Genomic DNA, 243,192 nt, shown 5'->3' with positions numbered 1-243,192 from the left:
ATTTTAAAATGTTTAAACATAATAAATTTAAATTTTGATCAATAATAATAATTTGATATATTTATACAAAGAAACGAAAGTTAATTAAAATAAAAATTATTATGAGTTTGGATTAATTTTTTTTCTAAACGAACAAACTTTTTATTTATGAAGATGCATGTTTGTGTAAAATAAATAAAAAAAAGTGATGAAACGCTATATAATATGTTTTTCAAAAAATAAAACTCATGCAAACCAAAATAAACAAGTTTTTTTTGAATTGTCAAATAGATAAAAATAATGATAGAATCTTTTATTTAGAAAAAAAATAAAATAAAATAATGTATTAATATTTTTTTACGTTTTATTACATGTATTTTCTTGTTAAAAATTATTTTCATAATACTAATATTAAAATCTTATAACGAGAGTGTGAGAGAGAAAATATAATAATAATAAAACTAAAAATAAAATTGAAATTAAGAATAAGCAAATAGATATTCATTTCACCATTTCATCAAAAAAAAATCATATTGATCGAGTGAAATTATGTTATCTCTGCGGATTGTGGGAGATGGAGGTGGTCCCGCACACATTTTTTTCTCTTTTGATTGATTCATTTATTAATTAGATAGTTGTCCCTATCTCCATCGTCATAAAGCTGTATTCTGATTGAACATCAGAATTTAAGAGCATTTAAGAGCAGGTCATTTTGATTCATATTTACCTTAGTTGAATATGTGTTATTATATATTTTTAAAATTTCTGTCAAAATTAAATAAACTAATTTTATTATCAAAATACTTATTTTTTAATTTATATATTTAGTTTGATTGATTTAATTTATCTAATTATATATTTATATTTAATTTATTTAAATAGTTTAGAATTTAATTAATTTAGGATTAAGTTGATACAACGGTATTTTAAATTAATTATTTATTTTTAAATTCATGCAATGAGCTAATATAAAATTTTTATAAAATAATTTTAATGACTTGATATTATTTTTAAATTATAAAATAAAATAAAAATGAGTGTCAATACAACCAAGAAAAAACTATTTAATCAAACTAGTCCTAAATAAACTTGGAGTGACATATTACTCTTGTTTGAGAGGGAGTATATGTTATACAAGTTAACATAATATTTTGTTTTAAATTAGAATTGAAATAAAAATATAAAATAATAAATAAAATCATCAAAATAAAACTTGCATAATGTTTAGATATTTGTTAACACCTTAGAATAGTTTGATAAAAATTTTTTTTATTAAAAACTCATCGTAAGTGACTATTTTTTCAATATACTTAATATATTTAGTAGTGGGATCATCACTACTATTATCTATTATGGATAAAATTTGTTAACAAGTTAATTATTCTTATGAGGTAACAAAATAAGATTGTGTGAATTAATAATTAAAATAATTAGTAATTTTTTTAAAAACTAAATAAACTAACTCTTTTAAATGTACATAATAAATATCATAATATTGATATTTGTGAATTTATACAAATAAATCAACCATTCATCTCAATGCATATATCAATTCTCTTAATATTGAATAAATCATATTTAATACATAATTAATATACATTATTTTAATATTTTATTCAATTCTGGTTATAACAAATAAACCAAATTATTCATGTTTAATAGTCTATTTAACTTATTTCAGACCAATTTAAATGCAATAACTCATCGCATCTTGGTAAATAGTAACACTAAGCCCAGTTTCAAGTGAAATAAAATATTTAACATTATAACATCTAATCTTTAATTTAAAATAAATTACTTTTATATATAAATTATCTTATTATATAATTATAATTTTTTCATGTGAGACAATAATTTTATTTTTGAATTAAGATTTTTATTACCATCCATTTTATTACCACTTTTCATAATACTAGTTTAAAGTCTTATAAATATTTGTTGTATACTTATTGTTCTCACAATGATGAAGGAAAGAAAAACAATTTTTTTATATTTTTTCTATTGAAATGAAACTGTCATAAATATAAACTATTTTCACACTCTTAAATCTTAATAGTCACTATACTCCCATGTATAATGCATTAATTATTATTATAACTAGAAAGATCCCGTGCGATGCATACGGATAAAAATATATTGTTACAATGTCTCGCGCTTATTAAATTTGGTGTTTAATTTAAAATATAAAGTGTTATTAGCCTAGTTGGTTAAATTTGGTGTTCAATTTATTATGAAAATTGAAAAACCATCACTAGTAAAAAAAAGGTCAATATCAACGGTTTTTACTGTTGTTATTAAACAAAAAATGGTTAGTATTGAGTAATAATAACAGCTCAAAAAGCGGTTGACATCCGTTACTAGAGCCTCCGTAGGCATTGCTCAAACATGAAATATCAACCATTTTGGGGCTGTTGTTATTACTCAATAACAACCGTTTTGTGAGCGGTTGTTATTAAGAAATATCAACCGTTTTACATGCAATTGTTATTAAGCAATATCAACCGTTTTAAAAAATGTTGTCATTATTCAATATTAACCATTTTGTAGGCGGTTGTTATTAAGAACTATAAAAGTGGTTGTAATTTCTAAATTATAATGGTTGTTGACATTTTTTATTCCGAATTTATAAAAAAAATATTTCAATTATTTAATTAAAAATCACTTTAAAATAAATTTAATTATTTTATACAAAATTTCAAATGACAAGATAATTTTTAAATATAATTCCAAAATTAACATTAAAATAATTTAATTCCATTACATACAAATACTACATTTAAATAATAAAAAATTCATAATACAAAAAATAAAAAATAATAATTCGATATTCATCTTCTATCATCTATTTCTTCTTCCTTGATCTTCATCTTTTATCTCTTCTTCCTTGATCTTCATCTTCTATCTCTTCTTCCTTGATCTTCATCTTCTATCTCTTCTTCCTTGATCTTTATCTTCTATCTCTTCTTCCTTGATCTTTATCTTCTATCATCTATTTCTTCTTCCTTCAGCATAAACCTCATTTTCTTCATAATTAACTACCTCCTCTTTTTTATAATTAATTCCGTCCAAATTTAGTATACCTATATATAAAGACATTTACAACATAAATAATTTAAATTAAAGTTAATAATATAAACATTATTGGAGAAATTTGTTTAATCTATTTAACAACTTCTTAGTGTATCTCAAAAACCTGATTATACAATGATAATTTTATCTATAAAGCAAATGAGAAAGAAAAGCATTGATTTGAAGGAGGAGAGTTATTGCTGGGATTTGAGAGCATAGGATTGAGGGTTGAGGGATGAGAGAGATTGAGGAGTTGAGGGATGAGAGAGAGATTGAGGAGAGAATAAGTAATTGAGGTCATAAAAATAAAGGTTGTGGGAATAGAGGGGATTGAGGAGAGAAGAAGTTATCGAGGTTAAGGAGAATTAATTAATTATTTTGTATAACAACCCACGATTTTAATGATATTTTATTTATTTATTTTAATTATATATATATTATATTTAACCAATTTAATTACTTAAATATTATATTTATATATATATATATATATATATATATATTAACTATTAAATATTATATTTATATATATATATATTAACTATTAAATATTATATATAAATATAAATTATTAAATTTAAAATATTAAAAAAATATTTAATATCAACTATTTTTAAAATGGTAATATTATATATATATTTACTCTATTAAATAACAAATCAAATTAATTTATATAAAAATTTTAAATTTTAAATATTTTATATGTATATTTTATTAAATAAATATAAATATTTCAAATTTAATTATATATATATATATAGATATTTATTTTATTACATAAAATATGAAATTATATTATGTTTTTAAATTTAAAATATATTATCATAAAATTTTAATTTTTTTACTTATTATTATTATTATTTAATATTTATATTATATATATATATATATATATATAATTCATATAATTAATTATTAATAAATTCATATATATTTATATAAATAATTATTAATTATATTTTAAATTTAATAAAAATATATGATTATATATCTTTCCTAGTTTCTCTCTAATCTCTCCACTTATTCATTTTTTTCTTTAAATCTTAAATTTTAATTTCTCCTTTTTAATAATATTTTTTTATTCTTATTAAATACTAAAATTTATTAATATTTATATTTTTCACAACACTAAATTTTGTTAATATTTTTATTTTTACTTTCCCTAAAAAAATATTCCTTCGTATATTTTTTTTTATCTTATCTCACTTTTATTTCTCATATTAAATAAATAAAAATAACTCAATAATTACAAATAAATTCTCATAATAATTTTTAATAAAAATATTGAATAATTTCTTTTTTACTAAGAATAAAATTTATTCAAACATTTTGCTGCAATAATAAAATATAATATAACAAAATATATATCAGAATAAGTCTTATAATAACTGTTGATATTTCCCCCCTTTATATCAACGGTTTTAAAACGGTTAATATAGATTTGGTCAATATCAACGATTTTTTAAAGTGGTTGATATAGATGTGGTTAATATCAACGGTTTTTAAAATTGTTAATATAGAGTGGGTCAATATCAATTTTAAAATTCCGTTAATATAGATAAGTTAATATCAACCGTTTTAAGAGCGGTTGATATTGACCCCCTTTATATCAACGGTTTTTTAAACTGTTGATATAAAGTGGAGTCAATATCAACCGTTTTAAAATTCTGTTAATATAGATGAGTTAATATCAACCGTTTTTAAGAGCGGTTGATATTGACCCCCCTTATATTAACGGTTTTTAAAATGGTTGGTATTACCCCTTTAATATCAACCGCTGAACAAACGGTTACTATTTTTGGTTACTATTAATGATTTTTTTACTAGTGCATTTACCCTAAAAACATATTTTCTTTTTTTCTTTTTCCCACATATAATTCTAATTTTGTAATCTTTCATAACAAGTTAGACTTAGTAACATAAATAAAAATGCAGTCATAACACACAATTTTATAAAACGAGAATAAATCTCCCATTTGAATATGAATATGAAAATGCACCAATATTATTCAATCTAGCTAAAGGTCAACTATCTTAAGTTGGATATTCATGTGTATAATTTTCTAAAAATACAATATTTTTTAAATATATATTCATTGAGATTATAAGGGTATATATGTTTTATTAAGAACAAACTTTAAGAAGAATAACATTAATAACCCTCTTAATTCTTGAAGCTGTATAGTTTCTTGTTTGTAAGGTTATTTATTGAGAAAATCTTATGAAATATATTTTTATTAATTAATTTGTATATGATTATTGTATTATCAATGTAATCTTGTTTGGTTGGGATAGAATTAAATATTTGATTGGTAATTAGTGATAAATTAACATATTTGCATGGAGAAAATGGATGTGTAAATACAAAATTTTATTATAATAATTTTGTCTTTCAAATCCATGAGATTAATATTTCCCATATGAAGTTAATTATAAGGGATTAAAATATTTCTTATTTAAGTTCACAATATGCTTTAACTTTTTAAACCAAAATAATTTAAGTGAAGATATTTTTAATTATTATATTAAAATAACACATTAAATTACTGCCTTCTAATTATATTGTATAATAATCATTAATATATACTTGAATGGTTATAAATTGAAGTATTTGTTAAACTATAACACGAATATTTACTTTTTAATTTAAATAACTATCAGAAAATCATAATATATATTATATGCTATGCTTAGGATGAGTGTAATGTAAATTGGAGTTCAGTTCTAATTATTTTGTTTGTTTTATAAGTAAAACTATAAAGTTAAATTGGAATTCAAATTTTATAGAATTCAAATCAAATGAACATGGTTTTATAATTTCAAAGTATCATGTTCTTAACTAGCTCGTTCTTGTCCAATTAATATAATTTTTTATATCAATTTAATATAATTTGATATTTTATTAATTTTGTTTTTGTTTAACATAGTTTGCTCAAATTAAAATTAAAATGACTAGTTGTAAGTTGTAATACAATTTAACTCGAATCAACATGTTGATGACATTTTAAACATAGTATTTAGCATAAATTATACTGGCTCAATATATTTTGAACAACCACCAACTTACATATAACTAACCTGTTTAAAACATAATTTTTTTTTGTTATATATATATATATATATATATATATATATATATATATATATATATATATATATATATATATATATAATGATGTTTAATTTTCAAAGTGTTCGTATTGTCGGGTCGAGAAATATGGTTAATTTGGATATATATGTGAGTAAATGGATAATTGAGTCGGATTGTGGGTTGACTCATGCATAAATTTAAAACGGTTAAAAATAAAATTAAAAAATATTATATGTATGTTTTGAACTTGCAACCTAACAAAAACAAGTCCAACATTTTAACCAACTAGGCTAATAAGACTTTATATTTTAATTCAACACCAAATTTGATCAGCGCGCGACATTCTTAAAAATATAAGTTCAACTTTTTAACTAACTAATATATATAATGATGCTTAATTTTCAAAGTGTTCGGGTTCGAGGGCTGTGGTTAATTTTGATATATATGTGAGAGTAATACATACTTGGGTCGGATTGTGAGTTTACCCATCCTTAAACTTAACACGGTTAAAAATAAAATTATAAATGCTATTCATATTTTTTTTCCACTATTTTTATATCATTACTCACTCGTGCAAATGCACATACTAAATTTTAGTATATTAAAATGAGTGAATATTCTTCGCTTAGAAATGAGACTAATGGAGAGAATTCAAGACTATTCAATATTCATTTAATATAGAAGCACTATTCTTTAGTTAATCTCTAATATCTCATTGATGAGTGAGATACTTTAAACTTATAATATAAAGACTCATTCAACATATCTAATATAAATAATTTGTGACATAATAATTATAATTATAAATCCATAGTAGAAACGATGAAACTAAAAAAAATAAAAATCATAAACATCCAATTTTATATTAAGTAGAATTTGGAATTTGAAACTCAAATCCAATTCTAATTTTGTCGCCTTAGAATTATAAAAAGTATTGAATGTTTGTTACTGTCCAAGTTAGCTACAAAATAACATGTATAGAAAATGGTACACCTTCTAACTTATTATTAAATAATCCATGTTGGCTAGTATTTAAGGTTTGAATGCCAAAGTCAGACCAAATTTAACACTTTTATCGATAGACTTGGTATCCACTTCTCTAGAGATTTTGTAAAAAGTGATTTTGGACGCCATTCATGCTAAGTGAGGGCACGCTTGCCTTTCAAAAATTGTTAACTCTTGCCATAACCGAGGTTAAAGGATCGAGAGTGTGTTGGGTTCCAAATGCTCATTGGTCGAGAATCTGCGAGTTACTTCTCCACTAACTCCACCAACCGTTGTGTTTGTTAAAAGATTAACCGTAGGGTGGTACGATGGTAGGGTGGTACGATGCGCTCAGGAAGTCACCCTTGTCATTCCTACGTTATACACAAATAAAAAACATTAAAACATTGATTAATGTTTTGACATGTGTCGATCACCTCCACCGGTTGTTTTGGTATTATTCTAATAATATTGTTATAACCATAGTTAAACAAACATGTATAATATTGATTTGTGTTAAAATCAATCGGTATAACCCTGAAAAACCCTATTAAATAATAATAAATAAAATTAAATATATTGGGAGGCAATTTTCTCTGCTTATTTAGCCTTAGGAACAATTGGTATGAATAACAGTAGTCACTTCCCATTTAATAGCAAAGAGCTGAAATTCCATATCTAATCTTTCTTCTATCTGCTGCCGTCTCCTCTTCATACAGCCACAAGCCTGTCCTTCATGCTGGAACGTTCTGTAAGCTCTCTCTCTCCAATTGTGCATTCATAATTCCTACATTTTGACGATTATTTGTTGAGAAAAGCGAATGCATGAACATTATACTTTATTATCTTTCTCGAATTTGTTTATTAAGATCCATGGATTTTAAAGCGTGAAGAATTATGTTTATACATCATTACATAGTAATTTCTGAATCTTCAAAGCATTTTCATTCTTCTACAATCATCTTATCCGAAACACCCGTGGTGGTGTTGAATTTAGCAAAGAAAGAAGGACGAATGTTTTTTTGCTTTTAAACTCATTTTGATTACATTTTCATCTACTTTTCAAATATCTTGTTGATATTCCATGTCATACAATTTGTTGGCAATAATCTTCCATGAAAGTGGAAGAAAAACCCTAAGAATGCAGAAAGATGGGCGAAAATGTTGATTATTGTTCCTCGTATCTTCTCAAGAGAGGTCTTCCAACATCATCTCATCCACCAAGGGACTATAAAAGTTGGGATTTTATACCTGCTGACTTAAAGAGGAGCCTGAGATTCTCATCCATATCTTCATGTGGCATTGTTTACTTCAAAGAAATATTGGGTGAGAAAAGTTTATTTTCTGACTTAAAGAGGAGACTGAAATATATTTTTGTGTCTTCAATAATTGGATTCCACGTCCTTGACACAGTTTATGGGAAATGCACGTGTCATTTATGTGTATATCATAACACAGATAATTCACCATCACTGCCCTTACAATCAAAATAAATATAATAAATAAATAAAGTTTCCAATCAAAACAAAAACACCCTGATCAGCATCAGAATTTAGCTAGTATATCAATCTGGAACAGCAGACATAGCTAGGGATATCAATCGATCTGGAACTTACAGGTTATAATCAGCAGTGAGAGTGTTGATTTTTCTCTGGCTGAATATCTGGTTGGTTATTAGAGCTCCTCCTGAAGAGAGATCGATCGATGGCGATGGCGATGGCGATGGCGATGGCGATGGCGATGGCGATGGCGATGGCGATGGCGATGGCGATGGCGATGGCGATGGCGATGGCGATGGCGATGGCGATGGAGATGGAGATGGAGATGGAGATGGAGATGGAGATGGAGAGGGAGAGGGAGAGGGAGAGGGAGAGGGAGAGAGAGCACAGGACTTTAGTTCGGTGTTGGCTTTGGGTCAAATGTTCGATCGAGGGATTCTTCGGACAACTTCTTCCTCGCCATCCTCGCAGTCAAAGTGTGGGGGAGGGGAAGTTTTCTTCTTCTTTCTTCTTTCTTCTTTCTTCTTTCTTCTTAATCGTGACAGTACCTGTAATTTTTTTTCTTTTGCTTTTCTTCAAACAAGATATAAGATGTTTGTTTGGTTTTAGGGTTTGTTTTTCTTTCTTTCTCTCACTACATCAAACAAAACTATGTAAATAATTATAAATTAAACGAGGATAGTTTTTAACATTTGGAAGTTTTTTTAAAAAATAACTAAAATTTCAAATAAATTTTTAATAATTCAGTTTATCAAATCTCAATTAATTTTTTTTTATTTTATTAAACAATACTTTTGTTTACTAATTAAAATTTTCTTATGAATCAAATATCAAACAAGCTTCAAATTATCCCTTTTCATTATGTACGGAAGTGATTGCCACAAATTTTAATCAATTTTCTTATGCACCTATATACATCATTTTCTCTTTTCTTTGTTCAAATATGCCTTGTTAGCTTTAGGCTTATTTTTATGTTTTTAAAGTGTGTTAATGAATTTTTATTAAAAGATAATAATATTATTATTCTAAAAAAAAAAAAAAAAAAAACTTGTTTTTCATGTTATATTATCTAGTTTTATTTGATTAGTATCATATTGAATTAGTTTTTTTAATATAAAAATGCATGTTTGTAAAAAAGTAAAAATGCATATTTGTATCATAATTTTGTCAATTTGTTTTTCTTTTTTTTTTTTTATAAAAATGCTTTTTGTATCATAATTTGTCAATTTTGTTTAAAAAGTAGGATGACCTTAAGGTTGTTGGAAGTATATTTGAAACAATTTGGGTTAATTATTTAAATAAATTTTATTTAATACTTATAAAAAAATATAAATAAATAATTATATGACTAATTTAAATGATTGATGATAAAACAAACAGGCTATTAGAAGAAGAAAAAATTATATCAAAGAACAATAATTTAGGTATTCACTTCTTACATTTTATTAAACTAAAAGATATGTAAATAATAGAAAAGTTTAAAATATTATTGAAGATTATAATAAACATATTTAAATAATTGTGTAGAGTTTAGTATAGGGAGAAAGGTCGACGTTGATTCGCCGAAAGTGGCGGATTCGGCCGACTGGGGAATTGGGCCAAAAAGAGGGGAAAATACGAGTACCAGAAAAAATGCCGCATTCGCCGCCGCCTTGTACGAGCGAAAGGTGTGTTAGTACAATCGGAATTACTCTGGCGACAACGAGCAAGAGAGGATTGGTTGTAATCTGGGTTTAGGAGGTCTCAAATCCTCCCAAGTTGCAACAATGGAAAAGCTGCACCTACTTAACCATTTAACAGAGTCTCTCCTCTCCTTCCTCACCCACATGAGTAGAGGATAGGAGAGACATGCTATTTTTCAGGGTCTGATTCGGCTAATGATACCTCGATCCCGAAGCCTTCGGCCTATCTTATTGATAGGCGCCTTTATTTGTACAAACCTAACTTTCTGAATTATCAAATAAATTAAAATTTATATTTAGCGAATGATCCAAAATATTTAACAAAAATAAAACTAGCAATCATTTTTTTAATAGTAGTATTAAAATTTTATATATATTTGCTCCTATATAATTATTGTTCCCACAATTATAACGAATGAAAGGAAAACAATTATTTTATATTATTCATATTTAATTAAACTCCATAAATATCAATTATTATTATTACTCCCATGTATTATGAATTGATAAAAAAAAAAATTAATCAAAGTTTATTCTGGAAGTTAACTATTATTAGGTTTTAATTTATTAAGTTTATTTTAAAAAAAACCTCAAATTTTGTATTTTCAATTAATTATATTAACCGTGTGCAGAAATTTTAACTTAGTTTTAAGAAATAAAAACAATGTGACATCATGATTTATTTGAAAATTGGCTATATATAATTTAAATTAAAAAAATATTTAATATAATATTATTATAAATTCAAATTATTTATTTATATTATTGTAAAAAAATTCAAATAAATCAATAGAATTATTCTTGAATCTTCATAATTGTACTTATTTTTTTAAGCTGGTTAGGTTCAGGATATTTTTATAAATAATCGATGGATTATTTAAAAATCTTGATTGATGTTGAAAAATAAAATAAAATAGTATTAATATATGATGATAAAATAATTGTTTTTTAAAATAAATAGTATCTTACTATTTTGATTAATTAATTGATTGATTAAATACTAATTAGATTATGTTTTAATAATAATTTATTTAAGATTAGATTAACAAGATTTTGATGAGAACATAAATCCTAAAGATGTATTTTTTATTTATTTATATCATTATCTTAATTTTATAATATTAATTTATTTTTGTTTTCTTCAAATCTTATTATAATAAAAAAACTAATTTTATAATTTCTTTTTCCAGATAATGATATAATGATATAAATAAATTTTGTGTTTCATCCTCAATTAAAATTGTAAGTATTGATTTAGGATGATTAGTTGAAACAAATCTTATTATAATAAAAAAACTAATTTTGTAATTTCTTTTTTCAGATAATGATATAATGATATAAATAATTTTTGTGTTTCATCCTCAATTAAAATTGTAAGTATTGATTTAGGATGATTAGTTGATGAAGGGTCATGAATAGGAAAAATACTTTAATTATTAAATTAAATTAAATTAAATTAAATTAAATGTTACAAATGAATAAAAAGAATCTCAAATTGTTTCTTATAAAAGATGATTTATTATTCCTTTTCAAATAATTGTGACTTAATTTTATGAATGAAAAATTATTAATAAAATAATTTAAAAATACTTTTATTTTTCTAAATTTATATAACTCATTATCAAAACCATTTTAAATATATCATAGATGTGGTTTTTATAAATTTTTAATCAAAAACACTATTTAAATTAAGTTATATTTGAAAATTATAAATATATATATATAAATTAATTATTTAAAACTTAATGAAATTTAGTAAAAAAATTATAAAATTATAAATAGGACCTCATCAACGGTCAAATAAATTTGATGAAGAATCCATCATCCTCATGTATATTTTAAGAAAAAGGAATATTTTTCTTTTTAAAAGTTTATATTACATATATAGAAAAGAAAAAAAAAAACTCCACTCTTTTATGCTTTTCTCAATGTTTATATTTGTTTTTCACAATTATCTTCTTTCTTCTTCTTTATTCAATATAGGTCAGAAATATCAATCATAATTTTCTGATCAACACTAAATAATAACCTTTTTTAAACTATTCAGCATTTTTTATAAATATTTATTTTTATTATAGGCAGTTAATGAATATTTTATTTATAATTGATGTATATTAAATTATAACAGAATTTTATTAATTATAAATATTAAATTTATATTATTTTATAATTTTGATTTTATAATTAATTTTGATTAATAATCTATAAATTTTAATGATAATTATAAATAAAATATATTTAAAGAAAATTAATGTGATGTCCACAAATTTAAAAAGATAATAAAGATAATTTAATGTGATTAATTTAAATAAAGTGATCACAATAAAATAAATATTTATTTAAATTAAATAATTATATCAAATTAATCAACAAATTTAATGTTATATAGGCTTATTAAATAAAAAAGTGTTAGATTATATATATATAAAAGTTAAACAATATTATTTATAACTCTGAAGATAAATAAAAAAATGATAGTCTTAGTTATTTTAAGAGGAATGTAAAATAAAATAAATGTTATTCTTATTTTATTATAATTTATTTTTATCAATAACCTAATTTTTCATCCTCTTTTCCTTTAATGGAATCTCTATCACTATCGGTCTAGGAAGATGGTCATTTTCTAAAGCAAATTCTATGGGACAGATATGGGATAGTTTAGAGTAAATTTAATTAATTAAAATAATTAATAAAAAGTATTTGTGATAAGATTATGAATTATTTAAATAATTAAATAAGTTATTGAAATAATTTTTATCAAACAAAATTTAAATTAAAATATAATATAATAGAAAAATAAAAGATAATACATGGGATGTACCTGCCTCATACAGCAAATATTAAAATAATAGAAACTAATTTTTTAATTTAGTAAAATATTTTGTTTTAAAATTGTATTACACAGTAATTAAGATAAATTGTCATCTATTGAAAGTTGGATAAATATTTAGAACTTCAGTGCCACTGGATATTCTCGTTTAAATCAAAATATGAGTACTATTATTTTTTTGTTTTTTTAAATTGATAATTATTTGATGAAAATATATATTTTTTTAATTGGTTAAAATACTATATAGAAAGTCTTTTATATTTATATTTTAAATTAAAACTAAAATAAAATAGAACTATTTTAATTGATAATATGAGTAACTAGATATTAAAAAAATTAGAAATTATATAGTTGAATATTAAGTTTCTTTTATTTTGTTCATGAATTAAATATTAATGAAAGAGAATATAAATATTTAATATAACAACAAACAAAAATAAATGTACCTAGATAACATTTGAGAAATATCCAACTTAGGGATTGTTGATTCAGTTTTTTTTTATTAAATGTTTGGAGACACCTAAGGGTAGGCATATTTATTAATATTAAACTTATTTATAACTTAGGGTAGTTATAGAGAAAAAATAAATAAAGAAAATAAAAATGCTAGGTCTTGTTTGATTCAATTTAATAATGCTGATATATTCAAGAGTATTTGAGCAAACTACTGTAACTTAAACACTTAAGAAAACACACACCATTTATTAATAATTATGAAAACAAATTATAAGTAATTGAATTAAATATAAAAAAAAATGAATTATAAAATAAATTATGGACTATAATTTTAAAAGTAATTGAAATTAATTATAGATTTGAATATTAATTTAATGTAATTAACACTTTGAAGTGCACCCATTTATGTCATTTATAATTGTTTTTCATACAATATTTAATTGATTTTAAATTGTTTAAACATAATAAATTTAAATTTTGATCAATAATAATATTTTGATATATTTATACAAAGAAACGAAAGTTAATTAAAATAAAAATTAGTATGAGTTTGGATTAGTTTTTTTTTCTAAACGAACAAACTTTTTTTGTTTATGAAGATGCATGTTTGTGTAAAATAAAAAAAAGTGTTGGAACGCTATATAATATGTTTATCAAAAAATAAAACTCATCGCAAACCAAAATAAACAAGTTTTTTTCTGAATGGTTAAAGAGATAGAAATAATGATAGAATCTTTTATTTAGCAAATAATACTAATACTAAAATCTTATAACGAGAGTGTGAGAGAAAAAAATATAAATTAAAAAATTTTATTGATGAAAAGTGAATTTGTAAAATCATTTAAGTTAAACTATTAAAATATATTTTTATATTTTAAATTTAAATTTTATTGATAAAATAAATAATCTAATATTTGAAAAGAATAAAAGATAAAAGATAGGTCATGAATATGATAAATGTTTTTATATAAAAAATTCAAATAACTCAATATCAAATAATAAAATTCTCTTTAATCTTTGTAATTGTACTTATTTATCCCATTATTTCATTATTTTAGAAAAATAATTTCTAAGACAATCTATATTTTTTTTCTTGTATCTCTCAATCTCATAAATAGTCATTTCCAATGCAAATCCCTATTATATTAATGAATATTACATCTTTTTATAAACGGGAGAAACATAAATATATATAGGAATTTATGCTTATAATCTTTGATAGGATATGCAATTTATTCAATCTTAGTATTCATTGAAAAGATTAAATTCAAAAAATAATACACATATTATAATATAATTTTACAAATATTAAAAAAATTAAAATGGTTATACGTATTTTTATTCTTATTTTGTTGAAAAAAGTAAAACAATTTTATTAATCCATTTATTTTTGGGTAAAGATTGTAAAAAATGGTTAAACCTTATAATAAAAAACAAATATATTCAAGTTATGACATTATTTATAAATTAATATGGGTATTAAATAAATTTATCGTTAATAAATTAAATAAAATTCAAATAAAATGAATATTATAAATAATAACTAACATTTAAGGAATGAATAGATACAAATAATGGTAAAAATAATAAGTTGTCAATTTTGTTTAAAAAGTAGGATGACCTTAGGCCTTGTTCCCTTTAAGTTTTTTAAATAATTCATACAAAATTATTTTTTCTGTCAATCACTTTTCAACAATCATATCATTCATTTCATTAACAAAAATACTAAAATACCCTCTATTTTAAATTATTATTTTTATTTTATTTATATATATCAATACTCTTTAAGTCTTTTTACCAAAAATAATCATTATCTCTTTAAAATCATTAACAATCATTATTTTTCTTTTCCCTCTAGATTTTTTCAAAAAACCCCAATTCCGAACAAGACCTTAAGGTGTTGGAAGTATAATTGAAACATTTATAAAAAAAAAATTGGTTATTTAAAACAATGAGTTAATTATTTAAATATATTTTATTTAATATTTACAAAATAAATAATTATATGATTAATTTAAATGATGGATGATAAAACAAATAGATTTAAAAAAAATTATATCTAAAAAGCCCAGATCAATCATCTATATATTCATTTATTACATCTAACTAAATGAAAATATATGTAAATATTAAAAAAATTTAAAATAATATTAAAGTTTACAATTAAACATATTTAAATAATAGTCAAGAGTTTAATATAAGGAGAGGAAAATGATATATTTACTCTTTAAATCAAAACAAACAAGTCTTGACTTTCTGAATTGTCAAAGAAAATAAGGTAGACAAAATTGGAAATAATATTTTGCAAAAATAAAATAAAGTTTGTATTAATATTTGTTTACATGTAATTCCTGCAGGTAATCATTTTTATAATACTAGTATTAATAATTTAGATGTATTTGTTGTTTTTGTCATTATTGTTCTCACAATATAGCACAAAATAAAACAAATATTTTATATTATTCCTAAATTTTAATAAAAATAAAACCTAAAAATTTATATTTTTATTATAATATTAAAAAAACGTATTTTCAATTAATTATATTAAATATGTATGCAAAATTTTTAACTTAACAGTTAAATCATTAAAAGATGGTGGCATCGTGACTTATTTGAAAAGTGGCTATATAAAATTTAAATTAAAAATATATTTAGTATAATATAGTTATAGTTCAAATTATTATTTTATATTATTGTGAAAAAATTCAAATAAATCAATAGAATTATCATTGTACTAATTTTTTAAGCTAGTTAGGTTCAAGATTTTATAAATAATCATTGTATTATTTAAAAATTTTGATTAGGTTAATTTTGAGAAATATTTTATGTTTTATTTTTTTATTTTTTAAATGTTATTAATATATAATGAGATAAAATAATTTATTTTTTAAAATTAATATTTTTTATTTATTTGTATCATTACCTTAATTTTTTAACCTTAATTTATTTTAGATTTCTTAAAATTTTATTTTTAAAAAAATTAATTTTGTATTTTTCTTCTTTTCTGTGTGTGTTTCATATCAATTAAAATTATAAATATTGATTTATGATGACTAGTCGGTGAAATGTTATGAATAGGAGATATGCTTTATTTATAAAATTAAATGTTATAAATAAATAAAAAGAATATCAAATTATTTTCTTATAAAAGAGATTTATTATTCTTTTGAAATGATTGTGACTTAATTTTGTGATTGAAAAATTATTTATAAAATTATTTGATAAAATGCTGTTTCGTGACCCTTCTCGACAACATTGCAAATCTTGGCTTCGGTTTTTGAATCGAGATAATGGGAGACTCTTTCCGATCTCTTCGTTTAATAGTGTCTCGGCTTTCATATGGGTATTAATGTTATTGGATTAGGGTTAACTCCAATTGCAATGTCCTCCTCCTCTATTGGAATTTCAGACCCTTCTGTTTTCCTTGCATCCCTTGGTTTGTTACGGCTATCAACATGGGCTTACTCTGCTTCAAATGGTCCCAATCATTTCAAAGTCGGAACTTGGGTTAATCCGACAAGGAAAATCCATTGATGTTCTGGTTAATCGCGGAGAGCTTCCACCTTTGCCACTCCTTTTCTAGAAATACCCACTTGGGCTATCATATTTGCCAACATTACTAACAATTGGGTAAGCCTTGTCATTATCATTTTCAAATATGCGCTGATTATCTGATGAATCATGTTCATATTAATGCAGGGCTACTTTCTTCTTTTATCATGGATGCATGTTTACTTCAAAACTGTAAGTAAATCATATTGTCTCATATCTTGCTAATGAAGAATGATATGGAGTGTTTGTTAGGTATTTTATGTGAATCTAAAGCAAGCAGCTTGGTTTAGGGCTGTACTGTGGGCAGCAATAGCAGTTTCAAGATATGTGACAAGATTGTCGTCGGATTTCATAATAGGAGAAGGGTATTCATTAACGCTGGTGAGGAAAGTGATGCAGGTATATGTTATGTAAAGATTCCATATATAAATGCTGAGTTTGATTGATCATGTGATGAAAATCTTTTGTTTGTGAATTGTTATTAGTCGGTTGGATTCATTGGACCAGGGGAAGCTTTACTCTGTTTGAACTCTACAAAGACACCTACAATGGCTTCTGTTATAATCACGGTCACTCTGAGTTTGAGCGCTTTTATCCAAGCTGCTTTTCTACTTAACATGCAGGTAATTAACATAAATTGATCAAATTGTGTGCCTTATCTTAATTTGAATATGAATCTGAAACTGAAACATGACGATAATAAAAATATTGTTCCTCAATATGCAGGCTTACTCCATGGTATGATTTTGAGTTATTTTTGCTGGTATGATTGTGAATTTGTTAGTGTAATTGTGATAACGACGAAATTTGCAGGAATATCGAATTCTGCAGGAACAATGGCAGCAATGGTTAGCACGATAGGGACAGGATACTTCGTTCAATGGCTTGGATCTTTTCAAGCATTTTTTACACTCACAACTGTTAGGGAGGTTATAAAGGTTCTGAATTGGAACTTGAAAGATCCTGGTAAGTATGGTATTGACGGTGTCTTCTACAGATCATTTAGCTCCTCCGACGATCGCTCTACCACCAAGATTCACATATCCAGTGTAGAATTTAAGATTCTCGCTCCATGATCCTCGTTGTTCGAATGCCTTCTACAGATCTTTTAGCGCCTGACCGCTCGACAAAGTGCTTAAATCTCACTCACGTTCTATGATTTTGACTGACTTTACCTTAAGGTTTATCGTAGAAACATGGTTGACGATCGTTGACTCGTTGTGTACTGCTATTTGATACATGAACTTGTGCAATTATTCTTTATACGTTTTGTTATGTTGAGAATAGGAACCTTCATAATACAATTAGGATTGAGTTATGGAGCAGGCACTTTGTTGTGTTCAGGTGGATCAGTCCACTGTTACTGTTGAGGAACAATTTGGGAGATTTGATGACATACTTAATCCAGGGTGTCACTGTTTACCTTGGTTTTAGGTTGCCAATTAGCTGGAACTTTATCTCTTCGTCTATAGCAGATTGAGACATAAGGTGTAATGTTGTTATATTTTTGTATAATAATCTTTTGAAATTCGTTATTAAACGTTTCGATTGTGTTTGTTTCAGGATAGTGTTTTTGTGACGGTTGTTGCATTTATTCAGTATCGTGCTTTGGCAGACAAAGCTTCAAATGCTTTCTACAAGCTCAGTAATACTAAAGCACAAATTCAGGCTTATGCTTTTGATGGTAAGGCTCAAATAGGATGCTACATAACTGTTTGTACAAGTATCATGTTCCAAAATTATAGGTTAAGTTTGTATTTCATTTGGTATATATCTCCGTATCATGATTAGATTATTTGTTGAATCATGATCCAAATTTCATAAATTTGTGATATTTTTGGATTATCATATTTTGGTATACAAATTATATTTGGTAACATTTTGTTTCATTTGTATATATATATATATATATAGATTTTCTTTTATACTTTTTACTTGATCATGATAATGTGCATGTGAAACAAACACAACTGCTAAACTTAGGTTAGCTGTGAATGAAAAGGCAGAAACAGATAAAATAGTGCAAATAAAACGAGCTGAAGGAGAAAGCAGAATCGAAGGTACTTATCTGGACTTGGTATAGCTAAGAAGAGACAAGCCATCGTTGATGGTCTTAGAGACAGTGTGGCTGCATTATCATATGGAGCAGAAGGGTAGCAAGAGAAACAAAAAGAACTCAAGCACTCATAAAAGAAAAGAGATTTTCGGCTCTGTTAACAGTTTCATCGTAGAGGAGTCTGGATTTCCCCTTCTAAATTTGCCTCTCCAATGCAGTATTTACCCGTAAGCGAACTTTATAAACAAGCATGCTTGTCCATTTCATTTGAAAAGCAGTTGTAACCTCATGTTTAATGGAACAATCTCTATCATCAGTATGAGTTCTAAATTAGATTGGAAGCTATTAGTTTTTTGATTTAATAATAGGGACTCAGCTGCATCTATAAATAATAGTGATTCATCAACCTATGTTAGAGCCATCGATAACCACTTAACTAGGATCTCATCAAATATGAAATTATAATGTATTGAAACTAAAGGAATGCAAGTGGAATTATCAAATCCACAAAATGAAGGATATAAATTTGAATGAAGCCGCCTACCCGTTAACTAAAATGTATTTATCTAGACATAAATGTAGCCTATCACAGTTGACTAAACCTATTAATAAAATAAGTTAAATACATGACATAACAACAGAAAACAAATAACAAAAACACCTTTGGGATGATGATCCTGAATAATGTACTCCTCTACCACCTGATAATCCATGCTCTGAATAATATCACCATCCAACACCACCCCATATTCATGATCACCGACCGCCTCTGTCTCTGCCTCCATGATCACCGTCGATATCACTAGTAGGGACATTTCTCTCATCCTGACCGTGACTAGATCGGCCCTCGGTATCTGTAGCGTCGTGGATATCTATAATCTCATGAAGTTCGATACCTGAAACATTGTGGCCATGATCCTCGGGGGGAGTCCGATACTGGTATCGGACGGACACACAGTAATAAATGATCATATTGATAGCCACTATATCGGATAGCAATAGATAAAGATAATCGATGTGTAAGGAATCCTGTCCGGATAACCACTCCTTATAAGCTTTAAGAAGTCCCACGTTGACGCATAACGCATCGGCTTGACTCAAATAAACTAGTGAAATCGAATAGCTCCCCATTCTCTCCGGACAATCTTGATAAAAAAATTTAATCAGACTAATTATTCCGAGAGCATTAGCAATGCCGATAAGGACGAGCTGTGGTGTCAACCAAAACACAGATATCAGTGAAATCTCTACGGTCCCCCCAAGTGCCAATGCCGATGCACTCGACATACTCTCAACTGTTCCGGCGACCACCATGGATAGAAAAACAAATCCCACTCCAGCCCCAATCATTTGAAGGAGTGTGACACCCTTTCGAAACAGGTCAACCTACCAACCAATCGAATAACAACACAATCATATACCATGGCTGTCATAGAAGATATGATGAGAGGAGTGTTTGAGAGAATTATCATGAGAATTGTTAAGGAAATTCCGTGACAATTCATCCTCATCGCTTGAGGGACGAGGAAAATATTAATGAGCAATGATGGGACGAAGAAGAAAATGGTAGTGTGATGGAAAGGAGACATCTAAATAAGGATTTTGACTTCCTCTATTTCTTGAATTCTCTTTAACTTCCAAGGATTGGACGACGTTCCATCTGACCTTAATTCGTCGTCCTCTCGAATTATTGAAGCCTATATAGAAACCTGATAGAAATAATATAAATTATAATTAGTCAAATAATTAAATATAGTATTTAAGTTATCCATTTCATTTGAAAAGCAGTTGTAATCTCATGTTTAATGGAACAATCTCTTTCATCAGTATGAGTTCTAAACTGGATTAGAGACTATTAGTTTTATGATTTAATAATAGGGACTCGGCTGCATCTATAAATAATAGTGATTCAGCTGCATCTATAAATAATAGTGATTCATCAACCTATGTTAGAGCCATCGGTAACCACTTAACTAGGATCTCATCAAATATGAAATTATAATGTATTGAAACTAAAGGAATGCAAGTGGAATTATCAAATCCACAAAATGAAGGATATAAATTTGAATGAAGCCGCCTACCTGTTAACTAAAATGTATTTATCTAGACATAAATGTAGCCTACCACAGTTGAATAAACCTATTAATAAAATAAGTTAAATACATGACATAACAACATAAAACAAATAACAAAAACACCTTTGGGATGATGATCCTGAATAACATACTCCTCTATCACCTGATAATCTATGCTCTAAATCATATCACCATCCAACACCACCCCATATTCATGATCACCGACCGCCTCTGTCTCTGCCTCCATGATCACCGTCGATATCACTAGCAGGGACATTTCTCTCATCCTTACCGTGACTAGATCGTCCCTCGGTATCTGTAGCGTCGTGGATATCTATAATCTCATGAAGTTCGATACTTGAAACATTGTGGCCATGATCCCCGAGGGGAGTCCGATACTGATATCGGACGGACACACAATAATAAATGATCATATTGATAGCCGCTATAGCGGATAGCAATAGATAAAGATAATCGATGTGTAAGGAATCCTGTCCAGATAACCACTCCTTATAAGCTTTGAGAAGTCCCACGTTGACGCATAACGCAGCGGCTTGACTCAAATAAACTAGTGAAATCGAATGGCTCCCCATTCTCTCCGGACAATCTTGATAAAAAAAATTTTAATCAGACCAATTATTCCGAAAGCATTAGCAATTTCGATAAGGACGAGCTGTGGTGTCAGCCAAAATACTGTTAGAAATCTTGTCTTGAAAAATAACAGAAATATATATATAAACGATGTTACAAACAAATTAAATAAATACAATGTTACAAAGAACGAAATCACCAGATAAAATGTTGATTCGAGGCATGTGTTAGACACAATTCCCTTAAAACAGTTCCACCGTCTCCCCGTGTGCTAGAGCTTGTCACAGATGGCTGTCTCCCAGGGTACAACGAATCTAGTAGTGATTCAGCACCGGAATCACTACACAACGAGCTTGACAAAGTACCTGAACAATCACCGGGTTTCAACAGAAAATATCGAGCGAAGAACTCGAAGAAACACTCACAAGACAAGAAAAAGGCTTTTTGGAATTCTAGAGTGAGAAAGATGAAGGATGAAGTGTATGTAAAATGAATAATGAATGGGTATATATTGCTGAGAATTAAACCTGTAAATAAAACCATCCAAACGTTTATTAGCAATAAATATTGCTCATTCATTTGTTAATTAATCCATAACTAATTAACATCAGCCTATACGTTGATTTGCAGAAATGCAATGTTAGACATTCAATGCTAATGCTAGCTAATTGAAGAGTCCATACGTTAGCCAATAGGCCAATTAAAGCTAAATGTTTATCTTAACATTATGCTTTAATTTTCTAATTAGGCATTAAATATTAATTAAACAATTAATATTTAATTATAATTTGGATTAAATTCACCGTTAATTCACGTTTGAATTTGTGTGAATTTTATTTGATTTATTTATTTACAATCTTATTTCCATTCATTAATGGAATTAGCTTAATTCCAACAATCCCCCACATTAATGGAAATTGAAAGATTAACCCGGTGAAAGGTTCAACAGTTGAATTCTACATAGGATAGGTAGGTGTAACCCTTTGAACATTCCCTTGTGAAAGCATATAACTTTACTAGCTGATTAGTAGACTCGATGTCCTTGAACTATTCTGCCTTTTGTGTAAACGATTACACACTTTCACATAGAATTCTCCCCAATACATGTCAAGCTCTCATGGTTGTGTCCATTTTGGCCATGGAACACGCGTCTGGTTCTGTGAGAGGGTCTAGAATTGAGCCGTGCAATTCTTTCGAAGCGGCCCCACTTCTCCCTCACATAGGTGATCTCTTTGCTCACAAAGAATCATTAAAAGCGATATACTTATCCTCGTCAAAATATATATTGTTTCGTTATAGGATTAATCCTCAACAATAACTTTCCAAGTTAGTACAATTAGGTTGTCCCATTGAACCTAGTTCTTGGGATCTCCAGTCTGCATAGGTTGGGTTTTCCTTCATACCAACTTATAGTAGGCTGATGTCTCATAAGACTTCAAACTATCTCTCTATTCAATAATTTGATTAGTGGATCCACAATGTTATCTTTGACTTACATAGTCAAATTTGATAACTCCATTAGAGAGTATAGTCTAATGACATTATGTCTAAGACGTGTATGTCTAGACTTGTCATTGACTCTAAGTTTATCTAATTTCAAATTATTATTACAATAATTAGAAATTTCTGATAATCTTGGAATATCTTCTAATAAGAAGCATAGTCATTCGTACATGCTTACCATTTAAACATTTTATTTTTTTATGAAAATATTGTTTACTTGGCTAACTAGTAGACAAAATGTCTTTGAACTATTCTGCCTTCGTGTAAACGATTATATATTTTACATAAAAATATTTTATTTTTCGACATAAGTCAAAAATATAGATTATAACGTTTAATCTATCCATCATAAGTTTATTAGAAGATTTCCATACGTAGATTGCACTTCTAAGTGTAAACATATTCACTTTAAGACGTAAAGTCTTTCATTTAATAATATCAATATATCATTTGATAACAACGTGATATTTCGTTTAGTGCAATTCATATCCTTTATGGATTTAACCATTTTTATCGTAATTTTCAACGATAAAAATATCGTACAAAAGACACGTAATGAAATAATTTTCATTGTCTTCATGATATATATAATTGTCATATCCACTTTTTAATAAAGTATGATCAAATTTTCATATCATTATTATAAAATTTATTATAAGTCATATCAAGACTTTATAAACTTTCCTTTTCATTTATTTCATAAAATCTTTTTGAAGACATTGATTCTTCAAAAATTTTATGAAAGTAATGTCAAAATATGACACGATTCTTGATTTCAAAATCCTCAAATTTTAAATATCGATTTTAGCACCAACTCAGCAAATATAAACAAGACATTTTCTTGTTATTTTCTTTCTTTTTGTAAAATTGCGCAACTTTATCTTTTATAGAGAACATATTTCTCTAACAATAAATTATCTTTTTATTTATCATAATATACACAATTATTTTTGTGTTATAATCAATAAAAATATTTGCCCCCACATTCGTGTTGATACCCTTTTTTTTAAATCACACACTTATATGATTTAAATCAATGATTTTCAAATCAAGAAATTGTCACACAATTCTTTTACAAATTTCTTTTGTTATACTTATCATACAATGAATAAGATAAAGAATGATTTATATATGAATAAACATTCTAATCTCTTGTATAAAAAATTAAAATATTTAATCAAATAAAATATTTATTTCAACACTTAATTTCTATAAAAGAAATTAGAATATTTAATCAAATAAATATTCACCATATCACATGATTTCTACAAAAGAAATCATAATGTTTCAAACATCTTTGACCGAAGCCGCTTAAACATTTATTTTCGGTTGCACGTTTGCATCCCGCAATATTGGCACGTTTGCCATATTATTCTCAAATTAAACAAGACTTTCCTTGTAATTATTTGATTTCAAAATTATCAAATTAAGTAAGTCTTTACGATACAATTAAACAATGTATATCAAATATATTATATTATATCAAATTTAATATATCCATATATATGATATTATATATTATTATTTCTTTAATTTTAGTCACCACGACGACAAAACAACTATAATATATATAGTCAATAAATCAGATACATAATATGTCATATATATTCTTAAACAAATATATATACAACTTCGTTTATCATTAAAAATACCGTTTAAAAATTATATAATAATTAATTAGAATATTAATTATTACACTTAATTAGAATGTTGATCATTTATCTTTAATCGAATATAAAACTAAATAATTATAAAAATAAATATTCATGTCATCAATTATTCGTTTCTTAATTAATTAGATGACCTTTAACATTCTATAAGAAATCTTTGTCAATCAAAGAACACATGATTTGTGACAAATTTCAAAATTATCTATTAAAATTAAAATAGATAGAAAACAAATCTTAATTTATATATATATATATATATAAATTTCTAGATAATCATACTTATTATGAATAACATGAATCATCTTTATATTAGCTAATATGCATGATTTATAATAATAATCAATTAGCAATATGATCAAATAAAACATAACTACAAATGTACCTCATGTCTTAATCGAAGTAATTACATTATCGTGTTATGAACGATAATCCACGTGAAGCGGCAATGCTCAAAACAAATCTAGGTGGATCATTCTCACCGAGATAATTCTTGCGAAAATATTTCGACTTACATAATTGTCTCTTTCAATGCATGATTAGAATAAGTTCTAACACAAACAACTTATTTAATCTTAAGAAATTAAAATTTCTATACTCAATTTATTTCATAATTTCTACATAAGAAATTATAATGATTTCAACATTCATAATTAATGTCATTTAGACAAATCATGTTTTTTTTTTTTATAAGAAATCATTATGAACACATTAATCTCATAATTTTTACACAAGAAAATTATAATGATTTTCACATCAAGACTCAAGTCTGAATTTTATAAAGAAATCATTAACTACACCATTCATCTCCAACATCAATAGATAGAGTCATTTTAAGGAGTCAGATTTCTACCAAGAAATCATTGACTATCCATTCATCTCATAATTTCTACAAGAAATTGGAATGGTTTCAACATCAATACCTTTAACAAGTCTGATTTCTACAAGGAAATCATTGACTATCCCATTCATCTCATAATTTCTACACAAGAAATTTGAATGGTTTCAATATCAATGACGACTAAAGTCATTTTAGTTAGTCCGATTTATATAAAGAAATCATTGACTACCCCCATTCAACTCATAATTTCTACACAAGAAATTGGAATGGTTTTTAACATCAATGACCACTGTCATTTTAACAAATCTGATTTCTACAAAAGAAATCATCTCATCAGCTGGATTCGAACACATGACCTCTTTTCCTCCACGCATCATCACGTCTAAACTTTGAACCACTGCGCCAATGCACCCTTTCAATGTTATATTACTGTTTACGACCTTTTGTCTTCTTTTTAAAGAAACTTAACTCTGCCAAACAATGAATATATACACATTTAAAATCATAACTTATTATCATAATAAAATGTAATATATAAAACAATGTATAAATAAAGATATCATCTCTCTTTATTTATTAAATCATCCTACCATATTCTTATTAATTATATTGTTTAATTAAAAAGAAGGTATAGATTATAATTAATTATTTTAAAACTGAAACCATATGTTTCAATTATAATTAATTTTAACACCATAAATTTTATAAAAATTGAAAGCTAACATATTAGTTACTTTCTTATTTTCATTCATTATTATTAATAATTTTAATAACCAAACAAATCTTTAAATAAGACTAGAACAAATTAAATTATTGTGTTCTAATTTATTTTCTATATAACATTTGTATAATGAATATACAAATTAATGTTTCTTGAGAAAATTTACATATCAAAATATATTAGCTTATAAAACTAAGCTTTAACAGCATAAGAACATATGTGTTAATAATCAAACATATTTATATGCAATAAAGACTTATCTTTATTTGTTGATTCCTTGAGATGAATCTTTTCCATTTTTTTTCGAAATGAACATCATCTCTTCCGCAACACCGCGACTCGTATTTCTGAAACATCAAAGACAAAAAATATATTCGATGGTGCAAGCTCTTAAATAGCTTAGCACAAAGAACCTGTTTTAAGATTGTTAGAAATCTTGTCTTGAAAAATAACAGAAATATATATATAAACGATGTTACAAACAAATTAAATAAATACAATGTTACAAAGAACGAAATCACCAGATAAAATGTTGATTCGAGGCATGTGTTAGACACATTTCCCTTAAAACAGTTCCACCGTCTCCCCGTGTGCTAGAGTTTGTCACAGATGGCTGTCTCCCAGGGTACAACGAATCTAGTAGTGATTCAGCACCGGAATCACTACACAACGAGCTTGACAAAGTACCTGAACAATCACCGGGTTTCAACAGAAAATATCGAGCGAAGAACTCGAAGAAACACTCACAAGACAAGAAAAAGGCTTTTTGGAATTCTAGAGTGAGAAAGATGAAGGATGAAGTGTATGTAAAATGAATAATGAATGGGTATATATTGCTGAGAATTAAACCTGTAAATAAAACCATCCAAACGTTTATTAGCAATAAATATTGCTCATTCATTTGTTAATTAATCCATAACTAATTAACATCAGCCTATACGTTGATTTGCAGAAATGCAATGTTAGACATTCAATGCTAATGCTAGCTAATTGAAGAGTCCATACGTTAGCCAATAGGCCAATTAAAGCTAAATGTTTATCTTAACATTATGCTTTAATTTTCTAATTAGGCATTAAATATTAATTAAACAATTAATATTTAATTATAATTTGGATTAAATTCACCGTTAATTCACGTTTGAATTTGTGTGAATTTTATTTGATTTATTTATTTACAATCTTATTTCCATTCATTAATGGAATTAGCTTAATTCCAACAAATACAGATATCGGTGAAATCCCTACGGTCCCCCCAAGTGCCAATGCCGATGCACTCGACATACTCTCAACTGATCCGGCGACCACCATGGATAGAAAAACAAATCCCACTCCAGCCCCAATCATTTGAAGGCGTGTGACACCCTTTCGAAACAGGTCAACCTACCAACCAATCGAATAACAACGCAATCATATGCCATAGTTGTCATAGAAGATATGATGTGAGGAGTGTTTGAGATAATTATTATGAGAATTGTTAAGGAAATTTTGTAACAATTCATCCTCATTGCTTGAGGGACGAGGAAAATATTAATGAACAATGATGGGACGAAGAAGAAAATTGTAGTGAGAAGGAAAGGAGACATCTGAATCAGAATTTTGACTTCCTTTATTTCTTGAATTATCTTTAACTTCCAAGGATTGGTCGGCGTTCCATCTGACCTTAATTCGTCGTCCTCTCGAATTATTGAAGCCTGGTTAAGAAACCTGATAAAAATAATATAAATTATAATTAGTCAAATAATTAAATATAGTATTTAAGTTATCACATATTATTCATTTTGGTGCAAATCTTTTTGTTATATCATAAATAATGTTGTATATAATAAATAAATAAATACTTTTGTAAGTTGACATTATATATTTTTTTTACGTACCACAAGTAATTCGAAAGTTGCGGTGCCTTTGTATTTCCTTCCACGGGCGGCGGAGTATCATAGTGGTCCGTCGGAAACATTATTAGTTTCCGTTTTAGAGAGGCTGTCCATAATACTTGGACAAACCCCTTGAAGACACCACCTCTTTGTTTTGTATGCGGATAGTATTTTTCTCCCATTAAGAAAAATACTATAGATAAAAACATTAAGATGGTGGGTAGAATGAAACCCACTGTCAAACTACCACTGTTTTGTAGGTGTTAACTTCCAAGGATTGGACGGCGTTTCATCTGGCCTTAATTCGTCATCCTCTCGAATTATTGAAGCCTAGTTAAGAAACTTGATAGAAATAATATAAATTATAATTTGTCAAATAATTAAATATAGTATTTAAGTTATCACATATTATTGATTTTGGTGCAAATCTTTTTGTAATATCATAAATCATGTTGTATATAATAAATAAATAAATACTTTTGTATGTTAACATTATATATTTTTTTACGTACCACAAGTAATCCGAAAGTTGCGGTGCCTTTGTATTTCCTTCCACGGGCGGCGGAGTATCGTAGTGGCCCGTCGGAAACATTATTAGTTTCCGTTTTAGAGAGGCTGCCCATAATACTTGGACAAACCCCTTGAAGACACCACCTCTTTGTTTTGTATGCGGATAGTATTTTTCTCCCATTAAGAAAAATACTATAGATAAAAACATTAAGATGGTGGGTAGAATGAAACCCACTGTCAAACTACCACTGTTTTGTAGGTGTTAACTTCCAAGGATTAGACGGCGTTCCATCTGGCCTTAATTCGTCGTCCTCTCGAATTATTGAAGCCTAGTTAAGAAACCTGATAGAAATAATATAAATTATAATTAGTCAAATAATTAAATATAGTATTTAAGTTATCACATATTATTGATTTTGGTGCAAATCTTTTTGTAATATCATAAATCATGTTGTATATAATAAATAAATAAATACTTTTGTATGTTAACATTATATATTTTTTTACGTACCATAAGTAATCCGAAAGTTGCGGTGCCTTTGTATTTCCTTCCACGGGCGGCGGAGTATCGTAGTGGCCCGTCGGAAACATTATTAGTTTCCGTTTTAGAGAGACTGCCCATAATACTTGGACAAACCCCTTGAAGACACCACCTCTTTGTTTTGTATGCGGATATTATTTTTCTCCCATTAAGAAAAATACTATAGATAAAAACATTAAGATGGTGGGTAGAATGAAACACACTGTCAAACTACCACTGTTTTGTAGGTGTTAACTTCCAAGGATTGGACAGCGTTCCATCTGGCCTTAATTCGTCGTCCTCTCGAATTATTGAAGCCTGTTAAGAAACCTGATAGAAATAATATAAATTATAATTAGTCAAATAATTAAATATAGTATTTAAGTTATCACATATGATTGATTTTGGTGCAAATCTTTTTGTAATATCATAAATCATGTTGTATATAATAAATAAATAAATACTTTTGTAAGTTAACATTATATATTTTTTTACGTACCACAAGTAATCCGAAAGTTGCGGTGCCTTTGTATTTCCTTCCACGGGCGGCGGAGTATCGTAGTGGCCCGTCGGAAACATTATTAGTTTCCGTTTTAGAGAGGCTGCCCATAATACTTGGACAAACCCCTTGAAGACACCACCTCTTTGTTTTGTATGCGGATAGTATTTTTCTCCCATTAAAAAAAATACTATAGATAAAAATATTAAGATGGTGGGTAAAATGAAACTCATTGTCAAACTACCATTGTTTTGTAGGTGTACAATGGCAGTTGTTCCGATGGTCGATACAAGTGACCAAACAACAAAGTTCTAGTTAAAGTAGGCACTTATATTTCTTTTACCGTCACCGATTGTGCATTCGAACTGATCCAAACCAAACATGAGACAGCATGCCCTTATTCCGAAAGAACCAATGACAATCAACCCGAGTCCAAATTGAAGAACTCAGAGATGTAAAAGTGTAGGCCACTTGCATGAGTCTAGTCCGTTTCATCATTATGTACACCCTTGCATGGAAGAGGGTAGAGTTGGGGAACTGAGGTGGATAGAACCAGCAATATCATTCCCTGCGACAATTCAATATAATATATATATATAGTGTAAAACACAAAATTTAAACTAATTTTAATTATCAAATTAATGATATTTAGTTGCTAATTATTTTAAATATAATATAATGTAAAACAAATACGTGTATAAAAGACGTCGTCATTAATACGTGTGAAAATGCATGAAAATGTAATTAATTAGTTGTTGGAAAAAGAGTTAATTATATATAACTTATACGTATAGATACATTTATAATGATAAATAATATAATTAAACATGGAAATCTCCCAAGCTCTTAAAAAAAGACTTAATGATCATCATTTAAATTGTAGTCATGTTTATTTTATATATATATATATATATATATATATATATATATATATATATATATTATATGTTGATGATAAAATTAAATTAGAGCCATAATGAAAAGACTAGCTAGTTAGGGACAAGGTATCCATAAGATAAAGTATTGAAAACTATATAAAGTGTAATTTTCGATTAGATCATAACGAGGCATCTTTCTCTTTTTTAAAATTCTTATAATCTTAGTAGAGTGTGACTTAATTACCGATAGTGTAAAACAAGATCCAGATAGGATGGTTTGGAAACGGCCAAGAAAGGTATCGAAGATAATTGCGCTGACCACGGGAAGAAAGGTTGTGGTGATGCTGAAGATGTTGGCCCATCTAGTTACCATGTCCTCTTCTATTCTGTAGGTTCGAATTAAGAAAGACTCAAGGTTAATTCCCACGGACATGGTGGCTATTCTCTCAATCGTCTCAATACCTATAATTTAATTTAAACCGATTATATATAATATTTAATAATTAAATTGACAAGGAAGAAATATAATATATATAGATAGATATACCAATAATGAACAAAAACATGAATCCATATTCATAAGGCTCTTTTTCCGCAATGTTGACGGTCTCCATATCGGTCCTGCAATTGTAATTAATTATATATATTAACTTTTATATATATATATATATATGCATGTCGTGCAAATTTTTAATTACACGGTTAATTATTAATTAATTGTTAGACATATTTTCTAAAATAAAAATAACATGTGAACTATATTAAGATTGATTAATAATTAATTAATTGATATAATTAAATAAAATCTATCAATTTATTATTAATATTAAGTATTTATTTTAATTCAACTTTAAATATATATATATATATATATATATATATATATATATATATATATATATATATATATATATATATATATATATATATATATATATATATAAATATAAGATATTGAATTGGGGGAGAATTATTCCATTTGGCATCTTTTGCTTTCTGTGAGGAATGATGTTGAATTGGGGAGGTTGTTATCTGGTGTTACTATTGCTCATGATGGTGTTCTTCCAAATATTTATTAACCGGCCGGTTCTTTTGCCAAAGAATAATGAGAAGGTAGCTAGTGAAGGAAAATTTCCATGGAAGGCAACCAAATCAAATTACCGAAGAAATCAGCTTAGATTTGTATTTAATGGTTTATGTTTTTACTTTACTTATTATTAGTGTTTTTGTAGTAAGTTGAAGTAATTCACTTTTGTTTAAAAAATTTATATTTGATAGAAGGAGAAGGAGAAGGAGAAGGAGAAGGAGAAGGAGAAGGAGAAGGAGAAGGAGAAGGAGAAGGAGAAGGAGAAGGAGAAGGAGGAGGAGGGAGGAGGAGGAGGGAGGAGGAGGAGGGAGGAGAAGGAGGAGGAGGAAGAAGTAGGAGGAGAAGGAGGAGGAAGAAAGAGGAAGAGGAAGAAGGAAGAAGGAAGAGGAAGAAAAAGAGGAAGAAAAAGAGGAAGGAAGAGGAAGAAGAGAAAGAAGAAGAGGAGGAGAAGAAGGAGGAGGAAGAAGAAGGAGGAGGAAGAAGAGGAAGGAAGAGGAAGGAAGAGGAAGAAGAAGATGAAGAAGGAGGAGGATTTATTAATAATGTAATTAAGTTTTGATAATTCTAATATATAGTTTTAAAATAAAAACAAAACAACCAGGCATAACCTTCATTAATTGTGGTGGATTGATAGGTATGATGATTTCTTGTGCAAAATATCTCATAAGTTCGCACCTTCATTATTTCAATCTTCCAAATGTCTTAAATGATTCCACCTACTAAGAGGAAGAGAAGAAGGAGAAGAGGAAGAAGAGGAGGAGAAAGAGGAAAAGGAGAAAGAGAAATAGAATTAATTATATTAAAATATATAAAAAAAACATAAAATATAATAAAAATATAAAAAGCTAAAAAAACAAAAAACAAATATGAAACCATTTCCAAAATAATGCCTACAGAATAAAAGTTATACAATCAAGCGTATTTCATTGGTTTCTTTTTAATTGCATGTTTTGATATATATATATATATATATATATATTATTTGGTAGATGATTCAATGTTTACTTATATCCATAAAAAAAAATACGTATTACCAAAAACAAATTATTTAGTTAAAAATTAAAATCAATTAAACCCTAAATTAATGTCCAAATAAATTTGTGTAGCTTGATTTTAAAATTTATCATTAAATAATTCTTTTCTATTTAATTTTCAACTAATTTTTTTTTATCTAGTTTAATCATATATCTCATATATAATAAAATAAATTATTTTGATTTTTTAATACAATTTTTTCTATAAGCGAGTTTCATGGTAAAAAAATATATTAATTTTCAAATATTTAATATGTTTTAATAGTCAAAAACATTAAATGTCATGCTGATTTTTCTTGTGTAGTGTTATATGTTAAATGAGCAACATCTATTTTTATTAATTTTAACTTTCTTTTTATTTATGTACAATATTTGAATTTTGTAAACATTCATATCAGGGATTTTAAACATTCATATCATGGTATATATGAACTGCATAAATGGTTAATTTAGGGATTATAATTCAAATTTGATTTTTTGTTTTTCAATTAGGCCTGTTTGGTTTTAAGGGAATCAATAATAAAATGTTTTAATTATTTTGTTCGAGTCAAATAAAAGATTCGAAATTATAACTTCTATTTATAGTATTATAGAAGATATTAAAGATTTATTTAAGTTCAATATTAATGGATGAGATAAGATAAATATTGTGAATTCAACTGATAAATATTAAATTTCTTTTATTTTGTTTCTGGGTTAATATTAATGGAAGGGAAAAAATAAATATTTTATATTTACTGTGAATTCAACTAATAATGTTAATATAACAACAAACCAAAATAAATGGTGCTAGATCACAGCCAAGAAATATTCAACTTTTGTTTATTCAGTTTTTTTTTTTATATTTATAAGGTAGTTATAGAGATAGAGAACAAAAGGAAAAAAAATAAAATGCTAGGCTTTGTTTGCTTCAATTTAAATGCTGCAAACTACTGTAACTTTATTTGTAATTGCACCTTATTTAGGGACAATAAGCCAAATCAAATAAATACCTAAGAAAACACACATTTTATTAATAATTATGAAATAAATTATAAGTAATTAAATTAAATTAAAAAAGAAAATGAATTATAAAATAAATTATGGACTCTGATTTTAAAAGTAATTATAAATTTGAATATTAATTTAAAGTAGTTGTCAACTTTGATGTGCAATCCCCATTTATATCACTCTTATAAATGTTTATGAAGATGCATGTTTGTATAAAAAAAAGTGATGAAACACAATATAATATGTTTAAAAAAAATAAAACTCATCACTATCCAAACCAAAACAAACAGCCGTTTTAAAAAAAATAAAATGCATCACTGTCCAAACCAAAACAAACAGCCTCCTTTTTTAATTGTCAAAGAAATTAAGATATAAATAATAATCAAATTAATATTTTTTTTTAAAACGAATTTGTAAAATAATTTTAAGTTAAACTATTAAAATATATTAAAATATTTTAAATTAAAATTTTATTATAAAAGTTAAAGTTAAAACAATTTATTAATAAAATAATTAATCTAATATTTGAAAAGAAACAAAGATATGTCATGAATATGATAAATATATTTTTATAGAAAGAAACTCAAATAACCCAATATCAAATAATAAAATTATCTCTTTAATTTTCAAAATTGTACTCACTCATCCCATTACTTGTAATACAATCTATATTTCTTGCATTTCTTAGTCTCATCAATAGAGTCCTTTCCAATGTAAACCTTATTTTATTAATGAATCTTACACTTTATAAATGAGAGAAACATAAATATATACTGCAATTTGTACTTCTAATATTTGATATGATATGAAATTTATTCAATCTTTTTGTTTCAAATAATTACAATAAAGATTTTATTTAGTAAAATTATAAAAATATAAAATTAAAAAAATAATACATATAATATAATATATTTTTACAAATATTAAAAATAATAAAATTGTTATAAGTAATTTTATTCTTATTTGTTGAAAAAATGAAACAATTTCATCAATCAATTTTTGCATAAAAATTGCAAAAAATGGTTACACCTCATAAAAAAATGAGTATTAAATAAATTTACTGTTAATAAATTAAATTCAATTAAATTAAATTCAAATAAATTGAATATTAGAAATAATAACTTAACTTTTAAAGAATGAATATATTCAAGTCTAGAAATATCATTCTAAAATAATAAGTTGTCAATTTTGTTTAAAAAGTAGGATAACCTTAATTAAGGCTGGTTGGAAGTATATTTGAAACTATCTTACTTAATTATTTAAATACATTTTATTTAATATTTATAAATAAATAAATAATTATATAATTAATTTAAATAATTGATGATAAAACAAATAAACTATCAGAAAAAAAAGAAAAGATTATAATTAAACATATTTAAATAATAGTCTAGAATTTAATATACCGAGTTGGAAAAGTGATAATTACTTTTTAAACCAAAACAAACAAGCCTAGGTCTTTCTGAATTGTTAAATAAATTAAAATTTGTATTTAGCAAATGGTCCAAAGTATTTAACAAAAATAAAATAAAATTTGTATTAATATTTGTTTACATACAGTGCCGCCCGCAATGTTGGGCTGCTAGACCCACATTTTTTAATTCATACAAAATTTTTATTTTAAATAAAGAGAAGATGAAAAGTGTCTACCTCGAACATTTTCGTTTGGAAATACATCATTTTCATTTATGATCTTAATTGGAACTCGAACAACTAACATTATATTCATTTTGTCGTTACTTCCTCACATTCCCGGATCGTAGTTCACATCTTTAATAACACATTTATCCTATAATCCTCGTTAACACTTTCCTCTTCCTCTTCCTCATCATTTTCTCTATCAATACACTTTTCTTCTTTTTCATTTTCTTCATTAACACCTTGATACTCATTTTTTCATTGATATATTGATCTCTAATATTATCCCTTGTAGGTGGTTCAAAACCTCATATTGAAAAGTATCATCTTCTTCATTATCACATTCATCTCTAATGACATTATTTTCTTCATCACTTATTTTTTCTATTTCTAATAGTGTCATTTTCTCTATCACTTATGTCTTCATCTCTAAGACTCGAACTCGAAGGGATATAACTTTAATTTTTTGCATTGAATAATTTAGAAATCGAGCGCACCAATGACTTTTTCATGCATCATTTCGTCATTTCGTCGTTTGATTCTTCTATTATAAGATCTAGAAGTTTGTTTTTGAAATGGACGAAATCTCACTCTATTTTGATTTATATTCTTCGTCATAACTCAAAAAATATATATATTAAAATAATTAATTTTTTTATAAAAATTAACAAATAGTAATTCAACAAACATGTTATGACATTATTTATATATAACATAATTTTAAATCCTAATTTATAAATTTATAATCTAATAACTATCATATTAATTACTAGTTTCTAAGTAACGGAGATTAAGTATTTTAAAACTAAATTTCTAATTTCCATACTAAATAACTAAAATTTATCATAAGCATTAAGTATTAACAATAACATATTAATTACTAATTCAATAAATACCTAATTCAAAAAATCAATATAATTATAATAAAATATTTAAGTATATAAATTAATAGATGATTAAAAAAAATAATCTTAGAAAATTTGAGAACTAATTCAAAAATTAGAAAATTTTTAATAAAGTTAAAGTATATTAGGTAAAATTTATAAGTATAAGAAGTTTATATAATTTATAAGAATATATATTAATTTAAGTAGTTTATAAAATTTTTAAAAAAATATATATTAAATTAAGAAATTAGGAAAGAATAATATAAAATAATTAAATTGTGATAGTCATGCTTGAAAAGGAAAAAAAAAAAGTAAAAAAAAGTAAAATAAAGTTACTGTTTAAAATGTAAAAAATATTACAGTAATATTTTTTTAAATAAGAATTGGGCTGCCCAGAAGTGGGTCTGCCTTAGCCCATGGGCTTTCCGGATTTGCTCCTGGGCCGACCTTGTTTACATGTAGTTTGGGGCTAGCAATCAATTATTCCTTTTCAAATAATTGTGACTTGATTTTATGATTGAAAAATTATTAATAAAATAATTTGAAAATACTTTTATTTTTCTAAATTTATATAATACATTATCAAAACCATTTTAAATATATCATATATGTGGTTTTTATAAAAAATTTAATCAAAAACACTATTTAAATTAAGTTATATTTGAAAATTGTAAATATATATATATATATATATATTAATTATTTAAAACTTAATGAAATTTAGTAAAAAAAAATATGAAATTATAAATAGGACCTCATTAACAGTCAAATAAATTTGATGAAGAATCCATCATCCCATGTATATTTTAGGAAAAAGGAATATTTTTCTTTTTTAAAGTTTATATTACATATATAGAAAAGAAATAAAAACTCCACTCTTTTATGCTTTTCTCAATGTTTATATTTGTTTTTCACAATTATCTTCTTTCTTATTCTTTATTCAATATCAGGTCAGAAATGATTAATACCAATCATAATTTTCTGCAAAACAATAAATAATAATCTTTTTTAACCTATTCAGCATTATTTATAAATATTTTTTTTATTATATTCAGTTAATGAACATTTTATAGTTGATGTATATTAATTATAACAGAATTTTATTAATTATAAATATTAAATTTATATTATTTTATAATTTTGATTTTTTAATTAATTTTGATTAATAATCTATAAATTTTATTGATAGTTATAAATAAAATATATTTAAAGAAAATTAATGTGATGTCCACAAATTTAAAATGAGAATAAAAATAATTTAATATGATTAATTTAAATAAAGTGATCACAATAAAATAAATAGTAATATCAAATTAATCAACAAATTTAATGTTATATAGGCTTATTAAATAAAAAGTGTTAGATTATATATATATATATATATAGATATAGATATATAGAGAGAGGTATGATAAACCCAACAAAGGGTTAGCGAAAGCAATACCACGAATCCTACGTGGCCTTGCCAGCTAGGAGAGAGAAAAAGTAAAAAAAAAATAAAAATAAATAAATATTTCAGTTTCCCCCTCTTTCTTCTTTTCTCTCTTTCTTCTTTTCATTTATCACTTTCGGCGAACCCCGATTTCTTCTCTGGCGATTTTTTCTCTCCGGCATCCCCGACTTCTTCTACTTTCTTCATCTTCTTTCGATCGAAAATGGTAAGAAAACTCTTTCGTGTGTGTTCACTTCATTGTCTGCTTTCGTGTTCACTTCATATTATCTTTTCAGGCTGGTGGTCCAGGTACATCTCCATACAAGACTCCAAAATCTCACAGATCTCAAAGGACAAGGTAAATAACATTTTCTCTTTTAGAATCGTAGATCATTTTAATGATTTGAAGATCGTTTAGCTTTTTGCGGTTAGGGTTAGGGATTTTAATGATTTTAATGATTTTAACGATAGAAAACTATGATTATTGTGTATTTTCTACATTATGGGTCCGGAAATGGATGGTTTAGAGACCCGAAAGTATGATTGTATAATGTTTGGCTGTTATGGGTCCCGAAAATGTGATTTCGGGACCCGAAAGTATGATTATATAATGTTTGGCTGTTGTTATGGGTTTAGTCGCAGAACTAATTTCAATTAGGTTGTAAGAAAAACCATTTCTGGTCCCGAAACCACTCATTTCGGGTCCCGAAACCACTCATTTCGGGTCCCGAAACCACTCATTTCAAAAAAAAAAACATTTTTTTTTGCCGTTTCGGGTCCCGAAACTACTCATTTCGGGTCCCGAAACTACTCATTTCGGGTCCCGAAACTACTCATTTCGGGTCCCGAAACCAGCTTTTTTAGTCCCGAAACCAGCTTTTTTGGTCCCGAAATTAGCATTTCTAGTTCCGAAACCAGCATTTTTTGTCCCGAAATCACCATTTTAGGGTGATTTCAAACTCCGAAATGGTTTCTATACGATCTTTTATGGCTATTTTATTTTTTTATAAACCAATAATCTTATTGTAATGTTAATTTGATTTGTAGGTCATGTATGAAGATCCAAATCTTCTTATTGATCAAGTTAATTAGAAATGAGATTATTTGAGATCTCTCAAATTGTAGATTGTATTTTAAATGTGATATAAATGACAGATTGTAACATTGTAAATAAATGTTTAATTATGTAAATTTCTAGTATAATAACATTATCTTCAATTATTTTTGATTTTCTAAGATTCATTATAAAGTTTCAGATTAAAAAAAATAAAAAAATGTTCCGAAATCACTCATTTCTGGTCCCGAAACCACTCATTTCGGGTCCCGAAACCACTCATGTCCAAAAAATTTTTTTTTTTTTGCCGTTTCGGGTCCCGAAACCAGCTTTTCTGGTTCCGAAACCAGTTTTTCTAGTCCCGAAACCAGCTTTTCTAGTCCCGAAACCAGCTTTTCTGGTCCCGAAACTAGGGCTGCAAATGAGCCGAGTCGAGCTCGAATTTGCTTGAGCTCGAACTCGACTCGATTCAGTATTTATTAGCTCGACTCGAACTCGAGCTCGAACGAGTTTATAAATTTGAGCTCGAGCTTGACTCGACTATTTACCTATAAGCTCGGCTCGACTCGAAAAGCTCGAACTCAAGCTCGAATTCAAGATCGAGTTCGAGCTCAAACTCAAGCTCGAGCTCGAATTCAAGCTCGAACTCAAACTAAAATTTATTTTCAAAATGAAATATCAAACTTTCATACATATTCAACATTTAAAACGTAATATTTAAAATTGAAAATATGAAAATATGAAAAAATTATAAGTATTTAAAATTCCAAAATCATAATAATCAAAAAGCATTCAACCACACTTACTTGTTAAAATTCTAAAATATAAAATTCTAAAATTAAAGTACAATACTATATAAATTGTTTGAACATTTAATATATTAATATTTTTTAAGTCACGTTCTTCAAGCATAACACAATTACATCTACCTGCATTTAAGATTAAAAGTAATTAATATAAAAAATACATGTTAAAACAAATAACTAATATTTAACTTACTTTAAGGTTTAAGGGAGATACGGACAAAAACAAATTCAACCTATTTTTTATTAAATATTATTATATATAATTAAATTATTTGGGTACAAATATAACAAAAATTTATTGACTTATTTATAGAAAGAATGTATTAATTTATTTATATATTACAATATATTATTAATATTATAAATTCATTTTTTCTCTCATCATATTATATATAATATATACTAACATTTTTTATCTCTTCATAATATATACAAAAATATGTACTAAACCTTTTTTTTTATCTTTTATCTTTTATTATATATAATATATTAATATTTCAATATTATATATAATATAATATAATATTGTTTAAATAATAGTGTTTTTCTATATAGATCTATAATCAATATATATTAAAAATATTTTTCTATATAGATCTATGAACAATATATATTAAAAATATTTTTCTATATAGATCTATGAATAATATATATTAAAAATATTTTTCTATATAGATCTATGAACGCTATTAATATATATAATAGTGTTTTTCTATATAGATCTATGAACAATTAATATATATAATAGTGTTTTTCTATATAGATCTATGAACAATTAATATATATAATAGTGTTTTTCCATATAGATCTATGAACTATCTATATAAGAACAAATTTCTCATAATACAAAAAAAAAATCAAAGTTATTTAAAAGTATGAGAAATAACTAAAGTAGAAATGAAAATATATTTTAATTTACCTGTAGGTTTCTTGTGAATGAATGATAGAAATAATGTAGATGAGAGATAACATAAAAAATATATTAACCTATTATGAATGAGTGAAAGTAATGATGAAGACGAAAGAAGAAGAAATAGTGAAGAAGGAAGAAGGAAGAAGAAGAAGAAATGGTGAAGATAGAGGAAGAACAAGAAGAAAGAAGAAATGGTGAAGATGAGGAAGAAGAAGAAGAAACGATGAAGACAAAAGAAAGAAGAAAAAAAAGAGATGAAGAGTCACTTATGATTGATACATTAGAAATTAGAGTTTTGTTTTATGACAATATAATATAATAATGTGGATTATGCGTCTTCGATATGGGCTTTGAAAATAGAGAGAAAAAAATTGTTTTAAATTTTAAGTTTTTTATATTAAATAAATAAATATATTATATATTATCAGGCTCGAAAAAGCTCGACAAGCCGTCGAGCAAGCATTATATGAGCTCAAGTTCGGCTCGAATATTAAACGAGTCGGCTCGAGCTTGGCTCGAACTCGATCAAAGTCAAGCTCAAGCCGAACTTTGATCGAACGGCTCGCGAGCAGCTCACGAGCGGCTTGACTTATTTGCAGCCCTACCCGAAACTAGCATTTCTAGTCAATAATCTTATTGTATTGTTAATTTGATTTGTAGGTCATGTATGAAGATCCAGATCTTTTAGAACTCTAATCTAAATTGATTCAGCAGCTAAACCATAAACGTTAAACATAAATATTGATATGACAATCATTTCGAACGGAAGATAAACGAAAGAAAGAAAAAAGACTTTATATTTCAATCGATCGGAAGATAAGAAGTCGATGAAACGTTTCAGTAAGATCGACAGTGGGTTGGGTTTTGGGAAATGGAAACGAAAAATAAAGAGAGAGATTGTCGTGGGGGTTTTGGTTTTGGGAAAAAATGAAACGTTTCATTAATGGAAGAAGTCTTACCATTTCGATCGATCGGAAGAAAAGTCGGTGAAAATGAAAGAAGAGAATCGCCGGTGGGTTTAGGAAAAATGAAACAAAAGAGAAAGAGAGAGAATGAAACAAAAGAGAGAAAAAAAATAAGATTTTGGTTTTGGGGGAAATAGAAAGATAGAAATAATAGGATTTTAGTTTTTGGGGGAAATATAAAATTTCAATTTTATTTTTATTTTTTTTCTCTCTCCTAGCTGGTAAGGCCACGTAGGATTTGTGGCCTTACTTTCGCTAACTTGTCGTTGAGAATATCATTTCTCATATATATATATATATCAATAAAAGTTAAACAATATTACTTGTAACTCTTAAGATAAATAAAAAAAATGATAGTCTTGGTTATTTTATGAGATGTAAAATATAATAAATTTTATTCTTATTTTATTATAATTTATTTTTACCAATAACTTAATTTTTCATCCTCTTTTTCTTTACTGGAATCTTTGTTACTATCGTCTAGGAAGAGGGTCATTTTCTAATGAAAATTCTATCATAATAATTAATAACGGTGAGGACTTTTTCATTTCCAATGCAAACTCTGTCATAATAATTAATATATGTAATTTTTAATAGATATGGGATAGTTGAGTAAATTAAATTAATTAAAATAATTGATAAAAGTATTTGTGATAAAGATCCTCATACAACAAGCCTCACCCTTTTCATTTCCAATGCAAACTCTGTCATAATAATTAATACATGTAATCTTTAATAGATATGGGATAATTTAGAGTAAATTAAATTAATTAAAATAATTGATAAAAGTATTTGTGATAAGATCCTCATACAACAAATATTAAAATAATCCAAACTAATTACTTGATTTAGTGTAATATTTTGTTTCAAAACTGTATTACACGTGATTGAGATAAATTGCCATCTATTGAAAGAAGGATAAATATTTGGAGCTTCAGTTCCACTTAATTATTCTCATTCAAATCAAAATATCAATAACTACTAATTTTTAGTTTTTTAAAAATGATAATTATTTGATGAAAAAATATTTTTTTTAATTGGTTAAAATACTATATAGAAAGCCTTTTATATTTATATTTTAAATTAAAACTAAAATGAAATAGAACTATTTTAATTGATAATATGAATAACTAGATATTAAAAAAAATTAGAGATTATATAGTTGAATATTAAGTTTCTTTTATTTTGTTCATAAGTTGAATATTAATGAAAGTGAGAATATAAATATTTAATATAACAACAAACCAAAACAAATGTACCTAAATAACATTTGAGAAACATCCAACTTAGGGATTGTTGATTCAGTTTTTTTTATTAAATATTTGAGGACACCTAAGGGTAAGTATATTTATTAATATTAACATATTTATAACCTATGATAGTTACAAGAAAGAAATAAAAATGCTAGGTCTTGTTTGATTCAATTTAAATGATGTTGATATATTAAAGAGTATTTGAGCAAACTATTGTAACTTTATCTGTAACTGAAAATAAACACTTAAAAAAACACACACCTTTTTATTAATAATTATGAAAAAAATTATAAGTGATTGAATTAAATATAAAAAAAATGAATTATAAAATAAATTATGGACTATAATTTTAAAAGTAATTGAAATTAATTATAGATTTGAATATTAATTTAAAATAATAAACACTTTGAAGTGCACCACATTTATGTCACTTATAATTGTTTTTCCTATAATATTTAATTAATTTTAAAATATTTAAACATAATAAATTTAAATTTTGATCAATAATAATAATTTGTTATATTTATACAAAGAAACGAAAGTTAATTAAAATAAAAATTAGTATGAGTTTGGATTAGTTTTTTTTTAAACAAACAAACTTTTTATTTATGAAGATGCATGTTTGTGTAAAATAAATAAAAAAAAAAGTGATAAAACGCTATATAATATGTTTTTCAAAAAATAAAACTCATCGAAAATTAAAATAAACAAGTCTTTTTCTGAATTGTCAAAGAGATAGAAATAATGATACAATCTTTTATTTAGCAAAAAAAAAAAATATATTGTATTAATATTTTTTTACATTTTATTACATGTAGTTTTTTTGCTAACAATTATTTTTATAATACTATTATTAAAGTCTTATAACGAGAGTGTGAGAGAAAAAATATAATAATAATAAAACTAAAAATAAAAATGAAATGTCACCATTTCATCAAAAATATCATATTGATAGAGTGAAATTATGTTTTCTCTGCGAATCGTGGGAGATGGAGGTGGTCCCGCACACATTTTTTTCTCTTTTGATTCATTAAATTAATGAGATAGTTGGCCCTATCTCCATCAGTAAAAAGCTGTATTCTGATTGAATATCAGAATTTAAGAAAAGCTGTATTCCGATTGAATATCAGAATTTAAGAGCAGGTCATTTTTAATAATATTTTTCCTAGTTATCCTAGTTGCACATTGTTATTATATATTTTTAAAATTCCAGCCAAAATTAAATAAACCAATTTTATTATTAAAATACTTATTTTTTATTTTATATATTTAGTTTGATTTATTTAATTTATCTAATTATATATTTATATTTCATTTATTTAAATAGTCTAGAATTTAATTAATTTAGGATTAAGTTGATACAACGGTATTTTAAATTAATTATTTATTTTTAAATTCATGCAATGAGTTAATATAAATTTTTTATAAAATAATTTTAATGACTTGAAATTATTTTTAAATTATAAAATAAAATAAAAATGAGTATCAATACAATCAAGAAAAAATTATTTAATCAAACTAACCCTAAATGAACTTGGAGTGACGTATTATTCTTGTTTGAGAGGGAGTAAATGTTATAATTTATAATATTTGTGTCTCTGTACAAGTTAACATAATATTTTGTTTTAAATTAGAATTGAAATAAAAATATAAAATAATAAATAAAATCATCAAAATAAAACTTGCATAATGTTTAAATTTTTGTTTAACACCTTAGAATAGTTTGATAGTTTTTTTTATTATTAAAAACTCATCACAAGTGACTATATTTTCAATATACTTAATATATTTAATAGTGGGATCATCGCTACTATTATCTATTATGGATAAAATTTGTTAACAAGTTAATTATTTTTATGAGGTAACAAAATAAGATTGTGTGAGTTAATAACTAAAATAATTAGTAATTTTTTTTTAAAAACTAAATAAACTAATTCTTTTAAATGTACATAATAAATATCATAATATTGATAATTGTGAATTTATACACATAAATCAACCATTCATCTCAATGCATATATCACTTTTCTTAATATTGAATAAACCATATTTAATACATAATTAATATACATTATTTTAATATTTTATTCAATTCTTGTTATAACAAATAAACCAAATTATTCCTGTTTAATAGTCAAATATTTAACTTATTTCAGACCAATTTAAATGCAATAATTAATCGCATCTCTAAGATGTAAATGGTAACACGAAGTCCAGTTTAAAGTGGAAAACAATAGTAAAATATTTTTTCTTTTATTTTGTCCAAGTTAAATAAAATATTTAAAATTATAACATCTAATCTTTAATTTAAAATAAATTACTTTTATATATAAATTATCTTATTATATAGTTATAATTTTTTCATGTGAGACATTAATTTTATTTTTGAATTAAGAGTTTTTATTACCATCCATTTTATTACCACTTTTCATAATACTAGATTAAAGTCTTATAAATATTTGTTGTATACTTATTCTCACAATGATGAATGAAAGAAAAACAATTTTTTTTTTTTTATATTTTTTCTATTTAAATGAAACTGTCATAAATATAAACTATTTTCACACTCTTAAATCTTAATAGTCATTATACTCCCATGTACAATTACTATTAAGATTTAAGAGAGAGGGAGCGCGCCTCAAGAAGTGCTGTCGCAGGCACCAGATCAATGACAGCTCAAGCAGTTCAGTCCAAAAAAGAGATGGTCTTAGACCTTATCTTAGCTGTTTAAATAAAGAAAGCAGCCGGGAGTGAGGACTGTATCAATTCAATTAGCGGTTGACAATCTTTAGTAGAAAGCTTGGTTGTGATCCCCCCGAACACAACTTACAACTTTCATCGTACTGTGCTCTCCAAAGAGCAACTCTTCTCAAAATCTCACTCAAAGGAGTTACTCAACTTTCATTTTTGAAGGTGACGTCACCTGCTGCTAACTCTCAGTTTGGTCCTACTTCTGGTTCATTTTGTTACTAAAAACGGAGGTCTTCAATTGCGGGAATCGGTTCGGAAGTCAGTTTAAAAGAAGCTGCGGATCCTGCCCCACTCCGAGCAAGGGCCTGTCATTAGCCCAGAAACCTGTGCCTTTCTTGTCCCGCCAGTTCCAATACCCGTAACGTAAAGAAAGCAATTTCTTTTTCCTTATGTTGTTAAGGGGATGCAAGCCTAACCCTCAAGTGAGTAGGCTTCAGTAGGACCGTGGGGGCTCTACTGGATTTGCCCAAGTTCGCTCTAAGCCTGAAGAGGCTCAAGTTGTGCGAGCTTTCGGGGCGCAGGTTGTAACAGAAGGGCCCACTAGTAATGAATCCATCTGCTGATGGTATAAGCGGCACATACCCGACCCCTCGTTTGACTAGTTAGGTTGCGCGAACTTCTGATGACAGTTCTGATCCAGCTCGCAACGACTTTGAAGCCGTTGTTGATTGTTGAGCTCGAAAATCTTTCTCATTCCTATCTATTGATAGAAAGATCTTCGTCAAATACCGGCTCCGAATTCCGAGAAGAGTTGAAGATGGTGCGTTTGGGGATGATCCTCCAGATCTTGCAGGAAGAGGGGCGCTTTCATTTCAGTGATGAGGTTGCAAAGAAAGAGGGAAGTAGGCGCTTAGGCCTTTTTGCTAGGTGATTCAAAAGAAAAAGGTAAGCTGGCCGGGGAAAATCCTAAGGCAACTCGAGATGGAAATTGAAGGGAGCTCTTTTTCTTTCTCTCTCTCATAGGCTAGCTCTAGGCGCGACTTCCACTCCCCCTCCCCACTTCTCAACAGCTGGCTGCTTCAGTTAGAGAGGAGAACTGGCATTCGACTTTTGTCGAATCAGAACCAACCACCACTACTTTGCGCTCGAAGAGTTGAGCGGCCGCCGGTTGGGCAACCATGGTGAACTCCATGGATGGAAGCGTTCTATCTTCAGAAAAAAGCCCTTTTGATGGCCCCTTCTTTCCCTCAGATAACCTGAGACCCATCTGGCTTGCTTGACGTCCAAGCATCTTTGTAGTTGTTGGAGAGTAGGGTTCTAGTCATTTATGCAGCTGTCAATGGATTCTCTGATCGAATGACATTAGACAAAATTTCTCAATATGAGAGCCTTCAATCCATCTTTCTTTGTCTAGCCAGCTCATAACAAAATGTTAAACCGACTGACACAACCGAATTGGTTGAGGAAAAGGAAAACCCAACGACCAAGCACTCCCGCCAGGTTGTCGAGGGTGTGGTTCCATCAGACTCTTTTTTAGGTCAACAAAAACCTAAGTTTGAGCATGATTTTTGAAAAACTTAGAGACATGTCGGGAGTATGAAAGGGTTCGGTTCTTCGGAAAGAGGAAATATTTAATTATTATTATAACTAGGAAGATCTTGTGCGATGCATACGGATAAAAATATATTGTTACAATGTCCTGCGCTTATCAAATTTGGTGTTGAATTTAAAATATAAAGTGTTATTCGTCTAGTTGGTTAAAGAGTTGTACTTCTTTTGTTAGGTTGCGGGTTCGAAACATACCTATAACATTTTTTATTTTATTTTTAACCGTTTTAAGTTTATGGGAGGGTCAACCCAGAATCCGACCCAAATATTCATTTACTCTCACATATATATCCAAATTAACCACAGCTCTCAACCCGGTAATCCGAACACTTTCAAAATTAAACATCATTATATATATATAGATAGATTTTTCTTTAAATGAGATAAAACCTTAAATTTATACCTTTCTTTTTTTAATTAAAGTTTATTATTTATAAAAACAATTAACACGATTCCACATTTTAATTTAAAAGTATTAATAAAAATAGAACCTGAAATTTTGTATTTTTATTACAATATTAAATATATATTTTTAATTAATTATATTAATGGTGTGTGCATAAATTTTAGAGAAAAAAAAAAGTGGCATGATTTTGATTTGAAAATTGGCTAACATGATGCATAGAGAATTTAAATAAAAAAATATATAGAAAATAATATTATTGTAAGAAGAAGTTTAGACCTAATGTGGGGACAATAAAAAAATATATAGAAAATAATATTATAGTAGTCAGACTTCTTCAGTTACTTTGTTGTTTTGGTTTGAATCTGATCTCTGAAACTGTGCCTCTCTCTATATGTATATATCCGTGTAAAGTTGATGTGTTTTTATATAATAATATTTTGAAATTCGTTATTAAACTTTACTATTGAGTTTGTTTCAATATAATGTTTGTGTGACGGTTGTAGAATCTATTGAGGATCGTGTGTTGGCGGATAAAACTTTTATGCTTTCTACCAGCTCAGTAATACTAAGCAAATTCAAGCCTATATTTTTTATGATAAGACTCAAAGATGCGGTTGCTACATAACTTTTTTGTATAAATATTATTATATGCTTATTAAAAATTACCATCCTTGTTTCTGTATTCATTTGAGCTAACGTTCCAAAGATGGAATTTCTTGCAAAGTAATATCATCATCTTATTTCAAGAAAAAAATAAAAATTCTATGGCTGAAATATGCTTTTTTTTTTCATTTCAATCTTTATAGGTTATGTCTGCTTACGGGTATAAAATTATTCAAACTCTAATTGTCGATATTGAGCCAGATGCACACGTGAAGAGGGTAATGAACTAGATAAATGTAAGTGAATATTCACGTTTTTTATTGTTAATTGATTTCATTGATTTTATTTTTTTAGTCTATTTTGAAAACCAGAATTTTATCATAGTCACTATTTAATTGGAAAATTACAAAAGTTAAAACTGAAAATAATTTTTTTTATTTGCGTTTGTTATATGATTTTGTATGGATTTCGAGCATAATTATAGTGTGGTTCACTAGTAAAAAAACACTTAATACCGACAAGTTATAACGACAAGAGCAAAAGTTGTCTCAATTTAGTATAGCAATGGCGACCAGATGCATTCCCATTGGTATATGAGGTATCGATAACAACCACTTGAATAGTGGTCGGCATTGGACCCTTAATAGCGACGGTTTTTGTTACTCTTAATATATATCCTCAATTTTTATTTATAATAGGAATATTAAGAGTGTGATTTATTATAAGTTATAAACTTAAATCTTATTATAAAAAATTATATTATGAAAGATTTGGACAATAATTTTTATTTACAAACAAATACACCTCAAATATTTTAAAATGAAAAAGTAACTTTTAAACAAATAATTTTATAATATAGATTATTTATTTTTTTACTCAATAAATTAGTTTCATTATTAATTATATAAAAGAATATAATATATATTTAATTTTTTATTTATATGATTTAAATATTTTTATTTAAAAAAATTAACTGAATATATATTATATAAATTTGGAATTTCCAAAAAAAAATAATTTAATACTAAATTATTTTAAAAAGAATTCCAGCTCAGACTAAAGGAAACTCCAGAATTATAATTCGAAAAAAAAAAAATCTTCTTAAATATCGACTTAACCTAAGTTCTTGCTCTCCCGCCTCATCTATTAGACTCTGATCTTTGATTTCATCTAATCTTTGATTTCATCTCTTCTATTTCAAATTCTCAGGTATTATTTGTTCGTAGAGACATGCATCTTTTCTGACTTCGGCCTTTTTGTTCACTCTCCTAATTCACTGGTATGTCATCTCCATCATTTTAGCTTCCCCTTTCTTTCTCCCTTGTTTATCTATTTCTAGATCATATAGTCGAAGAGTGAGAGATGCAAAAATCCACTGGTATGACTAAGGATTTGAATACGGAGCTTTGAAAGCTAAAATCCAGAACGAATGACGAATTCATGAAGTTGGTGTGTACATAGAATTGAAGCAAATGGTTATATAACTGATATCTACGACTACCTTGATAACATGGAGGTTAGTTGGACTGAATACTTCTCATTTCCTATTTATTCTGTAATAGGTTAGTGCTTGCTGACTTGATAATCCTGTCATTCATCTTGACTGTAGTTTGGAATGTATGTGTATTTTCTTTTAATTATATTGAAATTGATTAGCTACGTTGGATTATGTTCATCAAAATGATATTTTCTTGGTTTTAGGGAGAAAGATGTCTTTATTTTTAATATTTTCACTGATTAATTGTCTATTAATTTTGGAAATTCTTTTGACATGAATTTTGATTAAGGATATGATAATTGATACTTATAGCTGACTACATGTAGGTGCAGAAAGATTCTTATGCTAAGAAAGATTGATCTTATCTGTAAGATTATTCATTTAATTCTCACTACAGACACTTTTTAGCCCATATTAAGAATTATGTTGCTAGCTCAGTTTGAAAAACTGAGCTCCAACTTTTGTGTTTATTATCTTCTAAATAGTTTTCTTCTTTTTCAAGTCCGTCTCATTTTGTTAATATTAAAAGGGAGAAATCTTACTACTTGAATATGTACTTGAACATGTATGCTCTTCATTTTCTCTAAAATGTTGCTTTTATTATGAATGATTTATCAAGCATTTTGATCATGAATTTTCTCTAAATTCATTATGCTTTTGCTGATCTTTGAATCTGGCTATTTTGATGATAGACTGTTTAATCCGTTAATCTTTCTTTTCATGTTTAGGAACCAAGAGTTATTCTAGAAAATTAATGATATGTTTCTTTTATGAACGAAAACAGAGTATTAAACCACTAATTAATGATAATTTTCTTTTCATCCTTCTCTATCTAGTATCCATCCATCCATGATCCTTGATCCATGTACATGGGAAGAAGAGTTAACTTCTTTGGTTACATTATAATTATAACTCTTTTCCATTGACCATTTTATCTGATTATGCATCCAAGTCGGTTTGGATTTAATTTATTGCATATGTGTACCGTCTTCACTTCACTTTCCGTTACTACTACTACAACTATTGGATTTGGTGCCCCGACGCTGTTCAATAATCCTCAGCAAATCTCTCCTGTATATTTCAACCAAATTCACAATTGCCCAAAAGATAAGATTATAATTTTGGGGTTTTTTGCTTGATAGTGATCTTGTCGATCTATTATTGTTTGCAATCACGGTTGACATGCTTCTTCCTTCTCATGGACTCTATTCTATACATGCAAATCCCACGTTGCTAGAATATTTGAATTTGTTATCCGAAATCGCAGGGCTCTAGGTTTTCGCTTTGCTGGACGGGTACCACATCCCAATTGTTATTATAGTGAAGCTCCATCAGCAGCAGCTGAGATTGATTCCGAGCAATGCCTTCTTGAGAAGTTATTCTCAAGCCATTCTAGGTGTCAAAACTTTTGTAATTGCATATTTTATTTATGAACTATAACCCTAATTGATAGATAGCTAGTTAGATATAGTTTGGCTTTGCTCATATATATCTGGTATGAATGTATGCATGTTTTATGTGAATCCCGAAGTGTTTAGATTAGGACACGCTGGGAAAACAACCAATATGATTATTGGTGGTACAATAATAGATGCTTTAACCAACGAATGGCTTGCACTTGATAAGATAAGAAGGTATATAAAAAATGGTACACAAAACTTTAAGACATTTATGTATCTCTCACCTTTAGAGCGGGAATTTTAATACTTTATTGTCTCTCACCTAATTACTAACATTTTATTCATGATAATATTTAAGTGTGACCTGTTCTATAATCTTGTAAAGCTTTTGCATCTTTTTCTTTTGGGTTTTCTAAGTGTAATTATGACACTTATATGATTAGGTAAACTTTTTAGTTGTAAGATGATGTACATTTACATATGACATATGGGTCTGGGTCTGGTTTTAATTAAATAGGCTCGAGTTATCTTTTTCCTTCTTTTGTTTGTTTAACTGCATTTATCAATCATCGAATAACGGTCAAAAGAGTCAGGCTTGGATATGGAATTTAAGAGCATCTAGGATTAGGGTTTGGGGACCTCTTGTTTGATGAAGTGATAGAGATGGGGATTAATTGTAGAAGCATGATGGGTTGAGAGATCGATTAGATCATGGGTCGATTTAGGTAGGTTCTTGACTCTTGTGGGTGAGTTTTAGGTTTTGCTTTTGTAAATTCTAGGGCTGTTGGGATCATAAATTACTCTCTGCCAATGACAGTTGGAGAAAAGACGACATACAAGAAAATTGGCTACTCCAATTTAGATCTCGGGATATGCTTTGCATTTTGTTGACTCCACATCATATATATATATATAAAGTTTTTACATTTCATAATTCAACATTTTTCTTGTAGTTTTCTAGTTTATTGATGAAGAGGAGAAATAATATATATAATAAAATGGATTTTGGTATTAAAACTAGTAATATATTAATGTAAATATTGTTTCATCATTTTAAGTATTAATCAATTGAAAAATTTTCAGAGTTCTTGACTATCAAATTTCAGGTTTCTCATCTTTTGTCATTTTGCCCTTCATTTGATAGATTTAAGAATGCATATGATAGATAGATAATTGTTGGTCCTAATGGCAAAGCAGGCAGAATTTGGTGTTAATTGTCTTTAACTATTGATTTATTTTAAACGGTCCAAATTTTTGTAAGGAGACATACACTTGATAAAACATTGATGAATCTTGTTGCGTAAACATTGAGCTATTCAAATATATATATGTTTAATTCTTTTTTGGACTTTTATGTGAGATTTGGTAGAACTAGAATCATTGCATGTCCTTTTGTTAAACATGATTAGTAGAACTAGAAACATTGCATTGCATATCCTTGTGTTAAACATGACGAATCTAACTTGTGATCTAAATTTGAACTTATTATTTTGAATTTTTTTTACCATTATGCTGGCTAAGGTTACAACTTTTATTTTTATTTTTTATTATAGGATGGCAAATTCAAAATGAAGGTGTAAATTTTTGAAGAAATTTTCAAGACTTTTTATTTTGTTTAGGACGTGGGGTGTAAATTTGTGTATTGGATGACTTTTTAGATTTTGATTATTTGAATCTTAGAAACACTCCAATGAAATATTTTATAGTAACAGATGTTTTCATGTATTAGTATATTAGATTGAGGGTATAAACTTTGTGGTGCTAGAGTTCTCAACTGTACAATATGTTGACATAAAGTTCTTCAATTTCCTCATTGGCATTGAATCAGCTAACTATTGATTCGTTTCTTGAATCACAAGTTTATAATTTCCAGAAGATGGTTTCATTGTGTAAATTTTGATGACTTTTTAGATTTTAAACATTCAAATCTTGAAATAATTTATAATAGTGGATATTTTTATGAATATCATTTAATAATTTTAATAATTTGATTGATTATTTAATCTATAGCCACAGTGAAATTTGTCAGCACTTAGTTCTCTGTGACGGCGGTAAGGGTGGTCTCCATTTACTTTTTATAGCGACGGTAAGGGTGGTCGCGCATTTACTTTTTTATAGCGACGGTAAGGGTGGTCGTCATTTACTTCTCTATGGCGACTGTGAGAGTGGTCGTCATTTACTTTTCTATAGTGACGGTAAAGGTGGTCGCCATTTACTTTTCTATGGCGACGATAATAGTGGTCGCCATTTACTTCTCTATGACGATGGTTTGAGCCGTCAGCATAGAACATTATATGGAGACGGTACAAAAATAGTCGGTATTTGTGTTCCCGAGTAATAACGACAGGGGCAATGGCGACGACTAACGACAACTCTTTTCACCGTCGCTATTACTATTCACCGACCGTTTATAACTCAATACCGACTACTCCTACGGTCGGCATTGACCTTTTTTTTACTAGTGACATATCAAATTATTAACTGAATTAATAAAAAAATGATAATTAAATTTGAATCAAAAGTGACTTCTTTTCCTTTTTAAACTATCAAATACAAAGGTCATTAAATCAAAACGACGATATATAACAAACCAGACGGAATAAATTACTCACAGGCTCAAAGATGCAATAAGGTCTGAGTTTGTATAGCTCAATCCACCGTTGTATTTATTAAGAGCCCCTCCTTGGTATCAAAAGATAAATATGTTCCAATGGAAAGAACATTTGTACCAATAACACCAGAGAAGTTGACTAAGGGTTTGCTGTCAAGCTTATGCTTGAGCTTACCTTTGCATAATCATGCAAGTACTAAACTTCCAACTGTGAGAAATTGACATTTAATCATCAAAAGCATAATCCAAATGAAGAGACATATATGATATACAATTGATCAACAAAATGTGGAACTAGTGGGGGATATTTTTTTCTATAAAAAAACGATTTAAACATAAAAAAAATGTTTGATATGAGATATGAGATAATTGATTTTTTTTATATGTATTGTCCAATTAGGGGTTATTTGAATTAATTCATAAAAAAAAGATGGACAACATGTTAACAAAATTGATCCATGAAAAACTCTAAATGAAAATTTAAAGGCCTCATTTACCTTTCCAGAGCTCTGATCGGGAAACTTGAAACTTAAGATAGTCTTCAGACCAGGAATAACTTCATCATCTGTTATGGTTGTAAAAAGCTGAACATTACCAAACATTGTCAAATGCTTCAGCAATATCATGACATGAATAAAAATAATATTAAGAAGAAAAGTGCTTAGCATTCAAACAAAGAACTACAACAGATTAATCTCACAAAAAAAATACAGCTAAGGAAATTTATTAACTGAACATACAATATATGGTGTTAACTTACAATGGCACAAAAATTCATTAAACACATTAGGCTTTTAAATGCTACTTCCATTTCATTTCACATGTCATTCGAACCATTATAGTAGTTCAAAATATATGAACTTTATGGATCAAATTTTCAAATTGGGCTATTTTGTTATACCATTATGTTACGTTAATGATTAACCGAAATATCTACACTTGTTATGTTTGTCATAAATTACAATGATTTAGAAAATAATATGGATCATGATCCAACCAATAATCTGATCATAATCAAGAAAAAATTCTATATTTTGATGAACACAAAATTACACTAGAATTTGGATCAGCTAAAAAATTTGTTTCCTAAATGAAATTACAAAAATTACACTATAATTTAAATGATGTTACAAAAATATCTTATACCAAAAACGAATATAAAAACTTTCAATTTGAGCTTTAACGATTTTCTAACGTGATCATAATTGTGATAAAATACCAACTTTCAAATAGGTTATAGTATCAAATAACTTCTTACAAAGAATAGAAAATTCCAGCTACAGATATGAAAAACAAAACGTGAAATGTGCCCAGCATAATTCATCTCCATTATTATACCAAGCAAGATCATCACATCATCATGCAAAATATTCTTCATTTATATCAGGAAAATCAAAACTAGAATCCATTGGGATCAATTGACAATTTGATATAAATTTTCATTATTATTCAACTAGTTAACAAAATAAAACACAATATCTTGTAGTAAATTTTGTGAAAAGTACCCAAATAAATTAAATTGAACCAGTAGTAAAGCATACTAAACACAAAGACCTGGAATGCATCAAGAAGAGGTTTCATCCTGCAACTAAGTAATATGACGATCATTTCCATTTACATGTTAGATTATCCAGTTTAAAAAAATTGTCAACGCATTCGTCAAGTTACAATTAATATCTACTACAACTTATAAAGATGACATTCTAAGAAAAGTATAACAAAGAACTCACATTAGATTTGTGTCCACTTTAATATCAGTGGTGATATTCTTGTTCTTTAGCTGTGTATTGACATCAGCAAGGAAGACATCATCTTTCTTCTCACCAGATGAATTAATAGCCTGGATTGTGCACACTATAAATATGATCCATACAAAGCAAGGAAGAAAAGGGGGTCAATTAAATGTATTACTGCTAATTAACAAGAGTGTGACACATAATGCATCACAACTTATCAGTTTTGAATTAAGTTTTTTTTATAATTGAACGTACAAAAGATAACTAAGCATGAGAAGAACGTACAAAAGATAACTGTAAACATTAAACCTTGTTTTCTTATTAATTCCAAGGACTGCAGCAAGTTCTTCACTCCAACCAAACAGAAATAAAATTAAGCAAATTACATCTCTGGAAGGGTAAAATAGTTTTAAAATATTTTCCCTGCATTAGCCTCACATCTTATCAAACGCTTCCATATCAAGCACTTACTTAAAATTCAAATAATTATTTGGTTTATTCAACATCTTATTTCCATACACTTAACTAATTCTTTACTTAAAATTCAGTATTCAACATCAACACTTAATATTTATTTTTATCCAACACCCTAATAATATGAAATCATTAGGTAATTATATATCATTTGCGTGCCACATTATTTAAGGAGAAAAATAAAACGTGTGATTTAGTCAAAACATCATCGTGTGCAACCATACCTTAATGTAAATCCCTAAACCAAAAAATCAAGAGGCTGTAATAGTTTATTGTAGGTCCATATGGATGGAACACATTGCACATTTGAGCTGAATTCAACAGTTTCACCAAACTTGAGCTATTTGACATATAAGAACTCCAATTGCATATTGCCCAAAGCGTTATGATCAATCCATAATGGTACCCAATAAGTATATCCATTTAAGATATTAATGGGAAGTCATTGAATAATTTTACAATATGAAACACATTCATCTGGTAAGTTCTTTAGGCATATATTGTAGACCTAAAACATGACATGAGTAACTCAATATTTAGACCTCATGTAAGTCTTTCGATGATACTACAAGCCTAAAATAGATAGTAATCAACATTCAGGAAACTCAAATGAAAACTAAATGCATATAGACTGTAGTTCTACGAGATGAAGAAACAGATATAGAGAGAGAAATGAAGAAAACTCATGACTAACAATAAAGAATGCAATAACTGACCCAACAACTAAAAGGGATATCACTATACCAACAACAGCACCACCATTTATGCCGGATTTTTTCTTGCTTCCACCATTACTGCTGGTGCTTCCACCATTACTGCTGGTGGTGCTAACATTGGGTCGGTTAATATTCTCATTACTACTATTAGGATTTCCAGTGGGAGTAGGAGGTGAAGGTGGTGCTAACATTGGGTCGGTTAATATTCTCATTACTACTGTTAGGATTTCCAGTGGGAGTAGGAAGTGTGCCTGGAGGAGGTGAAGGTGCAGGTCCGGAGTTCAACAAGTTATCACCTTGCCTGTTACAATTCAAATTCTTAAGTTTATAAAAGATGAATTTTCTTATCAAGAGTACCTACTGGATATTGATGGATGCCAACGGTGCTGGAATCCAGCCGACAAAACGATTATTTTCAATATTCCTAATAAAATCAAGGAAATTGTGTCAGGGGCTAAGTTAAGGAGATCTGAAATATATTTGACTTCAAAATAACTAACAAATTTTGAAGGGGGAGATTGGCCAAAACATCAATAGTGCCAGTGAAGTAAATTGGTTATTCTGAAGGTACCTATTTATAATCATTAAGTGAATAATCAAACAAACAATAATGAACATGAACTATAATGTAATTTGAAAAATATTCTAAACTTACATATTTGTCATACTGGTAAGGGAACTCATACTCTGAGAAAGATTTTCAGTTAAAGAATTAAATGAGAGATCCCTGAAAAAGCATTAAATGAATAGGGCTAAAGCCTTTATCTTCTCAATAACTTCTAGTCTCAAAATTCAAAATCTATATACATTACAATGTATAATCAATTTAGGGTTCGTTTTAGTGGGTATTTTAGTCTTCTTCGCTGACATACTCCTATAAATTTTATAGAGATATTGTAATGTGTTGCTCTATTTAAGACGATGAAAATCTATATATACAATGATAAGTCTTGGTCAATCATTTATGTACCATATTCTCTATTTGTTTATATAGCAAAGAAATATGAGGTATCTTACAAAGTGGAAAGTTTTGAAAGTTGTCCAAATATGTCATTTGATTGTCCCTGTAATTGATTGTGGCCAAGATTTCTGTACTCCAATGATAAAGAAGAACACAATTAAATATATAAAAAAGAATAAAGAAAATGTTGTGACAATGTCATCAGAGAATATGAAAAGTATTGAAAATGAAGAGTGGACTTGAGTTACATGTATACAAGGGAAGTCATTAGAGATATTGAATAAGGAATACTCCCAGTGAAACTATTTCCCCCAAGATTTCTGAAAATTCCAACGAAATTATTATCCAAACCGCAGAGCAAAAAAAGAAAAAAAAATAGAAACTTACAACTGCTGCACATTTGGCGGCAACTGATAAGGTATATCATTGTCAAGATTATTGTTACTTAAATCACTGCACAAATTTAACAACAAAATTTAATTGAATAAAACATTAATGATTGAAGAGATTCAATAGAATAAGTAACTAAGATATAAGACAATCTTACAAAATGGTTACAAAAGTTAAACTTGAAAGCTGGTAGTAGCCAATGGTTACAATACTCTTTAAACAGATAAGTCCATGTCTTTGGTACATCAAATATATTGTTGACATTTTTTTCATCATCAAAACAAAAGCTTAGAAAAATCACATGCCTCACCCACATCATTCCCTAGTTACACATCATTATATAGGTAACTTAGTGATATCAACAAAAAGCTACAGAATATAAAATAAATAAAAACTCTTCACTGAAATCACAGGCTGCACCCACATCATTCCCTACTTACACACACATCACTATATCGGTAACTTAGTAGTGATATCAACAAAAAGCAACAGAATGTAAAAAACACAAGAATTAATGACAAGTGAAAAAATGCAACCATAAGTTGGTGTTAAAAAGGATATAGTGATAGGGGAGCAATAGAGAGATAATTAGAAACATCTCAAAACATCAAACTACTTACAGGTTCTAACTCAGCCACATCTGCACAGAAGCTAACTCCAGCATCTACAAAGCAGTCCCTGGGAAACATATTGAGATTATGATAGATATTGAGACAAATACTAGATGAGATTGTGATAGATATTGAGACAAATACTAGCTTCTAAATAAGCTCTATGCCTCATATAACTACATCAATTAGGTGACTATAAACATAACTATCTCCTCTGTACCATAAGATAAAATACAAACGAGTACCTCATTAATTCATTACATTGGTAGATAACTAACTATACATAAAATAAGCTAAACACCTACAAAAAAAATAATAACACGACCTATCAAAATAAAACAAATAAAAAAAGAAACGTGGGACGATGATCCTCCTCCTCGACCACCAAATAATTCGTGCGCGACGGGAAGGTGATATGATCTACGGTCGCACCATCTGCCTCCCCTCCTCCGGATCCACGATCATTAATATCAATATCATCTGAGACAACTCTTCCGTTGTCCCCACGCTCATTATCAAAAGATCTGTGTTGAATGTGTGTAGCACCAGGTAGTAAATCTAACTAGGCGGCATGAGAAACTCGAGGGTGATATTTCCTAGACAGACCCACGTAGATTATTATACTGATAGTAGATATGACTTCTAACAATATATAAAAATAAACTACGTCTAGGGTTTTTCTAGAAAACCAGCGGTCACAAACTTCGAGTAATCCGATACTGAAGCATAGATCCATTGCTTGGCTTAAATATACCATGGATATCGAATGCGTACCCATACTTTCCGGGCATTCCTCATGAAAAAAATTAATTTGACCAATTACTCCAATGGCATTGGCGATGCCCACAAATATCAGTTGGGGAGTGAGCCAAAAGAATGAAATCCCTCCAGCCGCTGCTGCACGTGATACACAACTTCACTACGGCTGCCACCATCATCGATAAAAAGAGGAATGAAAATCCGACCCCAATCCTAGGGACAGATTCTTCTGCAATTCGTTTCATACACTGAATAATAGCAAAAGAGAAATCACAAAGTTATTAACTTCCATATTATGGAACCGGGCTAACCGAGAGCTTGCTACATCATATCAAGCAGAATGTCAGCCAAATCTTCAAAATTGTTGTATGAATGTTCTCCAAGATTGCAGTGAAATAAGTGTAATTAAGATATTCCTTGAGAGCTGCAAAGATTCAGCTATCTCCACAAGCATATTTTTATATTTTGCATGTACATCTTGTAGTCCCTGAACACTGATAAAGCAGTTTAAAAGTTTGAAAAAAACCCATAAAAAACGTCAACATAGACAATTAATAAAAAAAAATAATCTACGTGACATTTATTGAAGGCCAGGGCAGGAAAAACAGAGTAGCACCTGGAAGCTCTCTGGCTCCACTAATATTTCTGCAATAAAATGTGCATAATTCCACAATCAAACAACAAATAAATTCAACTTCATCAACACATATCCTTAGCTTAGCTCGTTTTATTCCAGCAGATTCTCTCATGAGATTATCCCCTTCTCATCATGTTACAATACAATTCTCTATCACTGCTGCAGAACAAATATCCACTAAGAAAAGGTCCATTTTCCAAGCAATCTTACACTCATGTATCCAGGAAAGTTTTACACAAACACTTAGATGAACAGTCAGATGTCCAGGAATAGAAAAATCATCAAAGACAAGCATCCAAAATTGCTTGTGAGCAATCCTGCCTCACCCATAGAGGGATACCATGAACTAATCACAATAGTCATGAAAGTAGTGAACAGGAAATAAATTAATCCGTAAATTATTTCATCCCGGAAAGTGGTCATAAGAGTTAATTAGACAAAAAAAACAATGATTTTGCACATGAAGCAAAGATGGCTACGCATTAAGCAACTTCTCAGTTTTGCTTTTGAGGCTTCTCTTCTCCCTTACAAATTTTTTCATGTCCCTAGGAATAAGGATAGTGACAATTACCAAGTTATCAAAAGATTAGAACATATAAAAGAAACTAGAAATTACAATCATGTCTACTAACATTTTCTTTTTAAGGATATAATATTTATTAATAGTTTTAGCTTAATTATATTTAATTTATATAATTTTAGTTAATTAAATATAATTTTTTAATATTTAATATCGGGTAATAGGATACCCGACGGGGATCGTGTACATGACGAATCGGGGATGGGGATATAAATAGAGATACCCGTCGGGTTCGGGGTCGGGATCGGGTAGTAATTTGAAATTCGGGTTCGGGGATGGGTACTTCACTATCCGGCGGGTAAAGTACCCGTTGCCATCAATAATCGCGACAAAGATAATATCACTAAAAATAAGACGATGAATTATGTTTTTTTTCAAACTTCATATATTAAGTCTTTGGACAATTATATATTATGAATCTTGTTTTTAACTGAAATATTGAGTATTTTTTTCTTTTCTAGACGTCACCCTATAGAGTTCGGTGAACAAAAAAAAATAAACATGAAAAAATATAAAATACAACCACTAGATGAAATTTTGAGATACTTGAGAGCATCAATGATACAACAGACAAAATGGTGAATTTGAACTAAAAAAACTTTTAATATAAGAATAAGAATTGAGTTATTTTTCCTTCAAAAATTCAATTTATTTATACTTATATATTTAGTAGACAACAAAATTAATGAAACTAGTGTTTTTGTCTTATAACAAACAAATCTTATTCATTTTTTCTTTCTTTTTTCTTATTAAGATTAATTCATGTCCATATTCTTTAATAAGAATTCTTTAAAAAAGTGTAGGAAATAAATTCATCATTTGGTTTGATGTAATTTGTTTAAATTTAATTAAAATTATATATATTATTATTTAATTCATTAATCAAAATATATGTAAAAAAAATTGATAAACAAAGATTTATTTATTTATTTTTAGGATTGTTAAACTATCGTACTATTGATCAATATCAATTTAAGCTGGAAGCAAACTAGCCCACAAATTGGCCTACATATATTCCATACAATTAATGCACTTATCTTCCATTCTTTCAATAATTCACATTTTGTGATCCTACCTTTCCACATATTCCACATATTCCACTTCATGTTATCCTTACCAAAATAATTAAAAAGTGAATATCCAGATTTTTTATTTTCAAGATCTCTCTAGAACGAAGTAGTAGATAATAATATTCAAATAAGATCACAACTATTTTCTTTATTTAAAAGGGACCCATTGTATTTTAATATGAATATATGATCATAAATGTATATATAAGAATTAGAAGAAGAAAAAACAGAAATAAGAACATATTTTCAATAAAAAAAAAATAGTGTGAATGAGAAATAATCCAAAATAAACATCTTCATTGCTTCAATTGATGGTTCAACTTCCATTTTCAATCCCATACAAGGAAAGAAACTTGATGATACAAAAATCATTTAAAAATTATGCACAAATTTCAGCTTATTTTCTTCCTTAATAGTCATCATAGCGTTCCGAATTATCAGTCTGTCGATCGTTACCAACAGTTCTCTTGCTCATGTTAGCTCGTTGCACCAGCAACACAAGCGATTGCACAACCTCCGACATCGGTGGCCTGAAAGACTGAAAATTGTACAAAAATATGTAAAGAAAAGTATTTGAAGAGTGTAAGGTTATAAAAGATTTCTTTGTTCAGTCAAATGTTAATGTTAGAACTCACCTGAACGCAGAGCGCAATAACATCAGCAAAACGCGAAAGAGATTTGATGGGATATAAACCCTTTAGTGCTGGATCAACCATTTTCGTGAGAGCATCAATGTCGTGGAGTTGAGGAGTTGCCCATCGAACCAAAGATTGTTCAGATCTCATCCTTGAGTTATGGTCATAAAATTATGGCAAATTGTAAGGTTTTTTTTTTTTATTTAAAAAAGACCATTATACATTAAATAACATTAAATCGGAACTATTACCTATCAAACGGTTTCTACCAGTAAGGAGTTCCAACATGACTATGCCAAATCTGTAAACATCGCTCTTTATGGTGTATTGGGCCGACATTGCGACCTCAGGTGAGATTATCCACACTAAAGCTTTCAGACGCGAGCTGCAAGTTCGCTATAGAATACGAAGTAGCATTGATTAATGTTCTATCGGTTTTCTTCTTGAGAATTGGTTTCCTCAAGAGATCTTCTTCTCCGTCAAATGATTTGTGACGATCATTAGGTGGTGGTTTGAGGTTTATCGAAGCCAAAGGTTTGTATTGCTTTTTGGTCTCCACTGAGGATACTGTTGGAATAGATTTCAATTCTGTCCCAACCAAAAAGAAATAAAAACATTACTTCATTCATGCATTTATAAAATTTGGAAGGAAATGAACTGAAATTGTTTTAATGAAATGATTACCCTATTCTCGAAAACTACCTTGCACATCATTTGAAGGATGAGGAGCAAGCGGCTGATTATCGAACTTTTCGATATCGGTTGACAATTTCCGGGTCCTTTTCCTCACAATAAAGAATGCAATAACTGACCCAACAACTAAAAGGGATATCACTATACCAGCAACAACACCACCACTTATGCCGCCGGATTTTTTCTTGATTCCACCATCACTGCTGGTGGTGCTAACATTGGGTCGGTTAATATTCTCATTACTACTGTTAGGATTTTCAGTGGGAGTAGGAGGTGTGCCTGGAGGAGGTGGAGGTGCAGGTCCAGGTCTGGAGTTCAACAAGTTGTCACCTTGCCTGTTACAATTCAAATTCATAAGTTTATAAAAGATGAAGTTTTTTCGATTATTTTCTTATGAAGAGTGCCTACTGGATATTGATGGATGCCAACGGTGCTGGAGTCCAGCCGACAAAACGATTATTTTCAATATTCCTAATAAAATCAAGGAAATTGTGTCAGTGCTAAGTTAAGGAGATCTGAAATATATTTTGTTGGGTTTTGCAACAACAAAACTATGGATCTTCTTCGAAATCAAAACTGTAACAAATCAGTTTCTAAATCGTCTATTACGATAAATAGATTACGAAGACTGAAATAGCACAAAACAATAAACGACAACACAATATACGTGGTTCGGTCAAAATCGACCTACGTCCACGGAAGGGATAAGTTTCACTAAATAAAATAAATGTCAATAGTAGAAACTTACATGCTCTGCTCTCAAATAAAAGAAGTGATTACACTAATAATGATTGGACTACTCCACAATCAAAAGCTCCCCCAATCTTTTTCTCTGGATTAGCCAAAGAACAAGAAGAAGAAGGAAACTAGAAAACCCTAGATCTGTAATTCACTCTCTCTCAACCTTACTCTGTTATGAGAAAAATACCCAATATACTCTAACCCGTTTTCATAAAAGAAAACCCTGACCCGTCTACCCGGAATTTAAAAAACCCGCCCGCAATGGCAATGAACACCTCAACAATTCTCCCCCTTCCGAGCCATGGGATAATGTTTCTATAAACATTCATCATCGTGACGCTTCTGCTAGAACCATTCCGGCTTTGGCACAACATATCTCATGCTTGCCACTTGGCAAGCCCTTTGTCATCATATTTAACCCGTTCTCATCTATATGCACTTTCTCCAAGTATAACTCCTTCTTCTCGAGCACTTCACAGATCCAATGGTACCTTCTGTGGATGTGTTTTGAACGTGAATGGAAACTTGGATTCTTGCTCACATGTATAGCACTTTGTGAGTCACTAAACATCACAAACCTGTATTGTGCAATGCTTATTTCTTTCAACAATTCTTTCATCCATCTCATATCCTTACAACATCCAGTAATGACAATATGTTCAGCTTCTGTAGTAGAGAAAGCAACACATTTCTGTAAACGAGACTGTCATGATACAACTCCTCCAAAGGTAAACAAATACTCTGAAGTTGATCTCATAGTATCAATATCACCACTCATATCTGAATCAGAAAATTCTTCAACATGTGGCTTTACAGTACCATAACACAAAGTGTATTTGGAGGTCCCTCGAAGATATCTCATTAGCCACTTAACCGCTTCCCAGTGTGTCTTACCGGGATTTGAAAGGAAACGACTGAGTACTCCAACCGCATGAGCTATATCCGGTCTTGTACAGACTATTGCATACATCAGACTGCCTATTGTTGAAGCATATGGAACACTGCACATTTCTTGTCTTTCCTCTTCATCCTTGGGAGACATTGTCTTATTTATTTTCAAGTGTGTAGCCAATGGACAAGCAGCTGACTTTTCCTTGTCCATACAGAATCGAGTTAGAATCTTCTCAATATATCTCTCTTGAGACAACCATGGCATTTTCTTCACCCGATCACGAATGACCTGCATTCCAAGAATTTGTCTTGCTTGACCCAAGTCTTTCATCTCAAAAGACTTAGCCAAATCCTTTTTCAACTTGGCAATCTTGATCTTGTCTCTCCCAACAATCAGCATCTCATCAACATATAGGAGAAGTATAATAAAATCATTAGAATTAACTTTTGCACAAAGACACAGTGATCTGTAGACGTTTTCATGTACCCATGGATGGTCATGAATGACTCAAACTTAAGATACCACTACCTTGGTGCTTGCTTCAAACCGTACAGACTTTTGACAAGTTTGCACACCTTGTTTTACTCACCTTTCTTATTATAACTTTCAGACTGCTCCATATAAACATGTTCATCCAAATCAGCATGGAGAAATGCAGTCTTGACATCAAGCTGTTCAACCTCAAGATCCATACAAGCAGCTAGACTTAACACCACCCGGATAAAAGTTATCTTCACTACTGGTGAGAAAATCTCATCATAATCGATTCCATGCCTCTGGCCAAAACCTTTGACAACCAGCTTAGCCCTTGTATCTTGTCTTGCTATCATCACCTTCTTGCTTGATCTTGTACACCCATTTATTTTGTAATACTTTTCTGTTATTTGGTCTTTGAACCAGTTCATATGTGCCATTTTTCAGCAATGACTTCATCTCTTCATCCATGGCAACTATCCATTCTTCCTTATGAGCATCCTCAAGAGCCTCCTTGTAACATATGGGCTCTCCACAATCAATTAGAAGGACATACTCTGTAGCAGGGTACTTAGAACTTGATATTTTCTCCCTAGTAGACCTCCTAAGTACCTCTGTTTGTTGATTATGTTGATTTCCATCTTCTTGTTGAACTTCAAAATCAACCTCAACATTATTACCAAGATTAATTTTAGTATTAGTATCATTTCCATGGCCTACAGCTTGACCCTGAGGAACATCATCATCACTATCTGAGTCTGAAGCTGCATGTGGCCTTGTCTCCTCAACATCATGAGACAACTCAAGACCAGAAAGATCACGTATGTATGCATCAAGTTTTTCACCATCTTCAAAATTCTTAATATTCTGATCTTCAAGAAATACCACATCTCGGCTTCTCAAAACCTTCTTGTCAACTGGGTCATAATACCTGTATCCCCACTTTTCATCACCATACCCCAAAATATACATTGCCTGGTTTTGCATCTAGCTTAGACCTCTCATCTTTTGGAACATGCACAAAAGCTCTGCAACCAAAAACACGTAAATAGTCATAATTAACATCTTTATCTGACCATACGCTTTCTACACACTTATTATTCAATGGCTTGGAGGGAGAACGATTGATCACATACACTGCAGTGCTCATGGCTTCAGCCTAGAAATGCTTAGCCAACTTGGCATGGGAGAACATACTCCTCATCCGTTCCAATATTGTGCTGTTCATCCACTCTGCCACACCATTTTGTTGTGGAGTTTTCGGCACAATCTGTTCATGTCGAATACCCTGCTCTTTGCAATAATCATCAAATGAGCCTATGTACTCTCCCCCGTTATCTGACTGCACCCTCATCAGTTTTCTTCATGTATCTCTTTCAACCAGCTTGTGAAAGACCTCAAACCTTGCTGCAATCTCATCCTTGGACTTTATAGCATAGGCCCAAACTTTCCTAGATGCATCATCTATGAAGGTTACAAAATAGGAAGTACCACATATGGATTTAATCTTCATATGACCACAAACATCTGTATGGACCAGTTCAAGAACATTCTTTTTTAGTTCCACTTTCAACTTACTGAAGGAGACTCTGTTCTACTTACCCTTCAAGCAACGCTCACAATTTTCAAGATGAGCATCCTTGAGATTGAGCAACTCATTCCTCTTGATCAAAACATTCAGCCCCTTTTTACTAATGTGACCTAGTCTCTTGTGCCACAACTCAGAGGATGACTCCATCAAAACAGAATATGTTGCATCATAGACAATTTTCAAATTTGTCTTGTATAAGGAACAACATTTCTTACCAGCAGGTTCTAGCTCAGCCACATCTGCACAGAAGCTAACTCCAGCAGCTACAAAGCAGTCCCTGGGAAACATATTGAGATTGTGATAGATATTGAGACAAATACTATATGAGATTGTGATAGATATTGAGACAAATACTAGCTTCTAAATAAGCTATATGCCTCATATAACTACATCAATTAGGCGACTGTAAACATAACTATCTCCTCTGTACCATAAGATAAAATACAAACGAGTACCTCATTAATTCATTACATTTGTAGATAACTAACTATAGAATATATTAACAGGTTAATCTGGATTTTGTTGTTGTTACAGGTTTCAGAATAAAGGTGCCATAATTGGAGACGGGATCGATGGAAGGAGATCAAACAAATGGACATTAAGATGTATTGACGAGATCGAGCAAGTTAAAAGATTGATTCGGATTCTTCCAATTTTCCTAACTACCGTCTTTTTCTTTGTCCCAACTTGAGTTCACTACGATAACATGATGGTTCACGTACATACGATGAACCACCACCAAATTCCATTCACAATTTTCCTTCTAGTTCTGAACAACATTCCCGTGATCATAGTTTCACTATCGATCATCTTCTATGATCGGGTTGCTGTTCATATTTTCAGTAGGCTGACATGCGTCACACTCCTCCGTAGGATTGGGGTCGGATTTTCATTCCTCTTTTATCGATGGTGGTGGCAGCCGTAATGGAGGGTGTCTCACGTGCAGCAGCGGCTGGAGGGATTTCTGTCTTTTGGCTCACTCTCCAACTGATATTTGTGGGCATCGCCAATGCCATTGGAGTAATTGGCCAAATGAATTTTTTCATGAGGAATGCCCGGGAAGTATGGGTACGCATTCGATATCCATGGTATATTTAAGTCAAGCAATGGCTCTATGCTTCAGTATCGGATTACTCGAAGATTGCGACCGCTGGTTTTCTGGAAAAACCCTAGACGTAGTTTATTTTTTTTTATATATTATTAGCAGTCATATCTGCTATCAGTATAATAGTAATCTACGTGGGTCTGTCTAGAAAATATCACCCTCGAATTTCTCCTTTTGCCTAGTTAGATTTACTACCTGGTGCTACACACATTCAGCACGGATCTTCTGATAATGAGCGTGGGGACAACGGAAGAGTTGTCTCGGATCATATTGATATTAATGATCGTGGATCCGGAGGAGGGGAGGCAGATGGTGCGACCATGGATCATATCACCTTCCCGCCGCGCACGGATTTTTTGGTGGTCGAGGAGGAGGATCATCGTCCCACGTTTCTTTTTTTATTTGTTTTATTTCGATAGGTCGTGTTATTTTTTTTTGTAGGTGTTTAGATTATTTTATAACAACTAAAAATTCAGTCTCAAAATTTTGAATATATATATAATTGATAAATTTACTTCATGTTACCTTAAATGGTACGTAAGCCTATGAGACAACGACGACGGAGTGCCTCCTAGGGCGGATCGTAGTAGGCGGTAGCCGGGAGAAGTCTTAATTTTCGATTCATCCAAGCCGTCCAAAATTCTTGGATAACTCCACAAAAGATGCTGGAACCTTCTTTTTTTGAATGTAAATAATATTTTTCTCCTCATACAAAAAATACTATTGAAACAAACATCAAGAAGACAAGTATAATGATTCCCAAGACCCAATTCCCATTGTCTTGAATTTGTATAACCCCAACGGTTCCCAAGCCAGATACTAGGATCCAAACCACGTAATGGCAGTTAAAATAACTGGTCACGTTCCTCTTTCTCACCATAGTTTTGGAGTCGAACTGCTCGACCCCAAATTGGAGACACGACGCCCTAATATTGCCCGAGCCAATAACTAACGAACTCAGTCCAGCTAATAGAATCCACAAGTGCCTAGGGCCTGTGCATGTGTGCTCATCTTCTCTGGCGCATTTATGGGTGCGGAGACCGGGAAACGATGCAATTATAGTCATAGTGATCATTTCCTGTCACCATTTCAATAAAAATATGTATTAGTTAATATAATATATGTAAATGAAATATTAGTTATTTCAATGTATTTGATTATTAAAACTTACCAATAGCGTGAGAGTAGATCCCAATATAATGGTCCTGAAATGACCTATAAATGAGTCGGAGATAGTAGCTCATAGGACCGGTGCAAAACCGACGAGGATGGTAAAAGTGTTGATCCATTTTCTTACCTTATCCTCTTCCATGTTATACTTGGTGAGTAGAAATAATTCCAAGTTCAATCCTACCGAAAGAGTGGCTATCCTCTCAAAAGCCTCTCAAAACCTCTGTACCTATAAATTTAATTTAAAAGATTATAAATTAAATATTAAATCAATTAATAAAATACATATTTATAGATATGAATACATACCAATGATAAATAAAATTGCCTTCCATCCAAAAGGCTCCCTCTCCACTGTTATAACACTGAACACTACTGTTATAACACTGAACACTGACGGTAGTCTCCATATGGTCCTTCGTCAAGGGAATAATTTGACATGGTTAATAATTAAATGTACATGTACTTGCATGCATGCAAATTCTTAAACTAATTGTAACATATTTTCTAAATATAATAAGTATAACGTGTCAACTGAAATTTAGAATCAGACTTTCTCATGACAGGCATTTTTGTTTTCAGATATTAACCAATTAAGTGGGGAGATACTAATCAAAAACATAATTCAAATAAAGAGACATATATGACATACAATTAATCAACAGAAGTTAAGTATTAACTGAACATACAAAAAAAACTTAGCATATAAGTAACAACTACAACAAATTAATTAATCTCACAAAAATAATTCCAGCTAAGGAAATTTATTAATTGAACATGCAATCTATAAAATATAAAATCTTTCAATTTGAGTTTGAGGATTTCCTAATAGAATTGTAATTGTGACAAAATACCAACTTTCATATAGCTAGCTAGGTTATAATAGTATCAAATAACTAACTTGATATGAAAAACAACACAAAAAATGAGCCCATCATTATTCTATCCCTTTTAGTGAAGAGCTTTTGTTTATTTTACATTCTGTTTCTTTTTGTTGATATCACTAAGTTACCTATATAGTAATGTGTAAGCAGGGAATGATGTGGGTGAGTGTTAGGATCTAAGTAGCCGTTGGAGGACCGGGGGTTGGACCGGTTAGCGGTTCTCACTCGAAGGGTGGTGGTTAATCCGGTTAGAGATTAACACCGGGGTTTCAATACTACACAAACTGTCACAAACCCTTGAACTAGGTTCAAGTGCGGAAGAGGTTTATTTCAGGTTGAAGCAGCACACTAGTATGATAGGCAGAACCAGTTTCGGATGATGAAGGTTACAGAAAATGATGGGTCGGTTTCGGTAACTTGGTGATTCGACTTTTAGTAAAGTTAGGTCGTTTATAGCGGTACGGGTCGGTTAGATAATGGAACCGACAGAAAGTAAATGACAAGACAGATTTTATGGATGTTCGGAGATAAAACTCCTACGTCACCCCTTCCTCTCGAAACCGCGAGAGGGATATTCACTAAGGAATACAAGTACAATCCGATCAAGACTTATTTCCTGTTTGATAACACTCTTACAATTTGCACCGAAATTGTAAAACACACACTAGCACTTTTAGCACTCAAGCTTTCTCTAGAGTACACTGTTTGGAACTTGTAAGTTAAATGCTCTTAGAATCTCTTGTTATCCCACTTGTCTCTCTCTGTGTCATATTTATTCTTCTTCAACTGCCTCCTTTTATAGATGAAATATGCCAACGGTCATATTTCACTTCCTTGAATCTGATTGGCTGAGTAGAGGTTCAGTGATTCAGAGTTTCAGACCCTGCGGTCGTCTTTCCAGACCTGACGGTCAACCTCAGACCTGGCGGTCTGTTCTTCCGGTGTGTAAGACAAACCTGCTAGGTTTGTCTTTTACTCAATGTGGACACTGTCTGTTAGACAGTTGTCTGTACTTGGAAGATCTCCTTTCTGACTTATCCCGAAGTGGAAAGATTCTGTAGGACTGTCTTCTGCAGCCTGCAGAATTTTCCTCAGACTTGTATGGATATGGAAGTGTTCAGTCTGTTCCTTTGGTATCATTCTCAACAGATACCCGAATTGTCTTCTTGTACTGGTCGGTCATTTGACTTAACCGGATGGCTTCCGGTATTAGTGATATAACCGGACTTCTTTCGGTTATTCCTCTGCCTTGTGGCTGGTCGGCTGTCTGATGTTTCCGGTTTTAAGCTTTGACCAATTCTTTCTTTGTGCGGTCATGTTCCAAGTGTTCCTGGTCGGTTTCATGACTTGACCGGCTAGTTTTCTTTAGCCGGTTCTTTTGTTTGACCGGTCCGGTTTCTTGTTCCTGCATGAAATATTTATTTAAGTTAGATTTATGTGAACCAGTCTAATTTTATCTAACAATTTCTCCCTTTTTGATTATTTTATTTAAAATTATCAAAATCATGTAAGTTTGCAAACGTAGGCCGGTTCTTTCTTTGACCGGATATTTTTTTTTGAAACTAACTTAGGAGAATTTTTCGAAAAATTTGGAAAAATTTTGAGAAAATTTTTGGAAAAGTCTTATCTTTTATCTTATCAATTTCTCCCTTTTTGATTATTTTATTTAAAATTATCAAAACCATGTAGAAATGCAAGTGCAGGCCGGTTTCAAAAATAACTTTATATATTTATAACCAAAAATAGAAAATATTATATAGAAACATTAAGATAGGCATAGGTAAAAGAAAGAGAGCCCCTATTCCGAGTCCGAGAAGTCGTAGCTAGTCATCAACTTCTTGTTCCGCTTTTTCTTCACCAGTTGCGGTTGACTGGCCGATTCGGTGACTCGTTATCTTGTGGACCGCCGCTGTAGATGCACTTCATCCTCTTCTTCGACTTGAGTAGCCTGCTGCGGTATACTCTCAATGACCGTGTCAGTGACCTCATTCAGCAGGTCGGCTATTTGAACTTTCTTTGAAGGTTCCCTTTTTCGCTTTGTCGGAACTGAAACGGAAGAGGCCGCCTTCTTCTTTTTGTTATCGTCTACAAAGCTTTCTAGCCTCCGTCTTTCCCTTTCTAACCGCTCAGCATCCATTACAGCTTGAGCGGCTACCGTCTTTGCAAATCTCGGGAACTTAGCCCCTACCCTTCGAATTCGCTCGGCTTCTTCCTCCTCGGTAAGTTGCGGTGGATCCTTCGCTTTTCTTGCTTCGTTGTCCAGCGCATCCTGGACTTCTTGATCCGCTCGAGCATCGGCCTCCATAGCCGCGGTGTCCGCATTTATCTTAGCTTGGAGCAATTCGGCAACTTGTGCGGTCAGTGCTTTGAGGTCGTTCTCGAGACCCGCATTCTTCTTCTCAAGTTCGGAGACCCGTCCAAGTGTTGTGTCGACCAGGTCCTCAGTAACCTCCGTGAATCGTTGATCGGTCTCTCTTTGAAACCGTTCGAAGTTCTCTTTTATCTCGGAGGTCGTATCTTCCAAAATCACGGTTCGCCTAAGGTGTTTGCTGCACAGAACCGCTTCTTCATGTTGATCATCTTCGATTTCTGAGAACCGGTCTTCTGTTCTTGACAAAAGTTGCCTTGTAGTGTTGGCGAACTTGAGTGCCGAGCAAACGGTTCTCTGCATCCTTTCTTCTAGTGGGTTAACCGTTGAGTCTTCAAATTCTTGAAAGAGACTCTGGACCCATTCTTTTGTGACGCCCGGTTCGGAGACTTCGGGTTGTTTATTTGGAGACTGCCCGGTGAGAGGAGGGTCCGTCCTCTCATCGATTTCATCTGTTGCCGGATTCACCATTGTAGGTGTCAGACAGTGAGCTAGACTCGTATCGATCCGTGGAGCTGTATAGTGCGGTAGTTTCCTTTGTCCGCACATCGCCTCCAGCCGGTCAATTTCTTTAATGAGTGCCCCTCTTGCTTTCTCAAGCCTTTCTAACACCAACGGTGTTAAGGTGTCCTCCGATGCTAACTCTTCGAACTTTGCCGTGATCTTCTGGATCAGTATGGTTAGCTTCCGTAGCTGTGCTCGCGGTCTTAAGAGGCAGGTTCGGCCCAGGACCTCATGAATGGTTTCGGAATTTGTGAGGTCCATGACTACGTCCTCCACTTCCTTCAGCCTTTGGAAACATTCCTCGTCGGTGTAGCCCGGTAGGATGTCCCTATACCGTTTGCCGAACCGGTGCTCGTGCCATTCCAGGTATATCTCTCCAATCTTCTCGGCTCGCTGTTTAGTGCCCTTTAGGAGTTTGAGCGCTATCCTATCGGCCTCTGCCTGTTCGTCCACCTCCTCCTCTTCTTCACCGCTTTCTTCATTGCCTTCTTCACCACCTTCTTCACCACCTTCGGTGGTCTCAGGATTTGCACCCGTACTGGCGTTGTCGGGACTTTGGCCCGACTGTTCTTCATTATCGGTCTTCTCAGATTCGGTTCTTTCAGATGTGGAAGCCGACTCTTCCTCCTCCGTTGGTTGTGGCGGTTCCGAGAAGACTATTTTCTCTGTCCCTTTGCTTTCGGCCTTTTCTTTAGTTGGGGCCGATTTCTTTCCGGATGTCTTCTTTCGGCCACCTGTGGAACCGGGGCCGATTTCTTCCTTTCTAGAAATTGTTTGGCTCTAATTAGGCTTCTTGATGGGATGGTGACGCCAGGACCGATTTTGAGGTTATGGTGAAGGAATATTTTACCGAGAGGAACAGCGTATCCCCATTACCGGTTTGAGTCCGGTTTCACAATTTCCATCAGATTGTTGAACACTTCCTTTGTCCAGTTAACCTTTGTCCCTTCTATTAGGCCGACCAGCATCCTGATTTTGTCCTTGGTTATGCTGTTGTAGTTTCCTCCCCTTGCTTGAACCGCCTTTGTGAAGATATCACAAATCGGTATATACTCCGGTTTCAACGTCGATTTGTTACCGGAAACTTTTATCGGCTCCTTAGTCGCCGAGAGTATTTGGCATGCCGCCTCGAACGTTTTGAGCTCTATGTCCTCCGTTGCATCTTGGCCGGCTGTTGGAAGGCGCAGGCTCTCCGCCACCGATTCCTCGGTGAGCTCTATTTCAGTACCGCCTACAGTTGCGGTGATCTTGTCGTCAGAGATTGTTGCGGTGTTGAAAAATTCCCCAACCGCATCTTTATATAGAACATGAGGGCCGCCAAAAAAATATTCCAGACCGGCTCCGGCTACCCGGTCAATAACCTCTTTTGCCGCAGGCGTGCCTTTCTGTCGGATTTCTTCGAAATCTACTTGAGTCAAGTGTTTAAAGAAGACCGAGTCGCGCCCCATCTTAGAGAGTTGAGAGAGTTTGAAAAGTGTGAGAGCAGATAACCGCTTTGAGAGAATTTGAGAGCTTTAGAGAGAGAAAGCTGTTTCGCGTGAGAATGAAAGTGAATGGCCGAGACCCCTTTTTATAGATGCGGTTTGGAAACCCAACCGTCCCATCAACAATGGGCGGGAGTTTTCCCTCCAAGCTGATAGGGCGGCAAACCATGGGCGGGAAACCAACGGCGGTAAACGGATAGGCGCCAATCTGCGGGAGATTTAGGCGGGAGATTTCCCTAAAAAATTTTGCTTTTGTCATTGATGACGCAATCTTCTTTTTGAGACCGAATGATGCTGCGGTTTTCTAACCGGTTATTTTGAGTAAACCGAATTTTGCAATTTTTTGAATATAAGCGGTTTTCTTTTGAGATAGGAGCGCGGTTATTTTGACAATGTTAACAGGTTATTTAGATAGATATTTAAAGTGGTTAGATAACCCGGTCATTTAGACTTGAAATGAAGTTGCATTCAAGAAACAATGCAGAAAGAAAAGTGAACGATAGATTGGTATGAAATCAAACATACATAAGATGGAAAAATACAACTTATGTAAAAAACCATTTTGGAGATCTTGTCTTCCACCGCATCCTTGTCAAGAATGTTTGAGGAGGAGGGCGGTGTGCCCGGTCCAAATTCTGGCCGGTATTTAAGAATCAGCTTACTGATGTGAGGTGCATAACCGAAACCTTTCTTGGTCAGCACCATGTTCTTCAGATTTTTAAAGAGGACCGATGACCAGTTGATGGCCGTGTTGCTGTAGATATGTGTCATCATGTTGTAGGTGTTCTTTGAGTACTGCTGATTTGGAGACTGATAGAGAATAGACCGAGTCACAATCTCAAGAAGGAGTTGAGCGTGACGACCGAGGCGGGTTTTCAACCCGTAATTTTCCACTGGATCAATGGTTCCAGAGAGGAGTAGTGCGTAATAAAATGCCGTACTTCCCTCCAGAGTTGGAAAGTCGGAAAACCCCTCTGTGGGCAGGTTGAGAAGGGAGGCAAATTCGGCTTCATCAAGCCAGAAGGTGTGGTCTCTTACCGTAGAGATAATGTAATTGCCCCTGATGCAGGCACTTCTGAAGAATGCCTTGACATCCTCAATCAATATGGTACCGGATTCTTCGAGGAAGGTTCGAAGGCCGGTATCAATAAGGGATTCAAACATGATTTTCTTTGCATGATTTCCGTCCCATTCTTCCATACATGAGTTGAAATCGACGCTCAAAAAGTTTCCTAGGGTTCTGCTTGGCATGTTTCTAAACTTTGATAGTAGAGAGAGAGAGGGAGTTTATGATTCGAGGTGTGTTGATTTCATTAGGAAAGCTCTCCTTTTATAGAACCGGTTTTGGAGGGAAAATGTTTGCATTGAATGACAGTTTTGTCTCTTTAGAGAGAAGAATCTTTATATTTCCAAGGTCATTGGGAAGACTGTGCTTTTTGACTATTTGCGGTTCTCGAGGTAGGTATTAGTTGAGAAGTAACCAAGTTAGTTGGATATTGATTACTTGTGTTAGTTGGGAGTTACCTCATTAATTAAAGATCCCAATTTCATTAATGCACTAACATAACGAAGAGTAATCAGAAGAGACCGAGGGAATCATAAATAAAACCGATGACAAACATAAGAAAAGTCGAAGTGATCATAATGATGTTGGATAAAGATACACCCGGTACGTGCAGCAAAATGACCGGGTGCAGGAAGGAGTGACTCAGTGTGCATGGGAGTTGACGACACCGGTAGGGTTGTTACGGCGGTTCCTTCTCCTCCAGGCCCTCTCAAACCGCTCATAGAAGGAGTCGGTTATCTCTTTAGTCAACACTTGGGCTTGGTTCAGACCTTCTCCGGGACAGGTCGGAACACCCAGCTCCACGAGAAGGCAGCTTAGTTGGGGGATGAGGCCGACTGATCGGATACCAACCATCCAGATGAGGACGTCAAACAGCACCCTAGACCAGTTCACCGGTGTACCGGTGACTATAGCAGCCATCATGTTGAAGGTCGAGGTACAATAGGTATTTGTGACATCTCTCCCGAAGATGCTCCTACCGATCACATCATTGAGGAGCTGATATTCAGCTCTCAAGTATTATTTTGTACCGTGATCCTCAACCGGTTCGTCAGACCGTGTGAGGGTGAGGGAGATCTCGGCCTTTATGTTGGCCGGAACATCGAGATCTGTCAACCCTAGCTTTGGCAGGCTAAAGCACCGCGCAAAGTCTTTCTCCGTGAAGTCAAAGATGATGCCTCCCACCTTAGATTGGATGTGAGTTTCAAAGTGGGGGGTCCCTCTTAACACCCTGGCGTGATAGAAAAATTCTAGTATTGATTCAGGATAAATGGTGTGCTTGTCGTCCAGGAAGTACCGAAGACCGGTATCTTCCAGGGATTTGATCATCTTATACACCTCATAGTGCTCTGTGCTTGAGCAGGATTGAAAATCAACCTGAAGGATGTTGGGAAACTGAGACATTTTTGCCTTAGTGAGAGGATGATCTTTTGTCTTGTGATTGTTTTGGTGAATGTTTGCTTCACTTAAATACTAATTTGGGGAGTATCCTATTGTCCAGGTATTAAATGAGATGATATCTATTAACTGCAGGATAAGAAGTATTGCATAAAATAGGCATGTTTGCAGTCTAGGGTGTTGGTCATAGACCTGGACTGTGAAAGATATCATCAAATCTTCACGTCTTTTTAGGTGCGACAATTTTACTTTGAAAAGGCAATGTTTCAGAACAGATATCTTTAAACACTGATAATTATTCCACTTCTGTTTGAAATTCAAATAATCTAAGATGGCCTGCTTCCGAACCGGTCAGCTATCAGTTGTTCATCCCGATGCGGTTATTTGGTGCATTCACCAAGTAGCCGGTCGGTTTACTCTATCTGATGAACTGTGCGGTTCTTCCATAGGTACCTTGAAAATTTGGAGTTCAACAGTTTAGGAGGAACTACCGATTTTATCTGTCCGAACTGGTTTCCCTTTAATCATCCTTAGGAAGGATCTGACTAATATCGGTTAAACCGAGAGTAAGTCTGAATTGAGAGAACTTAGCTTCCTATAGAGGCTTCGTGAAGATATCGGCTACTTGTTGATCAGTCGGTACGTAATCCAGCCGGATATGCTTCAGCGTGACATGTTCCCGGATGAAGTGGTGCCGTATGTCAATATGCTTGGTCCTAGAGTGGAGAACCGGATTGTAAGTAATTGCTATGGCACTCGTGTTGTCACAGAAGATCGGGGACTCTTCGGCTGTGACACCGAAGTCCTTCAGCTGTTGTTGGATCCAAAGTAATTGTGAACAGCAGCTTCCGGCCGCCAGGTATTCAGCTTCTGCGGTCGACGTGGCCACCGATGTCTGTTTCTTGCTATGCCATGAAACAAGCCGGTCACCTAGGAACTGACATGTTCCGCTGGTGCTTTTTCTGTCGATCTTACAGCCTGCATAGTCTGCATCCGAATAACTCGTTAGATTAAAGGACGAGTCCTTTGGATACCACAGACCGACATCAGATGTGCCCTTTAGATACTTCAGTATCCTCTTTGCGGCTGTGTAGTGGGATTGTTTTGGATTTGCTTGGAATCTCCCATACACACCGACTGCAAACAGAATGTCCGGTCTACTCGCTGTCAAGTATAGGAGAGAACCGATGATGCCCCGGTATGAGATCTGGTCTACCGATTGACCCTCATCATCCCTGTCCAATTTAATCAATGAGCTCATTGGAGTAGCCGCTGAGGAGCATGTGTCCATTCCAAACTTCTTTAGAAGTTCCTTGGTGTACTTAGGTTGGCTTATGAAAGTTCCTTCCTTGAGTTGTTTAACCTGAAGACCTAGGAAGAAACTTAATTCTCCCATCATACTCATTTCAAACTTGTCAGTCATCATTTTTGAGAATTTATCACATAGCTTAGGATCGGTGGAACCAAAGATGATATCGTCTGCATATATTTGAACAAGTAGGATATGTTCCTTCTTTTCAAATTTAAACAACGTTTTATCCACCGAACCGATGGTGAAATCATGTTGTAACAGAAATGCGGTTAGTGTATCATACCAGGCTCTAGGTGCTTGCTTTAGACCGTATAAAACTTTATTTAACCGGTATACATGGTTTGGAAATGCAGCGCTTTTGAAACCGGGTGGTTGTTCAACATACACCTCTTCACGTAATTCACCATTTAAAAATGCACTCTTAACATCCATTTGAAAAACCTTAAAGTTTTTGAAAGCAGCAAAGGCTAGAAAAATCCTAATGGCTTCAATCCTGGCCACAAGAGCCAATGATTCTTCAAAATCAATGCCTTCTTCCTGTTTGTAACCTTGTGCCACTAATCTGGCTTTGTTCCTCGTGACCATATCGTCCTCATTGAGTTTGTTTCTAAATACCCATCTTGTTCCTATGACCGATTGATCTTTCGGTCTAGGGACTAGGTGCCAGACTTTACTACTCTCGAACTGGTTTAGCTCTTCTTGCATTCCCAAGATCCAGTCCGGATCTGACAATGCTTCATCTATTCTTTTCGGCTCAATCTGGGATATAAACGCGGAATTGAAGTATTCCTCCAGAAGTTGACGCCTAGTTCGAACAGGTTCTGAAGGGTCACCTATAATTTGCTTAGGAGGATGTTTAGTGTTTCTTCTGAGGTTCAGTTCAGGGATGTCTACCAAATTACCGTTTACTTGATCAAGGCTAGACATGTCGGTAGGCTGAACAAGATTGTCAGACCGACCGACTTCCTCGGATTGGACCGAAGTGTCAGCTTCCTGTTGTGGAACAGCTTGATCCGGTTGGGTTTCAATGTTACCCATTTGGTCATGGACAAACCGCCTGAAGACCGGAATCTCATCTTCACTATCAGAATGGATATTGTTGTTTTCCAATCTGTTGTGTAGATCAAAGCATGATGCAGTGTTACTTTCAACCGATTCATCAAAAACAACGTGAAGTGTTTCCTCCATGGTTGAAGTTCTATTATTATACACTCTATATGCTTTACTCACTGCTTAGTAACCTAGCATGATCCCGGTATCGGTTTTTGCATCAAAAACAGAGAGTTGGTTTTTGCCATTTATATGTATATAGCATTTACAACCGAAAATCTTGAGGTGCTTAAGTTTGGGAACTCTGTTAAAATAAACTTCATACGGTGTTTTGTAGTGAAACTTGTTAATTAAAGACCGGTTTTGTGTATAACATGCAGTGTTGATAGCCTCAGCCCAAAATTTCTGAGCAATGCCGGAATCGGCTATCATGGACCTTGCGGCTTCCTTGAGAGTCCGGTTTCTTCTCTCGGCCAGGACATTTTGTTGAGGAGTCCTAGCACTAGACAACTCGTGTCTAATGCCGGATTCATCAAGATATACGGTTAATGTACTATTGGTAAATTCGGTACCTCGATCACTTCGAATGCAATTAATGCGAGTTGATTTTTCATTTTGCAAGCGTTTAAGAAGTGTAATCAGGTTTGATGCGGTTTCACGTTTAGATGGTAGAAATATTACCCATGTAAATCTAGAATAATCATCAATAACTACCATGGTGTAAAGCATACCTCCTAGGCTAACAACCTGAATCGGTCCAAATAGATCCATGTGAAGAAGATCTAAACATCGGCTAGATTGTATATTTCCTTTACTCTTAAAGGTTGACCTAGTTTGTTTACCCATTTGACATGCTGAACAGACTTTATCCTGATTAAATACTATATCAGGAATACCTTCAACTAGCTTTTTACCGCGAATGTAGTTTAAAGTTTTCATGTTTAGATGGTTTAGTCTCTTATGCCACAACCAGGTTTGATCAGTCTTAGCTATCATGCATATAGGATATTCTACTTTAGTTTCCCAATCTACCTTGTAGATATTACCTATCCTATTTCCGGTTAACAGTACAATACCTTGAGAGTTCTTAACTAAGCATGCATGTTTAAGAAATTCTACAGTATATCCAGCGTCACACATCTAATTAATGCTAAGTAGGTTAAAGCGTAGGTTTTCAACTAAGAGTACGTTATCAATAGTTAATTTACCATGGACAATCTTACCATTGCCCACAGTTCTACCTTTTGAGTTATCACCGAAGGTGATTAGAGCACCGGTTTCTATTCTGATGTCGGTTAGTAGGTTGTTGTTTCCGGTCATATGCCTGGAGCAGCCGCTATCCAAGAACCATTCAGAGTTTCCTAGCCGTTTCTTTGGATCCTGCAAAATGTACATATTTACAACTATTTGGTACCCACATTTACTTGGGTCCACATGCGATTAGTCCCTTGGGTATCCAAACCTTGACAAACCGGACGGTCTTCTTTCCTAGGGTTTTAACCGTCCTTTTGGCACTCGGTCTTGTGTATCTCGGTTTTTCTACAAAGGTCTTAAATGGTGGTGATCTTCGGTTTGGTGATCTTTGGTTTGACCTATGCGGTTCAGGATAGGCTTTCATATATTTGAGGATTTCGGCTTTTCTTTTCACAGGGTCAAGCCATTTCTCAGAGTCAGTTGGACCAACATAGTCGTATTTTAGCTTTTCTTCCCTGTAGTATGCGGTCAATTTTTCTTCAGCGGTCCAGGAGCTTTTAAGGAATCTTATAAGAGGGAGGTTACTTCTTGTAAGCTTTACTTTTTCTACGGGTTTTTCGTCTTTGGAGCTATCCTCTGTGTATCCTAGGCCAAACTTGCAACGGGGATGTCTGTAATGACTACACATTTTCTTTACTATATCACTAGATCTCTTATATGCAGCCATCTTATATTGGACTCGGGCATTTTCTTCCTCGGTTTGTTCTCTAGCCGGTTCACTGGATTGTTCGGTCTTAGAATCTAACTCGGTTTCTAAAATATAGGTATCATCAGGTTTTACGACCTCCGGTTCGGTTATAATGGGTACTTCTGTGTTAGATAAAATCAGACCGGTTCAAATAAACCTAACTTAAATAAATCTTCCATGCAGGAACAAGGAACCAGACCGGACAAACAAAAGAACCGGCTAAGAAAACTAGCCGGTCAAGTTACTAAACGACCAAGAATACTTGGAACATGACCGCACAAAGAAAGGATCGGCCAAAGCTTAAAACCGGAATCATCAAACAGCCGATCAGCCACAAGACAGAAGAATAACCGGAAGAAGTCCGGTTACATCACTCGTACCGAAGCCATCCGGTTAAGTCGAATGACCGACCAGTACAAGAAGACAATTCGGGTATCTGTTGAGAATGATACCAAAGGAACAGACTGAACACTTCCATATTAGTCTGAGGAAAGTCTGCAGGCTGCAGAAAACAGTCCTACATGATCTTTCCACTTCAGGATAAGTCAGAAAGGAGATCTTCCAAGTACAGACAACTGTCTAACAGACAGTGCCTACATTGAGTAAAAGACAAACCTAGCAGGTTTGTCTTACACACCGGAAGAACAGACTGTCAGGTCTGAGGTTTACCGCCAGGTCTGAAAAGATGACCGCATGCTCTGAATCACTGAATCTCTGAACCTCTGCATCCATGCTCAGCCAATCAAATTCAAGGTAGTGAAATATGACCGTTGGCATATTTCACCTATAAAAGGGGCAGTTGAAGAAGAGTAAACATAAGTGACACAGACATACAGTGAGACAAATGAGAAATTCTAAGAGCATTTATTCTACAAGTGATAAGACTGTGTTGTTCTAGAAAGCCTAAGTGCTAAAGTAAAAGTGTGTGTTTTACAATTTCGGTGTACATTGTAAGAGTGTTATCGAGCAGGAAATAAGTCTCGATCGGATTGTACTTGTATTCCTTAGTGAATATCCTTCTCGCGGTTTCGAGAGGAAGGGGTGACGTAGGAGTTTTATCTCCGAACATCCATAAAATCTATTTTGTCATTTACTTTCTGCCGGTTCCATTATCTAACCGATCCGTACCACTATAACCTATTTAACTTTATCTAAGCCGAATCACCAGGTTACCGAAACCGACTCACCATTCTCTTTAACCTTCATCATTCGAAACCGGTTCTTCCTATTATACAAGTGTGCTGCTTCAACCTGAAAGCAAACCTCTTCCGCACTTGAACCTAGTTCAAGGGTTTGTGACAGGTTGTGTAGTATTGAAGCCCCGGTGTTAATCTCTAACCGGATTAACCACCACCCTTCGAGTGAGAACCGCTAACCGGTCCAACCCTGGTCCTCCAGCGGCTACCTAGATCCTAACACTCTGGTTCTGTCGGAATGGGTATTATAGGATCGGTTCTAATGTTGAGGTGCTTAGACAGCATGGTTAGTAAGTTCCTATATTCTTCTACCATGTCATTCAATGCATTGTATAGTTCATCTTTAGTAAATTCATCACAAGAAGAGTCAAATACATGTTCCTCATTTGCCATGAGGCATGTGAGTTCATCATCACTGTCACTGTGAGCCCATAGACTTCCTCCATCATCGGCTATCAGTGCTTTCGGTACCTCACTTCCTTCACCGGTTTGTTGATAATTGTTTCGGTTATCTTGATTATCCGGTTTCCGGGTATCCCTCCTTGGTTTCCTGCATTCCCACTTAAAATGACCCAAACAATTACAGTTATAACATCTTACATTGGATTTATCGCCATAGTTGTAGTTTGTTGGTTGGCTCCTTTTCATGAACCTCCCAAACTTCTGTGCAAGCATTGCCATGGCATCCTCGGTGAACTGTTCGGCGGTTCTGATCGGTGCTAGTGCAGGAGCAACCGGTTCTATGGGTGTGATCAATGCTCTAGTTGAGGTTGAGGCCGAAACCTCTTCTTTAGTTCTAGATCTCATTTCAAACTCATATGCCTTAAGATCTTCGAATACATCATGCAGCTTCATCTTGTTTAGGCAGTTTGATTCCCTCATTACCATTGTCTTTATGTCCCACGCACTTGGAAGAGATCTTAGTGCTTTCATGATAACCTCCTTGTTGTCATACCTCTTTCCAAGAGTTGCTAGCTCATCTAGCACACCAGTGAACCGGTCACTGTACTCCTTCATTGTTTCTCCCGGTTTCATTTTGATGCTTTCAAACTTCTGTGTAGCCACCATTATCTTGTTCTCCTTTGTTCTTTCATTTCCCTCAAAGATCTGGATAACCGTGTCCCATGTCTCCTTTGCGGTTTTGCAATCTCTGATCTTGCAGTATGTGTTTCTGTCCACACTGTTGGAGATCTGGTTTCTAGCATGATTATCCAGGTTGTTTCTTCTTCTGTCTTCAGCTGTCCATTCCTTTTGTACTTGTTAATGATTATCGGTCCTTCGGCCAGAATGGACTCCATCTCATCATCCAAAGTGATTAAGTGCAGGTGCATGCGTGCCTTCCAGTTGGCAAAGTCATCACCTTCTAGCATTGGAGGCCTATCCTGAAACATGCTTGCTTGAGTATTGAAACTAACTGTTCTGATACCAATTGTTAGGATCTAGGTAGCCGCTGGAGGACCGGGGGTTGGACCGGTTAACGGTTCTCACTCGAAGGGTGGTGGTTAATCCGGTTAGAGATTAACACCGGGGTTTCAATACTACACAAACTGTCACAAACCCTTGAACTAGGTTCAAGTGCAGAAGAGGTTTGTTTCAGGTTGAAGCAGCACACTAGTATGATAGGCAGAACCGGTTTCGGATGATGAAGGTTACAGAAAATGATGGGTCGGTTTCGGTAACTTGGTGATTCGGCTTTTAGTAAAGTTAGGTCGTTTATAGCGGTACGGGTCGGTTAGATAATGGAACTGGCAGAAAGTAAATGACAAGACAGATTTTATGGATGTTCGGAGATAAAACTCCTACGCCACCTCTTCCTCTCGAAACCGCGAGAGGGATATTCACTAAGGAATACAAGTACAATCCGATCAAGACTTATTTCCTGCTTGATAACACTCTTACAATTTGCACCGAAATTGTAAAACACACACTAACACTTTTAGCACTCAGGCTTTCTCTAGAGTACACTGTTTGGAACTTGTAAGTTAAATGCTCTTAGAATCACTTGTTATCCTACTTGTCTCTCTCTGTGTCACATTTATTCTTCTTCAACTGCCCCCTTTTATAGATGAAATATGCCAACGGTCATATTTCACTTCCTTGAATCTGATTGGCTGAGCAGAGGTTCAGTGATTCAGTGATTCAGAGTTTCAGACCCTGCGGTCGTCTTTTCAGACCTGACGGTCAACCTCAGACCTGCGCGGTCTGTTCTTCCGGTGTGTAAGACAAACCTGCTAGGTTTGTCTTTTACTCAATATAGACATTGTCTGTTAGACAGTTGTCTGTACTTGGAAGATCTCCTTTCTGACTTATCCCGAAGTGGAAAGATCCTGTAGGACTGTCTTCTGCAGCCTGCAGACTTTTCCTCAGACTTGTATGGATATAGAAGTGTTCAGTCTGTTCCTTTGGTATCATTCTCAACAGATACCCAAATTGTCTTCTTGTACTGGTCGGTCATTTGAATTAACCGGATGGCTTCCGGTATGAGTGATATAACCGGACTTCTTCCGGTTATTCCTCTGCCTTGTGGCTGGTCGGCTGTCTGATGTTTCCGGTTTTAAGCTTTGGCCGATTCTTTCTTTGTGCGGTCATGTTCCAAGTGTTCCTGGTCGGTTTCATGACTTGACCGGCTAGTTTTCTTTAGCCGGTTCTTTTGTTTGACCGGTCCGGTTCCTTGTTCCTGCATGGAATATTTATTTAAGTTAGGTTTATGTGAACCGGTCTAATTTTATCTAACAGTGAGGCATGTGATTTTTCTAAGCTTTTGTTTTGATGATGGAAAAAATGTCAACAATATATCTGATGTACCAAAGACATGGACTTATCTGATTTGAGAATGAATCTGATTTCAGCAGGTAAGCTCGATGATGGAGGCTACCATAATGTTTTCAGTGGTGGAGCATGAAATCTAAGCAAGGGTTCATTGGTTGTTGCACGAGGTAAGAAATGTTGTTCCTTATACAAGACAAATTTGAAAATTGTCTATGATGCAACATATTCTGTTTTGATGGAGTCATCCTCTGAGTTGTGGCACAAGAGACTAGGTCACATTAGTAAAAAGGGGCTGAATGTTTTGATCAAGAGGAATGAGTGGCTCAATCTCAAGGATGCTCATCTTGAAAATTGTGAGCATTGCTTGAAGGGTAAGTAGAACAGAGTCTCCTTCAGTAAGTTGAAAGTGGAACTGAAAAAGAATGTTCTTGAACTGGTCCATACATATGTTTGTGGTCATATGAAGATTAAATCCATATGCGGTACTTCCTATTTTGTAACCTTCATAGATGATGCATGTAGGAAAGTTTGGGCATGTGCTATAAAGTCCAAGGATGAGGTTGCAGCAAGGTTTGAGGTCTTTCACAAGCTGGTTGAAAGAGAGACATGAAGAAAACTGATGAGGGTGCGGTCAGATAACGGGGGAGAGTACATAGGCTAATTTGATGATTATTGCAAAGAGCAGGGTATTCGACATGAACAGACTGTGCCGAAAACTTCACAACAAAATGGTGTGGCAGAGTGGATGAACAGAACAATATTGGAACGGATGAGGAGTATGCTCTCCCATGCCAAGTTGGCTAAGCATTTCTGGGCTGAAGCCATGAGCACTGCAGTGTATGTGATCAATCGTTCTCCCTCCAAGCCATTGAATAATAAGTGTGTAGAAAGCGTCTGGTCAGATAAAGATGTTAATTATGACTATTTACGTGTTTTTGGTTGCAGAGCTTTTGTGCATGTTCCAAAAGATGAGAGGTCTAAGCTAGATGCAAAAACCGGGCAATGTATATTTTGGGGTATGGTGATGAAAAGTGGGGATACAGGTGTTATGACCCAGTTGACAAGAAGGTTTTGAGAAGCCGAGATGTGGTATTCCTTGAAGATCAGACTATTGAGAATTTTGAAGATGGTGAAAAACTTGATGCATACATACGTGATCTTTCTGGTCTTGAGTTGTCTCATGATGTTGAGGAGACAAGGCCACATGTAGCTTCAGACTCAGATAGTGATGATGATGTTCCTCAGGGTCAAGCTGTAGGCCATGGAAATGATACTAATACTAAAACTAATCTTGGTAATAATGTTGAGGTTGATTTTGAAGTTCAACAAGAAGATGAAAATCAACATAATCAACAAACAGAGGTACTTAGGAGGTCTACTAGGGAGAAAAGATCAAATTCTAAGTACCCTACTACAGAGTATGTCCTTCTAACTGATTGTGGAGAGCCCATATGTTATAAGGAGGCTCTTGAGGATGCTCATAAGGAAGAATGGATAGTTGCCATGGATGAAAAGATGAAGTCATTGCTGAAAAATGGCACATATGAACTGGTTCAAAGACCAAATAACAGAAAAATATTACAAAATAAATGGGTGTACAAGATCAAGCAAGAAGGTGATGATAGAAAGACAAGATACAAGGGCTAGGCTGGTTGTCAAAGGTTTTGGCCAGAGGCATGGAATCGATTATGATGAGATTTTCTCACGAGTAGTGAAGATGACTTTTATCCGGGTGGTGTTAAGTCTAGCTGCTTGTATGGATCTTGAGGTTGAACAACTTGATGTCAAGACTGCATTTCTCCATGCTGATTTGGATGAAGATGTTTATATGGAGCAGTCTGAAAGTTATAATAAGAAAGGTGAGTAAAACAAGGTGTGCAAACTTGTCAAAAGTCTGTACGGTTTGAAGCAAGCACCAAGGCAGTGGTATCTTAAGTTTGAGTCGTTCATGACCATCCATGGGTACATGAAGACGTCTACAGATCACTGTGTCTTTGTGCAAAAGTTAATTCTAATGATTTTATTATACTTCTCCTATATGTTGATGAGATGCTGATTGTTGGGAGAGACAAGATCAAGATTGCCAAGTTGAAAAAGGATTTGGCTAAGTCTTTTGAGATGAAAGACTTGGGTCAAGCAAGACAAATTCTTGGAATGCAGGTCATTCGTGATCGGGTGAAGAAAATGCTATGGTTGTCTCAAGAGAGATATATTGAGAAGATTCTAACTCGATTCTGTATGGACAAGGCAAAGTCAGTTGCTTGTCCATTGGCTACACACTTGAAAATAAATAAGACAATGTCTCCCAAAGATGAAGAGGAAAGAAAAGAAATGTGCAGTGTTCCATATGCTTCAGCAATAGGCAGTCTGATGTATGCAATAGTCTGTACAAGACCGGATATAGGTCATGCGGTTGGAGTACTCAGTCGTTTCCTTTCAAATCCCGGTAAGACACACTGGGAAGCGGTTAAGTGGCTAATGAGATATCTTCGAGGGACCTACAAATACACTTTGTGTTATGGTACTGTAAAGCCACATGTTGAAGGGTTTTCTGATTCAGAAATGAGTGGTGATATTGATACTATGAGATCAACTTCATGGTATTTGTTTACCTTTGGAGGAGGAGTTGTATCATGACAGTCTCGTTTACAGAAATGTGTTGCTTTCTCTACTACAGAAGCTGAATATATTGTCATTACTGGATGTTGTAAGGAAATGTGATGGATGAAAGAATTGTTGAAAGAAATAAGCATTGCACAATACAGGTTTGTGGTGTTTAGTGACACACAAAGTGCTATACATGTGAGCAAGAATCCAAGTTTCCATTCACGTTCAAAACACATCCAAAGAAGGTACCATTGGATTTGTGAAGTGCTCGAGAAGAAGGAGTTATACTTGGAGAAAGTGCATATAGATGAGAATGGGTCAGATATGATGACAAAGGGCTTGCCAAGTGGCAAGCATGAGATATGTTGTGCCAAAGCCGGAATGGTTCTGGCAGAAGCGTCACGATGATGAATGTTTATAGCAACATTATCCCATGGCTCGAAAGGGGGAGAATTGTTGAGGTGTTCCTTGCCATTGCGGGCGGGTTTTTTAAATTCCGGGTAAACGGGTCAGGGTTTTCTTTTATGAAAACGGGTTAGAGTATATTGGGTATTTTTCTCATAACAGAGTAAGGTTGAGAGAGAGTGAATTAGAGATCTAGGGTTTTCTAGTTTCCTTCTTCTTCTTGTTCTTTGGCTGATCCAGAGAAAAAGATTGGGGGAGCTTTTGATTGTGGAGTAGTCCAATCATTATTAGTGTAATCACTTCTTTTATTTGAGAGCAGGGCATGTAAGTTTCTACTATTGACATTTATTTGATTTAGTGAAACTTATCTCTTCCGTGGACGTAGGTCGATTTTGACCGAACCACGTATATTGTGTTGTCGTTTATTGTTTTGTGCTATTTCAGTCTTCGTAATCTATTTATCGTCATATACGATTTAGAAACTGATTTGTTACAGGTATGATTTCGAAGAATATCCATAGTTTTGTTGTTGCAAAACCCAACAAAATATATTTCAGATCTCCTTAACTTAGCCCTGACACAATTTCCTTGATTTTATTAGGAATATTGAAAATAATCGTTTTGTCGGCTGGATTCCAGCACCGTTGGCATCCATCAATATCCAGTAGGCACTCTTCATAAGAAAATAATCGAAAAAACTTCATCTTTTATAAACTTATGAATTTGAATTGTAACAGGCAAGGTGACAACTTGTTGAACTCCGGACCTGGACCTGCACCTCCACCTCCTCCCGGCACACCTCCTACTCCCACTGAAAATCCTAACAGTAGTAATGAGAATATTAACCGACTCAATGTTAGCACCACCAGCAGTGATGGTGGAAGCAAGAAAAAATCCGGCGGCATAAGTGGTGGTGGTGTTGCTGGTATAGTGATATCCCTTTTAGTTGTTGGGTCAGTTATTACATTCTTTATTGTGAGGAAAAGGACCCGGAAATTGTCAACCGATATCGAAAAGTTCGATAATCAGCCGCTTGCTCCTCATGTTTCAAATGATGTGCAAGATAGTTTTCGAGAATAGGGTAATCATTTCATTAAAACCATTTCAGTTCATTTCCTTCCAAATTTTATAAATGCATGAATGAAGTAATCATGTATTGATTTCTTTTTGGTTGTGACAGAATTGAAATCTATTCCAACAGTATCCTCAGTGGAGACAAAAAGCAATACGAACCTTTGGCTTCGATAAACCTCAAACCACCACCTAATGATCGTCAAAAATCATTTGACGGAGAAGAAGATCGCTTGAGGAAACCAATTCTCAAGAAGAAAACCGATAGAACATTAATCAATGCTACTTCGTATTCTATAGCGAACTTGCAGCTCGCGACTGAAAGCTTTAGTGTGGATAATCTCATCGGTGATGAGTCCATCGGACGGGTCTATCGTGCTGAATTTTATTGAAAGAAATTTGATTACATTTTTGGCTCCATCTATGCAGGTTCTTGCTGTGAAGAAAATAAATAGTTCTGCTCTTTCCAGTGATTCATCTGAAGATTTTCTTGATATAGTTTCAAATTTATCAAGACTTCATCATCCTAACATAACAGAATTTGTCGGTTATTGTTGTGAGCACGGTTTGCACTTGCTGGCTTACGAATTCCACAAAACAGGTTCTTTGCATGATTTCCTACATTTATCTGATGAATACAGCAAACCTTTGATCTGGAATACCCGAGTCAAGATCGCTCTCGGAACCGCTCGAGCATTAGAGTAAGACAACTGTTTCCTCTTAGTTTAAAGAATGCCTTAACAACGGTTGTACACTTCTAATATTTTTCTTTTATATATTTTTCAGGTATCTACATGAAGTTTGCTCTCCATCTATTGTTCACAAAATGTAAAATCCGCAAATATATTGTTAGATGTCGATCTCAATCCTCCGTATGTCCGATGCTGGCCTATCGAGTCTCATTCCAGACGCTGATTTGGTGAGTAAATAACCCCATTATCTTTTATTTGAGACATTTGGTGGTTTCGCTTTAATTACCTTGATGGGTTATAGAAAATAGTGTAATTTGCATCTATCTTGGTTTTTATTTTTACGGACAAACTTGTAGGCATTGAATCATAATGCGGGTTCTGGATATAGTGCACCTGAGGTCGCAATGTCGGCCCAATACACCATAAAGAGCGATGTTTACAGCTTTGGCATAGTCATGTTGGAACTCCTTACTGGTAGAAAACGTTTGATAGGTAATAGTTCCGATTTAATGTTATTTAATGTATAATGGTCTTTTTTAAATAATAAAAAAAAAAAACCTTACAATTTGCCATAATTTTATGACCATAACTCAAGGATGAGAGCTGAACAATCTTTGGTTCGATGGGCAACTCCTCAACTCCACGACATTGATGCTCTCACGAAAATGGTTGATCCAGCACTAAAGGGTTTATATCCCGTCAAATCTCTTTCGCGTTTTGCTGATGTTATTGCGCTCTGCGTTCAGGTGAGTTCTAACATTAACATTTGACTGAACAAAGAAATCTTTTATAACCTTACACTCTTCAAATACTTTTCTTTACATATTTTTGTACAATTTTCAGTCTTCCAGGCCACCGATGTCGGAGGTTGTGCAATCGCTTGTGTTGCTGGTGCAACGAGCTAACATGAGCAAGAGAACTGTTGGTAACGATCGACAGACTGATAATTCGGAACGCTATGATGACTATTAAGGAAGAAAATAAGCTGAAATTTGTGCATAATTTTTAAATGATTTTTGTATCTTCAAGTTTCTTTCCTTGTATGGGATTGAAAATGGAAGCTGAACCAACAATTGAAGCAATGCAGATGTTTATTTTGGATTATTTCTCATTCACACTAATTTTTTTTTATTGAAAATATGTTCTTATTTCTGTTTTTTCTTCTTCTAATTCTTATATATACATTTATGATCATATATTCATATTAAAATACAATGGGTCCCTATTAAATAAAGAAAATAGTTGTGATCTTATTTGAATATTATTATCTACTACTTCGTTCTAGAGAGATCTTGAAAATAAAAAATCTGGATATTCACTTTTTAATTATTTTGGTAAGGATAACATGAAGTGGAATATGTGGAATATGTGGAAAGGTAGGATCACAAAATGTGAATTATTGAAAGAATGGAAGATAAGTGCATTAATTGTATGGAATATATGTAGGCCAATTTGTTGGCTAGTTTGCTTCCAGCTTAAATTGATATTGATCAATAGTATGATAGTTTAACAATCCTAAAAATAAATAAATAAATCTTTGTTTATCAATTTTTTCATTTATATTTTGATTAATGAATTAAATAATAATATATATAATTATGATTAAATTTAAATAAATTACATCAAACCAAATGATGAATTTGTTTCCTACATTTTTTTAAAGAATTCTTTTTAAAGAATATGGGCATGAATTAATCTTAATAAGAAAAAAGAAAAAAAAAATGAATAAGATTTGTTTCGTTATAAGACAAAAACACTAGTTTCATTAATTTTGTTGTCTACTAAACTATATAAGTATAAATAAATTGAATTTTTGAAGGAAAAAAAACTCAATTCTTATTCTTATATTAAAAGTTTTTCTAGTTCAAATTCACCATTTTGTCTGTTGTATCATTGATGCTCTTGAGTATCTCAAACTTTCATCTAGTGGTTGTATTTTATATTTTTTCATGTTTATTTTTTTTTTGTTCAAAAAAGAAAAAAAATACTCTATATTTCGGTTAAAAACAAGATTCATGATATATAATCGTCCAAAGACTTAATATATGAAGTTTGAAAAAAAACATAATTCATCGTCTTATTTTTAGTGATATTATCTTTGTCGCGATTATTGATGGCAATGGGTACTTTACCCGCCGGGTAGTGAAGTACCTATCCCCGAAACCGAATTTTAAATTACTACCCGACCCCGAACCCGACGGGTATCTCTATTTATATCCCCATCCCAGATTTGTCGGGTACCCGATCCCCGACGGGTACCCCATTATCCGATATTAAATATTAAAAAATTATATTTAATTAACTAAAATTATATAAATTAAATATAATATGTTACTACAAAATATAATTAACCTAAAACTATTAATAAATATTATATCTTTAAACAATAGACAGAAAATCATCCACGCATAATATAAATTATGCCATACTATAAAAATACAGAAAAAAAACTTAAAAAATATAACATAATTCTTAATTAAACACAAAAACTTCAGAAATCATCAAATTATTTTTTTCACAAAGAGAATCATTCTTGAATACATTTCTTCAAACACATGTAAATTACAACCTACAAAAATCAAAAGAAAAAAAATCAACGTTAACACATACAAAAAAAATAGAATTAAGATTAAAGTATTTAACTAATAACATATCTCAAATCTTCGATAAACAATTAATTTCTTTGAAATGTATCACAACAATGGTATCATCAACATTTGTTGTAATTACACTTAACATTTGTTGTAATTACACTTGTTGTAATTACGCTAGGAATTGAATTTGATGGAACATTTTCATTGGCTTGAGATACTTGAACAGTTGACACTTGAGTAGTTTCTAGTGCGATAAATTTTTTTTTTTTAAAAGCTAATAAAATCAAATAAAAAAAATAAGGATTAATATGATTCTTTAATTTGGTCTTATATATATTAATATTTTTTCCAAAAATATTTATACAAATAATAAATATAATATATTGAACTATTATTCCCTATAAATATAAATATAGTTAAACATAATATTTAAAAAACTCTTTTATTTTTTAATTAATATATTAAACTAAATATAAGGAACTTTTAATATTCCTTAAAAAAAAAAACTCACCTTTATTTTTGCCTTTATAAAAAATAATTTTATTTATTATATTACTTTATTAAATTATATATTATTTCATAAAAAAATATTTAATAATATCAATATTTTTACAACTGTGAATTGTGAAAATCTATCTAAGTTAAATGATTTGGATATTTTTTTATAATGTTTGATGTGGTTTATTTAATCTGAGTCAAATAACTAAATAAGTTATAGGCACGTTACATCTATAATGAAAGTATGCCTAAATCTATTGCGCATATATTACCTATATCAGTTATTCCACATATTAAACACATACATATAATCGGAAAATATCTATTAATCAAGAGATTCCACATATTAAACAAAAAAATCTATAAATAATGAAAGTATTACTTACCTACGTGTGTTGTAGACTTGTAGTCGTGTAGAACACTAACTTTGTTACTATTAAAACGAAAGAAGAAGCTACAAAATAAAGATTGAAGATTAAGTTAATAAATAAATAAATATAAGATTGTAAAAGTTGAAGAACAAACATAATTTTATTAAATAAAAACATTACTTACGTGCATAGTTATTGTTATTGATGATTTTGAACAAAAACTAGAAGAAGGTTGAAGAACATAGAAGTTGAAGCCTTGAACAGTTGAACTCTTGAAGTAAGGTTGAATAGACATCCTATGAGAGAAATACTTATTACAATTTAGAAATGAATGAAATGATGTTAACTTGTTAAGCGTGATGTGTGTAGGAATTAGGAAATGATGTTAAGAGTAATTATAAAATAATTAATATATTTATTTAATGATAGTTAGTAGTTACAAGTTATGACGTGGAATTTAATAAGTCACTTAAATTTTATTAATAAATATATTAATATTAATATATTCGGGTATTGAGTTTGAGTTTCCAACACTCCCCATCCCCGAACCCGATTTAAAATACCCGAACCTGATCATCGGGTATCCAAGGGTATCGGGTATACGGGTACTCATTGTCATCCCTAGTTTGGAGCCTTGTATCTGGCCTGTGAACCGTTGTGGTTATACAAATTCAGACAGTGGGAATTGGGTCTTGGGTTTCACTCTACCCGTCTTCTTGATTTTTTTATGTTTGTTTCAATAGTATTTTTCGTAATAGGCGAAAAATACTATTTACATTAAAAAAAAGAAGGTTCCATCATCTTTTGTGGAGTTATCCAAGCATTTTGGGCGGCTTGGATGAATCGAAAATTAAGACTTCTCCCGACTACCGCCTACTACGATCCGCCCATGGGAGGCACTCCGTCTTCGTCGTCGTCGCACAGGCTTACGTACCATTTGAGGTAACATGAAGTTAATTTATCAATTATATATATATATATATATAATTTTGAGACTGAATTTTTAATTGTTATAGAAGTTAATTAATTATTGGATGAATAAATTAACCAAATGTTATAGGTTTATGAATTTTTAGTTGTTATATCCAAACAAAATCTCAGCTAGCTAATATTTTTTAGCTCTTCGGTTAGATGATCATAGTGTTTATATCCAAACATAATCTCAGCAACATAGCTAACTAGTTGTATATATATATAAACCTAATTAAATAATCTTTAACTCTTCAGTTAGATGATCAATCATAGGGCTTATATAGCTGCTCATAATTGTATTCTTTTTGAAATTCTTTCATAATGTAATATTAGTCTTTGAGCATGTTTAGTTGACTCTAAGGTATTCTGAAACTTGGAATCCATTTCTGTATTAAGAAAGAGTAAATCATTAGTATAATTGGAAATGAACCAGTTCTGTAATTGATTTTTTCTTATTTGTGTGGATAGGAAATGTAGTAAGCTAGCTAGTTTTATATAGAATATATTAATAGGTTAATTTGGATTTAGTTGTTGTTACAGGTTTCTGAATAAAGGTGTCATAATTGGAGACGGGTTTGATGGAAGGAGATCAAACAAATGGACATTAAGAAGTATTGACAAGATCGAGCAAGTTAAAAGATTGATTCAGATTCTTCAATTTTCCTGACAACCGTCTTTTTCTTTGTCCAAACTTTAGTTCACAACGATTACATGGGGGTTCAAGTACATACGATGACCCACTACCAAATTCCATTCACAATTCTCCTTTAGTTCTGAACAACATTCCGGTGATCACAGTTTCACTGTCGATCATCTTTTATGATCGGGTTGCTGTTCATATTTTCATTAGGCTGACTTGTGTCACACTCCTCCGTAGGATTGTGGTCAGATTTTCGTTCCTCTTTTTATCGATGGTGGTGGCAGTCGTAGTGGAGGGTGTCTCACGTGCAACACATGGAGCGGCTGGAGGGATTTATGTCTTTTGGCTCACTCCCTATCTGGTATTTGTGGGCATCGCCAATGCCATTGGAGTAATTGGCCAAATGAATTTTTTTCATGAAGAATGCCCGGAAAGTATGGGTACACATTCGATATCCATGGTATATTTAAGCCAAGCAATGGCTCTATGCTTCAGTATCGGATTACTCGAAGCTTGCGACCGCTAGTTTTTTGGAAAAACTCTAGACGTAGTTTATTTTTATATATTGTTAGCAGTCATATATGCTATCAGTATAATAATATACGTGGGTCTGTCTAGTAAATATCACCCTTGAGTTTCTCTTGCCGCCGAGTTAGATTTACTACCTGGTGCTACACATATTCAGCACGGATCTTTTGATAATGAGCGGGGGACAACGGAAGAGCTGTCTCAGATAATGTTGATATTAATGATCGTAGATCCGGGGGAGAGGAGACAGATGGTTCGACCGTGGATAATATCACCTTCACTCCGCGCACGGATTATTTGGTGGTCGAGGAGGAGGATCATCGTCCCACGTTTCTTTTTTTATTTGTTTTATTTGGATATGTTATGTAGTCTCTTTTTTTGTATGTGTTTATCCAACAGTTATGCTACATTTTATGTATGGTTTGTTATCTACTAATGTAATTAATTAATGAGGTACTGGTTTGTATTTTATCTTATGGTACAGAGGAGATAGTTATGTTTACAGTCGCCAAATTAATGTAGTTATATGAGGCATAGAGCTTATTTAGAAGATAGTATTTGTCTCAATATCTATCACAATCTCAATATATTTCCCAGGGAGTACTTTGTAACTTCTGGAGTTAGCTTCTGTGCAGACGTGGCTGAGCTAGAACCTGTAAGTAGTTTGATGTTTTGAGATGTGTCTCTTTGATGGTTGAGTTGTTTCCCTTTTCTAATATCTCTATATTGTTCCCCTATCACTATATCCTTTTGACACCAACTTATGGTTCCATTTTTTCACTTGTCATTAATTCTTGTGTTTTTTACATTCTGTTGCTTTTTTTTATATCACTAAGTTACCGATATAGTGATGTGTAAGCAGGGAATTTTGTGGGTGCATCATGTGATTTCAGTGGAGAGTTTGTGTTTATTTTATATTCTGTTCTTTTTTTTGATATCACTATGTTACCTATATAGTGATGTGTAAGTAGGGAATGATGTTTTTTCCCCAAAAAAAAAGTAGGGAATAATGTGTGTGAGGCATGTGATTTTGCTAAGATTTTGTTTTTGTTTTGATGATGGAAAAAATGTCAACAATATATCTGATATACCAAAGACATGGACTTATCTGCTTAAAGAGTATTGTATGTCATTAATTGAAAAACAGAAGTCATCTCTATCTATTTCTCCTCATGAGGAGAGTTTCTTGAATGGTAGGTAATATGTTGTCATATTTTTCTTATATACTTTGGTCAGCCTAAAACTTGTTAGGTCTTGATTGGATTAATTTGATTGAGCTGTAAGTTTAGATCTTGCCATATAATGCCTCTGTTACTTGGCACAATTGCTAACATTTTTTGTCATGCATTCTAGCTTGGTGTACTCTGCAGTGGATTTCTTTATCTGTTTCAAGCATCATGGATCCCAAACTTTTGCCATATAACTTTAGATTCTTGTTTGATCATGTAGAAATGCCTCTGTTACTTGGCACATTTGCTAGCATTTTTGGTCATGCATTCTAGCTTGGTGTATTCTGCAGTGGATTTCTTTATCTGTTTCAAGCATCATGGATCCCAAACATGGCATTTCATTGATGCTCACCATTTTAATTTACATTCACCTGCAATCTGGTGTCAAGGATATCGATTTAAATAGATTTCGGTAAGTCATTAATCTAGTACCTCTTATTGCTAAATATTGAATCTCTACCAATATCATTCAATCCTCTGATGAACCAAAACAAAAAATTTCCAATTGATCAGACTGCAACCAAACCTTCTGGAATTGCTGCATTCACTTGCTTCCCATCCTAATATGGTGCCACTTGTTGTACAGGCAATAATGCCCATCTTCCAAGATGCTGGAAAACCGTAAGATCTCTAGGGAAATCACGTGCTCCTATTTTAATCTGATTGCCTCTTAAAATTATAATCCAAAATGAACTAAAACAACTAATTTGTTTGTTTGTTTGCTTATTTTAATGTCAAATTATACCCAAACTTCTGTCGTCCTTATGCTGTTTTATTTTGTTCAAGGTTAAAAAATATTTTGTTCATATTTGCTCAATGGACTTTAAATTTCAGAAGCCTCTTTATGGATGTAAAGGCCATCCATGATTCGTGGAACAAGTTATTTAAATGTATTCTTGTTGACTGCCATATGTTGTGTGAGAGTACTTTAGGATCAGTTTTCATCTTCGGTGTGCTTTGTAGTGTGCATAGTGTTGTATGCATTCTGCTTTGTAAGACTTGAGAGACCAATTACCGTGCTTTTGGAAGCTTACAAGTAAATCATAATTTTCTTCACCTCTTAATGCTTGTGAAATATTTGTTCTCTCAAAGTGAATTAAATGTCTTTTGTTTACATTTTGATTTTACTTTTGGACTTGTAAGCAAAGTACGGAGGAAGAACTACAAGTTATATTGCTTAAATACACCTTATTTCGAGCAACATGTTGACCACTTTACTAAGCATTTATCTTATGCAAAATGCTTTGTATTATAGATTTTTGTGCTCCACCTTGAGGGGGCACATTAGAGTTATGTTAACTTTAGAACCCTATTTGGTATAGGATTTGTCAACCTTATCTGTAGTTTAGTTTTCACCTCAATTTTTAAGAACAACATATATAAGTTCTAACAAAAAGTTAGAGATTTATTGCTAAATGAGCTTCTTTTGTTCTATATTTTAAAAATAAAATAACATTTAATCTTATTTTACTTTTCTCTTATAACATAAAGTCTTGCAACTAAAATATTTTGATGAACCTATACCTGACTGAACAATTTAAATTAGTAAGGCTACTGCGGTAATAAACGTTTGCAGAAAAGATGTTGATAGAGGTGTGGACCTTATTTTATCTGTTTCAATAAGCATCTTTTTCAGAGTTTAGTTTTTTTGCTTCATCTCAAATACCCCTTCTAATGTCATTGTTATGTTTTATACATGGTCAAGCTTGCATTAAAAGCTCAGATACCACCATTCAAGCCCTTGGCTTTCAGAATTTTTATTATCTTTGTGAAGCAGATGTCATTGGTAGGTTCTGATGACAATAATTTACAAATATCTTTCTTGTTCAAAATCTCATGTAAATCAAGACTACACTCAGTACATTTTATGTGATACACTGCAGATGATGAGTTATGTGATTATTGCTTCTTATACTGAAATACATGTCTCATATTACTTAAGTGGATATGTAGAATCAATTCATTTAGGCTGTGCTCAAGTGTAAACGCGGATATTCTGTGCACAAGACTATAATTATAGCCTAATTTGAGGGTACGTAACTTTGACATATTTTTCACTCACTTTAGAAAATTTAGTTTTAGTACCTACTGTAATGCCGTAGATTCACCCATCTCTAGACATGTGCTAGATAGAGCTACAACCACTTTAGGCTAACCACATTAGTCATTATAGACCAAGACTAATGTAATATGTCATATAGGTAATTATTTGTCACCATCATATCAACTCACTTTTTTTTTTCAAGAAAACATACCAACTCACTTTAACATTCTGGCTATTTAAGATTACTCAAAACTACTTAGTATGGGCTCTTAATAACTACTATTTGCAGCACATATCTTCTCTTAAAGTGGGGAGCAATGGACCGGGAGCATATCCTAAATCTATAAGTCAGGTTTTGCAGATATTGTGGAAAATTGGTACCACAAGACAAGATGGGCCAAAGCTCGAACCTCTTCCTTTAATGCACTAGCTTACTACGAGTTCAACATCTAGAAGCATGAATCTTATTTGATTAGCTTGCCCTTATATACTCTTTTGTATTCTTTATTTTGTTTTTGTTCAGTTGTTTTCTTATATACAATATGTTTTCTCCCTTCTCTCTCTTTTGGGTGTAATGAATACTTCTCACTTGTATTAATAAAAGCATTCCAGATTTTAAGAGAAGAAACATGGAGGTGTTCACAACTGAAACTGGCCCTGAAGTATTAAGGGCCATGGAAGCATTTGAACTCAAGTTTATATCATATGAGCATATGTTAGTAGACATGATTGTAATTTATAGTTTTTTTATATGTTCTAATCTTTTGATAACTTGGTAATTGTCACTATCCTTAAGGACAAGAAAAAGATTTGTAAAGGAGAAGAGAAGCCTCAAAAAGCAAAATTGAGAAGTTGCTTAATGCGTAGCCATCTTTGCTTCAGGTGCAAAATCATTGCTTCTTTTTGTCTAATTAACTCTTATGACCACTTTCCGGGATGAAATAATTTATGGATTAATTTATTTCCAGTTCACTACTTTCATGACTATTGTGATTAGTTCCTGGCATCCCTCTATGGGTGAGGTAGGATTGCTCACAAGCATTATTGGATACTTGCCTTTGATGTTTTTTTTCTATTCCTGGACATCTAACTGTTCATCTAAGTGTTTGTGTAAAATTTTCTTGGATACATGAGTGTAAGATTGCTTGGAAAATGGACCCTTTCTTAGTGGATATTTGTTATGCAATAGTGATAGAGAATTGTATTGTAACAGGATGAGAAGGGGAGAATCTCATTAGAGAATCTGCTAGAATAAAACGAGATAAGCTAAGGATATGTGTTGATGAAGCTAAATTTATTTGTTCTTTCAGTGAACTAGTGTTTGATTGTGGAATTATGCACATTTCATTGCAGGAAATATCAGTGGAGCCAGAGAGCTTCCAGGTGCTGCTCTGTTTTGCCTGCCCTGGCCTTCAATAGATGTCACGTAGATTATTTTTTTTTATTAATTTGTCTATGTTGAAGTTTCCTATGGTTTTTTTCAGTGTTCAGGGACTACAAGATGTACATGCAAAATATGAAAATATGCTTGTGGAGATAGCTGAATCTTTGCAGCTCTCAAGGAATATCTTAATTACACTTATTTCAATGCAATCTTGGTGAACATTCATCAACAATTTTGAAGATTTGGCTGACATTCTGCTTGATATGATGTAGCAAGCTCTCGGTTGGCCCGGTTCCATAATATGGAAGTTAATAACTTTCTGATTTCTCTTTTGCTATTATTCAGAGTATGAAACGGATTGCAGAAGAATCTGTCCCTAGGTCTGCTGAAAATGTGGCATTAGTAATAGGTGCCTTTTGTGTGGTAAGGCCGATGATTTACCAAATATTCTTGTTTAGCTTGCCTTGCCATATGAAGCAACTGAGTTATGCACATTTAATCTTTGTTCATAAAATAGAACAAGTAATTATTTATGAAACTCTAACAGAATTCAGTAATCAATTTGAATTTTGAGCCTTGTACAAAATAAAACTAAATTCTTTTTATCCCACAAATAATGCTTGTTTTTTACGGTTATCTAAATCATTAGGTTGCTTATCTTGATTAAGTTTTGCATTCTTTGTCCTTTTACCAGGTCTTATCTTAATCTGCTTATCTAGTTAAATTCATAGTTATTAAAATAAGGGTTTTTAGCAGCGGAATCTAAACAATTAGGTGATAATAAAAATTATAAGCAAGTAATAATTTGGATTAATTTAGAAGAATCTATGTTATCATTCACCACCTGTCGTATTTATTTATATGGACTTCCTGACTAGGTTTCTTGGTAGATAATGTGCAAAAACCCTATTGATAATGACTTTGCATAAATTGTTGTCTCACCTGTTGGTTCTATCAATGTAGATGAACAGGAAATTGTGCACCAACAAACACCATTCACATCTTTACTAATGTTCAATGATCCTGTCTTTGAAGCATGGGGAAGTGATGGTATAGCGAAAGCGCAGGTTCAGGATTAAGATTATTGTTCTATTCATTGATGTTTACTCTTTATCTGATGATGATATCGAGTTGTGATTGTTTGTTACCGTTGCAGATCTGAGATTTTTGTTCAGGAAGGAAGATTAATGAGTTGCGATCAAGCTGGAGATACAGAAGTTGGATGTGATCCAAATGGTTTTGGTTTACCATGAACTATAGTAGTAACACCATGAAAGAAAGTCCTTTGGCAACAACAGATAGTTTTGGTGATGTATATGAGATGAATTGTTTTGGTTTAAGTTCACCTTTGGTATACGTAAGTCATTCAATATAAACTGTCAAAAGGAATGAATGCTAAAGAAAAGATGGAGCATGAAGATGGAGCCACTTTCTATAAACAAAATGGATTTTAAAGAGTTTTGTGCGGGTGCAATAAGTGTGTATCAGCTTGAAGTTGTTGAAGGGATACTATGTTTCCCAATGGAATAACTTCCTGATCTTGTATCAACTCCCTCCTATTTTCTCATCTCAAGAAAATAATCTATCACATTATTTTATCTCATTTTTTAATCTGTCTGTAACTAAGTTTAGTTTCCTTATATAATGTAACATTATAATGTTTGGAAACTAAACTTAGTTACAGACAGATCAATTTACCTTTGGATCCTTATTCATGATTGTATGATCAGAAGCACTAATATTCTTTGTGCCACTTTAATTTCAATGAATTAGAATAAAATTTACTGTCCTATAGACTGGTGCCTTTTTTGTTTGTTTGTTACTCTTTGCACTTGATTGCAAGAAATCATAAGAGTCAGCTAGCACAAGTACCTTCATATGTGAGTCAATATCCATTTATCTCGTAGAAGATACTTAATACAGCAAAATGCAAGTGAACCACCAAATTAAACGACATCATTTACCATGACTATGTGAACTGAGTGTCTCCATCTCAATTGGTTTTAAAATTTACCTTTGAATCCTTATTCATAATTGTGATCAGAAGCACTAATATTCTCTAAGGCACATTAATTAAATGAATTAGAATAATTCTTAGAGTCTTGTAGACTGGTGCCTATTTTGGTTGTTTCTCTTTGCACCTGATTGCAAGAAATCATAGGAGTCAGCACAACCTTCATCTGTGAGTCAATATCCATTTATCCCCTATTCCTCAAACCTTCTACACTAAATGTGGTATAATATACTTAATATAGCAATGCAAGTGAACCAAATTAAAGGCCTGGCATTGACTTTAGAAAGAAACTGCCAAATTAGATTATGAAAGGCAAGAGACATTCAAGGTGGTGTAACCGTCAGTATTTGTGTTATAGAGAAATGCACTTTTGTTCTGTAAAAGGAACAATGTATAGGATTTAGTATGACAACACATTATATAGTATAATATTTTTCTTATTATTTAGGTGATGATTTCCGTCAACATTAAATAACATAAAAGGTAAATGGGGTTACAACAACACTGATGGTGCATACTGAGCCTCTCATAAACATGTGTCATCCACATTCATGCTACTAACTTAATTGAAGTTGTTTTATGAGATCTAATCGCTCCAACTTCATCTCATGTTGGAGATTAGATGCCATCCTTAGGATGAGATCCAATGATCAAAAAGAAATGAAACTCTTTCTTCCGTAAGAGTAAACTAAGATCCTTGTCCGTGAGTGTAATTTGTTTACATAGTGTTGCATTATTATGATATGAAATAGGTATGTGGACATAAAAGGGTCATCTGAAGAGTTAGGGTATTGGTTAGATTAGAATGAGCAGATTAGATAGGATTAGAGTTCTTTTAGAATTACACTACCTATTAGTATATATATTATCAGATCATTGAAAAGTTCTCTAATGGTCTCATCTTCTCTTATCCTTTTCAATCTAAAAAAATAATCATTATCATTGGTATTAGAGCTAAATTCCCCGTGCTTTTAGAAAGGAGGGAATCAGACAACAAGCAGAGTTATATGAGGCACTCTGTCTTCGTCGTCGTCGCATAGGCTTACGTACCATTTGAGGTAACATGAAGTTAATTTATCAATTATATATATACAAAATTTTGAGACTGAATTTTTAGTTGTTATAGAAGTTAATTAATTATTGGATGAATAAATTAATCAAATGTTATAAGTTTATGAATTTTTAGTTGTTATATCCAAACAAAATCTCAGCTAGCTAATATTTTTTAGCTCTTCGGTTAGATGATCATAGTGTTTATATCCAAACATAATCTCAGCAACCTAACTAACTAGTTGTATATATATATAAACCTAATTAAATAATCTTTAACTCTTCAGTTAGATGATTCATCATAGTGCTTATATAGCTGCTCATAATTGTATTCTTCTTGGAATTCTTTCATAATATAATCTTATTCTTTGAGTATGTTTAGTTGACTCTAGGGTATTCTGAAACTTGGAATTCATTTCTGTATTAAGAAAGAAAGAGTAAATCATTAGTATAATTGGAAATGAACCAGTTCTGTATTTGATTTTTTTTCTTATTTGTATGGATATGAAATGTAGTAAGCTAGCTAATTTTATATAGAATATATTAATAGGTTAATCTGGATTTTTTTTTGTTGTTGTTACAGGCTTCAGAATAAAGGTGCCATAATTGGAGACGGGTTTGATGGAAGGACATCAAACAAATGGACATTAAGAAGTATTGACGAGATCGAGCAAGTTAAAAGATTGATTCGGATTCTTCCAATTTTTCTGACCACCATCTTTTTCTTTGTCCCGACTTTAGTTCACAACGATTACATGGTGGTTCAAGTACATACGATGAACCACCATCAAATTTCATTCACAATTCTCCTTCTAGTTCTGAACAGCAATCCCGTGATCACAGTTTCACTGTCAATCATCTTCTATGATCGGGTTGCTGTTCATATTTTCAGTAGGCTGACCCGCGTCACACTCCTCCGTAGGATTGTGGTCGGATTTTCATTCTCTTTTTATCGATGGTGGTGGCAGCCGTAATGGAGGGTGTCTCGCGTGCAGCGGCTGGAGGGATTTCTATCTTTTGGCTCACTCCCCAGCTGATATTTGTGGGCATCGCCAATGCCATTGGAGTAATTGGCCTAATGTATTTTTTTCATGAGGAATGCCCGTAAAGTATGGGTACGAATTCGATATCCATGGTATATTTAATCCAAGCAATGGCTCTATGCTTCAGTATCGGATTACTCGAAGTTTGCGACCGCTGATTTTCTGGAAAAACCCTAGACGTAGTTTATTTTTATATATTGTTAGCAGTCATATCTGCTATCAGTATAATAATCTACGTGGGTCTGTCTAGAAAATATCACCCTCGAATTTCTCCTGCCGCCGAGTTAGATTTACTACCTAGTGCTACACACATTCAGCACGGATCTTCTGATAATGAGTGGGGGGACAACGGAAGAGTTGTCTCAGATGATGTTGATATTAATGATTGTGGATCTGGAGGAGGAGAGGCAGATGGTGCGATCGTGGATCATATCACCTTCCCGTCGCGCACAGATTATTTGGTGGTCGAGGAGGAGGATCATCGTCCCACGTTTCTTTTTTTTTATTTGTTTTATTTTGATAGGTCGTGTTATTTTTTATTTTTTGTAGGTGTTTAGCTTATTTTATGTATAGTTAGTTATCTACCAATGTAATGAATTAATGAGTTACTAGTTTGTATTTTATCTTATGGTACAGAGGAGATAGTTATGTTTACAGTCGCCTAATTGATGTAGTTATATGAGGCATAGAACTTATTTAGAAGCTGGTATTTGTCTCAATATCTATCACAATCTCATCTAGTATTTGTCTCAATATATATCACAATCTCAATATGTTTCCCAGTGACTGCTTTGTAGCTGCTGGAGTTAGCTTTTGTGCAGATGTGGCTGAGCTAGAACCTGTAAGTAGTTTGATGTTTTGAGATGTGTCCCTTTGATGGTTGAGTTGTTTCCCTTTTCTAATTATCTCTCTATTGCTCCCCTATCACTATATCCCTTTGACACCAACTTATGGTTGCATTTTTTCACTTGTCATTAATTCTTGTGATTTTTACATATTGTGGTTTTTTTGTTGATATCACTAAGTTACCGATATAGTGATGTGTAAGCAGGGAATGATGTGGGTGCAGCATTTGATTTCAGTGAAGAGCTTTTGTTTATTTTACATTCTGTTGCTTTTTGTTGATATCACTAAGTTACCTATATAGTGATGTGTAAGCAGGGAATGATGTGGGTGAGGCATGTGTTTTGTTAAGCTTTTGTTTTGATGATGAAAAAAATGTCAACAATATATCTGATGTCTTAAAGACATGGACTTATCTGCTTAAAGAGTATTGTAACCATTGGCTACTACCAGCTTTCAAGTTTAACTTTTGTAACCATTTTATAAGATTGTCTTATATCTTAGTTACTTATTCTAGTGAATATCTTCAATCATTAATGTTTTATTCAATTAAATTTTGTTGTTAAATTTGTGCAGTGATTTAAGTAACAACAATCTTGACAATGATATACCTTATCAGTTACCGCCAAATGTAAAGCAGTTGTAAGTTTCTATTTTTTTTCTTTTTTGCTCTGCGGTTTGGATAATAATTTACTTGCAATTTTCAGAAATCTTGGGGGAAATGGCTTCACTGGGAGTATTCCTTATTCAATATCTCTGATGACTTCCCTTGTATACATGTAACTCAAGTCCACTCTTCATTTTCAATACTCTTCATATTCTCTGATGACATTGTCACAATATTTTCTTTATTTTTTTATATATTTAATCGTGTTCTTCTTCTTTATCATTGGAGTACAGAAATCTTGGACACAATCAATTACAGGGACAATCAAATGACATATTTGGACAACTTTCAAAACATTCCACTTTGTAAGATATCTCATGTTTCTTTGCTATATAAACAAATAGAGAATATGGTACAGAAATGATTGACCAAGAGTTATCATTGTATATATAGATTTTCATCGTCTTAAATAGAGCCACACATTACAATATCTCTATAAAATTTATAGGAGTATGCCAGTGAGGAAGACTAAAATACCCACTAAAACGAACCCTAAATTGATTATACATGCATTGTAATGTATATAGATTTTGAATTTTGTATATAAATTTTGAATTTTGAGACTAGAGGTTATTGAGAAGATAAAGGCTTTAGCCCTATTCATTTAATGCTTTTTCAGGGATCTCTCATTTAATTCTTTAACTGGAAATCTTTCTCAGAGTATGAGTTCCCTTACCAGTATGACAAATATGTAAGTTTAGAATACTCTTCAAATTACATTATAGTTTATGTTCATTATTGTTTGTTTGATTATTCACTTATGATTATAAACAGGTATCTTCAGAATAACCAATTCACTTCACTGGCACTATTGATGTTTTCTCCAATCTCCCCCTTCAAAATTTGTTAGTTATTTTGAACTCAAATATATATCAGATCTCCTTAACTTAGCCCCAAATACAATTTCCTTGATTTTATTAGGAATATTGAAAATAATCGTTTTTTCGGCTAGATTCTAGTACCGTTGGCATCCATCAATATCCAGTAGGCACTCTTGATAAGAAAATAATCGAAAAAACTTCATCTTTTATAAACTTAAGAATTTGAATTGTAACAGGCAAGGTGACAACTTGTTGAACTCCGGACCTGCACCATTATGGATTGATCGTAACGCTTATGGCAATATGCAATTGGAGTTCTTACATGTCAAATAGCTCAAATTTGGTGAAACTGTTGAATTCAGCTCAAATGTGCAATGTGTTCCATCCATATTGTCACGGGCTCAGTCTTTTCACTAACGATCCGTGCGGCACTAGTTACGATCTTCGCAAGAACAAGTAACTAGTCAGCCTTACTCAACGCAATACTCGGCGTTTAATAGAATTGACACAAGAATTCTAGAGAGAGAGTAACTCTTACAAAGAATAGTATTATATTACACGAATACTTGGTGATTTACAATGTAATACCTCAAATGTATTTATATGACTAATTTTAGCTATTACATTAATGACACTAATTTAGGGATTCCTTCTAATTGTCAATCAGTGATGGACTAATCAAGGACATTCCTTTTAAGTATCAATTAGTGATGCGCTAATCAAGGACATGCCTTTCAACTCTCAATTAGTGATGCATCAATCAAGCACCTGCCTTCCAGCTAAAATCCTCCTTGTGTTGGGCTTAAGCGGGCTTAAGCCTCCTCCTCTTCTTGGGCCATGAATATTGGGTCGTGACATTCTCCTTAAACCTCCTCTTCATGGGCCAGGAAGATTGGGCTGTGACAATATGGACCTACAATAAACTATTACAGCCTCTTGATTTTTTGGTTTAGGGCTTTACATTAAGGTATGGTTGCACACGATGATATTTTGACTAAATCACACGTTTTATTTTTCTACTTAAATAATGTGGCATGCAAATGATATATAATTACCTAGTGATTTCATATTATTAGGGTGTTGGATAAAAATAAATATTAAGTGTTGATGTTGAATACTGAATTTTAAGTAAAGAATTAGTTAAGTTTGTGGAAATAAGATGTTGAATAAACCAAATAATTATTTGAATTTTAAGTAAGTGCTTGATATGGAAGTGTTTGATAAGATATGAGGCTAATGTAGAGAAAATATTTTAAAACTATTTTACCCTTCTAGAGATGTAATTTGCTTAATTTCATTTCTGTTTGGTTGGAGTGAAGAACTTGCCGCAGCTCCTGGAATTAATAAGAAAACAAGGTTTAATGTTTACAGTTATCTTTTGTACGCTCTTCTCATGCTTACTGAAAAAATAAGTGATTTTTAGTAACAATTATAAAAAAAAAACTTAATTCAAAACTGATAAGTTGTGATGCATTATGTGTCACACTCTTGTTAATTAGCAGTAATACATTTAATTGTGCCCCTTTTCTTCCTTGCTTTGTATGGATCATATTTTATGGTAATGTGGAGTTTTAATATTTATAGTGTGCACATTTCAGGCTATTAATTCATCTGGTGTGAAGAAAGATGATGTCTTCCTTGCTGATGTCAATACACAGCTAAAGAACAAGAATATCAACACTGATATTAAAGTGGACACAAATCTAATGTGAGTTCTTTGGTATACTTTTCTTAGAATGTCATCTTTATACGTTGCAGTAGATATTGTAACTTGACGAATGCGTTGACAATTTTTTTAAACTGAATAATCTAACATGTAAATGGAAATGATCGTCATATTACTTAGTTGCAGTATGAAAATCTCTTCTTGATGCATTCCAGGTCTTTGTGTTTAGTATGCTCTACTACTGGTTCAATTTAATTTATTTTGGTACTTTTCACAAAATTTACTACAAGATATTGTGTTTTATTTTGTTAACTAGTTGAATAATAATGGAAATTTATATCAAATTTTCAATTGATCACATTGGATTCTAGTTTTGATTTTCCTCATATAAATGAAGAATACTTTGCTTGATGATGTGATGATCTTGCTTGGTATAATAATGGTGATGAATTATGCTGGGCACATTTCATGTGTTGTTTTTCATATCTGCAGCTGGAATTTTCTATTCTTTGTAAGAAGTTATTTGATACTATAACCTATTTGAAAGTTGGTATTTTATCACAATTATGATCACGTTAGGAAATCGTTAAAGCTCAAATTGAAAGTTTTTATATTCGTTTGGTATAAGATTTTTTTGTAACATCATTCAAATTATAGTGTGATTTTTGTAATTTCATTCAGGAAACAAATTTTCTAGCTCATCCAAATTCTAGTGTAATTTTGTGTTCATCAAAATATAGAGATTTTTCTTGATTATGATCAGATTATTGGTTGGATCGTGATCCATATTATTTTCTAAATTATTGTAATTTATGACAAACATAACAAGGGTAGATATTTCGGTTAATCATTAACATAACATAATGGTATAACAAAACAGCCCAATTTGAAAATTTGATCCATAAAGTTCATATACTTTGAACTACTATAATGGTTGGTATAACAAAACAACCCAATTTGAAAATTTGATCCATAAAGTTCATATACTTTGAACTACTATAAATTCGAATGACATGTGAATTGAAATGGAAGTAACATTTCAAAGCCTAATGTGTTTAATGCATTTTTGTGCCATTGTAAGTTAACATCATATATTGTATGTTTAGTTAATAAATTTCCTTAACTGTATTTTTTTTTTGTGAGATTAATCTGTTGTAATTCTTTGTTTGTATGCTAAGCACTTTTCTTCTTAATATTATTTTTATTCATGTCATGATATTTCTGAAGCATTTGACAATGTTTGGTAATGTTGAGCTTTTTACAACCATAACAGATGATGAAGTTACTCCTGGTCCGAAGACTATCTTAAGTTTCAGGTTTCCGATCAGAGCTCTGAAAGGTAAATGAAGCCTTTGAATTTTCATTTAGAGTTTTTCATGGATCAATTTTGTTAACATGTTGTCCATCTTTTTTTTTATGGATTAATTCAAATAACCCCTAATTGGACAATACATATAAAAAAATCAATTATCTCATATCCCATATCAAACATTTTTTTATGTTTAAATCGAATTTTTATAAAAAAAAATATCCCCCACTAGTTCAACATTTTGTTGATCAATTGTATATCATATATGTCTCTTCATTTGGATTATGCTTTTGATGATTAAATGTCAATTTCTCACAGTTGGAAGTTTAATACATGCATGATTATGCAAAGGTAAGCTCAAGCATAAGCTTGACAGCAAATCCTTAGTCAACTTCTCTGGTGTTATTGGTACAAATGTTCTTTCCATTGGAACATATTTATCTTTTGATAGCAAGGAGGGGCTCTTAATAAATACAACGGTGGATTGAGCTATACAAACTCAGACCTTATTGCATCTTTGAGCCTGTGAGTAATTTATTTCCGTTTGGTTTGTTATATATCGTCGTTTTGATTTAATGACCTTTGTATTTGATAGTTTAAAAAGGAAAAGAAGTCACTTTTGATTCAAATTTAATTATCATTTTTTTATTAATTCAGTTAATAATTTGACATGCCCTCCACATATCAAAACATTAAGTCATTTAGTGTTATCTGGATTAAATCTAATTATTTGAAAAGAGTCTTATTTGTTGATGAGAAGTTAATTATTCGTGTTAAATGATCAAAATATTATTAGAATTTGATATTTTTAAAAGGTTAACTTTAGTCTCTAGGAGAATAAGGAGTTGCAAAATTTGTTTCAAGTTGATTTAAGAACTTAATATTGTTAACCAATGTAATCAATGTTTTAATGATTTTTGTTTTGTGTATGACGTAGGAATGACAAGGGTGACTCCCTGAGCGCATCGTACTACCATACGATTATCCCTTTAACTCACAGATTCTCGACCAATGAGAACACAATAAACATTGGAACCCAACACACTCTCGATCCTTTAACCTCGGTTAAGGCAAGAGTTAACAATTTCGGAAAGGCAAATGCCCTCATTCAGCATGAATGGCGTCCAAATCACTTCTTATAATCTCTGGAGAAGTGGACACCAACCAAGTTTATCGATAAGAGTGCTAAATTTGGTCTGGCTTTGGCACTCAAACCTTAAGTAGTAGCCAACATGAGAGACCTCCAATAATAAGTTAGATGGCGTACCCTTTTCTATATATGTTATTTTGTAGCTCTCACTTAGACAATAACAAATTAATATTTTTTATCCTTGTAAGGAGACAAAATTAGAATTGGATTTGAGTTTCAGATTCCAAATTCTACTTGAAATAAGAAGTTGGAATATAAATTTAATGTAATTGGATGTTTATGGGTTTTTTAAAGTGTTAGTTTCATCTCATCGTTTCTTACTCTGGAGTTACAATTCTATAATTTTTTTAGAACACGAATTATGTCACAGATTATTTAATATATTACATTTGTTGAAAGACTAGACTATCTATTGAATGAGTCTTTGATCTATTTTATTTCCCTTAGGTATAAGGTATCTCACTCAGATATTAGAGAATAAGTAAAGAATAGGGTTAGGATATGAAATGAATATTGAATAGTCTGAATTCTTTCCATTAGGTCTCAGTTCTATGTAAACAATATTGACTCATTTAACATTTTTTTATGTTTTAAATAGGTTAATAATGTGTAATTGAGTGTTTGATCAAAATATATTGAGCTACTATAATTTAGGTTAAATATGTTATATCTATGTTAAAAATGTCAACATCATGTTTAATCAAGTTAAATTGTCATCATTTTAATTTGGGAAAATTATATTAAACAAAAAAAACTTTAATAAACATGTCAAATTATAATCTAATTTAAATTGGACAAAAACGAGTTAGTTAAGAATACCATTCTTTGAAATTATAAAACCATGCTCATTTGATTTGATTTCTATACAAATTTGATCAATTTAACTATAGTTTTAATTATTAAACAAACAAAATAATTAGAGCTGAACTCCAATTTACATTGGACTCATCCTAAGCATAACATATATTATGAATTTTATGCACATATCTAGTTGTTATTTAAATTAAAAAGTAAATATTCGTTATGTTTAATAATACAAGTATATATTATACAGTATAATTAGAATGCAGTATTTTAAGATGATATTGTAATATTATGATTGAAAATATCTAATTATTTTTGTTTTAAAAGTTAAAGTATTTTGTGACCTTATAATTAGGAAACATTAATTTCACGGATTTGAAAGAGAAAATTATTATAATAAAGTTTTTTATTTACACTTACCTTTTTTCTATGCAAATATGTTAATTTATCACTACTTACCTATCAAAAATTTAATTTCATCCCAACCAAACAAGATTACATTGATATACAATCATATAAAAATTAACTAATAAAAATATATTTCATAAGATTTTCACAACATATAATCTTACAAAATATATACAGCTTCAATATGGTCATTAATGTTATTCTTCTTAAAGTTTGATCACCCATTATTTTTTTAAGTTCTTGTCGTTTCTCAGCTTCTTTCTGGACAAAATAAAAACCTTATCACAATGAAATCCCCCATTCAGCAACTTTTCATCGTCTAAATAATCAAAATAGGTAAGCTGAATGATCAAACCCAAATTTCTATCAGCATGTTCAAGCTCAGGATCCTGAAATTCCATAGTAACCAACCCAATATGAGCCACAATGTACTACATGGAGGTAAATAAAATAAAAATTATAAAATGAAGAAAGCATCTTATATCCATCAAATCATCAAGATCAACCTCCTGATTAATGAAACTAGAAGCTTGTCCCTTCTCTTGTTCCAATATTTCCTATTTGATCATTCAAGTGAGTAAAAACATATTTCTTTAGCCCAAGAAATTACATTCACCACACTGCATAAGATTATTTCTAAATCATGACCCAGAATATAATGTGGGATTGTAATCACCATTATCTACCACACCTTTTGATTTTTACTAAATCTAATCTAATTTCAATGTTGAAATAAAAATGAAATAAAAGAAAACCTGCTTGTTCGTCTAGGAATATTCGACCATGTACTCATAAGCGTCCTCCTCGGTAGTAACCCTAGTTTCCGAGCCTTCAACGGGGAGAGCAAAGGAATCCATGACTATGATGGTGTCTATGTAAGTCTTCTCTTGCATAAGGCCCATGATCTCGATGGTGCCGCCGGAGTGGGCGTGAACAACCATCTTCAAAAGAGCGAGAGCAGAAATCTTGACATGCTTGAAGTAGTGAGGGTCGTTAGTTCTGAGCATCATCTTCGTAATTGAAGATCGAGTCAAATGATGGTCGCGATAGAAGAAGAAATTAGAGGTTGCGTAAGAAGAAGAGATTCAGAGAGTGTGCGGCAGAAGAAGAGAAGAGAAGTAATTATTGGTCACACTGAAAAATACAAATTGTTCAATTAATTTATTAGTAATATCTTTTTCTAAAGTGTCCCTCCCCCAAAATAATATTATAATTTTTCATGAATCATTTTTTTTAATAAAAAGTTATTAAATTTATGAATATATAAAATAATTTCTACTTTAGAGTATTTTTAAAAGGGCGAATAACAACAATTTGTTGCCACTTGCCATGACGTGGGAGAAGGACCGGTGACAAATAAATCAAATTACTTTATCGAAAATCATCCATTAATCATACTTTACAAAGGTTAAAAAAAAAAAAGAAAAAAAATCTTAAATGAATTATGAATAAAAGAAATTTTAACACAAGATAAACAGTCTAAACTAAATATTTCTTAAAAAAATCACAACAATTACCATATTTGCGCTATATTATAAGGTTTTAAACAAAACTCCAATAATAATTCTGTCAAAAACATAAAAACATACCGTAACTAAGTTTGTCATCTTCAAATCTGAGTTTTTTTACTTCTTCAAAATCGGAGCTTTTTGACCCTAAAGAAGTTCATTCCGAACCTGGAGAAGCAACATCCCTAACTGCTCCAGATCCATGTAGCATTAAAACAGTAGAAGATTTAGAAGAAGCTTCAATCTCTTTCATTCTGTCAAAATATTGTGTGACACAATTTGTGTCACAAGAACCATGTCTATCACATCTTTAGTAATTGTACCAGGAACATTGTAGGAGAATGTAATCACACTATCTCTAAAGACCATCAACGATGAGTACTTGTCTCTGCCTAGTGATACTGAGTCCAGATAAGTACTTTGATTTTTCTTCTTCACATTTAATGTTCATCATGATCAAGGAAAAAGTATTTAAAACATTTATATATACAAATGAAACAGTAGGTTAGAAAATATAATTTGTATACCAAAATATGATAATCCAAAAATATCACAAATTTAAAAAATTTGGATCATAATTTAACAAATAATCTAATCATGTATGATACAGAGAAAGTGTATACCAGATGAAATGCAAGCTTAAACTATAATTTGGACCATGATCAAAAATAGTTTGATAATAAAATAAATTAAAATAAAGTTACTAAAATCACACTATAATTATGCTCGTAATCCACAAAATCATATCATTAATAAACGCAAATAAAAAAATCAAATATTTTCAGTTTAACTTTGGTAATTTTCCAATTAAATAGTGATTGTGATAAAACTCTGGTTTTCAAATTAGACTAAAAAAATATAACCAATGAAATCAATTATCAATAACAAACGTGAATATTCACCTGCGCATTTATCTCGTTCGATGCCCTCTTCACCTGTGCATTCGGCTCAATATCGACAATTAGTTTGAACAATTTCATACCCGTAAACAGACCTATCCCACAAAGATTGGAATGGAAAAGAAAAGAAAAGCATGATTCAGCCATATAACTTTTATTTTCCTTGAAATAAGATACTCATTCTTCTATTCAAATTCAGAATCCATTTCCATCTTTGGAACACTAGCTCTAATAACTGAAATTCATACAGAAATAAGGATGATAATTTTTAATAAGCATATAATACTTATACAAAAAAGTTATGTAGCACCCTCTTTGAGTTTTACCATAAAAAATTTAGGCCTGAATTTGTGCTTTGTAGAAAGTCGTCAGAAACTTTGTTTGTCAAATACTGAATAGGTGCAACAACCGTCACAAAAACATTATCTTGAAACAAACACAATTAAAAAAATAATAAAAATTTTTTTATCCCGAAACAAACACAATCATCAAGTTTAATAGTGAATTTCAAAAGAACAAACATAACAACATTACACCTTGGTGTTTTAGTTTGGTAGCGAGCGTCAATATTCTATTCTGTACACGAATGGATAAAGTTCCAACTAATTGTTTTGCCCCACACAATAGACATATAGACTTTTTTTTTTAACAATAATATATATTATTAAATTAAGGGCCCTTAAATTAATAATATTATATTCAGTATAATTTTTATTTAAATTCTCCATGCTTCAAGTTAGCCACTTTACAAATCAATCATCCACTTTTTTTTTACTTTCCTAGCTACAAAGTTAAAATTTCTGCAACACCTAATGAATATAATTTTATTTTATTTTTGTATTTTTTGTAATGTTGTAATAAAAATACAAATTTCAGGTTCTATTTTTATTAATACTATTAAATTTAAAATGTGGGAATACGTGTTAATTGTTTTTATGAATAATAAACTTTGATTAAAAAAAGAGAGGTATAAATTTAAGATTTTATTTCATTTAAAGAAAAATAATAATAATAATAATAATTAATGCATAGTACATGGGAGTATATATAATGACTATTAAAATTAATTAAGAGTGTGGAAATAATTTATATTTATGACATGTTTAATTAAATAAAAAAATATAAAAATATTTGTTTTATTTTTCTTTCATTCATTATTGTGAGAACAATAATTATACGAATGAAAAAAAAAATCTAAAAAAAAATTAAAATAATGAGTTGTGTCTCACATGAAAAAGTAATAACTATATAATAAGATGTTTTTTTATAGGAATTATTTATTAAATAATTTATTTTAAATTAAAGATTAGATGTTATAATTTTAAATATTTTATTTGACTTAAACAAAATAAACGAAATTTATTTTACTATTGTTTTTTATTGAAATTTGGCTTCACCCTACTACTTACATCTTGGAGTAAATGAAAAAAATTATTGCATTTAAATTGATCTAAATAAGTTAAATATTTGACTACTAAACAAGAATAAAAAAAAATATCAAAATAATGTAGGTTAATTGTGTATTAAATATGATTTATTCAATATTAAGAGAAATGATATATGCGAATGAGATGAATGGTTAATTTATTTGTATAAATTCATAATTACCTATATTATGATATTTATTTTTTACATTTAAAAGAGTTGGCTCATTTAATTTTTTAAAATTCTCTTTTACTAATGATTTATAAATATCTCTTTAAAATACTAAAAACTTAAGATTTATGAAAACCTCCAAAATGAATAATCACAACTTAAGCATTAACACTTACAAATTTGTCAAGTTATTGAGATTACTAAAAGTTTTTTATATTGTTCATGAGAAATTGTTGTCCGAAACAAGGCTGCATAAGAAAAACAATACATTATAAATTCTATTGGAACCACCTCACAAGTATGGAACAATAAAATCAAAAGAGTTTGACACCCTTAGAGCCGCCACGGTTATACTTCAAGACCTTGTATTTTACTAGCCTTGTCAAAATTAATAGATAGACATTAACTTGATATCAAATACCAACAAATAATAATTTTGAACCATGATTAGATAGATATACGCCTTCAAGTTATTAACAAAAAAAAAATATACTATGAGTCTATACCTATATAATTATATTAATCTCATTTCTTAATAAAATCTCACAATAAAATAAAACATAGACACAGTGTAGAGAAATGTTTGACCATTACTAAACAACTTCAACATATACAATCATACTATTATTAAAAACTCTAAACAAACTCACTGAATTTAACCTAAGATTATTGGATCCAAGTTGATTGCAAAAAAGTTACATAATAATTATATGAACATCTGAAAAAATGTGTATATATAACCGCATAATGAGATTAAAGATGATCCATAATTTATATATTAGACTTCATTTCAGTGATACACATATTAGAATTATGTTACTCACATATTGATTAAGGTTTGAAGAGATGATAACGAGTCAGGAATACTCCGAGAAATGTTATGTTCGTTTAAATACCTGTTTTAAACATTCAAGAGAAAACACTTCAATCTGCCACATATCTACCCGAGTAAAAATGCCGCGCAAAAAACATTGTGAGAACAAACTCAAATTAGGTTCACCCATCAGCAAAAATAAAATCAGATTAAATGTTAACATAATTATAACAATTTCATATTCTTTCGTTCATGTACTCTTCCTGTTAAAAAATATGGGTATTGGCACTTTTGTTCATTCTATGAGAATTCTGATGTCAAACCTTTTAAATTAAAATTTATTACAATTTTTGAGGTAAAATAATGTGTTTAATTTAAAAAGAAGAAAACGGTTAAAAATCAAGTAGCTAAACTAATTTATAGAAATGATAAATCAAAATAGTTTTGATTCTACAAATTAAACTAATACATAAAAGAATGATTTAGTCTAAACAAAAGAAACTTATAATCAACTAGAACTCCTTTTATAACTAACTCAAATCAAGTACAATAATTTAAATTGGAAAAATTATAGCTCAACAAAGAATTAAACAAAATAAAAAATACTAATAAAATTAAAATTAGAAAAAAAATAATAATACTAATTTATAGATCAAATTCTCACCAGACTTTTTTTAAACAATTCATTTTCTTCTTCCTCCAAACTTTGCATCTCTGTGTTACAAATGAGAAACATTCACCTAAAAATACATAAACTTTAAAAAAAAAATGAGCATACTCAGTAAAGTAAACATTTTAAACAACAAATGATCACATTTCCTTGAACCATAAATATCTGTAAACTTGTTGACACACATATAAAACTTTAATGAAAATATGAATTCATTACATGCATAAGTGACACGTGAATAAGAAAATGGGACAACAATCTCATTTCATTGTTTTATATCGTAACGAGAAACATAAATTAAAGGCAACTAATAAATGATTTGTAATTAAATACTAAATTATGGATAGAAGTTTTTGCAAAACTTAATACTATAATTCAATGATACTTTTGAGCCAAAACAGTTATATATCCTCTAAACATCTAATATAAAACAGAAAAAGATAAAGAGTATCAGCTCCTCCTCCAACTATCAACCAGCAATGTTTTTGTCTCTATATTTGAAAAATAGTCACTTATGATAAGTTTTTAACACAAGAAATACTATATTGCAAATATATATGTAAATTTTATTTTGTTGTTTTCCTTTACTATTTTGTATTTTTTGTTATATTCTAATTTAAAACAAAACATTATGTTATCCTTACACAAACACAAATTAGATGAATGAAATATATTTTATACTCTCTTTCAAACGGGGCTCATTTGATAAGTAGTTTTTTAAAAACAATTTAAATATATATATAATTATATAAATTAAAAAATAAATATTTTGATAATAAAATTAGTTTATTTACTTTTGCAGGAATTTTAAAAAATATATATATATATATAATAACACTTGTTCAACCCGGCCAAATGATGAATCAAACAAACAAACCTGACCTAACCTAACTTAACTTAACTTATTAACTTAAAATCTGATGTTGATTAGAGTATAGGATGTATAGGATGGAAACAAGGACAATGACAGGAAGCAGACTATCTAATCAAAAGGGAAAAGAAAAAAAAAAAAAAAAAAGTGTGCGGCACCACATCCATCTCCCACACCCACCCTAAATCTGATGTTTGATTAAATGAATATATATAGGTCATGTTTGTTTAGTCTTAATTTCACTTTTATCTTTAGTTTTATTATTATTGTATATTTTTAATCTATATATATATATATATTTAATGAAAGTTGTATTTTGGATAAAAATAAATATATCAATAAATTTATATTTAATTATATTTGGTATTAAAATTTATATCCTAATAATTCGTTCTATTAACCACATAAATAATTAAGGAAGACATATAAATTAAATTTAATAAAATTAATTAATTAAGATAACATAGCAAGTTAAATTCTCATCATTTTAATTTGGGCAAATTATATTAAACAAAAAAACTTTAATAAACATGTCAAATTATAATTTAATTTAAATTGGACAAAAACGAGTTAGTTAAGAATACCCTTCTTTGAAATTATAAAACCATCCTAATTTAATTTAAATTCTATACAAATTTGAATTTCAATTTAACTATAGTTTTAATTATAAAACAAACAAAATAATTAGAGCTGAACTCCAGTTTACATTCGACTCATCCTAAGCATAGCATATATTATGAATTTTATGCACATATCTTGTTGTTATTTAAATTAAAAAGTAAATATTCGTTATGTTTAATAATACAAGTATATATTATTCAATATAATTAGAATGCAGTAATTTAAGATGATAAGATGATATTGTAATATTATGATTGAAAATATCTAATTGTTTTTGTTTTAAAAGTTAAAGTATATTGTGAACTTATAATTAACTTCATTTGGGAAACATTAATCTCACGGATTTGAAAGAGAAAATTATTATGATAAAGTTTTTTTTACACTTACCTTTTTTCTATGCAAATATATTAATTTATCACTACTTATCTATCAAAAATTTAATTTCATCCAAACCAAACAAGATTACATTGATATACAATCATATAAAAATTAATTAATAAAAATATATTTCATAAGATTTTCTCAACATATAATCTTACAAAAAACTATACAGCTTCAACATGATCATTAATATTATTCTTCTTAAATTTGTTCACCCATTGTATCACAGCTCAATAAAACATATATATATATATATATATATATATTTATCTCAATAAATATATATTTTAAATCTTATTTTAAATTTTATTCATATTTTTGGAAAATTATTAACATGAATATCAAACTTAAGATAATTGACCTTGAGTTAGATTGAATAATATTGGTGCCGATTCATCTTCATATTTAAATGGGAGATTTATTCTCCATTCATAAAATTGTGTTTTATGACTGTAATATTATTTATGTTAGAATTATTTTTTGTTGGAAATGTAATTATTGTGCTACAAAGGCTTAGAAAATTAAAGTCTTAAAAATAACTGAAGTTGAAGTCTCACACTCAAATAAAGCATTATTTTTTTTAATATTATGGTACATAACCTAACAATCATGATCCAAAGGTTTTTAGACAAGTTTTGACTTCACTATATTTAAAATTATTATTATTTAAATAAAATAAGAATATTTTAATATTCTTTATTATTAAATTAATTATTGATCATAGATTATTTGCAAAACTAATATTTTGGCAAAAATCAGATCACAATCATTTAAAAAAAAATTAAGGTAAAAAATCGAAAATGATTTTGTGTTTATTTTTAATATGAAAGATGTTATTTAAATAGATACAACTTTTAAGTAAAGAGTGGATGAAAGTGATTTTTAATCAACTTTTAGACAAGTTATAAAAAAAATTGTTTAACTTTTTCTTAATTAACAAATATGATTAATTTTGATTTTTGATAAAATAATTTTATTTTATTTTAATTGCGAAAGAGTATTTTTGAAATAATTCAATTTTTAACCAGCATAGAATGTTTAATTATTTATTGAGTTTTGATTTAGTATAATTTTTATATATAATTTATAATAGACAAGAGGAACCAATCATACAAAATACATGTATTTTGTTCATTTTTCAAAATTAAATAATCATTAAAAAACATTATTTAATACTAATTATTTACATTTTTAATTATAACAAAATTAACATAAATTCTCTCAATAAAATATCTCATTTAATCGTATTATAGTCAAAAGATTCAAAAAGATATAAAACAAACAAAATAATTTTAAACAATAAAGCTGAAATAGAAAACTGAAAATAGATAATTTTCATCTACTTAATCTTCTACTTGGGCATCCACTACAATTATATAAAAGAATATTCTTTTTAAGATTAGAAATAGAAAAAGTATATTGATATGAATTAAATACAAACAATTTGAAAGAAAAAAAACCTAGTTGCTGTGTCCACATTTTTTTTTGTTCTTGCAGTTTTGCAGGACCATAAAAAAATATATAAATAATTAATTTTCCTTTAACAATATATATATTAAAAAAAACATAAAACTCAGATAAAAAATATAAGAAGAAAGATCTAATACAAGAAGATAAAAAAAAGAATCACAATTTATGCTCCTCTAATAATATACTTGGAGTTCTAACAATGTACTACCAATAAAGAATATTACAATAATCAAAACAAAAAAGACATAAAAAAGGTAGAAAAATACCTTTAAGTAGATTCAATTTCGCATAAAGTAGAAGATGTCTCAACAGTTCCCTTGTCAATCAACAAATATTACAACTCAAATCAATCCCATCCTTCCAACTAAAATCACAATGCATTGATATATGACAACAGTACTTTTTAAAATATAAAAAATGAATGAAATAGAATGAGAGTTAAAAACTTGTCTTAGAAGGTCAATTGTAATTTCTGTGTCATATTCGTTCAAGGTTAAAAGTTATTTGCACATTTTAAACATTGTTTTGAGGAGGTACTTACGGTCGACATTGTTGCTAAGTGTAAGAACCTGCATACCCGACATTGTCTTAGAAATCTGCTATTCAATATTATTATGTTCTTTTCTCATGAATCGATTGGAAAATCAGAATATTTTTTAAAAAGGTCAGCTTTCTTTAAGCCTTTGGTTCTATCAGAACGCATGAAGCTTTTGATTCTATTAGAATCGTAACTTTTCCCTTTTTCGACTTGGAAAATTAGAATAGAAGGTAGAAAAGAAAGCATTATTAACATATATGGCATAAAAAGATATATAACTTACCCCATATTTGTAAAATAAGTCAATGGTTCAGCACGAGCAGCACCACTGTAGACTAGTGCGATTCCGCGAGTAACACAATGTCGTCGAATTTGGCATAAACTGAACCTCAGGGTTGGTGTATAGTGCAAATCACAGTATGTCCATCCTGTACCAGCTATCTGAGAGTTTCCATCACCTTCTCTACCTGGAAGGCATCAAGTCCTGCAGAAGTTACACTTAATTTTTACTTTTCATATATGTACCTAAAAGAATATGACTAATTGTTTTTTTTTAGAATTAAAGGAGTCCTGCCTTTCTGGGATGATTTTACGGAAAGAAGTAGAAAGAATGAGAAAAACAAAGGGTTCATTAGGCTTCCATCCAGGTTTAGATCTCATTGACAGAAGTAATGCAAGCCAATTGTTAAAGTATTGCTTAAGTATGCTATATCACAAACATTAACTATTGTAGGCTCATCAACAAAAATGATAGATGGGCTCGCAATCATTTCGCATGCCATTGATAAACGTTTCTTTTCACCACCATTGATTCCCCGCACTTTTGCATCCTCAATACGAGAATCAACACAACTGACCTTTAAGGTGAAATTCATTATAGAAAATGAAAGGAATATCAGAAGTTGGCAAAAAAAGAAGCGCAAAACTCTTTAATATTCAACTCCTTAGGAGATTAGATGCATACCAAACTGAGTTTAAACAAAAGATTGTTGACATATTCATCCCTCTCTTCAACAGATATTATCTCCCGAAGTTGGAGCTCAGCTGCAAGAGATAAAGTTTCTCGAGCAGTCAGTTGTGAGAAGAATAAATCATCTTGTCTAAAATACGCTAATATGAAACCATAATGATATGATGATAAAAATGTCAAAATAGATGAAGATGTGATTTATATTCATACAACCAAATCTTACATGTACACTTTGTTTGAAATTTGTCTACCATTGACCTTCCAGAAAATTAAGTAGAGTAGTCTTCCCCGAGCCTGATGGTCCCATGATAGCAAGCAATCGTCCTGGTTTTGCCTCCCCACTAACGTTCTTAAGTAAAAACCTTATCTACAGGTATAAACGAAAACATTCACACAAAATATGTAGCAAACGTGCAATTTCATAGCCATTTAAGTGTTTCAACAAAAAAATAAATAGTGTGACTTTCTTTCATTCATAGCCATTAAATATCTTTTGTAGTTTCTATTTAAAAGAATATACTCATGGAAACTGTTGTGCTCATTATGACTCTAGTGAAAAAAGCAAGACAGGTTATGTTGAATATCAAAGACATGATTCAGACATTCAAACTGTACATGTTACCCTTAAGTTGAATGCATACAACTTTGATTACTTAATGTTTATCAAGGACATGATTGTGCTCATTATGGCTTTAGTGAAAAAGCAAGACAAGTTAGGTCGAATATCAAAGACATGATTCAGACATTCAAACTGTACATGTTACCCTTCAGTTGAATGCGTGCGTAAAGTATAAATTTCTTAATGTTCATTACTTTGATAGCTAATATAATTCAAATCTAAGAATATAAAAATGAAAATACCTTCATACATCATGCATCATCTACAGATGCAATTGTTGATTCAGTTAAGTTAAGAATTCAATTAATAGAATCCCTAATATAAAACGGGATAAATGATAAATTTAGTACTCTTGCTGAAGAGATTTCTCAAATTTAAGACTCTCCAAATTTTTTGTCATTTAAAGAATTATTGTTATAATATTTTGTTATATTTAATACTTTATAGTAACTCTGTTTAACTCTTTTAATTTTTTTACAATTTTATTTAATATTTACTTTTATTTTAATATTTTTTTTCTCCCATATTCATATATTCATTGTCTTCTCCTCCTCTCTCTTTCAGCACTAACCATTATCTCCCCTTCCAAATCGGGAAATTTGATTAAATAACCTCAAAGATGAGGTTATTTGAGCTGGTGGTGATTTACTAATTAAATTGCGTTCGTGGTATTTTATTTTTTTTTTGACGAAATTACCCTTGTAACGAAACGCTAAGGGACTTAGCGTTTCGCTAAGTGAATTAGGTTTAATATTTAATACTCTAATTTTTTCATTTTTTTCATTTTCTTTCTCTCTCTTTTCTTGTTCTCTCTTTCACGGCGGCGGTGATGGAGGCAGGGGCGGCGGTCTAACCTAAATCGATTTGCACGATCTTCATTTCTTTCAAACCCTAAACCTAAATCGATTTACACTATCTTCATTTCTTTCAAACCCTAACCCTAAACCTATTTTGCATGCAGGTCAGGTGAATGATGATTCTAAGGTGTCGATTCTAAGGATGTTTCCATGATATTCTCAAACCCTTCTGTTCTTATTTGGTTTATATTGTTTCATATTTATTATTTGGTTCGTTCATATCATATTGGTTCATATTTCTGGTTCATATTTCTGTTTTAGGGAAGTTTCGCTAAGTGTTTAGTGTTTCGCTAAGTGCTTAGCGTTTCGCTAAGTGCTTAGCGTTTCGCTAAGTGTTTAGCGTTTCGCTAAGTGCTTAGCGTTTCGTTAAGTGCTTAGAGTTTCGCTAAGTGCTTAGCGTTTCGCTAAGTGCTTAGCGTTTCGCTAAGTGCTTATTTATGAGAATGGGTCAAAATATAATGTTACAGTTGGGGAAATTTCCAACCCATTGAATGAGAATTCAAGGAAAACTCGTGCATCAAATACAACAACTTTTGACTCGAAACTAAGCAACTTTTGACTCGAAAAGAGGAAGACGACTTCTTTGATCAAATACAGGTATTCAAGTTTCAATCCTAAGTGCATATTGTTCCCAATAATCAGATAATTTCTTAATCCATGCATGTTTCATTCATAACCTCATTTATTTCTAATAAAAATATTTATTAATACGGTATTGTTTGTTGAATTTTGGCAGAATCTAATGAAACTAGAAGAAGTGAAAACTAGACTTCACACACAGTTCGAGCGCGAACCAACACTTGTTGAATGGGCGGAGGCCACATCTAAGGAATTGAAGTCGCGACTTAATTTCTGTAACAGAAGTAGGGAGAGGCTAATATCTGCCAATCTACGGATGGTGGTTCACATCGCTAAACAGTATCAGAATCATGGTCTCAAACTTCATGATTTGTTACAAGTACAAGCAAAACTTGAATAAATTATTTAGCCTATTTGAAAACTATTATTTTGTCAATTTAAACTGAGTCTTTTGTTGCAGGAAGGGAGCATGGGTCTTCTGAAAAGTGTTGAGAAATTCAAGCCTCAAGCTGGTTGCAGGTTTGCTACTTATGCATACTGGTGGATAAGGCAATCCATTAGGAAGGCGATTTTCCAGCACTTTAGAACTATCTATCTTCCAGTAAAATATTATTCCTTTCAAGAAGCTAAAGCAAAATGGGAGAAGCCAAGGACCTGATGCCTATGCTAACTTGGTCATATAGGAAAGGATTTTAGACTAATTGGAGAGGCTATTTTTTACTTATTCTCATTTCAATTATTGGGAAAAAAAAATATAGTAATCTCTTCAAAAGTTTGTTTTTTAATTGGTAATAGATTTTGTATATATGAAAACATATAATATGTAGTTCACAGTTGTAATTGTAATTTTTTAGTTCATGTGGTAAAAAAGAATAATATGTTTGATAAGACTATTTGTTCTTGGTACAATTTCATTTATGCAGAGCTCTTTTATTCATTGATAGAAGTGAAGTTCTAGTCTTTATACTGTTAAGATAAAAACAAGATCTAAAGAGGCATTTCAAGATTCAAATTTATGTAAGTGAACCCCATATTTGAAGTAATGTTCTTATAAAAACTATTCAAAAAAGGTGTGATTTTTTTCAGATTTCGATTATACTCCATCATGAATGTCTTAAATATGGAATCGAATCCAAGCCATCACGGACTTGAACCAAATGATCAAAAGTTCAATTCAGATTGGATAGTTAGATAGCTCGGATCGGTTTGTATTCTTACCCAACCAAGGTCCATTCATCATAATTCATAAGATGTGTTACCAATATTTTGTTATAAAAATTGATTGAAAGTTTAAAATTTGGTTCTCTACAATAGTTGAAAGATTAAACAACACAAATAAGAAGAACCTCTCTTTTCTATTCAACTAACAAACTAATAATGAACAACATCATTAGCATGGAGATTCAACTATTCAAATAAAATCTAATCACCCCATGAAGACTTCCCACAAGTGAAGAATACACAGTATCATCAGGAACAAAACCAGCTTCTTTCATCTCATCAAACAATTCAAATGCCTCATCCGATCTTCCCACCTTCGATAAACCCGAAATCATCGCAGTATAACTCACCAAACTCATATCAACACCTTTGCACAATCAGAGACGGTTTGCTTTGAAGATAATTGAAGAAGGTTAAGTAGGAACGAGTTGGGACATTATGGTTTGAAAGAACAAGGTGGGTTACTAGGGGATTGAGACTTGAAACAAGAGATTGTCTAATCTAGAGAGGTGTTGAAGGAATGAAATTTACAAGGATCTTGGAGATGAGATTCGCAATCTCTTCTGGGTTGTAAGTAGGGTTTGTGGGAAAGAGATTCTTTACAGTTGGGAAGAATTTTTGAGTCGCCATTTTTGACAAATGAAGAATTCGTTCCAGTTACAGGATTAAAGATAAATGATTCAAAAGAACATGAATTCAAGTGGAGTAAATTGGATTGATTCACTTCTCTAATGGCGATTACTTTCACTGTCATAGAGTTTCAGATTCATAGAAAGTACCTTTTAGCCTCTCTACTTTCTTGACGAAACGCTAAGCACTTAGCGAAACGCTAAGCACTTAGCGAAACTTCCCTGAAACAGAAATATGAACCAGAAATATGAACCAATATGATATGAACGAACCAAATAATAAATATGAAACAATATAAACCAAATAAGAACAGAAGGGTTTGAGAATATCATGGAAACATCCTTAGAATCGACACCTTAGAATCATCCTTCACTTGACCTGCATGCAAAATAGGTTTAGGGTTAGGGTTTGAAAGAAATGAAGATAGTGTAAATCGATTTAGGTTTAGGGTTTGAAAGAAATGAAGATCGTGCAAATCGTTTTAGGTTAGACCGCCGCCCCGCCGCCTTCGTCGCCTCCGTCGCCGCCGCCGTGAAAGAGAGAATAAGAGAAGAGAGAGAAAGAAAATGAAGAAAATGAAAAAAAGGAAAAATTAGAGTATTTATATACTGAACATAATTCACTTAGCGAAACGCTAAGTCCCTTATCGTTTTGCTACAAGGGTAATTTCTTCAAAAAAAAAATAAAAATACCACGAACGCAATTTAATGAGTAAATCAATTTAATTAGTAAATCACCACCAGATCAAATAACCTCATCTTTGAGGTTATTTAATCAAATTTCCCTCCAAATCTCCCACACTTGCGACTATCCTAACCCTTTACTTCCCAAACCCCCCATTGACCTAAAACAACTTAGAGCTATCCAATCACTCAACATTCTCATCTCCAATAACCCATGTTCCAATTCCTCCTCCTCCGATGCCACCTCTCCCTTCCCTTCTGTCATTTACTCTCTCCTGCCTCGCCGACTGCTCTGACGACGTCCATATTTCAAACACCGCTCTCAAATATTTTTTCTCTCTAATCAATTTCCTTTTTAACTGTCCCATAACTCTCGTTTAATTCCCTATCGAACTCGCTCTCAACCTCCGTTCATTCACACGCTTCAACAGGTTCCAACGACTCACCGACGTTGGGTTAAGTCGCCTACATAATGTCACTAATTTAACCTTCGAGTCTATGTCAATTCCAGCGGACCGTAATCCTCGCAAATATGAAACAACTCCAATATCTGACGATTTCACAAGCAAACTTATCTGGGTTTCTCTCAAAACCATGGCATTTCAACATTACCTATATTGATTTCTCCGGCAATAAGCTTATAGGTAAAATACCCATTTCGATAACTCTTTTAGAAAACCTACAACTCTTGAATCTTTCATCAAATGAACTCGTTGGAGAATTACCCGACTATATTGGTAACTTGATGTCACTCAAAAACATCTCTTTGTCCTCAAATTATCTCTCTAGAACGGTGTCGGAATCAATAATTGTTGATAACTCCATGAAAGGCATGATACAAGCACTCCATGAAAGGCATGATACAAGCCAATAACAATTGATAGTGGTTCGGGAATGTTAAGGTTGGAATCAAACATCGGACAACTTCGGTTCCATTGTTGATTAGCCGATCGATTTTTGGCGTCGAGGTTTTATACTAATACCCAAATCGGAACCCTCAGAGGAAATCAGAATCACAATTGGGTGGCCAAATTTGGTGAGAAGAGAGCGAATTTGTCGAGTGAGTGCTGAAAAAGGAAAGAGTGAAGAGGAGAAGAGACAGATGAATATGAGAGAAAGAAAAAAAAGATTATATTATATTAAAATAAAAGTAAATTTAACAGAGTTATATATAAATTAACAGTCTTACTACGAAATATTAAATATAACAAAATAATATAACTATATTTCTTTAAATGAAAAAAAAATAGGAGAGTCTTAAATTTGAGAAATCTCTTCAACAAGAGTATTAAATTTATCATTTATCCCAATATAAAACATAATCAAATGTCAATTCCTCAAAGGCATATGAAAATACAGGTAAATGAAAATATATAAACCCAACCATGAGCATCTTCTAAACGAGCAATGGCTGTTCCAGTTTCCACATCTATTGAGAGAATTGAGCAATTTGGCGAACCAGACACGATTGCTAGTTCAACATAAGAAAACAACTTAAAAAATCATGTTCATAAATAAACCTTATAAAATCTAACAATAGAATGTTCAATAGAAAAATCAATTATTGCGACCATTGTTTATAAAACAAAGTGTCCTGCATGATTCAGTATGTGCTTTGACTTCCAACAACCTTAAGAAACAGAGAGAAAACATAATATAATTTCTCAATCCGAGATAATGTTCTATAATATAATTTAGTTGTACAAATTTTCAAATACTCATAAATTTGTTTGTTATTTTCTCGTCGAAACCAATAACCAAAAAATTGTTTTCAAATAGCCTTCAAACAGAGTGGAAGACAAAAAGAAAAACATAACTCCCACCTTTCTTAATCAGCAAAGCAACAAGTGTATTCTTTGAGAAATCGTCATTCCCGCCCAAATCAAGAAACCCAACCAGCCTATCAACCGCCACACCTTTTCTAATGCACGAAACATATCTCTTTTAGTAATTTTCCTTTTCAATTTTTATAAATGAGTATGATCAAAGGCATGATGATGAATAAGAGACTAACAGGAAGAATTTAACAAGGCAATGTCTTGATTACAAGTTTTGCAACAAAAAATGGCGCATTCTGCATTTGTATTATAAATTAAAAAAATAGTTTTGTAACAAAATTCATTGACAAACAAATTTTAATTTTTTTCAAATTGGGGCATAATAGAAAATTCCGACCTCTGCATCAACCTTGATGAACTTGGTGTCAAGATACCTTGGTGTAAGGGCCTTTAAATGCTTGTCCATTATCCTAAACTAGATTCAACAATTTCCAATCATTCACAGCCAGTATGCAACAAAACATACATATATTTCAGAAAGGATTATTTATAACATTTTAGAATTAACAGGGGCCCATTTGAAAAAAAAAATTGTTTTCAGATAATGATCATAATCGGGGTACAGATGAGAACTGCCAAAAAATAATAATCCATGTCTAAGAAAGTTCAATATCCAAACATTATCTAAAAATATTTCCAAATTGTCAAAACTGAATAGTATGGATATTTCTAACCAAACAAGCTTATAAACGCACTGACGAGGCATATTTTGTTGAATCTTCTCAGTGTAACAATGAAATCGTCCCTCAGAAAAGATATCAGTGATGTTCACGAGAGATCATTAAGTGGATATGCATGCATAAGCTTCAAATGTAAGGTTCACCCTTCATGTGATTGTAATGCATGAGATTGATAGAAGCAATGAAGGAAATTTGGATCTATTCCATTAAATTCAAATCAAAGAGATGAATCTTCTTATTCAAGCATCAAATATATGAAATGCCTAGCTGGATTTTAGTTTCAACATCTATTCACCAAAAACCTTGCTATGTTTGAATGTAAATAGGGCTATGTTTTTTAGTTCGGAGGAGATTGGTATTAGGGGTCCAATTCCGAGTAATTTGTTTGTTAACAACTTAAAAAAAGATTAGAATTATAATTCAAATGGAATTGAATGTATACTATTTTGTAAGTTTTAGCTCCATCATTTTCACTTAGGAATTGAAATTCCATGATTTCTTCAAAAATAATAATAGAATTACAAATTATAGAATTGCAATTATGAAGTGTGAAATATGTAATTAAAAAAATCATCTACATCCAATTTCATCGGTAATTCTTCAAACAAACAAAAGATATGGAATTTGACACGAATTCCAGTTCTAATTTCAATTTTGACGGACATAGCTTATTGTCTTAAGCTTTTTATAGGGATTGCTTGACGTGGTTTATTTACATAATTCTACTATATTTGTAATAACATTATAAAATATGGGCTAATCAAATTGTTTTATCATTTCAAAAATTATTTTAAATTTTAAATATTAGGAATAGTTTGGTAATTTTATCAAAATAAACCTTTTTTACATCAAACTGAATTATTTGAAAACATTTGTCTTTTTTGAAAAAACCCAATATCAAACAAGGTCTATGAAGAATCGAATCTTTTACTATGACTTTTTTTCTAAACACATAAGAAAAGAGGAAATGAATAGAATGAAAGTAGAGAGCACAGAAGGAAAAACTCTTTACTTGCATCTATAGAACCTTTTTTCTGTTCCAGTGACTTCTCCCAAGAAGTCACCTTCAGCAATCTCACGATATTCTCCATGTCGTTTCTCAGCTTCTTTCTAGACAAAATAAAAACCTTACCACAATGAGATCCCCATTCAGCAACTTTTCATCGTCTAAATAATCAAAATAAGTAAGTTGAATGATCAAAACCAGATTTCCTACCTTTAGAGCAGCTAATCTGTCAGCATGCAATTTTTCAAGCTTAGGATCCTGAAATTCCATAGTAACCAACCCAATATGAGCCACAATGTACTACATGGAGGTAAATTAAATACAATTTATAAAATGAAGAAAGCATCTTACATCCATCAAATCATCGAGATCAACATCCTAATTAATGGAACTATAAGCTTGTCCCAAGAAATTACATTCACCATACTGCATAAGATTATTTCTAAATCGTGACCCAGAATATAATGTAATTTTGCTTCATTTAGCACAAGGAATAATTTGCGAGTCATGATCGAGATTATTCTCTAGATCATTGTAATTTTTGACAAACATAAAAATGGCTATTTTCCAGCTTATAATTCAAATGAAAAAAAAAAAATACATACCAAAACAGGATATTGACAAGTAGATTGAGAAAGAAATGGTCAAGTACATTAACAGACATATATTAAAAACCTCAAACAAGCAATTCTATTGAATTAGGATGGATACAAATGGTGCCTTTGAAGGATGAATTTCTTATTAATATACTTTTAGGGCCATATTCATGCATAAGATGGAAACATGAAAAAGAGGGGAAAGTAGTACACCTTTTGATAGTTTCTAGCTGCAGAAGTTAGTACATTTCCAAATGCTAAATTAGACAAAGTTGATTTAACAAGAAATTGCTATTGTGATAAACAAGGATAAACATAAAACATAATAAGAGAAGAGAATTTTTTGTTATTGTGATAGAGAATAAGATCATTGAGATTGTGCTTACAAAAGAAAGTCACTAGTGATTAGACCAGCTGCAACAACACTAATACCTTAATACATACTACATCATCTCCAGATGCAATTGTTGATTCAGTTAAGTTAACAATTCGATTAACATAATCCTTAATATAAAGAAAAATCAAATGTCAATTCCTCAAAGACATATGAAAATACAGGTAAATGAAAATATATAAATCCACCCATGAGCATCTTATTAACGAGCAATGGTTGTTCCAGTTTCCACATCTGTTGCGAGAATTGAACAAACTGGCAAACCAGTCACGATTGCTGGTTCAACATAAGAAAACAGCTTAAAAAACTTAAAAATCATGTTCATAAATATACTTATAAAATCTAACAATAGAATGTTCAATAGCAAAATCAATTACCGCGATCATCGTTTACAAAACAAGGTGTCCAGCATAATTCAGTATGTGCTTTGACTTCCAGCAACCTTAAGAAACAAAGAGAAAACATAATATAATTTCTCAATCCGAGATAATGTTCTATAAGATATTTTAGTTATATAAATACCCATAAATTTGTTTTTTATTTTTTCGTTGAAACCAATAACCAAAAAATTATTTTCAAATAGCCTTCAAACAGAGTGAGAGACAAAAAGAAAAACATAACTCCCAACTTTATTAATCAGCAAAGCCACAAGTGTATTCGTTGAGAAATCGTCTTTCTCGCCCAAATCAAGAAACCCAACCAACCTATCAACCTCCACACCTTTTCTGATGCACGAAACATATCTCTATTTGTAATTTTATTTTTTAATTTTTATAGATGAGTATGATTAAAAGGCATGATGATAAATAAGAGACTAACCGGAAGAATATAACACAAGGCAATGTCTTGATTGCAAGTTTCGCAACAAAAAATGGTGCATTCTGCATTTGTATTATAAATTAAAAAATAAATAGTTTTGAAACAAAATTTTAATGACAAAGAAATTTTAAGTGTTTCCAAATTGGGGCATAATAGGGAATACTGACCTCAGCATCAATTTTGATGAACTTGGTGTCAAGATACCTTGGTGTAAGGGCCTTTAAATGCTTTTCCATTATCCTAAACAAGATTCAACAATTTCCAATTATGCAACAAAACATACATATATTTCAGAAAGGATTATATATAACATTTTAGAATTAATGGGATCCAATTTGAAAAAACTTTTTGTTTTCAGATCATGATCTTAATCTGGAAACAGATGGGAACTGCCAAAAATAATAATCCATGTCTAAGAAAGTTCTGTTTCCAAACATTATCAAAAAATGTTTCCAAATTGTCATAATTGAATAGTTTGGATATTTCAAACCAAACAAGCTTCAAGTCATATGAACGCACTGATGAGGCTAGCTTGATTATATCACCATAAATTAAGATATTTTGTTGAATCTTCTCAGTGTAACAATGAAATGGTCCCTCAAAAAAGATATCAGTGATGTTCACGAGAGATCATCAAGTGGATATGCATGCATAAGCTTCAAATGTAAGTTTCACCCTTCATGTGATTGTAATGCATGATATTGATACAAGCAATGAAGGAAATTTGGATATATTCCATTAAACTCAAATCAAAGAGATGGGTCTTCTTATTCAAGCATCAAATATATGAAATGCCTAGATGGATTTTAGTTTCGACATTTATTCACCAAAAACCTTGCTATGTTTGAATGTGCATAAGGCTATGTTAGGTTCGGAGGAGATTGGAATTAGGGGTCCAATTCCAAATAATTTGTTTGTTAACAACTTAAAATAAAGATTAGTATTATAATTCAAATGGAATTGAATGTATACTGTTTTTTATGTTTTAGCTCCATCATTTTCACTTAGGAATTGAAATTCCATGATTTCTTCAAAAATAATAATAGAATTACAAGTTATAGAATTGCAATTATGAAGTGTGAAATATGTAATTAAAACAATCATCTACATCCAATTCCATCGGAAAAACAAACAAAGGATATGGAATTGGACCAGAATTCCAGTTCTAATTTCAATTTTGCATGTACCGGGCATAGCTTATTCTCTTAAGCTTTCTACAGGGCATGCTTGACGTGGTTTATTTACATAATTCTACTATATTTGTAATAATATTTATAAAATATGGGATAATCAAATTGTTTTATCATTTCAAAAATCATTTTAAATTTTAAATACTAGGGATAGTTTGGTCATTTTATCAAAATAAACCTTTTTTACATCAAACTGAATTATTTGAAAACATTTGTCTTTTTTTGAAGAAACCCAATATCAAACAAGGTCTATGAAGAATCGAATCTTTTACTATGACTTTTTTCTAAACACATAAGAAAAGAGGACATGAATAGAATGAAAGTAGAGATGATAGATGAAAAAACTCTTTACTTGCATCTATAGAACTCCCTATGGTAGAAGTGACAGATGACGTTTTCAGTTCTATAGCAATCTCGCGATATTCTCCATGTCCTTGTTTTTTAAGTTCTTGTGGTTTCTCAGCTTCTTTCTGGAAAAAATAAAAACCTTACCACAATGAGATCCACCCATTCAACAATTTTTCATCGTCTAAATAATCAAAATAGATAAGCTGAATGATCAAAACCAGATTTCCCACCTTTAGAGCATCTAATCTGTCAGCATGCAATTTTTCAAGCTCAGGATCCTGAAATTTCATAGTAACCAACCTAATATGAGCCACAATGTACTACATGGAGGTAAATTAAATACAAACTATAAAATGAAGAAAGCATCTTACATCCATCAAATCATCAAGATCAACTTCCTGATTAATGGAACTAGAAGCTTGTCCCTTCTCTTGTTCCAATATTTCCTATTTGATCATTCAAGTGAGTAAAAACATATTTCTTTAGTCCAAGAAATTACATTCACCACACTGCATAAGATTATTTCTAAATCATAACCCAAAATATAACGTGATTTTGCTTTATTTAGCACAAGGAATAATTTGCGAATCATGATCGAGATTATTCTCTAGATCATTGTAATTTTTGACAAACATAACAAATGACTATTTTTCCAGCTTATAATCCAGGTGGAAAAAAAATGCATACCAAAATAGGATATTGACAAGTAGATTGAGAAAGAAATGGTCATGTACATTAACAGACATATATTAAAACCTCAAACAAGCAATTCTCTTGAATTAGGATAGATACAGATGGTGCCTTTGAAGGATGAATTTCTTATTAATATACTTTTAGAGCCATATTCATGCATAAGATGGAAACATGAAAAAGAGGGGAAAGTAGTATACCTTTTGATAAATTCTGGCTGCTGCAGCCAGTACATTTCCAAATGCTAAATTAGACAGTTGATTTAACAAGAAATTTTTATTGTGATAAACAAGGATAACATAAAACATAATAAGAGAAGAGAAGATGATTTTTTTTTATTGTGACAGAGAAGAAGATCATTGAGATATTCTTGGCTTAGAGCTTCTCCAACCGGACTGCGTGTTCCAACCAAACAAAATGAGAATATAAATTCTCTTTCTAAAAATAAACGCATATATGCGTAGTGGCAAATGTCACTGCAAAATGAGAATATAAATTCTCTTTCTAAAAATAAACGCATATTTGCGTAGTTAATATTCACACTAAATAATTCTATAGATTGGTTGGAATATAAAAGAGGTATAAATTATATAGATTTTATTATATTGTGTTTTGTTGGTAGTATAAGAAATGAGTAAAAAATGTAAAAGACCATTTTATCCTTATATAAATTATTCTTAATTATTATTTTAATATTTACCTTATATGTAAATGTAATGTGTATTATTAATTATAATGAAATTAATAAAAAAATATATTTAATTATCTTATAAATATATTTTTTAAATAAATAATTTTATGATTTACAATATTTTATATATAATTTAACTTATATAATTATATAAATAAAACATATTTAAATATTAATTAATTTTAAAATTTTTGTAGTATTATAAATATTTTTATATTTAAAAAAATATTAATTGTTTTTAGAAAATAATAATAATAACAATTTTATAAAATAATATTTGAAATTAGAATATATATAATTATATTTAGTTTTAAAAATAAATTATATAGATAGAATTAATTAATAATAATAATAATAATATTTAGTTATAGTTTATTTTTATATTTTAAAATATAATAAAGAAATTAAAATTTTAATAAATTTATATTTGTGATTAAAATTATTTGTTAATTATACTTAAAATAATATTTTTTTAAGGAGATAAAAATAATTATTTAATTGCACATTTATTATTATTATTTAAATTAGAAAATTAAACACATATAAATATAAATAAATATTAGTTATAGTTTATTATTATATTTTAAAATATAATAAATAAAAATTTAAAATTTTAAAATTTTTATAAAATTAAAAGATAAAGGAGGATTCTAAAAAATTATAAATGTTTATACATTTTGTAACAGGTATGGGTAGGTATTATGTTATACTATATTCAAGGTATAAATAATACTTAAAATAATAATGTTTACATAAAAATTAATAAACCAAATAGTTACTGTAATTTAGTGTAGATAAGTTATACAGTCTAGTATCTCATACCTATATAATTATATCAATCTCATCTCTTAATAAAATCCCACAATAAAATTAAACATAGACTGATAGACATGGTGTAGAGAAACATTTTACATTTAACCTGAGATTATTGGATCCAAGTTGATTGCAAAAAATTACATAATAGTTCTATGAACATCTAGAAAACAAAAAATAACATAATAGTTCTATGAACATCTGGAAAATGTGTTTGTTGGCCCATAATTTATATATTAGACTTCATTTCAGGGATACAAATATTAGAATTATGTTACTCACATATTGATTAAGCTTTGAAGAGACGATAATGAGTCAGGAATACTCCGAGAAATATTATGGTGGTTTAAATACATGTTTAACACATACAAGAGAAAACACTTCAATCTGCCACATATCTACACCAATAAAAATGTCGCGCAAAAAATATTATGAGAACAAGCTCAAATTAGGTTCACCCATAAAAAAAAATCAAATTAAATTTTAACATAGTTATAACAATGTCACATTCTTTATACATTCTTCCTGTTCAAAAATATGGGTATTGAAACTTTTGATTCATTATGGAAATTTTGATGTCAAACCTTTTAGATTAAAAGTTATTACAATTTTTGAGGTGAAAAAGTAGGTTTAATGTGCTTAATCTAAAAAGAAGAATACGGTTATAAATCAAGTAGCTAAACTACTTTATAGAAATGATAAATCAAAATAGTTTTGATTATACAAATTAAACTAATACATAAGAATGATTTAGTCTAAACAAAACAAACTTATAATCAACAATAACTCTTTTTATAACTAACTCCAATCAAGCACAATAATTTAAATTGGAAAAATTATAGCTAAAAAAAATTAAACAAAATAAAAAATACTAATAAAATTAAAATTAGAAGAAAAAAAATAATACTAATTTATAGATCAAATTTTCACCAGACTTTTTTTTAAACAATTCATCTTCTTCTTCCAAACTTTGCATTTCCTTGTTATTCTCACAAATGAGATAGATTCACCTAAAAATACATAAACTTTTAAAAAAGGAGCATACTAGTAAAGTAGACAATTTAAACAACAAATGATCATATTTCTTTGAACCATAAATATTTTTAAACTTGTTGACACACATACAAAACTTTAATGAAAATATGAATTCATTACATTACATGCATAAGACATGTGAATAAAAAATGAGTCAATAATTACCTATATTAACACATTAATTCAACAACAATCTCATTTTATTCAATCATACTTTTGAGCCAAAGCAATTATATATTCTCTAAACATCTAATATAAAACCGAAAAATATAAGAGTATCATCTCTTCCTCCTCCAACTATCAACGCTTTTGTCTCTACATTTGAAAGATAGTCACTTATGATAAGTTTTTAACACAAGAAATACTACATCTGAAAAATAGTGACTCATGATAAGTTTTTAACACAAGAAATACTATCAAAACTATTTTAAGGTGTTAAACAAATACATATAAATTTTATTTTGTTGTTTTCGTTTATTATTTTGTATTTTTAGTTATATTCTAAATTAAAACAAAACTTTATGTTATCCTTACACAAACACAAATTAGATGACTGAAATATTATTATTTAAAATTTATACTCTCTTTCCAACAAGTATAATATATCACTCCCAGTCCATTGGGTCATTTAAAAATAATATGAAAACTAATAAAAGTAATATGTGAGATAATTATTATGAGACTCAAATTTTTATTTATATAATTTATTTAATATTTATATTTTATTTTAATATTTTAGTATATTTAATTTTAATTATATATATATATATATATATTACATTTATAAAATTAAATAATTTATAAATTTAATGAAAATGTAAATATATTTAGAGAGACGTGTCCATTTGATAATTTTAATGTAAAAGTGGGTAGTTTTAGAAAGAAAATGGGAGAGAGTGGGAAAGGTGGGTAAAGTTTATAAATATATATTATTATATTATTAAAATTAAAATTATTATCATATATATTTATTATTTAATGTATTAATAATAATTAAAATTATAAATAATTAAAAAAATTAATAAGTAATTAATAAAATAATATCTAAGAGAATGATTAATAAACTCACATTTTTTTTCATATAATTTATTTTTATTTATATTTTATTTTAATTTATATTATTTAAGTTAATATTTTATTTTAATATTATATTTTAGTGTGTTTAATTTTAATTATAAATATTACAATATGAAATTAAATAATTTATTAATTGAATAAAAATGTAATAGGTTTAGAGAATGTTAATGGTCATTTTACTAATTGTGTTTATATCGTTTCGTGTGTATACTTGTGCTCGCGTCGTGTTTATACTTGTGTCGTGTCCGTGTCGACTCGTAACCATGTTTCGATCGTATAAACTCATAATCGTGTCGTGAAGGTGTCATCTCGTGCTTGTATCGTGTCAATCTAAGACCCGAGTGAGATAATATAGTATCGTGGTGTTCCGTACAAATATCGTGTTGGATCATGTCGATTCATATTTAGTTAACCCATTGCCAGCTCTATTTTAATTAATGGAAACAAGGATAATGACAGGAAGCATATTAGTAGCAGAATATCTAATCAAAAGAGGAAAGAAAAAAAAAGGTTCTAAATCTGATGGTTGATTAAATGAATATGGTAACGTTTGTTTAGTCTTAATTTCACTTTTATTTTTTGTTTTATTATTATTGTATATTTTTAATCTATATATTTATTTAATGTAAGTTGTATTTTGGATAAAAATAAATATATCAATAAATTTATATTTAATTATATTTGGTATTAAAATTTATATCCTAATAATTCGTTCTATTAACAACATAAATAATTAAGGAAGACATATAAATTAAATTTAATAAAATTAATTAATTAAGATAACAAAAAATTAATTATTTGAAAAATAATGATAAATTATAGTACTTTTAAATAAGTGTAAAAAAATTTTATTAAAAAGATTAAAGAGTATTAACATATAATAATGTATTTGATTAATGGAGTAAGTGAGGTAAAATATAACCTTATAATTTTTGGCTTAGAGAACCTTGTTTAATTTTTATTTTCTTCATATTATTATTTATTTTATTATCCATTATCTTAATTAATCATATACCTTCAGCATTTATTTATATGGACTCATTAAAACAAAACATTATGTTATCATTACCGAACACAAATATTGTTAATTATAACTTACAGTCTCTTAGAGCTTGTTTGATAAGTAATTTTTTTGGATTTTTCCTCATATTGTCACTCATTTTTATCCGTCATTTTATAATTTAAAATAAATCTCGAGTCATTGGAATTATTTTATAAAATTTATATACAAGCTCATTGCGCGGGATTAAAAATAAGTAATTAATTTAAAAGCGGCTTCATATGAATTCTAAATTAATTAAATTATGGATAATTTAAATAAATATAAATATATATAATTAGATAGATTAACAAAACTAAATAAATAAATACATTAATAACAATATTAGTTTAAATATTTTTACAAGAATTAAAAAAAAATAATAACACCTATTGCCAATAGATGAATCAAATACGATATAACTTAAAATTGATGTTTGATTAGAGCGCGGGTGGGTGACAAGTACAAGGAGCAGACTATCTAAAGTTGGGCATCGTACATAAACGTTCGTATTCGACTCGGGCAAGTCGTGTTAGACTCTTAATCATGTCATGTCGTATCGTGTTTAAATCTTATGTGTGTCGTATCGTGTCTTCACCCACTCAAAATATTATGATTCACAGACTTTTTCGTGTTCGTGTTATTTGTGTCCACGAGTTTATTCGTGTCGTACTAACTCGTGTTTAAATACGTGTTTCGTGTTATTCCGACTAGATTTTGTTATCGTGTCAACACAATCTTGTGTCTTGACACTCATGTTAATTATTTATTTATTTATATATATTAAAATATATTGTTAGTAAAACTTATAAAATATTATTATATTATTAAAGTTAAATTATTATCATATATTTTGTTTGAATGTTTTAATAATAATTAACATTTTAAAATAATTTAAAATTTTAAAAATAATATGTAAATTAATAAAAGGAATATGTGAGATAATTATTATGAGACTCAAATTTCTATTCATATAATTTATTTAATATTTATATTTTATTTTAATATTTTAGTATATTTTATTTTAATTATATATATTGCATTATAAAATTAAATAATTTTAAATTTAATAAGAATGTAAATATAATTAGAGAGACGTTGTCATTTGATAATATTAAGGTAAAAACGGGTAGTTTGAGAAAGAAAATCGGAAAGAAAGTGGGAAAGGTGGGGTAAAATTTATAAATATATATTATTATATTATTAAAATTAAAATTAAATTATTATCATATATTTATTATTTAATGTATTAATAATAATTGAAATTATAAATAATTAAAAAATTAATATGTAATTAATAAAATAATATGGAAGAGAATTATTAATAGACTCACATTTTTATTCATATAATTTATTTTTTATTTATATTTTATTTTAATTTATATTATTTAAGTTAATATTTTATATTAATATTATATTTTAGTGTGTTTAATTTTAATTATAAATATTACATTTATGAAATTAAATAATTTCTTAATTGAATAAAAATGTAATAGGTTTAGAGAATGATAAAGTGGGTAGTTTAGGTCATTTGACTAATTGTGTTTATGTCGTTTCGTGTGTATATTCGTGCTCGTGTCGTGTCTATACTCGTGTCGTGTCCGTGTCGAATCGTAATCGTGTTTCGATCGTATAAACTCAAGATAATTGTGTCGTGACCGTGTCGTCTCGTGCTTGTATCGTGTCAACCCAAGACCCGAGTGAGATAATATCGTATCGTGTCATTCCTTACAAATATCGTGTTGGATCGTGTCGGTTCGTATTTAGCTAACTCATTGCCCAACTCTAGGATATAACAACTAAAAATTCATAAACCTATAACATTTGGTTAATTTATTCATCCAATAATTAATAAACTTCTATAACAACTAAAAATTTAGTCTCAAAATTTTGTATATATATATAATTTATAAATTAACTTAATGTTACCTCAAATGGTACGTAAGACTATGTGACGACGACGACGAATGAGTGTCTCCCATGGGCGGATCGTAGTAGGCAGTAGTTGGGAGAAGTCTTAATTTTCGATTCATCCAAGCAACCTAAAATGCTTGGATAACTCCACAAAAGATGCTGGAACGTTCTTTTTTTAATGTAAATAGTATTTTTCTCCTCTTACGAAAAATACCATTGAAACAAACATCAAGAAGACGGGTAGAAGGAAACTCAAGACCCAATTCCAATTGTCCTGAATTTGTATAACCCAACGGTTCCCAGGCCAGATACTAGGGTCTAAACCACGTAATGCTAGTTAAAATAACTGGTCACGTTCCTCTTTCCCACCCTAGTTTTGGAGTCGAACTGCTCAACCCCAAATTGGAGACACGATGCCCTAATGCTGCCCGAGCCAATAACTAACGAACTCAGTCCAGCTAATGGAACCCACAAGTGCCTAGGGCCTGTGCATGTGTGTTCATCTATGGAGCATTTATGGGTGCTAGATCTGGGCATCATACATAAACGTTTGTATTCGACTCGGACAAGTCGTTTTAGACTCTCAATCGTGTCGTATTGTGTCGTGTCTAAATCTTATGTGTGTCATATCGTGTCTTGACCCACTCAAAATATTATGATTCACGGACTATTTTGTGTCGTGTTATTCGTGTCCATGAGTTTATTCGTGTCGTACTAACTCGTGTTTAAATTTGTGTTTCGTGTTATTACGACTAGATTTTGTTATCGTGTGAACACAATCTGTCTTGACACTCAGGTTAATTATTTATATATATTAAATTATATTGTTAGTAAAACTTATAAAATATTATTATATTATTAAAATTAAATTATTATCATATATTTTATTTTAATGTTTTAATAATAATTAAAATTTTAAAATAATTTAAAATTTTAAAAATAATATGTAAATTAATATGTGAGATAATTATTATGAGACACAAATTTCTATTCATATAATTTATTTAATATTTATATTTTATTTTAATATTTTAGTATATTTTATTTTAATTATATATATTACAATTATTAAATTAAATAATTTATAAATTTAATGAGAATGTAAATATAATTAGAGAGACGTGGTCATTTGATAATATTAATGTAAAAGTGGGTAGTTTGAGAATGAAAATGAGAAAGAAAGTGGGAAATGTGGATAAAATTTATAAATATATATTATTATATTATTAAAATTAAAATATTAATAATAATTGAAATTATAAATAATTAAAAAATTAATAAGTAATTAATAAAATAATATCGAAGAGAATTATATTGTTTTAATTTATATTATTTAAGTTAATATTTTATTTTCATATTATATTTTAGTGTGTTTAATTTTAATTATAAATATTACATTTATGAAATTAAATAATTTTTTAATTGAATAGATATGTAATAGGTTTAGTGAATGTTAATGTGAAAAGCTTAGGTCATTTGACTAATTGTGTTTATGTCGTTTCGTATGTATACTCGTACTCGTGTCGTGTCTATACTTGTGTCGTGTCCGTGTCAACTCGTAACCGTGCTTCGATCGTATAAACTCATAATCGTGTTGTGACCGTATTGTTTCGTGCTTGTATCGTGTCAACCCAAGACCCGAGTGAGATAATATTGTATCGTGTTGTTCCGTACAAATATCGTATTGTTTCGTGCTTGTATCCTGTCAACCCAAGACACGATACGATATTATCTCAATCGGGTCTTGGGTTTACACGATACAAGCACGAGATAGGCAGACGGGCAGGTTGTGCTTCTAATGTTAGGTTTTTTTTGAAAAATCTCATTTTAAGTTAGGTCATGTTTGATTCATCCCTTTAGCCTGGTTAACTAAATAAAAATGAGTGTCTATACTAGGAAAACCCAAAAAAAATACTTATCAAACTAGTCCTAAAGAGAATGGGGACTGGGAGTGACCTACTATTATTGTTGGAAAGAAAGTATAGCTTGTAATTAATAATAATATTTCACTATCTAATTTGTGTTTATAACATAATGTTTCGTTTTAAATTAGAATAAATTAAAAATACAAAATAATAAACGAAATCACCAAAACAAAATTTACACATATATTTGTTTTAACACCTTAAAATAGTTTGATTGTCTTTCTTGTGTTAAAACTTATCACAAGTGATTATTTTTTAAATACAGTGAATATATCTAGTAAAGTGATCAACACTACTATTTATTATGGATAAAAGTTGTTAACAAGTTAATTATTCTTATGAAGTAACAAAATAATATTGTGTGAATTAATATTTAAAATGATTAGTAAAAGAAAAATTAAAAAAAAAACTAAATGAATAAGAATAAGAATAAGTCATGACAATCGTCCTTTTCCTTCTCCCCTTTGACCTTCACTATTGGTAATTATGAATTTATACAAATAAATTAACCATTAATTTCATTCTATATATCATTTCTCTTAATATTTAATAAATCATATTTAATACACAATTAACTTACATTATTTTGACATTTTATTTAATTTCTGTTATAACAAATAAATCAAATTATCCTCATTTTAATAGTCAAATATTTAACTTATTTTAGACCCATTTAAATGCAATAATTCCTTGCATTTTCTCCGAGATGCAAGTGTTAGCACTAAGCCCGATTTCAAGGGAAAACAATAATAAAATAATTTTTTTTTTAATTTTGTCCAAGTCAAATTAATAAAATATTTAAAATTATAACATCTAATCTTTAATTTAAAATAAATTACTTTAATAAACAGTTCTATAAAAAAATATCTTATTATATAGTTATAACTTTTCAATGTGAGACACAACTCATTATTTTAATTTTATTTTTGAATTAAGAATTTTTTTTTCATTTTCTTCCATTTTATAATTTTATTACATTGGGTTATCTTTTTTATAATATTAGTTTAAAGTCTTATAAATACTTGTTGTATAATTATTGTTATTACAATAATGAATGGAAGAAAAATTGCATTTCTTATCGTCTTATGTTATGTTTTAATGGTTGAATGAGTTAGATAAAAATCATTGTTACTATTTTTTTTTTCCTACCTGAAAATATAGAAAAATAACTAGAAAGTAGGATTTTTCATTCCACTTTTCTTTCTAACAGTCAGTTGTGAGGACTTGAACGGTTAGCGATGGATAATCCGAAAGTTCCCCACCGATGATGATGATATCGTAGAAGCTTTGCATTGTATCTTGAGAGGTTTTCATATCGGTGAACCCGCATTCCGTTTTAAGCTTGACAATTAAGCTTCTTTCAGCATGGTCGGAAAAGGTTTTACAAGAGAGAAGTCGTTTAGCTAAATGTTGCTTGTAGTACTTTTCGAAAACGTCTTTTTCCTGGAGGTAACGGAAGAGCATCATCACTTAATTTGTCGAGAATTGTCTCGATTTCTTCGTCCTCGCTTATCCTCGACGAACAACAACGATATGAACTCGGGTCGGGGGAGCGTGGGTTTAGATTAACAAAATACTCGAACGACGAATTTAGAGCTAGCGTTTTGGAACGTCTTGTCATTGTTGAACGCTAAGTGGAGTGGATGATGTTATCGTGTTTATCTTTAGCGTCGATCGATCGAGTAACCTTTGAACAAAATCAACTGGATCCTTTAACTTTTCTGGATGCGGTAACGATCGAGTTGCTTACCCGTTTCTCTGATGTGAGACGTCATTAATTACATCTCTTATAAATGGAAGCCCATTCGAGACCCTTTTGAATAAACAATACATTCTCAATCATCTCCTTTTCGACAACATTGCAAATCTTGGCTTTCGATCTCTTCTTCGTTTAATCTTGTCTCGGCTTTCTTAAGAAAATCTCCAATAAAACGAAGCCGAGTCTTCGAGAAACTTTTTCTCAAAATCTTCCTGGTAAACAGTTGAGCCCAAATCGAGTAACATCTTTATTATGGATGTTGCGTAATAAACTCCTTTCTATGACTTCCCCTGTTCTTTCTCTCTGCACTAGTTCGAGAAGAGTGCCCTGTAGCCTAGGCTGGATGTTGGGTGAATGGATGACATTTATTCTCCATAAGTTCAAACCCAACTCATAAACAGGGGTTTTATGAGTACTGGGGATGAAAGCTCTATCTAAGTGGATGATCATCTGTAATGCTTTGTTTTGGTCAGCCCATTTCCTGTTTAGCTCCTCTAGAAATACATCACCCTCCTGAGCAACCTCGATTGATTTCGCTATTTCATTCAGATGTCACGTCATCGTGGTCACAAGCCCAGAGTATAGTTTCCTTACAAGGATAAAAAGTAGTAAATATTTGTTACTGTCTAAGTGAGCTACAAAATAACATGTATAGAAAAGGGTACACCATCTAACTTATTATTTGAGGTCTCTCATGTTGGCTACTACTTGAGGTTTGAGTGCCAAAGCCAGACCAAACTTATCGATAGACTTGGTTGGTGTCCACTTCTCCAGAGATTATAAAAAGTGATTTGGACGCCATTCATGCTGAATGAGGGCATTTGCCTTTCCGAAATTGTTAACTCTTGCCTTAACCGGGGTTAAAGGACCGAGAGTGTGTTGGGTTCTAATGTTTATTGTATTCTCATTGGTCGAGAATCTGTGAGTTAAAGGGCTAACCGTATGGTAGTACGATGTGCTCGTGGAGTCACCCTTGTCATTCCTATGTCATACACAAAACAAAAATCATAAAAACATTGATTACATTGGTTAACAATATTAAGTTCTTAAATCATCTCGAAACAAATTTTGCAACACCTTATCTCCTAGAGACTAAAGTTAAACTTTTTAAATATCAAATTCTAATAATATTTTGATCATTTGACACAAATAACTAACTTCTCATCACCAAAGAAGACTCTTTTCAAATAATTAGATTTAATCCAAATAACACTAAATGACTTAATGTTTTGATATGTGAAGGGCATATCAAATTATTAACTGAATTAATAAAAAAAATGATAATTAAATTTGAATCAAAACCGGCTTCTTTCCTTTTCAAACTATCAAATACAAAGGTCATTAAATCAAAACGACGATATATAACAAACCAGACGAAAATAAATTACTCACAGGCTCAAAGATGCAATAAGGTCTGAGTTTGTATAGCTCAATCCACCGTTGTATTTAGTAAGAACCCCTCCTTGGTATCAAAAAATAAATCTGTTCCAATGGCAAGAATATTTGTACCAATAACACCAGAGAAGTTGACTACAGGGTTTGGTGTCAACCTTAAGCTTGAGCTTACCATTCAAGTAATAAACTTCCAACTGCAAGAAATAAACATTTAATCATCAAATATATAATCCAAATGAAGAGACATAATGACATACAATTGATCAATATAATGTGGAACTAAAAATGTTTGATATGGAATATGAGATAATTGGTTTTTTTATATGTATTGTCCAATTAGGGGTTAATTGAATTAATTCATAAAAAAAAAGATGGACAACATGTTAACAAAATTGATCCATGAAAAACTCCAAATGAAGATTCAAATACCTAATTTACCTTTTCAGAGCGTTGATCGGGAAACCCGAAACTTAAGATAGTCTTCAGACCAGGAGTAGCTTCATCAACAATTATGGTTGTAAAAAGCTCAACATTGCCAAATGCTTCAGCAATATCATGACATGAATAAAAATAATATTAAAAAGAAAAGCGCTTAGCATACAAACAAAGAACTACAACAGATTAATCTCACAAAAAATCCAGCTAAGGGAAGAACTACAACAAATTAATCTCACAAAATATCCAGCTAAGGGAATTTATTAACTAAACATGCAATATATTGTGTTAACTTACAATGGCACAAAAATGCATTAAACACATTAGGCTTTAAATGCCACTTCCATTTCAATTCACATGTCATTCGAAACATAACATTATAGTAGTTCAAAGTATATGAACTGTATGGATCAAATTGTCACATTGGGCTGTTTTGTTATACCATTATGTTATGTTAATCATTAACTGAAAAATATACACCTGTTATGTTTGTCATAAATTATAATGATTTTGAAAATAATATGTAACATGATCCAACCAATAATCTGATCATAATCAAGAAAAAATCTCTATACTTTGATGAATACAAAATTACACTAAAATTTGGATCAGCTAAAAAATTTGTTTACTTAATGAAATTACAAAAATAACACTATAATCTATATATATATATATATATAATGATACTTAATTTTTAAAGTGTCCGGATTGCCGGGTCGAGAGCTGTGGTTAATTTGGATACTTGGGTCGGATTATGGGTTGACCCGCCATAAACTTAAAACGGTTAAAAATAAATTTAAAAATATTATTTGTAGGTTTCAAACTTGCAACCTAACAAAACAAGTATAACTCTTTAACCAACTAGGCTAACAACACTTTGTATTTAAGATTCAACACCAAATTTGATGAACGCGAGACATTAAAAGTTCAAATTTTTAACTAACTAATATATATATATATATATATATAATGATGCTTAATTTTTAAAGTGTCCGGATTTCCGGGTCGAGAGCTGTGGTTAATTTGGATACTTGGGTCGGATTATGGGTTGACCCGCCCATAAACTTAAAACGGTTAAAAATAAATTTAAAAATGTTATTTGTAGATTTCGAACTTTCAACCTAACAAAACAAGTACAACTCTTTAATCAACTAGGCTAACAACACTTTGCATTTAAGATTCAACACCAAATTTGATGAACGCGAGACATTAAAAGTTCAAATTTTTAACTAACTAATCTATATATATATATATATATATATATATATATATATATATATAATGATGCTTAATTTTTAAAGTGTCCGGATTGTCGGGTAGAGAGCTGTGCTTAATTTGGATACTTGGGTCGGATTATGGGTTGACCCGCACATAAACTTAAAACGGTTAAAAATAAATTTAAAAATGTTATTTGTAGGTTTTGAACTTGCAACCTAACAAAACAAGTACAACTCTTTAACCAACTAGGCTAACAACACTTTGTATTTAAGATTCAACACTAAATTTGATGAACGCGAGACATTAAAAGTTCAAAATTTTAACTAACTAATCTCTATATATATATATAATGATGCTTAATTTTTAAAGTGTCCGGATTGCCGGGTCGTGGTTAATTTGGATATTTATGTGAGAGTAAATGGATACTTGGGTCGGATTGTGGGTTGACCGCCCATAAACTTAAAATAGTTAAAAATAAAATTAAAAATGCTATAAGTCTGGTTCGAACTTTCAACCTAACAAAACAAGTACAACCCTTTAACTTACTAGGCTAATGACACTTTATATTTTAAATTCAACACCAAATTTGATGAACGTGGGACATTTTAACAATATAAGTTCAACATTTTAACTAACTAATCTATATATATATATATAAATATATATATATAATGATGTTTAATTTTTAAAGTGTCCGGATTGCCAGGTCGAGAGTTGTGGTTAATTTGGATATATATATATATGTTAGAGTAAATGGATACCGCTCCGTGGGAACATACTATTTGCGATGAAATAAGTCTTAAATAAGAGGATTTTTATTTCTTTCTCGATGTGACCCGCCCATAAACATTTTTACAGTAATATTTTTTTCACGGTTTTTTATATTATTACTCTTTCAAATGCACGGGACACATGCTAGTTTGAATAATGTTACAAAAAAATCTTATACCAAACGAATATAAAAACTTTGAGCTTTGACGATTTTTTATTGGGATCATAATTGTGATAAAATACCAACTTTCAAATCTATATATATATATAATGATGCTTAATTTTTAAAGTGTCCGGATTGTCGAGTCGAGAGTTGTGGTTAATTTGGATATTTATGTAAAAGTAAATAGATACTTGGGTCGGATTGTGGGTTAACCCGTCCATAAACTTAAAACAGTTAAAAATAAAATTAAAAATGATATTTGTATGTTTCGAACTTACAACATAACAAAACAAGTACAACCCTTTAACCAACTAAGCTAACAACACTTTATATTGAAGATTCAACACCAAATTTGATGAACGCGAGACATTTTAACAATAAAAGTTCAAATTTTTAACTAACTAATATATATATATATATATAATGATGCTTAATTTTTAAAGTGTCCGGATTGTCGGGTCGAGAGTTGTGGTTAATTTGGATATTTATGTGAGAGTAAATGGATACTTGGGTCGGATAATGGGTTGACCCGCTCATAAACTTAAAACGGTTAAAAATAAAATTAAAAAATTTATTTGTATGTTTTGAACTTGCAACTTAACAAAACAAGTACAACCCTTTAACCAACTAGTCTAACAACACTTTACATTTAAGATTCAACATCAAATTTAATGAACGCGAGACATTTTAACAATAATAGTTCAAATTTTTAACTAACTAATCTATATATATATATAATGATGCTTAATTTTTAAAGTGTCCGGATTGTCGGGTCGAGAGTTGTGGCTTATTTGGATATTTATGTGAGAGTAAATGGATAATTTGGTCGGATTGTGGGTTGACCCGCCCATAAGCTTAAAACGGTTAAAAATAAAATTAAAAATGCTATTTGTATGTTTCGAACTTGCAACCTAACAAAACAAGTAAAACCATTTATCCAACTAGGATAACAACATTTTATATTTAAGATTTAACACCAAATTTGATGAACGCGAGACATTTTAAGTTCAATTTTTTAACTAACTAATCTATATATATATATAATGATGCTTAATTTTTAAAGTTTCCGGATTGCCGGGTCGAGCGTTGTGGTTAATTTGAATATTTATGTGAGAGTAAATAGATACTTGGGTCGGATAGTGGGTTGACCCTCTCATTAAATTAAAACGGTTAAAAATAAAATTAAAAATGTTATTTTTATGTTTCGAACTTGCAACCTAAAAAAACAAGTACAACATTTAACCAAGTGTGATTGAGATGTGGTTTGCCGATGGATAATAGACCGGTATCATTTGAAAGTGGTTAAAGAAATATGAATCAAATATTTGATTGAGCAAAGTGTGAGGTCACAATGTTAATTATTAAAAAAATATGAATCAGATATTTGATTGACAAGATGATAGTGTAAAGTCACGAGATGAGAGATTCATTCGGAAAAAATATGTGATGAAACATGTGAGAAAATAAGTTATTTTATCGAAGTGAATAAAATGTGGAATGAGAGCGTTATATTTTTTATTTTAATAATTTTAAACATTAAATAAATATTATTATAATTTTTTTAATTTATTTTATTTTTAATCTTATCCTCCAATGCACACGAAATTTTCCTAGTAGGTTATAGTATCAAATAACTTGATATAAAAAACAACACGAGCCCAACTAAATTCATCCCCATTATTATTCCGAGCAAGATCATCACATCATCATGCAAAACATTCTTCATTTATATCAGGCAAATCAAAACTAGAATCCAATAAGAGCAATTGACAATTTGATATAAATTTCCATTATTATTCAACTTGTTAACAAAATAAAACACAGTATTTTGTAGTAAATTTTGTGAAAAGTGCCCAAATAAATTAAATTGAACTAGTGGTAGAGCATACTTAACACAAAGACCTGAAATGCATGAAGAAGAGGTTTTCATCATGCAACTAAGCAACATGACAATCATTTCCATTTACATGTTAGATTATTAAGTGTAAAAAGATTGTCAACGTATTCGTCAAGTTACAATATCTACTACAACTTGATAAAGATGACATTCTATGAAAAGTATAACAAAGAACTCACATTAGAATTTTTGTCCACTTTAATATCAGTGGTGATATTCTTGTTCTTCACTTGTGTATTAACATCAGCAAGGAAGACATAATCTTTCTTCACACCAGACGAATTAATAGTCTAGAATGTGCACACTATAAATATTAAAACTCCACATTACCATAAAACATGATCCATACAAACCAAGGAAGAAAAGAGGCACAATTAAATGTATTACTGCTAATTAACAAGAGTGTGACACATAATGCATCACAACTTATCAGTTTTGAATTAAGTTTATTTGATAATTTTCACTAAAAATCACTTATTTTTCAGTAAGCGTGAGAAGAGTGTACAAAAGATAACTTTAAACCTTAAAGCTTGTTTTCTTATTAATTCCAGGAGTTGCAGTAAGTTCTTCACTCCAACCAAACGGAAATGAAATTAAGCAAATTACATCTCTAGAAAGGTAAAATAGTTTTAAAATATTTTCCCTACATTAGCCTTACATCTTATCAAACCAGCTTCCATATTAAGCACTTACTTAAAATTCAAATAATTATATTGCTTATTCAGCATCTTATTTTCATACACTTAACTAATTCTTTACCTAAAATTCAGTATTCAACACTTAATATTCATTTTTATCCAACACCCTAATAATATGAAATCATTAGCTAATCATATATCATTTGTGTGCCACATTATTTAAGGCGAGAAGACATTCTCTTTGAGCATAAGAAGAGAAAAATAAAACGTGTGATTCAGTCAAAACATCATCGTGTGCAACCATACCTTAATGTCAAGCCCTAAACTCAAAAAAAAACAAGAGGTTGTAATAGTTTATTGTAGGTTCATATGGATGGAATACATTGCACGTTTTAGCTGAATTCAACAGTTTCACCAAATTTGAGCTATTTGACATATAAGAACTCCAATTGCATATTGCCCAAAGCTTTATGATCCATCCATAATGGTACCCAATAAGCATATCCATTTAGGATATTAATGGGAAGTCATTGAATAATTTTACAATATGAAACACAATCATCTGGTATGTTCTTTAGGCGTCTATTAATGCAGACCTAAAACATGGCATAAGTAACTCAACATTTAGACCTCATGTAAGTCTTCCAATGATACTAAAAGCCTACAATAGATAGTAATCAACATTCAGGAAACTCAAATGAAAACTAAATGCATATAGACTGTACGTAGTTCTACGAGCTGAAGAAACAGATATAGAGAGAGGAATGAAGAAAACTCACTACTCCAGTTGGGGAGTAGATGGTGATGGTGAATTTGTGGTCATTCCGGTAATCATTGTATACAATATGTACCACATCAAATCAGAACAAAGACATTAGAACAAATATGAAAACATTGATTGATTGAACATTTTTATAGCACCAAAGAACTCTTGGAGCTAGACCACACATAGAAAATGCAAGCAAATATATATACAGATAGAGAAAGAGACGAGGACCCTTGCCCGTGATAGTTAGCCAGAAAAATCACTAATTCGTGAAGAAAGCTATGTATATTGTAACCGCAGATGTTGTTCAGAGTCTGGAGCGTCCATTTTCTGAAACTGGTTGATCATCTTTTTCATCATTTATGTAAAATAAAATAAAATTGATATCATAACAATATAAACAATTTTTAACTACATTTTGTTTTCAAATTCTTAATACAACTACAAATTTGTAAAGTTTTGGAAATGAAAATAAAAATTATATTTTTTTAGGCCTAATTTGATTTAGATCATTTAAATTGAATATGCAATAAATAAATATTTTATCATCAATTCTATTATTTAAACCAATAATTAATATATTAAATTAACTTCCCATATTTTTAAATTATTTTTTCATTATACATTTAGCTTTTTTTATCCAAATAATCTATGCATTTTTAAAGGTGCAACATGTCAAGGTGAATTAGATAGTGTCTAGAGTTTCTCACCTCCCTTAACCCCTTTTTGAACCTATGACCTTAATAACGATGTTAAAATATTTAATCAATTAGACTAAATTACTTTTTGTTAGGTTGAATACATAATTATTATATATTTTTAATATAACATATAAATTTAAAAAATATAATTCAACTAGGGCCCTTCGGTGTCGGTTCTGTTGGTTAAGAAGAGTCGAACAGTCAAGTACTCAACCTCTTCGTGTAATAAAATGACTTTTTAATTCTAAACCATTAAATTAAACTAAACCGATAAAATAATTTAAATCTTAATAAAGTACACTAAACAAGATCATTTATAATAACACTAAGAAGAATAAATCTTTAGAAACAAAATATAATTTTCAAATGGTCAAATTTGTGACATTGTAATTTATATTTTTTATTGCCTCCTCTTTGTGTCTTTTGAGGTTGAAGCTAACTTTTTTTATATAAATATATGTCTAAATGATGGTAAAGTAGTCATGATTTATCATACCCTCTTATTCTGAATTTTGATATGTCTATCTTAAGTTCGGGTGCAGATCTTATGTACAACGTTCATATTGTTTCATTTATTGTAATACTCTTTCAAAACAAATAAATTATACATTATGAATAAATAAAAAATAATAATAATAATTTTTAATGTTAATTTTGAAAAGTACAGGAAATGGTATTGAATGTGGTATAGTAATATCACCCCCTCAAGTTCACATATTTGCAACCTCTCTAGTTTGTCACATAGGATTATAAGAGGTTAAAATGACTCTTATTCTTTAGCACTGTGTATCATTAACTTGTAATTAATTGTAATATATATATATATATATATATATATATATATATATATATATATATATATATATATATATATATAAATGTATTGACTAAATTATAATAATTATATAAATAAAATTGTAACATCAAAACTTATTCCGTATTATAACTAATGAATTGTTTAATAATATTCATTTAGATTTATATAAAGATTGTATATAAAGTTCTCTTTTATTCAAACAAATCACTTTTTTTATATCAAGAAAATTGTATTTGGTTTTTTTCTTTCAATAAGAAAACAAAACTCAAACAAGCTCTATTAAATTGTAAAAACTTATTACATTTGAGTGTTAAACACAAATTTTAATATCACATGAATAAGTTTTTGAAATGTTAAAGTTTGTATTAACGTGAAATTAAAACTATAAAACTATAGTACAAATAACGCAATCATCGAGCTTAAACATTGGTTAAGCAATATTTATTTGGTCGGCTCTTGTCAGGTTGTTTTTAATTAAGATGCATTATGCTCTTCATTAGTCCTAAATGATCAAAGTTAACTAACTTAATTAAATGATCAGTCCTCCAAGACAATGTCATAACCTAAATTGGATATCTTCCAATTTCTTTTGGAATGACTGTCTTTTGTAAATGATTTTTATAAGGCCAGTTTTCAAGTTTGGACCAATTGTTAATTTCTTTTTATGCAGAGCATGACCTATTTGGTCATCAAAAATCAAGAATTTTGTCTATTACAGCCTGATGGTCTTCTTAGAAGCCCATATCTTAACTTATGGGCTTGTAGAAATAACTTTAAAATAGCACGTGAATTTGGCTTGTTATGAGTTGATTTATAATTGTTTGCTTATGTAAATTTATTTTGAGCTTTTAAATTGTCTTGAGATTTACATCATATTCAAATACATAACTTTATAATCATGAACTTTCTGCTCCACCACTCTTTCAGATTAACGACTATTCCAACTTCCTTCTATCTCTCTATTTATAAGTTAGTTATCCTCAAAGTCTTATCCCTTATAATTAGTAGGATTAAGGCAACTCATTTAGAAGGAAAATTTCAAAGGATAAAGCTTAATCAATATTTTCTTACAATTACTAAGTTAGTTAATGGATGAGCATCTATACTTTCGGCTAGATAGGAAATGACGAAATAAGTTAGTTATTAATAGATATTATTAATTATTTATTAATATATTAATAATAGATATAAATTATGCATGTTGGATGTCTATGAAAAAGATTGATCATGTTAACCTTATCTTTTGTGTAGTGTGGTATTTTGACTTTAAGGAAAGAATCTGAAAAAGGTTGAATTATTGAAGACTAGCATTTAGCCCGTGCATTTGCACGATTAATAATATAAAAAACCGTGAAAAAAAATTACGGATAACATTTTTAATTTTATTTTTAACCGTTTTAAATTTAAAGGCGGGTCATCCCAAAATCCGACCCAAGTATTCAAATTAACCACAGCTCTTGACCCGGCAATCCGGACACTTTAAAAATTAAGCATCATTATATATATATAGATTAGTTAGTTAAAAAGTTCAACTTATATTAATATTGAAACGTCCCGCGCTTATCAAATTTGGTGTTGAATTTAAATTATAAAGTCTTTGTAGTCTAGTTGGTTAAAGAGTTGTACTTGTTTTGTTAGGTTGCAAGTTCGAAACATACCTCTAGCATTTTTAATTTTATTTTTAACCGTTTTAAATTTAAAGGCGGGTCAACCCACAATCCGACCCAAGTATCCAAATTAACCACAGCTCTCGACCCGACAATCCAGACACTTTAAAAATTAAGCATCATTATATATATAGATTTGTGACCCTAAAACAATATCAATACTGTTTCCATAAACTTACTGTTCTGCGCTTTTGTTGCGGTTACATCCATAACCTGGAAAACAAAAACATAGAATCATCTTTTCTTTAGGATTCATTCCTTTTGACAGTTTATATATCAGGCATATTGAATGACTTAACGTATACCAAAGGTGAACTTAAATATTGTGAAAAACAATTCATCTCATATACATCACCAAAACTATCTGTTGAGATAAAAAGAATTTTGTTTTATTTTGTAAAAGGCTCAAAATTAAAATTGATTACTGAACTCTGTTAGAGTTTCATAAATAAATACTTGTTCTTTTTTTCTGAACAATGATTAAATGTGCATAACTCAGTTGCTTCGTATGGCAAGACAAGCTAAACAAGAATATTTGGTAAATCATCAGCCTTAACTCACAAAAGGCACCTATTACTAATGCCACATTTCAGCAGACCTATGGACAGATTCTTCTGCAATCCGTTTCATACTCTGAATAATAGCAAAAGAGAAATCACAAAGTTATTAACTTCCATATTATGGAACCGGGCCAACCGAGAGCTTGCTACATCATATCAAGCAGAATGTCAGCCAAATCTTCAAAATCGTTGTATGAATGTTCTCAAAGATTGCAGTGAAATAAGTGTGATTAAAATATTTCTTGAGAGCTGCAAAGATTCAGCTATCTCCACAAGCATATTTTTATATTTTGCATGTACATCTTGTAGTCCCTGAACACTTATAAAGCAATTTAAAAGTTTGAAAAATAACCCATAAGAAACCTCAACATAGACAAATTACTAAAAAAAATATACGTGACATCTATTGGAGGCCAGGGCAGGCAAAACAGAGCAGCACCTGGAAGCTCTCTGGCTCCACTGATATTTCCTGCAATGAAATGTGCATAATTCCACAATCAAACACTAGTTCACTGAAACAATAAATAAATTCAGCTTCATCGACACATATCCTTAGCTTAGCTCGTTTTATTCCAGCAGATTCTCTCATGAGATTATCCCCTTCTCATAATGTTACGATACAATTCTCTATCACTGTTGCAGAACAAATATCCACTAAGAAAATGTCCATTTTCCAAGAAATCTTACACTCATGTATCCAGGAAAATGTTAAAGTGAGTTGGTATATTTTCTTGGAAAAAAAAGTGAGTTGATATGATGGTGATAAATAATTACCTATATGATATATTACATTAGTCTTGGTCTATAATGACTAATGTGGTTAGCCTAAAGTGGTTGTAGCTCTATCTATCACATGTCTATAGATGGGTGAATCTACGGCATTACAGTAGGTATTAAAACTAAATTTTCTAAAGTGAGTGAAAAATATGTCAAAGTTACATGCCCTCAAATTAGGTTATAATTATAGTCTTGTGCAGAGGATATCCGCGTTTACACTTGAGCACAGCCTAAATGAATTGATTCTACATATCCACTTAATTCATATGAGACATGTATTTCAGCATAAGAAGCAATAATCACATAACTCATCATCACTTTATCCAGTGCAGTGTATCACATAAAATATCACATAAAATGTACTGAGTGTAGTCTAGATTTACATGAGATGTTGAACAAGAAAGATATTGCAAGGTGGAGCACAAAAATCTATAATGCAAGGCATTTTACATAAGATAAATATGAATTGTAAGATAAATGCTTAGTAAAGTGGTCAACATGTTGCTCGAAATAAGGTGTATTTAAGCAATATAACATGTGGTTCTTCCTCCGTACTTTGCTTACAGGTCCAAAAGTAAAATCAAAAGTGTAAACAAAAGACATTTAATTTACTTTGAGAGAACAAATATTGCACAAGCATTAAGAGGTGAAGAAAATTATGATTTACTTGTAAGCTTCCAAAAGCACGGTAATTGGTCTCTCAAGTCTTACAAAGCAGACGTAAAGGAGATGCATACAATACTCTGCACAACATATGGGAGTCAACAAAAATACATTTAACTTGTTCCACGAATATGGATGGCCTTTACATCCATAAAGAGGCTTCTGAAATTTAAACTCCATTGAGCAAATATGAACAAAATATATTTTAACCTTGAACAAAATAAAACAGCATAAGGTCGACAGAAGTTTGGGTATAATTTGACATTAAAATAAGCAAACAAACAAAGTAGTTGTTTCAGTTCATTTTGGATTATAATTTTAAGAGGCTATCAAATTAAAATAGGAGCACGTGATTTCCATAGAGATCTTACGGTTTTTAACGTCTTGGAGCATGGGCATTATTGCCTATACAACAAGTGGCACCATATTAGGATGGGAAGCAAGTGAAGGCAGCAATCCTAGAAGGTTTGGTTGCAGTTTGATCAATTGGAATTTTTTTGTTTTAGTTCATCAGATGATTGCATGATATTGGTAGAGATCCAAGATTTAGCAATAAGAGGAACTAGATTAATGACTTACCGAAATCTATTTAAATCGATATCCTTGACACCAGATTGCAAGTGAATGTAGATTAAAATGGTGAGCATCAATGAAACGCCAATTTCGGGATCCATGATCCTTGAAACAGATAAAGAAATCCACTATAGAGTACACCAAGCTACAATGCATGAACAAAAATGCTAGCAATTGTGCCAAGTAACTGAGGCATTTCTACATGATCAAACAAGAATCTAAAGTTATATGGAAAAAGTTTGGGATCCATGTTGCTTGAAACAAATAAAGAAATTCACTGCAGAATACAACAAGCTAGAATGCATGACAAAAAATGCTAGCAATTGTGTCAAGTAATAGAGGCATTTCTACATGATCAAACAAGAATATAAAGTTATATGGCAAGATCTAAACTTAGAGCTCAATCAAATTAATCCAATCCAGTCCTAACAAGTTTGAGTATGACCAAAGTATATAAGAAAAATATGACAGCATATTACCTACCATTCAAGAAACTCTCCTGATGAGGAGAAATAGATAGAGATGACTTCTGTTTTTCAACTAATGACATACAATAATCTTTAAGCAGATAAGTCCATGACTTTGGTACATCAGATATATTGTTGACGTTTTTCCATCATCAAAACAAAAGCTTAGCAAAATCACAAATGCCTCACCCACATCATTCCCTGCTTACACATCACTATATAGGTAACTTAGTGATATCAACAAAAAGCAACTAAATTTAAAATAAACAAAAACTCTTCACTGAAATCACATGTTGCATCCACATCATTCCCTACTTACACATCACTATATCAGTAACTTAGTGATATCAACAAAAAGCAACAGAATGTAAAAAACACAAGAATTAATGAAAAGTGAAAAAATGCAACCATAAGTTGGTGTCAAAAATGATATAGTAATAAGGGAGTAATAGAGAGATATTAGAAAAGAGAAACAACTCAACCATCAAAGGGACACATCTCAAAACATCAAAGTACTTACAGTTTCTAGCTCATCCATTAACACTACTTACAGGTTCTAGCTCAGTCACATCTACACAGTAGATAAACTAACTCCAGCAGCTACAAAGTAGTCCCTGGGAAACATATTAAGATTGTGATAGATATTTAGACAAATACTAGCTAACTTACCGAGATAATGTTTAGATATCTACATTTCATATCCACATAAATAAGAAAAAAAAATAATTACAGAACTGGTTCATTTCCAGTTATACTAAGGAGGTATAAACAAATCTAATGATTTACTCTTTCTTTCTTAATACAGAAATGGATTCCAAGTTTCAAAATACCCTAAAGTCAACTAAACATGCTCAAAGACAAAGATTACATTATGAAAAAATTCCAAGAAGAATACAATTATGAGCAGCTATATAAGCACTATGACCGATCATCTAACTGGAGAGCTAAAGATTATTTAGTTAGGTTTATATAAAACTAGCTATTTTACCGAGATACTATTTAGATATCTACATTTTCTATCCACATAAATAAGGAAAAAACAATTACAGAAGTGGTTCATTTCCAGTTATACTAAGGAGGTATAAACAAATCTAATGATTTACTCTTTCTTTCTTAATACAGAAATGGATTCCAATTTCAGAATACCCTAGAGTCAACTAAACATGCTCAAAGACTAAGATTATATTATGAAAGAATTCCAAAAAGAATACAATTATGAGCAGCTATATAAGCACTACAATCGATCATTTAACTGAAGAGCTAAAGATTATTTAGTTAGGTTTATATATATACAGCTAGCTAGCTAGCTAGGTTGCTGAGATTTTGTTTGGATTTAAATACTATGATCATCTAATCGAAGAGCTAAAAATTATTAGCTAGCTGAGATTATGTTTGGATATATTAGAGCTGGGCATCGTACATAAACGTTCGTATTCAACTCGGGCAAGTTGTGTTAAACTCTCAATCGTGTCGTGTTGTGTCATGTCTAAATTTTATGCGTGTCGTATTATGTCTTGACCCACTCAAAATATTATGATTCACGGACTTTTTTGTGTCGGGTTATTCGTGTCCACGAGTTTATTCGTGTCGTACTAACTCGTGTTTAAATTCGTGTTTTGTGTTATTCCGACTAGATTTTGTTATCGTGTCAACACGATCGTGTCTTGACACTCATGTTAATTAATTATTTATTTATATATATTAAATTATATTGTTAGTAAACTTATAAAATATTATTATATTATCAAAAGTTAAATTATTATCATATATTTTGTTTAAATGTTTTAATAATAATTAAAATTTTAAAATAATTTAAAATTTTAAAAATAATATGTAAATTAATAAAAGTAATATGTGAGATAATTATTATGAGACTCAAATTTTTATTCATATAATTTATTTAATATTTATATTTATATTTTATTTTAATATTTTAGTATATTTAATTTTAATTATATATATATTACATTTATAAAATTAAATAATGTATAAATTTAATGAAAATGTAAATATATTTAGAGAGATGTGTCCATTTGATAATGTTAATGTAAAAATGAGTAGTTTGAGAAAGAAGATGAGAGAGAAAGTGGGAAAGATGGGTAAAATTTATAAATATATATTATTATATTATTAAAATTAAAATTATTATCATATATTTATTATTTAATGTATTAATAATAATTGAAATTGTAAATAATTAAAAAATTAATAAGTAATTAATAAAATAATATCGAATAGAATTATTAATAGACTCACATTTTTATTCATATATTTTATTTTTTATTTATATTTTATTTTAATTTATATTATTAAAGTTAATATTTTGTTTTAATATTATATTTTAGTGTGTTTAATTTTAATTATAAATATTACATTTATGAAATTAAAGAATATATTAATTGAATAAAAATGTAATAGGTTTAGAGAATGTTAATGTGGGTAGCTTAGGTCATTTGATTAATTGTGTTTATGTCGTTTCGTGTGTATACTTGTGCTCGTGTCGTGTCTATACTTATATCGTATCTATACTTGTGTCGTATCTATACCCGTGTCTTGTCCGTGTCGACTCGTAACTGTGTTTCAATCATATAAACTAATAATTGTGTTTTAAACACTATGGTCATCTAACGGAAGAGCTAAAGATTATTTAGTTAAGTTTATATAAAACTAGCAAGCTTACCGAGATAATGTTTAGATATCTATATTTCCTATCCACATAAATAAGAATAAAACAATTACAGAACTGGTTCATTTCCAGTTATACTAAGGAGGTATAACAAAATCTAATGATTTACTCTTTCTTTATTACTACAGAAATGGATTCCAAATTTCAGAATACCCTAGAGTCAACTAAAAATGCTTTTAGACTAAGATTATATTATGAAAGAATTCCAAAAAGAATACAATTATGAGCAGCTATATAAGCACTATGATCGATCATTTAACTGAAGAGCTAAAGATTATTTAGTTAGGTTTATATATATACAGCTAGCTAGCTAGGTTGCTGAGATTTTGTTTGGATTTAAATACTATGATCATCTAATCGAAGAGATAAAAATTATTAGCTAGCTGAGATTATGTTTGGATATAATAGAGCTGGGCATCGTACATAAACGTTTGTATTCAACTCGGGCAAGTTGTGTTAAACTCTCAATCGTGTCGTATTGTGTCGTGTCTAAATCTTATGCGTGTCGTATTATGTCTTGACCCACTCAAAACATTATGATTCACAGACTCTTTTGTGTCGGGTTATTCGTGTCCACGAGTTTATTCGTGTCGTACTAACTCGTGTTTAAATTCGTGTTTTGTGTTATTCCGACTAGATTTTGTTATCGTGTCAACACGATCGTGTCTTGACACTCATGTTAATTAATTATTTATTTATATATATTAAATTATATTGTTAGTAAAACTTATAATATATTATTATATTATCAAAGTTAAATTATTATCATATATTTTGTTTAAATGTTTTAATAATAATTAAAATTTTAAAATAATTTAAAATTTTAAAAATAATATGTAAATTAATAAAAGTAATATGTGAGATAATTAGTATGAGACTCAAATTTTTATTCATATAATTTATTTAATATTTATATTTTACTTTAATATTTTAGTATATTTAATTTTAATTATATATATTACATTTATAAAATTAAATAATTTATAAATTTAATGAAAATATAAATATATTTAGAAAGATGTGGTCATTTAATAATGTTAATGTTAAAGTGGGTAGTTTGAGAAAGAAGATGGGAGAGAAAGTGGGAAAGATGGGTAAAATTTATAAATATATATTATTATATTATTAAAATTAAAATTATTATCATATATATATTATTTAATATATTAATAATAATTGAAATTATAAATAATTAAAAAATTAATAAGTAATTAATAAAATAATATCGAATAGAATTATTAATAGACTCACATTTTTATTCATATAATTTATTTTTTATTTATATTTTATTTTAATTTATATTATTTAAGTTAATATTTTATTTTAATATTATATTTTAGTGTATTTAATTTTAATTATAAATATTACATTTATGAAATTAAATAATATATTAATTGAATAAAAATGTAATAGGTTTAGAGAATGTTAATGTGGGTAGCTTAGGTCATTTGATTAATTGTGTTTATGTCGTTTCGTGTGTATACTCGTGCTCGTGTCGTGTCTATACTTATGTCGTATCTATACTTGTGTCGTATCTATACTTGTGTCGTATCTATACCCGTGTCTTGTCCGTGTCGACTCGTAACTATTTTTCAATCATATAAACTAATAATTGTGTCGTGACCGTGTCGTCTCGTACTTGTATCGTGTCAACCCAAGACCCGAGTGAGATAATATTGTATCGTGCGTTCCGTACAAATATCGTATTGGATCGTGTAGATTCGTATTTAACTAATTCATTGCCCAACTTTACTCCCTTATATATTAATTACCTCAATATTCAAGAATCTTATTAATTCATTACATTGGTAGATAACTAACTATAGAATATATTAACAGGTTAATCTGGATTTTGTTGTTGTTGTTACAGGTTTCTGAATAAAGGTGCCATAATTGGAGACGGAATCGATGGAAGGAGATCAAACAAATGGACATTAAGAAGTATTGACGAGATCGAGCAAGTTAAAAGATTGATTCGGATTCTTCCAATTTTCCTGACCACCGTCTTTTTCTTTGTCCCAACTTGAGTTCACAACGATTACATGCTGGTTCACGTACATACGATGTCCCATAAGATTCTTGAATATTGAGGTAATTAATATATAAGGGAGTAGAGTTGGGTAATGGATTAGTTAAATACGAATCTACACGATCCAATACGATATTTGTACGGAATGCACGATACGATATTATCTCACTCGGGTCTTGGGTTGACACGATACAAGTACGAGACGACACGGTCACGACACAATTATTAGTTTATATGATTGAAACACAGTTTCGAGTCGACACGGACAAGACACGGGTATATATACGATACAAGTATAGATACGACATAAATATAGACACGACACGAGCACGAGTATACACACGAAACGACATAAACACAATTAATCAAATGACCTAAGCTACCCACATTAACATTCTCTAGGGTATTCTGAAACTTGGAATTCATTTCTGTAGTAAGAAAGAAAGAGTAAATCATTAGATTTGGTTATACCTCCTTAGTATAACTAGAAATGAACCAGTTCTGTAATTATTTTTTTCTTATTTATGTGGATAGGAAATATAGATATCTAAACATTATCTCGGTAAGCTTGCTAGATTTATATAAACCTAACTAAATAATATTTAGCTCTTCGGTTAGACGACCATAGTGTTTAAAACACAATTATTAGTTTATATGATTGAAACACAGTTACGAGTCGACACGGACAAGACACGGGTATAGATACGACACAAGTATAGATACGACATAAGTATAGACACGAAACGAGCACGAGTATACACAAGAAACGACATAAACACAATTAATCAAATGACCTAAGCTACCCACATTAACATTCTCTAAACCTATTACATTTTTATTCAATTAATATTTTATTTAATTTCATAAATGTAATATTTATAATTAAAATTAAACACACTAAAATATAATATTAAAATAAAATATTAACTTAAATAATATAAATTAAAATAAAATATAAATAAAAAATAAATTATATGAATAAAAATGTGAGTCTATTAATAATTCTATTCGATATTATTTTATTAATTACTTATTAATTTTTTAATTATTTATAATTTCAATTATTATTAATATATTAAATAATAAATATATGATAATAATTTTAATTTTAATAATATAATAATATATATTTATAAATTTTAAACATCTTTCCCACTTTCTATCCCATCTTATTTCACAAACTACCCACTTTAACATTAACATTATTAAATGGTCACGTCTCTCTAAATATATTTATATTTTCATTAAATTAAATTTATAAATTATTTAATTTTATAAATGTAATATATATAATTAAAATTAAATATACTAAAATATTAAAATAAAATATAAATATTAAATAAATTATATGAATAAAAATTTGAGTCTTATAATAATTATCTCACATATTACTTTTATTAATTTACATATTATTTTTAAAATTTTAAATAATTTTAAATTTTTAATTATTATTAAAATATTTAAACAAAATATATGATAATAATTTAACTTTAATGATATAATAATATTTTATAAGTTTTACTAACAATATAATTTAATATATATAAATAATTAATTAATTAACATGACGATCGTGTTGACACGATAACAAAATCTAGTCGGAATAACACAAAACACGACTTTAAACACGAGTTAGCACGACACGAATAAACTCGTGGACACGAATAACACGACACAAAAGAGTCCGTGAATCATAATGTTCTGAGTGGGTCAAGACATAATACGACACGCATAAGATTTTGACACACGACACAACACGATTGAGAGTTTAACACAACTTGCCCGAGTTAAATACGAACGTTTATGTAAGATGCCCAGCTCTATTATATCCAAACATAATCTCAACTAGCTAATAATTTTTATCTCATCGATTAGATGATCATAGTATTTAAATCCAAACAAAATCTCAGCAACCTAGCTAGCTAGCTGTATATATATAAACCTAACTAAATAATCTTTAGCTCTTCAGTTAAATGATTGATCATAGTGCTTATATAGCTGCTCATAATTGTATTCTTCTTGGAATTCTTTCATAATATAATCTTAGTCTTTGAGCATGTTTAGTTAACTCTAGGGTATTCTGAAACTTGGAATCCATTTATGTAGTAAGAAAGAAATAGTAAATCATTAGATTTAGTTATACCTCCTTAGTATAACTGGAAATGAATTTGTTCTGTAATTGTTTTTTTCTTATTTATGTGGATAGGAAATATAGATATCTAAACATTATCTCGATAAACTTGCTAGTTTTATATAAACCTAACTAAATAATCTTTAGCATTTCGGTTAGATGATCATAGTGTTTAAAACATAATTATTAGTTTATATGATTGAAACACAGTTACGAGTCGATACGGACAAGACATGGGTATAGATACGACATAAGTATAGATACGACACAAGTATATATACGACATAAGTATAGACACGGCACGAGCACGAGTATACACACGAAACGGCATAAACACAATTAATCAAATGACCTAAGCTACCCACATTAACATTCTCTAAACCTATTACATTTTTATTCAATTAATATATTATTTAATTTCATAAATGTAATATTTATAATTAAAATTAAACACACTAAAATATAATATTAAAATAAAATATTAACTTAAATAATATAAATTAAAATAAAATATAAATAAAAAATAAATTATATGAATAAAAATGTGAGTCTATTAATAATTATATTCGATATTATTTTATTAATTACTTATTAATTTTTTAATTATTTATAATTTCAATTATTATTAATACATTAAATAATAAATATATGATAATAATTTTAATTTTAATAATATAATAATATATATTTATAAATTTTACTCATTTTTTCCACTTTCTCTCTCATCTTCTTTCTCAAACTACCCACTTTAACATTAACATTATTAAATGGCCACGTCTCTCTAAATATATTTATATTTTCATTAAATTTATAAATTATTTAATTTTATAAATGTAATATATATAATTAAAATTAAATATACTAAAATATTAAAGTAAAATATAAATATTAAATAAATTATATGAATAAAAATTTGAGTCTCATAATAATTATCTCACATATTACTTTTATTAATTTACATACTATTTTTAAAATTTTAAATTATTTTAAAATTTTTATTATTATTAAAACATTTAAACAAAATATATGATAATAATTTAACTTTGATAATATAATAATATATTAAAAGAATTACTAACAAAATAATTTAATATATATAAATAAATAATTAATTAACATGAGTGTCAAGACACGATCGTGTTGACACGATAACAAAATCTAGTCGGAATAACACAAAACACGAATTTAAACACGAGTTAGTACGACACGAATAAACTCGTGGACACGAATAACCCGACACAAAAGAGCGAATAACCCGACACAAAAGAGTCCGTGAATCATAATGTTTTGAGTGGGTCAAGACATAATACGACTCGCATAAGATTTAGACACGACACAATACGACACGATTGAGAGTTTAACACAACTTGCCCGAGTTGAATACGAACGTTTATGTACGATGCCCAGCTCTATTATATCCAAACATAATCTCAGCTAGCTAATAATTTTTAGCTCTTCGATTAGATGATCTTAGTATTTAAATCCAAACAAAATCTCAACAACCTAGCTAGCTAGCTGTATATATATAAACCTAACTAAATAATCTTTAGCTCTTCAGTTAAATGATCGATCATAATGCTTATATAACTGCTCATAATTGTATTCTTTTTGGAATTCTTTCATAATATAATCTTAGTCTAAAAGCATTTTTAGTTGACTCTAGGGTATTCTGAAATTTGGAATCCATTTCTGTAGTAAGAAAGAGTAAATCATTAGATTTGGTTATACCTCCTTAGTATAACTGGAAATGAACCAGTTCTGTAATTGTTTACATTATATCGGTAAGCTTGCTAGTTTTATATAAACCTAACTAAATAATCTTTTGCTCTTCGGTTAGATGACCATAGTGTTTAAAACACAATTATTAGTTTATATGATTGAAACACAGTTACGAGTCAACACGGACAAGACAAGGGTATAGATACGACAGAAGTATAGATACAACATAAGTATAGACACGACACGAGCACGAGTATACACACGAAACGATATAAACACAATTAATCAAATGACTTAAGCTACCCACATTAACATTCTCTAAACCTATTACATTTTTATTCAATTAATATATTATTTAATTTCATAAATGTAATATTTATAATTAAAATTAAATAAAAATAAAATATATGAATAAAAATGTAAGTCTATTAATAATTCTATTCGATATTATTTTATTAATTACTTATTAATTTTTTTAATTATTTATAATTTCAATTATTATTAATACATTAAATAATAAATATATGATAATAATTTTAATTTTTATAATATAATAATATATATTTATAAATTTACCCATCTTTCCCACTTTCTCTCCCATCTTCTTTCTCAAACTACCCACTTTAACATTATTAAATGGCCACGTCTCTCTAAATATATTTATATTTTCATTAACTTTATAAATTATTTAATTTTATAAATGTAATATATATAATTAAAATTAAATATACTAAAATATTAAAGTAAAATATAAATATTAAATAAATTATATGAATAAAAATTTGAGTCTCATAATAATTATCTCACATATTACTTTTTTTAATTTACATATTATTTTTAAAATTTTAAATTATTTTAAAATTTTAATTATTATTAAAACATTTAAACAAAATATATGATAATAATTTAACTTTTGATAATATAATAATATTTTATAAGTTTTACTAACAATATAATTTAATATATATAAATAAATAATTAATTAACACGAGTGTCAAGACACGATCGTGTTGACACGATAATAAAATCTAGTCGGAATAACACAAAACACGAATTTAAACACGAGTTAGTACGACACGAATAAACTCGTGGACACGAATAACCCGACACAAAAGAGTCCGTGAATCATAATATTTTGAGTGGGTCAAGACATAATACGACACGCATAAGATTTAGACACAACACGACACGATTGAGAGTTTAACACAACTTGCCCGAGTTGAATACGAACGTTTATGTACGATGCCCAGCTCTATTATATCCAAACATAATCTCAGCTAGCTAATAAATTTTAGCTCTTCGATTAGATGATCATAGTATTTAAATCCAAACAAAATCTCAGCAACCTAGCTAGCTAGCTGTATATATATAACAGTTAAATGATCGATCGTAGTGCTTATATAGCTGCTCATAATTGTATTCTTCTAGAAATTCTTTCATAATATAATCTTAGTCTTTGAACATGTTTAGTTGACTCTAGGGTATTCTGAAATTGGAATTCATTTCTGTATTAAGAAAGAAAGAGTAAATCATTAGATTTGTTTATATCTCCTTAGTATAACTGGAAATGAACCACTTCTGTAATTGTTTTTTCCTTATTTATGTGGATAGAAAATGTAGATATCTAAACAGTATCTCGGTAAACTAGCTAGTTTTATATAAACCTAACTAAATAATCTTTAGCTCTCCAGTTAGATGATCGGTCATAGTGCTTATATAGCTGGTCATAATTGTATTCTTCTTGGAATTTTTTCATAATGTAATCTTTGTCTTTGAGCATGTTTAGTTGACTTTAGGGTATTTTGAAACTTGGAATCCATTTCTGTATTAAGAAAGAAAGAGTAAATCATTAGATTTGTTTATACCTCCTTAGTATAACTAGAAATGAACCAGTTCTGTAATTATTTTTTTTCTTATTTATGTGGATAGGAAATATAGATATCTAAACATTATTTCGGTAAGTTAGCTAGTATTTGTCTAAATATCTATCACAATCTTAATATGTTTCCCAAGGACTACTTTGTAGCTGTTGGAGTTAGCTTCTGTGTAGATGTGACTGAGCTAGAACCTGTAAGTAGTATTAATGGATGAGCTAGAACATATGAAAGTACTTTGATATTTTGAGATGTGTCCCTTTGATGGTTGAGTTGTTTCTCTTTTCTAATATCTTTCTATTACTCCCCTATCACTATATCCTTTTTGACACCAACTTATGGTTGCATTTTTTCACTTTTCATTAATTCTTGTATTTTTTACATTCTGTTGTTTTTTATTGATATCACTAAGTTACTGATATAGTGATGTGTAAGTAGGGAATGATGTGGGTGCAGCATGTGATTTCAGTGAAGAGTTTTTGTTTATTTTACATTTAGTTGCTTTTTGTTGATATCACTAAGTTACCTATATAGTGATGTGTAAGCAGGGAATGATGTGGGCGAGGCATGTGATTTTGCTAAGCTTTTGTTTTGATGATGGAAAAACGTCAACAATATATCTGATGTACCAAAGTCATGGACTTATCTGCTTAAAGAGTATTGCTTAAAGAGTATTGTATGTCATTAGTTGAAAAACAGAAGTCATCTCTATCTATTTCTCCTCATCAGGAGAGTTTCTTGAATGGTAGGTAATATGCTGTCATATTTTTCTTATATACTTTGGTCATACTCAAACTTGTTAGGACTGGATTGGATTAATTTGATTGAGCTCTAAGTTTAGATCTTGCCATATAACTTTATATTCTTGTTTGATCATGTAGAAATGCCTCTATTACTTGGCACAATTGCTAGCATTTTTTGTCATGCATTCTAGCTTGTTGTATTCTGCAGTGAATTTCTTTATTTATTTCAAACAACATGGATCTCAAACTTTTTCCATATAACTTTAGATTCTTGTTTGATCATGTAGAAATGCCTCAGTTACTTGGCACAATTCTAGCATTTTTGTTCATGCATTCTACCTTGGTGTACTCTATATCTGTTTCAAGCATCATGGATCCCAAAATTGGTGTTTCATTGATGCTCACCATTTTAATCTACATTCACTTGCAATCTGGTGTCAAGGATATCGATTTAAATAGATTTCGGTAAGTCATTAATCTAGTTCCTCTTATTGCTAAATCTTGGATCTCTACCAATATCATGCAATCATCTGATGAACTAAAACAAAAAAATTCCAATTGATCAAACTGCAACCAAACCTTCTTGGATTGCTGCCTTCACTTGCTTCCCATCCTAATATGGTGCCACTTGTTGTATAGGCAATAATGCCCATGCTCCAAGACGTTGGAAAACCGTAAGATCTTTATGGAAATCACGTGCTCCTATTTTAATTTGATAGCCTCTTAAAATTATAATCCAAAATGAACTGAAACAACTACTTTGTTTGTTTGCTTATTTTAACGTCAAATTATACCCAAACTTCTGTCGACCTTATGCTGTTTTATTTTGTTCAAGGTTAAAATATATTTTGTTCATATTTGCTCAATGGAGTTTAAATTTCAGAAGCCTCTTAATGGATGTAAAGGCCATCCATGATTCATGGAACAAGTTAAATGTATTTTTGTTGACTCCCATATGTTGTGCAGAGTGTTGTATGCATCTCCTTTACGTCTGCTTTGTAAGACTTGAGAGACCAATTACCGTACTTTTGGAAGCTTACAAGTAAATCATAATTTTCTTCACCTCTTAATTCTTGTGCAATATTTGTTCTCTCAAAGTAAATTAAATGTCTTTTGTTTACACTTTTGATTTTACTGTTGGACCTGTAAGCAAAGTACGGAGGAAGAACCACATGTTATATTGCTTAAATACACCTTATTTCGAGCAACATGTTGACCACTTTACTAAGCATTTATCTTACTATTCATATTTATCTTATGTAAAATGCCTTGCATTATAGATTTTTGTGCTCCACCTTGAGGGGGCACATTATAATTATATTAACTTTAGAACCCTATTTGGTATAGAATTTGTCAAACTTATCTGTAGTTTAGTTTTCACCTCAATTTTTAAGAGCAACATATATAAGTTCTAACAAAAAGTTAGAGATTTATTGCTAAATGAGCTTCTTTTGTTCTATATTTTAAAAATAAAATAACATTTAAGCTTATTTTACTTTTCTCTTATATCAGAAAGTCTTGCAACCAAAATATTTTGATGAACCTATTCCTGATCGAACAATTAAATTTGTAAGGTTGCTTCGGTAAGAAACGTTTGCAGAAAAGATGTTGATAGGGTGTGGACCTTATTTTATCTATTTCAGTAAGCATCTTTTTCAGAGATTAGCTTTTTTGCTTCATCCCAAATACCCCCTTCTGATGTCATTGTTATGTTCTATACATGGCCAGGTTTTCAGAGTCTTTCTTATCTTTGTGAAGTAGATGTCATTGGTAGGTTTTGATGACAATAATTTACAAATATCTTTCTTGTTCAACATCTCATGTAAATCTAGACTACTCTCAGTACATTTCATGTGATATTTTATGTGATACACTGCACTGGATAAAGTGATGATGAGTTATGTGATTATTGCTTCTTATGCTGAAATACATGTCTCATATGAATTAAGTGGATATGTAGAATCAATTCATTTAGGCTGTGCTCAAGTGTAAACGCGGATATCCTCTGCACAAGACTATAATTATAACCTAATTTGAGGGTACGTAACTTTGACATATTTTTCACTCACTTTAGAAAATTTAGTTTTAGTACCTACTGTAATGTCGTAGATTCACCCATCTATAGACATGTGTGATAGATAGAGCTACAACCACTTTAGGCTAACCACATTAGTCATTATAGACCAAGACTAATGTAATATATCATATAGGTAATTATTTATCACCATCATATCAACTCACTTTTTTTTTCAAGAAAACATACCAACTCACTTTAACATTTTCCTGGATACATGAGTGTAAGATTTCTTGGAAAATGGACCTTTTCTTAGTGGATATTTGTTCTGCAACAGTGATAGAGAATTGTATTGTAACATTATGAGAAGGGGATAATCTCATGAGAGAATCTGCTGGAATAAAACGAGCTAAGCTAAGGATATGTGTTGATGAAGTTGAATTTATTTATTGTTTCAGTGAACTAGTGTTTGATTGTGGAATTATGCACATTTCATTGCAGGAAATATCAGTGGAGCCAGAGAGCTTCCAGGTGCTGCTCTATTTTGCCTGCCCTGGCCTCCAATAGATGTCACGTAGATTTTTTTTTTAGTAATTTGTCTATGTTGAGGTTTCGTATGGGTTATTTTTCAAACTTTTAAATTGCTTTATAAGTGTTCAGGGACTACAAGATGTACATGCAAAATATGAAAATATGCTTGTGGAGATAGCTGAATCTTTGCAGCTCTCAAGAAATATCTTAATCACACTTATTTCACTGCAATCTTGGAGAACATTCATACAACGATTTTGAAGATTTGGCTGACATTCTGCTTGATATGATGTAGCAAGATCTCGGTTGGCCCGGTTCCATAATATGGAAGTTAATAACTTTGTAATTTCTCTTTTGCTATTAATCAGAGTATGAAACGGATTGCAGAAGAATCTGTCATAGGTCTGCTGAAAATGTGGCATTAGTAATAGGTGCCTTTTGTGAGTTAAGGCTGATGATTTACTAAATATTCTTGTTTAGCTTGCCTTGCCATACGAAGCAACTAAGTTATGCACATTTAATCATTGTTCAGAAAAAAAAGAACAAGTATTTATTTATGAAACTCTAACAGAGTTCAGTAATCAATTTTAATTTTGAGCTTTGTACAAAATAAAACTAAATTCTTTTTATCTCACAAATAATGCTTGTTTTTTTACGGTTATCTTATCTTGATTAAGTTTAGCATTCTTTGTCCTTTTACCAGGCCTTATCTTCATCTGCTTATCCAGTTAAGTTCATAGTTATTAAAATGAGGGTTTTTAGCAGCGGAATCTAAACAATTAGGTGATAATAAGAGTTATAAGCAAGTAATAATTTGGATTAATTTAGAAGAATCTGTGTTATCATTCACCACCTGTCGTATTTATTTATATTGACTTCCTGACTAGGTTTCTTGGTAAATAATGTGCAAAAACCCTATTGATAATGACTTTGCATAAAATGTTGTCTCACCTGTTGGTTTCTATCAATGTAGATGAACAGGAAATTGTGCACCAACAAACACCATTTACATCTTTACTAATGTTCGAAACATTTATTTATATATATATATATATATTACAATTAATTACAAGTTAATGATACACAGTGCTAAAGAATAAGAGTCATTTTAACCTCTTATAATCCTATGTGACAAACTAGAGAGGTTGCAAATATGTGAACTTGAGGGGGTGATATTACTATACCACATTCAATACCATTTCCTGTACTTTTCAAAATTAACATTAAAAATTATTATTATTATTTTTTATTTATTTATAATGTATAATTTATTTGTTTTTAAAGAGTATTACAATAAATGAAACAATATGAAAGTTGTACATAAGATCTGCACCCGAACTTAAGATAGACACATCAAAATTCAGAATAAGAGGGTATGATAAATCATGACTACTTTACCATCATTTAGACATATATAAAAAAAAATTAGCTTCAACCTCAAAAGACACAAAGAGGAGGAAATAAAAAATATAAATTACAATGTCACAAATTTGACCATTTGAAAATTATATTTTTTTACTAAGGATTTATTCTTCTTAGTGTTATTATAAATGATCTTGTTTAGTGTACTTTATTAAGATTTAAATTATTTTATCGGTGTAGTTTAATTTAATGATTTAAAATTAAAAAGTCATTTTTTTACACGAAGAGGTTGAGTACTTGAGTGTTCGGCTCTTCTTAACCAGCAGAACCGACCCAGGTTGAGGTTGAATTAAGAATTCGAAAACAAAATGTAGTTAAAAAATTGTTTATATTGTTATGATATCAATTTTATTTTATTTTACATAAATGATGAAAAAGATGATCAACCAGTTTCAGAAAATGGACGCTCCAGACTCTGAACAACATCTAGGGTTACAATATACATAGCTTTCTTCAAGAATTAGTGATTTTTCTGGCTAACTATTGTTGGTAATATTATCTCGTAAAAAATTACACGTAAATAATATATGAATACAATAAAAGGATAATACAACAGATACAATAGATTATGTAAAAATGTCTTCTCGTTTGCTCCGAGGCCTGTGAAACACAGTTCCCTTAAAACAGTTTCACCGTCTCCCGTTTGTGATGGAGAGTTTCGTCGGTGGCTGCTTCCCAGGGTACAACGGAACCTGCAATGATTTAGCACAGAAAAACCACTACAACAGCGAACTAGACAAAAGTACCTGAATCACAATCACCGGTTTTCGCACAGAAATGATCGAGTCAAGAAACTCGAAGAACGCTCACAAGAACACTCACAAGAAAACTCACAAGAACAAGGAAATACTTTATAATTCTAGAGAGAGAAGTGATAAGATAATGTATAGAGAAGAATACAATGTGAAGGGATATTTATAGTTGAAAATTAAACTCATAATCAATTATTTAATCAAACGGTCACTAATCCATCATCCATTCATCCAACGGTTATCGTTGCTTGCCTTTTCATTATCTTTGCAAGTTACATCCTACAATAAATATTTTGTAGTTACAATGGCAATTAACATCATTTGTTAATTGCCTCATTCAAGACATTTATGTTAATTGTAACAATTAACAAATTTAATTCACAATGAATTTGATGTGAATTTCATTTGGATGAAATTTCACCTTAATTCACATTTGAATTTCATGTGAATTTCATTTGGATTAATTTCACTTTAATTCACATTTGAATTTTATGTGAATTTCATTTGGATTAATTTCACTTTAATTCACATTTGAATTTCATGTGAATTTCATTTGGATTAATTTCACTTTAATTCACATTTGAATTTCATGTGAATTTCATTTGGATTAATTTCACACTTAATTCACATTTGAATTTGGTGTGAATTTCATTAGCCCAAATATCATTTCCATTTAATTAATGGAATTAGTTTAATTCCAACAATCCCCCACATTAATGGAAATTGAAAGATTAACCCGGTGAAAGGTTCAACAGTTGAATTTTACATAGGATAGGTAGGTGTAACCCTTTGAACATTCCCTTATGAAAGTATATAACTTTACTAGCCAATTAGTAGACTCGATGTCCTTGAACTATTCTGCCTTTTGTGTAAACGATTACACACTTTCACATAAAATTCTTCCTGATACATGTCAGTTCTCATGATTGTGTTCGTTTTGGCCATGAACACTCGCCTGGTTCAGTGAGAGGGTCTAGAATTGAGCCGTGCAATTCTTTCGAAGCGGCCCCACTTCTCTCTCACATAGGTGATCTCTTTATTCATAAAGAATCATTAAAAGCCTGTGTGCTTATCCTTTCCCGAAATGCTATTTTATCGTAGGATTTTTACCCATAGCAATTTACCAAGTTTAGTACAATTAGGTTGTCCCATTGAACCTAGTTCTTGGGATCTCCAGTCATCATAGGTTGGGTTTCCCTTCATACTAACTTATTGTAGGCTTAAGTCCCATTCCTTGTGAGGACTTTAACACCAACTCTCTATTTAACCCTTTGGTTAGCGGATCCGCAATATTATCTTTTGATTTACGTAATCAATTGAGATAATTCCAGTAGAGAGTAATTGTCTAATGGTATTATGTCTACGACGTATATGTCTAGACTTACCATTATACATATGACTCTTAGCTCATCCAATCGCAGATTGACTATCACAATGAATAGAAATTGCTGGTACGGGCTTAGACCATATTGGAATATCTTCTAAGAATAGACGTAGCCATTCAGCTTCTTCACCACATTTGTCAAGAGCTATAAATTCAGATTCCATCGTGGATCTTGCAATAACAGTTTGTTTAGAAGATTTCCAAGATATAGCTGCACCTCCAAGTGTAAATACATATCCACTTGTTGACTTAGAGTCTTTCATATCTGAAATCCAATTAGCATCAGTGTACCCTTCGATAACAGCAGGATGTCTCGTGTAGTGCAGACCATAATCACGAGTATTTCTTAAATACCTAAGTAATCGTACAATGGCTTTCCAATGATTATTACCCGGATTACTCGTGTATCTACTTAGTTTGCTTACTACATAGGCTATATCTGGTCTTGTACAACTCATTAAGTACATTAGACTCCCAATTATTCGAGAATATTCTAATTGAGATACACTCTCTCCGCGATTTTTAGATAGATGTTGACTCGTATCTATCGGAGTCTTAGCCAATGCAGAATCATCATTGTTAAATTTTTCGAGGATTTTATCCACATAATGTGACTGACTTAGAACTATCCCTTCCGATGTTCTAATCACTTTGATTCCAAGAATCACATCAGCCAATCCCATATCTTTCATGTCAAATTTTGAATTTAACATATCTTTAGTGGATTTAACCATTTTATCATCACTTCCAATGATAAGTATGTCATCTACATAAAGACATAAAATGACGTAACCATTTTTTGTGTCTTTAATATAAATACATTTATCACATTCATTGATCTTAAATCCACTTGAGATCATAGCATGATCAAATTTCTCATGCCATTGTTTTGGAGCTTGTTTTAAGCCATACAATGACTTAACTAATTTACAAACTTTATTTTCTTGCCCTTGAGAAGAAAACCCTTGAGGTTGATCTATGTAAATTTCTTCTTCAAAGTCTCCATTTAAGAAAGCTGTTTTTACGTCCATTTGATGAACTTCTAGATTGCGCAAAGAAGCAATCGCAAGAATCAATCGAATAGAAGTTATTCTCGTAACTGGAGAATATGTATCAAAATAATCAAGACCTTCTCGTTGGCGATATCCTTTTACCACCAGTCTTGCCTTATATTTATCAATTGATCCATCAGCTTTCATTTTCCTTTTGAAAATCCATCGGCAACCTAGTGGTTTATTTCCCGGAGGAAGATCCACTAGTTCCCATGTATGGTTTTGCAAGATAGATTCTATCTCACTATTAATTGCCTCTTTCCATTGAGGCCCTTCAGACGAGTTAATTGCCTCATTATACGTTTGAGGTTCACTTTCCATCATGAAAGTAATAAAATCTGGACCAAATGATTTTTCGGTTCTAGCTCGTTTACTTCGTCTAAGTTCAACCTCAACTTCATTCTCCTTTTCTTGTTCATCTAGTTCAAGAAATCTTTTTGGAGAACGTTGTTCTTCATTAGACTTATATGGAAGTACATGATCAAAGAACGATGCATTTCTCGATTCCATTATCGTATTCTTATGAATATCCGGAATGTCCGATTTAAATACAAGAAAACGATAAGCACTACTGTTATGTGCATATCCAATAAATATACAATCAACAGTTTTTGGTCCAACTTTCACCTTTTTAGGTAATGGTACGGCTACCTTAGCTAGACACCCCCACATTCGTAAGTATTCATATGATGGTTTTCTTTCATGCCATAATTCATATGGACTCTTATCTAGCTTCTTTCGTGGAACCTTATTTAAAAGGTAATTAGCTGTCAAAATAGCTTCTCCCCACATGTTATGTGGTAGACCAGAACTTAATAGAAGTGAATTCATCATTTCTTTTAATGTTTTATTTTTTCTCTCAGCCGTACCATTTTGCTGAGGAGAATAAGGTGCTGTCGTCTCATGGATTATACCATGTTGAGCACATAGCTCGGCAAAAGGTGATTCATATTCACCTCCTCTATCACTTCTTAACACCTTGATCTTTTTACCAAGTTGGTTTTCAACCTCATTTTTATAAAGAGTGAATTTTTCTATGGCTTCATCTTTACTTTTAAGAATATACACATAACAATATTTTGTGTTATCATCAATAAAAGTAATGAAATATTTTCCTCCACCACGTGTTGGTGTTCCTTTTAAATCACACACATCTGTATGAATTAAATCAAGCGTTCTATTACTTCTTTCAACGTTTCGAAAGGATGATCTCGTCAATTTCGCTTCAACACAAATTTCACACTTGTGTTTCTTATTAATTTCGAATGTAGGTATACTATTCAATTTTATTAATCGATGCATCGAATCATAATTAATATGACCTAGTCTACCATGCCATAAAATGGAGGACTCCAACAAATAAATAGAAGACTTATTCTTTTCATTCATTCTTGGCTTAACTGCCATTACATTTAGCTTAAAAAGCCCATCAGTAGCATAACCTCTACCTACAAACATTCCACCTTTGGATAAAATAATTTTATCCGACTCAATCACAATTCTAAAACCATGCTTACTTAGAAGAGATCCGGATATCAAATTTTTCCGAATCTCCGGAACATACAACACATTAGTCAATGTTAAATCTTTCCCTGAAGACAACCTTAACACCACTTTTCCTTCACCTTGTATGTCAGAAGTGGCAGAATTCCCCATGAACAGCTTTTCACCATTCTTCACTTCTTCGAGACTTGAAAATACATCTTTGTTGGAGCAAACATGTCTTGTAGCTCCTGTGTCAACCCACCACTCTCGTGGATTAGACCCCACCAAGTTAACCTCAGATATCATCGCACATAGATCCATGTCCGATAATCCTTGAGTCAAGTTAGCCTCTCGAACTCTTCTCGGCTTCTTGCACTCGGAAGATCTATGGCCCATGCCATTGCAATTGAAACACTTGCCAGTGAACTTCTTAGAGATTCCTCCTTTAGGATTAAGGCTCCGGTTTTTGACAAAAGAATTGTGTTTCTTCTTGTCTTTACTATGCTCAACCACATTTACTTTAGCCACATGTTGACTAAAGTATTTCTTTGAGGCGCTTTTATTTTCCTCTTCAATGCGTAGACGAATCACCAATTCTTCTACGTTCATCTCCTTTCGCTTATGCTTAAGGTAGTTCTTGAAATCGTTCCAAGACGGTGGCAACTTCTCAATAATAGCAGCCACTTGGAAGGTTTCTCCCAAAATCATGCCCTCAGCATGAATTTCGTGCAAAATAACTTGAATCTCTTGAACTTGTTTAATGACCGGTCTTGAATCTACCATTTTGTAGTCCAAAAATCGACCGACCATAAACTTTTTTGCACCTGCATCTTCTGTTTTGTACTTACGTTCAAGAGATTGCCATAGTTCTTTGGCCGTATTCTTTTCACTGTACACATTGTACAATGAATCTGATAAGCCATTCAACACGTAATTTCTACATAAGAAATCTGAATGGTGCCAAGCATCAATGGCCGAAGCCGCTTGCACATCAACTTTCGGATGCACGTTTGCATCCGACGATGAAGCCACGTTTGGCTCATCGATTTTGGGAGTGGGAGGATCCTCCGTGAGGAATCGCGCAAGACTTAAGGTCGTAAGGTAGAAGAACATCTTTTGTTGCCATCTCTTAAAGTTTGATCCATCAAACTTTTCTGGCTTATCCAGATGGTTAGCTGGAACTGGCATCCTCATGTTAGAAGCAGGTGTTTCGGTAGTCATTTCTGAATCACAAAACCAGAAACGTGTAAGAATCTGAGATAAGTAATATTTGCTAACTGTTTTAAGATTGTTGGTAATATTATCTCGTAAAAAATTACACGTAAATAATATATGAATACAATAAAAGGATAATACAACAGATACAATAGATTATGTAAAAATGTCTTCTCGTTTGCTCCGAGGCCTGTGAAACACAGTTCCCTTAAAACAGTTTCACCGTCTCCCGTTTGTGCTGGAGAGTTTCGTCGGCGGCTGCTTCCCAGGGTACAACGGAACCTGCAATGATTTAGCACAGAAAAACCACTACAACAGCGAACTAGACAAAAGTACCTGAATCACAATCACCGGGTTTCGCACAGAAATGATCGAGTCAAGAAACTCGAAGAACGCTCACAAGAACACTCACAAGAAAACTCACAAGAACAAGGAAAGACTTTATAATTCTAGAGAGAGAAGTGATAAGATAATGTATAGAGAAGAATACAATGTGAAGGGATATTTATAGTTGAAAATTAAACTCATAATCAATTATTTAATCCAACGGTCACTAATCCATCATCCATTCATCCAACGGTTATCGTTGCTTGCCTTTTCATTATCTTTGCAAGTTACATCCTACAATAAATATTTTGTAGTTACAATGGCAATTAACATCATTTGTTAATTGCCTCACTCAAGACATTTATGTTAATTGTAACAATTAACAAATTTAATTCACAATGAATTTGATGTGAATTTCATTTGGATGAAATTTCACCTTAATTCACATTTGAATTTCATGTGAATTTCATTTGGATTAATTTCACTTTAATTCACATTTGAATTTCATGTGAATTTCATTTGGATTAATTTCACTTTAATTCACATTTGAATTTCATGTGAATTTCATTTGGATTAATTTCACTTTAATTCACATTTGAATTTCATGTGAATTTCATTTGGATTAATTTCACACTTAATTCACATTTGAATTTGGTGTGAATTTCATTAGCCCAAATATCATTTCCATTTAATTAATGGAATTAGTTTAATTCCAACAACTATCACGGGCAAGGGTCCTCGTCTCTTTCTCTATCTGTATATATATTTGCTTCCATTTTCTATGTGTGGTCTAGCTCCAAGAGTTCTTTGGTGCTATAAAAATGTTCAATCAATCAATGTTTTCATATTTGTTCTAATGTCTTTGTTCTGATTTGATGTGGTACATATTGTATACAATGATTACCGGAATGACCACAAATTCACCATCACCACCTACTCCCCAACTGGAGTAGAGTTTTCTTCATTCCTCTCTATATATCTGATTCTTCAGATCGTAGAACTACGTAGCATTTAGTTTTCATTTGAGTTTCATGAATGTTGATTACTATCTATTGTAGGCTTGTAGTATCATCGGAAGACTTACATGAGGTCTATATGTTGAGTTACTTATGCCATGTTTTAGGTCTGCATTAATAGATGCCTAAAGAACATACCAGATGACTGTGTTTCATATTGTAAAATTATTCAATGACTTCCCATTAATATCCTAAATGGATATGCTTATTGGGTACCATTATGGATGGATCATAAAGCTTTGGGCAATATGCAATTGGAGTTCTTATATGTCAAATAGCTCAAATTTGGTGAAAGTACGGTTGAATTCAGCTAAAATGTGCAATGTGTTCCATCCATATGAAACTACAATAAACTATTACAACCTCTTGTTTTTTTGGGTTTAGGGCTTTACATTAAGGTATGGTTGTACACAATGATGTTTTGACTGAATCACACGTTTTATTTTTCTCTTCTTATGCTCAAAGAGAATGTCTTCTCGCCTTAAATAATGTGGCACACAAATGATATATGATTAGCTAATGATTTCATATTATTAGGGTGTTGGATAAAAATGAATATTAAGTATTCAGCCTTAAATAATGTGGCACACAAATGATATATGATTAGCTAATGATTTCATATTATTAGGGTGTTGGATAAAAATGAATATTAAGTGTTGAATACTGAATTTTAAATAAAGAATTATTTAAGTGTATGAAAATAAGATGTTGAATAAGCAATATAATTATTTGAATTTTAAGTAAGTGCTTGATATGGAAGCTGGTTTGATAAGATGTAAGGCTAATGTAGGGAAAATATTTTAAAACTATTTTACCTTTCTAGAGATGTAATTTGCTTAATTTCATTTCCGTTTGGTTGGAGTGAAGAATTTACTGCAACTCCTGGAATTAATAAGAAAATAAGCTTTAAGGTTTAAAGTTATCTTTTGTAGGCTCTTCTCACGCTTACTGAAAAATAAGTGATTTTTAGTGACAATTATCAAATAAACTTAATTCAAAACTGATAAGTTGTGATGCATTATGTGTCACACTCTTGTTAATTAGCAGTAATACATTTAATTGTGCCTCTTTTCTTCCTTGGTTTGTATGGATCATGTTTTATGGTAATGTGGAGTTTTAATATTTATAGTGTGCACATTCTAGACTATTAATTGGTCTGGTGTGAAGAAAGACTATGTCTTCCTTGCTGATGTTAATACACAAGTGAAGAACAAGAATATCACCACTGATATTAAAGTGGACAAAATTTCTAATGTGAGTTCTTTGTTATACTTTTCATAGAATGTCATCTTTATAAATTGTAGTAGATATTGTAACTTGACGAATACGTTGACAATCTTTTTACACTTAATAATCTAACATGTAAATGGAAATGATTGTCATGTTTCTAAGTTGCATGATGAAAACCTCTTCTTCATGCATTTAAGGTCTTTGTGTTAAGTACGCTCTACCACTAGTTCAATTTAATTTATTTGGGCACTTTTCACAAAATTTACTACAAGATACTGTGTTTTATTTTGTTAACTAGTTGAATAATAATGAAAATTTTTATCAAATTGTCAATTGCTCTTATTGGATTCTAGTTTTGATTTGCCTGATATAAATGAAGAATGTTTTGCATGATGATGTGATGATCTTGCTTGGGATAATAATGGGGATGAATTATGTTGGGCTCATTTCATGTGTTGTTTTTTATATAAAGTTATTTGATACTATAACCTACTATGAAAATTTCCGTGCGCATTGGAGGATAAGATTAAAAACAAAATAAATTAAAAAAATTATAATAATATTTATTTAATGTTTAAAATTATTAAAATAAAAAATATAACGCTCTCATTCCACATTTTATTCACTTCGATAAAACAACTTATTTTCTCACATGTTTCATCACATATTTTTTCCGAATGAATCTCTCATCTCGTGACTTTACACTATCACTTTGTCAATCAAATATCTGATTCATATTTTCTTAATAATTAGCATTGTGACCTCATACTTTGCTCAATCAAATATTTGATTCATATTTCTTTAACCACTTTTAAATGATACTGGTCTATTATCCATCGGCAAACCACATCTCAATCACACTTGGTTAAAGGTTGTACTTGTTTTATTAGGTTGCAAGTTCGAAACATAAAAATAACATTTTTTATTTTATTTTTAACCGTTTTAAGTTTATGGGAGGGTCAACCCACTATCCGACCCAAGTATCCATTTACTCTCACATAAATATCCAAATTAACCACAACGCTCGACCCGGCAATCCGGAAACTTTAAAAATTAAGCATCATTATATATATATAGATTAGTTAGTTAAAAAATTGAACTTTTATTATTAAAATGTCTCGCGTTCATCAAATTTGGTGTTAAATCTTAAATATAAAGTGTTGTAAGCCTAGTTGGTTAAAAGGTTTTACTTGTTTTGTTAGGTTGCAAGTTCGAAACATACAAATAGCATTTTTAATTTTATTTTTAACTGTTTTAAGCTTATGGGCGGGTCAACCCACAATCCGACCAAATTATCCATTTACTCTCACATAAATATCCAAATAAACCACAACTCTCGACCCGACAATCCGGACACTTTAAAAATTAAGCATCATTATATATATATATATATATTAGTTAGTTAAAAATTTGAACTATTATTGTTAAAATGTCTCGCGTTCATTAAATTTGATGTTGAATATTAAATGTAAAGTGTTGTTAGCCTAGTTGGTTAAAGGGTTGTACTTGTTTTGTTAAGTTGCAAGTTCGAAACATACAAATAAAATTTTTAATTTTATTTTTAACCGTTTTAAGTTTATGAGCGGGTCAACCCACTATCCGACCCAAGTATCCATTTACTCTCACATAAATATCCAAATTAACCACAACTCTCGACCCGACAATCCGGACACTTTAAAAATTAAGCATCATTATATATATATATATATATATATATATATTAGTTAGTTAAAAATTTGAACTTTTATTGTTAAAATGTCTCGCGTTCATCAAATTTGGTGTTGAATCTTCAATATAAAGTGTTGTTAGTTTAGTTGGTTAAAGGGTTGTACTTGTTTTGTTAGGTTGTAAGTTCGAAACATACAAATATCATTTTTAATTTTATTTTTAACTGTTTTAAGTTTATGGGCGGGTTAACCCACAGTCCGACCCAAGTATCCATTTACTCTCACATAAATATCCAAATTAACCACAATTATCGACCCGACAATCCGGACACTTTAAAAATTAAGCATCATTATATATATATATAGATTTGAAAGTTGGTATTTTATCACAATTATGATCCCAATAAAAAATCGTCAAAGCTTAAAGTTTTTATATTCGTTTGGTATAAGATTTTTTTGTAACATTATTCAAACTAGCATGTGTCCCGTGCATTTGAAAGAGTAATAATATAAAAAACGTGAAAAAAATATTACAGTAAAAATGTTTATGGGCGGGTCAATCCACAATCCGACCCAAGTATCCATTTACTCTAACATATATATATATATATATATATATATATATATATATATATATATATATATATATATATATATATATATCCAAATTAACCACAACTCTCGACCTGACAATCCGGACACTTTAAAAATTAAGCATCATTATATATATATATATATATATATATATATATATATATATATTAGTTAGTTAAAATGTTGAACTTATATTGTTAAAATGTCCCACGTTCATCAAATTTGGTGTTGAATTTAAAATATAAAGTGTCATTAGCCTAGTCAGTTTAAAGGGTTGTACTTGTTTTGTTAGGTTGAAAGTTCGAACTAGACTTATAGCATTTTTAATTTTATTTTTAACTGTTTTAAGTTTATGGGCGGTCAACCCACAATCCGACCCAAGTATCCATTTACTCTCACATAAATATCCAAATTAACCACGACCCGGCAATCCGGACACTTTAAAAATTAATCATCATTATATATATATAGATTAGTTAGTTAAAAATTTGAACTTTTAATGTCTCGCGTTCATCAAATTTGGTGTTGAATCTTAAATACAAATTGTTGTTAGCCTAGTTGGTTAAAGAGTTGTACTTATTTTGTTAGGTTGTAAGTTCGAAACCTACAAATAGCATTTTTAAATTTATTTTTAACCGTTTTAAGTTTATGTGCGGGTCAACCCATAATCCGACCCAAGTATCCAAATTAACCACAGCTCTCGACCCGACAATCCGGACACTTTAAAAATTAAACATCATTATATATATATATAGATTAGTTTGTTAAAAATTTGAACTTTTAATGTCTTGCGTTCATCAAATTTGGTGTTGAATCTTAAATACAAAGTGTTGTTAGCCTAGTTGGTTAAAGAGTTATACTTGTTTTGTGAGGTTACAAGTTTGAAACCTACAAATAACATTTTTAAATTTATTTTTAACCGTTTTAAGTTTATGGGCGGGTCAACCCATAATTCGACCAAAGTATCCAAATTAACCACAGTTCTCGACCCGGCAATCCGGACACTTTAAAAATTAAGCATCATTATATATATATATATTGATTAGTTAGTTAAAAATTTGAAGTTTTAATGTCTCGCGTTCATCAAATTTGGTGTTGAATCTTAAATACAAAGTGTTGTTAGCCTAGTTGGTTAAAGAGTTGTACTTGTTTTGTTAGGTTACAAGTTCGAAACTTACAAATAATATTTTTAAATTTATTTTTAACCGTTTTAAGTTTATGGGCGGGTCAATCCATAATCCGACCCAAGTATCCAAATTAACCACAGCTCTCGACCCGGCAATCCGGATATTTTAAAAATTAAGCATCATTATATATATATATATAGATTATAGTGTTATTTTTGTAATTTTATTTAGTAAACAAATTTTTTAGCTGATCCAAATTTTAGTGTAATTTTGTATTCATCAAAGTATAGAGATTTTTTCTTGATTATGATCAGATTATTGGTTGGATCATGTTACATATTATTTTCAAAATCATTATAATTTATGACAAACATAACAGGTGTATATTTTTCAGTTAATGATTAACATAACATAATGGTATAACAAAACAGCCCAATGTGACAATTTGATCCATACAGTTCATATACTTTGAACTACTATAATGTTATGTTTCGAATGACATGTGAATTGAAATGGAAGTGGCATTTAAAGCCTAATGTGTTTAATGCATTTTTGTGCCATTGTAAGTTAACACAATATATTGCATGTTTAGTTAATAAATTCCCTTAGCTGGATATTTTGTGAGATTAATTTGTTGTAGTTCTTCCCTTAGCTGGATTTTTTGTGAGATTAATCTGTTGTAGTTTTTTGTTTGTATGCTAAGCGCTTTTCTTTTTAATATTATTTTTATTCATGTCATGATATTGCTGAAGCATTTGGCAATGTTGAGCTTTTTACAACCATAATTGTTGATGAAGCTACTCCTGGTCTGAAGACTATCTTAAGTTTCGGGTTTCCCGATCAACGCTCTGAAAAGGTAAATTAGGTATTTGAATCTTCATTTGGAGTTTTTCATGGATCAATTTTGTTAACATGTTGTCCATCTTTTTTTTATGAATTAATTCAATTAACCCCTAATTGGACAATACATATAAAAAAACCAATTATCTCATATTCCATATCAAACATTTTTAGTTCCACATTATATTGATCAATTGTATGTCATTATGTCTCTTCATTTGGATTATATATTTGATGATTAAATGTTTATTTCTTGCAGTTGGAAGTTTATTACTTGAATGGTAAGCTCAAGCTTAAGGTTGACACCAAACCCTGTAGTCAACTTCTCTGGTGTTATTGGTACAAATATTCTTGCCATTGGAACAGATTTATTTTTTGATACCAAGGGGGGGTTCTTACTAAATACAACGGTGGATTGAGCTATACAAACTCAGACCTTATTACATCTTTGAGCCTGTGAGTAATTTATTTTCGTCTGGTTTGTTATATATCGTCGTTTTGATTTAATGACCTTTGTATTTGATAGTTTGAAAAGGAAAGAAGCCGGTTTTGATTCAAATTTAATTATCATTTTTTTTATTAATTCAGTTAATAATTTGATATGCCCTTCACATATCAAAACATTAAGTCATTTAGTGTTATTTGGATTAAATCTAATTATTTGAAAAGAGTCTTCTTTGGTGATGAGAAGTTAGTTATTTGTGTCAAATGATCAAAATATTATTAGAATTTGATATTTAAAAATGTTAACTTTAGTCTCTAGGAGATAAGGTGTTGCAAAATTTGTTTCGAGATGATTTAAGAACTTAATATTGTTAACCAATTTAATCAATGTTTTTATGATTTTTGTTTTGTGTATGACGTAGGAATGACAAGGGTGACTCCTTGAGCGCATCATAGTACCATACGGTTAGCCCTTTAACTCACAGATTCTCGACCAATGAGAATACAATAAACATTAGAACCCAACACACTCTCGGTCCTTTAACCCCGGTTAAGGCAAGAGTTAACAATTTCGGAAAGGCAAATGCCCTCATTCAGCATGAATGGCGTCCAAATCACTTTTTATAATCTCTGGAGAAGTGGACACCAACCAAGTCTATCGATAAGTTTGGTCTGGCTTTGGCACTCAAACCTCAAGTAGTAGCTAATATGAGAGACCTCCAATAATAAGTTAGATGGTGTACCCTTTTCTATACATGTTATTTTGTAGCTCACTTAGACAGTAACAAATATTTACTACTTTTTATCCTTGTAAGGAAACTATACTCTGGGCTTGTGACCACGATGACGTGACATCTGAATGAAATAGCGAAATCAATCGAGGTTGCTCAGGAGGGTGATGTATTTCTAGAGGAGCTAAACAGGAAATGGGCTGACCAAAACAAAGCATTACAGATGATCATCCACTTAGATAGAGCTTTCATCCCCAGTACTCATAAAACCCCTGTTTATGAGTTGGGTTTGAACTTATGGAGAATAAATGTCATCCATTCACCCAACATCCAGCCTAGGCTACAGGGCACTCTTCTCGAACTAGTGCAGAGAGAAAGAACAGGGGAAGTCATAGAAAGGAGTTTATTACGCAACATCCATAATAAAGATGTTACTCGATTTGGGCTCAACTGTTTACCAGGAAGATTTTGAGAAAAAGTTTCTCGAAGACTCGGCTTCGTTTTATTGGAGATTTTCTTAAGAAAGCCGAGACAAGATTAAACGAAGAAGAGATCGAAAGCCAAGATTTGCAATGTTGTCGAAAAGGAGATGATTGAGAATGTATTGTTTATTCAAAAGGGTCTCGAATGGGCTTCCATTTATAAGAGATGTAATTAATGACGTCTCACATCAGAGAAACGGGTAAGCAACTCGATCGTTACCGCATCCAGAAAAGTTAAAGGATCCAGTTGATTTTGTTCAAAGGTTACTCGATCGATCGACGCTAAAGATAAACACGATAACATCATCCACTCCACTTAGCGTTCAACAATGACAAGACGTTCCAAAACGCTAGCTCTAAATTCGTCGTTCGAGTATTTTGTTAATCTAAACCCACGCTCCCCCGACCCGAGTTCATATCGTTGTTGTTCGTCGAGGATAAGCGAGGACGAAGAAATCGAGACAATTCTCGACAAATTAAGTGATGATGCTCTTCCGTTACCTCCAGGAAAAAGACGTTTTCGAAAAGTACTACAAGCAACATTTAGCTAAACGACTTCTCTCTTGTAAAACCTTTTCCGACCATGCTGAAAGAAGCTTAATTGTCAAGCTTAAAACGGAATGCGGGTTCACCGATATGAAAACCTCTCAAGATACAATGCAAAGCTTCTACGATATCATCATCATCGGTGGGGAACTTTCGGATTATCCATCGCTAACCGTTCAAGTCCTCACAACTGACTGTTAGAAAGAAAAGTGGAATGAAAAATCCTACTTTCTAGTTATTTTTCTATATTTTCAGGTAGGAAAAAAAAAATAGTAACAATGATTTTTATCTAACTCATTCAACCATTAAAACATAACATAAGACGATAAGAAATGCAATTTTTCTTCCATTCATTATTGTAATAACAATAATTATACAACAAGTATTTATAAGACTTTAAACTAATATTATAAAAAAGATAACCCAATGTAATAAAATTATAAAATGGAAGAAAATGAAAAAAAAATTCTTAATTCAAAAATAAAATTAAAATAATGAGTTGTGTCTCACATTGAAAAGTTATAACTATATAATAAGATATTTTTTTTATAGAACTGTTTATTAAAGTAATTTATTTTAAATTAAAGATTAGATGTTATAATTTTAAATATTTTATTAATTTGACTTGGACAAAATTAAAAAAAAAATTATTTTATTATTGTTTTCCCTTGAAATCGGGCTTAGTGCTAACACTTGCATCTCGGAGAAAATGCAAGGAATTATTGCATTTAAATGGGTCTAAAATAAGTTAAATATTTGACTATTAAAATGAGGATAATTTGATTTATTTGTTATAACAGAAATTAAATAAAATGTCAAAATAATGTAAGTTAATTGTGTATTAAATATGATTTATTAAATATTAAGAGAAATGATATATAGAATGAAATTAATGGTTAATTTATTTGTATAAATTCATAATTACCAATAGTGAAGGTCAAAGGGGAGAAGGAAAAGGACGATTGTCATGACTTATTCTTATTCTTATTCATTTAGTTTTTTTTTTAATTTTTCTTTTACTAATCATTTTAAATATTAATTCACACAATATTATTTTGTTACTTCATAAGAATAATTAACTTGTTAACAACTTTTATCCATAATAAATAGTAGTGTTGATCACTTTACTAGATATATTCACTGTATTTAAAAAATAATCACTTGTGATAAGTTTTAACACAAGAAAGACAATCAAACTATTTTAAGGTGTTAAAACAAATATATGTGTAAATTTTGTTTTGGTGATTTCGTTTATTATTTTGTATTTTTAATTTATTCTAATTTAAAACGAAACATTATGTTATAAACACAAATTAGATAGTGAAATATTATTATTAATTACAAGCTATACATTCTTTCCAACAATAATAGTAGGTCACTCCCAGTCCCCATTCTCTTTAGGACTAGTTTGATAAGTATTTTTTTTGGGTTTTCCTAGTATAGACACTCATTTTTATTTAGTTAACCAGGCTAAAGGGATGAATCAAACATGACCTAACTTAAAATGAGATTTTTCAAAAAAAACCTAACATTAGAAGCACAACCTGCCCGTCTGCCTATCTCGTGCTTGTATCGTGTAAACCCAAGACCCGATTGAGATAATATCGTATCGTGTCTTGGGTTGACAGGATACAAGCACGAAACAATACGATATTTGTACGGAACAACACGATACAATATTATCTCACTCGGGTCTTGGGTTGACACGATACAAGCACGAAACAATACGGTCACAACACGATTATGAGTTTATACGATCGAAGCACGGTTACGAGTTGACACGGACACGACACAAGTATAGACACGACACGAGTACGAGTATACATACGAAACGACATAAACACAATTAGTCAAATGACCTAAGCTTTTCACATTAACATTCACTAAACCTATTACATATCTATTCAATTAAAAAATTATTTAATTTCATAAATGTAATATTTATAATTAAAATTAAACACACTAAAATATAATATGAAAATAAAATATTAACTTAAATAATATAAATTAAAACAATATAATTCTCTTCGATATTATTTTATTAATTACTTATTAATTTTTTAATTATTTATAATTTCAATTATTATTAATATTTTAATTTTAATAATATAATAATATATATTTATAAATTTTATCCACATTTCCCACTTTCTTTCTCATTTTCATTCTCAAACTACCCACTTTTACATTAATATTATCAAATGACCACGTCTCTCTAATTATATTTACATTCTCATTAAATTTATAAATTATTTAATTTAATAATTGTAATATATATAATTAAAATAAAATATACTAAAATATTAAAATAAAATATAAATATTAAATAAATTATATGAATAGAAATTTGTGTCTCATAATAATTATCTCACATATTAATTTACATATTATTTTTAAAATTTTAAATTATTTTAAAATTTTAATTATTATTAAAACATTAAAATAAAATATATGATAATAATTTAATTTTAATAATATAATAATATTTTATAAGTTTTACTAACAATATAATTTAATATATATAAATAATTAACCTGAGTGTCAAGACAGATTGTGTTCACACGATAACAAAATCTAGTCGTAATAACACGAAACACAAATTTAAACACGAGTTAGTACGACACGAATAAACTCATGGACACGAATAACACGACACAAAATAGTCCGTGAATCATAATATTTTGAGTGGGTCAAGACACGATATGACACACATAAGATTTAGACACGACACAATACGACACGATTGAGAGTCTAAAACGACTTGTCCGAGTCGAATACAAACGTTTATGTATGATGCCCAGATCTAGCACCCATAAATGCTCCATAGATGAACACACATGCACAGGCCCTAGGCACTTGTGGGTTCCATTAGCTGGACTGAGTTCGTTAGTTATTGGCTCGGGCAGCATTAGGGCATCGTGTCTCCAATTTGGGGTTGAGCAGTTCGACTCCAAAACTAGGGTGGGAAAGAGGAACGTGACCAGTTATTTTAACTAGCATTACGTGGTTTAGACCCTAGTATCTGGCCTGGGAACCGTTGGGGTTATACAAATTCAGGACAATTGGAATTGGGTCTTGAGTTTCCTTCTACCCGTCTTCTTGATGTTTGTTTCAATGGTATTTTTCGTAAGAGGAGAAAAATACTATTTACATTAAAAAAAGAACGTTCCAGCATCTTTTGTGGAGTTATCCAAGCATTTTAGGTTGCTTGGATGAATCGAAAATTAAGACTTCTCCCAACTACTGCCTACTACGATCCGCCCATGGGAGACACTCATTCGTCGTCGTCGTCACATAGTCTTACGTACCATTTGAGGTAACATTAAGTTAATTTATAAATTATATATATATACAAAATTTTGAGACTAAATTTTTAGTTGTTATAGAAGTTTATTAATTATTGGATGAATAAATTAACCAAATGTTATAGGTTTATGAATTTTTAGTTGTTATATCCTAGAGTTGGGCAATGAGTTAGCTAAATACGAACCGACACGATCCAACACGATATTTGTAAGGAATGACACGATACGATATTATCTCACTCGGGTCTTGGGTTGACACGATACAAGCACGAGACGACACGGTCACGACACAATTATCTTGAGTTTATACGATCGAAACACGATTACGATTCGACACGGACACGACACGAGTATAGACACGACACGAGCACGAATATACACACGAAACGACATAAACACAATTAGTCAAATGACCTAAACTACCCACTTTATCATTCTCTAAACCTATTACATTTTTATTCAATTAAGAAATTATTTAATTTCATAAATGTAATATTTATAATTAAAATTAAACACACTAAAATATAATATTAATATAAAATATTAACTTAAATAATATAAATTAAAATAAAATATAAATAAAAAATAAATTATATGAATAAAAATGTGAGTCTATTAATAATTCTCTTCCATATTATTTTATTAATTACATATTAATTTTTTAATTATTTATAATTTCAATTATTATTAATACATTAAATAATAAATATATGATAATAATTTTAATTTTAATTTTAATAATATAATAATATATATTTATAAATTTTACCCACCTTTCCCACTTTCTTTCCGATTTTCTTTCTCAAACTACCCGTTTTTACCTTAATATTATCAAATGACAACGTCTCTCTAATTATATTTACATTCTTATTAAATTTAAAATTATTTAATTTTATAAATGCAATATATATAATTAAAATAAAATATACTAAAATATTAAAATAAAATATAAATATTAAATAAATTATATGAATAGAAATTTGAGTCTCATAATAATTATCTCACATATTCCTTTTATTAATTTACATATTATTTTTAAAATTTTAAATTATTTTAAAATGTTAATTATTATTAAAACATTCAAACAAAATATATGATAATAATTTAACTTTAATAATATAATAATATTTTATAAGTTTTACTAACAATATATTTTAATATATATAAATAAATAAATAATTAACATGAGTGTCAAGACACAAGATTGTGTTGACACGATAACAAAATCTAGTCGGAATAACACGAAACACGTATTTAAACACGAGTTAGTACGACACGAATAAACTCGTGGACACAAATAACACGACACGAAAAAGTCTGTGAATCATAATATTTTGAGTGGGTGAAGACACGATACGACACACATAAGATTTAAACACGATACGACATGACATGATTAAGAGTCTAACACGACTTGCCCGAGTCGAATACGAACGTTTATGTACGATGCCCAACTTTAGATAGTCTGCTCCTTGTACTTGTCACCCACCCGCGCTCTAATCAAACATCAATTTTAAGTTATATCGTATTTGATTCATCTATTGGCAATAGGTGTTATTATTTTTTTTTAATTCTTGTAAAAATATTTAAACTAATATTGTTATTAATGTATTTATTTATTTAGTTTTGTTAATCTATCTAATTATATATATTTATATTTTATTTAAATTATCCATAATTTAATTAATTTAGAATTCATATGAAGCCGCTTTTAAATTAATTACTTATTTTTAATCCCGCGCAATGAGCTTGTATATAAATTTTATAAAATAATTCCAATGACTCGAGATTTATTTTAAATTATAAAATGACGGATAAAAATGAGTGACAATATGAGGAAAAATCCAAAAAAATTACTTATCAAACAAGCTCTAAGAGACTGTAAGTTATAATTAACAATATTTGTGTTCGGTAATGATAACATAATGTTTTGTTTTAATGAGTCCATATAAATAAATGCTGAAGGTATATGATTAATTAAGATAATGGATAATAAAATAAATAATAATATGAAGAAAATAAAAATTAAACAAGGTTCTCTAAGCCAAAAATTATAAGGTTATATTTTACCTCACTTACTCCATTAATCAAATACATTATTATATGTTAATACTCTTTAATCTTTTTTAATAATTTTTTTACACTTATTCAAAATTTAACTTATCGTTATTTTTTAAATAATTAATTTTTTGTTATCTTAATTAATTAATTTTATTAAATTTAATTTATATGTCTTCCTTAATTATTTATGTTGTTAATAGAACGAATTATTAGGATATAAATTTTAATACCAAATATAATTAAATATAAATTTATTGATATATTTATTTTTATCCAAAATACAACTTACATTAAATAAATATATAGATTAAAAATATACAATAATAATAAAACAAAAAATAAAAGTGAAATTAAGACTAAACAAACGTTACCATATTCATTTAATCAACCATCAGATTTAGAACCTTTTTTTTTCTTTCCTCTTTTGATTAGATATTCTGCTACTAATATGCTTCCTGTCATTATCCTTGTTTCCATTAATCAAAATAGAGCTGGCAATGGGTTAACTAAATATGAATCGACATGATCCAACACGATATTTGTACGGAACACCACGATACGATATTATCTCACTCGGGTCTTAGATTGACACGATACAAGCACGAGATGACACCTTCACGACACGATTATGAGTTTATACGATCGAAACATGGTTACGAGTCGACACGGACACGACACAAGTATAAACACGACGCGAGCACAAGTATACACACGAAACGATATAAACACAATTAGTAAAATGACCATTAACATTCTCTAAACCTATTACATTTTTATTCAATTAATAAATTATTTAATTTCATATTGTAATATTTATAATTAAAATTAAACACACTAAAATATAATATTAAAATAAAATATTAACTTAAATAATATAAATTAAAATAAAATATAAATAAAAATAAATTATATGAATAAAAATGTGAGTTTATTAATCATTCTCTTAGATATTATTTTATTAATTACTTATTAATTTTTTTAATTATTTATAATTTTAATTATTATTAATACATTAAATAATAAATATATATGATAATAATTTTAATTTTAATAATATAATAATATATATTTATAAACTTTACCCACATTTCCCACTCTCTCCCATTTTCTTTCTAAAACTACCCACTTTTACATTAAAATTATCAAATGGACACATCTCTCTAAATATATTTACATTTTCATTAAATTTATAAATTATTTAATTTTATAAATGTAATATATATATATATATATAATTAAAATTAAATATACTAAAATATTAAAATAAAATATAAATATTAAATAAATTATATAAATAAAAATTTGAGTCTCATAATAATTATCTCACATATTACTTTTATTAGTTTTCATATTATTTTTAAATGACCCAATGGACTGGGAGTGATATATTATACTTGTTGGAAAGAGAGTATAAATTTTAAATAATAATATTTCAGTCATCTAATTTGTGTTTGTGTAAGGATAACATAAAGTTTTGTTTTAATTTAGAATATAACTAAAAATACAAAATAATAAACGAAAACAACAAAATAAAATTTATATGTATTTGTTTAACACCTTAAAATAGTTTTGATAGTATTTCTTGTGTTAAAAACTTATCATGAGTCACTATTTTTCAGATGTAGTATTTCTTGTGTTAAAAACTTATCATAAGTGACTATCTTTCAAATGTAGAGACAAAAGCGTTGATAGTTGGAGGAGGAAGAGATGATACTCTTATATTTTTCGGTTTTATATTAGATGTTTAGAGAATATATAATTGCTTTGGCTCAAAAGTATGATTGAATAAAATGAGATTGTTGTTGAATTAATGTGTTAATATAGGTAATTATTGACTCATTTTTTATTCACATGTCTTATGCATGTAATGTAATGAATTCATATTTTCATTAAAGTTTTGTATGTGTGTCAACAAGTTTAAAAATATTTATGGTTCAAAGAAATATGATCATTTGTTGTTTAAATTGTCTACTTTACTAGTATGCTCCTTTTTTAAAAGTTTATGTATTTTTAGGTGAATCTATCTCATTTGTGAGAATATCAAGGAAATGCAAAGTTTGGAAGAAGAAGATGAATTGTTTAAAAAAAAGTCTGGTGAAAATTTGATCTATAAATTAGTATTATTTTTTTTCTTCTAATTTTAATTTTATTAGTATTTTTTATTTTGTTTAATTTTTTTTAGCTATAATTTTTCCAATTTAAATTATTGTGCTTGATTGGAGTTAGTTATAAAAAGAGTTATTGTTGATTATAAGTTTGTTTTGTTTAGACTAAATCATTCTTATGTATTAGTTTAATTTGTATAATCAAAACTATTTTGATTTATCATTTCTATAAAGTAGTTTAGCTACTTGATTTATAACCGTATTCTTCTTTTTAGATTAAGCACATTAAACCTACTTTTTCACCTCAAAAATTGTAATAACTTTTAATCTAAAAGGTTTGACATCAAAATTTCCATAATGAATCAAAAGTTTCAATACCCATATTTTTGAACAGGAAGAATGTATAAAGAATGAGGATAATTTGATTTATTTGTTATAACAGAAATTAAATAAAATGTCAAAATAATGTAAGTTAATTGTGTATTAAATATGATTTATTAAATATTAAGAGAAATGATATATAGAATGAAATTAATGGTTAATTTATTTGTATAAATTCATAATTACCAATAGTGAAGGTCAAAGGGGAGAAGGAAAAGGACGATTGTCATGACTTATTCTTATTCTTATTCATTTAGTTTTTTTTTTTAATTTTTCTTTTACTAATCATTTTAAATATTAATTCACACAATATTATTTTGTTACTTCATAAGAATAATTAACTTGTTAACAACTTTTATCCATAATAAATAGTAGTGTTGATCACTTTACTAGATATATTCACTGTATTTAAAAAATAATCACTTGTGATAAGTTTTAACACAAGAAAGACAATCAAACTATTTTAAGGTGTTAAAACAAATATATGTGTAAATTTTGTTTTGGTGATTTCGTTTATTATTTTGTATTTTTAATTTATTCTAATTTAAAACGAAACATTATGTTATAAACACAAATTAGATAGTGAAATATTATTAATTACAAGCTATACTTTCTTTCCAACAATAATAGTAGGTCACTCCCAGTCCCCATTCTCTTTAGGACTAGTTTGATAAGTATTTTTTTTGGGTTTTCCTAGTATAGACACTCATTTTTATTTAGTTAACCAGGCTAAAGGGATGAATCAAACATGACCTAACTTAAAATGAGATTTTTCAAAAAAAACCTAACATTAGAAGCACAACCTGCCCGTCTGCCTATCTCGTGCTTGTATCGTGTAAACCCAAGACCCGATTGAGATAATATCGTATCGTGTCTTGGGTTGACAGGATACAAGCACGAAACAATACGATATTTGTACGGAACAACACGATACAATATTATCTCACTCGAGTCTTGGGTTGACACGATACAAGCACGAAACAATACGGTCACAACACGATTATGAGTTTATACGATCGAAGCACGGTTACGAGTTGACACGGACACGACACAAGTATAGACACGACACGAGTACGAGTATACACACGAAACGACATAAACACAATTAGTCAAATAACCTAAACTATCCACATTAACATTCTCTAAACCTATTACATTTCTATTCAATTAAAAAATTATTTAATTTCATAAATGTAATATTTATAATTAAAATTAAACACACTAAAATATAATATGAAAATAAAATATTAACTTAAATAATATAAATTAAAATAATATAAAATAAAATAATATAATTCTCTTCGATATTATTTTATTAATTACTTATTAATTTTTTAATTATTTATAATTTCAATTATTATTAATATTTTAATTTTAATAATATAATAATATATATTTATAAATTTTACCCACCTTTCCCACTTTCTTTCCCATTTTCTTTCTTAAACTACCCATTTTTACATTAATATTATCAAATGACCACGTCTCTCTACTTATATTTACATTATCATTAAATTTATAAATTATTTAATTTTATAAATGTAATATATATAATTAAAATAAAATATACTAAAATATTAAAATAAAATATAAATATTAAATAAATTATATGAATAAAAATTTGTGTCTCATAATAATTATCTCACATATTAATTTACATATTATTTTTAAAATTTTAAATTATTTTAAAATTTCAATTATTATTTAAACATTAAAACCAAATATATGATAATAATTTAACTTTAATAATATAATAATATTTTATAAGTTTTACTAACAATATAATTTAATATATATAAATAATTCACCTGAGTGTCAAGACACGGTTTTGTTGACACGATAACCAAATCTAGTCGTAATAACACGAAACACAAATTTAAACACGAGTTAGTACGACACGAATAAACTAATGGACACGAATAACACGACACAAAATAGTCCGTGAATCATAATATTTTGAGTGGGTCAAGACACGATACGACACACATAAGATTTAGACACGACATAATACGACACGATTGGGAGTCTAAAACGACTTGTCCGAGTCGAATACGAACGTTTATCTACGATGCCCAGATCTAGCACCCATTAATGCTCCGGAGAAGATGAACACACATTGCACATGCCCTAGGCACTTGTGGGTTCTATTAGCTGGACTGAGTTCGTTAGTTATTGGCTCGGGCAGCATTAGGGCGTTGTGTTTCCAATTTGGGGTCGAGAAGTTCGAATCCAAAACTAGGGTGGGAAAGAGGAACGTGACCATTTATTTTAACTGCCATTACGTGGTTTGGACCCTAGTATCTGGTCTGGGAACCGTTGGGGTTATACAAATTCAAGACAATGGGAATTGGGTCTTGGGTTTCCTTCTACCCGTCTTCTAGATGTTTGTTTCAATAGTATTTTTCGTAAGAGGAGAAAAATACTATTTACATTCAAAAAAGAATGTTCCAGCATCTTTTGTGGAGTTATCCAAGCATTTTAGGCTGCTTGGATGAATAGAAAATTAAGACTTCTCCCAACTACCGCCTACTACGATCCGCCCATGGGAGACACTCCGTCGTCATTGTCACATAGTCATACGTACCATTTGAGGTAACATGAAGTTAATTTATAAATTATATATATATATACAAAATTTTGAGACTAAATTTTTAGTTGTTATAGAAGTTTATTAATTATTGGATGAATAAATTAACCAAATGTTATAGGTTTATGAATTTTTAGTTGTTATATCCTAGAGCTGGGCAATGAGTTAGCTAAATACGAACCGAACCGATCCAACACGATATTTGTACGGAACGACAAGATACGATATTATCTCACTTGGAACTTGGGTTGACACGATACAAGCACGAGACGACACGGTCACGACAAGATTATGAATTTATACGATCGAAACACGGTTACGATTCGACACGGACACGACACGAGCACGAATATACACACGAAACGACATAAACACAATTAGTCAAATGACCTAAAGCTACCCACTTTAACATTCTCTAAACCTATTACATTTTTATTCAATTAAGAAATTATTTAATTTCATAAATGTAATATTTATAATTAAAATTAAACACACTAAAATATAATATTAATATAAAATATTAACTTAAATAATATAAATAAAAATAAAATATAAATAAAAAATAAATTATATGAATAAAAATGTGAGTCTATTAATAATTCTCTTCGATATTATTTTATTAATTACATATTATTTTATTAATTATTTATAATTTCAATTATTATTAATACATTAAATAATAAATATATGATAATAATTTTAATTTTAATTTTAATAATATAATAATATATATTTATAAATTTTACCCACCTTTCCCATTTTCTTTCCCTTTTCTTTCTCAAACTACCCATTTTTACATTAATATTATCAAATGACCACGTCTCTCTAATTATATTTACATTCTCATTAAATTTATAAATTATTTAATTTTATAAATGTAATATATATAATTAAAATAAAATATACTAAAATATTAAAATAAAATATAAATATTAAATAAATTATATGAATAGAAATTTGTGTCTCATAATAATTATCTCACATATTAATTTACATATTATTTTTAAAATTTTAAATTATTTTAAAATTTTAATTATTATTAAAACATTAAAACAAAATATATGATAATAATTTAACTTTAATAATATAATAATATTTTATAAGTTTTACTAATAATATAATTTAATATATATAAATAATTAACCTGAGACACGGTTGTGTTGACATGATAACCAAATCTAGTCGTAATAACACGAAACACAAATTTAAACACGAGTTAGTACGACACGAATAAACTCACAGGCACGAATAACACGACACAAAATAGTCCGTGAATCATAATATTTTGAGTGGGTCAAGACACGATACGACACACATAAGATTTAGACACGACACAATACGACACAAATGAGAGTCTAAAACGACTTGTCCGAGTTGAATACGAACGTTTATGTACGATTCCCAGATCTATCACCCATAAATGCTCCGGAGAGGATGAACACACATGCACATGCCTTAGGCACTTGTGGCTTCTATTAGCTGGACTGAATTCGTTAGTTATTGGCTTGGACAGAATTAGGGCGTCGTGTCTCCAATTTGGGGTCGAGCAGTTCGACTCCAAAACTAGGGTGGAAAAGAGGAACGTGACTAGTTATTTTAACTGGCATTACGTGGTTTGGACCCTAGTATCCGGTCTGGGAACCGTTGGGGTTATACAAATTTGGGACAATGGGAATTGGGTCTTGGGTTTCCTTCTACCCGTCTTTTTGATGTTTGTTTCAATAGTATTTTTCGTAAGAGGAGAACAATACTATTTACATTCAAAAAAAGAATGTTCCAGCAACTTTTGTGGAGTTATCCAAGCATTTTAGGCTGCTTGGATGAATCGAAAATTAAGACTTCTCCCAACTACCGCCTACTACGATATGCCCATGGGAGACACTCCGTCGTCGTCGTCACATAGTCCTACGTACCATTTGAGGTAACATGAAGTTAATTTATAAATTATATATATATATATATATATACAAAATTTTGAGATTAAATTTTTAGTTGTTATAGAAGTTTATTAATTATTGAATGAATAAATTAACCAAATATTATAGGTTTATGAATTTTTAGTTGTTATATCCTAGAGCTGGGCAATGAGTTAGCTAAATACGAACCGACACGATCCAACACGATATTTGTACGGAACGACACGATACTATATTATCTCACTCGGATCTTGGGTTGACACGATACAAGCACGAGATGACACGGTCACGACACGATTATGAGTTTATACGATCGAAACACGGTTACGATTCGACATGGACATGACACGAGTATAGACACGACACGAGCACGAATATACACACGAAACGACATAAACATAATTAGTCAAATGACCTAAGCTACCCACTTTAACATTCTCTAAACCTATTACATTTTTATTCAATTAAGAAATTATTTAATTTCATAAATTTAATATTTATAATTAAAATTAAACACACTAAAATATAATATTAATATAAAATATTAACTTAAATAATATAAATTAAAATAAAATATAAATAAAAAATAAATTATATGAATAAAAATTTGAGTTTATTAATAATTCTCTTCGATATTATTTTATTAATTACATATTAATTTTTTAATTATTTATAATTTCAATTATTATTAATACATTAAATAATAAATATATGATAATAATTTTAATTTTAATTTTAATAATATAATAATATAAATTTATAAATTTTACCCACCTTTCCCATTTTCTTTCTCCAACTACCCACTTTTACATTAATATTATCAAATGACCACGTCTCTCTAATTATATTTACATTCTAATTAAATTTAAAATTATTTAATTTTATAAATGTAATATATATAATTAAAATAAAATATACTAAAATATTAAAATAAAATATAAATATTAAATAAATTATATGAATAGAAATTTGAGTCTCATAATAATTATCTCACATATTACTTTTATTAATTACATATTATTTTTAAGATTTTAAAATTTTAATTATTATTAAAACATTCAAACAAAATATATGATAATAATTTAACTTTGATAATATAATAATATTTTATAAGTTTTACTAACAATATAATTTAATATATATAAATAAATAATTAATTAACATGAGTGTCAAGACACACGATTGTGTTGACACGATAACAAAATCTTGTCGGAATAACACGAAACACGTATGTAAACACGAGTTAGTATGACACGAATAAACTCGTGGACACGAATAACACGACACGAAAGAGTATGTGAATCATAATACTTTGAGTGGGTCAAGACACGATACGACACACATAAGATTTAGACACGATACGACACGACATGATTAAGAATCTAACACGACTTGCCCGAGTCGAATACGAACGTTTATGTACGATACCCAACTCTAGATAGTCTTCTCCTTGTCCTTGTCAACCACCCGCGCTCTAATCAAACATCAATTTTAAGTTATATCATGTTTGATTCATCATTTGGCAATAGGTGTTATTATTATTTTTTTAATTCTTGTAAAAATATTTAAACTAATATTGTTATTAAAAGTATTTATTTATTTAGTTTTGTTAATCAATCTAATTACATATATTTATATTTTATTTAAATTATCCATAATTTAATTAATTTAGAATTCATATGAAGCCGCCTTTAAATTAATTACTTATTTTTAATCCCGCGCAATGAGCTTGTATATAAATTTTATAAAATAACTCCAATTACTCGAGATTTATTTTAAATTATAAAATGACGGATAAAAATGAGTGACAATACGAGGAAAAATCTAAAAAAATTACTTATCAAACAAGTTCTAAGAGGACTGTCAATGACATTATTCTTGTGACATTATTCTTGTTTGAAAGAGACTGTAAGTTATAATTAACAATATTTGTGTTCGGTAATGATACCATAATGTTTTTTTTTAATGAGTTCATATAAATAAATGCCGAAGGTATATGATTAATTAAGATAATGGATAATAAAATAAATAATAATATGAAGAAAATAAAAATTAAACAAGGTACTCTAAGCCAAAAATTATAAGGTTATATTTTACCTCACTTACTCCATTAATCAAATACATTATTATATGTTAATACTTTTTAATCTTTTTTAATAATTTCTTTACACTTATTCAAAAGTATAACTTATCGTTATTTTTCAAATAATTAATTTGTTGTTATCTTAATTAATTAATTTTATTAAATTTAATTTATATGTCTTCCTTAATTATTTATGTTGTTAATAGAACGAATTATTATTATTAGGATATAAATTTTAATACCAAATATAATTAAATATAAATTTATTGATATATTTATTTTTATCCAAAATACAACTTTCATTAAATATATATATAGATTAAAAATATACGATAATAATAAAACTAAAAATAAAAGTGGAATTAAGACTAAACAAACACTACCATATTCATTTAATCAACCATCAGATTTAGAACTTTTTTTTCTTTCCTCTTTTGATGAGATATTCTGCTACTAATCTGCTTCCTGTCATTGTCCTTGTTTCCATTAATCAAAATAGAGTTGGGCAATGGGTTAGCTAAATATGAATCGACACGATCCAGCACGATATTTGTACGGAACGATACGATACGATATTACCTCACTCGAGTCTTAGGTTGACACGATACAAGCACACGAGATGACACGGTCACGACACGATTATGAGTTTATACGATCGAAACATGGTTACGAGTCGACACGGACACGACACAAGTATAAACACGACACGAGCACAAGTATACACACGAAACGATATAAACACAATTAGTCAAATAACCATTAACATTCTCTAAACCTATTACATTTTTATTCAATTAATAAATTATTTAATTTCATATTGTAATATTTATAATTAAAATTAACCACACTAAAATAAAATATTAAAATAAAATATTAACTTAAATAATATAAATTAAAATAAAATAAAAATAAAAATAAATTATATGAATAAAAATGTGAGTTTATTAATAATTCTCATAGATATTATTTTATTAATTACTTATTAATTTTTTTAATTATTTATAATTTCAATTATTATTAATACATTAAATAATAAATATATATGATAATAATTTTAATTTTAATAATATAATAATATATATTTATAAACTTTACCCACCTTTCTCACTTTCTCTCTCATTTTCTTTCTAAAACTACTCATTTTTACATTAACATTATCAAATGGACACATCTCTCTAAATATATTTACATTTTCATTAAATTTATACATTATTTAATTTTATAAATGTAATATATATATAATTAAAATTAAATATACTAAAATATTAAAATAAAATATAAATATAAATATTAAATAAATTATATGAATAGAAATTTGAGTCTCATAATAATTATCTCACATATTACTTTTATTAGTTTACATATTATTTTTAAATGAGCCCAAGGGACTGGGAGTGATATATTATACTTGTTTGAAAAAGAATATAAATTTTAAATAATAATATTCCAGTCATCTAATTTGTGTTTGTGTAAGGATAACATAAAATTTTGTTTTAATTTAGAATATAACTAAAAATACAAAATAATAACGAAAACAACAAAATAAAATATACATATATTTGTTTAACACCTTAAAATAGTTTGATAGTATTTCTTGTGTTAAAAACTGATCATAAGTGACTATTTTTTAAATGTAGTATTTCTTGTGTTAAAAACTTATCATAAGTGACTATCTTTCAAATGTAGAGACAAAAGCATTGCTAGTTGATAGTTGGAGGAGGAAGAGATGATACTTATATTTTTCTGTTTTATATTAGATGTTTAGAGAATATATAATTGATTTGGCTAAAAAGTATGATTGAATAAAATGAGATTGTTGTTGAATTAATGTGTTAATATAGGTAATTATTGACCCATTTTTTATTCACATGTCTTATGAATGTAATGTAATGAATTCATATTTTCATTAAAGTTTTGTATGTGTGTCAACAAGTTTAAAAATATTTATGGTTCAAAGAAATATGATCATTTGTTGTTTAAATTGTCTACTTTACTAGTATGCTCATTTTTTTAAAGTTTATGTATTTTTAGGTGAATCTATCTCAATTGTGAGAATAACAAGAAAATGCAAAGTTTGGAAGAAGAAGATGAATTGTTTAAAAAAAAGTCTGGTGAAAATTTAATCTATAAATTAATATTATTTTTTTTCTTCTAATTTTAATTTTATTAGTATTTTTCATTTTGTTTAATTTTTTTTTAGCTATAATTTTTCCAATTTAAATTATTGTACTTGATTGGAGTTAGCTATAAAAAGAGTTATTGTTGATTATAAGTTTGTTTTATTTAGACTAAATCATTCTTGTGTATTAGTTTAATTTGTATAATCAAAACTATTTTGATTTATCATTTCTATAAAGTAGTTTAGCTACTTGATTTATAACCGTATTTTTCTTTTTAGATTAAGCACATTAAACATATTTTTTCACCTAAAAAATTGTAATAACTTTTAATCTAAAAGGTTTGACATCAAAATTTCCATAGAATGAATCAAAAGTTTCAATACCCATATTTTTTAACAGGAAGAATATATACATGAAAGAATGTGACATTGTTATAACTATGTTAAAATTTAATTTGATTTTTTTTTTCTGATGGGTGAACCTAATTTGAGCTTGTTCTCATAATGTTTTTTGCGCGATATTTTTATTGGTGTAGATATGTGGCAGATTGAAGTGTTTTCTCTTGTATGTGTTAAACATGTATTTAAACCACCATAACATTTTTCGGAGTATTCTTGACTCATTATCGTCTCTTCAAAGCTTAATCAATATGTGAGTAACATAATTATAATATTTGTATCCCTGAAATGAAATCTAATATATAAATTATGGGCCATCTTTAATCTTATTATGCGGTTAGACAAACACATTTTCCAGATGTTCATTGAACTATTATGTAATTTTTTGCAATCATCTTGGATCCAATAATATCAGGTTAAATGTCAAATGTTTCTCTACATCATGTCTATGTTTAATTTTATTGTGAGATTTTATTAAGAGAGATTGATATAATTATATAGGTATATACTCATATGCTATGTTTGGTATGGGATACTAGACTGTATAACTTATCTACACTAAATTACAATAACTGTTTGGTTTATTAATTTTTATGTAAACAGTATTATTTAAGTATTATTTATACCTTGAATATAGTATAACATAATACCTACCCATACCTGTTACAAAATGTATAAACATTTATAAATTTTTAGAATCCTCCTTTATCTTTTAATTTTAAAAAATTATTAAAATTTTAAATTTTTATTTATTATATTTTAAAATATAATAATAATAATAATAAACTATAACTAATATTTATTTATATTTATATGTGTTTAATTTTCTAATTTAAATAATAATAATAAATGTGCAATTAAATAAATTTTTTTATCTCCTTAAAAAAAATATTATTTTAAGTATAATTAACAAATAATTTTAATCACAAATATAAATTTATTATAATTTTAATTTCTTTAATTTTAAAATATAATAATAAACTATAACTAAATATTATTATTATTATTATTAATTAATACAATTTATATCTATATAATTTATTTTTGAAACTAAATATAATTATATATTCTAGTTTCAAATATTATTTTATAAAATTGTTATTATTATTATTATTTTCTAAAGCAATTAATATTTTTTTAAATATAAAAATATTTATAATAATACACCGATTTTAAAATTAATTATTAAATATTAATTAATATTTAAATATGTTTTATTTATATAATTATATAAGTTAAATTATATATAAAATAATGTAAATCATAAAATTATTTATTTAAAAAATATATTTATAAAATGATTAAATATTTGTTTTATTAATTTCAATATAATTAATAATACACATTACATATAAGGTAAATATTAAAATAATAATTAAAAATAATTTATATAAAGATAAAATGGTCTTTTACATTTCTTACTCATTTCTTATACTACCAACAAAACAAAATATAATAAAATCTATATAATTTATACCTCTTTTATATTCCAACCAAACAGTAACTTATATAATTTATACTTTTTAATACCTCCTACAATCTATATCCTCTATAACTTATACCTATATAATTAGTATATTTTTTGTATTTTCTGTAAATGAAGGTACGTGTTAATAACTTGAAGGTCTGTATCTATCTAATCATGGTTCAAAATTATTATTTGTTGGTATTTGATATCGAGTTAATGTCTGCCTATTCATTTTGAGGCTAGTAAAATACAAGATCTTGAAGGATAATCGTGGCTCTAAAGGTGTCAAACTCTTTTGATTTTATCATCCCATACTTGTGAGGTGGTTCCAATGGAATTTATAATGTATTGTTTTTCTTATGCAGCCTTATTTGGGACAACAATTTATCATGAACAATATAAAACACCTTTAGTAATCTCAATAACTTGACAAATTTGTAAATGTTAATGCTTAAGTTGTGATTATTCATTTTTGGAGGTTTTCATAAATCATAAGTTTTTAGTATTTTAAAGAGATGATTTATAAATGATTGGTAAAAGAGAATTTAAAAAAACTAAATGAGCCAACTCTTTTAAATGTACAAAATAAATATCATAATATTGGTAATTGTGAATTTATACAAATCATCTCTTGCATATATCATTTCTCTTAATGTTTAATAAATCATATTTAATACACAATTAACATACATTATTTTGATATTTTATTTAATTCTTGTTTAATAGTCAAATATTTAACTTATTTCAGACCAATTTAAATGCAATACTTCAATATGTAAGTAGTAACGCGAAGCCAGGTTTTAAGGGAAAACAATAGTAAAATAAAAAAAAAAATTATTTTGTTTAAGTCAAATAAAATATTTAAAATTATAACATCTAATCTTTAATTTAAAATAAATTATTTAATAAACAATTCCTATAAAAAAATCTTATTATATAGTTATTACTTTTTCATGTGAGACACAGCTCATTATTTTAATTTTATTTTTAGATTAAGATTTTTTTATTTTCTTCCATTTTATTACATGTAGTTCTCTTTTAATTACTAGTTGTATAATTAAGGTTCTCACAATGATGAATGAAAGAAAAATAAAATAAGGATTTTATATTTTTCCTATTTAATTAAACATGTCATAAATATAAATTATTTTCACACTCTTAAATATTAATAGTCACTATACATTAATTATTATTATTATATTTTTTCTTTAAATGAGATAAAATCTTAAATTTATATCTTTCATTTTTTTAATTAAAGTTTATTATTTATAAAAACAATTAACAGCGTATTCCCACATTTTAAATTTAAAAGTATTAATAAAAATAGAACCTGAAATTTGTATTTTTATTACAACATAAAAAAAAATTAATTATATTTACTGGGTGTGCAAAAATTTTAACTTGGTATCTAGGAATATAAAAAAAAGGTGGTGGTGATTGATTTGAAAAGTGGCTAACATGAACATGGAGAATTTAAATAAAAAATATACTGAACATAATATTATTAATTTAATAAAATATATTATTGTAAAAAAAAAGTCTATATGTCTATTGTGTGGGGGTAAAACAATTAGTTGGAACTTTATCTCTCTGTGTACAGAATATTGACGTTCGTTGCGAAACTAAAACTAAGGTGTGATGTTGTTATGTTTGTATAATAATCTTTTGAGATTCAGTATTAAACTTGATGATTGTGTTTGTTTCGGGATAATGTTTTTTTTTATGATTATGTTTGTTTTAGAATAATGTTTTTGTTACGGTTGTTGCATCTATTCAGTTTCGTACTTTGACAAACCAAGCTATGACTTTCTACACAGCACAAATTCAGGCCTATATTTTTATTGTAAGGCTGAAAGAGGGTGCTACATAACTTTTTTTGTATAAGTAATATATTCTTATTAAAAATTACCATCCTTGTTTCTGTATGAATTTCATTTATTAGAGCTAGTGAGGTGAAATTGGGTTCTGAATTTAAACAAAAGAATGAGATAATTGAATCTGTTGAAAGAGAACTTGCCAAGGTAATAACATTATCTTATTTCAAGAAAAATAAAAGTTATATGGCTGAACCATGCTTTTCTTTTCCATTTTTACGGGTATGAAATTGTTCAAACTTTAATTGTCGATATTGAGTCGGATGCACAGGTGAAGAGGGCAACGAACGAGATAAATGTAGGTGAATATTCACGGTTGTTATTGATAATTGATTTAATTGGTTATATTTTTTTAGTCTATATTGAAAATCAGAGTTTTATCCCAATCACTATTTAATTAGAAAATTATCAAAGTTAAACTGAAAATAACTTTTTTTTGTTTGCGTTTGTTATATGATTTTGTGGATTACGAGCATAATTATAATATGGTTTTAGTAACTTTATTTTAATTTATTTTATCATCAAACTATTTTTTATCATGGTCCAAATTATAGGTTAAACTTGTATTTCATTTGGTATAGACTTTCTCTATATCATGATTATATTATTTGTTAAATTATGATCCATTTTTTTTAAATTTGTGATATTTTTAAATTATCATATTTTGGTATACAAATTATATTTCTTAACATATTGTTTCATTTGTATATATAGATTTTTTAATACTTTTTTCTTGATCATGATAAACATTAAATGTGTATATGAAACAAACACAACCCTAGACTTAGGGTAGCTGCGACTGAAAAGGCGGAAGCGGAGAAAATACTGCAAATAAAACGAGCTGAAGGAGAAAAAAAATCGAAGTAATTTAAGGTTTTTTTTCTTTATAATCTTTGTAAAGTATGATTAACCGATAATTTTCGATAAAATAATTTGATTTATTTATCACAGGTCCTTCTCTCACGTTATGGCAACAAATTGTTGTTATTCTCCCTTTTAAAAAATTCTCTAAAATTGGGTTGGGTAACCCTAAAAATTATTATATATTCATAAATTTAATATTTTTTATTAATAAAAAAAATTCATAAAAATTATAATAATTTTTTTTAGGAAAAAAGACTTAAGCGTCATTTCATTAAAAATTCCCAAAAATAGAAAAAAAAATCACGAGTTTAAGAGATCATTCTAGACAGATCTAGAATGATTTTGAAGTCGTAACATTCTGAATAAAATCTAAAAAGCTAAAAACATAAATGAATTATCTGATTACAATTCTTTCAATTCTAGTGAGTTTAAAAAACGGTAAATTTCAGTTCTTACAGATATTACAGTTATGCTCCGTGCTTGGAATTTTTGTCCACGTTCCCGCGAGGGCGCTGCAATCCGATACAATATATTTCCATAACTCTTCAACTCTCCTGCGGGTTCTGCCATATACCCTTGTATTTCGTTCTTGCCAAATGTTATACACCACTGCTCCAAAGCCGCACTTGAACACGCTTGTTGCAAATTTATTTCCCTTGACTTTGAGTAGTGTTGCATTTTTGATTTCATTCCATTCGCTCGGGAAACTGATCAACTCCAGGCTTTTATAGAATCTGTCCTAAAACTCTGAAGTAATACAGCAGCTCCCGAATAGGTGATCTATTGTTTCTTCATTTCCTCTACATAGAAGACAGCTCGTGTCAGGGATGCTCATATACTTGCTGATACGATCACGAGTGTTGAGTCATTCCCAGAAGGTGAGCCATAGAATGAACTGGTGTCTAGGGATAATCTTTGTTGACCATACAAGAGGAGCCCATTCTACTTTCTATGTTTTTTCCCGGGTTACCTCCCATATTTTCTTCGATACCAGCTTCCCATTGTCCTCAACATTCCATTCATGAATATCCGGTCTATCGTGTAGTTGAATGTTACTTATATGATCAAGTATCCTCTGTCCTTCTGGATTTCTTCTTAGGAGTGAGTCCCAATTCCCGTCTTTAATGTCTCTGATTTTCGCTTCTGTGCAGTCCCTTCTGATGCGGGTATTTTGAAACTCCTCCTTGTGGATGATAGGTTGGTTTTCAAACCAGGGATCGTGCCAAAATAGAGTGTCTTTCCTGTCCCCTAGCCGGATGTCATAAAGATCTACAATATCGCTTCTTAGTTTAAGAATCTTTTTTAGAGACCAGCTCATACCTTCATGAATTTTGCAGGTCCAGATGCTGGTTTCGTATTTCATAAACCTCGTATGCACTCATTTGATCCATAGTGACTCCTGATTGCACTCCAAAGCCCACAGATGTTTGAAGGTGAGAGCCTTATTCCACTCGATACAGTTCTTCAAGCCGATGCCTCCCTCGTCCTTCACTTTCCAGAGAGCGGTCCATTTGAGTTTTTTTCCTCCTCTTCCGCTACTGCCCCACATAAAGTTCCTCATTAGTGTATTGAGCTCCTTCATTACCTTCTTCGGAATGACCATTTGTTGCGCCCAGTAGCCAACTATGCCCATAACCACAGTTTTGATAAGTTCGATCCTCCCTGCATAAGAAAGCTTTTGATAAGTTCGATTCTTCATAAACCTTGTTTGATATTGGGTTTTTTCAAAAAAGACAAATGTTTTCAAATAATTCAGTTTGATGTAAAAAAATGTTTATTTTGATAAAATGACCAAACTATCCATAGTATTTAAAATTTAAAATGATTTTTGAAATGATAAAACAATTTGATTATCCCATATTTTATAATGTTATTACAAATATAGTAGAATTATATAAAAAAACCACGTCAAGCAAGTCCTATAGAAAGCTTAAGACAATAAGTTATGCCCGGTACATGCAAAATTGAAATTAGAACTGAAATTTGGGTCCAATTCCATATCCTTTGTTTGTTTTACCGATGGAATTGGATGTAGATGATTGTTTTAATTACATATTACATTTCATAATTGCAATTCTATAATTTGTAATTCTATTATTATTTTTGAAGAAATCATGGAATTTTAATTCCTAAGTGAAAATGATGGAGCTAAAATTTACAAAACAGTATACATTCAATTCCATTTGAATTATAATACTAATCTTTATTTTAAGTTGTTAACAAACAAAATATTTGGAATTGGACCCCTAATTTCAATCTCCTCCGAACTAAACATAGCCTTATGCACATTCAAACATAGCAAGGTTTTTGGTGAATAGATGTTGAAACTAAAATCCAGCTAGGCATTTCATATATTTGATGCTTGAATAAGAAGACCCATCTCTTTGATTTGAGTTTAATGGAGTAGATCCAAATTTCCTTCATTGCTTCTATCAATCTCATGCATTACAATCACAGGGTGAACCTTACATTTCAAGATTATGCATGCATATCCACTTGATGATCTCTCGTGAACATCACTGATATCTTTTTTGAGGGACCATTTCATTGTTACACTGAGAAGATTCAACAAAATATCTTAATTTATGTTGATATAATCAAGCTAGCCTCATCAGTGCGTTCATATGACTTGAAGCTTGTTTGGTTTGAAATATCCAAACTATTCAATTCTGACATTTGGAAACATTTTTAGATAATGTTTGGAAATAGAACTTTCTTAGACATGGATTATTATTTTTGGCAGTTCCCATCTGTATCCAGATTAAGATCATGATCTGAAAACAAAAAGTTTTTTCAAATTGGCTCCCATTAATTCTAAAATGTTATATATAATCCTTTCTGAAATATATGTATGTTTTGTTGCATACTGGCTGTGAATGATTGGAAATTGTTGAATCTTGTTTAGGATAATGGAAAAGCATTTAAAGGCCCTTACACCAAGGTATCTTGACACCAAGTTCATCAAGGTTGATGCTGAGGTCAGTATTCCCTATTATGCCCCAATTTAGAAACACTTAAAATTTCTTTGTCATTAAAATTTTGTTTCAAAACTATTTATTTTTTAATTTATAATACAAATGCAGAATGCACCATTTTTTGTTGCGAAACTTGCAATCAAGACATTGCCTTTTGTTATATTATTCCGGTTAGTCTCTTATTCATCATCATGCCTTTTGATCATACTCATCTATAAAAATAAAAATAAAAATTACAAAAAGAGATATGTTGATAGGCTGGTTGGGTTTCTTGATTTGGGCGAGAAAGACGATTTCTCAATGAATACACTTGCTGCTTTACTGATTAAGAAAGTTGGGAGTTATGTTTTTCTTTTTGTCTTTCACTCTGTTTGAAGGCTATTTGAAAATAATTTTTTGGTTATTGGTTTCGATGAGAAAATAAAAAGCAAATTTATGGGTATTTGTATAACTAAATTATGTTATAGAACATTATCTCGGATTGAGAAATTATATTATGTTTTCTCTCTGTTTCTTAATGTAACATTTTGCCTTTGGTATAGGAATTAATAATTTCAGTTACATCACATTTATTCCACAGTTATGCTTATTAAGTTAGGTGTTTTACGTTTTCTTTCTTTCTGACTTTAGATAGCTGCAATTCTTTTTCATTAGTTGTAATTTGTTTCATCTTTATCTTTGACAAGAAAATATCTCTCTTCATCTGTTTTTTCCACACTTCATTGTTTATCACTTTCTTGCATTTCGCACAACAATTGGTATCAGAGCGGGTTAGATCCGATCAGATTATCACTTTTGTTTTATGGCGGGAGAATGTCTTCAATGAATCTGAAAATCGAAAAATTCAAAGGGCAAAACAGTTTTGGTCTATGGCAGATCAAAATGCGAGCCTTGCTTAAACAACAAGGCGTCTGGGCACCATTGTCGAAGGAAAAGGCGAAGATAGTTGCAGGTCCTGCAAAGGAGTCTTCCTCTGGTAAAATCACTGCTGAGCTTGAGGTCTTGGAAGAGAAGGCGCACTCAACAATTTTACTTTGTCTGGCTGATGAAGTAATTACTGAGGTATCAGATGAAGATACTGCAATCGGTCTGTGGTCGAAGTTAGAGGCTTTGTACATGACAAAGTCACTGACTAACAAGTTGTTATTGAAGCAACGTCTGTTCAGTCTTCGTATGCTTGAAGGTAAGTCTCTTCGTGAACATCTTGATAAGTTAAACACTATATTACTTGAATTGAGAAATATAGATGTTAAGATCGAAGATGAAGATGCTGCATTAATTCTGTTGGTATCTTTACCCAACTCGTTTGAAAATTTTGTTCAATCGTTCATTGTGGGTAAAGACTCTATAACTCTAGAGGAAGTTCGGTCAGCACTTCATACTAGAGAACTGCGTCATAAGGCGAGCGGTGAAATTGTAGACAGTCAAGCATCTGGGTTGATTGTCAGCACAGTCAACTACAAAGGGCCTGGAAAGAAGAATGATCAAAAATATAAAGCTAAGGGTCCTAGTGCTAAAGACATCTGCAATTACTGTAAAGAACCTAGTCATTGGAAGAATAATTGTCCTAAGAAAAGGGGCAAATATTCTACGGATGCTATAGCACATGAAGACAAAGACACCGACTCGGAGGAGGACATTGCCCTTGTAGCTAACGCTTCTCTACACCATATTGATACGTGGGTGTTGGATTCAGGGTGTTCATATCATATGAGTCCGAACAAAGAATGGTTCGATACCTATGAAGATTATGATGGTGGAAACGTTGTCATGGGAAATGATGCCATATGTAAAACGGTGGGTATTGGGACTATCAAAATTCTGACTGATGATGGTAAGATACGGACCCTAACTGGCGTTCGACATGTTCCTCAACTGAAGAAGAACTTAATATCTTTAGGCATTTTAGATGCTAAAGGTTTCAAGTTTAGCGGTGAAGAAGGAACATTGTGCATCAGTAAAGGTTCAAAAATAATACTGAAAGGTTTAAACAGAATACCTTGTATATACTATAAGGTAAGACGCTGACAGGTTCCACTGCGGTCGCATCCAAATCTGTGAATCGGCACCCTGATGTAACCAAGTTGTGGCATATGCGACTTGGACATATGGGGGAGAGGGGGATGCAAATTTTGTCCAAACGAGATCTTCTATCTGGCCACAAGGTTACCAACCTTGAGTTGTGTGAACACTGCATTTTCGGGAAAAAACATCGCCGCAAGTTTAGTAAGGGAGTTCACAAAACTAAGGGCACACTAGATTATATCCACTCTGATTGCTGGGGTCCTGCTCAAGTTGAAGGTATAGGAGGTTATAGCTATTTTGTAACATTCATAGATGATTACTCAAGGATGACCTGGTTGTATCTTCTAAGACATAAGAGTGAGGTATTTAAGACCTTCAAACATTGGAAGGCACTGGTGGAGAATCAAACTGGAAAGAAGGTTAAGAGGCTGCGAACAGATAATGGACTTGAATTCTGTTCATCTGAGTTTAATGAGTTCTACAAGGATATGGGGATTGCAAGACATCACACTGTCCGAGGTACACCACAGCAGAATGGTGTAGCAGAAAGGGTGAATCAAACATTGTTAGAGAGAGTTAGAAGCATGTTCTCTAATGCGGGATTGACTAGAAAGTACTGGAGCGAGGCTGTCTTAACAGCTTGCTATCTGATAAATCGTGCACCACACACTGGGATTGATTGCAGAATCCCTAACGAGGTATGGTCTGGTAATGTCGTTGATTATTCTCATTTGAAAGTCTTTGGGTGCACATCTTACTATCATGTTAATGAATGAAAGTTGGAACCAAGGGAAAAACAGGGTATTTTCATGGGCTATGGAGATGGAGTCAAGGGATATAGAATCTGGTCATCTTCTGAAGGTAGAGTAATCCTCAGCAGGGATGTCACCTTTAATGAGAAGTTTATACTTAACTCCTCTATCAAGCCATCACTTTCTGGAGAAAATAATAATACCGAGAAACATGTGGAGCTTGAGGTGGCTCCAATTCAAGGGACAACTGACATGACACATGATACTGATAAGCCATCTGAGGAAGTTTATCAATTTGGAGCACCTGAAAGTCAATCTGACATTGCAACACGACCTAGAAGGCAAATTAAAGCTTCTGATAGGTTAATTCATTCAATCGAGAGAAGAAAGATCTCAACTGGTCCTGGAAGTAGGACAATCAGTCCCTCTATAAATGATACTGAAGAAATGGTAAGTTATGCACTTCAGGTAGCTGAAGATGTCATACATAACGAGCCATCTTCTTACAATGAAGCTGTTAATGGTGCTGATTCTGCGCAATGGATTGCTGCCATGTGTGAGGAGATGGAATCACTTCACAAGAATAATACATGGGAGCTGGTTACTTTACCTAAGGGAAGAAGAGTCATTGGGTGTAAATGGATTTTCAAAAGGAAAGATGGAACCTCTAGTGCTGAAGGGACCAGATATAAAGCACGATTAGTTGTAAAGGGATTCAGTCAAAAGGAAGGCGTAGACTACAATGAGATATTCTCACCTGTAGTCCGACACACTTCTATCAGGGTACTACTAGCTATAGTAGCACATCAGGATCTGGAACTCAAGCAATTAGACGTGAAGACGACTTTCTTACATGGTGAGATTGAAGAGGATATACTGGTGAGTCATCCTGAAGGATTTCTTGTTCCTGGTAAGGAAACACATGTTTGTAGTCTGAAGAAGTCTTAGTATGGACTTAAATAGTCTCCTCGACAATGGTATAAGCGGTTTGACAATTTCATTATTGAACATGGTTACAATAGGAGTGCATATGATTGTTGTGTCTATCACAACAAAGTCAGTGATGGTTCTTTGATTTATTTAGTCCTGTATGTAGACGACATGTTAATCACAGCCAAGAAGATGTCGGAGATTCAAAAGCTGAAAGACCTTCTTAGTTCTGAGTTTGATATGAAAGATCTAGGTGAAGCATGAAAAATTCTAGGCATGGAAATAGTAAGAGATCGAGTTCAAAAGAAGCTATTTCTTTCACAGAAGAGTTATATTTTGAAAATGTTGTCTCGTTTTGGGATGAGTACAACAAAGGCTCACAATACTCCTGCAGCTGTTACTGATCATTTGTCTGCATTCGCACCCCAGTCTGAAGCTAAGAAGTTATACATGTCTAATGTACCGTATGCTAGTGTGATGGGTAGTTTAATGTATGTCATGGTATGCACTAGACCTGATATTGCGTATTCAGTTAGTGTTGTTAGCAGGTTTATGTCTCGACCTGGTAAGGAACACTGGCAAGCAGTAAAGAGAATATTTTGCTATCTGAGAGACACATCCGATGTTGGTCTCATTTATGGGAGTAATAACCAGTGTCTCGTAACTTGTTATTCTGACTCAGATTATGCTGCAGATATCGATGGTAGAAGATCAATGACTGGTTATGTTTACACCCTTGGTGACTCTGTGGTTAGTTGGAAGGCAACATTACAGTCGACGGTGACGTTGTCCACTACCGAGGCTGAGTATATGGCGCTAACTGAAGCAACCAAGGAAGGTATATGGTTGAAAGGATTAATCAGTGACCTTGGTATCCATCATGATCAGGCAATTATTTTTTGTGATAGTTTAAGTGCTATTTATTTGGCCAAAGATCAAGTGCACCATGATAGAACCAAACATATTGATGTTCGTTATCATTTTCTTCGTACTGAGAAGAGAATCAAAGTGAAGAAGATCAGCACACATCATAATCTTGCTGACATGTTCACGAAGCCGGTTCCACTTAGAAAATTCACTCATTGTTTGGATTTGCTAAATGTTGACAGTTGGAAATAGCCTGATAAGGCTTTTCTTGTTGGGTGATACTAAGGCAAGGTGGAGATTTGTAACATTTTGCCTTTAGTATAGGAATTAATAATTTCAGTTACATCACATTTATTCCACAGTTATGCTTATTAAGTTAGGTGTTTTACGATTTTCTTTCTTTCTGACTTTAGATAGCTGCAATTCTTTTTCATTAGTTGTAATTTGTTTCATCTTTATCTTTGACAAGAAAATATCTCTCTTTATCTGTTTTTTCCACACTTCATTGTTTATCACTTTCTTGCATTCCGCACAACACTTAAGATGGCTGGAAGTCAAAGCACATACTGAATCATGTTGGACACCTTGTTTTGTAAACGATGATCGCGGTAAGATTTGGCTATTGAACATTCTGTTGTTAGATTTTATAAGGTTTATTTATGAATATGATTTTTAAGTTTTTTAATCTGTTTTCTTATGTTGAACTAACAATCGTGACTGGTTTGCCAGATTGCTCAATTCTCGCAACAGATGTGGAAACTGGAACAGCCATTGCTCGTTTATAAGATGCTCATGGGTGGGTTTATATATTTTCATTTACCTGTATTTTCATATGTCTTTGAGGAATTGACATTTGATTTTTCTTTATATTAAGGATTCTGTTAATCGAATTGTTAACTTAACTGAATCAATGATTGCATTTGGAGATGATGCAGGATGTATTAAGGTATTAGTGTTGTTGCAGCTAGTCTAATCACCAATGACTTTCTTTTGTAAGCACAATAACAAAAAAATTCTCTTCTCTTATTATGTTTTATGTTTATCCTTGTTTATCATAATAGCAATTTCTGGTTAAATCAACTTTGTCTAATTTAGCATTTGGAAATGTACTGGCTGCTGCAGCCAGAAACTATCAAAAAGTGTACTACTTTCCCCTCTTTTTCATGTTTCCATCTTATGCATGAATATGGCTCTAAAAGTATATTAATAAGAAATTCATCCTTCAAAGGCATCATCTGTATCCATCCTAATTCAATAGAATTGCTTGTTTGAGGTTTTAATATATGTCTGTTAATGTACTTGACCATTTCTTTCTCAATCTACTTGTCAATATCCTGTTTTGGTATGCATTTTTTTTCATTTGGATTATAAGCTGGAAAAATAGCCATTTATTATGTTTGTCAAAAATTACAATGATCTAGAGAATAATCTCGATCATGATTCGCAAATTATTCCTTATGCTAAATGAAGCAAAATCACATTATATTCTGGGTCATGATTTAGAAATAATCGTATGTAGTATGGTGAATATAATTTCTTGGGCTAAAGAAATATGTTTTTACTCACTTGATTGATCAAATAGGAAAATATTGTAACAAGAGAAGGGACAAGCTTATAGTTCCATTAATTAGGAGGTTGATCTTAATGATTTGATGGATGTAAGATGCTTTCTTCATTTTATAATTTGTATTTAATTTACCTCCATGTAGTACATTGTGGCTCGTATTGGGTTGGTTACTATGGAATTTCAGGATCCTAAGCTTGAAAAATTGCATGCTAACAGATTAGCTGCTCTAAAGGTGGGAAATCTGGTTTTGATCATTCAACTTACTTATTTTGATTATTTAGACGATGAAAAGCTGCTGAATGGGGGGATCTCATTGTGGTAAGATTTTTATTTTGTCCAGAAAGAAGCTGAGAAACGACAAGAACTTAAAAAACAAGAACATGGAGAATATCGTGAGATTGCTGAAGGTGACTTCTTGGGAGAAGTCACTAGAACTAAAAACGTCATCTGTCACTTTTATCCTACACTTCTATCCTAGGGAGTTCTATAGATGCAAGTAAAGAGTTTTTCCTATTTGTGTTTAGAAAAAATACTTTCATTCTGTCACTACTTTCATTCTATTCGTGTCCTCTTTTCTTATCTTCTTTTCTTATGTGTTTAGAAAAAAAAAAAGTCATAGTAAAAGATTCGATTCTTCATAGACCTTGTTTGATATTGGGTTTTTTCAAAAAAGACAAATGTTTTCAAATAATTCAGTTTGATGTAAAAAAAGGTTTATTTTGATAAAATGACCAAACTATTCCTAATATTTAAAATTTAAAATGATTTTTGAAATGATAAAACAATTTTATTAGCCCATATTTTATAATGTTATTAAAAATATAGTAGAATTATGTAAATAAACCACGTCAAGAAATCCCTATAAAAAGCTTAAGACAATAAGTTATGCCCGACAAAATTGAAATTAGAACTGGAATTCGGGTCCAATTCCATATCCTTTGTTTGTTTGAAGAATTACCGATGGAATTGGATGTAGATGATTTTTGTAATTACATATTTCACACTTCATAATTGCAATTCTATAATTTGTAATTCTATTATTATTTTTGAAGAAATCATGGAATTTCAACTTAAAAAACGGTATACATTCAATTCCATTTGAATTATAATTCTAATCTTTATTTTAAGTTGTTAACAAACAAATTATTCGGAATTAGACCCCTAATTCCAATCTCCTCCGAACTAAATATAGCCCTATGCACATTCAAACATAGCAAGATTTTTGGTGAATAGATGTTGAAACTAAAATCCAGCTAGGCATTTCATATATTTGATGCTTGAATAAGAAGACTCATCTCTTTGATTTGAATTTAATGTAGTAGATCCAAATTTCCTTTATTGCTTCTATCAATCTCATGCATTACAATCACATGAAGGGTGAACCTTACATTTGAAGTTTATGCATGCATATCCACTTAATGATCTCTCGTGAACATCACTTATCTTTTCTGAGGGACCATTTCATTGTTACACTGAGAAGATTCAACAAAATATCTTAATGTTTATATAATCAAGCTAGCCTCATCAGTGTGTTCATATAAGCTTGTTTGGTTTGAAATATCCATACTATTCAGTTTGACAATCTGGAAACATTTTTAGATAATGTTTGGAAATTGAACTTTCTAAGACATGGATTATTATTTTTTTGGCAGTTCTCATATGTATCCCAATTATGATCATGATCTGAAAACAAAAAGTTTTTTCAAATGGGCCCTGTTAATTCTAAAATGTTATAAATAATCTTTTTTGAAATATATGTATGTTTTGTTGCATACTGGCTGTGAATGATTGGAAATTGTTGAATCTTGTTTAGGATAATGGACAAGCATTTAAAGGCCCTTACCCCAAGGTATCTTGACACCAAGTTCATCAAGGTTCATGTAGAGGTCGGAATTTTCTATTATGCCCCAATTTGAAAACACTTAAAATTTGTTTGTCAATGAATTTGTTACAAAACTATTTTTTTTAATTTATAATACAAATGCAGAATGCGCCATTTTTTGTTGCAAAACTTGTAATCAAGACATTGCCTTGTTAAATTCTTCCTGAAGGGTAACATTACAGTTTGAATGTCTGAATCATGTCTTTGATATTCGACCTAACTTGTCTTGCTTTTTCACTAGAGCTATAATGAGCACAATCATGTCCTTGATAAACATTAATTAATCAAAGTTGTATGCATTCAACTTAAGGGTAACATGTACAGTTTGAATGTATAAATCATGTCTTTGATATTCGACCTAACCTGTCTTTCTTTTTCACTATAGCCTTAATGATCACAATCATGTCCTTGATAAACATTAAGTAATCAAAGTTGTATGAATTCAACTTAAATGTAACATCTACAGTTTGAATGTCTGAATCATATCTTTGATATTCAACCTAACCTGTCTTGCTTTTTTCACTAGAGTCATAATGAGCACAACAGTTTCCATGAGTATATTCTTTTAAATGGAAACTACAAAATATATTTAATGGCTATGAATGAAAGAAAGTCACACTATTTTTTTGTTGAAACACTTAAATGGCTATGAAATTGCACGTTTGGCTACATATTTTGTGTGAATATTTTCGTTTATACTTGTAGATAAGGTTTTTACTTAAGAACGTTAGTGGGGAGGAAAAACCAGGACGATTGCTTGTTATCATGGGACCATCAGGCTCGGGAAAGACTACTCTACTTAATGTTCTAGCAGGTCAAACAATGGCTTCCCCTCGTTTGCATTTGTCTGGTCTATTTGAAATAAATGGCAAACAAATTTCAAACAAAGTGTACAGGTAAGATTTGGTTGTATGAATATAAATCACATCTTCATCTATTTTGACATTTTTATCATCATATCATTATGGTTTCAGATTTATATATGTTAGACAAGATGATTTATTCTTCTCACAACTGACTGCTCGAGAAACGTTGTCTCTTTCAGCTGAGCTCCAACTTCGGGAGATAATATCTGTTGAAGAGAGGGATGAATATGTCAACAATCTTTTGTTTAAACTCGGTTTGGTATGCATTTAATCTCCTAAGGAGTTGAATATTAAAGAGTTTTGAGTTTTTTTTTTTGCCAACTTCTGATATTCCTTTCATTTTCTATGTGTGAATTTCACCTTAAAGGTCAGTTGTGCTGATTCCCGTATTGAGGATGCAAAAGTGCGGAAAATTAGTGGTGGTGAAAAGAAACGTTTATCAATGGCATGCGAAATGATTGCGAGCCCATCTGTCATTTTTGTTGATGAGCCTACAACAGTTAATGTTTGTGATATAGCATACTTAATAAATACTTTAACAATTGGCTTGCATTATTTCTGTCAATGAGATCTAAACCTGGATGGAAATCTAATGAACCCTTTTTTTTCTCATTCTTTCTACTTCTTTCCGTAAAATCATCCTAGAAAGGAAGGACTCCTTTAATTCCCAAAAAAATAATTAGCCATGTTCTTTTAGGTGCATATATGAAAAGTGAAAATTAAGTGTAATTTCTGCAGGACTTGATGCCTTCCAGGTAGAGAAGGTGATGGAAACTCTCAAACAGCTGGCATAGGATGGACATACTGTTATTTGCACTATACACCAACCTTGAGGTTCAGTTTATGCCAAATTCGACGACATTGTGTTACTCACGGAATGTGCACTAGTCTACAGTGGTGCTGCTCGTGCTGAACCATTGACTTATTTTGCAAATATGGGGTAAGTTATATATCTTTTTATGCAATATATGTTAATAATGCTTTCTTTTCTTCCTTCTATTCTAATTTTCCAAGTCAAAAAAGGGAAAAGTTACGGTTCTAATAGAATCAAAAGCTTCATGCGTTCTGATAGAACCAAAGGCTTAATGAAAGCTGACCTTTTTAAAAAATATTCTGATTTTCCAATCGATTCATGAGAAAAGAACATAATAATATTGAATAGCAAATTTCTAAGACAATGTCGGGTATGCAGGTTCTTACACTTAGCAACAATGTCGACCGTAAGTACCTCCTCAAAACAATGTTTAAAATGTGCAAATAACGTTTAACCTTGAACGAATATGACACAGAAATTACAATTGACCTTCTAAGACAGGTTTTTAACTCTCATTCTATTTCATTCATTTTTTTATATTTTAAAATGTACTGTTGTCATATATCAATGCATTGCTCTCATATATCAATGCATTGTGATTTTATTTGGAAGGATGGGATTGATTTGAGTTGTAATATTTGTTGATTGACAAGGGAACTGATGAGACATCTTCTACTTTATGCGAAATTGAATCTACTTAAAGGTATTTTTCTACCTTTTTTATGTCTTTTTTGTTTTGATTATTGTAATATTTTTTATTGGTAATACATTGTTAGAACTCCAAGTATATTATTAGATGAGCATAAATTGTGATTCTTTTTCTTATCTTCTTGTATTAGATGTTTCTTTTTATATTTTTTATTTGAGTTTATTTTTTTTTTATGGTTCTGCAAAACTGCAAGAACAAAAAATGTGGACACAACAACTAAGTTTTTTTCTTTCAAATTGTTTGTATTTAATTTATATCAATATACTTTTTCTATTTCTAATCTTAAAAAGAATATTCTTTTATATAATTGTAGTGGATGCCAAGTAGAAGATTAAGTAGATGAAAATTATCTATTTTCAGTTTTCTATTTCAGTTTTATTGTTCAAAATTATTTTGTTTGTTTTATATCTTTTTGAATCTTTTGACTATAATACGATTAAATGAGATATTTTATTGAGAGAATTTATGTTAATTTTGTTACAATTAAAATTGTAAATAATTAGTATTAAATAATTTTTTTTAATGGTTATTTAATTTTGAAAATTGAACAAAAAAAATGTATTTTAAAAAATTGTCATAATATAAAGGGTGGCAAAAGTCTCTTTTTAAGCATCGCTGTTTAATTTTTTTAGGAATTTCTTGTATGATTAGTTCCTCTTGTCTATTATAAATTATATATAAAAATTATACTAAATCAAAACTCAATAAACAATTAAACATTCTATGCTGGTTAAAAATTGAATTATTTCAAAAATACTCTTTCGCAATTAAAATAAAATAAAATAAAAATATTTTATCAAAAATCAATCATATTTGTTAATTAAGAAAAAGTTAAACAATTTTTTTTTTATAACTTGTCTAAAATTTTATTAAAAATCACTTTCATCCACTCTTTACTTAAAAGTTTTATCTATTTAAATAACATCTTTCATATTAAAAATAAAAACAAAATCATTTTGATTTTTTTCCTTAAATTTTTAAAAAAATGATTGTGATCGTTGATTTTTGCCAAAATATTAGTTTTGCAAATAATCTATGATAAATAATTAATTTAATAATAAAGAATATTTATTTTATTGAAATAATAATAATTTTAAATATAGTGAAGTCAAAACTTGTCTAAAAATCTTGGGATCATGATTGTTAGGTTATGTATCATAATATTTTTAAAAAAAACAATGCTTTATTTGAGTGTGAGACTTCAACTTCAGTTATTTTTTAAGACTTTAATTTTCTAAGCCTTTCTAGCACAATAATTACATTTCCAACAAATAATAATTCTAACATAAATAAAATTACAGTCATAAAACACAATTTTATGAAAGGAGAATAAATCTCCCATTTGATTATGAAGATGAATCGGCACTAATATTATTCAATCTACCTCAAGGTCAACTATCTTAAGAAGAATAACATTAATAACAAATTTATATATATATATATATATATATATATATAGGTTTTATTGAGCTGTGATACAATGGGTGAACAAATTTAAGAAGAATAACATTAATGATAACGTTGAAGCTGTATAGTTTTTGTAAGATTATATGTAGAGAAAATCTTATGAAATATATTTTTATTAATTTATTTTTATATGATTGTATATCAATGTAATCTTGTTTGGTTTGGATGAAATTAAATTTTTGATAGGTAAGTAGTGATAAATTAATATATTTGTATAGAAAAAAGGTAAGTGTAAATAAAAAAACTTTATCATAATAATTTTCTCTTTCAAATCCGTGAGATTAATGTTTCCCAAATGACGTTAATTATAAGGTCACAATATACTTTAACTTTTAAAACAAAAATAATTAGATATTTTCAATCATAATATTACAATATCATCTTAAATTACTGCATTCTAATTATATTGTATAATATATACTTGTATTATTAACCATAACGAATATTTACTTTTTAATTTAAATAACAACCAGATATGTGCATAAAATTCATAATATATGCTATGCTTAGGATGAGTCGAATGTAAACTGGAGTTCAGCTCTAATTATTTTGTTTGTTTTATAATTAAAACTATAGTTAAATTGAAATTCAAATTTGTATAGAATTCAAATCAAATGAGCATGGTTTTATAATTTCAAAGAATGGTATTCTTAACTAACTCGTTTTTGTCCAATTTAAATTAGATTATAATTTGACATGTTTATTAAAGTTTTTTTGTTTAATATAATTTGCCCAAATTAAAATGATGTTGACATTTTTAACATAGTTATAACATATTTAACCTAAATTATACTAGCTCAATAAATTTTGATCAAACACTCAATTACACATTATTAACCTATTTAAAACATAAAAAAATGTTAAATGAGTCAATATTGCTTACTTAGAACTGAGACCTAATGGAGAGAATTCAGACTATTCAATATTCATTTCATTTCATATCCTAACCCTATAGAATTGTAACTCCAGAGTCCAGAGTAGAGTAAGAAACGATGAAACTAACACTTTAAAAAAACCATAAACATCCAATTACATTAAAATTATATTCCAACTTCTTATTTCAAGTAGAATTTGGAATCTCACAAATCCAATTCTAAACTTCCAACTGCAAGAAATAAACATTTAATCATCAAAAACATAATACAAATGAAGAGACATATATGACATACAATTGATCAATAGAATGTGGAACTAAAAATGTTTGATATGGGATATGAGATAATTGGTTTTTTTATATGTATTGTCCAATTAGGGGTTATTTGAATTAATTCATAAAAAAAAAGTTGGACAACACGTTAACAAAATTGATCCATGAAAAACTCTAAATGAAGATTCAAATACCTTATTTACCTTTTTAGAGCTTTGATCGGGTAACCTGAAACTTAAGATAGTCTTCAGACTAGGAGTAGCTTCATCAACTATTATGGTTGTAAAAAGCTCAACATTGCCAAATGCTTCAGCAATATCATGACATGAATAAAAATATTATTAAAAAGAAATGCGCTTAGCATACAAACAAAGAACTACAATAGATTAATCTCACAAAAAAATCAGCTAAGGGAATTTATTAACTGAACATGCAATATATGGTGTTAACTTACAATGGCACAAAAATGCATTAAACACATTAGGCTTTAAATGCCACTTCCATTTCAATTCACAAGTCATTCCAAACATTATAGTAGTTCAAAGTATATGAACTGTATAGATCAAATTGTCACATTGGGCTGTTTTGTTATACCATTATGTTATGTTAATCATTAACCGAAAAATCTACACGTGTTATGTTTGTCATAAATTACAATGGTTTTGAAAATAATATGGATCATGATCTAACCAATAATCTGATCATAATCAAGAAAAAATCTCTATACTTTGATGAATAAAAAATTACACTAAAATTTGGATCAGCTAAAAAATTTGTTTACTGAATGAAATTACAAAAATCACACTATAATTTGAATAATGTTATAAAAAAATCTTATACCAAACCAATATAAAAACTTTCAATTTGAGCTTTGACGATTTCCTATTGGGATCATAATTGTGATAAAATACCAACTTTCAAATAGGTTATAGTATCAAATAACTTGATATAAAAAACAACACATGAAATGAGCCCAGCATAATTCATCCCCATTATTATACCAAGCAAGATCATCGCATAATCATGCAAAACATTCTTCATTTATATCAAGCAAATCAAAACTAGAATCCAATAAGAGCAATTGACAATTTAATATAAATTTCCATTATTATTCAACTAGTTAACAAAATAAAACACAGTATCTTGAAATAAATTTTGTGAAAAGTGCCCAAATAAATTAAATTGAACTAGTGGTAGAGCATACTAAACACAAAGACCTGGAATGCATCAAGAAGAGGTTTTCATCATGCAACTAAGCAATATGACAATCATTTACATGTTAGATTATTCAGTGTAAAAAAATTGTCAACGCATTCGTCAAGTTATAATATCTATTACAACTTATAAAGATGACATTCTAAGAAAATTATAACAAAGAACTCACATTAAAATTTTTGTCCACTTTAATATCAGTGGTGATATTCTTGTTCTTCATGTTGGTGTTCCTTGCCAATGTGGGCGGGTTTTAAATTCTGGGTAAACGGGTCAGGGTTTTCTTTTATGAAAACGGGTTAGAGTATAAATACTTTTTTTTGGGTATTTTTCTCATAACAGAGCAAGGTTGAGAGAGAGTGAATTACAAATCTAGGGTTTTCTGGTTTTCTTCTTCTTCTTGTTCTTTGGCTGATCCAGAGAGAGAGATTGGGGGAGCTTTTGATTGTGGAGTATTCTAATCATTCCTAGTGTAATCACTTCTTTTATTTGAGAGCAGGGCATGTAAGTTTCTACTATTGACATTTCTTTGATTTAGTAAAACTTATCCCTCCCGTGGACGTAGGTCGATTTTGACCGAACCACGTATATTGTGTTGTCGTTTATTGCTTTGTGCTATTTCAGTCTTCGTAATCTGTTTGTCGTCATAGACGATTTGGAAACTGATTTGTTACAGGTTTGATTTCGAAAAGATCCATAGTTTTGCTGTTGCAAAATCCAACAGTGGTATCAGAGCAGTATTGGTTGGTTATCTGTTTTGACATTGGAGCAGAGTGCTCTGCTGGTTATTTGGCGAAATTCATAGAAGAGATCAATTGGTTTCTTTGCTGGGTTTTTTTGTCAGTTGTTAAGGCAGTAATAATGGGGAAATCTAAACATGATATGGTGAGTCTGAATGGTACAAACTACAGGCAATGGAAACTGATGATTAGTGATCTGTTAGTTTCAGATGATTTGAATGAAGCAATTGAAAATGAAGGTGTTAGACCTGAGACTACAAAAGAGGCTGATTGGAAAAAGATAGATAGAAAGGCCTGCAGCTTTATTCGTTCCTGGGTTGGTGTAAATGTTGTGCACCATGTTGAGAATGAGACTACGGCGTATGGTGTGTGGAGCAAACTTGAAGCTCTCTATGCTGGGAGGTCAGTAGGGAATAAAGCAGCACTGGTACGAAGGCTAGTGAATCTGAAGTATATTGATAATAAATCAATTGCTGAGCACTTGAATGAATTTCAAAATATTTTGAATCAGTTGAGTAGTATGAAGATAAACTTTGATGATGAGGTGCAAGCACTTTTAGTCCTTGGATCTTTGCCTGCAAGTTGGGAGACACTTATTATCACTCTCAGCAACTCTGCACCAAATGGTAAAGTCAACATGGCATTTGTCACTAGTTCCTTACTTGATGAGGAGAATCGAAAGGGGGATAAACCCTCTAAGTCTGATATGTTAGTGGCTGATAGAGGAAGATCAAAGGATAATAGAAGTGGTTCGAGCAGGGGAAAGTCTAGAAGAAGTCTAGAGCTCCAAAGAAAGATGGTGCTTGCCATTACTGTAGCAAAATGGGTCACTGGAAAAACGAGTGCTGGAAATTTAAAAATGATAAAGCGAAGGGTACAGTGAAGCCCAGAGAAAAGAAAGAAGAGAGTGCAGATACATTTCCTTATGCTTCAGATGGTGAACTGACATATGCTTCTAACTGTCAAGACTCATGTTTTAGCACATCTTTAAATGAAACAACATGGATTGTTGACACAGGTGCCTCATTCCATATTACTCCACACAAAGGTTATTTCCAGTCCTACAAAGTTGGTGATTATGGTGAGGTTTGCATGGGTAACAGTGGTGTGTCCAAGATAGTTGGTTTTGGTGATGTTAGAGTCGAGACAAACATGGGCTTCTTCATGACATTGAGAGATGTAAGACATGTTCCTGATTTGAGAATGAATTTGATTTCAGCAGGTAAGCTCGATGATGGAGGCTACCATAATGTTTTCAGTGGTGGAGCATGGAAGCTAAGTAAGGGTTCATTGGTTATTGCACGATGTAAGAAATGTTGTTCCTTATACAAGACAAATTTGAAAATTGTCTATGATGTGGCATATTCTGTTGTGATGGAGTCATCCTCTGAGTTGTGGCACAAGAGACTATGTCACATTAGTGAAAAGGGGCTGAATATTTTGATCAAGAGGAATGAGCTGCTGAATCTCAAGGATGCTCATCTTGAAAATTTTGAGCATTACTTGAAGGGTAAGCAGAACAGAGTCTCCTACAGTAAGTCAAAAGTGGAACTGAAAAAGAATGTTTTTGAACTGGTCCATATAGATGTTTGTGGTCCTATGAAGATTAAATCCATAGGTGGTGCTTCCTATTTTGTAACCTTCATAGATGATGCATCTAGGAAGGTTTGGGCCTATGCTATAAAGTCCAAGGATGAGGTTGCAGTAAGGTTTGAGGTCTTTCACAAGCTGGTTGAAAGAGAGACAGGAAGAAAACTGATGAGGGTGCGGTCAGATAACGAGGGAGACTACATAGGCTCATTTGATGATTATTTCAAAGAGTAGGGTATTCGACATGAACAGACTATGCCCAAGACTCCACAACAAAATGGTGTGGCATTGAGGATGAACAGAACAATGTTGGAACGGATGAGGAGTATGCTCTCCCATGCCAGGTTGGCTAAGAATTTTTGGGCTGAAGCCATGAGCACTACAGTATATGTGATTAACTGTTCTCCCTCCAAACCATTGAATAATAAGTGTGCATAAGAGCGTCTGGTCAGGTAAAGATGTTAATTATGACTATTTATGTGTTTTTGGTTGCAGAGCTTTTGTGCATATTCCAAAAGATGAGAGGTCTAAGTTAGATGCAAACACTAGGCAATGCATATTTTTGGGGTATGGTGATGAAAAGTGGGGATGCAGGTGTTATGACCCAGTTGATAAGAAGGTTTTGAGAAGCCGAGATGTGGTATTCCTTGAAGAACAGACTATTGAGAATTTTGAAGATGGTGAAAAACTTGATGCATACATACGTGATCTTTCTGGTCTTGAGATGTCTCATGATGTTGAGGAGACAAGGCCACATGTAGCTTCAGACTCAGATAGTGATGATGATGTTCCTCAGGGTCAAGCTATAGGCCATGAAAATGATACAACAACTGATCTTGGTGATAATATTGAGGCTGATTTTAAAGTTCAGCAAGAAGATGTAAATCAACATAATCAACAAACAGAGGTACTTAGGAGGTCTACTAGGGAGAAAAGATTAAGTTCTAAGTACCCTACTACAGAGTATGTCCTTCTAACTGATTGTGGGGAGCCTATATGCTATAAGGAGGCTCTTGAGGATGCTCATAAGAAAGAATGGCTAGCTTCCATAGATGAAGAGATGAAATCATTGCTGAAAAATGGCACATATGATCTAGTTGAAAGACCAGAGAATAGAAAAGTATTACAAAATAAATGGGTGTACAAGATCAAGCAAGAAGGTGATGATAGCAAGACAAGATACAAGGCTAGGCTGGTTGTCAAAGGTTTTTGCCAGAGGCATGGAATCGATTATGATGAGATTTTCTCACCGGTAGTGAAGATGACTTCTATCTGGGTGGTGTTAAGTCTAGCTGCTTGTATGGATCTTGAGGTTGAACAACTTGATGTCAAGACTGCATTTCTCCATGATGATTTGGATGAAGATGTTTATATGGAGCAACCTGAAGGTTATAATAAGAAAGGTGAGGAAAACAAGGTGTGCAAACTTTTCAAAAGTCTGTACGGTTTGAAGCAAGCACCAAGGCAATGGTATCTTAAGTTTGAGTCGTTCATGATCATCCATGGTTACATGAAGACGTATACAGATCACTATGTCTTTGTACAAAAGTTTGCTTCTAATGATTTTATTATACTTCTTCTATATGTTGATGACATGCTGATTGTTGGGAGAGACAAGCTCAAGATTGCCAAGTTGAAAAAGGATTTGGCTAAGTCTTTTGAGATGAAAGACTTGGGTCAAGCAAGACAAATTCTTGGAATGCAGTTCATTCGTGATCGGGTGAAGAAAAGGCTATGGTTATCTCAAGAGAGAGATATTGAGAAGATTCTAAAACGATTCTGTATGGACAAGGCAAAGCCAGTTGCTTGTCCATTGGCTACACACTTGAAAATAAACAAGACAATGTCTCCCAAGGATGAAGAGGAAAGACAAGAAATGTGCATTGTTCCATATGCTTCAGCAATAGACAGTCTGATGTATGCAATGATTTGTACAATACCGGATATAGCTCATGCGGTTGGAGTACTTAGTCGTTTCCTTTCAAATCCTGGTAAGACACACTAGGAAGTGGTTAAGTGGCTAATGAGATATCTTCGAGGGACCTCCAAATACGCTATGTGTTATGGTACTGGAAAGCCACATGTTGAAGGGTTTTCTGATTCAGATATGAGTGGTGATATTGACACAATGAGATCAACTTCAGGGTATTTGTTTACTTTTGGAGGAGAAGCTGTATCATGGAAGTCTCGTCTACAGAAATGTGTTGCTTTGTCTACTACAGAAGCTGAATATATTGCCATTACTGAATGTTGTAAGGAAATGAGATGGATGAAAGAATTGTTGAAAGAAATAAGCATTGCACAAGACGGGTTTGTGGTGTTTAGTGACTCACAAAGTGCTATACATGTGAGCAAGAATCCAAGTTTCCATTCATGTTCAAAACACATCTAAAGAAGGTACCATTGGATCCGTGAAGTGCTCGAGAAGAAGGAGTTATACTTGGAGAAAGTGCATACAGATGAGAACGGGTCAGATATGATGACAAAGGGCTTGCCAAGAGGAAAGCATGAGATATGTTGTGCCAAAGCTGGAATGGTTCTAGCAGAAGCGTCACGATGATGAATGTTTATAGCAACATTCTCCCATGGCTCGGAAGGGGGAGAATTGTTGGTGTTCCTTGCCAATGTGGGCGGGTTTTAAATTCTGGGTAAACGGGTCAGGGTTTTCTTTTATGAAAACGGGTTAGAGTATAAATACTTTTTTTTGGGTATTTTTCTCATAACAGAGCAAGGTTGAGAGAGAGTGAATTACAGATCTAGGGTTTTCTGGTTTTCTTCTTCTTCTTGTTCTTTGGCTGATCCAGAGAGAGAGATTGGGGGAGCTTTTGATTGTGGAGTATTCTAATCATTCCTAGTGTAATCACTTCTTTCATTTGAGAGCAGGGCATGTAAGTTTCTACTATTGACATTTCTTTGATTTAGTGAAACTTATCCCTCCCGTGGACGTAGGTCGATTTTGACCGAACCACGTATATTGTGTTGTCGTTTATTGCTTTGTGCTATTTCAGTCTTCGTAATCTGATTATCGTCATAGACGATTTGGAAACTAATTTGCTACAGGTTTGATTTCGAAAAGATCCATATTTTTGCTGTTGCAAAACCCAACACTTCAGTTGTGTATTAACATCAGCAAGGAAGACATCGTCTTTCTTCACACCAAACGAATTAATAGTCTAGAATGTGCACACTATAAATATTAAAACTCTACATTACCATAAAACATGATCCATACAAACCAAGGAAGAAAAGAGGCACAATTAAATGTATTACTACTAATTAACAAGAGTGTGACACATAATGCATCACAACTTATCAGTTTTGAATTAAGTTTATTTGATAATTGATACTAAAAATCACTTAATTTTTAGTAAGCGTGAGAAGAGCGTACAAAAGATAACTTTAAACCTTAAAGTTTGTTTTCTTATTAATTCCAGGAGTTGCGGTAAGTTCTTCACTTTCACTCCAACCAAACGGAAATGAAATTAAGCAAATTACATCTCTTGAAGGGTAAAATAGTTTTAAAATATTTTCCCTACATTAGCCTTACATCTTATCAAACCAGCTTCCATATCAAGCACTACTTAAAATTCAAATAATTATATTGCTTATTCAGCATCTTATTTTCATACACTTAACTAATTATTTACTTAAAATTTAGTATTCAACACTTAATATTCATTTTTATCCAACACCCTAATAATATGAAATCATTAGCTAATCATATATCATTTGTGTGCCACATTATTTAAGGCGAGAAGACATTCTCTTTGAGCATAAGAAGAGAAAAATAAAACGTGTGATTCAGTCAAAACATCATCGTGTGAAACCATACCTTAATGTAAATCCCTAAACCCAAAAAAAACAAGAGGTTGTAATAGTTTATTGTAGGTTCATATGGATGGAACACATTGCACGTTTTAGATGAATTCAACAGTTTCACCAAATTTGAGCTATTTGACATATAAGAACTCCAATTGCATATTGCCCAAAGCTTTATGATCCATCCAGAATGGTACCCAATAAGAATATCCATTTAGGATATTAATGGGAAGTCATTGAATAATTTTACAATATGAAACACAGTCATCTGGTATATATGTTCTTTAGGCATCTATTAATGCAGACCTAAAACATGGCATAAGTAACTCAACATTTAGACCTCATGTAAGTCTTCCGATGATACTACAAGCCTACTAATCAACATTCAAGAAACTCAAATGAAAACTAAATGCATATAGACTGTAGTTCTACGAGCTGAAGAAACAGATATAGAGAGAGGAATGAAGAAAACTCACCGGTAATCATTGTATACAATATGTACCACATCAAATCAGAACAAAGACATTAGAACAAATATGAAAACATTGATTGATAGAACATTTTTATAGCACCAAAGAACTCTTGGAGCTAGACCACACATTGAAAATGCAAGCAAATATATATACAGACAGAGAAAGAGACCAGGACCCTTGCCCGTGATAGTTAGCCAGAAAAATCACTAATTCGTGAAGAAAGCTATGTATATTGTAACCCTAGATGTTGTTCAGAGTCTGGAGCGTCCATTTTCTGAAACTGGTTGATCATCTTTTTCATCATTTATGTAAAATAAAATAAACTTGATATCATAACAATATAAACAATTTTTTAACTACATTTTGTTTTCGAATTCTTAATACAACTACAAATTTGTCAAGTTTTCGAAATGAAAAAAAAAATATATTTTTTTAGGCCTAATTTGATTTAGATCATTTAAATTGAATATGCAATAAATAAATATTTTATCATCAATTCTATTATTTAAACCAATAATTAATATATTAAAATAACTTCCCATATTTTTAAATTATTTTTTCATTATACATTTATCTTTTTTTATCCAAATAATCTATGCATTTTTAAAGGTGCAACATTTCAAGGTGAATTAGGCAGTGTCTAGAGTTTCTCACCTCCCTTAACCCCTTTTTGAACCTATTACGTTAATGACGATGTTAAAATATTTAATCAATTAGACTAAATTACTTTTTGTTAGGTTGAATACATAATTATTATATATTTTTAATATATCATATAAATTTAAAAAATATAATTCAACTAGGGCCCTTCGATGTCGGTTCTGCTGGTTAAGAAGAGCCGAACACTCAAGTACTCAACCTCTTCGTGTAAAAAAATGATTTTTTTTAATTCTAAACCACTAAATTAAACTACACCGATAAAATAATTTAAATCTTAATAAAGTACCCTAAACAAGATCATTTATAATAACACTAAGAAGAATAAATCCTTAGAAACAAAATATAATTTTCAAATGGTCAAATTTGTGACATTGTAATTTATATTTTTTATTGCCTCCTCTTTGTGTTTTGAGGTTGAAGCTAACTTTTTTTTTATATGTCTAAATGATGGTAAAGTAGTCATGATTTATCACACCCTCTTATTCTGAATTTTAATGTATCTATCTCAAGTTCGGGTGCAGATCTTATGTACAACGTTTATATTGTTTCATTTATTGTAATACTCTTTAAAAAACAAATAAATTATACATTATAAATAAATAAAAAATAATAATAATAATTTTTAATGTTATTTTTGAAAAGTACAAGAAATGGTATTGAATGTGGTATAGTAATATCACCCCCTCAAGTTCACATATTTGCAACCTCTCTAGTTTGCCACATAGGATTATAAGAAGTTAAAATGACTCTTACTCTTTAGCACTGTGTATCATTAACTTGTAATTAATTGTAATATATATATATATATATATATATATATATATATATATATATATATATATATATATAAATGTATTGACTAATTATAATAATTATATAAATAAAATTGTAGCATCAAAACTTATTCCGTATTATAACTAATGAATTGTTTAATAATATTCATTTGGATTTATATAAACATTGTATATAAAGTGCTCTTTTATTCAAACAAATCACTTTTTTATATCAAGAAGATTGTATTTGGTTTTTTGTTTTTTTCTTTCAATAAGATAACAAAATTCAAACAAGCTCTATTAAATTGTAAAAACTTATTACATTTGAGTGATAAACACAAATTTTAATATCACATGAATAAGTTTTTGAAATGTTAAAGTTTGTATTAATGTGAAAACTATAAAACTATATTACAAATAACGCAATCATCGAGCTTAAACATTGGTTAAGCAATATTTATTTGGTCGGCTCTTGTCAGGTTGTTTTTAATTAAGATGCATTATGCTCTTCATTAGTCCTAAATGATCAAAGTTAACTAACTTAATTAAATGATCAGTCCTCCAAGACAATGTCATAACCTAAATTGGATATCTTCCAATTTCTTTTGGAATGACTGTCTTTTGTAAATGTTTTTTATAAGGCCAGTTTTCAAGTTTGGACCAATTGTTAATTTCTTTTTATGCAGAGCATGACCTATTTGGTCATCAAAAATCAAGAATTTTGTCTATAACAGCCTAATGGACTTCTGAGAAGCCCATATCTTAACTTATGGGCTTGTAGAAATAACTTAAAAATAGTACGTGAATTGAGCTTGTTATTAGTTGATTTATAATTGTTTGCTATAGTATTAAAATTTATGTATATTTATTTTGAGCTTTTAAATTGTCTTGAGATTTACATCATATTCGAATACCTAACTTTATAATCATGAACTTTATGCTCCACCACTCTTTCAGATTAACGACTATTCCAACTTCCTTCTGTCTCTCTATTTATAAGTTAGTAGGATTAAGGCAACTCATTTAGAAGGAAAATTTCAAAGGATAAAGCTTAATCAATATTTTCTTACCATTACTGAAGCAGATTCGTGGTTTTCACGTTTTAGCCACGGATGACCTGTTTTAAGTTTTAACCACATAACGACAAAATCTGAAAATTCAATTTTAGAAACTTAGTATATTCTCGAGTTTCAGATCACAATGTACAACGCTTTGAAGATGAAAAATGCAACAACACTTAGTAATTGGACAACAATTCGTTTGGCATCTTCCACCGTATATCTTCATCCTCTGAAACAAAGTAAATATCAACTAAAACCAGTAACTCCTTAAGTTCTATATAAATTTATTCTCGTACCTTGACAAAATTCTATCCAAGAGTTCTCCTCCTTCACACAATCTGAAATGGCAGTCAGAATACCTCTTATTAACCGAAGCCTAATTAATAGAGGGGGAAATATCCTTTATTTCAGAATATAGATTCCCCTTCAGTTTCTTCTCAGAGCAACCAATCTCCTTTATTTCAGAATACCTCTATGAAAAACACTTCAAGTGCAACTCTTTTCATCAAGCAAACAGCTGGTTTTCCAGATCGTCCTTTTACCCGTTTTTTAGTGTCGGCTCTTGCCTTTCTGGACTCATATCGGACATATTTGTCAAACCTGTGAAACAAAAAGACCACAGAAGTTTTGGTAAAAACTAAAAGAAGAAAAAAACAACAAAAGGAAGTTAATTAATTAATTACCTTCTTGCTTTCTTCTTCTCCATATACCTCAACAAGGTATTCCCTTTATTCTGAGCCACCAATTCATCTCGATGTTCCCTAAACTGGAAACTCTCACGGCTACTAGCTGTTTCTATAAACTTACTGTTCTGTGTTTTTGTTGCGGTTACATCCATAACCTGGAAAACAAAAACAGAGAATTATCTTTTCTTTAGCATTCATTCCTTTTGACAGTTTATATATCAGGAATGTTGAAATGACTTACGTATACCAAAGGTGAACTTAAATATTGTGAAAAACAATTCATCTCATATACATCACCAAAACTATCTGTTGTTGCCAAAAGGACTTTCTTTCATGGTGTTACTACTATAGTTTATGGTAAACCAAAACCATTTGGATCACATCCAACTTCTGTATCTCCAGCTTGATCGCAACTCATTGATCTTCCTTCCTGAACAAAAATCCCAGATCTGCAACGGTAACAAACAATCACAACTCGATATCATCTTCAGATAATTAAAGAGTAAACATCAATGAATAGAACAATAATCTTAATCCTGAACCTGCGCTTTCGCTATACCATCACTTCCCCATGCTTCAACAACAGGATCATTGAACATTAGTAAAGATGTAAATGGTGTTTGTTGGTGCACAATTTCCTGTTTATCTACATTGATAGAAACCAACAGGTGAGACAACATTTTATGCAAAGTCATTATCAATAGGGTTTTTGCACATTATCTACCAAGAAACCTAGTCAGGAAGTCAATATAAATAAATAAGACAGGTGGTGAATGATAACACAGATTCTTCTAAATTAATCCAAATTATTACTTGATTATAACTCTTATTATCACCTAATTGTTTAGATTCCGCTGCTAAAAACCCTCATTTTAATAACTATAAACTTAACTGGATAAGCAGATGAAGATAAGGCTTGGTAAAAGGACAAAGAATGCAAAACTTAATCAAGATAAGCAATCTAATGATTTAGTTAACCGTAAAAAACAAGCATTATTTGTGGGATAAAAAGAATTTAGTTTTATTTTGTACGAGGCTCAAAATTAAAATTGATTACTGAACTCTGATAGAGTTTCATAAATAATTACTTGTTCTTTTTTTCTGAACAATGATTAAATGTGCATAACTCAATTGCTTCGTATGGCAAGGCAATCTAAACAAGAATATTTGGTAAATCATCAGCCTAAACTCACAAAAGGCACCTATTACTAATGCCACATTTTCAGCAGACCTAGGGACAGATTCTTCTGCAATCCGTTTCATACTTTGAATAATATCAAAAGAGAAATCACAAAGTTATTAACTTCCATATTATGGAACCGGGCCAACCGAGATCTTGCTACATCATATCAAGCAGAATGTCCGCCAAATCTTCAAAATCGTTGTATGAATGTTCTCTAAGATTGTAGTGAAATAAGTGTGATTAAGATATTCCTTGAGAGCTGCAAAGATTCAACTATCTCCACAAGCATATTTTCATATTTTGCATGTACATTTTGTAGTCCCTGAACACTTATAAAGAAATTTAAAAGTTTGAAAAAAAAACCCATAAGAAACCTCAACATAGACAAATTACTAAAAAAAAAATCTAAGTGACATCTATTGGAGGCCAGGGCAGGCAAAAAAGAGGCAGCACCTAGAAGCTCTCTGGCTCCACTGATATTTCCTGCAATGAAATGTGCATAATTCCACAATCAAACACTAGTTCACTGAAACAACAAATAAATTTAGCTTCATCAACACATATCCTTAGCTTAGCTCGTTTTATTCCAGCAGACTCTCATGAGATTCTCCCCTTCTCATCATGTTATAATACAATTCTCTATCACTGTTGCAGAACAAATATCCACTAAGAAAAGGTCCATTTTCCAAGCAATCTTACACTCATGCATCCAGGAAAATTTTACACAAACACTTAGATGAACAGTCAGATGTCCAGGAATAGAAAAAACATCAAAGACAAGCATCCAATAATGCTTGTGAGCAATCCTACCTCACCCATAGAGGGAGATACCAGGAACTAATCACAATAGTCATGAAAGTAGTGAACAGGAAATAAATTAATTCGTAAATTATTTCATCCTGGAAAGTGGTCATAAGAGAGTTAATTAGACAAAAAGAAACAATGATTTTGCACATGAAGCAAAGATGGCTATGCGTTAAGCAACTTCTCAATTTTTTCTTTTGAGGCTTCTCTTCTCCCTTACAAATCTTTTTCTTATCCCTAGGAATAAGAATAGTGACAATTACCAAATTATCAAAAGATTAGAACATATAAAAGAAACTAGAAATTACAATCATGTCTACTAACATATGCTCATATGATGCTTAAAATAGATAAAGAAATCCACTACAGAGTACACCAAGCTATAATGCATGACCAAAAATGCTAGCAATTGTGCCAAGTAACAGAGGAATTTCTACTTGATCAAACAAGAATCTAAAGTGATATGGAAAAAGTTTTGGATCCATAATGTTTGAAACAGATAAAGAAATCCACTTCAGAGTACACCAAACTATAATGCATGACCAAAAATGCTAGCAATTGTGTCAAGTAACAGAGACATTTCTACATGATCAAATAAGAATCTAAAGTTATATGGCAAAAGTTTGGGATCCATGATGCTTGAAACAAATAAAGAAATCCATTGCAAAGTACAACAAGCTAGAATGCATGACCAAAAATGCTAGCAATTGTACCAAGTAATAGAGGCATTTCTACATGATTAGGCATGGCAAATTTCCGGGTTTCGGGAGACCTGAACCGAATCGGACCCGATTTTGCCCCGAAAAAAATGGGTATTTCAATTATCCGAAATACGGTTCGGAACCGATGGGTACCCGACCCGAACCGGACCCGATATTTTAAAACAATTTATATTTTACTTATTTAACTAATTTTACCCGTCAATATATTTTTAAATTTTATCACCGTTTTAAACTTAATTTGGATAAAATTAAGCCAAATTTTAATATTTTAAAAGATACATTAAAAAAAATTCAGGTATTTTAAGCTTTAAAAAATTATTTAATAAAATCAATTATAAATATTCCATTAAAAAAACAGTGATATATTATATTATATATATATATATATTAATAATATTTTAAAATATATATATATTAAAAAAATATCATTTTCTCTAACCTATCATCCTTCTCTTCCTCATCTCTTATTCTCTATCATTTTCGTTTTTTTTTTTCGCCATTTTACCCTAAGTTAAAGAAGGAAGATCAATTTCTATTTTCTCGCCTGGTAATACTATTATTCTTTCCTTTAATTTTATAATGCTTAAGCTAAATGGGGTAGTGAGTGTTGACCTAAACTCAATTAGGTGATTTAGTTTCATGAGCAGAATAGCTATAGCAGCTTGTATAAATGGAAACGGGACAGTAGAACCGAACAGTGAGAACCCAAAAAAAAGTTAATTTTATTATTTTTTGGGTAGCCGAACCGAACCGGACCCGAACCGGAACCGACCGATCGACCCGAAATTACCCGGAACCGAAAAGTAAACAAATTACCCGAACCGATCGGTTCGGTTCCTTCGGATACCCGAACCGTCGGTTCCATTTTGCCATGCCTATACATGATCAAACAAGAATTTAAAGTTATATGACAAGATCTAAACTTATAGCTCAATCAAATTAATCCAATCCAGTCCTAACAAGTTTGAGGCTGATCAAAGAATATAAGAAAAATATGACAGCATATTACCTATCATTCAAGAAACTCTCCTGATGAGGAGAAATAGATAGAGATAGTTTTTGTTTTTCAACTAATGACATACAATACTCTTTACGCAGATAAGTCCATGACTTTGGTACATCAGATATATTGTTGACGTTTTTTCCATCATCAAAACAAAAGCTTAGCAAAATCAAATGCCTCACCCACATCATTCCCTACTTACACATCACTATATAGGTAACTTGTTGATATCAACAAAAAGCAACTAAATGTAAAATAAACAAAAGCTCTTCACTAAAATCACATTGAAATCACATGCTGCACCCACATCATTCCCTACTTACACATCACTATATCAGTAACTTGTGATATAACCAAAAAGCAACAGAATGTAAAAAACACAAGAATTAATGACAAGTGAAAAAATACAACCATAAGTTGGTGTCAAAAGGATATGGTGATAGGGGAGTAATAGAGAGATGTTAGAAAAGGGAAACAACTTAACCCTCAAAGGGACACATCTCAAAACATCAAAATACTTACAGGTTCTAGCTCAGCCATTAATACTACTTACAGGTTCTAGCTCAGTCACATCTGCACAGAAGCTAACTCCAGCAGCTATAAAGCAGTCCCTGGAAAATATATTGAGATTGTGATATATATTGAGACAAATATTAGATAAGATTGTGATAGATATTGAGACAAATACTAGCTTCTAAATAAGCTCTATGCCTCATATAACTACATCAATTTGGCGACTGTAAACATAACTATCTACTATGTACCATAAGATAAAATACAAACCAGTACCTTATTAATTAATTACATTAATACATAACTAACCTTACATAAAATATAGCATAACTGTTGGCTAAACACCTAAAAAAAAGAGACTACATAACATATCCAAATAAAACAAATAAAAAAAGAAACGTGGGATGATGATCCTCCTCGACCACCAAATAATTCGTGCGCAGGGGGAAGGTGATATGATCAACGGTCGCACCATCTGCCTCCCCTCCTCCAGATCTAAGATCATTAATATCAACATCGTATGAGACAACTCTTTCGTCGCACCTCTGCTCATTATCAGAAGATCCGTGCTGAATGTGTGTATCACCAGGTACTAAATCTAACTCGACGGCTGGAAAAACTCGGGGGTGATATTTACTAGACTGACCCACATAGATTATTATACTGATAGCAAATATGACTGCTAACAATATATAAAAATAAATTACGTCGAGAGTTTTTCCAGAGAACCAGTGGTCGCAAGCTTCGAGTAATCCGATACTGAAGCATAGAGCCATTGCTTGGCTTAAATATACCAGGGATATCCAATGTGTACCCATACTTTCCGGGCATTCCTCATGAAAAAGTTCAATCTGGCCAATTACTCCAATGACATTGGTGATGCCCACAAATACCAGCTAGGGAGTGAGCCAAAAGACAGAAATCCCTCTAGGCGCTCCATGTGCTAACAATGCACGTGAGACACCCTCCACTACGGCTTCCACCACCATCGACAAAAAGAGGAATACAAATCCGACCCCAATCCTACAGAGGAGTATGACGCGGGTCAACCTATTGAAAATATGAACAGCAACCCAATCATAGAAGATGATCGATAGTGAAACTGTGATCACGGGAATGTTGTTAAGAACTAGAAGGAGAATTGTGAATGAAATTTGGCGGTGGTTCATCGTATGTACTTGAACCACCATGTAAACATTGTGAACTAATATTGGGACAAAGAAAAAGACGGTGGTCAGGAAAATTGGAAGAATCTGAATAATTTTTAACTTGCTCGATCTCATCAATACTTCTTAATGTCCATTTATTTGATCTCCTTTCATCGAACCCGTCTCCAATTATGGAACCTTCATTCAGAAACCTGTAACAAAAAAAAAGGGAAATCCAGATTAACCTATTAATATATTCTATATGACTTAGTTAGGTTTATATAAAACTAGTTAGGTTTATATAAAATTAGCTAGCTTACTAAGATAATGTTTAGATGTTTACATTTCTCATTCACATAAATAAGAAAAAAACAATTACAGAACTGGTTCATTTCCAGTTATACTAAGGAGGTATAAACAAATCTAATGATTTACTCTTTCTTTCTTAATACAGAAATGGATTCCAAGTTTCAGAATACCCTAGAGTCAACTAAACATGCTCAAAGATTAAGATTACATTATGAAAGAATTGTAAGAAGAATACAATTATCAGCAGAAATATAAGCACTATGATCGATCATTTAACTGAAAAGCTAAATATTATTTAGTTAGGTTTATATAAAACTAGCTAGCTTACCGAGATAATGTTTAGATATCTACATTTCGTATCCACATAAATAAGAAAAAAAACATTACAAAACTGGTTCATTTCCAGTTATACTAAGGAGGTATAAACAAATCTAATGATTTACTCTTTCTTTATACAGAAATGGATTCCAAGTTTTAGAATACCCTAGAGTCAACTAAACATGCTCAAAGACTAAGATTACATTATGAAAGAATTCCAAGAAGAATTACAGAACTGGTTCATTTCCAGTTATACTAAGAAGGTATAAACAAATCTAATGATTTACTCTTTCTTTCTTTATACAGAAATGGATTCCAAGTTTTAGAATACCCTAGAGTCAACTAAACATGCTCAAAGACTAAGATTACATTATGAAAGAATTCCAAGAAAAATACAATTATGAGCAGATATATAAGTATTATGATCGATCATCTAACTGAAGAGCTAAAGATTATTTAGTTAGGTTTATATATATACAGCTAGCTAGCTAGGTTGCTGAGATTATGTTTGGTTATAAACACTATTATCATCTAACCGGAGAGTTAAAGATTATTTAGTTAGGTTTATATAAAACTAGCAAGTTTACCGAGATAATGTTTAGATATCTATATTTCCTATCCACATAAATAAGAAAAAAATCAATTATAGAACTGGTTAATTTCCAGTTATACTAAGAAGGTATAAACAAATCTAATGATTTACTCTTTCTTTCTTAGTACAGAAATGGATTCCAAGTTTCAGAATACCCTAGAGTCAACTAAACATTCTTAAAGACTAAGATTATATTATGAAATAATTCCAAGAATAATACAATTATTAGCAGCTATATAAGCACTATGATCAATCATTTAACTGAAGAGCTAAAGATTATTTAGTTAGGTTTATATATATATACAGCTAACTAGTTAGGTTCCTGAGATTATGTTTTGATTTAAACACTATGATCATCCAACCGA

General features: G+C 30.2%; 2 protein-coding genes, 1 long non-coding RNA gene and 9 pseudogenes across 3 annotated transcripts; 7 read left to right on the top strand and 5 right to left on the bottom strand.

The window, feature by feature from the left end:
* Window positions 1–7,171: 7,171 nt before the first annotated feature.
* LOC124930258 lies at window positions 7,172–56,888 on the bottom strand (annotated as a pseudogene).
* On the top strand, window positions 17,140–17,501 carry LOC124918735. Its single transcript, XR_007097510.1, has 3 exons — window positions 17,140–17,220; window positions 17,290–17,334; window positions 17,433–17,501. It is a non-coding gene; the product is annotated as an uncharacterized LOC124918735 (long non-coding RNA).
* Window positions 56,889–57,033: 145 nt separating the features above from the next.
* LOC124930247 lies at window positions 57,034–58,888 on the bottom strand (annotated as a pseudogene).
* Window positions 58,889–61,906: 3,018 nt separating this feature from the next.
* On the bottom strand, window positions 61,907–69,127 carry LOC124930240 (annotated as a pseudogene).
* A 6,815-nt stretch (window positions 69,128–75,942) lies between these two features.
* LOC124930231 lies at window positions 75,943–90,889 on the top strand (annotated as a pseudogene).
* A 3,196-nt stretch (window positions 90,890–94,085) lies between these two features.
* Window positions 94,086–95,334, top strand: LOC124930215 (protein NRT1/ PTR FAMILY 2.13-like). Its single transcript, XM_047470576.1, has 3 exons — window positions 94,086–94,138; window positions 94,709–94,795; window positions 94,866–95,334. The coding sequence occupies exons 1-3, from the start codon at window positions 94,086–94,088 to the stop codon at window positions 95,332–95,334; spliced, it is 609 nt and encodes a 202-aa protein (XP_047326532.1).
* Window positions 95,335–104,012: 8,678 nt separating this feature from the next.
* Window positions 104,013–106,562, top strand: LOC124930206 (annotated as a pseudogene).
* Window positions 106,563–106,726: 164 nt separating this feature from the next.
* Window positions 106,727–110,693, top strand: LOC124930199 (annotated as a pseudogene).
* Window positions 110,694–126,880: 16,187 nt separating this feature from the next.
* On the bottom strand, window positions 126,881–134,564 carry LOC124930191 (annotated as a pseudogene).
* Window positions 134,565–143,953: 9,389 nt separating this feature from the next.
* Window positions 143,954–156,126, bottom strand: LOC124930181 (annotated as a pseudogene).
* Window positions 156,127–180,267: 24,141 nt separating this feature from the next.
* On the top strand, window positions 180,268–188,259 carry LOC124930175 (annotated as a pseudogene).
* Window positions 188,260–200,362: 12,103 nt separating this feature from the next.
* Window positions 200,363–209,223, top strand: LOC124930166 (hypersensitive-induced response protein 1-like). Its single transcript, XM_047470529.1, has 6 exons — window positions 200,363–200,418; window positions 208,022–208,115; window positions 208,224–208,341; window positions 208,427–208,515; window positions 208,574–208,671; window positions 209,139–209,223. The coding sequence occupies exons 1-6, from the start codon at window positions 200,363–200,365 to the stop codon at window positions 209,221–209,223; spliced, it is 540 nt and encodes a 179-aa protein (XP_047326485.1).
* Window positions 209,224–243,192: the final 33,969 nt, after the last annotated feature.

Source organism: Impatiens glandulifera, chromosome 1 (assembly GCF_907164915.1).
Source record: "Impatiens glandulifera chromosome 1, dImpGla2.1, whole genome shotgun sequence".
Classification (NCBI taxonomy): Eukaryota; Viridiplantae; Streptophyta; class Magnoliopsida; order Ericales; family Balsaminaceae; genus Impatiens; species Impatiens glandulifera.
Note: the sequence above shows the minus strand (reverse complement) of the source record. Positions and strands in the feature narration are given on the sequence as shown.

Coding starts and splice junctions, on each gene's coding strand:
- LOC124930215 (XM_047470576.1), top strand. CDS start 94,086: ATGGGAGGCACTCCGTCTTCGTCGTCGTCGCACAGGCTTACGTACCAT. Junction 94,139..94,708: donor AGGCTTACGTACCATTTGAG/GTAACATGAAGT, acceptor TTGTTGTTACAG/GTTTCTGAATAAAGGTGTCA. Junction 94,796..94,865: donor AGAAGTATTGACAAGATCGA/GCAAGTTAAAAG, acceptor TCCAAACTTTAG/TTCACAACGATTACATGGGG.
- LOC124930166 (XM_047470529.1), top strand. CDS start 200,363: ATGCCCATGGGAGACACTCCGTCGTCGTCGTCACATAGTCCTACGTAC. Junction 200,419..208,021: donor AGTCCTACGTACCATTTGAG/GTAACATGAAGT, acceptor GTAAAAAAAAAG/TCTATATGTCTATTGTGTGG. Junction 208,116..208,223: donor GTTGCGAAACTAAAACTAAG/GTGTGATGTTGT, acceptor TGTTTGTTTTAG/AATAATGTTTTTGTTACGGT.